This window comes from Pelobates fuscus, chromosome 7 (genome assembly GCF_036172605.1).
Source record: "Pelobates fuscus isolate aPelFus1 chromosome 7, aPelFus1.pri, whole genome shotgun sequence".
Taxonomy (NCBI): Eukaryota; Metazoa; Chordata; class Amphibia; order Anura; family Pelobatidae; genus Pelobates; species Pelobates fuscus.
Window position 1 is genome coordinate 183,547,495 of NC_086323.1, and position 243,793 is coordinate 183,791,287.

A 243,793-nucleotide genomic window follows, 5' to 3' on the forward strand; every position below is an offset into this window, starting at 1 on the left:
AGGTCGATAGTGGTCAGGTAATTTCCCCTGGCTATACGATCGAGTAGCTCGTCTACCCTGGGCATCGGGTACGCGTCCGTCACTGTTTTTTCATTGAGCCTCCGGTAATCTACACAGAACCGGGTCGTCCCATCTTTCTTGGGTACCAGGACAACCGGGGAGGCCCAGGGACTATCGGAGGGCTCAATCACCCCGAGTTGGAGCATCTCATCTATCTCCTGCTTCATTCCTGTTCTAACTGCCTCGGGGATGCGATACGGGGGCTGGCGTAAGGGTGTTTGCCCGGGGGTGTCGACCTGGTGGGTAGTTAGGGTAGTGTACCCTGGCTTCTGGGAGAAGGTGAGGTGTTTGGCCTGGAGGAGTGTATTGAGCTGCTCCCTTTCAGTGGGGTTAAGTCGGTCTCCTATCTGAACCTGGGATACTATCCCTGTGGGGGGACTCTTTTCTAATAGGTCGGGGATGGGTAGACTGTCGGGGTCTTCCTGGGGAGGACAACATACGGCTGTCACGTTCTCGGGTCGCTCCAAGTATTCTTTGAGCATGTTTACATGGAACGTCCTCCTAAGGTTGTTGTCGTGGCAACTGGCTATGACATAAGTTGTATCGCCCCGTTTCTCTACAATCTGGTAGGGGCCCTGCCATGATGCTTGCAATTTGTCTGTCTTTACCGGCTTAAGTACCAACACCTTTTGTCCTATGGTAAAGATTCTCCTTCGGGCCCCCCGATCGTACCATACCTTCTGTCTTCTCTGGGCCGACTGGAGGTTGGCCTGCACGGATCTGGCTAGCTGCTCCATTCGGTCTCTGAGTTCCAGCACGTATGGCACAATGGGGACACCGTCAGTTTCTGTCTCTCCCTCCCAGTGCTCCCGGATCAGGTTTTAGGGGGCCCCGTACCTTTCTTCCGTAGAGCAACTCAAAGGGAGAGAACCCTGTCGTTTCCTGGGGCACCTCCCGATAGGCAAACAGGAGGTGCGGCAGGAAGCGTTCCCAATCTCGGTATTCTTGAGTGAACGTTTTGAGCATTTGTTTGAGGGTTCCGTTGAACCTCTCACAAAGTCCGTTCGTCTGGGGATGGTAGGGGGAGCTCAGAAGGGATTTAATTTTGCAGACCTGCCAGAGTTGTTGGGTCAATTCGGCTGTGAATTGGGTGCCTCGGTCAGACAGGATTTCCTTTGGAAATCCTACCCGGGAGAACACTTGTACCAGTGCATTCGCTACCGTATCCGCTTGGATGTTGGACAGGGCGACAGCCTCGGGGTACCTGGTAGCGTAGTCTACTACGGTAAGGATGTAGCGCTTACCGGAGGGACTAGGGGTGGCCAATGGTCCTACTATGTCAATAGCAACTCTGCTAAAGGGTTCCTCTACGATGGGCATATTGACTAGATGGGCTTTAGGGTGATCGCCTCGCCTTCCTACTCGTTGACACACATCGCAAGTATTGCAATAAGTCCTAACATCAGCGTGTACTCCTGGCCAAAAGAATGTGTGGGTAATGCGGTGTAGCGTACGGGTCACAGCTAGATGACCTGCCAAGGGGATGTCGTGTCCTATCTTGAGGATTTCTCGACGGTATTTGTGGGGCACTACCAGCTGTCGCCTACGTTGCCCCTTTTTCTCCGTCAAGCGGTATAGTTTGCCTTTTTCCCATAGAAAAGTTTCGTTATCTGCCCCGCTCCCCCCGGTCTCTGCTCGTTCCCGGTATTTTTGTAAAGTCGGATCATTCCTAGACTCGGTCTCGAAAGTATCTGGGGTGTCCCAGGGTATGGGACCTAACATGTCAGGAACAGTCGGGGTCGGTCTTACCTGGGTCTCCCGCACTGGTGAGGGTTCTCGGTCCGTCCGGGCTTGTGCTCGGGTAGTCACTGGGTTCGCCTCGTTGTTGTACGCTGGAGCATAGGCAGAAGTCATGGGGCCCAAATCGTTGCCCAGTAGTACTTCCGCAGGTAAATTATCCATTATGCCCACGTTCACAGCCCCCTTTCCCGCTCCCCAATCAAGGTGTACTTTAGCGGTCGGAATTTTGTACACATCCCCCCCCGCCACTCTAACGGCCACGGTCTGCCCTGACCGCTTGTGTTCTGGCACCAAATGACTCTGCACCAGTGTGATGGTAGCCCCTGTGTCCCTTAACCCCTCGGTAGATCGCCCTTCGAGCCATACCTTCTGCCGATGGTGTTGGCGGTTATCTGAAGCAGCATATACAGGGTCTGCCTCGTGAAGCGGCCCCAAATATTCCTCCATCGAGGCCTCTTGGTTAACACAGAGGGCGCGGGCAGAACGGTATGGCCCCGAGGGGTAATTGTAATTCCTGGGTGTCTGGTGCGTGTTAAGAGGGCAGTTAGCCATGAAATGCCCTGGTTGCTTGCACCGGTGGCAAGTTGGTCTGGGACGATCAGAGTTGTTATTGGGTGGCCCTGAGTGTCGGGTGGGCCCTGCGGGTACCGGGGCTCGGAACTCCATACGAGGAGGTGCACGGTAAACCTCTCTGGGCTCAACCCGTGCTGGAGCCCGGTAGCTCGTTGGCTCGTGAAGACGTGAGTCATAATGTTCATCCGCTAATTTGGCTGCTTCTTCTAGGGTGGAAGGTCGCCTGTCTCGCAGCCACTCCTTCCCCTGCTGTTCCATGCCATTATAAAAATGTTCTAAGAGAAACAATTGTAAGATTTCCTCACCAGTCACAGCTTTACTCCCGCTCATCCAGTGATTTGCCGCTCTCCGCATTCGGTGCGCCCATTCCATATGGGTATCGTTAGGCTTCTTTTTCGTGCCTCGAAACTGCCGGCGATACGTGTCTGGAGTTACAGCGTACCGTCTTAGCAGTGTCTCTTTAACTCGCTCATACTGTGTCACTTCCTCAGTACCCAAGGTACGAAAAGCTTCCAGGGCTCGCCCGGATAGTTTCCCAGACAGGATCGTGGGCCACTCTCTGATGGGAATCTGGTGCAGGGCGCATTGCCTTTCGAAGTCCGCCAAGTATTCATCAATTCCCGTCTCGCTCTCTAGGAAGGATCTAAATGCCGCAAAGGGTATCTTGGGCTTCCCAGCGTTTTCGACAGGAACGATTACCTGTGGGGCTTCAGCATTGCGTTGTGCGTTTACTAGGTCAAGTGCGTGGGCTCGGGCCTTTCGTATATCCTCGTCTGCCTCCGCCATCAACTGCTGTACTAGTTCTATAGGTGGGTTTGGCCCGTATAGGGAGAGCCTCTCCCGAACAATCCTTGCCTTTTCATCACCATTCGTGGTTGGTGCTTCCGCCATTGTGAAGCTTTGATCCAGTTCGGTCAGTTCTGCGATCAGTTCTCTCCTTGGCCGGTTGCTGGCGTACCCTCCTCTGCTTTCCAGTAAATCTTTTAGGGTGGTACGCTTCAATTTTGTGTAGGTGCTCTCCATCCGTTCCGTACCTCTCCTAGGAAATCCAGGATAATCCCACCGCTGCCACCAAATGTTACGGTTACCCTTAGGCTTGCTGAGAGCTGGACCGCTTAGTCGTCTGGATTCCTATTTGCTGAAGAGGAGAGAGAGGCTTTCCTTAATATTCCATAAGAGTCCTGTAAGTGTAGAACAATCCCACTAGCTATAGTATAGCTAGGATACCTTTCTGCCCAACAAAACGAGTCGAGGCTGCGATTTGAGGGTCAAGTAAGAACTGAGGACTGGGCTGACCAGCCTGCTTTTTATTGTGGTTACATACAAAAAGGATACTCCCAGGGGGAGGCATAAAATCACCAATCACATATTGGATACCTCCCACACATCTCCTCCCCTCAGATAAACAGTTAATATAATTATGCAGTACATATTTCTAACCAAGTTCTGGATGTACCCCAAAACCAGGGGGTACCCCTTTAAATCCTACACCGCTGTATAGATCTTGTTCAGGGGAGCAACATATCCGAAAACCAACCCGTTCGGATGAAGGGTTCGAGAGTTATGGGTTTTCAAAGTTTTGACCGACCGCACAGACTTCCTGGCCGAAAATGGTTCCACACGTTTAGGCCTTGCGGTCGGTCTCCGTTCGTACGGTGAAACTCCACGAACCCATTGCCATCCATAGGTATCCTGGGGGTCGCTATACTCCCCCTGCGAAGGTTAATCGTCCTACCGAACGGTGGGCTGCTCGGTAGGTCCAGCACGAAGTTATACTATCCTGGAGGTCTCAGCGGTGTTCGCCTGGGTGCGTCTCCGTTTTTAGTTCCAGACGATTGCTGGCAAACACCGCTGGTCGTGCGTAAGATGGCCGCGAACACGTGCAAAGTCCTGAAATGGCGGCCACCTATACGTTTACACAAAGGATTCGTGCTGAACCATACCAACGACTGCAAATAAGTCAGACAAGTGAAACTAACATTTAAAGGCACATAGTTCAATAAGGTTTTTGTAACAGGTGCATATATTACAAATTCTCCATGGGTATGCAAACTTTTGAGCACAGTTGTATTTTGGATTGAGATACCTCTAACTTGAATCTCCCTTCCCATTTTGTACTAAATGGAGATTCCACTACTTCCCACATGTATTTCCCACACAGCACACTTTGCCACACACAACACTCACAGGAGCCCAAATGTATGACTCAAAGTGACTCACCCTACTATGTATCAATACATTGGGGCATAGATTACCAGGAATTTGATTCATTTATCGCAGTTTAATAGGAGTTCTGCAAAAGTCTACCTATTTATGTTACCACCCATATATACAACTTAGTACACTGTACACATTATTATTATTATGATATTTATAGAGCGCCGTCAAACTCCGCAGCGCTTTACAATGGACGAACAGACATGTAGTTGAAACCAGACAAGTTGGACACACAGGGGTTGAGGGCCCTGCTCAATGAGCTTACATGCTAGAGGGAGTGGGGTAAAATGACACAAAAAGGTAAGGATAGTATTAGATAGACTAGTGACAGTTGCAGAAGAGGAATCAGTTTAATTGATACGCTTTTATGAAGAAGTGGGTTTTTAACGATTTTTTGAAGGGTGGAGACTGGGTGAGCATCTAACGGAGGAGGGAAGCGAGTTCCACAGGAACGGTGCAGCCCTTGAGAAATCTTGAAGGCGAGCATCAGAGGTGGGAGTACTGACAGAAGATAGACGTAAGTCTTCAGCAGATCGTAAGGGCCTAGACGGGACATACTTGTGTATAAGGGAGGATAGATAGGTGGGAGCCACATTATGTAGAGATTTGAAAGCAAGAACCAGAATTTTAAATTGAGCTCTATATTTTATAGGAAGCCAATGTAGGGACTGACAGAAGGGTGAGGCATGGGAGGTGCGGGCGGACAGGAAGATGAGCCTCGCCGCCTCATTCATTATGGACTGTAACGGCGCAAGTTGGAAGCACGTAAGACCACTGAGAAGCGGATTACAGTAGCCAAGGCGAGAAAGGACAGTGGAATGGACCAACATCTTAGTCGCATCTGGCATTAAGTAGGGGCGGATGCGCGTAATGTTTTTGAGATGGAAATGACAGGATTTGGCGATAGACTGGCTTGAAGGAGAGCCTTGAAGGAGAGGTCGGAGTCGAAGAGAACACCTAGGCAGCGAGCCTGCGTGGTAGAGCTGATGGTAGCACCGTTGACTTGGAGGGAGACAGACACAGGAGTAACAACACTTGAGGGAGGAAAGACCAGAATTTCAGTTTTGGTCAAGTTTAGTTTAACCCCTTAAGGACACATGACGTGTGTGACACGTCATGATTCCCTTTTATTCCAGAAGTTTGGTCCTTAAGGGGTTAAGGAAGTTGGCAGCCATCCAGTTAGAAACAGCAGAGAGGCAGTCAGAGACACTAGTCAAGAGGGACGGGGAGAGATCAGGAGAGGGCAGGTAGATTTGCGTGTCATCTGCATAGAAATGATATTGGAAGCCAAAGGAGCTAATGAGTTTACCAAGGGAGGCAGTATAGATGGAGAACAGTAGGGGACCAAGGACTGAACCTTGGGGGACAACAACAGAGAGGAGTTGGGGAGAAGAAGCAGAGCCAGAGAAAGAAACACAGAAAGAGCGCTGGGAGAGGTAGGAGGAGCACCAGGAGAGAGCAATATCTTGTAGACCGATATTGCGGAGGATGAGAAGAAGCTATTGATGATCAACAGTGTCAAAAGCCACAGACAGGTCAAGGAGAATTAGGATAGAATAGTGACCACGAGATTTTGCAGCGAGTAGATCATTGGATACTTTGGTCAGTGCCGTTTCCACAGAGTGCTTAGAGCGTAAACCAGACTGAAGCGGGTCTAGCAGAGAGTTGGACTCGAGGAAGTCTGTCAATCTCGCATACACAATTCTTTCAAGGATCTTGGATGCAAAAGACAATAGCGAGATAGGACGATAGTTGGATAGGGAGTTAGGGTCAAGATTGGGCTTCTTTAGAATTGGGGTTACAGTTGTATGTTTGAAGGGCGATGGAAATATACCAGAGGAGAGAGAGAGATTGAGAATTTTAGTGAGAGGTGGAGAAAGAGAAGAAAACAGAGTACGGATGAGATGTGAGGGACTTTGATCTAGGGAGCAGGTGGTGGGGCGGGAGGACTGGAGCAGAGCAGAAACCTCTTCCAATGTAGCGGGTGCGAATGAACATAGAACAGCAGAGGTAGTGAAGTTAGGGGAAGTATTGTAAGGGGAAGAAGAAAGATGAGAGATCTCTTCTCTGATTGTAGAGATCTTGTCAGTGAAGTGAGTTGCAAAGTCTGAGGCAGTCAAGTTAGTAGGTGGAGGAGGAACAGTAGGGCGAAGAAGAGAGTTAAATGTGTGAAATAGTCGTTTGGGTTCGCGGGAGAGTGTGGTTATGAGGGAATTGAAGTAATTAACTTTTGCAGAGGAAAGAGCCAAGCTGTATGAGCTCAGCATAAATTTATAGTGGAGAAAGTCAGATGCACAGTGAGACTTTCTCCAACAGCGTTCAGCCATCTGGAGCATTTTTGGAGGTATCGAGTGAGCTTGGTGTGCCAGGGTTGTTGTTGGGGGGGCCTGCGGCGTTTAAATGTACAAGGTGCCATGATGTCTAGTTGAGAGGAGAGGGTGGAATTGTAGAAGGAGGTTGCAGAACTAGGACAGGTGAGGTTTGATAGGTAAAAGGAGAGTTTGGAGATTAGTGGAGAAATGCTCTAGGTCAAGACATTGGAGGTTTCTGTGAGAGTGATGTTCAGACGGTGGTGTCAATTTGGTCTTAGGTATGCCAATGTCAAAAGTCAGCAGATGGTGGTCAGATAGAGGAAAGGGAAAATTGGAGAGATTAGAGGCAGTACAGAGGTTGGTGAAGGCAAGATCAAGAGTGTTTCCTGCTGTATGGGTTGCTAAATTGGACCATTGCATAAGGCCAAAGGAGGAGGTTACAGAGAGCAGACGAGAGGCATCAGTGCAATTGGGGTTATTGATTGGGATATTGAAATCCCCAAGTATAAGGGAAGGAGTGCTAGATGAGAGGAAGTGGGGAAGCCAGGAAGAAAAGTGCTCTATGAATAGTCTAAGATAACCGGGAGAAATCAGCACTTTTATAAATTAACCAGGGAACTCCCTTCTGGCTGTCAAACAGCCAGGGAGGATTCCTTCCTACTTCCGTTAGCTCCCCTGAGCCAACGGAAGTGGCAGGCACGCTCTACTTGAACAGTGGATGAACAGCTGTGCGTGCATGGTCCGGTATACGTGCACGCAACATTGTGCATGCGTGCACGTGGGGACCAAGTCAGATGCTTCCCCAATAACACTGATTGGTTATTTCCTTGTGAAGAGACTGAAAGTCTCTTCCTGGAAAAAAACGGGGAGGGGCTTACACACGCTGCAGTCATAAGAACTGCAGCTTTTGTAAGCTATTTTAAACTATATTCCAAATGAATACATACATGAAAATATGCATGTATGTATTCATTGGGGGTATATCTACTAAACTGTGGGGTTTTTTTGGTGGGGGATTTGGAAGCGTGGAGTGGTCCTTTAATTACAGGCTCAAGTTCTTGACTTTTTTCTGCCCATGCATTACATTTCTTTTTGTATATTTTATAGAAAAATGTTTTAACATTTTCTCCTGTCAAACATAGACACTGTTACACTTACTGACCCTATTGCTATAAATTGACTTAATTCTTCAAACTCATCTGTAGTACAAAACATTTCTTAAACACCTGGGGCAGTGCTTACTTCCCTCTTGTTAATTTACTTGTCTCTAAAGCCTGCCACAACATGTGTACAGATTCTTTGTCCCCATTCTCTATTATCTCTTTGAGGTGTTTTATAATGTTACACCTGAGGGCCGTGTACCAGGCAGTGTGCTATGTTTTATTTTCTTGAGTACTTAATAAATGGTGGTTTAATGTTCTTTAAAAATAAAATAATAAAAAAGAATGGCATAATTACAGCTTCAGTGAGCAGTATATCAAAGGTTTAATGACTAGGAAGTTAGCAACCCAGGGTAAAAGGAAAAATAGATATCCGTGGTATTATTCTTCAAGGCACATTCTGGCAGATGATGCAAATCATTATAACCTCACAATGGCAGTTTCCTGTCCCTTATATATGATATTGTTTTCCAATAAATGTTCATTTTATTTTGTAAACATACATAACTTACAATTATTGCAGTGACCTTGTCATGTCTCTTCGCCATTAAGAAGTATTTTCAGCCTTCCTAAAATGGGTTAACTACTTACACTGGGGGACACCAGGACACTTCTGGCACCATAAGCAGAAAAGCTGAGTGATTTTCAGTCTACTGATCAAGGATAATGTAAAGTGGCAATGCACAGGTAAATGTGTATATAAATGCGTTAAAAAATTACAGTTGTTTGTTATGTTTTAGTATAACTCCAGATAACATTGTACTATGTTTTTTTTTTTAGTTGCATGAAACAGTAAATATGGCCCTTTGAGCCTCCAGGCATATTAAGATTTTAAATATAACCATGTAAATGTAGGATATACACTGATCAGTGACAATAAAACCACCTGCTTAATATTGTGCAGATCTTCCTTGTGCTACAAGAATAGATCTGATGGGTCAAGGCATGGACTTCACAAGACCTCATGTTGTGTGGTATCTGGCACCGGACTTTAGCAGCAAATCCTTTAAGTACTGCCAGTTGCAAGGTGGGGCCTCCATGGATCAGATTTGTTGTTCCAGTGCATCCTACAGATTCTCAATCTAATTGAGATTTGGGGAATTTGGAGGCAAGGGCAACACCTTGAACTCTTATTTATGTTCCTCAAACCATTACTGAACCATTTGTGCAGTGTGGCAGGGTGCATTGTCCTGCGGAAAGAGGCCACTGCCATCTGGGAACACCATTGCCTTAACCCCTTAAGGACACATGACGTGTGTGACACGTCATGATTCCCTTTTATTCCAGAAGTTTGGTCCTTAAGGGGTTAAAGGGGTTACATGGTCTGCAACAATCTCTAGGTAGGTGGTATCTGTCAATGTAACATCCACATGAATGCCAACACCCAAAGTTTCCCAGCATAACCCTTCCTCCACTGGCCTGTCTTCTTTCCATTGTGCATCTTGCTGCAATCTCTTACCCAGATAAATAATACACACCTGGTCTAAAATAAGCATGATTCATCAGACCAGGTAACCTTCCACTGCTACATGGCCCAGTTCTGATGCTCACATCCCTATTTAAGGTGTTTTTGGAAGTGGGCAGCATTATGCTTTTCAGCAATATGAGCTATAGTAGCTATTCTGTGAGATTGGAGCAGATTTTCTAACCTCCCAACATGCATCAATAAGCCTTGGGCACCCATGACTGATGCCAGTTCACCGACTGTCCTTCCTTGCACTAGTTTTGGTAGGTACTAACCACTGCGTTACGGGAACCCACTTTCCATTTTGGAGATTCTCTGACTGAGTCATCATTATTTGGCCCCATCCCATTTGCCCATATTTTCTGATTCCCACACATGAAAATCAAGAACTGACTGTTCACTTACTGACTAATATATCACACTCCTTGAAAGGTGCCATTGTAATGATATATTCAATGCTATATCACCTGTCAATGGTTTTATTGTTGTGACTGATCAGTGTATTATTCAGGATCTGAAAAGGAAAGTTAGGGGCTGTTATGTCTGGAATGGTTGTAAATTCACATTATGAAAAAACTTTTCCTTGTCGTACATTGACTAACTGACCTATCTTAAAGAGGCACAAAGAGAGAAACGACCTCTACACTGCTCTGTAGTAGTGATGTTTATGTTGGCAGTAGTCTGTGTTTCGTCCTCAGTTCTTTATCATTTAAGACAAGTTTCCAGCCTCCATTGGAAATATGATACAGAAATATATACTAGTAAACTCTAATGAAAACAACTCTATGGGAACTTTGTTCATGAACAAATCCATACAAAAGACAATAGGTCATCCACTGAAACACAATTAAATGAGATTTAGCAACAGAAGAGGGAAAGGTTATTAACAATAAGAACACTAAACATATTTAGTTTTCAACTGTAAAATTCAGCATACAATTTAACAACTTACAAATGCTTTTTTAGGCAAAACCAGGATACCCAGGATAGCTGGCATTATTAACAGCTTGTTGAATGAGACACGTGTCACTCGAGAAGTCTAAAAGTCATTGAGCATGGATTCCCTACCATTTTTGCACAACTAGTTATTTCATCCAGCTACTTTTAATGCTATTTATATAAAAGAATATGATGGATGTGTGAAAGTTAGAAGTTGAAGTTTTTGACAAGCTATTTGCACATTTTTACATTGACCTGTAAGGCAGGCTTCATAGCTCCATAGTTATATTTCTTTACAGTCTAATCTAAACTATTACCCCACTAATTATAAATTATATCCCTGTATGTTATGTTTTTGCAAGTATTTATCCAATTGCAGTTTAAACATCTGTATAGACTCTGACAAAACCACCTCTTCCGGCAATTAATTTCATATCCTTATTGCTCTTACTGTAAAAAAACCTTTTATTTGCCTTAGATTAAATCTCCTTTCTTCCAGCCTAAATGCGTGACCTCGTGTCCTATGTATAGCCCTGTTTATAAATAGATTTCCAGATAAAGGTTTGTACTGGCCCTGAATATATTTGTATAATGTTATCATATCCCCTCTCAGGAACCGTTTTTACAAACTAAACAAATTTATATTTTTTTAACCTTTTTTCATAACTAAAATGCTCCATTCCGTTTATCAATTTTGTAGCTCGTCTCTGCACTATTTCTAGTGCCATGACCAGGGGCGTATTAGCCGCGAGGCAAACAAGGCATTTGCCTTGGGCGGCATTTTCCAGGGGGCGGCAAAAAAAGCCCAAGGCAACAGACATGCCGGCAGGCTGCTGGGCGATCGGGCGGCGCTGCCTGGCGGGCGGGCGGGCGGCCGGCCGGCGAGGGAGCACTTCCCCTGAGCTGTCTGCTCAGCTCCCTCGCCAGCCGCATAGTGAGGCTGGGAGGTGGAGCCGGAATATGACGTCATATTCCGGCTCCCAGCCTCACTCTGAGGCGCGCGAGGGAGCTGAGCAGACAGCTATGGGGAAGTGCTCCCTCGCCGGCCGGCCGCCCGCCAGGCAGGGCCGCCCGATCGCCCAGCAGCCACTGGACCACCAGGGAGGAAGAGACACCCCCCCTCCCCAGCATTCCCAAAGGTAAGGAGGCTGGGTGGGGGGGGGTGTTAAATAATAAAAAAAAATGTGTTAAAAATAAATAAGAAAAAATGTGTTAAAAATAAATAAATAAAAAAATGTCTTAAAAATAAATTTAAAAAAATGTCTTAAAAATAAATTTAAAAAATTGTGTTAATGTGGGTGGGTGAGTGTGTGTCTGTGTCTGTTAGTGTGTGTGTCTGTTAGTGTGTGTGTCTGTTAGTGTGTGTATCTGTTAGTGTGTGTGTCTGTTAGTGTGTGTGTGTCAGTGTCTGTGTCTGTTAGTGTGTGTGTCTGTTAGTGTTTGTGTCTGTTAGTGTTTCTGTCTGTGTCTGTTAGTGTGTGTGTGTGTGTGTGTGTGTGTGTCAGTGTGTGTGTGTCTGTTAGTGTTTCTGTCTGTGTCTGTTAGTGTGTGTGTGTGTGTGTCAGTGCGTGTGTCAGTGTGTGTGTGTCTGTTAGTGTTTCTGTCTGTGTCTGTTAGTGTGTGTGTGTCTGTTAGTGTGTGTGTCTGTGTCTGTTAGTGTGTGTGTCTGTTAGTGTGTGTGTGTGTGTCTGTTAGTGTGTGTGCCTGTTAGTGTGTGTTTGCCTGTGAGTGTGTGTGTATGTTAGTGAGTGTGTGTGTCTGCTAGTTTGTGTCTGCTAGTGAGTGAGTGTGTGTCTCTTAGTGTGTGTCTGCTAGTGAGTGAGTGTGTGTCTGTTAGTGTGTGTCTGTTAGTGAGTGTGTTTGTCTGTTACTGAGTGTGAGTGTGTCTGTTAGTGTGTGTGTGTTTCTGTTAGCGAGTGTGTGTTTCTGTTAGCTAGTGTATGCGTATCTGTCAGCGAATGTGTGTGTGTGTATTTAGAATGCGGGGCGGGGGGAAAGGTTGGGTGGGGGTGGCGTGGGGGGAGGGGGAGCGCCTGAGTTTTGTCCTGCCTAGGGCAGCACAAAACCAGGATACACCACTGGCCATGACATCTTTCTTTAGAACAGGTGCCCAAAATTGCACAGCATATTCAAGGTGTGGTCTTACCAGCGATTTATAAAGAGGCAAAATTATATTTTCATCCCGAGAATTTATGCCCCTATTTATACACGACAAAACCTTACTGGCCTTAGCAACGGCAGATTGACATTGCATATTGCTGTTTAATTTGTTGTCTTTAACAATTCCCAAATCCTTCTCGTGTGTGGTTATCCCTAATTCACTACCATTTAGGGTGTAAATTGCTTGTGCATTCTTAACCCCGAAGTGCATAACTTTGCATTTCTCTACGTTAAATTTAATCTGCCATGTTTGTGCCTTGTCCCCCAATCTATCCAAATTCCTATGCAGCAAAGCAATATCCTGCTCACTTTTTTTTTTACTTTACAAAGTTTTGTGTCATCTGCAAACACTAATACATGGCTTGCAATGCCTATTTCAAGATCATTTATAAATATGGTAAAATAAAAGCGGTCCCAAAACAGAACCCTGAGGGACACCACTTACCACTTTTGTCCAGCCTAAAAATGTTTTACCATTAATGACAACTTGTTGTACTCTATCCTTAAGCCAATGTTCTACCCAAGAACAAGAATATTCATCTAGACCAATTTCTTTTAGTTTGAAGACTAACCTATTGTGAGGAACCGTATCAAATGCCTTGGCAAAATCCAAGTAGATCACATCCACTGCAACACCCTGATCTATACTTCTACTTACTTCTTCGTAGAATGCAATTAGGTTAGTTTGACATGACCTATGTTTCATAAAACCATGCTGATTATTGCTAATACCAAAGTTCTTCCCAATGAATTCCTGAATATTATCCCTTAATAGCCCTTCAAATAATTGCCCAGCTCACAGGTCTATAATTTCCAGGCATGGATTTTGAACCCTTTTTAAATATAGGAACAACATCTGCCTTCCTCCAATCCTCTGGTACAATACCTGAAACAAAATAATCTTGAAAAATTAAATACAGAGGTTCACTTATTTCCCCACTTAGCTCCTTAAGTACTCATGGGTGAATACCATCATGCCCCTGAGCTTTTTTTACATTCATTTTCTTTAATAGCTGTAACACCTTGTCTCGAGGTATCCAATCGCAAGTTATCTGCAAGTTTTTGGCAGCAATCATTTGCATATCTCTTGCCATAGGATCCTCATTAATATATACTGAATAAAAATAGTTATTTAAAATTTCTGCTTTTTCCTGGTCTTCATTAGCTAACAAACCCATCTCTGTTTCCAGTGTACCTACACTTTAATTTTTATTTTTTTACAAGTCCCTCTATCCCAATTTATGTCCGGGTAGTTAAAATCTCCAATAATTGGGGGCGGAGCCAAGCTGCAGAGGAGAGAGGTCGCACGGCACTGTAGCTCCTGCGATCTCAAGCAAAAAAACTGCCTGATTTCAGCGATAAACACGGCCAAACAGCCACAAATCCCGGGCAACAGCAGGGGACTCGATATGGGCCGGAAAAATAAAAAGCCAAAGCCCGACGAGCCCAGACTTGGCCTCGATATCGGAGCCATGTGGCGCCAAGCCCACGGAGCAGCTAGGCCCAAGATGGCCGATTACCCGGAGACTTACTCTGAATTGTCGGATGATCTCTCCCAAGAGGATGACATGTATCCCTCTCCTAACCCTTCGGCATCCAAAGCCACTCCACTGGACCCTGATAATGCACCAGTCACGACTGCGGTGCTCAAGGCATTGCTGGCGGGCCTGCAGACCACGATCCAGGCAGAAATGGCAAGCCTGCGCACGGACCTCCAGGGAATGACCGGGAGACTGAGCACACTGGAGAGCACGACCGCTACTAATACGGCCGACATCACCGCCATGCAACAGGAGATTAAGAGCCTGCGGGCTACAGCAGAGACCTTTGAACGGAGGTTTGCAATGATGGAAGATACACGAAGGGCAAACAATATAAAGGTACGGGGTGTATCGGACGACCTACCGGCAGAAGAACTCCCGCATTTCGCGCGGAGGCTCCTGGCAGCGCTCATGCCCGCGCGGCAGGTCAAGGCAATAAACCTAGATGGGGTTCACAGGGTCCCCAAATCGGCCAAAGCCCCACCAACGGCCTCCAGGGACGTCATACTTCGCTTCCAACGCAAAGCAGACAGGGCCGCAACCATGGCAGCGGTCAAAAACTCCCCCCAATACTCTTTCGAAAACATGTCCCTCTCCTTTTTCACGGACTTGTCCGGCAGCACCTTGGCCTGGAGGCGTTCACTCAAACCCCTTACGACGCTACTCCAGCAAAACAACATACCTTACCGGTGGCGCTTCAATCGCTCGCTGCAAGTGGCACATGGCGGGAACACCCACGAGATACACGACCTGCAGGGGGCACGGGAGTTGCTACCCACACTAGGGTTACCTCCAGATGCCGTACGGCCCGCGACAGCCTCCGAGACCGCCAAACCGCGACACAAGTGGAACCCGGAAAAGGTGAAGAGCTTCATACCGAGAAAACCCACCATGATACACCATCATGGCGCCCATCATGATACCCCTACTTGAAGGACCCACGGACTGTGCACAATGCAACAATATACATGCCGGGACTGTAAGACCTTCTTGCCACGGAACTGGCGCTGCTCATCGTACCTGAGCTACCTTATTTACTTACCTGATGACATAGACTTTACTTTAACTTGTTTTCCTTTGTGTTCCCTATTTTTATCTCACCAGTACTATCACAAGAAAAATACCTCTCAGACACAGGTTTTACTACCCTCCCCCCCCACAAGGCAACACATTACCCCGACCAGTGGACAGGCAGGGATATAACACGACCGAGACCTACATACATACTGAGCTGTGTTAATACCCACAGATGAGAGTGGGGGGTACAACCCCGAACACTACACTGTACTTCCTATCTGTCAGGGTACCTGAGGTCTCTACCTCTGAGAGAGGTAGAGACTTAGAAGTTTATCCGTCCGGACGGCATCTCTCCTCGGCCCCTCGCGGTTCACTCGGTCTTGCTAACGCCGGCCGCGAGGGAGTCACTTCCTTTTATAACAGGAGGACCGGAGGTAGACGTCATGACGCCAACCCGGAACGTCCTGTCACTCAAATCTCGGGAGACGAATCAGGACTCGCCGGAGGCGTGTCTTCTCTCCCTAGCCAGGATACTTAACAGTGGCTCTCTCATTCACTCATTGCCCTGTCGTGGTTCTAGTCCGCCTAGTCACACAGTGCTTTGTTATTCTCTTGTCTTTTGGTTCCTACCCGGCTTTGGTATTTACTCTCCTGTCTTTCTGTTATCCTTGACCCGGCTTGTCTCTCGCTTACCTGTCTTCTCGTTCCCTCGACCTCGGCTTGTCTCTGACCATTCTATCGTAGTTATACGTTAAGTCCGGCCATTCTAAGGACCGGTATACGTATCAGCTACTCTTTGTACTCTGCGTGTTGGATCCCTGACCCGATCCTGACACTATCCCAACACCTCCTGACCGCTCAAGCGAACACAGGTGGATTCTCCTCACAGTATACACGCTGACAGAGCAGCTCACATTATCAAGCCTAATAAACATCATGGGCCCTTAGGCCCTCCACAGCCATTGGCAGGAGCGCATTTTTTAAAACAATAGGTCAAATTACTAATATCATGCTGCCCGGCTATAACATATACACATGTATTAGGGAGATGACTCCACGACGGTTAGCCTATCTTATTTTATAAAAGTTAAATGCGCATCATTTATCTGCTCAACTCCCTCTGGACGCATACAATTTTTCTTCTTATGGCCACACACTAGCTAGCATCACTGATGTAAGTCAGCCAGTATATAAAGTTTTGATATGTTTGCCATGCAAGAATATCTTATACTATATTTTTGCCCCTTAGGAAAAACAGTGCGTGACTTCAGTTATCTTGCAATATACAAAGTTGATGTTTATGTAATATGCAAATCATTGCTTTATCGACGATTATGCTCCAGGAAACCAACGTATTTTCAATTAAACTTAGAACTTAGCTATACATGACGACAATAAAGCCTGACTCCAATAGAGCGCTTGTAACCAATCTATGCCATTACCTGATTAAGTATCACGCATGCAATATACAATTATTATTCCTATACTCATTCAAAAAATGTGATGTCAATTAATGCCATGTTATTGTTATACATTGTGATATATCTGCGGCTTATATCGACCGTCGTGGCGATATGAGCAAGTTTGTTAACCTGAGCACTACAAAAATAAAGAATTTAAAAAAAAAAAATAAAAATCTCCAATAATTAACGTGTTACCCCAATTTGCAGCTTTCCCAATTTGCTCTAACAGCTGTTCTTCCTCATTAATATTTACATTAGTTGGTTTATAACATATCTCAACCAATAATTAATTTCCCTTTGTTTGCCCTAAGCAGATATCTACCCATAAAGCTTCCACATTTTCCTCGTCACACTCCACATGCCTAAGATTTGACTTTAACTCATGGTTGACATACAAACATACCCCACCACCCTTCTTGTTTTTCCTATCCTTCCTGAGTAACGTGTACTCATTTAAGTTAACTGCCCAGTCATGTGTCTCATCCCACCATGTTTCTGTTATGCCTATTATATCATATTGTTTAGTGCATACTATTGCCTCTAGTTCCCCCATTTTTTAATATAGGCTCCTTGCATTAGTTAGCATACATTTAATATTATCATGAGTCATTTGTACTTTTTGGGAATTATCAATATTACATACCTCCTCTGTTCTGAGCTTTCCCCTCCCTCCATCTCCACCCCTTTTGTTCTGAGCTAAAGCCCATCTCTTTCTATCCTATCTCCATTTTCTAGATTGGACCTCCATTATAGTAATATTGAGCAAAAGGTGTTTTTTTGTGTTTTTTTACTATTTGCTAGTGTGAAAATATTCAGATTTATCAAAATTGATTGTGACATTAGAGAATATGCTGTAGCATTTCATTTTCTTGACAAGTGCTCTAAGAGATCTACGGGGGTCCGTAAGTGCAAGAGTAAATCATCCGTGTAAGCTGTAATTTTAAAATAATTTTCTTTTATTTGACAGCCAATGATTTCATGGTTTGCCTTTTCTGTGTTCAATAGCAGTTCCAATGTTAGGGCAAAAAGCAATGGCGACAAGGGACACCCTTTTCGAGTGCCATTAATAATCTGCACTGGTTCTGACAAAAGACAGTTAATCCTAATACATGTAGTCGAGCCCAAGTACAATGCCTTCACCCATCTATCTCCAAAACCCATTTGTTGTAAAACTGCTCCAATATATATCCAGTCCACCCGGTCAAATGCCTTCTCGGCGTCTGTTGATAAAAAGACCACAGATGTCTTTGAGTTTTAGGATCTATGCATCAAGTTTACAACTCTAATTATATTTTCTTTGGCCTCTCTAGCAGGAACGAAGCCCACTTGATCTGGGTGGACTAGTTTAATCATTAAGGAACTTAACCTCTGTGCCATTATTTTTGTAAACAATTTGAGATCATTATTTAGACGCTTCCACAAGACTCTGGGTCTTTCCCTGTTTAGCTATTAAAGAAATATATGCCTCTATAGATCGTTGTGGCATTTCAATACCTTCTGCTATTTTATTAAAAGCAACTAAAAAATGAGATGAAAGTTGTGTTTGAAAATGCTTTAATATCTAGCTGTTAAAACGTTTGGGCCAGGACTCTTATTTAAGGGCATTGCTTTAATAGCTGCCATTAATTCAACTATAGGCCGCTCAAAATCAAGTTTACTCATTCTCCGTTAATGTATGTATCACATTTTTTCCTAGATATTCTGCCAGCATGCCACCAGGGTCAAAAATAGATCTATTATTCAAGGGGAAGAATTATATAGTGTGGTATAAAATGTATGGAATTCCCTTGCTATGTCCTCAAATATTTTCACTGTTTGTCCTGTTGAGGTCTTAGAAATAAAAGTCTGTTGTCAACATTGCTTTAACCCCTTAAGGACCAAACTTCAGGAATAAAAGGGAATCATGACATGTCACACACGTCATGTGTCCTTAAGGGGTTAAAGCTTTTGCTAAATATTTACCACATTTGTTACCATGTCTGTAGAAAGCCTGCTTTGTTACGTAGATAGAATGTTTCACTTGGGATTCTATAAGATTATTAAGTTTTCTTCTAACATCAGTTAGCTCTATCAGCATCTCTGTCTTTAAACAGTTTTTATGCTGTTGTTGAAGTACACTTAATTGGTCACTAAGATAAATTATTTCTGCCTGTTTGTGTTTCTTATACATAGAGCCTAACTTTATAAACTCTACCCTGACCACACATTTGTAAGCGTCCCATACTACTATTTAAAATAATTATTGATGGTATATGTCTGACACTGACATATTAGATAATTAAGATGGACAAATTATAGAAAAAAAAACAAATAAGTAAAGCATTATTGGGAATAAAATACTTAAATACAAATTATTAAAAAACGTGTAAGATAAAAATTTTGAAATAAGAGTCACCAAACTCTATGAACTTACAAGATGTCAATAAGCATTTTTTCATTATGTTTTAACTAGTGATGTCCCGAACAGTTCGCCAGGAACCGTTCGCCGGCGAGCATAGCGATGTTCGGTCCGCCCCCTATTCGTCATGGAGGTGGGAGGGTCTGGGAGGGAGGGTCTGCTGCTGATTGGCTGGAATGTGTCTGCTGACTGTGAGGTACAGGGTCAAAGTTTCCTCAATGATGACAAATAGGGGACCGAACATTGCGCGTGTTCGCGACTGCGAACACGCTATGTTCGCCGGCGAACGGTTCCCGGCGAACTGTACGGGACATTACTAGTTTTATCATATGTAATTTATGTAGTATATGGATTAGATCTGGTTTATATTTTCATCAATCTAGGAAAAGTGTGTCTATGCAAAGATAGGTATTAGGTAACACACTTACAAAACTGTAACCTATTAAAATATCCTGACAAATATTTACAATGTTGCAACCTATTTGTAAGGGAGGTAGATTTACAATTAACATGTCTCATTCTTATATACTTTTTACTCTTTATTAATTTCTATGTTTTCCTGGAATTTAATTTAATGAGCATTCCTACCTTGGTTGTTAGTGATAACTTTTAGTGATAGCTTTTAGATATTATCTATTTAAAATGCATTTTAATTTCAAAGCAATTTAAATATATAATACAACTTAAATGATCTTGACTTTTCCAGTCTCCTGATATTCTTTTTTCAAAGTTATCATTCAATAAATATTAATATTGATCAATAAGATTTAAATACAACTAAACAACAACAACAACAAAAAGTTACCTTCAGACTATTCAAAATCCAAACGTGCATTTAAATCTAAGAAGTTTGTAGTACCAGGAAAATGACCATTAAGGTAGTACCGTGCTGGCGTCCACCCCATATGTGTCCTATTAAACGGCGGTCACCTCACTACAAACTTTCTAATATAGTAGTCCTTTCATCACATTTTGAAAGGAAATTGTTTTTTGTTTTTTTTAATTCTTTATTTTTGCAGTGCGTATATTGGTCACAGGCATACATATGGTACCCCAACGGCATTCCATATGCAGGTTTCAAGACATTAGTTACAGTGGGGGTTAGACAGACAATACACTTTTTTTTTTTTTTTTTCATATCACGTACAGATATCAAGCTAATAGATGTCGCTTTATAACTCAACATGCTAGGTCAGGAGTGAGTGTAATTATAGTATAATAACAGGTTAGACAAGACATAGCAATGACATAGTCGTGTTCCATGCTTAAGGAGACTACTGTTGGGTATCGGTTAACGCTCAGTGTTGCTTATGCTGGCGTGCTGCTGGGTGTCACTGTGTGGCTCTCCTCGCTCGGCAGCCGGTTTGTGAGTGTGAAGCTGGTGCATCCGACGCCTTGGCTCCAGCGGGCCTCCGCTGCTGCTTGCCAGCCTCGTGGCCAGCCACCTACACGGGTAGGAAATTGCTTGGTGAGCTGTGATGAGGTTGAGTATCCAGCTTCTCTGACCCTGTGGGCCCTTATCTACCAGCTTTGCTGGGTGTTCCGAGCTCTGCTATTATGTGCTTCCCTCTGCTGACTCCAGCGCATGTGGCAGCCGCCATCTTAGGTGTCGGAACATGCGGTCGGGCCCTCGGGTGTGGCGGTGGTGCCCCTGCGTTCCGGCTGCCATGCCTCCGGGTGAGGACCGGGATCACCCCCCCGGTCCATGGGGGGGGGACAGGGCCGGGTCCGCACAGGTTCAAGCCCCAGGCTGGGCGCTGTGTGGCAGGATAGTGGTGCGGCGGCCGTCCGCCCCACTCACCACCGGAGAAGGCCCCGGTTGAAACATCAAGGTCCTCTCCTCCAGGGTCCTCTCCTGCAGCGAGGTAAGCCAGCCTCTCCCTGGCACCAGCAAGCCTTCTGCTGTGGGCACTGTTGCTGACGGTCAGCTTTTTAACGAAAGATGTTTTTTTTTTCCCCAGGTTTGGTGGTATACAGCACGAGCTCCTTCTGCTTGCGACCGTCTAGCTCGGCGGTCCGGCCCCGCCCCCAGGAAATAGTTTTTTATTTTAAATGAAGTATATGCAAATTAATGAGGAGACCTCATACCTACTTTTAGTAAAAGGGAGGAGTCTTCAGCCATATATATGCACCTTGGGTCAGACAGTGTTGAAAACTGACATTTAGTCTCCATGATTTTCTATGCTTCACTCCCTGCACATAAGCAGGGAAAGCAGAGAGACTAAATGCCAGTTTTCAAACATAGTGCGGCTCTCGCGAGACTTACACTGTGAGCTGACAGGGGAGCTGACCGGACCGGCGCAGTGGAGAAGGGAGCTGACAGGAGCTGCAGGAGAGGTAAGTGCTCCCTGCCAGCCCCTCTCTTCCCCCCACTGAACTACCAATGCCACTGTACCACCAGGGAGTGAGAGCCCCCCTCCCTGGCCAGCTAGGAAGCAGAGAGGGGGGACGAAAAAAAATAATATATATAAATAATAATAATAATAAAAAAAAATGAATGAAACAAAAAAACAATATTAAAATAATAATTAAAAGGGGGGCGGAGCCTAACTGCCGAAGCGAGCGGATGCACCTAATAGAAGCTCCGAGCACAAAACGGGGAAACTGAACCCAAAATTACCCTCACCGACCCCTGCAGAGCCGTGGGTACTTACCAAGATCCATGGGACGGAAAAATAAAAAAACACCGACTGACAAACCTGCTCCGGGGCTGACAATCGGAGACATGTGGAGGCGGGCATGCAGCACCAGCGGCTCCAATATGGCGGCTCTCCACAGAGGCTGCTCAGACTTCTCGGACGACTGCTCAGGGGAGGACTACCCCACAGCCCCAATCCCGATGCAGAAAGCGAAAATAAATAAAACTGGAGAGGATTCTGACCCGGTCACCACGGGGATTTTAAAAACATTACTTGCTGATCTGCAGAAGAACATTCTGGCAGACGTCACAGCTCTCCGGGGTGAACTGCAAGGCCTGACAGGCCGCATAAACTCCTTAGAAGACTCCACACAAAACCACCTAAGGGACATTTCCTCACTGCAAAAAGCCGTGCAGGACTTGCAACAACAGAACGCATTACACGAACGCCGCTTTGCGGCCCAAGAAGATGCCAGACGAAGAAATAACCTCAAAATTAGAGGGATTCCTGAGGAGGTACCAGAAGCTGAGCTGCCACAGGTACTCCGGCGCATACTAACAACCATACTACCACCCGGACAGGCCAAAGCTATCACCCCCACAGACCTCTTCCGCGTCCCCAACCCCGCCAGAGCCCCAGCTACAGCCACAAGAGATACAATAATCACCTTCCGGACTGGGAAGGACAAAATGGCGGTCCTGTCAGCTCTCCGGGATAAAACCCCCCTCCAGCTGGACAATATGGCACTTACATTTTTCGCCGACATATCCAACGGAACCCTAGCATGGCGCAGGTCACTCCGACCTCTTACGTCCCTCCTCCAACGACAAAAAATAAGCTATAGATGGCGGCCTTCCCGAACACTCCTGGTACAACACGGAGCCAACACACATCGGATACAAGGCACCCAGGACACAGCGGATCTCTTACAGTTGCTAGGCCTACAACAAGATTCCCTCGCCCAAGACGGCACCCACGAGCTCAACTCGCCCACCCATAATTGGGATCCAGCAAGAATCATCCCGTTCCTCCTGCGAGGCTCCACGCCTGACACCTACGCCTCAATCACCACCTAACCAGGAACGATGGGCAGCACCCATTTGCCATAAGAGAACATGAAGAGCATTCCTAGAACTGTTGCGAACCGTTTCTGGGACTCGCTTTATTTAACGTTGGTTTACTTTATTTTCCTTTCTATCTAATGGTTATTTTTTTTTTTTTTTCTTATTATTTCTATTTGCCAGGGAGGTATGAGATAAGGGGGGGAGGGGGGAATATATAATATTGTTACTCTCTGTTAGCTTTCCAACACACTGAAATCCTGGTAGTTGTTACGAGGTATTTCATAGTTCACAGCATCAGGATGACGTTTTATAGTGAACACATTTAGAACGTGTGCAAAGAATAGTAGCCCGGCTTGGAACCCCCTTTACTAGTAAAATTACCCAGCCGTCATTCTCCACGCTATCAAGGTGGGCCACGGAACGGTGTTAACAGACACAGCTTTCAACAATACATTAGCATGTTCTTGGAATAATTTAGAACTAATTTATGTTTGTCAATATGATACTTTTTTCTGTATATATGTGACAATTTTATACACTTCCAAACCGTAACTAAAACCAGGGCATAAACAAAGCCCCTTTAAGCATCCGATAGTTAAAACGACCTGCATACCAGGACTTTGGGTCCTACAGTGGGACTATCGTGGTGAGAGTGGGAGTGGGGTGATCCACTCATACAGGACTCTGAATACAGCAGTAAGCCAGTCCCTTCTCAGTATATACAATTTACCCAGTGTACCATTATTACATCTCTAGCACCAGAGTACACGTGTGTCCCCACAGTCTCATAGAGCCCACATAGTTAAACACATACTCAGTCGTTACAATCAAGTAGATTATGTTCATTGCATGCTAACAAGCCTGTTTTACATTTCACATACCCAGTATACACCAGCTGACTTACTCGTTTTCCTTACCCTTAATGTTACCCACCTCATAAATTGTCTAGCCGGTATTAAAAGTTATGTTTCAGGTTGAACATATTGACTGTAAGCCATCTAAGCGGATTGTATATCCCACCCCATTACAGCTCACACTATTACCTCTAACTTGACCACCAGCGTGTGAGGGGGCTTCCCTGATAATACCAAAACTGTTAACCAAGTTATCCATCCTGCAATTTAGCATGAACTAAACTACTGTACCTTATACATGCATAACCCATAGCACTCGTTGTCTGTTCAAAAGGCATGTCAAGATATATACTACTCCCTACAATAGTGCTATTTACTCTTGTAACCTCAACTATTGCAAAAGAGAAAACAGTGCAGCATATCTTGTCGATTACAATACCTGCTATGTCATTCATCAATGTTGCCTTGAGTTATATACTATACGTTCACTGTACTGTTATCATACTCATTTAAAAATGTATGCATACTTAATCTGCCACAACTGTTATAATATGTAAATGAATAACAAGCCTGCGAATGCCGTTGTGGCGAAATAGGCACTGTTGTACCTACCTGCATACCAAAAATAAAGAATAAAAAAAAAATAATAATAATAATAATTAAAAAATAACCCCCCGCCAAGGCTCTGCATCACACTCTGCATCACACACACACACACACACTGCATTCATACACACACTGCATTCATACACACTGCACTCATACACACACACTGCACTCATACACACACACTGCACTCATACACACACACACTGCACTCATACACACACACACACACACACTGCACTCATACACACACACTGCACTCATACACACTGCACTCATACACACTGCATTCTCATACACACACACTGCATTCTCATACACACACACTGCATTCTCATACACACACACTGCATTCTCATACACACACTGCATTCATTATATACACACACTGTAAATAAATATTCAATAAATATAATTTTTTTTAGGATCGAATTTTATTTAGAAATTTACCAGTAGCTGCTGCATTTCCCACCCTAGTCTTATACTCGAGTCAATAAGTTTTCCCAGTTTTGGGGGGTAAAATTAGGGGCCTCGGCTTATATTCGGGTCGGCTTATACTCGAGTACATACGGTACATATTATATATATATATATATATATATATATATATATATATATGTAACGTCATACAAAGTGTATTTTAATACTAATATTGAATACCTAGTAGGAAAGCACTCACAGGGCTTGATATGGTTCAAAAATAGTGCTTCTTTATTGCAGCAAAAATTTCAAGTAAAAAGTGTCAACGTTTCAGTCCCATCTGGACTTTTATCAAGACAATTAAACAGTGAAAAAATCCGCCTTTAAATATGCAGTGATCAGATGTTCATTGGAAGGTGAAAACAAGGTGGAGTGAGGTCATAATTGACGTGTCTGTTTGCAAATAACGTAATCAGGATAATTGGTATGTTGATAGATAGAAAATAATAAAAAATACAAACAACACATAATATTACATAGAAATTGTTATAGGGATAATACCATGGCACCAGCATGTATGCTAAATTACTCAGGAGTAAAGGGAGTTATATATAAAAATTTTCGCTAGTAATTAATATTAGTATATATATATTAATATTAAAATACACTTAGAATGACGTTACATATATATAATATGTATGTATATTATATATATAATAGATATATACACATATATAGTGATGTCGCGAACATAAATTTTTCCGTTCGCGAACGGTGAGCGCGAACTTCCGCAATTATTCACGAACGGGCGAACCGCCATAGACTTCAATAGGCAGGCAAATTTTAAAACCCACAGGGACTCTTTCTGGCCACAATAGTGATGGAAAAGTTGTTTCAAGGGGACTAACACCTGGACTGTGGCATGCCGGAGGGGATCCATGGCAAAACTCCCATGTAAAATTAGATAGTTGATGCAGAGTCTGGTTTTAATCCATAAAGGGCATAAATCACCTGACATTCCTAAATTGTTTGGAATAACGTGCTTTAAAACATCAGGTATGATGTTGTATCGATCAGGTAGTGTAAGGGTTACGCCCGCTTCACAGTGACAGACCAAACTCCCCGTTTAACGCACCGCAAACAACCGCAAACAGTCCATTTGCACAACCGCAAACTCCCCATTGGCACAAGGTTGGATACCAAGCTAGCCATGTCCCATTCCTTGTCCTCACTGATGTAATTGAAGGTCTCTTCCTCCACCCATCCACATACAACACCAAGGGTCCCCGAAAGGTGACAATAAGCCCACTGTATTTTTTTTTTTTTTTTAAAGTACACTACTGTTACACCAGTGATTGGGCCAATGGGAGCCTGAATCAACTTTTGGCTCCCACTGCCCCTTTAAGAGAGAGCTTGTGACTCGAGCCGTGCTCCTAGTGCCAGGCGGGCCACGTGACCGATCACTGCGGTCAGTGCATGTGGCTAAGTCAGAAGAGGAGATCAAGCCACATGCTGCTCGTGTGGAGGCAGGAATGATCCAGCCACGCGCGGCTCAAGCTTAGGAGCCAGGTCCGTCCCAGGATAAGGTAAATACAGCCACAACCACTTATCCCAATCACACACTTTTCCTAACATCCTATCCCATTAAAAGCATATTACCGCGTATTTAATAAAACAGATAGACCCCCTACTTCATCCAGGTTACCGATCGATGGTTCGATATTCTGAGCCCTCTCTGATTTACTGTACACGACTATTCGATATTCCCGCAAATTTTATATAGCATTTTATGTTTGTTTGAGACCACCTTAAAAATACTGGATATCGCTAAAAATCATGATCACTATATACTTTCTCTACAAACCTCTAAAACAAACCAAACTACTCATCCATCCGCTATACCACTTTATCCCACCTAGAACTAGTGCCCAGTTAAAATACTTGACTCTTACTTACACACACTCAGTCATGCCACACACATTTCACCACTACTCTGACTGAATCCTTCTGACTACGGCTAAATTCATCTTCTACATCAGAACACTACTCCTAAGATTGGGTTGTATCCATGTCTCGGGTCTTTCATTTAGAATAGGGGCAGCTTCGGTCTCCTTCAACACTGACACTTCAGTGCATATTATTAAAAGATTGGGCAGATGGAAATCCTCGGTCTACAACCGATATATTCCTCATCCCGAGAAAGAAATGAGGAAAGCTTTTAAAAGTTTGGCTTTGTAAATTTGATGCAATAAGTATGTTTTTCTTTAATACCTTTTCACCCTCTTTGCATGAACCCGATTTACATATATTACTAATATGTTTCTGAACATATATATTATATTATTCACTCACTCACTCACTCACTCTCTGGGCCGGCCTAAGACATCATGCTGCCTAGGTCCAACGATAAATGACTATGGGGGATAATGGATAATAAACACAGGTTACTGGCTATGGAGGGATAATGTATAATAAACACAGGTTACTGGCTATGGGGGGATACTGTATAATAAACACAGGTTACTGGCTATTTGGAGGATAATGTATAATAAACACAGGTTACTGGCTATGGGGGGATAATGTGTAATAAACACAGGTTACTGGTTGTGGGGGTATAATGTATAATAAACACAGGTTACTGGTTGTGGGGGGATAATGTATAATAAACACAGGTTACTGGCTATGGGGGAGATAATGTATAATAAGCACAGGTTACTGGCTATGGGGGGATAATGTATAATAAACACAGGTTACTTGCTATGGGAGGATAATGTATAATAAACAAAGGTTACTGGCTATGGGGAGGATAATGTATAATAAACACAGGTTACTGGCTATGGGAGGATAATGTATAATACACAGGTTACTGGCTATGGGGAGATAATGTATAATAAACACAGGTTACTGGCTATGGGGGGATAATGTATAATAAACACAGGTTACTGGCTATGGGGGATAATGTATAATAAACACAGGTTACTGGCTCTGGAGGATAATGTATAATAAACACAAACACAAAAAAAAAAGAATGCAGCTTCAGAATTAATCTAAATTGTATGCTGTCTGGGAGGTGGGAGGGTCTGGGAGGGAGGGTCTGCTGCTGATTGGCTGGAATGTGTCTGCTGACTGTGAGGTACAGGGTCAAAGTTTACTCAATGATGACGAATAGGGGGTGGACCGAAAATCGCATATGTTCGCCATCCGTGGCGAACGCAAACAAGCTATGTTCGCCGGGAACTATTAGCCGGCGTACCGTTCGGGACATCACTACACATATATTATATATATATATATATATATATATATATATATATATATATACGTATAATTACAATAATAAATAAATAAAATAATAAAATAAATAAATAATATATTGAAACTAAATTCAATATAAATTATATATTCATATGTAATTTCATTCTAACTGTATTTTGTTATTAATATATATATATATATATATATATATATATATATATATATATATATATATATATTGGTAACAAAATACACTTAGAATGACATTCTATATATATCTATCTATATATAAAATACAAATAACCGCAAATATATATATATATATATATATAGCTAAATACATCTAATTACATAAAAGATTACCGTATATACTCGAGTATAAGCCGACCCGAATATAAGCCGAGGCCCCTAATTTTATCCCAAAAAACTGGGAAAACTTATTGACTCGAGTATAAGACTAGGGTGGGAAATGCAGCAGCTACTGGTAAATTTCTAAATAAAATTAGATCCTAAAAAAAATATATTAATTGAATATTTATTTACAGTGTGTGTATAATGAATGCAGTGTGTGCGTATGTGTGTGTGTATGAGTGCAGCGTGTGTGTATGAGTGCAGCGTGTGTGTATGAGTGCAGTGTGTGTGTGCATGAATGCAGTGTGTGTGTGCATGAATGCAGTGTGTGTGTGCATGAATGCAGTGTGTGAATGCAGTGTGTGCAGGGCCGGTGCAAGGATATTTGCCGCCGTAGGCAAAAAAATTTTTGCCGCCCCCTCCCCCCCCATATGTCCTGACTTCCCCTCCTCCTCCCTCAGTGGTCCTTACCTCCCCACCCCCGTGTTCCTTCACTCCCCCCCCAGTGGTCCTGACTCACCCCTCCCCTAGTGGTCCTTACCCTCCCCTCCCCTAGTGGTCCTTACTTCCCCCTCCCCTCCCATAGTGGTCCTTATCCCACCCCCTCCCTCTCATAGTGGTCCTTATCCCCCTTCTCCCTCCCATAGTGTTCCTTATCCCCCCCATCCCTCCCATAGTGGTCCATATACCCCCCCCTCCCTCCCATAATGGTCCTTATACCCCCCTCCCTCCCATAGTGGTCCTTATCCCACCCCCTCCCATAGTGGTCCTTATACCCCCCCTCCCTCCCATAGTGGTCCTTATACCCCCCCTCCCTCCCATAGTGGTCCTTATACCCCCCTCCCTCCAATAGTGGTCCTTATCCCCCCTCCCTCCCTCCCATAGTGGTCCTTATCCCCCCCTCCCTCCCATAGTGGTCCTTATACCCCCCTCCCTCCCATAGTGGTCCTTATACCCCCCCTCCCTCCCATAGTGGTCCTTATACCCCCCTCCCTCCCATAGTGGTCCTTATACCCCCCTCCCTCCCATAGTGGTCCTTATACCCCCCCTCCCTCCCATAGTGGTCCTTATAAGTCCCCTCTCCCTCCCATAGTGGTCCTTATACCCCCCCTCCCTCCCATAGCGGTCCTTATACCCCCCTCCCTCCCATAGTGGTCCTTAACCCACCCCCTCCCTCCCATAGTGGTCCTTATACCCCCCCCCCTCCCATAGTGGTCCTTATACCCCCCTCCCTCCAATAGTGGTCCTTATCCCCCCTCCCTCCCTCCCATAGTGGTCCTTATCCCCCCCTCCCTCCCATAGTGGTCCTTATCCCCCCTCCCTCCCTCCCATAGTGGTCCTTATCCCCCCCTCCCTCCCATAGTGGTCCTTATACCCCCCTCCCTCCCATAGTGGTCCTTATACCCCCCCTCCCTCCCATAGTGGTCCTTATACCCCCCTCCCTCCCATAGTGGTCCTTATACCCCCCTCCCTCCCATAGTGGTCCTTATACCCCCCCTCCCTCCCATAGTGGTCCTTATCCCCCCCCCCCTCCCTCCCATAGTGGTCCTTATACCCCCCCTCCCTCCCATAGCGGTCCTTATACCCCCCTCCCTCCCATAGTGGTCCTTAACCCACCCCCTCCCTCCCATAGTGGTCCTTATACCCCCCCCCCCTCCCATAGTGGTCCTTATACCCCTTTTTTTATTTTATTATTAATTTTTTTTTATTTTTTTTTTCGTCCCCCCTCCCTGCTTGATATATGGCAGGGAGGGGGGCTCTCCTTCCCTGGTGGTCCAGTGGCAGTTCAGTGGGGGGGAGAGGGGGGCTGGCAGAGCTGTACTTACCTGTCCTGCAGCTCCTGTCAGCTCTCTCCTCCTCTGCGCCGTCCGTTCTGCTCTTCTGTCAGCTCCCAGTGTAAATCTCGCGAGAGCCGCGGCTCTCGCGAGACTTACACTGGGAGCTGACCGAGGTGCTGAACGGACCGGCGGAGGAGGAGAGAGCTGACAGGAGCTGCAGAAAAGGTAAGTACAGCTCTGCCAGCCCCCCTCTCCCCCCAGTCTGTATTATGGCAATGCAAATTGCCATAATACAGACTCTGACTCGAGTATAAGCCGAGTTGGGGTTTTTCAGCCCAAAAAATGGGCTGAAAAACTCGGCTTATACTCGAGTATATACGGTACATTAGTATACACGTAGAATTTAAATACCTATAAATGCATATATATTAAAATTCTACGTGTATATTTAAATAATCTTTTAACATAATTATGTGATTTTATTAATTAAAATTTGATTGACATGCCTGACAACACGGGGAGAAAGTGCAGAGAATTTAATTTGCAAGCACTATATTTGACCCTGTAACTCTCCAAGACACAATAAAACCTGTACATAAGGGGTACTGTTTTACTTGGAAAGACTTCACTGAACTCAAATATTAGTGTTTCAAACTGGTAAATTGTATTACAACGATTATATTTTAAGTAAAACGGAAGTCTTTTGCATTTTTTACAAACGAACGCCACTTTTATGGACTATATTATTGTTGTAATATGTTTCACTGTTTTAAAACACGAATATTTGTGTTTAGTGAAGTCTCCCGGAAATAACAGTACCCCCCATGTACAGGTTTTATGGTGTTTTGGAAAGTTAGAGAGTCATATATAAGGCTTGCATTTCATTTTTTTACATTGAAATTTGCCAGATTGTTTGTGTTGCCTTTGAGAGCGTATGGTAGCCCAGAAACAAGAATTACCCCCATGATGGCATACCATTTGCAAAAGTAAACAAACCAGGGTATTGCAAGTGGGGTATGTCCAGTCTTTCTTAGTAGCCAGTTAGTCACAAACACTGGCCAAATATTAGTTTTTTGCTTTTTTCACACAAAAACAAATATGAACGCTAACTTTGGCCAGTGTTTGCGACTAAGTGGCTACCAAAAAAGACTAAACATACCCCACTTTCAATACTTTGGCTTGTCTACTTTTTCAAATGGTATGCCATTTGGGGGTAATTCTCATTCCTGAGCTACCACACCATCTCAAAGGTAACATTACTAATCTGGCACATTTCAATTTGAAAATGGAACGTTCTATGTTTGACCCTGTAACTTTCCAAAACAACATAAAACCTGTTAATGGGGGGTACTGTTGTACTCGTGATACATCACTGATTACAAATTTTGCTGTAAAACCTAACAGTATTATGACATTCACAGCTAAAATGTGAGGCAGAACTTCACATTTAAAAAAAAAATTCTCACAGTTTTTTTTATTTTATTCATAATAAATTATGTTTCATATATAAATATTTGATAAGAAATTAAAGCCCTGTTTCTCCTGAACAAAATTATATATAATAAGTGTGGGTGCATTTAATATGAAGCCCATGGAGCAGCGCAGCTAAGGGGAATGGGCCTTGACATTGCCAGGAGGCAGGCAGCTAGTTGTCAGTAGTTGGGGGCTGGTCTAAGGACATGGAGTAGGGAGGAGTTATTAGGGGGGTATAAGTAGCGGCCATCTTAGGTCTAACGGCACTTTTAATCCAAAGTTACACTTACCTGTTCGTTGTAGCAGGATTTGTGTGGCTTTGTTTTCTTTTGTCTCCTCTGCAGGTTGTCAGGAAGATGGAAGATTGGCTGGAAGGAGTCAGGGCTGCTGTGCAGGAGAGGGGTCTCGAGTGGCTGAGGGACCGTCTTGGTGATGCTCTGCCGTCCGGATCTGGTAGCTCCCAGGGTCAGAGGCCGGTGAGGAGGACGAGGCCCCCGCAGAGGCTGAGCCCCAGCGTGGTTCCAGCTTCCCGGCGTCCGAGGAGCCCCTCCAGAGGTCGTCGGGGCGGCAGTGAGGCGGTTGGCGGGCAGGCCGCAGGTGGAACCGGCCGCGGGCGTCGCCGCGGTGTGGCCGCACGAAACGGCCGTCAGGCGAGGCCGGAGTCGCAGGCCGCGGGTTCAGGAACCGAGTCGGAAACTGCCGAACGTTCAGGGAGCGAACGTGGAGGCAGGCGGATCGCTGTTCGGACGGAAACTGCCGAACGTTCGGGAGATGAACGTGGAGGTAGGAGATCTGGCGAATGGGCCGAAACTGCCGAACGTTCGGGAGACGAAGGTGGAGGTGCTAATACTGCCGAACATTCGTTTCCCGAACGGGGAGGCAAGACCACTGCCGAACGTTCGGGGGTTGAGCGTGGAGGTAGCTCTACTGCCGGCCGTTCGGCTGCCGAACGTGGAAGCAGCAAAACTGCCGAACGTTCGGTTTTTGTGTCCTCTTTTACAGGAAGGGACGGAGAAGTTTCTGATGTTGCCAGGAGTTCGAGGAAGCGGCCATTGCAGGCGCAGGCCAGCGGACGGAAGAGGAGCGGTACGGCAGGCTTGGCAGCAGGTTCAGGGAGTGCTGGAAGTGCTGCTGGAGGAGCAGGAGCCACGGTTGCAAATCGCCCGGGTGAGTCGCCCTCCAACGCTACTGCCCCCTCAGTTGCTAGCCCACGGGCTACCCCGGGGGTGGGTCTCGGTACTGGCATGGTTGGTGACGGTAGGGTGGCAGGTGGTCGGCAGGGGACTGCTAGGGCTCGGAGGGAACAGGACAGATTCAGCACTGCGAGACGCCATGGGGGGTCCCCAGTCAGAGGGCAGGAGCGCAGCGCTTCGCCAGGGTCTCCCGTGCGACTAGGCCGGGGGCGTAGTCAGGCTGGTCGGGAAGGCGGAGACTTGACGGACGGTAGCGCCAGCGAGGGACAGCGCTGGAGATCGGCGCCCGCTAAAGGGCAGGCCCGCAGGGCCGGAGCGCAAGCAGCTAGGAGACACAGGTCGCGGAGCGACCACCGGAGGGGATCAGAGTCGGACGGCAGGGGCCCCTGCGGGGAGGTCCACACCCGGGGGCGGCATAGGTTGCCCCCCGCCAGGCGTAGGCGACGGACGCTGCGGGACGATAGTTCCAGGAGTGGGAGTTCCTCGGAGGGAGTGCGGACTGCGGCGCAGGCTCTTACCCCTCGAAGGCGGACGAATAGAAGGGAGTTGGGTGACTGGTCCCAGGAGGAGGGGGGCGGGGCAGGGTTCCTACGACCAGCCTACCCAAGATGTCTTCTTCTCCTTGCAGGTCTCGCAGACGGTCACCCGCCAAGGGGGCGCGACCCTACGCAGCGAGGACTTCCAGACGGTCGCCGGCGGGCGAGGCGGACCGGGCAGCAGGACAGGAGTCGTCAAGGTCGCCCGTGGATCGGGTGAGACCCAGCGCCACAGGCCCACGGCCCGGAGCAGCTGAACGCTTGGGGCAGGTCGCACACAGCCGGATGACAACTCCACGGCCTTCGGCGGCAAGGGGTTCGGAAGGTGAGGCACTGTCATTTCAGCAGTCGGGGGAGCTTTTAGCGGGCATTAGACAGTTGATTGATTCCTGGGGTGAGGGGAATAGGAAGGAAGGGGATTGTAGTCAGGTTTGGGCTCCACAAGGGAAGGTCCTCGGGTCTAGTCCAGCGGGGGTTTCCGGGGCCGGGGGCGGTGTAGACGGAGGCGGGGGCGCGACCCCCGCGGCGGAGGTTTCCAGTGTAGGGACCGAGGGTGAGAATTTGCTTGGGGGGGTCCCGGAGGCGGCGAGACAGAATGTCCACGTTTCGTTTGCGGGTCCTTTAGGCTGTCACCTCAAGCCCGAGGTGAAGGAGAGGATCTGGAAAGGTGAATTTGTGGAGCTCTTTTCGCTTCTCCCCCTTGAGGAATACATTGACCTCAAGGAGGAGGATAAAAAAGACGCAAAAAAGGAGGAGGAGGAAAAGAAACGGAGGTACAGGAAGATTCCCAAAACGTTTGGGAACTGGCTCAGAGCTTTTTGCATCTTGGCCAGCGTGATGGGCGAGAAGGCGGCGGAGCGCTGTTCGCAGCTCTTCTGTTACCTGGACGGGGTTTGGGAAGCATATAGGACGTACGGGGGCATAGCATGGTGGCGGTACGACGAGCAATTTCGTCAGCGTCTGGCCGCTAATCCGGGGATGCGGTGGGACCAGATGGACCTACCGCTCTGGATAAAATTGATGATGGCGCAAAAAGCGTCCCCCTTTCAGTCCGGGGCCGGCACGGGCGCTTCTACCGCCGTGTCGGCCAACCAGAAACGGGGCTACTGTTGGTCATTCAACGAGGGGCAGTGCAAGTGGGGGGCCACCTGTCGCTTTAAGCACGAGTGCTCAGGGTGCGGAGGAACTCACGGCCTCCACAGATGCTTTAAGAAGGGGAAGTCCGCTCCCGCTGCGGGCGGAGGTTCGGCCGCGTCCCCTGCCACTGGGAGCAACGCCAGTGAAAGTCGGCGCGATGCTGCCCTGGCTAAAGCAATACGCTAACAGGGCGGATGCTGGGTTGTTGGAAGAGGGGTTTTCCAAGGGGTTTGTAATACCGTTTCGGGACCGGGACGGGGTGCCACGGCTTCGCAATCTGAAGTCGGCCGGGGAATTTCCGGGGGTGGTTAGGGAAAAGTTGCTTAAGGAGGTGCAGTTGGGAAGGGTAGCGGGGCCGTTCAGCGAGCCCCCCTTACCTAATCTGAGGGTTTCACCGTTGGGGGTGGTTCCTAAGAAGGAGCCCGGCAAGTACCGCTTGATACATCACCTGTCCTACCCCAAGGGGTCGTCGGTTAACGACGACATCGACAAGGCCCTCTGTTCGGTTTCGTACGCTTCGTTCGATCAGGCGGTGAGTCTGGTGCAGCGAGCGGGACGGGGGGCGTTGTTGGCTAAGGCGGACATTGAGGCGGCTTTCCGCCTTTTACCAATCCATCCGCAGTGCCATCACCTGCTGGGTTGTCATTTTGAGGGGGCTTACTATGTGGACTTGTGTTTACCCATGGGGTGCTCGATATCGTGCGCATACTTTGAGAAGTTTAGCACGTTCCTGGAATGGGTGGTGAAGTTGGAAGCGGGCACTAGGATGGTGGTCCATTACCTGGACGACTTCCTGTGCGTCGGGCCTCCCGGTTCGGAGGAGTGCAGGAGGGGTTTGAGGACTCTGGAATGGGTGGCACATGTTATTGGAGTTCCCCTGGCGGGTGACAAAACGGTGGGTCCCACGACGTGCTTGAGCTTCTTGGGCTTGGAGATCGACTCGATCAAAGGGGAGTGTAGGCTGCCGCAGGATAAGTTGGTGGCGCTGCGGCAGGCAGTGGCGGAGGTACGAGGAGCAAAGAAGGTCACGCTCCGGGCGCTTCAGTCGCTGCTAGGCCGGCTTAACTTCGCCTGTCGGGTGATCCCAGTCGGCAGGGTATTTAACAGGTTCCTGGCCCGGGCGACAGCGGGGGTGGCGTTCCCGCACCACCTTATCCGGGTCTCGGCGGCCATGAAGGCCGACCTGGAGGTCTGGGGTGAATTCTTGCGGGAGTTTAATGGGAAGGTGTTTTTTCGGGAGCCGGTGGCTTCGTCTCAGGAACTGGAGCTGTTCACGGACGCTTCAGGTAGCGTTGGGTTTGGGGCCTACTTCTCCGGGCAATAGTGCGCGGGGACTTGGCCAATGGAGTGGAGGGTCAGCCCGCTGATCCGCAACTTGGCGTTCCTCAAGTTATTCCCGCTAGTCGTAGCACTGTCACTGTGGGGTCCGCAGTTGAGGGACAAGAAGGTTGTTTTCTTTTCGGACAATATGGCAGTGGTGGACGCAGTGAATGGGCTGTCAGCGTCCTCTATCCCGGTGGTTCGGCTTCTCCGCCGTTTTGTATTGTTGTGTATGCGTTTCAATATTGTTTTTAGGGCCCGGCATGTGCCCGGTCTGTTGAATGTGATTGCCGATGCGTTATCTCGTTCGCAGTGGGAGAGGTTTCGGCAGGCGGCGCCGGGCGCACAGGAGGAGGTGATGTCTTGCCCGGAGGACATCATGCTTGGTGGACTGATACGGGACTCCCTGGCCCCCGCTACATGGACGGCTTACAGTAAGGTGTGGGGGGAATGGGAGGACTTGGTGCAACAGTCGGGGGGCCAGCCCTCGCGGGAGTGGCGGTTGGACACGCTGTTGTGGCTTGTGTGTAGATCGGTTACCAAAGGATCTTCAGCAGCGGTGATAGGGCGAAAGCTGGCGGCGCTAGCTTTCTTGTTTAAATTCAATGGTTGGGAGGACGCCACGAAACACTTTCTGGTGAGGCAGGCGCTGAAAGGGCTAAGGAGGGGGAAAGTGTCGGTGGACTCCAGGAGGCCGGTGTCGTTTGAGCTGCTGCAACGGATTGTGGGGGCCTTGCCCGGTGTGTGTTTTTCGAGTTACGAAGTTCAGTTGTTCTCTGTGGTTTTTAGTTTCGCCTTTTTCGGGGCGTTTCGGATTAGCGAGCTGGTCAGCAGCAACCGCCAAGGGGCGAGGGGGCTTCAGGCAGCGGATGTGGAGGTGTGGAGTGGCAAGGTGGTGATCAATTTGAGGCGGTCCAAAACGGACATGATGGGGAAGGGGACCTTGGTTACGCTGTGGGAGCTCCCAGGTGGGGGCACGTGCCCGGTCAAGTGCGCCACGGCCTTCCACGGAGTCCGGGCGGCGGCCGGAGGTTCATATTTTCGACACGAGGATGGTTCTTCGCTGTCGAAGTTCCAGTTCCTCAAGGTGATGCGGAAGGTTTTGGACAAGTTGGGGGTGGACCCAAGGCAGTTTGGGACCCATTCCTTCAGGATTGGTGCGGCTACGGAAGCGGCGAGGCTGGGGTTGGGTGATGATAGGGTGAAAGGATCGGCAGGTGGGAGTCCCTGCGGTTCAGGTCGTATGTTAGGCCAGACAAGTTGGTGTGAGGCCTATGGGTGGTTCAGAGGGGTTTGTTATGTTAATATTGTGTCACGGTTGGAATTGTGTTTTATGTTTTACAGGTTGGACGGCATGGGTGGTTGGCCACTCATATATTTACTGGGCACATCGGAGAGCTGCAGTTCGACGTCGGGGTCTACAGCTGGGCTTTCCAAGTTCCGTGGTGCAACTCCGGTGGTTTGGATACCGGGGTTGGGGTTGGAATGCTATTTGTGGGGAGGTATTTCGTAAAATTTTGTTGGGCCAGGTCCCGGACATTGTGGTACTGCATGCAGGGGGCAATGATGTGGGGTCATTGCCGCAGAAGGTTTTGATCGACAGTATGAAGAGGGATGTAGACAAGTTGCAGGAGTTAGTGCCAGGGGTTATAGTGGTGTGGTCGGAAATGGTTCCGAGGTTTTATTGGCGGCACGAGCGGAACCCTTCCGCGGTGGCGAAAATCAAGGGTAAGGTCAACAAAATCATGGCGGCATATGTGAGGCGAGTGGGGGGGGGTTGTAATTCGGCACAGAGAGTTGGAGGATATGCTGCCAGGCTATTTCAGGCGGGATGGGGTTCACCTCTCAGACGTGGGCTTAGATTTTCTCCTGTTAGGTTTCCAGGAGGGCCTCCAGCGGGCAATCTTTTCCCTGGGGGGGGGGGGGTGTCGCTCAGGAACTCGAGGAGTCGAGCTCTGAGCTGTGGCGGGGGATGGAGAGTAAAGTTGGGGGGAGAAAAGAGTGAGAGGGGGGACAGTTTGGAGTTCAGGGCTAATAGGTAGGCCTTTGGACTGGTTTGGTAGGTTCGAGCTCGTAGGTAGCTCCGAACCTGGGTGTGTAGGGGTGTCTCGGTATGCCCCTACACTGGTGGTGCCCTTTGGTGGCAATGGATGGTGCCCTTGGTGGCAATGGTTGATGCCCTTCGGTGGCAATGGTCATGTTTCAGATTAAGCTAATGTGTTACAATGTTGGTGTATTATGTTATGATGTTACGTTGGGGTGGGTCATTGTCAAGGGGTTAAATTGTAAATTAATGTGGTAAACTGTGCAGGCCAACGTGGGCCTGTTGTGTGACAATGACCTTTATAATTCTATGTTAATAATAAATAAAAGCTGTGATATACTTTTGCCAAAACCCAGGTGTCAGCGTCATTATTATAATTAAGTATGTGGTGGGGGTTTTGTGCATATGCCGACAAGGACGACTGTGCACATGTCATGAAGCCCATGGAGCAGCGCAGCTAAGGGGAATGGGCCTTGACATTGCCAGGAGGCAGGCAGCTAGTTGTCAGTAGTTGGGGGCTGGTCTAAGGACATGGAGTAGGGAGGAGTTATTAGGGGGGTATAAGTAGCGGCCATCTTAGGTCTAACGGCACTTTTAATCCAAAGTTACACTTACCTGTTCGTTGTCCCACCCACCCTCCCTTTGCTTTCAGGTGTTTCCCGTTTGGTCACGGCGGCGGGGGATGGAGAGTAAAGTTGGGGGGAGAAAAGAGTGAGAGGGGGGACAGTTTGGAGTTCAGGGCTAATAGGTAGGCCTTTGGACTGGTTTGGTAGGTTCGAGCTCGTAGGTAGCTCCGAACCAGGGTGTGTAGGGGTGTCTCGGTATGCCCCTACACTGGTGGTGCCCTTTGGTGGCAATGGATGGTGCCCTTGGTGGCAATGGTTGATGCCCTTCGGTGGCAATGGTCATGTGTCAGATTAAGCTAATGTGTTACAATGTTGGTGTATTATGTTATGATGTTACGTTGGGGTGGGTCATTGTCAAGGGGTTAAATTGTAAATTAATGTGGTAAACTGTGCAGGCCAACGTGGGCCTGTTGTGTGACAATGACCTTTATAATTCTATGTTAATAATAAATAAAAGCTGTGATATACTTTTGCCAAAACCCAGGTGTCATCGTCATTATTATAATTAAGTATGTGGTGGGGGGTTTTGTGCATATGCCGACAAGGACGACTGTGCACATGTCATGAAAGAGGGGAATTACGGTTGAACAGACATATAGCGCAAATTCCAGTTTTTGTTTACGTTTTGTTTTGATCAAAACGTGTACTATTGACTCTGTCCTGAAGGGGTTAACATTGTATTAACTATCCACAGACTTCAGGTGGAAGGGATTTTCAATCACAATTTTTCCCCACCATACCCTATTTGGATTTATATAAATATATATATTTTTTTTTTTCATCTTTCTATCTTCCTGTCAGCCATTTTTATGCATGGCGATTCACAAAAATACAATGCAGAATATACATATTGAGCGAATGCCAACATACTGAAGATATAACATACTAAACAATTTTTATAATTTTTTCATCAAGAGTGGTATCCCGATGAAGGCCAGGATACCACTCAATTAGGCTGCTTATGTTTTAAACTGAAATAATGACAACAGGAGATACAAGGATAAAAGAGGTGGTCAGATAAGTAACTAAAAGGCTTTTTGCATTTAAAACCCATAACCAAGTGTGTATCAGGGGCGGGTGGCAGGTGAGACGATTCACCCAGTAGGGTTATCTAAGCCAGAACACACCATGCATCTCAGATGGTACGATATATAGCTGGTGGGGAGAATTTTGTCTAATAGTAAAAAGATGAAAAGCTAAAGTAAAACTACACATGCAATCAAACGACGCACATTTCAGTAGTATCCCAAAACCTAGTCAAGTGATTGTGTCCCCACACCTTCTCTAATAACAAATTGAACTACATTGCTTGGGTCCCTGATGTGGGTTCCAGGTTGTCTTGCTGATTCTGTAGCAGGTGCTGAGAGTCCCAAAACCCCAAGGAAGGCAAGTGCCTATGTATTTAAAGATTTTTTTTGTAAACAGTCCCATTATGAGTCACCACCAGGGCCCATCCCACTGTATTCCAGTCCAGCAGAATGCAGTTGGTGTGTTACAATGTTGAGAGCCCATTGCTACTGTAGGGTGGACATGGTTAGGTATTGATAAAAAGTGAGGTTGGATTTTTGAAAATAATATGGTGTAATGCTGACGCAATCTCTCTCTTGTCTTGTGAGCTTGAACACTGGATAATAACGTAGTGCACAGCAGAGACAGGTGCCCTGGGTGACTTAGGCAGATGGTATATCCCATTGATAGTCATATTCTTAGCCAATCTTGGAGGAAGGATTGATGCCACACGGCACCTTATTTTATGTGGAAGCTCCTCTACAGTGATGTCTTCTGATTTTTAGATGATTCTGTCTAGATCTGTCAACAGGAGCTGTCATTATTCAGTTTATTCTCAGTCTGGTGCAGTACTTCACAGTGCCACTATCTGTCTGTAGTGTTATTCCAGGCTGCTGCACCCAGACTGATATCTCTTTCCCTATTTTGTTGAGCCTCACCCTTTCTTGTTTGCCAGTTCATTACTGTTCTGTTGTTGGTCTGGTCTTCTTGTCCTGCCTTCTCAGTATCCAGAGGCCTGCCCTGTCTGTTCTGTATCCAGAGGCCAGAGGCGTAACTACAAACTACAGGGCTCCAGCACGAAAATTGTCCTGGGGCCCCCACATAAGTCTACTCCTGCATACGTCTACTTCCCCGCATATGGCTACTTCTCGCCTCCTCCCATGCGTTCACCCACCTTCCCACACACATATGCAGACAAACAGATACATATGCAGACACAGACATACATATATAGAGACACACACACATACATACAGACACACACAGACATACACACACATACACACAGACACAGATGCACACACACACACACACACAGACACATACATACAGACAGCTACACAAACACAGACACACATACAGACACACACATATAGAGACACATACATACAGACACACATACAGAGACATACATACAGACACACACATACAGACACACATACACACACATGCAAAATGTTTTAGTCACCCTCCTGTTTCCTACCTTTAAGATGCAGGAGGGTGACTTTCCCTGGGGTCCAGTGGTGGCTCAGGCTGATGGGAGTCCAAGTTCCCTCTCTGACTCCTTCTCCTTACTCCCACGCGGCTCTCTCTGATAGCTGGGAGGAGTGACTGGGACGGTAACTTCCTCCCAGTGTCTGACATCATCACCGACGTCTGGTCGCGCTGTTAAAGAGCCGCATCGCTAACCGGGATCCCCTGGATATTCATTGCCATCAGGTGGTCCTAACAGCATGGGCCACCCGATGGACCTCTTCAATGCGGCAGCGGCGGTTACACCGCGCGGGCCAGGGTCGCAACACATGGCAGCGGGCACCCGGTTGCAGGCGTCCGCAGGGCGTCCGGGCCCCCTGGAGTGACATGCCCAGTCGCAGCTACGACCCCTGCAGCTGCGGTAGTTCTTTCAGTGACAGAGGCCCTTCTGCTACACACAGTTATCTGTGTTTGTATTTTATTTCACTGCCTTTTTTAACCCCTTAAGGACTGAGCCAAATGTACATGTTGTGAACAGAACAAAACCTAAACAAAACCTGGCATTTGCACCCCCCTTATTATATATCATTTTATTCAGGAGAACAGGGCTTTCATTTAATATCAAATATTTAGCTATGAAACATAATTTAATATGAAAAGAATGGGAGAAAATAAGAAATGTTGTTCTACATGACATTTTAACTGTCAATGTTATAATACTGTTTGCTTTTACTGCAATACAATACACATATTTGTATTTAGCAAAGTCTCACGTGTAAAACAGTACCCCCTATGTACAGGTTTTATGGTGTTTTGGGAAGTTACAGGGTCAAATATAGCACGTTACATTTGAAATTGCATTTGAAATTGAAATTCTCCAGATTGGTTACGTTGCCTTTGAGACTGTATAGTAGCCCAGGAATTAAATTTACACCCATAACGGCATACCATTTGCAATAGTAGACAACCCAAGGTATTGCAAATGGGGTATGCCCAGTCTTTTTTAGTAGCCATTTGGTCACAAACACTGGCCAAAGTTAGCGTTAGTGTTTGTTTGTGTGCAAAAAACGCCAAATTTGGCCAGTGTTTGTGACTAAGTGGCTACTAAAAAAGACTGGACATACCCCATTTGCAATACGTTGGGTTGTCTACTATTGCAAATTGTATGCCATCATAGGGGTAATTTTCATTCTTGGGCTACCATAGGGTCACAAAGGCAACGTAAGCAAGCTGGCAAATTTTAATGTGAAAAAAATGAAACACAAGCCTTATATTTGACGCTGTAACTTTTGAAAACACCATAAAACCTGTACATGAGGGGTACTGTTGTACTTGTGAGACTTCGCTGAACACAAATATTTGTGTTTCAAAACAGTAAAAAGTATCACAGCAATAATATCATCCGTGTAATTGCTGTTTGTGCGTGAAAAATGAAAAAAATTTAACTTTTACTGGTGATATCATCGTTGTAATACATTTTACTGTTTTGAAACACTAATATTTGTGTTCAGCGAAGTCTCCCCAGTAAAACAGTACCCCCATGTACAGGTTTTATGGAAAGTTATAGGGTTAAATATAGTGCTAACAAATTAAATTCCCTATACTTTCGGCATGGGTTGTCAGGCAGGTCCCGCTAATTGTAATTAATTAGGATACCTAATTATGTAAAAATATTACATAAATATATGTGTAGAATTAATATATGTATATATATACGTATGTGTATATATATATGTATATATATATATAATTTGTTTTAAATATTTTTATTTATATATAGGTATATATATAGTAATAAATATAAAAAAAATAAAAAAAAAAAAGCCTTTGGTGTCCTGATGAAAGCTCCGATCGGGAGCTGAAACGTTGACCTGACTATCTTCACCTATTAATAAATTGGATGAAAGAAGCCCATGAGTGCCGGTAATTTTTTGATTTTTTATAAATTTGGGACTTGGCACCTGGCAGTAACACTAGGAAAAGTTGGAGTGCAGGGGTTTTTTCATTTGTTAGTAATAAATATATATATTATTTCGTTCTATGTGTATTTTAATATAAATATATATATATATTAATATCACAATACTGTTAGAACGAAACCACACATCTATACAGTTTTTTAATTATTTATTTTTAATTATTTTTTTTATTTTATTTTTTAACGTATTTACATAATTTTTTTATATTATATATAAATATATATAACAATAATTATATATATATTTAATCAGTATCAATCTACGTGTAATTTGATATTAATATATATATAATTATATATATATATATATATATATTAATAGTAAACTACACCTTGACAGTGTATGTATGTGTGTGTATATGTGTATATATATATACTTAGATCATATACATATATATATATGATCTAAGTATATTATTATTTTTTTTACACTTATTTTAATTATATTTTATTTGAATTCAGCCAGCAGGGGTACTAACTGTCATTACAGTTAGTCCCCCTGCTGGCAATAAGAAACAACAAAGTGGAGACCACATTCAATAAGCATACAATATATATATATATACAACCTGGAAATATAACCAGACTAGAAATATTCTATATAAAAATATGGTAGAATTTAGAAAGATAAAAATATACAAATCATAGCATAACAATGTGATATGATGTGAGTGAAATTGTGATGTTGGTAATAAACTCACAAACAAAGGTGAAAATCAGGCCTCTCACCCCCTTGGGGTATGTGAAGTATAAAACTTGATAGTAGATCCAAATATTATCTGTGGTTAGTTTGTATACTACTCTGTTTCCCCCTGCTGGCAATGCCTGAGCCAGCTAACCCGGCCATGTGATTGTGAGGTCCTCGCAAGGACCTTACTCTCACATGGCCGGGGGGCCCCCAGGAGGGAGGATCTGCCGCGGGGGGCTCCCTGGGAGCCCGGGTAACTAAGAAAAAAACGGAGGGCGTACTATTACGCCCGGCGGCGTTTAGAGCCGCTTAAAATAGGGCGTAATAGTACGCCCTCCGGTCTTAAAGGGTTAAATATCAATATACTTACTTTTTGCCTTGATTTGTGTGTATATTGATTTCTTTGCATTCTGGGTTCCACCCTATAAAGGTTTGGTCAGCATTGGTCAGCTCCCCTTCCTGACCAAACCATGATCAGATTAATTGCATCGATAACATATGGTGGTTAGCCTGAATATTCTGAATAGAGTCCTTCATGGCAGACATACTGAGCTGCAGGTCAATTTTATAGGTGGGCACCCTTTCTGTGAATGCTTGCACATCAGCTTTAATTACTACCATGTCTGCCACCAGCAGCTTCTGTATATCCAGCAAAAAGTTCTAGATGTCTTGTTTAGTGGCTAGGGCTGCTCCAATTGAGGCAACCGAGATAGCTTGCATATTTAATTGAGGTGAGGGCTGTGGGGATTAATAATTTTGTGTGTGGTTCGATAGTGTAATGGATGCTCCAGGGCCTTCTGTAGCAGAGATTATGGGCTGTGCTTGTTGCTGGAGAAGGGCTCCAATGTCTCTTGTATTGGCAGGCGGGCCGGTTGATAGCTGTATAGATTAATGTGGTGTCTGACAATTTGTCAGCTCTGTCTTGATTTCAAGCTCCATCCCAGTCAGCCATTTTTTATGCCTTACTTTATGTCTGTTTTGTTGTCTACATCAGGGGCGTATTAGCCGCGAGGCAAACAAGGCATTTGCCTTGGGCGGCATTTTCCAGGGGGCGGCAAAAAAAGCCGCCCCCCAAATGCCCAGGGCAAATGTCTTGTTAGCCTTGCGGCTAACAGACATGCCGGATGGGCGGCGCTGGCTGGCGGGCGGCCGGCCGGCCGGCCGGCGAGGGAGCACTTCCCCTGAGCTGTCTGCTCAGCTCCCTCGCGCGCCGCAGAGTGAGGCTGGGAGGCGGAGCCGGAATATGACGTCATATTCCGGCTCCCAGCCTCACTCTGAGGCGCGCGAGGGAGCTGAGCAGACAGCTCAGGGGAAGTGCTCCCTCGCCGGCCGGCCGGCCGCCCGCCAGCCAGCGCCGCCCGATCGCCCAGCAGCCACTGGACCCCCACTCCCCAGCATTCCCAAAGGTAAGGGGGGGGGGGGTTAAATTAAAAAAAAAAAAATGTGTTAAAAATAAATTTTAAAAAAATGTGTTTAAAATAATAAAAAAAAAATGTGTTTAAAATAATAAAAAAAAAAATGTGGGTGGGTGAGTGTGTGTCTGTGTCTGTTAGTGTGTGTGTGTCTGTTAGTTAGTGTGTCTGTTAGTTAGTGTGTCTGTTAGTTAGTGTGTCTGTTAGTTAGTGTGTCTGTTAGTTAGTGTGTCTGTTAGTGTGTGTGTGTTAGTGTGTGTCTGTTAGTTAGTGTGTGTCTGTTAGTTAGTGTGTGTCTGTTAGTGTGTGTGTGTTAGTGTGTGTGTGTTAGTGTGTGTGTGTTAGTGTGTGTGTGTTAGTGTGTGTGTGTCTGTTAGTGTGTGTGTGTCTGTTAGTGTGTGTGTGTCTGTTAGTGTGTGTGTGTGTCTGTTAGTGTGTGTTTGCCTGTTAGTGTGTGTGTGTCTGTGAGTGTGTGTTTGCCTGTGAGTGTGTGTGTGTCTGCTAGTGAGTGTGTGTGTGTCTGCTAGTGAGTGTGTGTCTGTTAGTGTGTGTCTGTTAGTGAGTGTGTTTGTTACTGAGTGTGAGTGAGTCTGTTAGTGTGTGTGTGTTTCTGTCAGTGAATGTGTGTGTATTTAGAATGCGGGGCGGGGGGAAAGGTTGAGTGGGGGTGGCGCGGGGGGTGGGGGGGCGCCTGAGTTTTGTCCTGCCTAGGGCAGCACAAAACCAGGATACACCACTGGTCTACATATATACTCCTCTATACTCTTACTATATATGCATTTTGTCTGAGTCTTCAGTTCTGTCTTTCTTTTAGATTCTTTGTTTACTTTCGATTTATACTCTAATTTTTATTCCATTTAAGAGTCTAACCTGCGTTTAAGTGGTGTGACTATTTTTCACAAGTAAAAAAAATAAATAGTAAAAATGAAAAGGGAAAAAGGAGTTAATAAATAATGAAAATACAACAACAAAAAACATGTTATATTACATTAAAATGCAAGGTGAGAGCAATGTTTTATTATCCACATCTTCAATCATTTTTATTGCCTTACTGTATTGTTTCTTGAATGTATGTACTGTATTAATTACAATGATATATTGTTACCATACAAAATTCAAACAGATGAACAACTAAAGGAATGGAACACCATTATATTGGATTGTTCAGCTAGATTGATGACCTTCCTAGTAAAACTTGAGACGACACATATGGAAGAAACTAATTCAAAATTACAAAATGAGATTATACAAATAAAAAAGTTCAAAACGGACAGTCTCTTTTCACCTATGGAAACCAAACTACAGAAAAACATTGAACACTTTAGACAAAACCTAAAAATAAAGAAACATACTAAATTCCAAAGGGATTTTAAAGATTTCAAGGAGGGTGACATCTTTCGTGAAAAACGGAAATTCCGTAGAAACACCAACAACCAAAAAGGTTCCACATCCGCAGACACTGAATGGTCTGATTCAGACACAGGTTCCTCTAAGTCAGGACAAAGACATTACACCAACAGTAATCGCAACAACGAGTCTACTTCCAATTTTTCACCTACTAGAAGCATTCTGAAGAGCACTTATAAATCAGTTTCATTCTTAGACACTCCAATTCCATCGGATATAAACAACTCCACTGCCTCTAAAACTTTTTTAGGACAGGACCCCCCTCGCGAACAGAGGGGGAGACTGAGGGAAAGGGATCGTTGGGCTTACAAAAGACAGGGACGAGTTCAGAAATTTTGACGTTAAACAAAATCATTAATCTCTCTGACTTCCCTCTTCAAGCACACCATATCTCCCTGTTAAATAAGGGCCTTTCATATGTACCAACCCCTGGGCATAATAAATTTAATCGGTCGAAGGACATTAACCTTTTTGGGAGAAAACTAGCCCTAAACCTTATGCGGGAGGGGGTCCCTGAGGGTGGGGGCACCCTCAGGGCACTATAGTGACAGGAAAACAAGTATGTTTTCCTGGCACTATAGTGGTCCTTTAAAATCACGTTTTAAAGCTTTAGGATATCCAAACAAGGTCCTTAAGAGAGCATATCAACGTGCTAGTGAGACAAACAGACTTGAAAGTTTGAGATCTACACGTATCAAATCTAACTCCTTGACTCCTAGATGCATAGCAACCTTTGATAGTGGTTGGAACACAATGACAGAAACTTTTTCCAAACACTGGCCCATACTATTGCATAATCCTATGCTTAAACAAACATTACCAACCTATCCATCAATCACTGCTCGTTGGTCTAAAAATCTAAAAGACCTTCTAGTACATAGTTTTCTGGCTCCTACCCCCCAAAATCCAACTGGCTCACAAACACCAAGGGAACGTACAGATGTGGCCACTCTAAGGCTTGTAATTTTATTACCCCCTTACAGTCCACTACTTCGACACAGTCAAAAATCACCATCAAAACCAATGCACTGGTAAACTGCAACACCACCCGATTAATGTATCTAATCACATGCAACTGTGGTATCCAGTACATTGGGAAAACATTCCAACAATTTCGCCATCGGATTCTCCAACACGTGAACTCAATCAAAAACACTATAACACCAACACCAGTAGCCAGACGCATTGTGAATTTTCACCAGGGCAATGTGGATCATTTGAGGTTTCAAGACATTGAAAAACTGACACCGAATCCCAGAAAACCAACTATTATTGCAAAAAGAATCCCAATGGATTTATTCATTCAGGACTTTAACTCCACAGGGACTTAATGAGGAGTTTAACTATACTCCGTTCATACATTAAATAATGACTTTAGATTTTTTATTTTTTATTTTTTTATTTATTTATTTATTTATTTTTGGCACGCAAAATAAAGTAATATAAAGTAATAATATAATATTAAAAGTATATTGAACACATATATATACATACTTGATATATATACTGATGGATTTTTTATATCTTTCACCACATATATGTCTATTATCATTCTCACTTACTTACATTTTTATTCTTGAGATGACCCATATTAGTGATAGGACAAAGTTTATCACTCTATTAAAACATTTATAGCGCTCCTTCATCCAGTTTTCAGCCTGATATGCTGACTATCATCAATCTTTAAGCTGATTTTAATTTCTTTATTCCATTTAATTATAATTTTTGTAATGTTCCTTTCATTTGAGCTATTGAATATTTGAATTAACAGCAAATGAACATGTAATAGATAGAGTTAAATAATTTTCATATCACCAAATGTGGTATTTGCAAAATCCAATATTAATAATCATTTTCGTTTTAAACATTTATTCAATAGACATTGAAGCTGTGATATTGATTACTTTGTACCTATTACAACATAATCTGGAAATACTGGAAGGCTTTGTGGTCTGTTTTGACCACCATACTGTGTCAGCACTAATTGATGATGTCATCTTTCCTCACCACCAATCAGGACTGAGAGCTCCATATTTAAATTGAAAAGCTGCCTTATCGGCGAAACGTGCGTCAGGGCTTGAGATTGTAACGGACAGTCTCAGCCCCAGTCCTCCGTTCCTCTCTTTGATTAACTTTAGATTTTGGGAATTCGATTCTGCTACACTTTATTTCATTTTAGTGAGGTTTTTTCTGAGGCTGGGGATTTTTTGCCGTTAATACCATTACGGCAGGCGCTAATATAGCGCATATATACTGCAAGTGAATGCAGATATCAGACTCTATTTATATTTCATTTGCCTTGCAGGGGAGTTTGTTCATCTATTAGCTAGTATCAGCTAGTCAGCTTAGCGGTTTATCAAGGAGATAGGTGCCCTTGAAGGCACAGATATATCGACAGGGATTTTTTGTAACATTCTACAATTTCAGTTTCTTTCATATTAGCAGACAGTGTTCCATTTATTTATTTTTTTGGTACCTTCATTCATTATATTTAGATTGTTAACCAATTTCCCCTTCTCTCTTTAATATATCTCCTCTCTGTATTTCACTTTTATATATGTTCATTTTGCAACATCAGCCAGCACTAACAGTTCCTGTCAGTACAACAGCTCGATCTATATGATAGGTGCTCTTGTAGGCATATATATATATCTGCAGAGCGATTAGCTCTGCATTTTCAACCAGCCTATATATTGTATATTTGGCAATATACCAATACCATACATAAGTGACAGAGTAAAGTGGATATCTTTTTTCTTTCTACTTTATTTTGCTAATCAATCCTTGAACGCTAAGTAGCACTAATAGATTATCTAGCTTTTCCTACAGTTCAGGCAAGGTTTGGAGCAAGCAGACAGACTGGACGTAATTTATACATTTTTCTGTCTATCTCTTATCATGACTAGCACTGTATAGTACATGCTATCTCAATCAGTGTTGGAATTGTTACATACAAGTCCTACAGTCATTATATATTGCAACATTTGAACCTTTCTTCCTGCTACATTTTCAAGCACTCTATCCAGCCACATCTAGCAGTAATTAAAGGAACACTATAGTCACTTAAATTACTTTAGCTAAATAAAGCAGTTTTAGTGTATAGATCATTCCCCTGCAATTTCACTGCTCAATTCACTATCATTTAGGAGTTAAATCACTTTGTTTCTGTTTATGCAGCCCTAGCCACACCTCCCCTGGCTATGACTGACAGAGCCTGCATGAAAATAAAAACTGGTTTCACTTTCAAACAGATGTAATTTACCTTAAATAATTGTATCTCAATCTCTAAATTGAACGTTAATCACATACAGGAGGCTCTTGCAGGGTCTAGCAAGCTATTAACATAGCAGGGGATAAGAAAATCTTAATTAAACAGAACCTGCAATAAAGAAAGCCTAAATAGGGCTCTCTTTACAGGAAGTGTTTATGGAAGGCTGTGCAAGTTACATGCAGGGAGGTGTGACTAGGGTTCATAAACAAAGGGATTTAACTCCTAAATGGCAGAGGATTGAGCAGTGAGGCTGCAGGGGCATGTTCTATACACCAAAACTGCTTCATTAACCCCTTAAGGACCAAACTTCTGGAATAAAAGGGAATCATGACATGTCACACATGTCATGTGTCCTTAAGGGGTTAAGCTAAAGTTGTTCGGATGACTATAGTGTCCCTTTAATACTTAGAGCTAGACACTGACTTTTTCTTTCTGCCTGTCTGCAGTGACATTTGTATCAATGTCAACCTATTTAATACTCTTTTAACTCCACATACTATCTCTCTACAATCCCTTTATATATATATATTATTATTATATTATTTTATATATATATATATATATATATATATATATATATATATATATATATATATACAAAAATAATAATTTAGGCACTCACCCCTGATTGGTATGCAGATATATCTTGCCTTCGGTGCCTCCGGCGTCCCATATATATCCAACGATAAAGTGGAGCACTCAGAAGGGCTTAATAATAGTGAGTTTATTGGTAGAAAATAGTTTTACATCAACATGTAAATCCTGTGATTCGACGTTTCGACCCCTCAGGGTCTTTTTCAAGAACCGTTCTTGAAAAAGACCCTGAGGGGTCGAAACGTCGAATCACAGGATTTACATGTTGATGTAAAACTATTTTCTACCAATAAACTCACTATTATTAAGCCCTTCTGAGTGCTCCACTTTATCGTTGGATATATATATATATATATATATATATATATATATATATATATATATATATATATATATATATGGGCTTTCTGAGAGTAAGTTTTTACATTACACACTATTTACTGATTTTTTCTGATTAAAAGTTATGTTTTAACTATCTCCATTCAGGACAGTGTTTTCTACATTCCTAATTAGGGTTAACCCCTTCACTGCCCTATAGATTTTTTCCTATTTTAAGCTTCCATTCTGTTAATTTTCTAGTATTAATTACAATGCTCTATTTATTGTTAAAGGCATTGTTGTACTATATCTTGTCACAATGAATATTTGGCTTAGGAGATGTTATAATTTGTATTTTTTTTTTAAATATTAATCTGTTCTCTCTCCTACTGGTACTCCATATGCTCCCTTGTTTGTGATGCTTTGTAAGCAATTTTGACTCCTAATTAATAATAAAAAAAAACAATTTTTGAAAAAACAGCATCGTTTTGAGGTGATGGTTATCTTTCGAGGGTTAATAAGTGTGTAGGGGTTCATAAGAATGCCCCTGGCCATCTCATTACAGATAGTGGCTTTTAGCTGAAAGCAGCAAGGTAAATTGTTAGCGTAGGACTTGCGGCAAGTAAGCTTTTACTTTAATGGCCCTTTTAGTTGTACTCAAAACCTCTGTTATTTAAAAGTGCATATTTTTGTTATTTAAATGTGTATATCTATTCTGTATATAACATTAATGGCAATTTCTTGCGTGTGTTTTTTTTTTTTAAATTTACATTCAAATATTTTAAATATGGTTTCTGTAAATCTAAATTTTTCACTCAGTTCCCATACATTTTAAGTAATTTACATTTTCGTTGTAATCTAAATCTGTAAAACACATTGTTACCTGATTTAGATTTTTCCAATCTCCTGACATACCTACATAACAATTTATCTAAGGTCATATACATATCTTTTAAGCTATCAGTTCCAATTGTTGTTTGACATACATTGTTATCAAAAATCTGCAAGACAATATTTACATTTTTTAAAAGAGGCACAGTTCCCACAGAGCCAGATATATGTGAACCAGATCAAAACCAGACTTACACATATTCACATATACATTCGGAATAACAAAGACACCAAATAAATGTATTCTCACATATGCTGAAATTTAATACTTATTACAAAAATAATACACGCATTCTCACATATATTAGTATTGCATATTGGTGTTGAAAACGTGGTGGGGCAAATATTGTTATGGTTGATCACATTCCCCCATCATTTGAACTCGATAAATAGGTCTGTTACTCGAGAAACATAATTTGATAAATGTGCTTTGAAAGCACATTTATTGTCCTTTTGTAATAATTTACCCTGTTTCACATTAAAAAAGAAATTAAAGAAAAACATATGTGGATCACTATGCCCCCAATCGTATTACAAGAGAGGTATTAAACCACCCAAGCCACACTCACCATGCTGTGAGTGGGGCATGTTTGCTACACACGGTTGGTGCTTTATTTAAATAGAGCCCCTCTCCCGGGGCACGAGGGGACATAATATCCCCTCCTATTTTACTACTGTCTCCCTAACGAAGGCAGCCATACTTGGTCGTCAAACGCCTGGAACTGATTTCAGCCTCGCATTTCCGCAAAGCAGGACAAAGATGGTACCACTGCCCATTCCCCTTCCCGACCACCTAGATGAACGGCGTTCGGGAGATATAATCTACTGAACAGGGGGAGCATTCGCTCCATAGCAGCCAGGGTGAGCGTTTGTTGGTGTTCGCTCAGGAACAAAACTTTGCTCGACAATAACTTTAGTTCTACCAAACTGATCTGAGTACTTGTTGGATATGTTGTGTACTTAGATCAGGCTATAATTTTCGTGGGGTTCCTGTTTTGTTTTATGTATTTTTTGGATATTGTAAAATATGTATGCAAGTTTCTGTGTTTGAGAGATAATTGTTATCCTAATTTGAGCTCAATTATCTCCCAAACACAAAGAGAGAAACCCCATGCTAGGGGCAATGCATATAAGCCGTGTGTGGCAGGAATAAAATCAGTTTTACTCCCAGAACTGTGTGTCGTCTAGTTGCTGTGGAGGAGGTGGGCTTTTTCCTTGGCAGTTTTCTTGTTCCTGATTTTACTCTTCGTGATCCAGCGGGCTCCACTACATTGACTTCCATAGGTTTCTTTTAATTAGTTGCCCACTGGCTGCTAGTATTGCCTATCTGCAAATAGTTAACAAAAGCATTTTTCAACAGTTTTTTGCTATCAATATTTTCAGAGCCATTTATCAAGGATTATATCCTCGATAACTGGCATTATGTCACCAAATCTGATATTTACAATGCTATGTAAAATATAGGTTTTTAATATTTTTTTTGAACATCAATACTATTCGAAGTGTTGTGGAATCAATAAATAAAATAATTTCAACCCCCTCCAAAAAAATCTTATCAGGAGCCGATAAACTGCTGTCATCAACTTCATTATAATCAAGGCCGAATTGGCATTGAAAAAAGGATGGAGTACAACAGTAATAGGATTATTTAGTAAAGTGAGAATTCAAAGTGAATTTGAAATTTAGGGTCAAAATAGCAGAACTGGAAACATTCTGGAAAAAGTCAGTTATGATTTCAGTTTGGCCGTTTTTGCCTTAAATGTGAAATTCACATTGAATTATCTATTTAGTAAATATCTCTATAAGCATTGCAGTTAGCATGTTTATCTCCCATATTTGGTTGCTAAGCTAGGTGATTTTAAAGGGACAATATAGGCACTTTGACCCAGAACAGCTCATTAAAGTGCTCTGGGTGCAGTGTCACTGTCCCACTTAGTTCTTTAATGAGAAACTGTAATGATTATATTGCAAAATTAAGACTCAATCAGACAGCCACTAGAGGCACTCCCTGTTGGCTAAGCAACCCCTATTGGGTGACATTGGAGAAGGTGGAGCATCGACCCAGCACCTAGGGAGATCATGCTGGAATTGGAAAAGTGTTACAATGATATTTTTAACCATTGCGGGGGGGGGGGGGGGGGGGGGAGAGGAAACTATAGTGTAAGGAATACAACTTAACATTTCTTACACTATAGAATCTCTTTAAAGGGACACTATCGGTACCCAGACCATTTCAGCTCATTTAAGTGGTCTGGGTGCAGTGTTCCACGTCTCTTAACCCTGCAAAGTTAATTATTGCAGTTTTAATAAAGTGCAATAATTATCTTTGAGGGGTAACTACACCTCTAGTGGCTGTCTACCAGAGCCTGAACAAGCACCAACTGACATCGGTACAGGAATCAGTTTTTACCTCTCCTGCACCCCAGCAGGAAAGGGGTGTAGGTGTGACGGAGGGGTGCACTATAGGAAGCTATTGTGCCAGGAATACAATTGTGTTTTCCTTGCACTATAGTTTCCCTTTAAGTTGCATTATAAGGCTTTATACTGTATTTGTGTGTGTGTGTTTGTAGGTGTGTGTGTGTAGGTGTCTGAAATCCATTTAAAATAAACTTCAGGAAATTACATCTATATAGTAAATCTCCTTTCACAATCAATCAAAATAAGTCTGACAACAAATAATTACTTTAAATGCGTGATTTATGTTAAAAATGGAACAAAAACAAGTTGAATCTGGTAATTGCAGAAAAGCAGCATACCATGTGAATTCATTTTTTTAGAATACACATTCCACTTACATAAGGAAAGTAGAGTAGAGGGAGAGAGAGAGTGGGGAATACAAGTAGGGTCTGATAAAAGGAGAGACACAAGTTGACTGATATGGAGAGGAGTGGGGATGGTATTAAGAAAGAGACAAGTGATGGTGACAAAGAGACACAAGTGGAGGTTGATAAAGAGACAGACCTGGCATATACAAATATAAAACATTCAGAAGGACACGAAACGTCATGCTCACATTTATACAGAAAAAATAAAATAAAATACACACCGCTTTCAGTGGGATTGGGGGAAGTTAATCATAGAAAAATATCACAAGTTAAATTGTTTGTTTAAAGAAGTTACCACCGGTACTGAGAGATAATTGACTTTCCTTATCCAATTTTTGCACTCAAGGTATTTATTAGGAGCTAGTCCCTGAGATCTATATAGTAATGTTTCCATATTTAACTGATACAACACCTGTGAGTTAAGATTAGCTAATGTAAAAATATTTACATGGAAACTAGAAACATAGAACCATTCGGCCCATTCGGCAGATAAGAACCATTCGGCCCATCTAGTCTGCCCAGTATTCTAAATACTTTCATTAGTCCCTGGCCTTATCTTATAGTTAGGATAGCCTTATGCCTATCCCACGCGTGCTTAAACTCCTTCACTGTGTTAACCTCTACCACTTCAGCTGGAAGGCTATTCCATGCATCCACTACCCTCTCAGTAAAATAATACTTCCTGATATTATTTTTAAACCTCTGCCCCTCTAATTTTAGACTATGCCCTCTTGTTTTTCTTCTTTTAAATATATACTCATCCTTTACTGTGTTGATTTCCATTATGTATTTAAATGTTTCTATCATATCCCCCTGTCTCGTAATTCCTCCAAGGATGTTAAGTTCCTTTAACCTTTTCTTGTAAGTTTTATCCTGCAATCCATTAACCAGTTTAGTAGTCCTTCTCTGAACTCTCTCTAAAGTATCAATATCCTTCTGGAGATACGGTCTCCAGTACTGCTTACAATACTCCAAGTGAGGTCTCACCAATGTTCTGTACAATGGCATGAGCACTTCCCTCTTTCTACTGCTAATACCTCTCCCTATACAACCAAGCATTCTGCTAGCATTTCCTGCTGCTCTATTATAATGCCTGCCTACCATTAAGTCATCAGAAATAATTACCCCTAAATCCCTTTCCTCAGATGTTGAGGTTAGGACTCTATTAAATATTCTGTACTCTGCCCTTGGGTTTTTACGTCCAAGATGCATTATCTTGCACTTATCCACATTAAATGTCAGTTGCCACAATCTGACCATTTTTCTAGTTTACCTAAATCATTTGCCATTTGGCTTAATCCTCTTGGAACATCAACCCTGTTACATATCTTCGTATCATCAGCAAAAAGAAATACCTTACCATTAAGACCTTCTGCAATATCACTAATACAAATATTAAAGAGAATGGGTCCAAGTACAGATCCCTGAGGTATCCCACTGGTGACAAGCCCATGCTTCGAATATACTCCATTGACTACAACCCTCTGTTGCCTGTCACTCAGCCACTGCCTTACCCATTCAACAATATTGGAATCCAAACTTAAATATTGCAGTTTATTGATAAGCCTTATATGTGCAAAAGTGTCAAAAGCCTTACTGAAGTCTAGGTAAGCAATGTCTACTGCACCACTCTGATCTATTATTTTAGTTACCCAATCAAAAAAATCAATAAGATTAGTTTGGCATGATCTCCCTGAAGTAAACCCATGTTGTCTCTGATCTCAAAGTCCTTGTGAGTTTAGATGTTCAACAATCCTCTTCTTTAACATGGTTTCCATTACTTTCCCAACTACTGAAGTAAGGCTTACTGGCCTATAGTTGCCCGACTCCTCCCTACTACCTTTCTTGTGAATGGGCACAACATTTGCTAACTTCCAATCTTCTGGGACTACTCCTGTTAACAATGATTGGTTAAATAAATCTGTTAATGGTTTATGTAGTACACCACTAAGCTCTTTTAATAATTTTGGGTGTATTCCATCAGTTCCCATTGACTTATTTGTCTTTACTTTTGACAGTTGAAATAGAACCCCTTCCTCTGTAAACCTTGTTGTTTGCCCTAACTGAGGTCCCTTTCTTTCATTTTCATCTGTAAATACTGAACAAAAATATTCATTAAGGCAGTCACACACTTTATCCTCTTCTACATACCTTCCGTCTTGTGTTTTTAATCTAACTAACCCTTGTTTTACTTTCCTTTTCTCATTTATGTATCTAAAAAAATGTTTGTCCCCTTTTTTTTACTGAATGTGCTATTTTTCTTCTGCGTGTGATTTGGAAGCTCTTATAACTTGCTTAGCCTCTTTCTGCCTAATCTTACAGATCTATATATCTTCTTCACTCTAGTTTTCTTTTATAATTACTAAATGCTAACTTTTACTTTTTTACTATTTTGGCCACATCTGCGCAGTACCACAGTGGTTTCTTTAATTTTTTTGCTTTTACTGACATGCCTAAAGCAATTTTATGTTGCCTTCAGCAGTGCAACTTTTAAATAATCCCATTTCTTTTGGACTCCATTTAAATTGCTCCAGTCTGATAATGACTCCTTTACACATATTCTAATTTCAGAAAAGTCTGTTTTTCTAAAGTCTAAAACTTTTGTTTTTGTGTGGTGTGACTCAGTCACTGTTCTTATATTAAACCACACTGAATGATGAACACTGGATCCTAAACTTTCATCTACAGTAATATCTGATACCAAATCTCCATTTGTTAACACTAAATCTAGTATGGCCTTTTTTACAAGTTGGCTCCTCAACGACTTGTTTTAGAGACAATCCCAGTAGGAAGTTTAGAATATGTGTGCTCTGGCACAAGCAGCTATTTGGGTTTTCCAGTTCACATCAGGAATATTAAAGTCACCCATGATGATAACTTCCCCCTTCATTGTCATTTTAGCTATTACCTCAACTAGTAGATTAACCCTTCTATTTGTCCTGGTTGGAATATATATATGGTATATATGAAAATGTTATATTTACGGGAAACTTATTTTCTATTTTACATATTTGTTTAATCATTTTCCACCGATCTAATATTGCATCTAAACATACATTGTTATTTCTGGCAAGAGTTACCCGTGGCTTATTGCTCCCTTGCCATAAAGGAGCTCCCAAGTCTTATATTAAACATGCCTCTCTCTAAGACATACCAACCTAGATCTTTAACAAACTCTTATTGAGTTCTGTAAAGGTGATATAATAGCTTAGCATGGTATGTCCTCTCTGTAATTGGAAACCCTAAACCCACCGCTCTAACTTTCTGCGCTATTATTTTTTAAATTAATTCTTGGTCTTTTCGCTTTTCAAATAAAGTTTGAAAAAGAACTCTTGATCATGTCTAACCATGGTTTAGGTATTTTTAAAGGAAGCATATGAAATAAGTAGGACCAATTAGGCAGAATATATGTGTTAATCAGATTCATTCTCCCCCCTTCAAGTAACTTCAATATGCTTCTAAATTTTTTAAAGATAGATTCATAGCTTTAAGATGTTTTAAAAAATTAATCTGCATTGTATTTGCTAAATCTCGTGTGAGATCTATACCTAAGTACGTGAACGATTCTTTTGCCCATACGAAATAATAATTAATTTTAATATAGTTCTTATTCTTATTACTTACATTAATGTCCGTAAGAATTGACTTATTTACATAAATTCTATAGTTGGAAACAGCGCTATAACTCTCCTTCATAGAGTTTTTCAGGGAATTGACAAGGTCGGTTAGCGTCATCAGCAGGTCATCTGTATACAGATTTAGTTTAAGGTTTTTGTGTTTTATTGCTAGGCCTTTAATGCCCTCATTATGTCTTAAATTGATGGCTAGAATTTCCATTGTAATAATGTATAAGATTGGAGACAGCGGGCAACCCTGTATGGTCCCGTTATGTAAGGTGAACCATTCAGAGCAAATATTTGGTCCAATTGTTCTAGCCTAAGGGCAAGAATAGAGTGACAAGATTTCCAGATGCATCCATTCCTGAATTCCAAACTTTAAAAGCAACCTGTTTAAAAACTCCCAACTGACCCTGTCAAAAGCCTTCTCGGCATCCACTGCCATCAGTACCAAAGGGATTTTTTCCTATTTGCACAATCTAGAATACAGTGAAAAGATAAAAGGTAAAAGCGCACACACACAATACCAGAAGAGTGTTACCTGTAATATATACAATTATGGTAACCAATAGTAGATGTCCCTGGTATATGCTTGGACAGGGCGTATATAATGGTATGTATTACCTATATAAAAATATAATGAAACAGCAAAACATAGTGTAATCTGTATAAAGTATAATAAAGTGAATGTTAAAGAGCTGAAACCACTCACAATTTTTTGAGCCGGTTAGAAGTTGGCTCAGAACTTATACAGCATACATGTCTCATTCATGGACATAGGTGAAATTTTCTTTTGGATGGACTCTCCGGACTTTCAGGAACCAAGGGTTTGGATTAGAAAAAAGATTCTTCACTTGGATAAATTCTCTAATTGTTACAATCTAGAATATCAAAAATTTGGTGTTATCTGTGGAAGTACGGCCTGGCACAAATGCAGTTTGATCTTGGTTGATAATAGTGTTTAGGGTTTTACCTTCAATCTGTTAGCTAAAATCGCTGAAAATATTTTGACATCCCTATTTATCAATGATATTGGTCTATAGCTTTCTACTTTGGTCGGGTCTTTCCTTATTTTTAAAATGGGCAAAATATTCACTCTCAACATTTCCTGAGGGAAGGAGCCTTGTATAACAGTTTGATTAAATGTGTCTGCTAAATAGGGATGTGCATGCACAAAAAAATACGGTTTGGCACTTCCGAAATTCGGGACTTCGGCAAATTCAAGATTTCGGCAATTCAGCACTTCGGTTCGGTTCAGCACTTCCGAAATTCGAGACTTCAGCAATTCGGGACTTCAGCAATTCGCCTCTTTGGTTTAGTTCGGCATTTCCGACATTCGGGATTTAATAGGGTTAGGGGTGGGGTAGGGTTCGGTTAGGGGTAGGGTTATCAGTAGGGTTAGGTGTAAGTTCAGGGGTAGGATTAGGAGTAGGGGTAGGGGTAGGGTTAGGGAGAGAGCTTGAGAGAAAAGCATTGAAAAATTGTCTTGATAATTTTATCTATTATAACCCTGTAAAAGGCACAAATAAAAAATATTTTTCTATCTTCTTTCTCTTCCCCCCCCCCCCCCCCCCCCCCCCCGCTTCTCTTGGTTTCATTCTTCAAAAAGCTACTTTATGTGACTTTTTTAGTAAAAAAATATAAAAAATATCAAGCTATTCGCTAGAATAATAAATATTAATATGGTTATCTGCACACTATGTAATAAAAATTGAGTATTTTATAGCATTGTGTAAAAAAATTATTATTATTATGTTTTTAATTATAATATATATACCGAGTGCGTTCTTCGTGTGTATTCTGAATATGACTTTTGGTCAAAAGTATCTCTTGGTCAAAAGTATCCATCTATTTGCTCAAAAATAAAACATTTGTGTCTTTAGCAACACACTTTGTAATACAATTTCGATTAGTGTCTCATATCATCATGTGAACCAAAAACAAATATGATGAATTTAAACTTTGGAAGAGGATTTAAAAGCATATTCTTTATATCACCCTTCTGAGCACCTTCTTTACCCAACATCAAATAGTGAATGCTTCAAGTTTCGCTAAGTTCAAACATAATGATATTGGGTTATATTAAAAGCCATCTTGACTGCCATTATCAGCACACACACACACACACACACACAAAAAAAAAGAGAATATATATTGTGACAGTCTATGGGAGGGTAATAGAGGGAAGGTATTTAGGACCCAGAATCCTCCATAGCCTGTACTCATTCACCTGCCCAATTAGCAACTGCTGAGGCTTTAATTAGCAGGTCTCAGAGCAGAAAGGAGAGAGATACAATCTGACCTGCAGAGATCAGGTCTGTGCAGAGCAGCACCAGAAAAAAGTGCTAAAGGCTGGTGAAACCAATGTTTATTTTGTGGATTTGTGAGGACTGGATTTGTGAGGACTGTGTTGCTTTGCCCATAAAGGTCACAAGATGGTGGAGAATGCGGGCAAAGCAACACAGGATAAACACCAAGGATACAAAAAAGAGAGAAAATGTAAATTTCTACATTTCTCTCCTCTTCTCCATTTTCCTTTTTATTCTCTTCTAATTGCTTATTTTTTTCTCTCTTTTAAATAGTTTATTGATAAAATTTTGGAAGCTTTTATCCAGAATGCCAACTTTTCCGGTGAATTGAAACTTTCTATTTTGCCGTTCCACATGACTCTAAGCGTTGTGGGGAATAACCATCTATAAACAATATTTTGTTGTCTCAGATTATTTAAGATTGGTTTAAATTGCTTCTCCATTTTCTAGTGTGGTAAGATAAGTCTTGGAATATGCACAGGTTTTTGTATTTATCTTACTGAGGTGGGTTATTTCTTGCTTCAGTCATGATTCTCACTTTTGTATGGTAGTGGTGTAATTTCACTATTACATCTCTGGGAGAGGACCCTGGTACTTTATAAGGCCTGGGTAGTCGATGGAAACATTCCATCAGTCAAGCGCTTCTCCGTCTGGTAATAAAGAGCCAAAATATTCTTGTAAGAAACTACTTAAATTATGGCTAGTGATGGTCTCTGTAATTCCTCGGATTCTAATATTTTCTTCTAAATCGTGCAATTTTGCTTCCAGTATATTGATTTTATTGGTTAATGCCGTGGAAGCTGATTGTATTGTGTTTCTAATTTAAGCATGTTGATTTCCGTTATGGATAATTTGTCATGTATGCCTTTTATTTCATGCCAAAGTACTAACTGCTAGATAATTTCTAATTGTATCTGAGTGCATCGCCAAACAGCTCATCAGTAGTTCTTTAGTTAGGGTCAGTTGGACCAGCACCTCTGTGACATCTGCTGTAGATCTTCTAAATTGTCAGTATTTAATTGAGATATTTGAGTTGGAGAAAAAAAAACAGCCTTTTATCTGGATTTATATCTATTTTCTTTTTCCTTTTCTTTTCATCCTGCTATTTTTTGGTAGCCATGTTGAAATAAAAATATAATTCTCTTTTTTTTTTTTTTTTTTTTTTTAAACAAAGCAATCCAAAACACTCAGTTATTATCAGTTGTTGTAATTTGCTGGTAAGCTTTTACTTCAGGTATTGTATTCAGATTAACCAGGAGGAAGTCCCGCACCCAGGCAGACTATCTTCATTATAGATTCATGTTGCTTTCGTACAGCGCAGCCCTTGCCCTCACCAAACAGTCCTACTTTTCCTCTCTCATTAGTTCATGCTCCCGCAATCCCAGACGTCTCTTTGACACTTTTAATTCCCTTCTCCGCCCTGCTGTGGCCACCCCCCAAACTAACCTTACAGCTGATAGCTTTGCATATTACTTTACTGACAAGATTGAACAGCTAAGGAAACAATTCTCCCCTCCTTGCCGTTCTCTTTCTCAACCACACATAAATCATGCTTTCCCTACCCTTCAGACTTTCTCCCCAGCTACTGAACAAGAGGTGGCTGCACTTCTCCATTCCTCTCGCCCCACCACTTGCCCACTTGATCCTGTCCCATCTCACCTCATCAGATCTCTCTCCCCTTGTCTTGTGCCTATCCTAACACACATCTTTAACTGCTCTCTCTCTTCTGGCACTGTTCCTGCTGACCTTAAACATGCCACTGTAATACCTATCCTGAAAAAACCATCTCTTGACCCGTCCTCCCCCTCGAACTATCGTCCCATATCCCTGCTCCCTTACTCATCAAAGCTTTTGGAAAGACTTGTCTTTACCCGTGTGTCTCACTTCCTTAATTCCAACTCTCTCCTTGACCCTCTTCAGTCTGGCTTCCGCCCTCTCCACTCTACTGAGACCGCTCTTATCAAAGTGACTAATGACCTAATCTCCGCTAAATCCAAAGGTCACTACTCCATATTAATTCTCCTTGACCTCTCTGCTGCCTTTGACACAGTTGATCATTCTCTCCTCCTTCAAACTCTTCAATCACTCGGTCTCTGTGACTCTGTCCTCTCTTGGTTTTCCTCCTATCTCTCCCAACGCTCATTTAGTGTCTCCTTTTCCAAGGATACCTCCTCCCCTCGCCCTGTCTCGGTTGGAGTTCCCCAAGGCTCTGTCCTTGGTCCCCTTCTATTTTCTCTTTATACTGCCTCTCTTGGAAAACTTATTGCCTCTTTTGGATTCAACTACCACCTGTACGCTGATGACACTCAGATATACCTCTCCTCACCGGACCTCTCCCCGGCCGTCCTGCAACGTGTCACTGCTTGCCTCTCTTCCATCTCTGACTGGATGTCGTCACGCTTTCTCAAACTTAACCTCTCTAAAACTGAACTCCTTGTCTTTCCTCCTCCTAATACTGATCCTCCTCTCTCACTCTCCCTTCAAGTCAGTGATATCCACATAAGTCCATCCCTACAAGCGCGCTGTCTTGGCGTCATACTTGACTCTGGTCTCACCTTTGAGTCTCACATCCAGTTTGTTGCCAAGTCCTGTAGGTTCCAACTCAAAAACATAGCCCGCATCTGCCCCTTTCTTACGCAAGATGCTACCAAGGAGCTTGTCCATGCTCTAGTAATTTCCCGCATGGATTACTGTAACCCTCTCCTGATTGGTCTCCCCAAAAGCCGTACTGCCCCGCTACAGTCTGTAATGAATGCTGCAGCTAGACTGATTTTCCTATCCAGTCGGTCCTCTCACACCTCGCCCCTCTGCCAGTCCTTACATTGGCTCCCTGTATCCTATAGGAGTCAATTCAAAGTGCTAACCCATACATTTAAAGCACTGAACAATTCCAGCCCCTCTTATATCTCTTCACTGATCCAGAGGTATGCCCCTCCTCGTACCCTCCGCTCTGCCCGCGACCACCTCCTGACCGCTGCTCGCACCCGTACGGCCAACTCACGCTTGCAGGACTTCTCACGGGCGGCTCCTCTCCTATGGAATAACTTGCCTACTGCCATCAGACTCTCCCCTAGTCTTCAATCATTTAAGAAGGGCCTTAAATCCCATCTCTTCAGGAAAGCGTATGGCCTCCCAGAGTAATCTCTCCCTTACATACCTGTCCCTATGGGATAGTGCTTTGCTCTCTCCTCCAGCTCTGCTTCACTCCTACTTGATATTTCCTATCCTAATGTTTCTAATACCCCACCTCCTATAGACTGTAAGCTCATTTGAGCAGGGTCCTCTTCAACCTATTATTCCTGTAAGTTTTCTTGTAATTGTCTTATTTATTGTTACATCCCCCCCCTCTCAAAATATTGTAAAGCGCTACGGAATCTGTTGGCGCTATATAAATGGCAATAATAATAATAATAATAATAATAACCACGGTATTTTCCACTGATATTTTCAGAAATCATCCCTGTAGCAGCGATTAAGCATACATCTTCTAACCCTTATTTAGTTAATACAAATACAAAAAGAGAGAAGTCCTGCGCTTAAGCAGCAAGGACTACAACACACATCAGCCCCAATATATAGTAAAAACCAAAGAAAAGAAAATGTTACCTGCGCTTTCTCCTTAATCCCTATGTATATTTAGACAAATGGAGGTCATTTAGTTGCTCCAATGGCCATTTGAGGGAATGCCCGCCTGCCAACGTCAAGGCAGACCCCCCTAAGCGGGTCCTAACACTGACCCTTCAGCCTGCTTCCTTGAGCTTCTGGCAAAGATATCTCTAATGAGACAGAAAGGGGTATTTTTTATATACACCCCTATACTTATTAACCCTTAATAGGGAACACATGGGATGGGCGGCAGCATTGTAACCAGGCTGTGTGATACAAAGTAAATACAAATACAAAAAGAGAGAAGTCCTGCGCTTAAGCAGCAAGGACTACAACACACATAAGCCCCAATATATAGTAAAAACCAAAGAAAAGAAAAACGTTACCTGCGCTTTCTCCTTAATCCCTATGTATATTTAGACAAATGGAGGTCATTTAGTTGCTCCAATGGCCATTGGAGGGAATGCCCGCCTGCCAACGTCAAGGCAGACCCCACGTCGCCAAACAGCTCATCAGTAGTTCTTTAGTTAGGGTCAGTTGGACCGGCACCTCTGTGACATCTGCTGTAGATCTTCTAAATTGTCAGTATTTAATTGAGATATTTGAGTTGGAGAAAAAAAAAAACAGCCTTTTATCTGGATTTATATCTATTTTCTCTTTCCTTTTCTTTTCATCCTGCTATTTTTTGGTAGCCATGTTGAAATAAAAATATAATTCTCTCTTTTTTTTTTTTTTTAAACAAAGCAATCCAAAACACTCAGTTATTATCAGTTGTTGTAATTTGCTAGTAAGCTTTTACTTCAGGTATTGTATTCAGATTAACCACGGTATTTTCCACTGATATTTTCAGAAATCGTCCCTGTAGCAGCGATTAAGCATACATCTTCTAACCCTTATTTACTTAAGTTGCGCTTACATAGGGTATTATAATAGCTTAAAAAGTGTCAGTTGTCACATCCTACTCTTCTCTGTCCTCTCCTTTTTTCCCTCGACCTGTCACCTATAGCTCTTCGTATCAGTTATTAGGAAACTGTTTTAAACACTTATCTGAATCTAGTTGCATATCTGCCTCTCCCTCCAGGTTTCTTAGCTGTGATGGCTATGTTGTTTGAGTCTACAGGGCTCTCTCGTTCAATGTCCACCAGTTGCTCCACTCCCCTATATGGACATTAGCAGCTCTCTTTCAGCGTCCACGTGTCTGCTTCCCCCTCCAAATTTCTTAGGTGCGAGTGCTACGGTGTTTAAGTCCACTAGGCTCTCTCACTTAGCATCCAGCAGCTGCTCCACTCCACCATGCGGACACCACTGGCTGCTGCTTCCTCACTCCATGCCATCTGGTTTCAGAATCCAGCGACACATGGAGGTAGGTTCCCTTTTCAAAACTTGCAATAGCTGGGAGAAGGTGTCGGGATTTTACCGCTCCCGACGTCTGTGTCAATTACGTCATATGTCTCCCCGATACCAATGAACTCAAGATAGTACTTTAAATTTCAAGTCCTACATTACAAGCCGAGCTTTAAAAAGTTACACACATCTGCCAGCCTAGAGAGTCTATGGTATACTCACCAGGGGTGAATTTCCACTTGCAGGGACCAAATTTCAACTCACCAAAGACTAGTGGTGAATGGAAATTTTGGGCCCTGTATAAGGAATGAACTTCCTCCCCAGGGGTCTCCTCAATAGGGATTCAGGGTAAGAAAATGTTTCATGCTTTGATTTAATTATATGGTGGTTAATTGAGCTCAGTCTAACATTTATTATGAGAAACAGGTGGGGTTTGATATAGAGACAGACAAGTTGAGGTTGATAAAAAGAAAGAGCAAAAACATTCTCAACCTCATTCCACAACACACTCAGGCACCACACACAACACTCCATCAACACACACTCAGCCTCATTCATGTTCATAACACTTAGCCACTACATATTATCACACTCACACACACACATAATACTCAACCACCTACACACACTCCCATTTAGAGAACAGAGCACAGAGATCTGTGATAGGGCCCCTGCCTGGCACCCTGTCTAGGGCACTGGACTATCTTAATAAAGTTGTGTTAGTTTACACAATAAACACTCACATGCTAATTTATTTTGATAATGAAAAAATCCACCATCATCAATGTTGCGTTCTAATCCTAAGAAGAAGGTTGTGATCCCTAAACCACCATCAGCTGCAGTGCCATGTCCTCTTACAGTCTTACGTACCTCTTCCTCAGCCATGTGGACTGCTGCCATCACCACCACTGCTGCCGCCACCACCACCACCACCACCACCACCACAAGAAGTATCCTCACTATGAGTAGTATTCTAGCAGGAATAACTTCTGCTGCTGCTTCCTCTGGCACAGCTAGTTCATTATACCCTCTGTGTTTTAAGATCAAAGCAAAAGACTGGGGAAACCAATGGACTTGTTGCCATTCTCAATGTTACCCCCTAGTTCCTATAGCCTTTCAAGAAGCAAATAAGGGAGAGCTCATAGGACTATAATAGGGCAGACAGTGTCTTAAACCATTAAGGGATGTGACAGAAAATTTGAGCCACAGTAATGATAGGTTGTTCACCTGCTTCATAAACAAGATGGATGTCTTCCTGGAAAATAAGGAAGCTGTTTCCTGGTGGCATACTCGAGTATGCAGCCAATGTAGCAGCAACGGCCAAGAGGCTGTAAAATGTACTCAAATTTCATGTTCATGATAAATGTAATAATTGCCCTGAACTGATGCTAGTTTCCCTTTGTAATCCTAGGATTAAGAATAGTCTGATCCAACAGTATGACATACTCGAGGGACAAGCTTATTAACAGGCCCTGTCAGATAGGGTCAATGATTTGCAGCGACAGAGAGACATGCTGGTTGAGGAAGATTTGAAGATTGAACCTAACATGTCAGGTTGAACCTCATTTCCTCCTACTGCTGACCCTCTGAACTCCTGGGATGAGAAGAAGTGAGTACGGCATCTTCTTTGTCTGTATGCTCAGCAGCTGTTGTCCTATCTACTGACTACTGTCCAAAGTAAGCAAGTGTTTTATGTTACAAGAGGCATTCTGAAACCACAACACTCACAACTGTCCCTGTAACTGATGGAGTAAATAGCATTCCTCAAGTTCAATACCCCAAAGTTGGGTGTAATTCTTGAGGCATCATCATCTGCAAGCTGAGATCCAGTTTAGCCACTGACCTCTCCCTTCAAAGTTGTTTATTAATTTGTATTCTAAACTCTGGTGGGAAATTAAAATAAATAAATAAGTACAATGAAAAAAATACTCCTGCTCCCCCACTTGATGGACGACTGCATGGTGTGCACAAGATGGCCGCCACGTGGCAATATTCACTGCACCAAGAGCGCTCTGCTAACCAGGCCTGGAGAGAGTGCTTTGACTCGCACTTTGAAATGATCTGCCAGGAGTGCATCTCCAGCAGACAGCACATTATTGCTCCACTTCACAAGCCTGAGACCAGAGCTACCATGTCGGAACTCCGTTCTCTACCTGGACCGTGGCCACCCATGAAGGTAACCCTTATTCATTGCCCGCACTCGAGCCCAAGCCCCTGCTAAGAGGAGGAGGAAGATACCAGGTCTTGTTGGAACAGCTACACATCAGAGCTGGGCTGTGAAGGGTGAAGCCCACAGCCAAATGGGCCACCTAATAGCTTGCAAGCCTGAAACCCAGCTAATTCCAATGTACAGCACAACAGCAAGAGACAGCAGCAACTGCCGGACTGTAACGTGTGGCCTGAACGTGGTGTGGGTTAAATTACCAGGAATAGGGCCCCGGCTTGATCACAGTTACCCCAGTCAGCAAAGCGGGGATTCCTTTGTCTCACTATCAGGAACTGTTTGGTACCAAGTTCCCAGTGGTATTACGATCTACTGGCTAATGCATTATTATGTCTCTCATGTTTTTATTTTTTATTTTAACTTTCTCATTCTTGTTATCTCTCACTCTCACTAATTGCTAGCTAGCCTGGCCAAACATACATGTCACCATTCTGTTTCTTCGCTAGCAGCGGAACTGATGCCCTTAAACCTGTACAGTCACTTAAAATCCATATCCTACTGTAAGCATGTCTCTTTTTTTTTTTTTAAGTCCCGCCAGTCACCAAGCCTCCTGGTGGGCATTCCAACACACGTTAACATATATTCTGTCACTAGACACTAGTTTAGTTTTACATAATCCGTGTGGATACTCGCTTGACACATCTGGATCCCCCATGTTGTTTATATATGAAAAATAGTGCAATTCTTCCTCATGTTGTATGTTATGTCTCTGAGCTTTATACTGCTGTCAATCTTTTATGTTTATGCAAGCATGTATACCTAATCCTGCACTGCAAAAATAAAGAATTATAAAAAAAAATACTCCTGCTGCTGCTCCTCCACCCTTTTTAATAAGCTTTTCAGTGTAGAAGTTTCACCCTACCTGTCTGACTTTTGTGGTGTGACTATGACTGCTACAGAGTTGGTACATCCCATACTGAAGGACAATCACTGATGCTACAGACTGGATATATGGGAAATCTTTTTTCTTCTCTTGGTGGAAAGGATTTTCTGGAAAACCCTCTTATTCAGATTGAAATCCTCAAGGTGATGCTCCCCCTGTCCATTCACATTAATGGAATCTAATTTCACTTGTACTGCATGTACTGCATTAATTTGATAGGGAAATACAGGAAATGCTGATTTTATTAAAGGACACGAGGCTCTTATTAGGCTCTATCTCAGGGCTAGGCAACCTACGGCACTAGTGCCAGGCACGGCACTTGAGGTGTTTTTTCCACGGCACTCAAGGCTGCTAGAGCCAAACAGGATCTGGCCTATAAGGAGTCTCAGTGAAACTTCAGATATCTGCTAATACGAAAAGGTGGTGAAGGAAAATCCTCAATGTATGCATTGCAGAACGTAGAGGAAGTGATCTCAGATCTCTTCCTCCCAGCACTTGTGAATGGGAATACACACTGTAGTCAGTGGTGTATGCTGGTTTTGTGCTGCCCTAGGCAGGACAAAACTCAGGCACTCCCCTCCCCCCCCCCCATCCCCACCCAACCCTTCCACCCTGCGCCGCATTCTAAATACACACACACATTCACTGACAGAAACACATACTCACTAACAGACACTCATTCACTAACAGGCAAACACACTCACACTCACTAACAGACAGGCACACACACTAACAGACAGACGCACTCTAAGAGACAGACACTAACAGACAGACACACACTAAGAGACAGACCCTAAGAGACACACACTAACAGACATACACTAACAGACACACACTAACACTAAGAGACCGACACTAACAGACACACACTAAGAGACAGACACTAAGAGACACACACTAAGAGACAGACACTAAGAGACAGACACTAAGAGACAGACACTAAGAGACAGACACTAAGAGACAGACACTAAGAGACAGACACTAAGAGACAGACAGACACTAAGAGACAGACAGACACTAAGAGACAGACAGACACTAAGAGACAGACAGACACTAAGAGACAGACACACACTAAGAGACAGACACTAGCACTGAGACAGACACTAGCACTGAGACAGACACTAGCACTGAGACAGACACTAGCACTGAGACAGACACTAGCACTGAGACACAGACACTAGCACTGAGAGACAGACACTAGCACTGAGAGACAGACACTAGCACTGAGACAGACACTAGCACTGAGAGACAGACACTAGCACTGAGAGACAGACACTAGCACTGAGAGACAGACACTAGCACTGAGAGACAGACACTAGCACTGAGAGACAGACACTAGCACTGAGAGACAGACACTAGCACTGAGAGACAGACACTAGCACTGAGAGACAGACACTAGCAGACAAACACACTCACATTAACACTCACTTTTTTTCTTTTATTTATTTAACAACCCCCCCAGCCTCCTTACCTTTAGGAATGCTGGGGGGGGAGTTCTCCCTCTTCCTTGGGCTGTCGGTCGGGCTGCTGGGCTGGCTGTTAGGCGCGGGCGGCACTGGCGAGGGAGCACTTTCCCCTCTCTGCTCAGCTCCCTCGCGCGCCGCCCGCAGAGTGAGGCTGGGAGGCGCAGCCAGAATATGTCATATTCCGGCTCCCAGCCTCACTCTACGGGCGGTGCTTGAGGGAGCTGAGCAGAGAGGGGAAAGTGCTCCCTCGCCAGTGCCGCCCGCGCCTTACAGCCAGCCCATTCGGCATGTCAGTTAGCCGCAAGGCTAACAAGACATTTGCCCTGGGCGTTTGGGGGCGGCTTTTTTTGCCGCCCCCTGGAAAATGCCACCCAAGGCAAATGCCTTGTTTGCCTCGCGGCTAATATGTCCCTGACTGTAGTAGAGCAGCCTGCAGCTGCTGTTGCAGCTCCTGTCCTTGACCTGTACCTGGCCAGCCTGGTCTCCACTGGAACACAGGGAAGCCAACCACACTGCTAGTTATACTGCAGAGTAAGCCTCCCCTCATACAAATAATATGAACCGCCCACTCACAAACATACACACAATCCCCACTAACGCAACACCACTAACAATCCACATACATGCACACAATCCCACATGCAGCCTCTCACATGCAATACCCCAAACAGCCCCCACACACTACCAAACACACAATGTGACATATCCATCCACAAACAATTCCACAAGCAGACCTCATACACAGTCCACATTCATATGTATCATACACGATACCATAAACTACTAATGAACATATACAATATAATAGCTCATATACGCACAAATACAACGATACAAAGCAATTACAGTAAAAATAACACAAGCAGAATACGGCAGCATACACACCTAAATTTTAAAAAATAGGATCGGCACGCTACGGGACATCACAATCCTATATCGGCACAGTGATGCTAAAAGGTTGCCTACCCCTGCTCTATCTCTTTCTTTTATTCCTCAGCAGCAAAGAAAGTTAAGGTATCTATGATATAGAAAAAAAAACTGTAGAAATACCCCACAGGGTTAACACATTACATCATCATTATCTCCCAGCCTATGGGAGCAGTCCATCTGTAATATCCTGTCACGTGACCTCTTTCTTTGCTGCTGCCTCAGCTAAGTACCTCATAATTTTTCTGCTCTTAAAAATTGTATTGTTATTTACTGTTTTATTAGTATTATTTTACCCTTAATATTATTTATTGGTTTTCTGTTGCTATTACTACCTTTGGTTAATACTATTATTCTTGCCTAGTACTTTATTTGCCTGTATTATGTATTTGTACTGTGGTGCTTCATAGTTCAGTGCAGGGTCCTTGTCCCTCCCCTGGGGCAAGCCTCCCCCTTGCACTGCCGTTCGGGTTGTTTATAACCCATTTTTTCTTTTTTCCCAACACTTGGGGGATGCCCTCGGGGTCAAGAGGTCCCCCCACCCCCATCTCCCCATCTCAGACCGAGCCCCCAGCCGCCCGCCAAATCGCAGCCATAAAAGCCTTTACAAGGACCACCCGCGCATGCGCCGTTCGCTCCTGCGCATCGCGGCAGCCATCTTGTGGTTGGCAAATTTGCCGCATTTTTCTCCCGACACTCGTGCAGCTCATTCAGAGAGGGGCGCGAGCTAAAGGGCTGGTTGGGGTGTCAGGCAGTCTACCAGTGTTCCCCAAGAGGGAACACTCGGTAAGCTGCCATATTATGTGTGCCTTCTTGCTCTGTGCCTTAGTACCTTGTACCACTCTGATTTAGGCCATGTTAAAGTGTGCCATATTGATATATATACCACATTAACTGGTGCCATTCTGACCTGTGCCATATATTTTGGTGCCATACTGACTTGTGCCAAGTTTCCTTTGTGCCATATTTCATCTGGTATTGTCCATGTATATACACAGTACCAAGTCACTATGCAATCCCTGTCTGACAGACAGGTTACTGCTTCTAACACCTCTACTAAGCCCAGCAGATACTGCACAACTGTTGTGTCCGCAGGCACTACCGCCCCTGGTGGCGTAGAGGAGGCATCCCAGGACCACATGAACTCAGAGGAGTTTCCACTTTCTCCTGGATGCGACCATGAGCAAGTCTGTTACACAGGCCATTTGCAATGCCATGGGAGGGATGTCGGACACCTTGTCCCACTCTATCCCCTCCGCTATCATGGCATCCGGCTGCTATGGCCTGTGATAGCAAGCCAATGGTCCCTAGCGGCCGCAAGGCTACGAGTAAATCGCATCATTTAATAAGTACTGCCTCCAAAACTAGTATGACGGACAGGTTGCGCCCTGTTGAGACTGAGGACGTGGTGCTCCCACGTAAAAGAGAACCCCACCAGGCAAAAGCGGTGCGGACTTGGAAGAGGGCAAAAGCCCTACCTGATTTGTCCGACTCTGATTCGGACTCAGAGGAGGTTTCAGACGGGTCCGATGCCATCGACCCAGTTTATTCGGAGGACTCTTCCCCCGAACGCAGCGAGACTGCACCGCCAGCTGTAGAGGCTGAACAGGAGGCGGACGAATCCGCCATCTTAGACCCCCAAGGGAAACTCCCCTTTTTGACCCTGATGCCCTGCATAACCCTCGCTCGGCTGACTGGTACCCCACGGCCCACGTGGCCATTTATATAGCAACCAGGGTGAGGAAGCCCCTCGATAAGGCCACGAGGAGTAAACTGAGGGCGGAATGCCCACGCCCTACGGTCCCAAGTGGATCCCAAGACCACACAGTTTCTTAGTAAACTGGGATGGAAGGCCAAAAAGGGGCTGGACTATTCTCTAAGACATTGTCAGGACAAGGTCCTGGACATACTCGGGCCTATAGCCAAGATTTTCGACATAGTCGAAACAGCCCTAACTGAGGGGACTCCAGTAGATCTATTGGCCATCAGGGGATGGATCCAGAGAGGCTTTTGCCTGATTGGAAACACCAACACTGCTGTGGCCACTGAACGGCGTAAAGCCATATTGATAAAATAATTGAGCCTAAACTAATAAACCTGGCCATATCTGAGCCTGGCACACAGGCAAAAGGTCTCCTATTCGGAGACGATTTCGTTAAAACTCTGGGCAAATATGTCAACACCTTTACGGCACTAGACAAGGCACAGAATAGTATGAAGTGAGTGTTCTCACAGAAGGTTTCGGTGGGGCCGGCAGACAGCAGGTCAGTCTGTCTCGTCACTCCTCCCGGACTTTGTGCCGGCACAACGAGATTCCACCCTCCAGAACCCAGAGTACCGTCACCATTCTTCCCGACCAGGGGCAGGTCGTGGCAGCCACGCAGAACCAGAGGATCCTCCTAGGGCCATCGGCCTTATGGTGAGTCATTTTCCATTACACACCCTTCCCCTATCATATGTGGGGAGCAGATTGTCCCATTTTCTCGATGCATGGCGCAACCTAACTTCTGATGTCTGGGTCCTAGAGACCGTTCTAGGCTACCACATCGAATTCGTAGAACAACCGATCCAATTCTCATTAGCACATCGGATTGTGTTTTCCTCACGAGACAAAAGTCTCGAAGAGATTTACACATTAAAAGAGATAGGTGCAATATACAAGGTCTCAGCTACCGCCCCGGCTTCCTAAGCAACATTTTCTTGGTACCCAAGAAAGGTGGGGGTATGAGACCAGTAATCAACCTACGACCTCTCAATGCTTGAGTCAACATCTCTCCTGGGCGCTGGTCCTTCTTCAAAACCTGGGCTTCCTAATCAACTGGGATAGGTCAATCTTGCAGCCTTCCCACTCAATAGAGTTTGGGGTTAAATATAGATGCAATTCACGGAACGCTCAGTTTACCTACCACGAAGGTAAATCACATCAAGAAGGAAATCCGGCGGACATTGGCACGACCGGTCTTAACCCTGCGACCACTAGCGAGGATAATTGGCCTTCTCTCTGCCTCCAGACAAGCAATTTCCCAGGACCCCTCCACTACAGAGCTCTGCAACAACTCAAGGCCACAAACCTATGCTTGGGTCAATCTTATTCAGATTATGTACCTCTTGACTGCGCAGCAAAATAGGAACTTGCATGGTGGCTTCAACACATGGAAGCATGGAACGGCAGGGCAATCTTCGGAACCACCCCGGATCTCAGCATAGAATCCGACGCGAGCAGACTCGGATGGGGTGCTCGTTGGGGTCCCCCCTTTACAGGTGGGAAATGGTCCTCACAGGAAAAGGAGCTTGGGTTTGGAACTCCTAGCAGGTTCCTTTGCCCTGAAGAGCCTCCTCGGGGCCGCGACCAACTGCTCGATTGTACTACGCATGGACAATATATCGGCAGTCTGCTACATCAACCACCTCGGTGGCATGAAATCAAGGATCCTGACGGATCTGGCCAAGGAGTTTTGGCAATACTGCCTGGATCGCAATATTTCGGTCCAAGCAGAATACATTCCCGGCCTATCCAATATAGTAGCAGACTGGAACTCCAGACATCTGCGAGACGCCAGCAATTGGAACTGCTCAACCTTGGTTCACATCACTCATGGAGATGTCCATTGATCTTCCAAGATTACTACTCGATGTCTCACACCTTTTACTGGATCCAGAGGGCAATCCACACCCCCTTCTGATTCAGGGGAACCTCAGACTCTTAGCGTGGTTCCTTTCCGGGGACCCTGGGTGATATCAGATGTTCCACAAGACACTCTCAACGTACTGGCAGGAGCATGGGCACCTGGAACAAGACGATACTACCACTATGCCTGGAATGGATGGAGTAGTTGGTGCATGGAACAACAGGTGGATCCTGTATGTACTCCTGTGAGTTACCGGTTATGTTTCCTTACCAATCTATATAACCAAGGGTTGGTTTACCGTACCAATAACGTCTATAGATCGCCGATCTCTGCTGGCCATTGGGGTCTAGATGGCACTCCGGCGGGTCAACAGCTGCTGGTGTGCCGACTCCTACGAGGGATAAAATTTGCTCGACCACCCTAGCCTCGATACACGTCGTTGTGGAATGTAAACTTGGTACTCCGTTTATTGGAATCCTGGCCACGGAACGAGGTACTCACGCTTAAACAGCTATCAGCAAAACTAGCCATGCTTCTCTGCCTGATATCTTGCAAAAGGGTTTCAGATGTTCGGGCATTGAACATAGAGGCACGCTCCTTTACCCCTACGGGAATGTCATTCAACATTTCCAGACGTACGAAATCATTGATTACCTCGGTTTTCCTATCCTGCATTTCCACCTAATTTTAATCTCTGCCCGGTAACTTGTCTACAAGAATACGAAAAATGAACCCTGGGATTCAGGAGTCCGAGACATCAGGAGCTGTTTTTGGCTACCAAAATGCCTCATCACCTGGTATCTACAGTGACGCTAACCCGATGGGTGAAATGGATCATGAGTTTGGCAAAAATAGATACATCTATGTATGGCGCTCACTCTACTAGAGGAGCCATGGCTTCAATGGTTTTCAATTTTAGCTGTAGACTGGAAGACCTTCTTAGAACAGCAAATTGGTCCTGTGAATCTAGGTTTAGAGAACATTATTTCAACCTACAGAACATGTTTCATCTATGGTTATTTCACAGCTTTGAACTAGCCTAATAAGAGCCTCCGTGCCCTTTAATAAAATTACCAGATTTTACTAATTACATGACGTAAAGTCATGATTTTATTAAGGACACGGAGGCGAGTATTAGCCCACCCAGATCGGATACACTCGGAAAATTTGTATCCCAACCCAGGTACGTAATAAATGTGGATATAAGTGTACAAATTAACATCTTTAAGGTTTGGTTTTACGAGCTTAACAGATGTATAGTAATTACTTGCTTAGGTATAAACTGATTATATGCACTGACAATCGTTTAATATTACGGTGATATGAAAATAGTTGACGAGAACATATTTTACCACCTGTTCTCTTTGTCCTTTCTAGCCTGAATACTAAAGACATCTCCCGGCAACACCGACACCTTCCACAGTTTGAAAGGATCAGTTCCCGAGGATCCGTTTGTCTCTCGGAGGGAGTCGTCGTCAATAAGTGGGACTACCAGCATGTTCTGTTGATTAGTTATGTGTTTTGTTCATGGACTGCTCCCATAGGCTGGGAGATAATGATGATGTAATGTGTTAACCCTGTGGGGTATTTCTACAGTTTTTTTTTCTATATCATAGATACCTTAACTTTCTTTGCTGCTGAGTAATAAAAGAAAGAGATAAAGCCTAATACTCGCCTCCGTGTCCTTAATAAAATCATGACTTTACGTCATGTAATTAGTAAAATCTGGTAATTGTCACTAGATGTAAAAGCAAAGTAAAATTAATCATTTAGTTTTAATCATTTACAACCTTCCAAAGAAGTCTTTCAATTTGTATTACAAGTTATTTTCTGCTTGTTGCATTTTACTTGAAAGCGCCCTAAGAATCAAAAGTTTGCATGTTGGAAATGTCCAGAGGTATAGGAGAAGCTATGGTAGAATCTTGAGGTTTGGAGTAAGTAGTAAGAGCCATAACTACATCTTTAATCACAATGGAACTTTGTACATTTTTTTTTTTTTTTTTTTTTGCTAAATGTAATACAGAATGCAGGATCAACATATTTCTCACACCAATTTCCCGGTGTTAATCCCTTTACTAACAATATGTCAAACTAGCAAATAAAAGGCTGACAGATTCTTTACATACATTTCATTTGTGATGTATGATCGGGGCAAACTCTGACAAGGTGAATATGAAAAATGAAGAGAGTGACAATCATTTGTAAACTATTACAGTAGTAGAATAAAATTTTTAAGGAATAATCACTAAGCATGAAATAGCAAGATTAATTTTAGAGAAATGCTTTGTGCTGGAATTGGTCTTATTTTTCTATATATTGCATTAAACATATAAAAAGAAATATGAATAAATAAAACCATAAATAAAGGATACTCCTCTTGCACAGAAAAGCTACATCAGCAGATATCAACCTCCCAGACTAGGAAGAGGATCTAACACATAGCATACTTTAATTCCTGTCTATAGAGTTTGAGACATATTTATAAACCTTCATATCTTTGAAGATGTTATGTTGCCTGGAGTTCTCTGGCACTGTCCCACTGTTTGGCGTTGTGTGATTTACACATAGTGAATGGAGGCTCCAGTCGACCTTTGCTGCACCCCTCTGCTGGAGGGTATAGTTAATGTAGAGCAAGCATGTCAAACTCGTGGCCCACGGGCCACATAGGGCCCACAAGGACCAACTTTGCGGCCCAGCGAGCCGCAAGTACAGTCCTAATGTTCCAAGCAGAGTAGGCACCTGCTTTCCCCACATTCAGGTGCCTACTCTGCTAACACTTACCCTGCCGGGGAGGAGGGGACGGTGGAAGCAGCGAGGGACCTCAGCGTTCCTGCTCCTTACTGCTCCCTCGTGTGCGCCGTCTGTAATGAAGCCGGGCGGACTGATGAGTCATGGGTTACACTGTTACTATATGAAATAATCAGTTGTGATTTTATGTATCATGGCATAAACAAATACACATAGTACATGTTTACCCCACTTGGATATTACATATCCAGTGAAATTTAAAGAGATGGACTTCTCCTAACTGATCTCAATGGTTTACTATCAACATGCCCCCAAAAACAAAAGCGAGAAAAAAAAAATTGTAACTGAATCCTTTAAAATGTCAAAGGAGCACATATACCTTTAAGAGTACATACAATACATGTAGCAAATTTGTTAATATAAACATATAGAATACCTATACATTTTCATAGTTTTACTAAAACATTAAAATATGTGTATATATGTGTCATCTGTAACATATAGTTTTCACTCAGAAGTCCTATCAAGAAGTCCATATGCAGAGCAATTTTTTTTTTCTTTATTTTTGATGTGCACATAATCCAAGTTACAGAGATGCCTGTAATGCTACAACGGTCATTGCAGGCAGATCATTTTGAACATAGGCATATAATTATTTACACATTTTTGTAATAATAAGTATTAAGCTAACTCAAAGTTAAACACAAAGAATAAAATGCTAACACTGCGAATTAGACATGAAGATTGTTTTACCCAGGTAAGCCTCCCCTTAGGGAGTTGAGGAGAGAAAGCTACTTAGCAGGCCTGGACTGGCCATCGGGCAAACCTGGCAAATGCCCGGTGGGTCGCGATGGCCATGGGCCGAGGCCGGCAGGAAAGATCAAGAGATCTCCCCTGCCGGCCCATGCAGATCAGCACTGGCCCCAATATTGAGTTCTGTCCCATCATGGGCCGACGGAGAGATCGGGCAGGGAGCCGGTCACACTCCGTGCATGGCCAGCAGCTTCCTTATTCACTAACACACAACACACTACACACACAGCACCCCCTGTACTAACACACAAACATACTGTTCCCCTGCGCTAACACACAAACATACTGCTCCCCTGCACTAACACCTTAAATGCATTCACACACTAGAGCCACTAGATACACTCACAAATACACAGTACAGCCCTTACATGCACACACTACATCCCCTAGGCCCACACACTCCACAGGCCCTATAGTGCCTGAGAGTAGCCGGGGTCTCACTTTAGATCAGTCTCAAATCAACCTATGCCCTCCAGGGGCCAAGCACAGTCCTGTACCAGGGAGATGTGTGTCCAGCCTCTCAGCCCGGACCTCTGGTGGTTCCTCAGGTATACCAGGGATGGGGTTCTTCACTGCACCTCCGGCTCTGTGTGTGGCCCAGCTGCTGCTTGCTGTAGTACCCACTTCTGCACCACCTTAATTCTAGGCGAACTGTGTAGCCTGTTCCGCCACCAGAGTGGTGTCCGCTTCACAACTAGCTCTGAGGGCTCCTGCCGAGCATCCTTATACCGCTGTCGAGGTGAGCAGGCACCCGGGGGCTGCAGGGCTGGCTGGCACATTCTGCACTCCAGTTTCAGCAAAAAGTCGGCAAAGTGGTTGTCTAGCCTGGTCAAGGTATCGGGTAAGCTGCTGTTGGGAGTGGGGGAACATGCGGACTTTAACATTTCGGAGGTGTCATGGTTGTTTTCAACAGGCTTGATCGCTACACCCCTTTTTCCAGCTATGACGGGGTTGCTCCCCTGAGGTGGACCCGGATCAACCCCATCAGTCCTAGTGGGGGGGAAACAGGGCACTTGGTCAGGATGAGTAGTTTCTGGGCACCTCCGGGCCAGGCAGGGAATCGGCCGCATCCCCCGCCTGGTGCACACTAGGCCTCAAATGTCCCTGTGAAGAAAGGAAGCTCCCGGAGAGTTGCAGACTGCTGCTCAACGTAGCAGGTAGGTCTAGGACATGAATTCCTCAAGGCTAGTCCCAAATCGAGTTTGTTGAGGGTACAAATTGCTTAGTTTGGTAGAATAGTGGAGGAGCTCAGTCTAGATGCATCCTTCCATCATTACTATCAGGCCCCGCCCCCCACAATCATACATTTTCACTCAGAGCAATGACATCTTGCATTAAAAACCATATGCTGAGGTAGTATTTCTGAAAGATCAACTCAAGATTACCTATTTTATTAATCTATTTCTTATTTTTCAATTTTATTTCTCTTTACTTCTCCACCCTTATAGTTACATTGTTACATAGTTACATAGCTGAAAATGGACATGTCCATCAAGTTCAGCCTTTCTTAAATATGTTTTTGCTGTTGATCCAAATGAAGGCAAAAAAAAAACAGTTAAAGCACTTCCAATTTTGCAACAAACTAAGATAAAAATCCTTCTTAACCATAGAATGGTAGTTGGATATCTCCTTAGATCAAGAAGCTAATACCCCGCAAATTAAAAATTATATTATGTTTTTGCAAGTATTTACCCAATAGACTCTGATAAAGCACCTCTTCAAACAGAGAATTCCACATCCTTATCATTCTTAATGTAAAAAATAATTTACTTTGCTTTAGACTAAATCTCTTTTCTTCCAGTCTAAATATGTGACATCATGTCAAATATTTTATCCTGTTTATCAATAAATTTCCAGATATGGATGAATGTATAAATAGGGGCATTCATTCTCTGGATAAAAATATAATTTTGCCTCTTTATAAATCACTGGTAAGTGATTTGAATAAGCTGTGCTATTTTGGGCACCTATTCTAAAGAAGGATACGTCAGTATAAAAAGTGCAGACGCGGGATACAAAATTGATAAAAGGAATGGAGGAATAGTTATGAGGATAGGTTAAAATCTGTTTAGTATGGAAAAATAGCACCTCAAAGTGTCCTCAACTACACAGCATTGTACAAATATATTAGCCATCCTTAACTCAGAAGAAAACTGTTTTTTTTTTTTTTACCTCCAGCAACTGCCAGTTCCGTCTGTTCCCAACTCTCGTCCATCCCTACCTTCTCCTATCCTTTTCTGTCAATCTCCTTTCACAATGTTATTCTCACCTCTGCCCTGGACACTGCAGCCCTACTCCACACATACATCTCAAGAAGGACGCGCCTACAACCTACCTATAGAGATGCCCTTATTCAGGTCAGATTTTCTCCATTACAAATTAATTTGCTCTCGTAAAACACAGCCCTTGCTAAGCAATTATACTTTTACTCTCTCATTAGCACATACTCCCACAATGCTAGGCATCTCTTTGATACTTTCAACTCACTCATTTGCCCTGCCATGGACATCCCCTAACCTAACCTTTCAGCTGATAGCTGTGCATGCTATTTTTTTAATTTTATTTTGTATTTTTGCAGTGTATAGTAAAATTACAACACACTTGAGGTACGCCAACGGCAGTCCTCAGGCATATTATCACGCTTTACATTTAGGGTAATCGATGATATATGCACAATTTTATATTTTACCAAGCTAATGATATGGAACATGCTAGGTACATAGATTGATAAGTCAAGCTAGAGAAACACAGTACTAGTGCTGGCTCATAGAAGGTTTACAGGCTAGAGTTTAGATCTAGGTACTGTTTGCATAAACAGAGTGAGAGTAGGGGCACTATGCCCATTAGTGGTAGTATGTTAATGCTCTCGAGAGATTAAGGAAATAAATAGATAGGAAAAACTATGTCAGGCTTCAGAGAGTGGAGTAAAGCGTACATTACTTATGCCAGACATGTGATAATGATCATGCATGGTGCATAAACGTAAAGTATAGTAAAGAGGAGCTGAGCATAATATACATCAATAAACAAAAAAACAAAATGGCATTTGGGATCCTCTCTTAGAGGTATTTACTGATTGCAGACCTGCTTTCAGTACAGACTAATGGGTCAGTCGACGATCCTTCAGTCAGTCTACAAAGCCGATAGAGTAGCAGTCCACAGGGGGGGTTCTGCAAAGTGGAGTCTGGTCTGGGTACCTCTCCACCTCCGGTGTTGTGCTGAGGTCAGCTTCCCCCCGTTTTGGCTGGTGAGGGCACACACAATGTCCAAAGCTTGAGATTCCGACTCTCTGTGTTTCTCAGCTGGTGTGGCCGATGGGAAGCATGTGGTTGCTGTTTTGGTAGGTGTATTGCATTTCTTTGCTTTTGCAGCAGAAGGAGTGCGGTCTTCCACAGTTTTGAGCATTGGATTGTTCTTCTCTGGTTTCACGGTCAGTGAAGTGCCTTCCCCATTGTTGTGGTATAAGGTCTCCGCTGAGGCTGCCTACACGGTCTGCTCCTCCGTGGCATCCACAGACGCAGCGGGTGATTTGAGATCAAGCCTTGGCTGGAAATCCACTTGGTTGTGCCCACAGGGAGAGGGGCAGGGCTTCTCTATGTGGCAATGGCAAGTTTGGCGCCAACCATTTCTCCAGCTGGGCCCAGAAGTTCTGGAAGATTGCGTCCAACCTCAGCAGGGAGAACCCAGCAGGATCTCTGCATGTTGGTGTCAAGGTTCTGCGCCATTGGAGAAGGCTCCTCCGCCATCTTGTGAGGCTTAGTTGTCAGCAAGTGTGTGGTGGGAGCTTTCCTCTGTTGCTGAAGAGGCAATACAGGACAGTCCAGCAGGTACCAGGATAACCCCCACCAGTCCAAAGGAGGGGGGAAGAGTTGAAGCGACACACACAGCAAACTCGATGATGGGGAAATCTGTAGTCTTTCCACAGCAGAGCAACCGGCAGGCCTCAGCGTGTCTCTGAGGTCTCCCATCGTCAAAGGTACACGTGAAAAGTTTTGGTGTGTTCTCCACAACACTGCCAATTCAGTGATCAGGTGTCTACTTTTGGTTAATCATAGGATCCAGAGATTTCCTCCAAAAATTGGTGAGATTAGCAGGAGTTCGCACAGTACACGTCTAGTCAGCATGAGGTTCAGGCTCCGCCCCATTGCATGCTATTTTAATGACAACATTAATCAACACTAATTAGTTAAGGAAATAATTCTCACCCTTAACTTGTCTTTCTCCCAACCACAGGTTTATCAAGCCTTTCCAACCCTTCAGGACTTCTACCTGGCTGCTGAACAGGACGTGGCTACACTTCTCCAATCCTCTTGCCCCACCACTTGTCCACTTATTCCCATTCCATCTCACTTTATCAGATCTCCCTCGCCTTGTCTTGTGTTGTCTTTGACTGCTTTCTTTCTTCTGGCATTGTCCCATTACTGCTAAGTTGCACTTGCAAGACTTCTCACTGGTTGTTCTTCTCTTTTGAACAACCTACCTACACCACACCAAAAATTCCCCTAGTCTTCAATCACTTAAGAAGTCCCTCAAAACTCATATTTTCACAATAGCCTATGCCTCCCATAGTAACTTGTATTATACAAACCTAACTCCACTATCACCTTTCAATTCTGCTACTTGCCACCCTGTCTCTTGGTTGCTACCCCTCACACAACCCTACCTACCTATTGTGATTTTATACTCCACCTCTTTAAGAATGTATGCTATTTTGAGCAGGGTCCCTATCAATCTATTCTTCCTGTAACATTTTGTACTTGTCTCATCTGTTGTTAAATTTCCCCCTTTTTAATACTGTAAATTGCTACGGAATATGTTGACGCTATATAAATGCTGATAATAATAACAATAATAATCTAATATATGAAGAGAAAGGGAGTCCTTAGAGCAACCATTTTGCAAAGAGCTTTTATATTTATTGTATAACGGTGCCCGAAACTGGACTAAAGACAAGCTTCTAATGCTTAAATATAATAGCAAATGCTATTTCTAATGTTGTTTAACCCCTTAAGGACCAAACTTCTGGAATAAAAGGGAATCATGACATGTCACACATGTCATGTGTCCTTAAGGGGTTAATTAGTTATGGGGGGAAAAAAATTCTGCTAAAAAAAATGGCAGCCAGATTTTTCCTTAGAGCACCCAGCTGTTACCCTATATATTAACTATTATATCTCTGAATAATCAGTTTTTGGGGGTGTTTTCTAAATGAATTCAGACATGTAAAAGAATTACACATCCTTACTGCCCCTACTATAAAGAAGCTTTGTCTCTGCAAAAATTTGGATCTCCTTAGTCTTGTCCTTTATACAACCGTATTAACAGAAAGTTACCAGAGAGGTATTTGACCTGACCCTTTATATATTTGGATAATGTTATCTTATTGTAAAGTAAAGTTAAAATTTTCTATTTTCCTTGTTGGCTTGGAACAAATAGAGCACTGACCTGGTAGGTCCAGAGGTCAGTTAAGCATGTTATAATGCATTTTATAATGCCTCATGCAATGTCAAAAATGGAGCTAAAAGTATCTTAACCTCCCTGGCGGTATGATTATGTCAGGAATTTTGTACCAAAAGCGGTACCATTTTTTTGCATGGAAATTTGGTGTTATGTATTGTAGGCCAGTAATTACTTTCTTAAACCTGACCAAAAGTACTCTCAGATGTGATAAAGTTCGAAACATAAAATCATGAATTATAATCTAATAAATAATATACCGGTTCCCATTTTCTGTTCCTGGAAAACTTGCTATGCAGAGTAGCTGATTGCTGCTCGTTGTAGCGATTTGTCTCCGTGACAATCTTTTCAATGACGTCATCTGTGAGAAATAATTTTAGGTATGCCAAAGGATCATTGTGCTCAACGTCTACCTTCATCCCAGGTGATCCAGTAAACGGAAATCTTGGCGGCGGTACCTCATCCATACCGCAATCAATAAGGCACCAAGTGCGCACATCACTGAGCTCGGGTGCAGAATCGTCGCTGTCGCCACTTCTCTGGTCACTGTCAGAGTCGGATGACGAATCTTGCCACGAATCGCTATCGCAGTCGCTCAATTCTGCGAGGGGCTCTGTGTCGCTGCCGCTGTCACTCATCTGATCCAAACCCGCTTTGGAGATGCTAAAGTGACGCTTTGATGCCATGGTAAAAAATTTATTTTATGGGCAGAAATTACAGCAAAAAGGGCAGGCAGGGCAGTGTAGGATGATCAAATTTCAAATCTGAGGTGATACTTTGTCAAATCTGAGGTGATACAATGTAATCTGACAGGATTTCACTGTATCACCTAACTTTATGTGTGTGTGTCACTTTTATGCTTGAAACATCTGAATTACCCGCCCAGTTCCGCCCCCATGATCCTCTGCGGCTCACAGAGACGGAACCAGGAAGTCAGATGGAGGCATCCGCCGGGGCTCTCACCGGCAATCACAGCGCAGGGACATCGCTGGATCGCAAGGAGAAGGTAAGAAGACTCCGCTGCCAGCTCTGTTATCTACCCCGAGCGTGACTCGGGGTTACCGCTTCTGGCAGCGAAAATTAACCCCGAGTCACGCTCGGGAATACCGCTAGCCTGGTTAAACACAGCTGAGTAATCCCTAAATCCTGGACTGGTAGGAGGTACATGAGGACTGGGTTGGGAACCACTGTTCTAGAGCAGTTGCAACCATCCATTTTCAATGGCAGCCACAGGCTCCTCATCTGAAACCACATAGCACTCTGCAGAAATATACATAGAACCACATATGCAAGACCCGTGCACTCCTTATTTTTGCAAGCATTTTGCAAGCATTCTACATTCTGCCTCTGCTACTTGAATACTATCATCACAAGCAGAGAAAGACAATGCCAGTTTCTCAAAGAAACAGTCAATCACAAAAAGAGTAAATACAGAGAACATCAGAATGCAAACGGATACAGAAAAGGAATGTGAAATATCATGGTAGATTGAATGAGCAACATGTCTACAATAATGGTATTGAGTCATGGCAGGATTATCTGAATAAAATCACTAAAATAAAAACAATGGTTCAATTGTTTACTGACAATTTCACACATGCAAGGCAAACATCCAGCCTCGATATCTACTACTGCAATACCAAATAGTTCACTAGAACCACAGTCCAAAATAACAAGAAGAACTGGAGGTGCAAGAGTTAAAAAGAAAAATATGCCACGTTCCTCTTATCAGTTTATTCAGTATATTATTATTAATACTCAGATTAGGTGTTTGAAACATGTTAAATCTTTAACACTACATTACCTGTTTATATCATCAATGAAGGTTTAATTGAATGGCATTATGATAGTGCACGTTTCTTAAAGTCTGTCTATATATTCTGTAAGCATGACATATTTTATTTTTACTTATAAGAGGTTTTCTTGTTAGGGTGCCATTCTTAGAAATCCTCAGGATAAGGAATGCTACGAGGATACACGATCAGGCTGTTCCAAAAAAGGTCTATGTCTATAGCAGTGTCATGGAAAATACCACACATAATGATAATTCGCCATACTTTATTAATGTGTTATTGTGCTTGTCATGCCAAAGCATGAGTTGGCATTTGATGTGTTATGAGTTGTTTTTGTAAATGTTGGGATAACATTCATTGCTGGCTTTGATCTTAACCAGGCCTATGCCATAACATTTCTATATAACCATCACCAGAGCTGAGCATAGGGCATCGTAAAAGGTATTGGTGCATGTGCTCTGACTTTGAGTTCTTCAAAGGACAAGATAGTTTAAGAAAACATGGAGTGGGCAATAAACTGCCAAGCCAAACCCCTCTGATCCACCTAGGGGTCTGCCCACTTAGAAACATCTAGTTTTGAGTAATGAGGGTGTTGGACGATCCAGGGAGCAGCGGCATACATACCGGGGTCGCAGGGGTCGCAGCTGTGGCCCTGGCCCGGGCGGCAGACCGCCGGGGCCGCATGTTAAGGGGTCCCAGCAGTGATGTCATCACAGGGGGCCCGGTCGCGATGTTAAAGCACCCAGCACTGACCGGGCCCCCTGACAATCCATATCCATCGGGTGGCCCTAACAGCATGGGCCACCTGATGGATATGAATTGTCAGGGGGCCCGGACAGCGCTGGACGCTTTAACAGCGCGACCGTGCCCCCTGTGATGACATCACTTCTGGGAGGAAGTGACTCCCCGGTCACTCCTCCCAGCTATCAGACAGCCCGCGCGGGAGGAAGCAGGAAGGAGGAGGGTGTCAGAGTGGGAACTCTGACTCCCATCAGGCTGAGCCACCACTGGACCCCAGAGAAAGTGACAAAAGGTAGGAAACATTTTGTGTGTGTGTGTGTGTGTGTATGTATGTGTCTCTGTATGTGTGTGTGTATGTTTCTCTGTATGTGTGTGTGTGTGTGTGTCTCTGTATGTGTTTCTGTATGTGTGTATGTATGTGTATGTGTGTATGTATGTATGTGTGTATGTATGTGTATGTGTCTCTCTATGTATGTGTGTGTCTGTGTCTCTGTATGTGTGTGTGTCTCTGTATGTGTGTGTGTCTCTGTATGTGTGTGTGTCTCTGTATGTGTGTCTGTCAGCAAGTATGTGTGTGTCTGTCAGTGTGTCTGTGAGTATGTGTGTGTGTGTATGTATGTATGTATGTGTCTGTCGGGGGGCCCACGGTCAGGGGGGACAGGGTCAGGGTAGAGGGGGGAGAGGTGGGGTCCCACGGATCAGTTTCGCACCGGGGCCCCATGGATTGTGTGTACGCCACTGCCAGGGAGAGTTTTCTTTTTTCAACAACTACTAGGAGACCTGTAACATCTGAATCTCCCACACGAATTATATATAAGGGGTAAATATATGTAAGGAATTTCTTGTGTTTTCTCCTATTTTATTTTCAGTTTTGCAATTTGTTATCTGAGTTTCTGTATGTCATTTATTTCTGTATTTTTGTACACAGCATTTTGAATCCTTTTTGTCAGATTAAAGGCTTACTTAATCAGCTTGGGTCTTTGTTCTCTAGGAGCTCACTCTCCTGAGGAAAGCTCAGGTAAACATGTTACTAAAAGGGTTAATTATATATGTCTGAACAGTTAAAGTAAGGTTATGATCCTATAATTCTACTGTGGGGTAACCTAAGATGCCCGATATAAAGTCTTGTTGGTGGCAGTAAAGTGTGTACTAGGGTGTTAGTGTAGAAGGGATTGCTGGGGTTAATTTAGTGGCTGCTGGGACTAGCAACAGGTAAACAGGGGTATGGTGTCATTAACCCTTTCACTTCCACACTCGCCCCACTGTCTTGGCTGGGCCAATAACCCACTTTCGTGACAGTGCTACTTCCTCAGTATGGACAAGAGATCTAAACCTGTGCTTAGTAAGCAAATGGCTGTTTCATTTACATTTCTGCCTCATAAATGTTAGAGGGAACGGTTACTGCAGTACCTATGATTTAACTGTAAAGAACAAAAAAAGTGAAATTCACTGTGTGCTACATGGACCTTCCACTGTTTAATATTATGTATTGACAAAGGGGGAACCCGAAATGTTTGTATTATTTATTATTTTGGCCTTCAAACACATTCTTGTAGCACTGTGTGTGCACCCTGCTTCTGTTATTGCTGCCCTCATATTTTCTTATTAACTGTGATTACATTTCTGGCCTGAGCCACCCCACCTATCCAATTTAGGTGCTGTTTTGGAGGTGACCACAGGAAAACAAAAATTGAGGTCTCTGGATGCAGTTTAAGCAGTAAGTATTACATTAAGTATTGCAGTTAGCATGTTAATCTCCCATCTTAAATTAGTGTATGAGCCACCGATATTGGGGTACAGTAAAGTAGTGGTGGGCTTAACACAATATGGCCATATGGCGTAACTGAAGGAACACTATAGTCACCTAAATTACTTTTGCTAAATAAAGCAGTTTTAGTGTATAGATCATTCCCCTGCAATTTCACTGCTCAATTCACTGTCATTTAGGAGTTAAATCACTTTGATTCTGTTTATGCAGCCCTAGCCACACCTCCCCTGGCTATGATTGACAGAGCCTGCATGATGTTGCCATTTCTCAAGTGGCATGTCATGCCAGAGATTGTAATACTTGCATACTGGTTTAAATGTCCTGAAATTAATTTCAAATTGTCAAATCTTTTGGGTAATTGGAATGACTAAAGGAAAATAAGGTGAGAGAAGAGGACAGAAAGGTCTGGATTGGCCAAATGGAGTCATAGACCATAGACTGTGTCCATAACCAGCATTACCTGTGGGATAAAAAGTATTATTGCATTCCCTACAGAGTTTTCCATATTTAAAGGACCACTCTAGTGCCAGGAAAACATACTCGTTTTCCTGGCACTAGAGTGCCCTGAGGGTGCCCCCACCCTCAGGGACCCCCTCCCGCCGGGCTCTGGAAAGGGGAAAGTGTTTAAAACGTACCTTTTTCCAGCGGTGGGCGGAGAGCTCTCCTCCTCCGATCCTCATCTTCTCCTCCCCGTCGGCTGAATGCGCACGCGCGGCACGAACTGCGCGCGCATTCAGCCGGTCACATAGGAAAGCATTCATAATGCTTTCCTATGGACGCTTGCGTGCTCTCACTGTGAAAATCACAGTGAGAATCACGCAAGCGCCTCTAGCGGCTGTCAATGAGACAGCCACTAGGGAAATAGGGGAAGGCTTAACCCATTCACAAACATAGCAGTTTCTCTGAAACTGCTATGTTTATGAAAAAATGGGTTAACCCTAGAAGGACCTGGCACCCTGACCACTTCATTAAGCTGAAGTGGTCTGGGTGCCTAGAGTGGTCCTTTAACCAATATTGACAGCCTTTCGCCTGTGCCACTCAAGTTTTGTGCCAGGAATAAGAAAACAAATCTTTATGTGTATGTGTTTCCTGAAGGCATTTTAGACCAAACCCTAGCACACAACCTAGGTAATGGAGAGGATTGTCAAGAAAAGGCCATTCAAATGTGTTGGGGACTTTCACAAGAAGTGGACTGAGGCTGGAGTCAGTGCATCAAGAGCCACCACACACAGACGGATCCTGGACATGGACTTCAGATGTCGTATTCCTCTTGTCAAGCCGCTCCTGAACAACAAACAACATCAGAAGCGTCTTACCTGGGCTTAAGAAAAACAGACCTGGTCTGTTGCTCAGTGGTCCAAAGTCCTCTTTTCTGATGAGAGCAATTTTTGCATCTCATTTGGAAACCAAGGACCCAGAGTCTGGAGGAAGAATGAAGAGGCACACACTGCAAGATGCTTGAAGTCCAGTGTGAAGTTTCCACAGTCTGTATTGATTTGGGGAGCCATGTCATCTGCTGGTGTTGGTCCACTGTGCTTCATTAAGTCCAGGGTCAACGCAGCTATCTACCAGGAGATTTTGGAGCACTTCATGCTTCTTTCCGCAGACGAGCTTTATGGGGATGCTGACTTCATTTTCCAGCAGGACTTGGCACCTGTCCACACTGCCAAAAGCACCAAAACCTGGTTCAATGACCGTGGGATTACTGTGCTTGATTGGCCAGCAAATTCGTCTGACCTGAACCCCATAGAGCAAGCATGTCAAACTCGCGGCCCACGGGACCCATGCGGCCCACAAGGACCATCTTTGCGGCCCAGCGAACCGCGAGTACATGCTCATGTTATAGCAGAGTAGGCACCTGCTTTCCCCATATTGCAGGTGCCTACTCTGCTAACACTTACCCGGCCCGGGAGGAGGGTCAGCGAGGGAGCTCATCCTTCCTGCTCCTCACTGCTCCCACGCGCGCCGTCTGAAGTGAAGGCATGCGCCGGAATATGACATCAAATCCCGGCACCCGGCATCACTAAACCATGCAAGGGAGCAGTGAGGAGCAGGATGAACCCCAGGGAGATGCCCCACATCAGCTCCATAAGGTATGGAGCAATAAAAAAAATATGTGTGTGCAAGAATGTGTTAGTGTGTGTCTGTATGTGTGTGTCTCTCTGTCAGTGAGTATGTGTGTGTGTCTGTGTGTGTGTGTCTGTCAGCAAGTATGTGTGTGTGTGTGTGTGTGTGTGTCTGTCATAAACCTACGTTTCTATGAACATTTACAGTATTTTTTTTTTGCGGCCCACATAAACTTAAACCTCGTTTATGTGGCCCGATCCAGACTTTGAGTTTGACATGCTTGCCATAGAGAATCTATGGGGCATTGCCAAGAGAAAGATAAGAGACATGAGACTGAACAATGCAGAAGAGCTGAAGGCCACTATTGAAGCATCCTGGTCTTCCATAACACCTCAGCAGTGCCACAGGCTGATAGCTTCCATGCCACACCCCACTGAGGCAGTAATTGCTGCAAAAGGGGCCCAAACCAAGTACTGAGTCCATATACATGCTTATACTTTTCAGAGGTCTGATATTGTTCTATGTACACTCCTTGTTTTATTGATTGCATGTAATATTCTAATTTACTGAGATTGTGGATTTGGGGTTTTCATGAGCTGTAAGCCATAATCATCGCACTTATGACAAATCACAGCTTGAACTATCTTGCTTTGCATGTAATGCGTCTCTCATATATTAGTTTCCCCTTTTACGTTGCATTACTGAAATAAATGAACTTTTGCACAATATTCTAATTTTTCAAGTATCACCTGTATAGCCTATAATGAGACATAGTTGATTAGTGCCACCTCTGCAATGTCAGAATTTGTGTGCCCAGTGATGCTGGATTAATGCATAGTATCTTTGCTTAAAAAGTGAGGCAAGTCATGGGGTGCATAAAAGGTGACCAAAGTGGAGTGGTCTACTTCATAAGTGACAGGAAGACACGCTGCATCAATATAAGCCCCAGAGTGATGCAATGCTTCAATGTGGAAGCAAGAGTGACGTGTGGTGTTGCTAACAGTAAGCGGGGCTTAATCATGAGCATTACCGTGAGAAGGATTAAAGTGTCAGCAGTTTTTTTTTTTTATTATTATAATTTATTTGGCATCTTCACAGCAATTCACAAAAATATAAAAGTATAACAGTTGCATTCGAATATTATATTTGATATTTTTATATAACATATGGTCAAATCCTCTGGTTATTTTAACAAAAATATTGGAATTTCAATAAAATGGAACCTGAGATATAAAACAATAGGCACATATATTGTACATTGCACATACCCATAATACAGGTATACAGCCTGGGGGCACTGTATGATGATTTGTATAACAATAATACATGTATATGGCTGGGTGGCCCTGTATACCTGGATGATTGCACTTTATATGTGGCTGCACATTTTGAGGCTTGTGGAGACAGCTGAAGTGAGAAAGACCTCCACAATTACCCACTTTCCAAAAGAAACCTTTGTCACAGCTTGTGACTGGCATGCACCATCTGCACTGACTAGGAGGAGACTGTCAGCGTGGCCTTTCCTCCCTTGACACTAGCGTCACAACGTCTTCGCATGAGAAGTCATGGTCATGCTACAGGCGCAGGGCAGGCAAGGAGCAAGTCCTACACAATGCGGCGATGCTGATCGTTGCATAGTGTAAAAAAAAATAATGCGGACGATGCTTTCAGAGAGAGTTTCTCCTTACCCAGGTGCTCTGTGTGTCTCTTCCCCAGTACCTTTGTGTGTCTTTCTTTTGCCCAAGTCCCTCTGTGTATCTCTTTGTCCCCCCAGCCATTCTGTGCACCTCTTCCCCTCCCTCCCCAGCCATTTGTGTTTCATTAAGCCCAACCAGCCCCTTCATGTGTTTTATTAATTCCTCAGCCCCTCCATGTGTCTCATGAACCCCCATCCCCTCAATAATACCATGTATTTATTTAACCCCCAGCCCCTTCATATGTCTCATGAACCCCCCAGTCTCTCCATGTATCTTCTTGAACCCCAAGCCCCTCCTTAACCCACATGAGTCTCATTAGCCACCCCAGCCCCTCCTTAACCCCTCAATGTGTCTTATTGACCTCCAGCTGATGCATATGTCTCCTTAACCCTCAGCCCCTCCACATGTCTCAGCAACCTCCCAGCCCCTTCTTGTGTCTTCTTAACCCCCCAGTCCAGCCCCTCCATGTGTCTCCTTAGCCCCCAGCTCCTCCATTTGGAGTTAACCCCCTCATCTCCTTCTAAACCCCCCTCCCCCCCCCATGCCTGCTCAGCCTCACCTCCATGTTGTAGCATGGGTGAGCGGGGACCACGGTAGTAAAGCAGCTTGGCGCTCTCTGAACTCTCTTCCTGTCAGACCTGCCAGGGAGAGGGAAACGTAAGCTCCTCTACCATGGTCTCCGCTTTGCCACTCTACATGCAGTGACTGGCAGGAGGGAAGCGCTGTGCTGTGCACTCCCCTCTTGTCGGTCACCTGGGTATTGCGCCTAGTGTCCGCACTAGCCCTGCTTTAAATAACTGTCGCAGTGGATGTGAGCTACTTGGATTTTGAAATATCGATTAGTTTAAATGAAAAAATCTTGTTTTTAGGTTGCACATTGGTTTACATACACAATGTGGATTTAATTCATGACAAGTATTTTTTCCCCTGCCAGCACATCTCTGGACATGCACTGTCTTCACAAAATGCTTTTTACTCATGGGCATAGTTGATAAATCCAGTTAACAAATGAAAAGACTGTCATAACAGAGACAAAGAGAACCCCTCTGCTTTAGGGGAAAAAGATAATTGACACAATGATTAACCTTTTGGAACTCTCCATTCAACTTACTGTCAGACAACCAAAGCGATAAAAAATCACAAAGATGCAGGTAAAGTGCATCCATCAATGAAATTTGTCTTTAATAGACAAGCCCAACATAAGATGAAGAACTTTTAGAGAACAACATGGGATCAAAAGATTGGAGAGGATATAAAACGGTCTGGACAATGGAGAGAACAACATGGGATCAAGAGACCAGAGAGAATATATGTATGGCATGTGTAAGTAGTTAATGAATATAGTTAAGTGGTTGAAACTTTTTCTCTGTAATGGTGTAATCTCATGCAGCCATCAACAATCATAATGAAAATGTATTTTGGATAGTACGGACTTAAACGTGCATCAGGACTTCTGCTAACATGGGCCTCAATATATTTTGTGAATAAGCTTTGATTAAATTAAATTAAGATTTTTTTTTTTATTCTTTATTTTAGTTGTGCATAGGTTAGATTTAGACATACACATTTGCAAAGCCACAACAGCTATTGCAATCTTAATCAAGAGACATTGTATAACAATTGTTTGGCATTTGATGACAATGCACGTTTTTTTTTTTGTTAAAGTATATATATCAAGAAAGTACAGACTTGTCATAAATATCTTGCAATACACATATATATTAAAATTCAACGTAACGTATGGCTAAGCTTAGGAGTCCTGAGAGGCCACATATGTGGTAAATCAAGATTTTTTTGTTTATATATTGATATATTTTATATATTATATATTATATTTTATATATTAAATAATTTCTCATTTTTATATTTTGAAAAAATAATTAGAAAAATGTATCCAAAAATATTAAATCATTTTAAAAGCCAAAGTTAGTGTGAGTCATTTCTCCCTCTGGGAAGAAATCTGAACCTTTGTATAAAAGATTAAATAAAAGGTTCATTGTACGTTTAAGCACACCTGTTTTCCACAAGTGCCACTCCCTACCAGACATACATAGTATTACAAAACAACTGTGTGTGAAAGTGAATGCTCAGTCACATGAAGATATATTTTAGCACAATTAATCAATTAAGATTTTCCAACTTTCTCACACTTGGGTGCTTAAACATTCTTTTGTTGAAAAAAACATTCACTACTCATACTTATTTACATAGTTATTATTGATATTATACCTTTAAAACCAACATAAATATTATACAGAGATATCATTGTGTTATTAGGTCTCTTTTAAGGGACAATGAGTTGTTCCAACATATGGCACAAAAGCATGTTGTTGACACTCTGATGCTCATAAGTTTAATGTTGTGGTCAATTTAACTAACTGTCAAGACGATACTGTGGCCCAACACGAAGAACTAAGTAAAACACAGAAAACAATAAAAAAAAAAGTATTACCGGGTTTTATATAACACAGACAGAAGCAAAGATGAATAGACAAAGTTAAAAGCTCAAAGATACCAGAAATACGGATAGTCAGGAACGAGCCAAGATCAAAAACCAGAAGAGAATTTTAAAGAACGTGCTATCGGATAACCAGCTAGTGGAAACCATGACAGGGCAATTAAAAAGAGTAACAGGGGGTTTAAATAGCCCTAAAAACTTAATTTAATTGGCTAGCATGGGTCATGTGATTCCAAAACAAGCATGCGTGTCGATTACGCGACTATGCACGCACATTTGAGTGTCCTTTACCCTGGCCGTAGGCGGGGTTACTTAACCCTGTGGGAAAACAGTGGCCGGCGTCCATTAGAAAGCTGCACTTGCCGGGGGCTGCAGCACAGGTGGTTCAGGCTGTGATCCGGCACTCCTGAGGTAAATGTCTAGGATTAGTAGCGTGGCCACACCAATCGGGCATGGCCACATGTACTCTCATGCTAGGAGCCGTTACACTAATCAGTTACAACATAATTACATTGTCTTTAATTGCTTAGTAATGAAACACATTTAGTTTGAGCACTGGCAAAATGGCAAAGAAATAAGTAAACAAGCAGTGCCGCTACCCCGAATCTGGAGAACATCAAGCAGATTAAATTAAAAAAGGAAATATCTCACTCAATGTTAATAATGCTGATCTCATTCTGTTTCTATGGTTCCCAAAACAATGAATTGTGACAGTAAATTAATTACAGATCATACTCTTGACTTTTATATCCATTCAGTAGAATTTGGTCTGTACACTTTAGCTACGTCTATACTTTTGCAATCAACCTGTACCAGCAAAAAGTTGTTTCGTAAATATTTTTCCTTGGATATTTTGTGCGGTCTAATTCATCTACTGTCACATTTCGATAAAATGGCAAAGAGATCAAATATAAATATTTGCTAATGACTAAATTGTTGGGCTTTTTCATTCAATACTGTGCACTTACATACTCAGCACATGTAAGAAATAGTGCAGCCTCTAAATATTTCATCCATTGAAACCCAATTTGAACTAAGAAAGGATGATGGTATTTTCATCAATGATTTTTGCCATAAATTAAGCACAATAATACATAGACAAGTACCAATACTTTAGAGGGACAACTAGGGGCAGTATGTAGGATTCATTTCCACTATATGGTTTCCTATTTTCCCTCAATGTTATGTGCTGCTGACAGTGACATGATAGGCCAACCTATCTGAGGGATTTTACCTGGAAAACTAAATTTGGACCGAGAGATACACTCCAAATCGCAAACTTAAGCACACAAGTAGGAACTAGACTACAGCTCCACAAAGTATAGGTGCATCTCTTTCTTGTAATTTCCCTGTGACAGCAAATATAGTACACTATCAGATTTCAGGCTACTGTCAACTCCTTCTTAAGAGGCAAAGCCCGACCTATTACAGGTTGCCCCCAGCCGTTGGTTACAACAGATCGGAAAGCAAAAAATAAGGGACAGGTAAGCATAAGGTCTTAAGTAGGTGGTGTCACAAAAGGCAGTGGAGCACAGAATTTTCTATCCACATAGTAATAATACTAAAAAAAAAAAAAATCAAAATATTAACATTGTAAGTGTCTTAATTATTGTATCTAATTTTTTTATTTTTTTTAAGACAGGACAAAACAAAACACGGTGGCTGAAATTATTTTCCCTATTTTGTACTCCAAAGGGGGGGGGGGGGGGGATCTTGGAGATCCTACAGCACTCTAAGAATATACCTTTCCTTCAAGTAAAAAATGCACTAAAGGGGCAATATATACTACCACTACATGTCTATATTCATCTCTTACACATCCTCTGTTAAGCTTAACCATGAGGACATTATCTCATCTGGAGCCTTGATTTTCCCTCTTTCCATTCTTAATTGATATTTAAGTTGTTCTCTTACCAAGACCCAGATTGGAGTAATATCTAATTTCCAATATCTAGCTATCATAATTTGTGCTGCCAAAAATAAGTGGATAACCAAAGGAGTATGATTCCCAAAGATACATTTGACATTAAAGGAACACTATAGTCACCTAAATTACTTTAGCTAAATAAAGCAGTTTTAGTGTATAGATCATTCCCCTGCAATTTCACTGCTCAATTCACTGTCATTTAGGAGTTAAATCACTTTGTTTCTGTTTATGTAGCCCTAGCCACACCTCCCCTGGCTATGACTGTCAGAGCCTGCATGAAAATAAAAACTGGTTTCACTTTCAAACAGATGTGATTTACCTTAAATAATTGTATCTCAATCTCTAAATTGAACTTAAATCACATACAGGAGGCTCTTGCAGGGTCTAGCAAGTTATTAACATAGCAGGGGATAAGAAAAATCTTAATTAAACAGAACTTGCAATAAAGAAAGCCTAAATAGGGCTCTCTTTACAGGAAGTGTTTATGGAAGGCTGTGCAAGTCACATGCAGGAAGGTGTGACTAGAGTTCAAAAACAAAGGGATTTAACTCCTAAATGGCAGAGGATTGAGCAGAGAGGCTACAGGGGCATGTTATATACACCAAAACTGCTTCATTAAGCTAAAGTTGTTCAGGTGACTATAGTGTCCCTTTAAGCTGCAATAGAAATAGATCAGGAGTCAGGACCAAAAACAAAAGACTTCCCAGTGAGTTTTTGGATTGTTCCAGAACATTTGAATAGGGGGGACAATCCCACCAAACATGTAGAAAATCTCCCCTTTGGTCACCACATATCCAACTTTTATATTCTTGATTTGGAAAGATTTTAGACAATCTATGTGGAACAAAATACCACATATTTAGAAGCTTATAATGGCATTCGAGTAGATTGAGACAATGAATGTTTTTATATACAAGGCTCCAAGAATGTCTCCATTCATCACAGCCAATTTGAGTATTTAAAACCTTATCCCATTTTTTGAGAATGGGCTTCAGAGGTATATCTGGGTCCTTATTAATCCGTTGCAGACAACCTGCGACTATCCCAGTTGGGGTAGCCTTTTCAATAGCCCCTCCAAAAGAATTAACTTGTTTGATGTTTCATCTACCAGGTGTCTACTCAAGAAACCCTTTATTCTTAAGTAGTTGAAAACTTCTTTATTATCTCATTTATTCTCAGCACACAATAGTCAATTTATTCATTAGATTGTTTATTCTCATGAGACCAGATTTGATCCAGTTTTTTTAAATTCAGATCCTCAATATTATGGGATAAATGGGTTAAAGGAAGACAGGTGATTATGTTATTTTGAACTGATAAATCTTTTACATTTCTCCCAATGCTTCATTATGTTATCTAAAATCATGCTTCCAGATTTCACTAAAGGAAGGTTTTTCTGCTTGTTCTTTGTTTGCCAAAATAAAGCCCTCAAGTCCAGGTTATACCGCTCTGTCTGGGTCAGGGACTGTTCAATTTTATACCAAATTTGTTCTTTTGCCTTTTCCCCTTGAGAAATGAAAGCATGTGCTAAATTGCATGCTTTTTGATATTCTCTTAAGAGGGGTACACCTAAACCTCCAGATATGACCTTAAGCGCCAAACGGTTAACATTAATTCTTGGGCGCTTCCCCGCCCAAATACATTTATTTATTTGGGACTGTAAGAGGGTCATCCAACTGTCTGGGCAGGCCAAGGGAACCATGGGAAACAGATCCATTTGGGGAGGAGATAAGAGCTCACTGTATTTATTCTTCCCCACCAATTTTCACCCCTAAACAATTAAAAGATTCCCTAACCCTAAAACCATAGGCCTTCAAGAACTTCCTGAGGCAGATTAACCCCTTAAGTACCAAACTTCTGGAATAAAAGGGAATCATGACATGTCACACATGTCATCTGTCCTTAAGGGGTTAAAAGGCAGTATAACCGATTTGTCAAGATTTAATTTATAACCAGAAAGAGTAGAGAATTCCTCCATCATGGATATCAGTTCCCTCATAGAATTCAACGGATCGTTTAGTGTAAGTACTACGTCGTCTGCATACATAGTCAATTTAACGCATTCATCCATAGCTTGCAGGCCCTTGATTTGATCATTAGCTCTTATTGCTACCGCCAGAGGTTCAATGGCAATTAAATATAAAAGTGGTGAGAGCGGGCATCCCTGTCTGGTCCCATTTCTCAATTGAAACCACCCAGAGGAAAACCCACCACCAACCACCCTTGCTGTTGGAGAAGTAAATAAAGCCATTATAGCTATTTTAATGTCTCCTATTATGCCAAATGCCTCTAGGGCCACGTCCAAAAAGTCCCACCTGAACCTGTCAAAAACCTTCTCGGCATCTAATGACAGGGCCAGGAGTGGCAAGCTCTTTCTATGCGCCAAATCCACAATATCCATTAGTCTCCTGATGTTAAACATTGGAGACCGGCTTGACACGAATCCCGTTTAGTCCTCATGTATGATAATGGGTATAACATCACTCAATCTTGCAGCGATTATTGCTGAGTATATTTTAATATCAGTATTTAATAATGAAATGGGCCTATAATTAGATAAGATTTCTGGGTTCTTATTTTGCTTGGGGATAGGTACTATATGTGCTTTCAGCATTTCATATGGAATAATACCTGTTTGCATAATGTGATTAAACATATCCAGCAGAGCACCAATTATATTCTCCTTCAATAGTCTAAAAAAGCCATTACTAAAGCCGTCCGGTCCTGGTGATTTATTTAGTTTAAGTTTTTTGATGGCGATAATAACCTCCGCTTGGGAGATAGGCTTATTTAATTGATTTAGATGGTCTCTTGATACTTTCGGGACTTTGTCTATATTATGATTCCTATCTGGTAAATTAAATAAATTAGAGTAGAAATCTTGAAATGCCTGACCTATTTCTGTTGGAGCAAGTATAGTTTTATTTCCTTTAATTATTTTAGAGATTATATATTATTGGACTCTTCATTCTTTAATCTACTGCTAAGTAATTTATCTGCCTTGTTACCTTTGTAATACCATGTCCATTTTAAATTCTCTAGGCAGAAGTTAGCTTTTTGGATCAGCCTGTCATTGATTTTTTCTTTAACAATCTTAAGTTTATCAGAAATTTGAGTTGACGGTGTAGCTTTATTAATTTCCTCTAGTTGGTCCAACTCTATGCACAATTCAGCGAAATTCATTGAATTTCTTTTTTTCCCCCTCATTACCTAATTTAATTATGTGTCCTCTGCATTTGTAAACACACCACATAATGGGAGGGGAAATATCTTTACTGGCGTTCTCTTTAAAAAAGAGATCGCTGGCGCCTTTAATCAGACCTAGGTTTGCCGTTTTACATAAGAGTCGTTCATTCAGTCGCCAGTTATAACTATCTTTGGTAAATTCCTCTTTAATTTGCATTACAAGCGCATTATGGTCTGACCATGGGATATTAACTATAAAAATTTTGCTCACTCTTTTTGCAATATCTGTTTCAGATAAAAAATAGTCCAATCTTGAATATACTTGATGGACACTAGAAAAACAGGTATAATCCTTTTCTTGTGGATGCCATATCCGCCAGAGATCATACATACCGCTCCTCCTTAGGATATCGTAAAAGGCCCTAGACAAAGCCCTGGTGTGCTTTTCATTTCCTATGCCTTTCAAACTGATCCTGTCTAATGCCGGATCTAAAATACAATTCAAATCTCCTAAGTAGATAATGCTCCCTTGTCTAATTCTTTCTACCTTAGCAAATATTTGTCTAATAAACCTATTAGGAGAATAATTAGGGGCATAGATATTAGCGATCGTATATATCGGGTTATTAATTTCACATATAAGTATGTGATACCTGCCTTTTTTTTATCTATTTCTTGATGGATCAATTTAAACGCAGTTGTAGCGGAAATTAGAGTAATTACTCCTCTTTTTTTTTATTTGCCATAGAGGAGGCAAAAACATGTGGGAAATCCTTATATTTGAACCATTGTTTATCTCCAGAACACCAATGAGTTTCTTGAACTCCGCATATGTGTATGGATTCCTTTTTCAGAAAGTTTAATAAGATTAAATCATTTAAATCATCAAACTTTATCATCAAATTGAAAGAACTACTCTACTCCATCTCCAACGACTCTTGTAAACCTTCCGTCTTTGCTGGCCATAACATAAAACATTAAGCATCGTAAATCGAACACGCTCACATAAAACATGAAAGAAAAGAAAAAACACAATCCCCAAAATGAGAAAATGTCCCATTTAGGATATGCATCATCCTGTTTTAAAATAACAGATGTTCTCCTAATTGTAATCGCCTCAGCGATTACATCACGATTAAATCGCGATTAAATCGCAAGTCGCAAACAAGAATGGGAGGAGAGGGTTCCTATTGTAACACTATCAAGCGACTAGGCTGCCCAGTTGCTACTTTCTGTTATTATTGATTGCAAAATATAGATGTTTGTGGAATTTTACACTTTTACCAGGCCTGAATTTGGTTAGGATTTCAGCTGAAAACTGCTGGATAGCTGAAATATTGACTGAATTAATTAGTTCCAGGCCTTAGTGCTTTAAATCCGTGCCCATATTGAAAAAAAACATCCTAACTATTTGCCAGCTGGCAGTGCTAGCAGCCATCGAGCGAATTGTTAAAAAACCTTTGTTCGGGCGAGGGTTAATTATGTGGTGGTTGGCAAGCGTTTGCTAGCCTGCTTTAAATAAGTAACATTAAATTAACAATAAAAAAAATAAAAAAAATTATTAAACATATACAAATCATATGGGGGTAAATAGGTCTCCCATGTTACTGAAAAGGAGGTTTTAAACCTCCATGTACCCCTGCCTGCCATGCATCAGGTGGGGACATGTATAGTAAACATTACAGACTAGCGACTGGGCAGTCATTGTTGCCAAGTCACTAGAAAAGTTCCCATCCCAAATAACTTGGCCGTGGGGGCTAATGGACAAAATAATGTGGGATGACATAGTTACATAGTTGTTTAGGTTGCATTGAAATATTCAAATTCCAACACAGTCAATATGAGTATTTAAAAAATATTCTATCTTTATGAAATACTATTTTTTATCAACTGTGGGATAAAAATAATTGTTCACTGCAAAATTATCAGTTTATCTGGTTTTACAATGTATAGGTATGTTTGAGTAAAATTAACTCTTTTGATTTATTCTATAAATTACTGACAAAATACCTTAAAAATTCAAAATATATTTTTTTGTCAATTTTTGCATTTAGAAAATGACAACTGGTCAGACTAACAAAAATATGCGCTGTTTTCAGACCTTAAATTATGCAACTATTTGGGCATGATCAGTAGTTATTTTTGAAAACCAAATAATTTTGAGATACTATTAGCACTGTTGTTGCCATCCAGACAGTTCTATTGCAAGAGCACTGATGTGGTTTTCATACTTGATCTTTTAAAATAAGATTCAATTCAGGTGGACCTTATTAACTACAAGTAAGTGTGTTTCTGTTGGAATTAAATGGCTGGCATAAATGTAGATATGCTGATGTAGGAAAAGAAAATATGGTAACTTCTAAGATTAACAATACCCTTTATTCCCCTTCTTGGAATAATTTATATGTACCAGTGCCACTTCTGCCCAGAGCAGGAATAACCACAATGTGACCCTAGTCAGCCACCTTGGGCTCTGGAACCATTCATTTTCTTTACCCCATTAACCATTCCTAGGTGTGTAATGAAGGGAGGGCCCAGACTGGTAAGCTGCCTGGGCCCCTATGGGATCTTAATCTCTGATTCTGCCTGGCTCTTAGTTTTATCAGCACAATGTTCAGAGGAGTGAAACCCCATAAGGCATTTCACTGCTCTGATACGCTAACTGCAGCAATTAAAACAGAAAGAAAACCAAAGAAGATCCCAATTGCATTATACCATTCACTTTTATTTAGGGTAAAACAAATGAAAAACTTTTACCTGAAAACCTACAGATTCACTACAGAATGCTCAAGACAATGCATTCGTGATTCATTCGATCCACCTTTTCAGATGTGCAGAGTGATGCCTGTCGCCCAGTTATGTGGGCTTCATCCAAAAAATATTTCCTTCATCTATCTCTGGTCTTAAATAGGGCTACAGTCCACGCCTATTAAGGAGGGAGCTTGACCTCACTAAAATTACCACCAATTAAGAATCATTCTTAGGTAATAGAAGATAATTTGAATAAACTTTATTAATGATAAGGAACTACATGACACACACAAAATAAACAAAACATTTGCAAAAAAAAAGTTAGGTGAAAAAACAATAGATTAAAATAATGGGGGGATAATGGTATTCAGAAACAGGAGAATAAATACAGGGTCTTAAATCCTAATCAAATTTTGTAGTAGGCATAAGTCTTGTCTCATTGTCCAATTGAAAAAGCACTTAAAGGGACACTATAGTCACCAGAACAACTATAGCTTATTGAATTTGTTCTGGTGAGTAGAAGCATTACCTTCAGGCTTTTTGCTGTAAACACTGTCTTTTTAGTGAAAATGCAGTGTTTACATTACAGCCTAGTGATAACTTCACTGGCCACTCCTCAGATAGCCATCAGAGATCCTTCCTGGGTCATGGCTGCCTAAAATGCATCCACACATTCAGTATCTCCTCCCTCTGCATACAGACACTGAACTTTCCTCATAGAGATTCATTGATTCAATTCATCTCTATGAGGAGATGCTGATTGGCCAGGGCTGAGTTTAAATCATGCTAGCTCTGCCCCTGATCTGCCTCCTTGTCCGTCTCAGCCAATCCTATGGGGGAGCATTGTGATTGGATCAGGCTACCACTTCTAATGATGTCAGCAAACTGCTTTTTTTTTTTAGGCAAACAGAATGCAGAGTTACAACTTCAGGCTTGAATACAGTAAGATTTTTACTATATTTATGGAGGCATGAGGGGCCCAGGGGTGCTAGATGGTGGTTTTTACACTATAGGGTCAGGAATACATGTTTGTGTTCCTGACCCTATAGTGATCCTTTAATGTTGTGCTGTATCTAGATCCATATATTGCAACAATATAGCAGTAAACTTCGTATCACCATTTAAAAAGAGGTACAAGTAACACATTAATATAGAAAGATTGCATATATTATTAGATGTACAGAGCTTATTTAAAACAACCCTAAAAGTGAGTCGTTTCCAGGTCTTGACATCCATGGTGACCAATTCTTCTCTTGGCCATGTTATTATTCCAGCTAGGTAACTGATGACTGGTAGGGCATACGTGTTGATGGTATGGATCTTGTTCTTGCCGTAGAATTGGGAATTCGGGACCTGTCTGACTCTCTGGACGTACTTGGATGTTGTTATCCTTCTTGCCTCTTCGTCATGGTTGCCATGTGTTTGTGCTACCCTCAGGTACTTGTAGCTGTTCATCTCCTGTTTGGCCTTCTGGTACTTGAACTCCTTCTGTCCTGATCATCTTCCCTCATGCTAATATACCAGCAGACCCACTGAGATATATACACCGGTACTTGATAAATGTTAACTTATTTACCTTTAAACATTTTATTAGGGCAGACCACATCGTTCCCCAGTTTCTAATAAGAAGCCTTTCACATGCATAAATTAAAAATTGTGTAAAGACATTAAGAAAACTTTTGATCTGTCTTTATTTATAATATGTAGTTATTATTCCCCTTACATTCTTCTATTTTTGCCCTTGTCAGCAGCAGATGAAAGTTTTGAAATGGTTGAATGTAATTTCCACCCATGGAATTGGACTCTGCATCTTCTCTCTTGAAGCCCCACCTCCTGATATATTGGGCTCATATAAAATATCTATATAGCTGTGAAAAATAAATAAATAAATCTTTATTGCAACCATTTACATATTATTTACCAGAAAAATAACAGGCATTTTGTAAAAGCACTGAAAAGGTTAAAAGCACACTGCAAATTATATATTCTCACTCAATATGCAGGGTTGTAAACCTATTATATTCCTGCTCAGATATAATTAATTATCTTAAAATATTAAATTATGAAAATTGTGTTTAAAATGACTTGATGACACAGGACAAGACAATAATTATATGAACTGTACTTAGAAACCATGTAGAGTCTGGCAGTATGCTTCAACACACACACACAGCTAGTATTTGGGGATGCATTCAGTGCTGCTCCGCACACACACAGTGCTAGTATTGGATGGGAACCCATGTGGGCAGGTTGTTGTTTTTGGTTTGGCTCACTGTCAAATATGTATTTGTTGCTTTATTATTTCAATGATAATGGTTTGAAACTGAATAGAAGTTGGTGGTATCATTATGCATTATCTAGATGGAATTTACTCAACAAGTTAAGGTTAGTACTATGATCTCTTTTTAAAACCTACTGATGTGAATTCTTTGCTGGATGCCTCCGAAAACCATCTGTTTAACCATTAGAGGGACACTATAGTCACCATCACAACTACAGCTTATTGTATTTGTACTTGTGTGCATAATCATTCCCTTTAGGCTTTCTTTTATACATGTTTGTTTTCCTGACCCTAGAGATTGTAAAAAAAAAAAAAAAAGCTTTCCCCTTGGGTTATATTCTGCATTTGAAAAGAAACTGATTGTCTGAAGTCCTTAACCCCTTAAGGACCAAACTTCTGGAATAAAAGGGAATCATGACATGTCACACATGTCATGTGTCCTTAAGGGGTTAAGATTGTCTCAAGATTTGAAAGATAGGCTTAAAGGGACTATAGTCACCAGAACAACTGCAGCTTATTGTATTTGTTCTGGGGAGTAGAATCAGTCCCTTCAGGCTTTTTGCAGTAGACACTGTTTTTGCAGAGAAAAGGCAGTAATAACATTACAGCCTAGAGATACCTCTACTGGCCACTCCTCACATGGCTACTAGAGGTACTTTCAGGGGCAGTGCAGCACCGACATTCAGTGGCTCCACCCAGTGCATGGAGATACTGAACGTTTCTCATAGAGATACATTGATTCAGTTCATCTCTATGAGGAGATGCTGATTGGCCACGGCTGTGTTTAGCTTGTGCTGGCTCTGCCCCTGATCTGCCTCCTTAACAATCTGAGCCGATCCAATGCTTTCCTATGATGATGTCAAAAAAGCAGGCAGATCAGGAACAGAGCCAGCAGCAGACTGGAATAAAGGTAAGATTTTACCATATTTAGGAGGGCAATGGGGGGTCAGAGGGGTTAGATAGTGATTTTAACACTATGGGGTCAGGAATACATGTTTGTATTCCTGACCCTATAGTGTTCCTTTAAGGAGAGAGGGTACACTGGTGTGTGATTGAAAGATCATTTAGAATTGTGAGTAAAAAACACAGGGATTCGTTGATGTTCCTCTCTGAATAGTTCTAACAAATGTGAATGGACCAAGCTAACTAAGAATAGGTTTCACCTTGACATTAAAAGAGGAGTTAGTCAAAAGGTAATATTTAGTGTACCGTATAGTAGCCAGTGTGCCTATCATTAATGTATATTTCATTATTTTATGTTGAGATGAAAATATGTTTCCTGTAGTGAAAAGAGGAATTGAAATTGTAGTTAGGAAAAGAAAACAAAAGAGTGAATTTTTTAGTTGATAAACCCTTCTGTGCAAAAAGTAACCCCAATAAAATGTAGCTTTTAATATAATTATTTAAAATATTTAGTAAAAATACTTGGTCTCAGGTATAGTAAATCTACTTGATTTCTATAATAGGAAAAGATCCTACAAAAAATAATGATGAAAAAAATATTTAATTTGGTAGATGAGCGATCTAAATAAACATAATTAAACAAAAACATATAATAATAATAATAATCATAAATAATAAGTGGGATAAATGTCCGATATTAGCTTCTCTGAAACTCAGTGATGACTTGATACTTTTGTCATGCATTGCAAAGTGTGAAACAAAATGTTAACTAAAAAGTAAAGTAACTAAAACGATAAAGATTACAATTGTGATATGTAAAATTAGCTAAGTAAGACTACGTAATACTAAGATTACTTAGTATCAGTAATTAAGGGAGATTAAAATATCCCTTCTGACCCTACTCACTTTATAGCAGTATGCCCCCCCTTTTGTTATTTAGGGCTCCCACGCGCCGCTCATGGGTCTTGGCTGGGGGGAACCCTAGGTTCCCTGTTCCATTGAATAGCAGGGGTGGGGGCTGGGGTAGGACACTATATCCTCCCCTGTTAATTATTTTTCTAGATGCCCCACCATGGGGGACCTGTACTAGGTGCTGAGCAGCAATCATGCACACCTGGTAATTGCCTTTAGGGGCAAAGGGAGTGAGAATGGCCCATCGGTGCCCTATACAGACACTTAGCCGTACGGATTGTGTTGCCTTTTGAATGTCCATCACTGGCTGAAGTACCTCCCAACGCCCTCTTGATTTTTCAAATGTGAGTAAATGTCCGCACGCCCTTGGTCCACTTACGATCAAACGAGTTTAGTGTGAGGCTGTTTCACGGATGACTAATTAAGGGAAACATCATTTATTTCACATGATTGGGAGATGCACTCACGTTAGCCTTTGAGGACAACGTGGTTTCACCCCGAAACGCTTGTCGGGTTTTCTTTTTAATCTCTTTTATGGAGCACTTTGGCACTATGCACTAACTGCACTTTGTTTTTTGTTTTCTTTCACATGTAATTTTTTTTATTGAAAATGTTATAGCTTTAATTACATATATACATATATATTGGCTCATATTTAGAGCCAGTCACAAACAATAGTCAATGTAGGATACAAATCATTAATTTACAATGGAGATTTAACAATTTAGCAGTTAACTATTAGAACCTTTATCATAGTTCATTATTACCATAGTAGTCCAAACTAGACTGAGTCTGGCACAAAATGACCAAAAAGTCGTTTTTTTTTCTTTTCAATAAGTAGGATCCGACATTGTCCTATCACTCACTCTTTCATCTTTTACCATACATTTGTACATGATTTGGGTTATCTCAGATATCTCATACAAAAGTAAAAAAAAAAAATAAATTATTTAATCCTTATTTACTGTAGCAATATTAGAATAATAGTGGTTTATACGCTCGTATTAAAGGGACTCTCCAGGGAAGAGATTTTACTTACTTGGTTCCAGCGCCGGGAGCCTCGTGAAGCCGCGCCCCCATTTCGTCAAAATGAGCAGCAATCATGCACACCTGGTAATTGCCTTTAGTGGCAAAGGGAGTGAGACTGGCCCATCGGTGCCCTATACAGACACTTAGCCCTACGGATTGTGTTGCCTTTTGAATGTCCATCACTGGCTGAAGTACCTCCCAACGCCCTCTTGATTTTTCAAATGTGAGTAAATGTCCGCACGCCCTTGGTCCACTTACGATCAAACGAGTTTAGTGTGAGGCTGTTTCACGGATGACTAATTAAGGGAAACATCATTTATTTCACATGATTGGGAGATGCACTCACGTTAGCCTCTGAGGACAACGTGGTTTCACCCCGAAACGCTTGTCGGGTTTTCTTTTTAATCTCTTTTATGGAGCACTTTGGCACTATGCACTAACTGCACTTTGTTTTTTGTTTTCTTTCACATGTAATTTTTTTTTATTGAAAATGTTATAGCTTTAATTACATATATACATATATATTGGCTCATATTTAGAGCCAGTCACAAACAATAGTCAATGTAGGATACAAATCATTAATTTACAATGGAGATTTAACAATTTAGCAGTTAACTATTAGAACCTTTATCATAGTTCATTATTACCATAGTAGTCCAAACTAGACTGAGTCTGGCACAAAATGACCAAAAAGTCGTTTTTTGTTTTTTTCAATAAGTAGGATCCGACATTGTCCTATCACTCACTCTTGCATCTTTTACCATACATTTGTACATGATTTGGGTTATCTCAGATATCTCATACAAAAGTAAAAAAAAAAAAAAAAAAAAATCTTTAATCCTTATTTACTGTAGCAATATTGGAATAATAGTGGTTTATACGCTCGTATTAAAGGGACTCTCCAGGGAAGAGATTTTACTTACCTGGTTCCAGCGCCGGGAGCCTCGTGAAGCCGCGCCCCCATTTCGTCAAAATGACGAAATAGGCGGGCGCGAGCAGGGAGCAATCAGACGCTTCCATTTGGAAGCGTCATTGCTCCCTTTTGCGCATGCGCGGCTTCGCCGCACATGCACACATACTTCAGAGGGCGGCATTCATGCTGCCCTCTGAAGTCCTGAGCGCACTACCGCGCATGCGCGCGGTGTGCGCGGCCGCAAGCTGAGCTGAGTGACAGCTCAGCTCGCGGTCTTTGCCCGCCCCCCTCCTCCGCTGACAGGCTAGAGAGAGAAGGCGCGCACACAGTGCCTTCTCTCTCCTGAACACGTCAGACGTATTTTAATACTTCTGACGTGTACAGGGCCTTTTTAGGGCCCTGCGTGATAGGAAGTCCCTCTAGTGGCCGTCTGAGTGACGGCCACTGGAGGTATTCCTATCAATCAATGTAAACACTGTATTTTCTCTGAAAATACAGTGTTTACATTAGATTGCCTGCAGGGAGATATAGATAATACCTGTAGTTGTTCAGGTGTTAAGCTGTAGTTGTTCAGGTGACTATAGTGTCCCTTTAACTCTCTTCGAGAAGCTTATTTCTTTTTTTTATTATTTTTTTTATTATTTTTTAATTTTTTTTATTTTTAAGCTCGTTTGATATCTGAAATAAGACTCAAATAAAGATCTTTAATTGTGCTTTTAGAGTACAAATTAGATAAGATCCCTCCCATTTCCATCTCTAATTGTATAATTAATTGGGCTTTCAATTGATGCACATTCGGTACAACTGTTTGTTTTCAAGCCTTAGCAATCAGCAATTTGGTTGCCAAAAGGCAATGAATTGTCAAGATCTCTGATTTTTTTTGTCTAATTTCGTTCCACACAGATGTAGTAATGCTATTTCAGGTTTATTTGCCAGGCAGATATCTCCTACCTTACTAATTAGTTTAAATGAGAGATCCCAGAAAGGTCTGATTCAAGGACAGTTACACCAAAGGTGCATCATTGAGCCATCCAGGTGAAAACATCTCCAGCAATTGGGGGGATTACTCTGAGAAATTTTATTGAGTCTACTTGGCACCATGTACCATCTGACTGTAACTTACTTTGATGAAATTTTCTAATATATTTAAACAGTGTATATATTTTTTTACTCTTAAGTAAGCGAGACACCATTGGTTATATTGAATCTCTATGCCTAAATCTCTTTCCCATTTTTTAAAAGCTATAGGAATATCTAATCCATCTATACAATTTAATAATTCCATTGTTGGAGAATATTTATTTTTGGAGGACTCAATAGAAAGAACCTTTTTAATCAGATTAACCGTTTCTCCTTTAGTAATTAGGACATATTTTTTTAAAAAAAAACTTTTAACACGGAAATAATTAAATAATTCTCTCGAAGGCAGGGATAACATCTTAGTTAGATCAGCATAGTCTTTTAAATGATCGTCTACATATAGATCTCTAATTCGAATATTTTAGTTTTTATACCAATTTTTCAAATAATATCTGTCATAGTGAGTTCTAAAGCTTTAAGGGAAAAAGTATCTGGTATTGTATTATTGATCCCTAACTTTCTCTTTAATCTATGCCATTCGGTCAATGTCTGAGAGAGAATCAAGGATCTCGAGTTTATATAGCCTGTCTTATTACCGATGATATTCCATAATAATGCTTCTAAATTATCTGTCCCCGCTCTATATGCTTCAAGCTTATACCACGCCTGGTCATTGATATCCACGATTTGGAGATTAGAAGCATGGGTCGGCATAATTGCTTAGTAAGTTTGGATTATCAAAGGATATCCCATCCCCCCACGGTGGGCTTTTTTCGCTAGCGTAGCGGATTTAATTCTGGGTTTCTTACCTCTCCAGATAAAATTTCTAAAGCTACTTTGTATCATATTCAGCCAATGAACAGATAACGCTTTAATAGTATTGATCCTTTCCCACCATGATATCTCAGTCCTTTAATAGTCTATTTGTGTCTTTCAACTGGTTTAAAAAATTAATTTCCATAATACGGGCCAGATCGGCTGTTAACAAAATACCCAGATACGAGAATTCTTTAATTGACCAGTTGAACGCGTATATCTGTCTTAAATATTGTAACTCACGGTCTTTTATGTTGACTGCCAAGGGCATTGTTTTATTTATATTTAATTTGTAGTTAGAGACCACACTATACTGTTCAAACTCTTGCATTAATATTGGTAGTGATGATTCAGGCTCTATGATAGTTAGTAATATATCGTCTGCATATAAGCAGATTTTTAGTTCATCATTGGGGATAGGTACTCCTCTTATTGATGCGTTTTGTCTTATTTTACAGGCTAGGGGTTCAATAGAGATAACATATAATAGTGGGGAGAGCGGGTAGCCCTGTCGAGTTCCGTTCAGGATGTTAAACCATTCAGAGCGAAGATCTCTTCCCACTATTCTAGCAGATGGATTTGAATAAAGTGCTCCCATTGCTCCCATGAACCAGCCTTCGAAACCAAACTTATAAAAACAAAGTGGTAAACCGCGCCAAAATAGTGTAAAAGATAAATCAGAAGCAATTAAGGTATATACATACATACAGAAAATCCTGTAGTATAGGGATGTATATAACCCTCAAAAGAAAAAATGCAAAACAATAATAGTGCAATACGTCAGTAATATAAGTACAGAAGTAAACTGTTAAAAGACTAACTCACACTTTGCAGAGCTACTAAGAGCTCTGCCGTACAGCGCCTGGACGGTACAATCCCCGTCTCGGGATATAAAGATGATGGTACAGTGCGGTATCCGGTTCTCCACAATCGTGTATATAGAAAAAAATAACAATAAAATCCAATGGTTCAGTATGTACAATAAAAAGATGATATATGAGTAAAAAGAGGTATCCTACTTACAATTTCCAGAGCAATGCCTTGCTCTGGTATAAACAGCGTGTGGTGGTATAATCCCCACCAGAGGATATAGGCAGTAAGCAGGATTCAGGATTCACCAGGAACAATCTTTAATCTATCCGGTAAACCTGATCTGCAGTGTGCTGCTGGCTGGGAGCTTCTGTGCTGAGCTACTCCCCTGCGGATTTAGTTCACTGAATTCACAGGGAAGTAGCTTAGCACAGAAGCTCCCAGCCAGCAGTTCCCGAACGGTTCGCTGGCGAATAGATGTCCCGAACGGTTCGCTGGCGAATAGTTCCTGGCGAACATAGCATTTTCGCGTTCGCCACCGCGGGCGAACACATGCGATGTTCGGTCCGCCCCCTATTCTTTATCATTGAGTAAACTTTGACCCTGTACCTCACAGTCAGCAGACACATTCCAGCCAATCAGCAGCACACCCTCCCTAGCAGACCCTCCCACCTACTGGATAGCATCCATTTTAGATTCATTCGGAAGCTGCAACCATTTTATTTATTTTAAAAAAAAAAAATGTTTCAGTGCATATAAATGTTACAAGCAGATACTCCCCCCAGACACTCTGTATTACTGCAGATACTCCCCCCCAGGCACTCTGTGTTACTGCAGATACTCCCTCCAGACACTCTGTGTGACTGCAGATACTCCCTCCAGACACCCTGTGTTACTGCAGATACTCCCTCCAGACACTCTGTATTAATGCAGATACTCCCTCCAGACACTCTGTATTACTGCAGATACTCCCTCCAGACACTCTGTTACTGCAGATACTCCCTCCAGACACCATGTGTTACTGCAGATACTCCCTCCAGACACTCTGTGTTACTGCAGATACTCCCTCCAGACACCCTGTGTTACTGCAGATACTCCCTCCAGACACGCTGTGTTACTGCAGATACTCCCTCCAGACACCCTGTGTTCCTGCAGATACTCCCTCCAGACACTCTGTATTACTGCAGATACTCCCCCCAGACACTGACAGAGCAGAATAGGGACTGTTCCCCCTACATAGGGTCACTTGGGAGATATGGATTGACACATATCCTAAGGATCCCTGATACACACTGACACAGAGCAGAATAGGGACTGTTCTCCCTACATAGGGTCACATGGCAGATATGGATTGACACCTATTGACGTCATATTCTGGCTGCGCCTCCCAGCCTCAATCTGCGACGCGCGAGGGAGCTGAGCAGACAGCTCAGAGGAAGTGCTCCCTCGCCAGCCGCCCGCCAGCACCGCCCGACCCCCCCAGCAGCCACTGGACCACCAGGGAGAAAGATGACACCCCCCAGCATTCCCAAAGGTAAGGAGGCTGGGGGGGGTTAAAGTAAAAAAGACTTTACCTGTTTGCTGTAAGGCTTTTGTAACAGGGATTTTCAAATCTACAGCCAATTATTATTTTTTTATATATACTAAAGAAAAAACTATATAATTTTCGAATTTCTGCCTTGTCCTCATCCCCCTTGATTTTAACATATCAATTACTTTCACTATTAATCTTATTGGCATTAATATACTTAAAAACCTATTGGGGGTTTTCTTTTTGGCTATGAGCTTTACATTTTCTAGTTTTGCTTTTGTAATTGCCCTTTTGTAAGTCCTGTTGGCATGTATATATTCGTTTCTGCAGTGGCATCCTGCTTCTAAAATAGATTTTTAGGAAGGGCAAAGTGCTGCTGGGCAGAAAAGCCACTGATTGGCCAGAGTGGTCAGCTGATGCTCTAAGCCAATTAGTAGCTGCCCATTCATAGAATAAGGTTTTTGATTAAACTAACTGTACAGTAACAGTTCTGATTTAATGATTGCACTGAAGGGTGTTATGCACCCTCAAACACCTGTACTGCATTCCTGTTCAAGTGTTGAAATATGAGGTTATATCTCGGCCCCTAGTGCATTTTTAATATGCAATATATTGAGGAGGAAAGACTGTGCTACCTCCTACAACACTCTTCTTCTGCCCACCTATAGGGTTAAATGACTGGTGTCCCTCTTCCCAGGGCCGGTGCTAGGATTTTTAGTTACACAGGCGAAGATGCATTTTGGCGCCCCCAACCCTCATTAAAAAAAAAAAAAAAAAAAATGCAGCTTCACCTGTGTGTCTTTCCTCTCAAGCCACAGGAACACAGGCATCATTTCTCAGTCACACAGTCAAAGTCATACAGCTACACTGTCATACAAAGACAGCAATAATCATACAGAGACATACAGACACATACAGTCAGAGACATACAAGCAGAGATTTACATGCATACAGAGACATGCAGGCATATAAAGACATACATGCATACAGAGGCATACCGTCATACAGACACATACATACAGAAACATACATACAAAGACATTCAGGCACATACATACAGACATACAGGCATAAAGAAACATACATACAGAGACATACAGGCATGCAGACACATACATACATACATACATACAGGCATGCAGACACATACATACATACATACATACATACAGGCATACAAAGACATACACACATACAGATACATGCATGCATACAGAGACATAACGTCATACAGACACATACATATAGACAGGCGTACAGACACATACATACATACAGAGGCATACCGTCATACAGACACATACATACATACAGAGGCATACCGTCATACAGACACATACATACATACAGAGGCATACCGTCATACAGACACATACATACATACAGAGGCATACCGTCATACAGACACATACATACATACAAAAACATGCATACAAAGACATACAGGCATACAGAGACACACAGACACACACATACGTACATACAGAGACATAAAGGCATACAGTTGCATACATGCATACAGAGACATATATACAGACATTCAGAGACAAACATACATCCAGTAACACACATGCATACAGAAACATACGTACAAGACATACAGGCATATGGACACATACATACATACAGAGGCATACCGTCATACAGATACATACATACAGACAGGCATACAGAAAAATACATACTCACACACACACACACATACAAACTCACAGACACATACTCGAACACACACACACACTGACAGACACACACACACACACTGACAGACACACACTGACAGACACACACACACTCACTCACACACACACACACACACTGACAGACACACACAAACTCACAGACACACATACACACTGACATACACACTCACACTCACATGCACACACACATACACACACAGTAATTAATAATGTAAATTAAATTTAAATGTCCCACCCAGCCTCCCTACCTGGAGAGCTGGCGTGGGTCTCTCATTGGTGGTCCAGTGGGGCTGCTGGGAGGCGTGCAGATGAACTGAATTAGGAGGCGGCGAGGGAACTCTGATCTCTCTGACCGGCTCCCTCGCAGGCTGTTTTCTGATGCCGCGGGAGCCGGAATATGACGTCATATTCCGGCTCCCGCGGCATCAGCAAAAGGCGCGCGAGGGAGCCGGTCAGAGAGATCAGAGCTCCCTCGCCGCCTCCTAATTCAGTTCAGCCGCGCCGCGCCGGGGATCCAGGAGGTGACCAGGCAGGAGGGAGCACTTCCCTCCTGCCGGTCACTGGAATTTTGCGCCCCCAGAGCCGGTGCGCCCTAAGGCGGCCTCCTGTGCCGCCTTATGGACGCGCCGGCCCTGCCTCTTCCTCTCTACTCACCCCCTGACAAAAGCATACACCAGGAGAGGAGATATTTAGTAATTAATTAAAGAAAGTTTTATGTTCTATGTCTTTGTTTGTATGTGTATCTTTTTATGTATGCATGCAGACTTATGTTTGGATGTGTGTGTATGTGTCTGTAACTGTGTGCATGTGCATCTGTTAGGGGGTGAAACCTATGTTAAACCCTTAAATTTCAAGTGGGGAATTTATTTTCCTTTAGGATGGATTGGTTGAAAGTTAATTCTAGACTATTCTTTGTGCTCCAATTTATATATGAACCTGTTGGCACGGTATATAAACCATCACATTGTTCTTTAAGTCGTGGATATGTGGTGCCATCTCTTTCAGTAAAGAAAGCATTAATTGTTGTAATGTGGATTTTGGAAGACCTTAAGTTAATTGAATCAACTCGATCTGACTGGTATAGTGAAGAAGTAAAGCCAAACTCTGAAGGGAAATTGTATATTTTGAATATTCCCCAAGAAGGAACTGTGTGTGTCAGTTCCAGTAAAAACAAACATTGAAATTCAGTTGAATTACTCCAACTGTACTTCTGCTTGGGTAAAGTGATATGGATTATTAGGTCCGAAAGTAAAAAAAAATCCACAACGATTTTAAAGATTGCAATTGAACAATTACATTTATTGATCCACTCAATTACTGGTATTATTATGGGCACATGCTTTATTAGATTGTCTGTTGGAAGCTGTAATGTACTCCACAGAGCTATATATGTAAAAAAAAATATGTCATATACTGACCCCAATCTTTTCTGTGAAACCCCATTGAATGTGAAACTGTGAAGATTGTTTAATATTGTGCTCTGCACATATTGTGATATATTTCTTGCCCCCAGCTCAGACCCACTATGACATTACCCACAAGTGAGTGCATTCTGAAAAGACCACAATTTTAGTGTTTACAACATGTATTGAATGGAGAAATTAAATAGTTGCTCCCTAAGAGATAATATTTATGGGGCGGAGCCAAGCAACCAAGCAGCCCAGACATGACTAGTATAAGCTCCCACTTCTGGGGACCAAAAATGGGGGACTATACCCGAATTTCAACGCTCACAGACCGCAGACCACGGTACTCGTATCCAGGAGAGGCTGCTGCATGGAACGGTGCCTCTCTTGAGCTCCTGAACAGCCGACCTGCCACAACGAGGCCTGCGGCCTACATGAGATTGAAACAATATCCCCCCCCCCCCCCCCCGGACCGGCGGGGGTTATCCTGGTCCACACACAGCAGCCTTACTCACCCAACTGAGGGCGGGCCACTGAAACCGCTTACGCCTGGGAAGCAACAGAGATGAGATCTTAACCCATTTCTGGCGACGGCTGGAGGAGCGGGCTAAAGCGGTGAATGAAGGAAAGCAGAGCAAGCGGAGGCGCATGGAACCACCGGTTACAACCACCCGCCATGCACCTAAGTTGCACACACGCTGCTCACCTAAGCGGAGTGTCTACAGGGACTTCCACCCACAGCGGCAGAAACGCAGACCCCACAAGAGGCGCTCGACTAACCGGGGCTTCCACCGCCTCCCAGAGGAGTAGAAACTGGACTCGGTCGGCTCCAGTAGATTCCAGGGACTTTACAGTCACAGCTATGCCGAGCCGAGGTATTGGCTGAAGGGGCCCTAAGTTCCAGTGCACAATCCCCACCATGCCGGGCTAAGGACTGGACTGCCTGTACAAGCGCATTAATGGTACAGGGTGGGGGATAGCAGTTCCCGTTCTGCCAGCTGCCATACTGGACAACAGAGCGGGACTAGAGTTCTAACATTATTATTATTGCCTGTCACATACCCAGCGGTACTAATGTTCACTGCTAATTGTCTTACCTGTGGATCAGCCTATTACTGCATAACTAGCTCTATTCCCAAGCTTGGTAGGCCAATCAATTGATATAACATGTTCCCTAATGCTCCCTAACAGCACATAGCAGGCTAAGCAAATCCTAAGCATGTTTAGCAACTTTTTTACTAACCTGCCCAACATATACGAACACTTAATCTGTACTACCTCTCACAGGGCCATCACAAGGTTTGCGAACAGTTTATTAACACTAGAGTTGAGCGGACTGTAAAGTTCAGGTTTGTACCGAACATTAGCTTTTTTGGACCCCGGATCCGAACACGGACATATCATATAATGATGCGTTTTGAAAGGCTGCAGGGCAGCCAATCAACAAGCGTTTGACTTTTGTGCCCTTAGAAGCCATCACAGCCATGCCTACTAATGGCATGACTGTGATTGGCCAGTGCAGCATCATGTGACCCAGCCTCTATATATAAGCTGGAGTCGCGTAGCGCCGCACGCACATGAGGTCTTATTAGTGTAGGGAGAGGATGCTGCCGCTGATAGGGGCAGCTTAGGAAAGATTGGTTTGCTGCTAATCTGCTGCTTACATTGGAGTTTTAAAAAGTAATTTTTTTGGTGCTAAATAGTATATTTGGGGTGTTCACTTCATATCTGAGAGTCAAAGCGAAGCGTCTAATAGTGTGCTTACATCGCAGTTGTAAAAATTCTAATTGTTTTTCTGCTAATCTGCTAAATAGTACATTTGTGGCCCGCGGTGCACTTCATATCTAAGAGTCAAATAGAAGCGTCAAATAGTGCACTTACTAAGCAGTTGTAAACATTCTAATTGTTTTGCTGCTAATCTGCTGCTTACATTGGAGTTTTAAAAAGTCAGTTGTTTTTTTGGTGCTAAATAGAATATTTGGGGTGTTCACTTCATCTCTGAGTCAATTCGAAGCGTCTACAGCGCAGTGGTAAACATTCTAATTTTCTGGGTGCTAATCTGCTAAATAGTACATTTTGGGGGGTGCACTTCATATCTGAGAGTCAAATAGAAGCGTCTAATAGTGGGCTCACAGCGCAGTTGTAAAAATTCTAATTGTTTTGCTGCTAATCTGCTAAATAGTACATTGGCGGCCCGCGGTGCACTTCATATCTGAGAGTCAAATTGAAGCGTCTAATGGTGTACATACAGCGCAGTAGTAAACATTCTAATTTTCTGGGTGCTAATCTGCTAAATAGTACATTTTGGGGCGTGCACTTCATATCTTAGAGTCAAATCGAAGCGTCTAATACTGTGCTTACAGCGCAGTGTAATTCTAATTGCTAATCTGCTAAATAGTACATTTGCGGCCTGCGGTGCACTTCATATCTGAGAGTCAAATCGAAGCGTCTAATACTGTGCTTACAGCGCAGTGGTAAACATTCTTATGTTCTAGGTGTTAATCTGCTAAATAGTACATTTTGTAGCCTGCTCTTCATATCTGAGAGTCAAATGGAAGCGTCTTATAGTGTGCTTACAGCGCAGTGGTAAACATTCTGATTTTCTGGCTGCTAATCTGCTAAATAGTACCATTTGGGACGTGCACTTCATATCTGAGAGTCAAATCGAAGCGTCTAATAGGATGCTTACAGCGCCGTTGTACAAATTCTAATTGTTTTGCTGCTAGTCTGCTGAATAGTACATTTTGGGGCCTGCGGTGCACTTCATATCTGAGAGTCAAATAGAAGCATCAAAGAGTGCGCTTACTGCGCAGTCTTAAACATTCTAATTGTTTTGGTGCTAATCTGATACTTACATTGGAGTTTTCAAAAGTCAATTTTTTTTTTGGTGCTAAATAGAATATTTGGGGTGTTCACTTCATATCCGAGAGTCAAATCGAAGCGTCTAATAGTGTGCTTACAGCGCAGTTGTAAAAATTCAAATTGTTTTGCTGCTAATCCGCTGAATAGTACATTTTGGGGCCTGCGGTGCAGTTCATATCTGAGAGTCAAATAGAAGCGTCAAATAGTGCGCTTACTGAGCAGTTGTAAACATTCTAATTGTTTTGCTGCTAGTCTGCTTACATTGGAGTTTTAAAAAGTAATTTTTTTTTTGGTGCTAAATAGTATATTTGGGGTGTTCACTTCATATCTGAGAGTCAAATCGAAGCATCTAATAGTGTGCTTACAGAGCAGTTGTAAAAATTCTAATTGTTTTGCTGCTAATCTGCTAAATAGCACATTTTGGCGCCGGCTCTTCATATCTGAGAGTCAAATAGAAGCATCTAATAGTGCGCTTACAGCGCAGTGGTAAACATTCTTATTTTTTGGGTGCTAATCTGCTAAATAGTACATTTTGTGGTCTGCTCTTCATATCTGAGAGTCAAATAGAAGCGTCTAATAGTGCGCTTACAGCGCAGTTGTAAACATTCTAATTGTTTTGCTGCTAATTTGCTGCTTACATTGGAGTTTTAAAAAGTCAATTTTTTTTGGGTGCTAAATAGGATATTTGGGGTGTTCACTTCATATCTGAGAGTCAAATCGAAGCGTCTAATAGTGTGCTTACAGCGCAGTTGTAAAAATTCTAATTGTTTTGCTGCTAATCTGCTACTTAAATTTTTTTAAAAGAGTTTTAAAAAGTCAATATTTTTTTTTTTGGTGCTAAATAGTATATTTGGGGTGTTCACTTTATATCTGAGAGTCAAATCGAAGCGTAACTTTGATTCGAATTTACTACATCGGTCACTTGTAATATTGTTTCACACCTACAACACTTGTCACACAGATCTAAGTGATAGAAAACAGATTGATATTTTCTACACTAGAAACTACCAGATAACAAGCTGCTATATTTAAACCAGTTATCAATAGCTAAGAGGTACTTCAACAATATTGTAATTCTGCGGCAATACCCTCATAAGTCAAACTGAGAGGTCAGTTTATAGGGAAAACTGTTGCCTTGATACAATTCTAAAACAATTTCCATATGTCCTTTGCAGACTTTACATGCTGGAAAAACACAGGTGCCAACTGCTGTGGCTTTCTGCAGTGTGCAAACCAGCAAGGAGGGCAGGATTGAGGAGTGGGTGGAAGATGATGTGGAGGATGATGAGGTACTAGACCCCAAATGGAATCAAGGTCATGAGAGTGACGTGTGCAGTTTGGAGGAAGAGGCGCTAGTCGCAAAGAGGCACCAGCACAGCATAAGAGGGAGCAGGGTGCAAAAGCGGAGCTGTCATCCCCTAGCGCTCGTCGGCATGTATTAGCTTGAGAATTACCAGTTATCCAAGTAATACATGTAGCGATCAAAGGATCCATGATAGAGTTGAGCGAACCCGAACTGCAAAGTTCAGGTTCGTACCAGTTATATCGATCCGTTCATAGTTTCACAGTCAGGTGGGCAATCCGGTGCCCAGGACCCAGACACTGTCTATGCGGCGGTCGACGACAGTGACCCAGTATGCCTGATGTTGAAGTTAGGAGTCACAGTGTGGAATGGATTAGCAGGGTCTGGTGCAGGGTAACCGCTCGATCCCTGGAGTTAAGCACCAGCGTTTGTGCGGCCACATACCAGGAACCTGATGCAGCTTCAGTAAAAAGAATACTGGATACCAGAAGCCATCACCAGACTGATCTGCAACTTGGAACAGGATGTGACATTCACTGTAGCGGCTGTGCACGCTTTTGGCGTTGTCACCTTGCTGCTGCTCACCTGTCTGCGCTGCAGCATAACTTCGGCCTTCCCTTTCACCGCCTCATGAGACTGTGCGAGCAGCAGGCGATAGTGGAGTTTCAGCTGCAGCACGCACGGGTCAGTGGCTCTGCACCAGACTTCCCTCCAATTGTTAAAGGATTTTAAGTGGACTCATTACAATTACAGGGCCTCTAAAGAGCCCTGTATTGTTATTTGTCATCACTACCTTCCCGAGTCGTGAGTGGGTCATTTGCGCGCCTGCTGCCTTCCTTGCATGTGGTAGCTGTTTCTCAGGGTCCCTGTACGGAATGGAACCCTGATTCCCCGTTACCCATGGTCACCATTGTAGGCGCAGAAACTGGCTTTGAAAGTAGATATGGATGATATCTGCAACGCATAGTCGCCCCGCCACAGGAATGTGCGATTGGCCCGAGGTTCTCTAGAGTCAATAAAGTGCCTGCGCAACTATAATGTCAACAGCTACTCTGCGGAACAGAGTTTTCTTGTTTTTTATTTGTCCCAATATTTTGGGGGCTACCCCAATTAAAAAATATATATAGATATATAAAAAAAACAGTGTTGGCTACCTCATCCTCCTCCTCCACCGCTGCTTCCACCTACACCGCCACGTTCACCGCCTCCTCAACCTATGGGTCACATAGTATAAACTATGTACACATTAGCAGAGGCTTGTGAAGGCCTTTTCTCCATGCTTCAGGAGTTGAGCATTTTCCCATGCATCAGGACTGCAAGAAATGCACCGCAGGCCGCAAATGTTTCTTTTTTTGTATGTCCCAATATTTTGTGGACTATCAGAATAAAAAAAAATTAAAAAAAAACATAAAAAACAGTGTTGGCTACCTCCTCCTCCACCACCGCGGTCACCGCCTCCTCAACCTATGGGTCACTTAGTATAAAATAGGTACACATTAGCAAAGGCTTGTGAAGGCCTTTTCTCCATGCATCAGGAGTTGAGCATTTCTACATGCATCAGGACTGCAAGAAATGCACCGCAGGCCGCAAATGTTTCTTTTTTTGTATGTCCCAATATTTTGTGGGCTACCACAATAAATTTTTTTTAAAAAAAAAACATAAAAAACAGTGTTGGCTACCTCATCCTCCTCCTCCACCTACACCGCCATGGTCACCGCCTCAACCTATGGGTCACTTAGTATAAATTATGTATACAATTATTATTATGTACACAATAGCAGAGGCTAATTATACAAAATTAAATACAAAATTAGCTGTACCACCACTCACGTTGTATATCGGATCATATGCCCATGTGGCATGACCTACGTGGGGGAAGGCTTGTCTTGAGGATGACAAGAATGGGTCGAAACGTCGATCAGATAACTGTAAACCCTTTGATGGATTACACACTATTGTATTCCTTTAAAAGACCGGAGAGTGCATCTTTATTCTATATATATGTGTGTATGTGTATATATATATATATATATATATATATATATATATATGTGTGTGTGTGTGTGTATATATATATATATATATATATATATATATATATATATATAAAATAAACAATACAATATATAGCACAATACATGGCACAATGAATTGTGGGGCTGGGATAGATTTTTTTTTATTTTTTCCAGGGCTGCTTTGTATCTCCAGTCCGGCCCTGCTTATAAGGTGCAAGCTCCAAAGACAGGGTAGACTCTGTTTGAACAATAATGGAAACTTGACACTGTATAAAATAAACCTGCAGGGGCAGGCGATCTAATCCTATAGACCTCTGCGAGCTTGGCGTGTTCCTTTAATACGAAAAGGACATCCCATTAAAACATGCATTAGCCCCTCCTCTGAGAAGAGGAAACATCCGTCTCTGATAAACAACACTCCGTGTAGTGTCACCCCATCCATTTATTGAAATAAAACATAAAAAAAAAAAAATGGTTCGAAAACTCAAATATCATGAACAGAAGTTACTGAAAAAAGTGGATTTTATCAACTGGGAGGTTGACAACAATATCCATGAAGTCAAAGTACTTCGAAAATACCGCATGGACAAAAGAGAAGATTACACAAAGTAAGTATGTTCTATGTATTTGATATTTTTATTTTATTTCTGACTTAGCTTATTAAAAAGCGTTTCTCTGAAAAGCACCTTTGGACGGTCGTTACGCAGCTTTATATTTCTTTATATTTCTAAATACACAATGCTTTCACGGTGTCACATTTCGCCATTTGTCAAATTTAGTATCGCTCATTACGAGCCCCCGGAAAAAAATATTGCCCCTTTGAACACGTGTGCTCTGGGCGCCGCCATGACACTTTCAACGGAATCCAGTCCGACATCTTCCGGGTGAATGATGCCTGTTTGAAGTTTGTACTGAAATGTCTATAAACTATATCACTGCAAACCATGCCTAGATTTTACTTGTACACTGTATCATTTTACAAGCTGACTTCACCTGAAATAATTATTTCCCTTAATGAATGAATAAATAAATAAGACATGACGTTTAATAGGGTTTATAATTGCTTTAAGTGTACTCTTTTTAAAGATAAAGCTGAAACCTTATAATGGGCAAGAGGGACAATCGCAAGTGAATTGCTAAGAGACCGTCTCGAATGAGTAGTGTTTTTACCATTTATACCATTATTTATTTCTACCAGTTATTTTTATACATTTTCGAATTTGTACATTGCAGCATTTGCTTTACATAACAAACTGAAATTGCTGACCATTTACTAATTCCAATTTGGGTACCATTATTTAGTAGCTGAGCATTGGTATGACTGCTGTGTTTTGTTTTGGTTTTTGGTTGTTTTGTACGGAAGCCGATCCGGTCCCCATTCATTTGTTGATAGCGTCAGCTGACTGCTCTCAGCTAAATAATGGCACACTGTTTGCACAGATGTGACATTAGCCAGCCAGGGATCTCTTGTTTTGGGCTGGCTAATGATGTCTCAATGATGCTGCTGAAGATTGTTACACCTCCAGCAAGAAAAAGTGTTAAACTTTTAATAATGTAAAGCGCTACGGAATATGCTGGTGCTATATAAATACCAATAATAATAACTATGTATGTACAGCATTGTATACTAAATCGCTGCACATACAGACTCCAGGCACCATAACCACTTCAAATATGGTACTTGGAGTAACCGTTTAAAAATAGAAAATCCTTCTTGCATCTTGTAGCAAAAATCAAGAAAGTGATTTTTGTGCAAAATAAGGTTTTTACGTATTTTAGGTAATTTCATGATGTGCTCCCTACTAGTAAAAATTATAACCACAATTTCTTTTGATACCTGGGCGTCCCATCTTTCAGTGCTTGTAAGATAAGCCCAACCCCATAAATAAACCCTAGTTGAGATCATCGCTAGTTTGCTAATCTATGTTCGGGGATTTTTCTCCAAACATAGATTCGCGGGATTCCATGTGCTAGTAAGCTAGTCTATGTTCAGATGAATTCCCCCGAACGTAGATCTTCTTTCTTGTACATGCTTGCTGAAAATTAAGACATGACTTTGAAAATAAGTCCTAGTGCGTTTTTTTTTGTTTTGTTTTTTGAGTAAAAATTAATATAAGCCCCAGTCTTATTTTTGGGTGAAAACGGTATATGTGGTGTATGCTGGCTAGATGTATGTAGTGTGTTGATTTTTGTAATGTGTGAAAACTGCATACCCACAACATAACTTGTTTTAAGGTAAATGACCAAAACACAAAAACAATAGTATGAAAACGGGATAATAAATAACTGCACAGGCTAAAATGTATAAGCTTGCAACCACACACCGTAAATCAAAATAATTTGATACAGTAGAAAATGTCCCAGAATTTTGCAATAGTTTGTTGATCACATTAGATACTAATGTGACAAATGTTAGTCTCACTTGCACATCTAAGTCAAGAAAGCTCACAAGATGAGTTCTTAAAGGGAAACTCTTTCATTCGTGCTCTGCTTGTCAATGCCTACTGACCAATTGGACATTATACTTTAGGTCCCCCATTTCCTAAATTAAAAAATGAGTTTAAAAGTTATTACTCACCTGGTATCTGGCATCATGTTCCAAGGCTCTTTTGTCAGGGTACCTGAAGTCTCTACCTCGGAGGAGGTTAGACTTTCTAACGGCCGTCCTCTCAGGGGGACTGATTCACCCAATCCTCACAGCTCTTATAACCGTTCACACGCCGGCCGCGATAGCCCCGCTTCCTTTTATGACGCGGCGCTCAGGAGCCGACGTCATGACGGCAATCACGTCCCGACCTGTCAATCTAGTTCCGAACAACGAATCAGGGCTCGGCAGGGGCAGAGTCATCAATCAAAGAGCTAGGTATAAAATAGGGATGTGTGTAATGGTTCATTGCCCTGTCGTGGTTCTAGCTTGTCTGGTCACTCAGTGCTCTTATTACTATTGTCTCTTTGGTTCTGACTCGGCTTGTACTTTCGTTCCTGCTTATCTCTCGTGTCCTTTGACCTCGGCTCGTCTCTCGCTTACCTGTTCTCTCGTTCCCTCGACCTCGGCTTGTCTCTGACCATTCTTTGCTTTCTCATTACGTTAGTCCGGCCATTCTAAGGTCCGGTATACGTACCTAGCTCCTGTTTGTATTCTGCGTGTTGGATCCCTGTCCCGATCCTGACATCTTTATGACAAAGCTGGAGCCGTGCCATATCCAATCACTGGCTTCAGCGAGAAGCCCGTCATTGGATCTATTTGCAGGCTCAGAATTTATGCGCACCCTCTGGGTCGGCATGGGAAGGGAGGAGGGAGAAACAAAAAATGACTTCACCAGAGGTAGTGCGCAGTGGGAGGGAAATGCTATCGTCTGCTGAATTTTACGTGTGTTGCGAGCGTGCAGCCTCCAGCACACAATTAAAAATAATTCAGCATGTGCAGTGTTTTTTTTTTTTAAATTTCTTTATTTTTGTTTCAGCATCCGGTACGGCAGAAAAAAGACATTGGATGGCCCACGCAGGGGCCTTTTATAGACATATTATACAGTGCTTTAAACGGAATGTACATAGTGATGTCAAATACAAATTTGAAGTAGTGTGCCGCTCGGCGCTGATTTTCTTTTATCCGGGCGTTGTTAGCCCAAGTAATGAACTGATACATAAACAAAAACATGAATATTGGTAAGGTCGTGGAATTTCAGTACTTAATTTCACAACATATGGACCGGTTAACATTGTGCGGGTCTGAGTTTCAGTCGGTGGGTGAGGAGTCCCTGTGTTTGTTGAGGTGGTTCTTATCACAGTTCTAGTTACTGTTACACAGTGAACTCCCACCGCCTACGTCTTTGCGTCCGTGTCCACCCAGTCGAGGTTGCTTTGCTAGTCTGGTATGTTAACCAAGCTGATGTACTGAGTGATAGGTCTTATAGGAAGTGGGGTTGGGTAGGGAATGGGGTTACGGGTTGAGGGGGGAGGAGGTTATAGAAGGGGGGGGGGTGTATTATGCACGTCGGGGCGCCCGGCGGGCACAAGCACGCCAAGCCGCAGCTCGCGATTGTTAGATTATCTGGAATTATTCATTGGTATAAGTTTCCCATGGTTGCCAGGTTTTTTGGAATGATTTTTCCGTATTTCTTATTTGGGCTGTTAGTTTGTCCATTAAGTATGTGTCTTTAATTTTAACTATCACGTCGTTGTCAGTGGGGACCGTGGGCTTTAGCCACGATTGTGCTAGTGCCCTTCTAGCTACCAGTGTAAGTTTGTTCAGAAGTTGTTGTTCTTTTTTAGAAAGGCAGTCAGATGGCCTGGATAGGAGGATCGCCCAGGGATCTAGGTCTGTGTGTCGTGTTAGGACCTCTTGGAGCAGTGATTGGATTCTCTTCCAGAATTTGGCCACCTCAGGGCATTCCCACCACATGTGGATAAAGGTGCCCTTGCCGCCGCATCCTTTCAAACATGTGTCTGTCGTTGTTTTCCCCATCTTATGGAGCTGAGCAGGTGTGGTGTACCACCTCATGAGCATCTTATAGGCTTGCTCCTGATGTAGCACACATATCGATGTTTTCGCTGTCGCTTCCCATATGTCTACCCAGTCCTCTCCCTCTATTGCTTCCCCTAAGTCTGCCTCCCACTGGTGTATGTAATTTGGGTCTATGGCTCCCTTTTCTGGGGCGCTGAGCTGTGCATAAATCGTCGTGATCATCCCTTTTTGGATTGTTTCGGCGTTGCACAACCGTTCATAGAATGTCATAGGGGTCTGAGCTGCTTTCTTTATGTTCGGGTGTTTGGCATAGTCTCGCAACTGCATGTATCGGAAGACGTCCTTGGTTGTTAGGGGTGCTGTGGTTTTTAGGGTTTCGAAGGTTTTGAAGGAATCCCCGATGTACATGTGCTTGTATCTTTGCATTCCTGTGCTTTCTATCCCCCTGAAGTCTCGTGCGCTCAGCCCGGGCTCAAACGCTTTGTTCCGTAGGTACGGAGTCAGCGGTGAGGGTGTATGTTTCAGGGAATTTGGTGGCTGTCAAGTCCCAGATCCTTATGGAGTTGAGGATCGCTGGGCAAGATGTATGCAAGGATGGTCTGTCTTGTTTAGGCACCCATATCCAAAATTGAGGGAGGTCAGTGTTCATTAGTTTTGTCTCTCGGTCTACCCATCTATGTGTGCCCTCCGGTGTATGCCATGCTATTATCTGGGCCAGTTGGGCTGCCAGGTAATAATGATAATAGGTTCGGGAGTCCCAGTCCACCTCTCGCTTTAGGTCGGTACAAAGTCTGTCGTGCTATCCTATGTCTTTTCTGTGCCCAGATGAAGTTGTCAATGTGTGTCTGTAATGTTTGCAGGTCTTGCTTGGTAACTTTAGTTGGAAGGGCCTGAAACAGGAACAGTATACGTGGGAGCAGAGTCATTTTGACTGCATGCAGTCTACCAATCCACGACATGGGTCTCTCATGCCATTTTTCTAGGTCCCGACAGAGCGCTTGGATGGTGGGCGTGTAATTGGCGCTGTATAGCTTCTCTGGGTCAGCCGTGAGTTTGACCCCAAGGTATTTAATATCTGATCGTGTGAGTTTGAGGGGGGGTAGGTGTTTTTTATGTTGTCTATCCCTTCTCTGTCCATTTCTATTGGCATGGCTACTGTTTTGTCTAAGTTGATTTTGTAGCCTGAGACGCGTCCGTATTCTTCTAGTATGGTCACCAGTCGGGGCAGTGATTGATTTGGGTTGGTTAGTGTGACCAGGACGTCATCCGCATATGCGGAGACTTTGAACTCTTCGCCTCCCGCTTGTATACCTGAGATGTTCTCGTCTTCTCTTATCCTCTGTAGGAGAGGCTCCAACGAGAGGACGAACAGCAGGGGGGAGAGGGGGCAGCCCTGTCTTGTGCCGTTGGTTGGCGTAAACGGGGTCGGGATCGTACCAGGTACATTGGTTTGCGCCCTCGGTTGGGTATATAGGGCCTTGATGCCCCTTATAAAAGCGTCCGGCATCTGCAGTCGTTCAAGTAGTGCGAAGAGGTAGTGCCATTGCACTCTGTCAAACGCCTTCTCTGCGTCCAGGGAAAGGATCAGAGAAGGCGTCCGAGACCTCACCGCCCACCATATGATGTCCGCCCCCCTCCTGGTGTTTTCGTACAGTTGCCTTGTTGGTGCAAAACCGACCTGGTCCGGGTGGACCAGCGTGCCCAGGAGTTGGTTAAGTCTTGTAGCTAATATTTTCGCGAAAATCTTTACGTCAAAGTTAATCAGGGAGATGGGTCTGTAGTTGGCGGCTTCCGTTGGGTCTCTCCCTGGTTTAGGTATAAGTGCTATGTCGGCAGTGAGCATATCTGAATTAGGGTGTCCGCCCTCCATCCATTCTGCGTACATTTTCGTGAGGCTGGGCGTCGGTACGTCCCTAAAAACTTTATAGTAAGAGCCGTCGTAGCCGTCCGGTCCCGGGGCTTTATTGCCCTTAAGGGCTGTGATCGCCTTATTAATTTCCTCTTCACCTATAGGTTTCCCCAAGGTGTGTAGGACTTCCGGGGCTAGTCTTGGCATGTTCGTCTTTGCTACATAGTCTGCTACTTCCTGTGTGTGGTCCCTATTGTCGCTGCTGAGTGTTGGGGAATGGTTGTAAATGTGTGCGAAGAATTCCGTGAAGATCTGATTAATCTCCGTTGGGTGTTGGGTTATTTGGCCCTTTTTATCTTTAATGGCCGAAATAGTATGGTAGTTGGGTTTGGGGTTCAGTGCCCTAGCTAGTAAGGTGTCCATCTTATTGGAGCGTTCGTAGTAGAGGCGTTTTTTACGGATTAAGTCACTCCCCAAATCCTCTACTGCTATAGATCTAATTTTGTGTCGGAGTTCCCGGAGGTCTTGGAGCCCCTGAGTTGTAGGATTGTGTTTGTGTTTGGCTTCTGCCCCCTTCAGCGCCTTTTGGAGCTCGAAGAGGGTTTCGGCTTTCTGCTTCTTGCGTCGGGTAGCGAGTTTAATGAGGGTACCTCTCAGTACCGCCTTATGTGCGGCCCATATCGTGGATTGGGTTAGGTCCGGGTGGTCGTTTTCCTCAAAATATGTCAGGATTTCGTCTCGGAGGAGTGTCTCTGTCTCTGGGTCTTTTATGAGTGTGCTGTTGAGTCGCCATTTCCAAGGTGGTTTAGGTCCTGAGATCCTGAGGGCCAGTTCTATGTCAGCATGGTCCGACCATGTAATAAGGTTAATGCGTGCAGTCTGTACCCATGGGATCCCGGTTTGGTTCACCAGGAACATGTCGATGCGAGAGTATGTGGAGTGTGCAGCCGAGAAGAACGTGTAATCTTTTACACCCGGATTCCGCAACCTCCAGGAGTCAAATAGTTTTGTCTTCTGTATGAATTGGGTCAAGAGTTTGTCCTGTCCTCTCGTGCTCTGCGCCCTTTGTCCGCCGGTTGGGGTGCTACGGTCCACCGTAGGGCAGTGAGTAGCGTTCATGTCGCCCCCCAGAATTATGATACCGTGCGATAGGGTCTGAATGAGTGTGTGTAGGTGCTCCCAGAAGCCTGGGTCTGGTTGGTTAGGTGCGTAGATATTGATGAGGTGGTATGTGGTGGCATATATTGTCCCTGTGACGATGACATATCTTCCTGATGTGTCCGCGCTTGTCGACTGTACTATAAAGGGGCATTTTTTATGTAAGAGGATTTCTACCCCGTTTTTTTTTTACTAGGGCCCTGGAGGAGTAAACCCTGGTGTATATGTGGTACGTTAATTGGATCCGGGCTGAGCGCAGGAGGTGTGTTTCTTGTACGAAAGCTACGGTACCTTGTGTTAGCGCGGAGGGGGCAATCAATCGCCGAGCACCCTGATGTCGGTCCGTGTAGCAAAGTTATTCGTCACCCACGTTGTTGGTCACGTCAGCGTGCGTGAGTCAGGTCGTCCGTGTGTGTCCCGTCACATGCAACATTTATCAACAACATTATGTGCGATAGGAATTGAATCATAAAGTTTAACAAAATCAAGTTAATAGCGAGAGAGAAAAAGAAATACAATATACAAAATAATCACCCCTATTCTTTTCAATTGTGGCTGCCTAATCTAACAGTCCTTGGTTGTCCCCGCTAAGTAGTTTGTTTAGAGGGTTCGGTTTGTGATGCATCCCTGCCGTTGGCTACCTAGCAGACCCCTAGTAGCATGTGCAGTGTTTTAATCAATGCCATCCGTCCGTGATATCTAAAATAAAATAAAATGAGCAAAAACATAATGCTTACTTATATAAAGATTTATTAAGCAAAAATAAAAATACTCTTACAGAATAGAACACATCGGGTCACTTATTTAGGAATAGAATCCCTCATTGTTGCTTTACACTCTCATTCAGTGTTCCTAGTCGTTCCCTGAATGCTGCCAACAGGGGAAGATAGTTCACTGTTGTACTCTGTATTGTAGGGTATTCTGAGCTAGAAGTGTGCTCTCCACTCTCGCACCAATGGGTAATATCAGTGTGCAGACATCATTTTCAGTTTTGACTGCATGCTCAAATGTGTAGACTTCATTCCCAGTCTCAACTCCACAAGCTTGCTGCTGCTTTAGCCTTCCAGAAATTTCCCTGTCGGCCGCGGCACCTGGGGGCTGCATAGCTCTAATTCTTCCCTCCCATAGAGAGGGAGCCCTGCAGCCAGCGTGAGTAACATCGCGGCCACGCGCTGCATGTAGGTGTCGCCAGGTGGTCAGTCCGGTGGCATGCTCCAAGGGGGCCGGCCGCGTTTAATAGTTGCCTTGCGGGCGGCCATGTAGTGCATGGTGGTGCCGGTTGGCCGCCTAGCTGGTCCGGTGGCACACTCCCTAATACTAACCGCCATGCAGCTGTCGGATAGCACTGAGGGACGGGGCAGACCTGACTATCATGCTCCCTCGTGGTTCCCACAATTCCCAGCACAGCCACATCATAGAGTTGTGATTACGCTATGATGTGTCCATGCTGGGAATTGTGGGAACCGCAAAGGAGCATGATGGGGGGAGAGAGACAACAGCACATTTCTGTCCTTGCCGTTCTAGCATAGCTCCAGACCCGATTTCATACAAGGTCCGTCTCAGGGGGTAGTGAAGAGGAGAAATAGTGGGGGGACGGGGAGAATGAGGGGGAAGAGAGACAAAGGGGTAGTGGGCGAGAAAGAGGGGGAAGAGAGACAAAGGGGTAGTGGGCGAGAAAGAGGGGGAAGAGAGACAAAGGGGTAGTGGGCGAGAAAGAGGGGGAAGAGAGACAAAGGGGTAGTGGGCGAGAAAGAGGGGGAAGAGAGACAAAGGGGTAGTGGGCGAGAAAGAGGGGGAAGAGAGACAAAGGGGTAGTGGGCGAGAAAGAGGGGGAAGAGAGACAAAGGGGTAGTGGGCGAGAAAGAGGGGGAAGAGAGACAAAGGGGTAGTGGGCGAGAGAGGGGGAAGAGAGACAAAGGGGTAGTGGGCGAGAAAGAGGGGGAAGAGAGACAAAGTGGTAGTGGGCGAGAAAGAGGGGGAAGAGAGACAAAGGGGTAGTGGGCGAGAAAGAGGGGGAAGAGAGACAAAGGGTTAGTGGGCGAGAAAGAGGGGGAAGAGAGACAGAGGAGTAGTGGGCGAGAAAGAGGGGGCAGATAGGTAGTGGGGGAGAAAGAGGGTGAAGGGAGACAGGAGGAGTACAATATTAAAATATCATAGGATTTGGAACCTGTAGGTTTCATATCCAAGCTTTCTCTTTGTAACTTCTTTACATACTTTGAAAGCTTAAATACTGATTTTTTATTTTTTTTCACCAGTTGTAATGGTTGGGGGAGGGAGTTGTACTTTTTCTAATGACACAGTATTATAATGTGGTTCCTATATTCAATAAGGGTTCAAAATCCTTGCCTGGAAATTATAGACCTGTGAGCTTAACTTCTGTGGCTGGGAAAATATTTGAACGGTTATTAAGGGATAATATTCAAGAATTCCTTGAGAAGAACATGGTTATCAGCAAAAATCAGCACGGTTTTATGAAGCACAGGTCATGTCAAACTAACTTGATTGCATTCTACGAAGAAGTAAGTAGAAGTATAGATCAGGGTGTTGCAGTGGATGTGATCTATTTGGATTTTGCCAAGGCATTTGATACAGTTCCACACAGAAGATTAGTGTTCAAACTCAAGGAAATCGGTCTAGATGAAAATGCTTGTTCTTGGGTAGAACATTGGCTTAAAAACAGAGTACAAAGAGTTGTCATTAATGGTAAATTCTCAAGCTGGGCAGAGGTGGCAAGTGGTGTGCCTCAGGGGTCTGTTCTGGGACCCCTTATATTTAACATGTTTATAAATGATCTTGAAGACCGCATTGAAAGTCATGTTTCAGTATTTGCAGATGACACGAAACTTTGTAAAATAATACAATGTGAGCAAGATATTTCTTTGCTGCAGAGGGATTTACATAGACTGGGGAACTGGGTACTCAAATGGCAGATGAAATTTAATGTTGAAAAATGCAAAGTTATGCACTTTGGCGTAAAGAATGCACAAGCAACGTATACCCTTAATGGAAGCGAATTAGGGATAACAACACACAAAAAGGACTTGGGAATTGTTATAGACAACAAACTATGCAACAATGTGCAATGTCAATCAGCAGTGGCCAAGGCCAGTAAGGTATTGTCATGCATGAAAAAGGGCATTCATTCTCGGGACGAGAATATCATTTTGCCTCTTTATAAATCATTGGTAAGACCACATATTAAATATGCTGTGCAATTTTTGGCACCAGTTCTAAAGAAGGATATTATGGCACTAGAAAAAGTGCAGAGGCAGGCTACAAAATTAATAAAAGGAATGGAACATATCAGCTATGAAGAAAGGTTAACAAATTTAAACCTATTTAGTTTAGAAAAACGTCGCCTGAGAGGGGATATGATATCATTATACAAATATATTCGGGGCCAATACAAACCATTGTGTGGAAATCTATTCACAAACCGGACTTTACATAGGACATGAGGCCATGCGTTTAGACTGGAAGAAAGAAGATTTCGTCTAAGGCAAAGGAAAGGTTTTTTTTTTTACTGTAAGAACAATAAGGATGTGGAATTCTCTGCCTGAAGCTACTAGATGCATACTTGCAAAAACAGAATATTCAAGGATATAATCTTTCAATGTAGGGTAATAACTGCTTGATCCAAGGATAAATCTGACTGCCAGAGAGAGACACGGGATGGAGGGGGAAGAGAGAGAGACACGGGATGGAGGGGGAAGAGAGAGAGACACGGGATGGAGGGGGAAGAGAGAGAGACACGGGATGGAGGGGGAAGAGAGAGAGAGACACGGGATGGAGGGGGAAGAGAGAGAGAGACACGGGATGGAGGGGGAAGAGAGAGAGAGAGACACGGGATGGAGGGGGAAGAGAGAGAGAGAGACACGGGATGGAGGGGGAAGAGAGAGAGAGACACGGGATGGAGGGGGAAGAGAGAGAGAGACACGGGATGGAGGGGGAAGAGAGAGAGAGACACGGGATGGAGGGGGAAGAGAGAGAGAGACACGGGATGGAGGGGGAAGAGAGAGAGAGACACGGGATGGAGGGGGAAGAGAGAGAGAGACACGGGATGGAGGGGGAAGAGAGAGAGAGACACGGGATGGAGGGGGAAGAGCGAGAGAGACACGGGATGGAGGGGGAAGAGCGAGAGAGACACGGGATGGAGGGGGAAGAGCGAGAGAGACACGGGATGGAGGGGGAAGAGCGAGAGAGACACGGGATGGAGGGGGAAGAGAGAGAGACACGGGATGGAGGGGGAAGAGAGAGAGAGACACGGGATGGAGGGGGAAGAGAGAGAGAGACACGGGATGGAGGGGGAAGAGAGAGAGACACTGGATGGAGGGGGAAGAGAGAGACACGGGATGGAGGGGGAAGAGAGAGACACGGGATGGAGGGGGAAGAGAGAGACACGGGATGGAGGGGGGAGAGAGAGAGACACGGGATGGAGGGGGAAGAGAGAGAGAGAGACACGGGATGGAGGGGGAAGAGAGAGAGAGAGACACGGGATGGAGGGGGAAGAGAGAGAGAGAGAGAGAGAGACACGGGATGGAGGGGGAAGAGAGAGAGAGAGACACGGGATGGAGGGGGAAGAGAGAGACACGGGATGGAGGGGGAAGAGAGAGAGACACGGGATGGAGGGGGAAGAGAGAGAGACACGGGATGGAGGGGGAAGAGAGAGAGACACGGGATGGAGGGGGAAGAGAGAGAGACACGGGATGGAGGGGGAAGAGAGAGAGAGACACGGGATGGAGGGGGAAGAGAGAGAGACACGGGATGGAGGGGGAAGAGAGAGAGACACGGGATGGAGGGGAGAGAGAGAGAGACACGGGATGGAGGGGAGAGAGAGAGAGAGAGAGAGAGAGATGGAGGGGGGATAAAGGAGACACGGGATGGAGGGGGAGAGGGAGACACGGGATGGAGGGGGGAGAGGGAGACACGGGATGGAGGGGGGAGAGAGGGAGACACGGGATGGAGGGGGGAGAGAGGGAGACACGGGATGGAGGGGGGAGAGAGGGAGACACGGGATGGAGGGGGGAGAGAGGGAGACACGGGATGGAGGGGGGAGAGAGGGAGACACGGGATGGAGGGGGGAGAGAGGGAGACACGGGATGGAGGGGGGAGAGAGGGAGACACGGGATGGAGGGGGGAGAGAGGGAGACACGGGATGGAGGGGGGAGAGAGGGAGACACGGGATGGAGGGGGAGAGAGGGAGACACGGGATGGAGGGGGGAGAGAGGGAGACACGGGGGGGAGAGAGGGAGACACGGGGGGAGAGAGGGAGACACGGGGGGGAGAGAGGGAGACACGGGGGGGAGGGGGGGGAGGGGGAGAGACGGGGTGGAGGGGGAAGGGGGAAGAGAGGGAGAGACGGGGTGGAGGGGGAAGAGAGGGAGAGACGGGGTGGAGGGGGAAGAGAGGCACACAGAGGGACGGGGGGGGAGACAAAGAAGGTTTGTTGGGAGAGACATAGACACACACAAAAGGGCTGGGGGGGGGGAACATAAAGAGGGCTGGAGAAGAGTAAAAAGACACACAGGGGCTGGGATGAAGTAAAAGATACACAAGGGGAGTTGAAAGCGATACACAAGGGATGTTGTAAGCGACACAAAGGAGCAAAATGTGTTGACAAGATACACTAAATGAGGTAAAAAGAAAAAAATCAAGAGGGTATAAGAAACAAAAAAAAACAGCAAGAGATTCAAAAGGGGCTTGCCTTTTTGCCTGTGCTGGCGCAACGCATTATTGGACTGGTATATATTTTTTTCCAGGGCTGCTTTTAGTTCCCAGTCCGGCCCTGTTGATACCCTTCAGAATGGAAAGTCAGAGGGTCAGAGTGATCTGGCTCTGGAACACAGACTTAACCCCCAATGGTAAGAAAGTGCAAGGGACCTTCTGACACCATAACAACTTAATTTTAATTAAGTTATGGTGTCCAAACTGTTCCTTTAAATGGATATATATCCCATTATACCAATAGCCTACCTAATGGTAGTGGATCAGACTATAGAAAACTGCAGGGTTTGATTTATATTTTTGTGAAAGGATGTCCTTCGATTTTATTTGGTTACTTTGCCATGATTTGAACTTTAGTGAATAGTCCTGTGTTTGTGTGCATGTATGTATGTATTAGTGTGTATGTATTTATATATTATATTTCTTATTTTTGTTTCTATTGGATTAACATGCATATTTAAAATGTTTCTCTACTTTTAGGTATAATAAGCTCAGCAGGAATGTTCGAGAACTTGCACAAAAAATTCGAGACCTAGATGAAAAAGACACTTTTCGAATCCAGAGTACTGCCAAGCTTCTAGAGAAACTGTAAGTATAGAATTTGGGTTCGTGGACTGTCTATTTGTGCTCGTCATTTTACATTTTAGTGGTTTGTTTTAAATACAATTCTGCTCCCATCCTCTTAATATATGTTTTGTAAATATGACTAGCACTTAAGTACACTGTGGTCTTGAATATTCAAGAAAAGGTTTAGTTTTAAGCAGATGTACTCCGCCTTTTGTAAGCATAGTTGTGGATTTATATAGTGCTTAGTTTTCCTTGTGGCAATGTCTTTACAGTTTTCAGATAATGCTACGTTTTACTTTTTTTTTTTTTTTTTTTTTCTAGGATATTTTACTCAACTGGCACTATTTTTCCCTTTTTGTAATTTTTAAACAATTAAGTGGTTATTGTACTGAAGACTTTAATTATGTTTTTCAATCTGTAGTGGTCATTAAGGATGGCTATAATTACGGACTTGATGGAAAGAACACTGCCATCATGGTATTTGCTCATTGTTAAATTAGTTGACAGTAATTTGTTAGTATTTAGCAATATTAGATCTTTCTTCCTCTTTCTGGAACAGATGAGATACACGTTTCAAAGGCATGGCAGGTCTGTTTTGTCATATTCAGCTATTTGCAAACAGATGGTTCTCTGAGCCCAGCAATGCTACCTACTAGATGTAATCATTTCCATATTTATGGCAAACATAACTAAAAGTTACGATCGCCAAATTTATGGCAACTGTAACTCCTATTGCTTGTCTAGATTACTTTTCCAACTTTTTGAGTACGTGGTAATGAAGACCTGTTTATTGCAATCACACCTATGTTTAATTATGGGGAAGTGGGAGATAATTTGGACATGTACAAAAATATAAATGTCATGTGCAGTAATCTATTAACATTGATAAAGTTACATTCTTGAAAAAATATATTGCTCTCCTTTTAGAAATTGGTTAATGATTTGTTTAGTAATTAGTATTCTGTTGTTGGTGCATGTTTTTACTCTTAATGCACATTTTCTTGTTGTTTACCGTTAGGGTCAATAGAAATCCATGGTTTAAAAAATAGAAAATTAGATTTAAAAAAAAAAAAAAAATTATTTATTTAAATTGGATTTATTTTAATACAATGCTTTTGGATGAAAAATCTGTCTCGGATAGCTTTCTATTTAAGATGCATTATAGTACAAGGGTTAATTACATGATTTTTCTATTACATGACGTAAAGTCATGATTTTATTAAAGACACGGAGGCGAGTATTACATATCCCTTTCTTTACTCTCCACCAATAGCAGCAAAGAATACAAAACGGAATGAAAAAATAATGCAAACATGGTAACATAGGCCACTCCCAGCCAAGTCCCAGTATAATAGTAGGCACCACACCCTCAGATCTCCCTCTTTATTGAAAATGCGACACACCACAACAGAAAAGTCTGCAAAACCGGAAACCAGCAGACATAATTATTCAGCAAACGAAACATAGAGGGTCATCATTGAGAACACAGGACCATTTAATCCACAACAGGAAACCAATTCGGAACATCCAAGGAACAGCTCCAGGAAAATAATGCTCCTCCAAGGTAGATGAAAGAGAAACAGGACCGGATCATGCTGTGAAAACATAAAGAACAGGAGCCCAAGGGTTAAATCAGTACCATAGACCAACAACAAGGCCAGAATTATTATTTTTTTTTTAATTCTTTATTTTTGCGTGCGTAAAGGTTACAAGACAGCTTACCTCGCCACAACAGCGTTTGTAAGCCGAAGCATGTCATCGTTACAGTACAGTTATGGCATTTAAACAGTGCACAATTTTTTTTTATGTAAGAAAGCTTACACATATCTAGGGTCAGTATTGGATACTTATAACATCGATATTTACTGGTTTGTTCTGCGCTTTTTGATGAGGGCTATGTCTGTGACTCTAGTTCCATGCTTGTAAGAGAATTATGTGTAAAGTGGCGTGGGGTGGCGTATGTTCGCTGTAATGGGTACCAGGGTACCGTATAGGCTGTTATGGTCTGTGTCGCTGTATTGCAAGGTACTTGCTAGGATGGTAGTACCGCTAAACATAGCGCTATGGAAGTGCTCGGCGCAAGCGTAGGCCGTGCAGGGTGGGTGTTCTAGTGTAGCATGAGACATCATAGAGATATATAAAACATAATACATAAAACAGCTTTGCTATCATTTGCAATTAAAACGAGTGTTGCGCTAACAGTATTAATGATCAAAACTTTAGATATCGCGAAGTCATGCATAGTAAAGGTGTTCTGAACACATCCAGTTAGTTAACAAGTTAACACTGCTATCTATGGTATGAGGTAACAATTAAAAACCACATGCTGGATCGATACTGGCAGAGTTTACTTGAGGTTTGTCTCAGGTCAGTCCGTGTACTAGGCCGCAGGGGAGGCGCCGAGGGAGTCAGAGTTCTTCAGCCAAAACCCCTTACCAGCCATCGCGGACAGTTCATCTCATGGTCGGGTGAGGCCAGTGCCATCGGGTCTGCCGGTGGTGCTGCTGAGTGCTGGTCCCATGCGTCCCAGGGGTGTAGTTTGTGAGGCTGGTCAGTGCCTGGAGGGTTACCTCTGTGCTGAGTTGGTGTTGATTGCTTTGCTGGGTGGGAGGTTGCACGGGTGGGTCGCCGGGTCCTGCTTTGGGGCTTGAGGTCGCGGGCGTTGCTGTGCGTGGACCCCATTTCTGTTTCCCGTCTTGCTGAGCGGTGTTCCTTCCTTCTGGAGGCTGCTTGTGGGTTACAAGGTGGGTTAACCCGCAGATGGCGCCGGGTGGCCGGGCGTATCCACGCCATTACTTCCTTCATCGCTAGTATGTAGCTTTGCCTCCGGGTTTTGAACTTCGCCCGGAGGTAAGTGCTTAGCCGGGTCACAAATTCCATTGCGTGCTTAGGAGGCTGAGTGGGTAATCGCTTAGTAGTAGCTTGCTCTTGTGTTGCCATCTTGGCCAGGTTCGATTTATCTTGTTTTGTCTCTCGCTTAGGACCCTCGCCATGCGGTATCATGAGGGGAGGCAAGTTGCCGGGTCTGGAGCATCCAGAACCCAGGCTTAAGTGGGCAAATGAAGGTCGATGGGGCAGTGTGTGTCATCGTGGTAGGGACCGGGATTACCCCCGCCGGTCCATAGGGGGGGGGGACGGGAACTCATATTCTGCCTTGCCGTGCTTGTGGACGGCGGGAAAGCGGCCGTCTCAAGGCCAGAATTATTATAGGCTTAATCTACATCCCATAACAAACAGCCCATCCCAAAACTCTAAACCGGTATAATCAAAACCAAACATCATAAATTGTCAGGGTACCTGAAGTCTCTACTCCGAGAGAGGCAGAGACTTAGACGTCTATCCCTCCGGACGGGCTGTTTCCTCTGTTCCTCGCGGTCCTCCCGGTCACGTAAACGCCGGCCGCGAGGGAGTCACTTCCTTTTGTAGCAGGACGTCCGGAAACCGACGTCATGACGCCAGCCCGGAACGACCTGTCACTCAATCCTTTAGAGACTAATCAGATCTCGTCGGAGGCGTGTCTCTCTCTCCGAGCCAGGGTATTTAAACTTGCTTCTCCCATTTGCCCCATTTGAGCCTGTCTAGTCACACAATGCTCTGGTATTTTCTGTTATCCCTTTGGTTCCGACCCGGCTTGTTTGACTTACTCTGTTTACCTCTGTTATCCTTGATGACCCGGCTTGTTCCTCGCTTACCTGTCCTCTCGTTCCCTCGGCTTGTCTCTGACCATTCTCTATACTCTCCTTACGTTAGTCCGGCCATTCTAAGGTCCGGTATACGTATCCTGTACCTGTTTGTACTCTGCGTGTTGGATCCCTGTCCCGATCCTGACATAAATACAATGCCCCACTTACCATACCAACTAATCCAATCACCTATAACAAACAATACGGGTGGGAAAGACAGAAAGCAAAACTGAGATATTGCTTCATAATGGGTGGCACAATACTCACCTCCGTGTCTTTAATAAAATCATGACTTTACGTCATGTAATGGGAAAATCATGTAATTTTATTACAAAACATGGAGGTTCATATTGCAAGTTGAAAGCTGCAGAAAACACATGAGTAATAGGCCAAAAATAAAATTCACGAAATGTAGATTCCCGCGACCCATCGGCTATCCTCATAAGGTCCTCCAAACGTGCGCCTGATGCCATAATTGATGAGGCAGAGGCTCCCCTAACAGAATGCGCTCCAAAAACAAATATCGATACCAGCTTGGTTCAGAATCCACTTCAACCATCAGGACAGCGTAGCGCTCGCAACTGGGGCAAAAGGGGGACGAAAAGACAAGAAAAGTTGAGGTGTAGATGCAGAACGATGCAGCCTGGTACGATCTTCATATTCGCATAAACACGCTACCGGGCATAAAGCTGGCGTCGAAGGGAAAGTTGGATACGATACCGACTTAATAGAAGTCTTAGTACGTCTGAAAATACCTCCGGAATGTATGATCTGGCATCAAAATCCAAAGCATGTACATCCTACACCCTTTTGCAAGAAATTAGTCAAAAGAGACAAATCAATTTAGCCAACAACTGGCATAATGAGATCCCGGTTAGAAGACCAGGCAGAGAGAAAAGACAGAACAACCGAGGCATCCCAAGTGGATGAATAACGCGGCCTATGCGGATGGGAAAGACTAGAGCCGCGTAGGAGTCGACATACTAAAGGATACCAGCAAAACCACGGTGGGTCAAAGATATGGCTGACCTGTACAGATTGATCTTCCGTAAGCCCTGCCAGGGTAAAACAGAGAAGTCAGGAATTCCAGAATCGCTGTTACAGAGGCTGAAACGGGACTCACGTCCCCAAGCTCGCCATGCTGACCCATATGATAGTCTAGTTCCGGGAGCCCATGAGTCCCCTGAAATCTGCCATGCCATGAGAAAGAGGGATCCGTCCACCAACAGAGGGTGACAACCACCTCCTGGATCGTGAAGCAGGCCTGGGAAAGACTGTAAAAGCCTGGGACAATCCACCGACATGTACAGAAGTTGAGGGAACCATAACTGCATCCCCCAAAAAGGAGCCACAAGCACCAGTTCGGTTGGTTGGCGTTGAACCTGAAGGAGCATTTGTGGAATAAAGGAGAAGGAGGAAACGCGTACAGGAGAACCCCTTGCCAGTCTTGCAGGAAAGCGTTCACTGCCTCTGTCGCCGGGTCTGGTCTCCAGCTGAAACACCATGGGAACAGAGTATTGAGCTGTAAGGCGAAGAGTTCGATAACAAAATGACCCCAGAGAGACGATACAGTGGAGAACACCTCTGCGTCCAATTTCTAGTCGCTGTTGTCTGAAAGATACCATGAATTCCAATCCGCCTGGACATTGTGTAGGCCTGGTAGATATCCCGATTGGACCACCAAATTCAGAGAGAGACAGAACTCCCAAAATCTCGCCAATCTGGCCAAGACTGCAGACTGGGTGCCACCGATGTGGTTGACATACCTCACCGCCGAAATGTTGTCCATGCAAAACTCCAGAACCCGCCAGAAATTCCAACGTGTTGATGTGGAGCCGGGATTCTGAATCCGACCAACGACCTCCTGTCGACACACCTTTGCAGTGAAGACTCGCGTCAGAGTCTATGGTGAACCAAAAATCGTCCTGCCGTTCCATGCAGCCAGGTTCACGATCCACCACTTCAGTTCGTCCCTCGTTTCTCCATCCAGGCTAACCAAATCTGTGTAAGAAGCGCCCTCTCGCAGATGAGCTATATTCAACCTTTGGAGTCCCCTGTAATGGAAAGGGGCGAGGAACACCGCTTGGATAGACGATGCCAGCAGGCCGATAAGCCGTGCCAAGTGACGCAGTGTGATCCTCAGATGGAGGAGCGCCCTGCGAAGTTCCTTGTGAATTGTCCGAATCTTGGAGAACGGAAGGCTCAACGATTCCCCCCCGAATCCACAAGGAAAACCAGAAATTTCATGCACCTGGATGGGTTCAGGCAGGATTTTTCCCAGTTGATGAACCCAAGATGACTGAGCAGGTTCACAGTCCATTACAGATGGTGTATGAGGACGGATCGCTCCTGAGCTATGATCAGGATATCATCCAGGTAGACTATTAGGCAAACGCCTCTACTGCGGATCCAGGCCATCACCGGGCGCAGCAGCTTCGTGAAGCACCAGTGCGCCGAGGAGAGACCAAAAGGAAGACATGTAAAGCACCAAACTCTGTCCTTCCAATGGAATCAAAGTAGATCTCGAAGTTTCGTTTACCAGCACCGTCAGGTACACATCCTTCAAATCTAGTTTCGCCAGCCAATCTCCATGCAGGAGTAGGTCCCTCAGAAGATTGATGCCCTCCATCTTGAAATGACGATGGCGAACCATAGCATTGAGCGGGCGCAAGATGATGACAGGGGGCATTTGCCAACCTTTCTTTTCCAATAGGAATATATTGCTTAAGACCCCTTGGGGGTCCAGAGGGCCCAGCTCGATTGCCTCCTTGTTGCGGAGAGCAGACTATTCCTCATCGATCAACCTGGGGCCTCTGAGTGAGAAACAGATTGGCCAAGGAGTTGGAATATCGCAAGGCGTACTCTCGAGTTCTATTTGAAAACCTCAAACTTTGTCGAGTACCCATTTGTCTGAGGTAATCGTTGACCAGACTGGGAAAAATTGACCGAGTCTGCCCCCTACACAAACACGAGAAAAAACTTGATGTGTATGTAAACTTACTGTATGGTTGTCTTGAGCCGGTTTGTCCACGGAAACCTCTCGACTGCCATAGTAGCCCCTGGGATGGGAAGAAGGGGGACCGGGTCCTCATCTCCTGGAAATTGGAGCGGTGCTGGAAAGAGCTTCGTCCCGAGCCACGGGACTTGAAATAGTTGCAGCCGGACAGACTGCCCCTGAATCTGATGGCCCTGGTAGAATACCATGAATACCCTGGTAGAATACTTGGAATACCCTTTTCATTAGGCCTTATCCATGGCAGTAAATGCCCCTAAGAAGCGTCCCAGATCTTTAATAAAGGAATCGCTAAATAATAAGCCCTGGGCTTCTCTACCAGCTTTAGTGAGGGTGAAATTGGCCATCTTGGGCTCTATTATAAACAGGATGGCTTTACACCGTTCCATGGGCAGGGAGGCATTGACACTCCTGGCGATGCAAATCGCTCTCTGGACCCAACCACGGAGTTCCTCCGGGTCTACCATCCGGTTTTCATCTCTGGCATCCTCCGCCAAGTCAAACAATTTTTGACCAAACACATCAAGGTGTTTGTCGAGGCACGATCTATGTGCCGAATCCAGTCCTTTGCGTGGGTTCCAACCCAATTTAGCCAGAAACTGGGTCATCCTAGGGTCTACCTCCGAGGTGTCACATACTTTGTTGGGCACTACAGGCCTGGAACACTCTGCCCTAAGTTTGTTGTGGGCCACTTTACTGAGTGGGCGCCATACCCACTTCCCAAGGTATCGGGCCACATGGTCCGCAGGGAGCCACTCAGCTGACCTCTGATGGTGGAGCTCATCAGGATCGAATAAAGGCTCACCCAATGGGTCCGTGAGGGCAGTCCTCGCATCCGCGGAAGAAGCAGCCCCCAGATGGCCTCCGGACATCTTGAGAGGTCAAGGCCCAACTCAGGGTAATCCCTCTGAGTGTCTCTTAGACCCCTCAATTGACCCTGTTTCTGAGTAGGAGCTCTCGCACATTACCATCACCGCGCGCGTTCTGCCTGGCACGGAAAGGCTCTCTTGCGTGGATTGGATAAGCTTTCTGGGGCGACCTAAGGTACGCCAGTCGTTGGGGTTCTGAAGGAGGAGGTATGTTTGGCTTTGCGTAAGGCCTTCCTGGGTGCCACACCTGAAGCATCCACCGCTGGACACGCGTGGTGCGCAGTGGAGCAAGTAAATGGAGTGTCCGCCAGACACGCGAATAGGGCCTGTGATATAGTTTGAGACGGGGCTGATGACATGGACCCCATGGCCACCATAATGGCCTCCGTAACTGAGCGTTGTAGCGCTGAGGTCTGTGCCCCCTTGTTGTGGCCAGACAGGTCCGTAGCGGGGGTCTCCCCACAGGGCTCATGGGGTATCCATCTCCCCAGTGGTAGGTGAACAGGCAGTTACCCTAAGTTTAGGCATGATACAATGACCCACACGAAAGAAATATAAATATATATTAATTGAAACTCCAACAGCTGTAAAGTAATCAGTACAGTAAGGGTTAATCACCCAAACTATGCAAATAAGGGAAAAGGTAAATCGAGATCTCACCAGGGCCCAGGCCAGCAATAAATACACGAGGCAGGGAAGGTAACACGAAGGAGGGGGGGGAGGAGAGACAAAACGGAAGGAAAAACACTCCCCAAAACTGGCGAGACCCGCGGGCGGCTAAAAACTATTACTGAACAGGCGCGATCGGCTCAGGGTTTAACGCATCCAGTAAGTCGAAAACCCGTGAACGGGTAAGAACAGCTGAGCATACGGTTACAAGTCCGCGAACGCGAAATAGCATTCGCGAAGAGAACACTGCTGTGAAACAAGCAGTTCAATCAGGCAAACAGCCAAATGCCAGCCCCACACTGGGCGAACGGGGCCAAAAATGGCGCCGGAACGGGACTCCAGGGAGCCCCAGAGACAGAGGGAAAACACAGGGGCACCAAGAGAAAACAGAGCAGGACAAGACAAAGGCATAAAAAATTCAGACTGCAGGTACCAAAAACAGAAAAACCGCAATGTATAGATAAAAGAAAAATATAAAAGTGAGAAAGGATAGGGGTACAACAAAAGACCCCAAACAGGAAAAAAAAAGAGCGTTCAGCTGGTATGGGATTCCGAATCTACCATAAACATAGCAAATACAAACTGAAATACATGTAATATAACAGCAAATACTAACAAATGGCAAAACAAAACCACAGAGCAGGGTAAATTAGGTACTCCTCTTAATAGGGAGCAGCAAAGAAAGCTGAGGATATGAGGTGCCTACTATTATACTGGGACTTGGCTGGGAGTGGCCTATGTTACTATGTATGCATTATTTTGTTATTCTGTTTTGTATTCTTTGCTGCTATTGGTGGACAGTAAAGAAAGGAATATGCATTATGCGCCTCCGTGTCTTGTAACAAAATCAGCATGAAATAGGGATTAGTTGTGTAGCATGAGGCTGTAAATGTATGCTCAACATTTTTGGTAAATTAAATCCATTAACCAAAGTTAATTGAACTTGTGTTTTCAAACATTCACTTTGTCAAAGCAAAAATGAACAAGTTTTAGAAAAATACCTAAATCGCATTATCTGCAAATCTATGTATACAGAATGAACAGCTTAAAGGACCACTCTAGTGCCAGGAAAACATACTCGTTTTCCTGGCACTAGAGTACCCTGAGGGTGCCCCCACCCTCAGGGACCCCCTCCCGCCGGGCTCTGGAGAGAGGAAGGGGTTAAACTTACCTCTTTTTCCAGCGCCGGGCGGGGAGCTTTCCTCCTCCTCTCCATCTTGATCGCGACGTCATTGGCTGAATGCGCATGCGCGGCAGGAGCCGCGCTCGCATTCAGCCGGTCGCATAGGAAAGCATTTACAATGCTTTCCTATGGACGCTTGCGTGCTCTCACTGTGATTTTCACAGTGAGAATCACGCAAGCGCCTCTAGCGGCTGTCAGTGAGACAGCCACTAGAGGATTTGGAGGCTGGATTAACCCTCATTATAAACATAGCAGTTTCTATGAAACTGCTATGTTTATAAAAAAAAGGGTTAATCCTAGAGGTACCTGGCACCCAGACCACTTCATTAAGCTGAAGTCGTCTGGGTGCCTAGAGTGGTCCTTTAAGGGTTGTTCCAAGAACCATAACCACTGGAACAAGTTCCCGGGTATCTGTCTATTCTATGTACCGTATATACGCGAGTATAAGCCGACCCGAATATAAGCCGAGGCCCCTACTTTTACCCCAAAAAACTGGGAAAACGTATTGACTCGAGTATCAGACTAGGGTGGGAAATGCAGCAGCTACTGGTAAATTTCTAAATAAAATTAGATCCTAAGAAAATTATATTAATTGAATATTTATTTACAGTGTGTGTATATAATGAATGCAGTGTGTGTGTGTGTGTGTGTGTGTGTGTGTGTGTGTGTGTGTATGACCCTCTAGCTTCGCTGAAATTTTTTCAGATTTTTCACACACAAAACTGCACGGCCACTGATGACAAAATTATTATTATACATTTGTGTTCAGCGAAGCTACAGGGTCAATATAGGTATTAACCATTTCATTTAGACAGATTGGTTTGTTGCTTTTAAGACCATAGATAGTATAGCAGCCCAGGAATGAGGATTATCCCCATCGTGGCATACTATTTGCAAAAGTATACAACCCAGTCTAGTTTTAAAAATGGGGAATGTCCAGTATGGGAACAGTGGCCCAAAAATGCATACCATATGCGTACGTGTCTTGTAATGTATATTTTGATTGTTATTGTTGTACATTTTTTCCACCATTTTCTTTCAAAATGTATTATTCACAATATTTATTATTACATTTATTGTTTTTACTTCATTGTACATGCACATTGCATTTTCGCTGTTCATTTTGTAAATCTGATGTGATAAAAATCACTAAATTGCTTATCTGTATCTCCTGTTTACAGAATTATTTAAAGGACCACTCTAGTGCCAGGAAAGCATACTCGTTTTCCTGGCACTAGAGTGCCCTGAGGGTGCCCCCACCCTCAGGGACCCCCTCCCGTCCGGCTCTGGAAAGGGGAAAAGGGTTAAAACTTACCTTTTTCCAGCGCTGGGCGGGGAGCTCTCCTCCTCCTCTCCGCCTCCGTTCCTCCCCGTCGGCTGAATGCGCACGCGCGGCAAGTGCTGCGCGCGCATTCAGCCGGTCGCATAGGAAAGCATTCATAATGCTTTCCTATGGACGCTTGCGTGCTCTCACTGTGATTTTCACAGTGAGAATCACGCAAGCGCCTCTAGCGGCTGTCAGTGAGACAGCCACTAGAGGAAAAAGGGGAAGGCTTAACTAATTGATAAACATAGCAGTTTCTCTGAAACTGCTATGTTTATAAAAAAAATAGTTAACCCTAGCTGGACCTGGCACCCATACCACTTCATTAAGCTGAAGTGGTCTGGGTGCCTAGAGTGGTCCTTTAAGATGGGTGCATGTTGCGTTTTAGCAGCTCTCAAGCTTAAATTTCTCCATAAAACCATACTGTTCGCAAATGTGGATGCTTGGTCTTTTACATGCTATATTACGAGCTTTATTGAGAGGCCTTTTTAACAATTTCATTTCAACGTTTACCCCAACTGTAACCCGAAATATCAAATGTAACCCAAACACTAACAGTAGTGAGCAACCCGAACACTGAACACTAACCTTAACTTAGTGTTAGAGCTTTTCCCTCTGCTGATGTCACTCCTAAAATCTTCAGAGGGATTCCATTACACGTTATCATGATGTGATTTAAAGCCCCTTAACAATGCAATTACACACACTGATCAGCTCTGGGCAGCATGCAGAGCCTGGTGCTCATCACTCTCTGCAGTGGTTAAGAGCATTGCAGGGAACTTGTAGGGAGACACAATCATGGTATTCTCAGAAACCTTGCTTCTTCCTCTCTCTGAAGGAATCCATAATGTCACCAGCCCATGACTGAATATACATGCTCGGCAACGGTCCAGTGTCGTTATTTGTGATTCCCTCTGAGAGACAGAGACTAGATTGAAGTCTAGATCATCAATTTTGACAATCTCAGCCATTCCAATGCTTCGCCATAGGAAAGCACTGGGAGACAATAGCACATGCACAACAAAATGCCACAGCGCCATTTTAACTTATCATAGAGATGCATTGAATCAATGTAATCTATAGGGAACATTAACGTCGGTGCTGCACAGTGTGAAGCCCTGATCCAGGAAGCACCTCTAAAGGCTGTCTGAGTAACTGTTGCTAGAGGTGTCACCAGGCAGCAATGTAACCAGTGCCTTTTGTCAGAAAGGTCAGTGTTTACATTGAAAAGCATTCAGGGACAGGATATAGACTTCAGAACAACTACATTAAGCTGTAGTGGTTCTGGTGACTAGAGTGTCCCTTTAAGGATTTTATATTTGGCGTTCATTTCTCTGGCTCCTAACTTTTCTTGCTTTTCTTATTGTGATATTATTCAGCTCCTCTTTATTTATTTTTTGGGTTGTGCACAGATAACATTGCCCCGAAAGCAGTAGCAAGATCTGCAAAATACACCTAGTATAGATATAATATAATAGATATAACAGTACATTTTTTTGTTGAAATATATAGGTGAGCGGAAACAGTTTGAGATATGTCGGTGTACCTGAATGAATTAACGAGTGAAGGTCTGGTTTCGGTAGCTGACATTAGACGGGAAAATGGTCTGGGGTCGTAGCAATCGGCGCCAGTCCATTGTGTCCCTAGACAGGTTGGGGTAGAAGGTCAGGGAATGGCACTCAAAATGTAGGTTATATCCCTCCCCTTGTCCGGGGTGTGTGTGTTCAGTCTAGAAAGTCTGTATCAGCCGTCCAGCGGCATAGCTTTAGCTTGTTTAGAGGTAAATAGTGTGCCAAATAGTCTGCGGAACAGATGTGGTATTTCAGTAGACTCTATATTTTCAGGCAGTCCGCACACTATAAAATTTTTCTAGTGCCTTTTATCTACCAGGGATGCCATGCTTTTCCGGTTTTCTGTTTGGGCCCTCTTGAGGGTCGTGAGTTTCCTGGTCTCATGCGCAGCAGTGTTGAGCTCTGTATTTTGCAGACGCGACAACACTCTGCTGATTTCTTCCTGGAACAAGCCAATGTCAGCTGCAATATTGCGGCTCATCAAGCATGTCCCTTAGCTTCTCTTCCGACACCGGAGGTTTCTCCACGCGTTTAGAAGGTTAGTGTGCAGGTCGGGATGGGGCCCTTGTGTCGTAGTCGCCTGCGTCTGAGACAGATGCCTCACTAGATGAGCGGTACAACCTTTCCGTCAGCGACGCCATTGCGGTCCTTCTGAGAGTTTGGAATTCCTCCGCAGAAGTTCGCCGATATCGGTGATAATTGAGTGTTGATCCATCTTATATTTTTTGCTGCGGCGCCACTTACCCTCAGGAAGTTAAGCTGCGGAAATTTGCGCTGAAATATTAGTTTTTTCTTTGTTTTTAGTTGATTTTTGCCAAGTTTTGTGTGGCAAACCTAACCACTTCAGACTAATCTTTTATATATCTAAGGGTTGTCCTCGAAAAGCTGGTTAACTTTTGTGATTTTATGTGCTCGCTTATAAATGTGATAGAGGGCATTCGTATGCTAGGGGCGTGAAAGCCGTTAGCATTCATATGCTAGTTTCACGAACAGTAACTTTCAACACTGTTCGTGAAACGAACAAAGTACCGAATGGGAGACCACACACAGGGGGTCGTGTGGCTCCCATTAATAGATCTCAACATTGTCCAGCGTTCCCCAGTTAATTGATTCGCGGGGTGGCCGCCGTTCGGATACCAACCACGCGACGGTGGCCGTCTTGTATTCACTTTTAGCCCAGCGGTGGGAGAAATGTCTTGCATGTTCAGTTCCCCATGTAGTCCCCTACTGTATATCCCCTGTAAAAGGACTAAGGAAACCCCTTGCATGGGGAACCACATAAATACTGGAGCATGTGAAAAAAATAGTCAGTTGACTCCCAGAACTGTGTTTCGTCCGGTTACTGAGGGGATTTGGGAGATTGCCTTAATTTCAGCACTTTTCTTGGATTACTTTATTTTACTAGAGGAGATATTGGGATTTAATACTGCAGCTCCGCTACAATTGGTGGCAAGCGACGGGATCCAACCGTACAGCCGAAAAGCGGTGTTGGGGCAATTGAAACTGCCGAACGGGAAAGTGGCAATTCGTATGCAACAAAGAACCGAACCCAGTGGTGAATGGAGACAGATTATACTGCATTGAAATGGCAGACGTTGAAGGAACTATTAGAAGCCACGGATAAGATGGCCAGTAATAAGTCAAAAGCTGTGCTTATTGCCGAACTGATGTCCACCGGTGTTTGGTCGTCGAGTACCTGGAACTAAAATCGGCTACTCGACGGCACGAACACCGCTATACTTCCAGACCATTCGGGAACACCAGTCTTTCCGTACTTTTCTTCAAAATGTGCATTCGTGTGTTTTTTTGAGAGTTCATGTTAAACTGTATTTTATGTGGCGTTCGGTTGATTGTGCTGGGATCTGAGCGGTAATCTACCGAAGTATGCGCTCAGATCCCAGCTATCTACCTATAGGTAATTCGGTACAATAGCCCGAATAATGGGCCAGTTATGTATTTTTAAGTGAAAAGTCCGGTTCTGCTGTACGGAGGGATAATCCACTTAACAGGATCTTCTCTGGGAGTATCTCTCTTGTACAGCAGTGCATGGTGGGATGAATGTCTTGCATGTTCAGTTCCCCATGTAGTCCCCTACTGTATAATCCCTGTAAAAGGACTAAGGAAACCCCTTGCATGGGGAACCACATAAATACTGGAGCACGTGAATAAAATCGTCCGTTGACTCCCAGAACTGTGTTTCGTCCAGTTACTGGGGGGGATTTGGGAGATTGCCTTCATTTCAGTGCTTTTCTTGGATTACTTTATTTTACCAGCGGAGATATTGGGATTTAATACTGCAGCTCCGCTACATTCTGCTCGGAGCTCCACAGAGATGCGTCCTCTCGATATGGCTGCTAGCTCCGCCCCCCTCAGCTCCTCTTTTTTTATTTTTATATAGCTATATTTTATTTATCATTAAATAGTATTTTTATGCAACCAGTTTGTAGATATCCTATATTCCTCTGAATACTATCATTGCCTGTGAAGTGGGCAACTAAAGGTGCCTAATATGGCCTTGGGCCATGTGAGTTGGCTTGATTCATAATTTTTGTTTCTTACATATTATGTTGGCTTTGTGTAGATACATTCCCCCTCTTTTTTGCCTTCTGTAGATAGATATTAAAGCGGCACTGTCATGCCGAACTTACCTTTCCTCAATCGCTTCCTCTTCTCCCCCTCTCTCAGGATCTGTTCTTATTTTCTTCCTGTCTTCTTTAGTTTTCTTTAAAATCATAAGACAAAGTAGGGACTCTTTGCCTTCTGGAGGTTTCCTCAGCTTGACCAGTGGAGGAGCAAAGTGTGCTTCATTTCCGCTGGTCAGAGCAATTTTCCCACAATCCTTAGCTTTCCTCCCTGTTCCCACAATGCTTCCTGTCAATATTGCCGAACGTCCTGTCACTTAGACAGAACGCCGGCAAAACTGCCGAATTGCATCCTAACAGAATGAGAACAGTTTCTCCATTCGTGTTAGGATGCAATTTGGGACATTCGGGGATGTTCGGATCGCAATTTCATTGGAATGAATAAAACTCCGATCCTATTCGTGCTGTGGCTGCATCTTGCAGCCGCTTAGTAGATAACTCCCTAATTCCCACGGTATTAGGGAGCCATCTACTAAAAGGCTGAAAGACCTAAATTGGTCTTTCAGCCAAATTTACTAATACTAAGTAAAGATTACTTAGTATTGGTAAATTATGCCCCTACTCGCTATACCGCCTGTGGCTACTCACTGTTTAAAAAAACAAAAACAAACGACTAACCGCCCCCCCCCCCCCTGCGCGGGCGGGTGCCCCCTAAATAACAATTGGGGGGGGGACCTATTGTCCTCCCCCCCGGCCCCCACCCCTGAGCGGTGGGTGGGGGCCCTATATAAGAATGGTGGGGGGGGGGACTACTGTCCTTCCTCCCCCCCCCCCAAGCGGTGGGTGGGGGTCCTAAACAACAATACGGGGGGGACCTACTGTCCTCCCCCCGGCCCCCCTGAGCGGTGTGTGGGGCCCCTAAAAAAAAAAAGGGGGGGGGGACCTACTGTCCCCCTGCCCCTGAGCGGCGGGTGGGGGCCCTAAATAAAAATTCACCCCCCCCCCCCAATCAAGGTGACTAGGGGTCCCAAGCCCCTAGTCACCCCCCACCCAAATAAAACTATCCCCTACCTACCCTGCTTAACCCTAAAAATAGTGAGGGGGGAATAAAATAAATAACCTGTAAACAAAAATTAAACTTGCCATGTGACGTCTTTTTTTTTTCTCAAATCTTCATTTTTCAGCCCCAAAAAAGGCCAATTAAAAAGCCATCATACCCGTTGAATTTAAAATAAAATAAAAAAACACGACGCTAAAAAATTTAATCCATCTTCATCAATGGAGGTCTCCGCTCAGACTGAGCTCTGCAGGGCAGGGGAAGGCTTACAAAGCATTGCCCCGCCCTGCAATTAGGCCAAGAACACTCTGATTGGTTGGTTTAAGCCAATCAGAGTGCTCTGTGTCATTTTACACAGCGTGGGAAAGTTCTTTGGAATTTTCCCACGCTGTGTAAAATGACAAAGAGCACTCTGATTGGCTTAAACCAACCAACCAATCAGAGTTTTCTTAGTCTAATTGCAGGGCAGGGCAAGGCTTTATAAGCCTTTCCCCGCCCTGCAGAGCTCAGTCTGCGCGGAGCCCTGCATGGGTGAAGATGGATTCATTTTTTGAGCGTCAGGTTTTTTCTTTTATGTCTGGAATTTTTTTTTTTTTTTGCGCTCGGGTTTTTTCTTTTATTTTTAAGTTCGACGGGTATGATGGCTTTTTATTTGCCCTTTTTGGGGGCTGAAAAATGAAGATTTTAGAAAAAAGACGACGCCAAATGGTAAGTTTAATTTTAGTTTACAGGTTAGTTATTTCCCCCCTCACTATTTTTAGGATGAGGGGGGTAGGTAGGGGATAGTTTTATTTGGGTGGGGGGGTGACTAGGGGCTTGGGACCCCTTGATTGGGGGGGGGATTTTTATTTAGGGCCCCCACCCGTTGCTCAGGGGTGGGGGCGGGGGAGGGGAGGACAGTAGGTCCCCCCCACCATTCTTATATAGGGCCCCCACCCACCGCTCAGGGGTGGGAGCCTGGGGGGAGGACAGTAGGTCCCCTCCCCCTTATTGTTTTTAGGGCCCCCACCCACCGCTCAGGGGTGGGAGCCTGGGGGGAGGACAGTAGGTCCCCTCCCCCTTATTGTTTTTTAGGGCCCCCACCCACCGATCGGGGGGGGAGGACAGTAGTTCTCCCCCCACCCCCACCATTCTTATATAGGGCCCCCACCCACTTTTCAGGGGTGGGGGGCCGGGGGAGGACAGTAGGTCCCCCCTCCTTATTGTTATTTAGTAGGTTATTTTTTAAACAGTGAGCAGCCACAGGTTGCTCACTGTTTAGTGGACATGCCCCTACTCGCGGTATAGTGAGTAGGGGCATTCGGGAGATTTTAATCTCCCTTATGCTATTATGGGGGTCATATTGACCCTCATAGAGTGAGAGGGGGACCTGGGGGGCTTATGAAGTGGCGGGGAGCACTGCCGCTTCTGTCTTTACATATTACAAGGAGGGAGCTGCGAGCCGATAGCTCCCTCCTTGTAATAAACCGAACGAACACTGATACTCAGTGTTAGTTTGTTCATCTGATTTTTCTATTCATTCATTCGTCTGTCTGACGAATGAATGAATAGATTAAATTCCCGTTCGCATGTCCAGGTGTTTCACTGGACATGTGCGGGAATCTGTCTGTCTAGTGTGGGCAGATGACGTGTCCCACAGGGACTTCACCTACCCACACAAAGATGGTGGCACCCTGAATATAGATCGGGGCAGAAAATAAAGATTAAAAAAGAGGTAATATGGGGGCATTAGGGGAATTTGGGGGCAACTAGGGGGCCAGTTAGATGTAGTGGAGGCGGGAGGGGGGTTTAAAAACAAACAAAACAAAAAAAAACGGGATTCAGCCATGACCGTGCCGCTTTAATTGGAAATCTGTGTTAAAATTTTTTATATATATTTATTTATTACCGCGGTGTAACTCTTGCGGGAGGTTGGGGTGTGACAATAAACCTGATTGCAAAAAACCTTAAATAATATAAAATAAAATAAAGACTCAAAAACTGGTGTATGGCCTTTAGTTTTAAAAATCTATTTATTTTCACTTTTATAATGTGGTGACTGACCAGCTTCCATAAAATTTAATTCTGAATAGAAGCCAATTAAACAGAACAAATCTCAGCACCGTTCACAATTGTCTGGGGACAGGCGTGTCTTCCCAAAGCTGCCTGCACCCCCGAAAAACCATGGCTAAGGGATCGGATTCATGAATGAGTTATAAAAGGACTTTGTGCTGCACCAAGCTCATTGGTCAGTCTGGGGACACTAAAAATGGCTGATTAACAGGAGCCCCAGGTATCCATTGATTGGTTAGTGATGTGAGCAGGAAATTAAAGGATCACTATAGGGTCAGGAACACAAACATGTAACAAAAACACACTGTAACATAAACACATTAAAATACATAACTTATGTTTCACAGAACTGAACCCCCACATGTGGCATATCCCCAGATAGCTTGGATCCGAGCGCTCAATATATCCGAACAGCGCTCAGATCCCATGAACCTAGTAAAATTGCGATGGGGTTCAAGTGTCTATGGAGGTCTCTTTTGACCGATCACAGCATGGCTTTCTTGCCCAAAACAGTTTCACAGAATTTGGCTGTGTGGCCGGACTATTTCCCATGTTAAAGTCAGTTCAACTAGACGAACGGCAACCGTTTGTGCAAATGTCAATGTTAAAGTGGCGTTTGAATTGTCGAACGCTGTTCGACTCCCGTCAAAGTTCAGAGAAGGCAAATTTCAACGGTGTCCGTGGCGTTGCGTGTCCGATTTGAGTTCTATGAACTCGACAGCCAAACACCGCTGAACGCGTTCGACTAAACAAGATGGCCGCCGCCACGTGTTCGACTATATGAACGGCGACCACCCAGCCGTTCGTCAATTAGCTGCGGTTAACCGCAGCTCCTGGGAGGTAAATGAGGGACACACTCCACTGTGTGGTCCAGCTGTTCTGTAGACTGAACTGGGGGAAAAAGACAAAGAAAAGCCCTTTCTCCAGTCTGTATCCCAGTCTAATACATGGGCCATAGTCCTGGGGCAAGAGGCTGGCAAGCAGGCCCCTCCAAACACCAGTGACGAAGGTGCTTTCGTCACATCCACCATTTAGGTAGTTTGCCAGATGACAGACTGACCATCAGGATAACTATACACAAAGTATTGCTGTAGCACTTGCAATCTTGTCCTTACACTATAGTTCTCTTTAGTCGTCCTGGCACCGACTAGGTGATCTGTGACTGTAGCAAAACTGGGTGTCACATAATTCATGCATCTATCAAAGAAAGATCACTCCTAGGATTTTCATTGGAAAGTATATAACAAAATCATAGGTGTCTCAACCTATCATGGTCTCTGACAAGATATATATATATAAATATAGTGAAATACTGTATATACTAGAGTATAAGCCGAGTTTTTCAGCACATTTTTTTGTGCTGAAAATCCCCAACTCTGCCTATACTCGAGTCACTGTCTGTATTATGGCAATTTACATTGCCATAATACAGACTGGGGGCTGGCAGCGAGCACTTACCTCTCTTGCAGCTCCTGTCAGCTCCCTTCTCCTCCGCGCCGGTCCGTTCAGCACCTCTGTCAGCTCCCAGTGTAAGTCTCGCGAGAGCCGCGGGGTCATAGTGCGGCTCTCGCGAGACTTAGTGTGAGCTGACAGAGGAGCTGCACGGACCGGCGCGGAGGAGAAGGGAGCTGACAGGAGCTGCAGGAGAGGTAAGTGCTTCCTGCCAGCCCCTCTCTTCCCCCCACTGAACTGCCAATGCCACTGGACCACCAGGGAGTGAGAGCCCCCCTCCCTGCCATGTATCAAGCAGGGAGGGGGGGACAAAAAAAAATAATACAAATATTAATAATAATACAAATAAATAATAATAATTAAAAAAATAAATAATATAACAAAAAAAACTATTAAAATAAAATAATACAAAAATAATAAAAAATGCCCACCCCCACCAAGGCTCTGCATCACACACTCAAACACTGCATTCATACACACTGCATTCATACACACTGCATTCATACACACTGCACTCATACACACTGCACTCATACACACTGCACTCATACACACACACACTGCATTCATACACACACACACTGTAAATAAATATTCAATTAATATATTTTTTTTAGGATCTAATTTTATTTAGAAATTTACCTGTAGCTGCTGCATTTCCCACCCTAGTCTTATACTCAAGTCAATACGTTTTCCCAGTTTTTTGGGGTAAAATTAGGGGCCTCGGCTTATATTCGGGTCGGCTTATACTCGAGTATATACGGTAGATCTTTTGGTTAATAAAAAAAAAAACTAAACGAGCATAATGAAAGTTACAAAAAGAAAAACATATGGCAGAACAATATTTTTTTATATGATTTAAAAGGTGAAATCGATGTGGAGAAGTGAAACAAGATGCGCTGTCCCTCGAACACCTATCTTTTATTTCCATAAAACATTCTGTTACATGATTGATATCATTGTCTGATAAAATAAACTTACCTCTGGCATACCACCCATTTATAGAGATAAAGAAATTGTACTGATTTTTACAAAGGGGGGAGGGGAAATTATTTAGTGTTTAAAAATGAATATGCAAAGTGACATAAACAATTTGGAGTTTTTTACATTACCTTTATTAGTGCAGTGTTCCTGTTTTAAAACTACTTTAATGAGACATCAAAACTTATCACATTTTGCAACTCTGTTATGCGTAGTTTTTATGATTTAAAAAAAATGATTTAAAATTAGCCAATCTATCTTCATTGCCGTACAAAGAAATAATGATTAAAACTATGAGACCAGTTTTTCCTGTTTTTTGCTTGAAACTGTTTTGAGACTAGATACTTTGTACTTCTAGAATTACAGGTTTAGCAGACACAGGAAATGTGGAAAAAAGGTTATGCTGCGTTTTATATATGAAGCATGCTATTCATCTTGTGAGTCATCACTGCTGGTTCTGCTCCAAATCCTAAATCTGCTTTCTACATCTTTTATAAGTGTTCTCACCCCACCCCCACCTCACATTTTATACTACTTTATGCCTTATAGTAAGGCAATATTATTTTGTATGAAAGTTATTGAAAACAAATGTACATCAAGAAATAGTGGGGGTAATTCTCTTGTGTAGTGGATTTGTATTTCACGACTGCCATTGTCCCTTCCCTGGATTTTTAATTATGTCTAATTACCTCGATATTTAAAGGAAACTTCCAAGCAACATAACCATCACCGTACAGTTTTTAGAATAGTTGTACTTCTTACCTGGTGTCTGCTGAGCGCTGCTTCCTATCTTCACTTCTTCCGTCGGAGAGTGATCTAGTCCTAACTCCTGTTTTCTTTCCTTGAAAGTTGAGGAGGGGAGATGTGCCTGGTGGGCCTCATATACTTACAATGATGGGTCTCTTGGGCCCTCCTGGCACCTTAACGAGTGTTGTGATTATCATATGTAAGAGTATTCCTTTAACAAATGTGCATTTGTATAGTGTGGAAATAAAATAAAATGTACACACTGTATGGACACTATAGGATTCGGAATACAGGTTTATATTCCTAGTGCTGTAGTGTTCCTTTAAGAGAAAACAGAGTATCACATGAACCATTGTAGGTGATCTTTAACCCCTTAAGGACCAAACTTCTGGAATAAAAGGGAATCATGACGTGTCACACACGTCATGTGTCCTTAAGGGGTTCTACTTTTTTTTTTTTTTTAAATATTGTCCAATATTCCGAGAAACAAACAACCTATTTAAAACCTCTCTGTCTCATTGATATTCATTGTGATTTCATAAAATTACTATCTTTATGAAGTACTTATAAATACTCAGAATGCTGACAAAAAAAAATCTTTAAGAAATGTGGATGTGCTAGTAAATGCCCCCACACACACTAACATCTCTTGTCCAGTCTCTAAGCTACTTTTTGCAATGGGGATGACAAAAATGTAAAAATGTTAACACCACTGATATTGATGTAGGCCTCATTGCCCTCTCCACACAACCAATAAGTGTGTTGGGGATAGCTGGGTTATGACTCATATTTGTGGTGCTGGAGTGAACTGACTCTAATTGGAATTGTCTGGCACTGTTAAACAGTTATAAAAGTAGCTATTAAAAGGAACACTATAGTCAACGAGATCACCTCATCTTATGGCATGGGCACAGTGTCCCTGTCTTATTAACCTTGCAGTGTAAAATATTGCCATTTTTGAGAAACTGCAATGTTTACATTGCAAGGTTAACCCCTTAAGTCCGGAGGACGTAATATTACGTCCTGCAGGAACCGGCTCTAAACGCCGGCGGGCGTAATATTACGTCCTCGCCATAATGGCCGCCCACGTGGCCGGCGCTAATCGCCCGCTGCAGATCGTGGTCGGGGGGGATGCCTGGCCCCCCAGGCAACCCCGCCTGTGGCCGGTGACCGCGATCTGCAGTCTCTGATCGCAGTGACAGGCTGTCACTGCGACCAGTATTAAGCATGTGTCAGCCGATTTCAAATCGGCTGACACATGCGGCCGGCGGCGTTCCCCTTCTGCAGATCGCGGTCGGGGGACTTACCTGGCCCCCCAGGCAGTCCCCCTGGGGTCAGTGACCGCGATCTGCGAAGTCTGATCGCAGTGACAGGCTGTCACTGCGATCTCAAAGCACTCTGATCGCAGTGACAGCCTGTCACTGCGATCAGTGTTACATGTGTCAGCCTATTGGCTGACACATGTAACTGGCACAGTGATCCCCCTGCAGATTGGAAGGGGGGAGTGCTTGTACCACCCAGGCACTCCCCCCTGTGGTCAATTACCCAATCTGCAGGAGGTGATCACAGTGACAGGCAGTCACTGTGATCACTGATCCTGTGTGTCAGCCAGTGATGTGAAATCACTGGCTGACACTGTCATTGCCCCCCTGTCCTAAAATAAAATAAAATAAAATATTAGTTAAAAAAATTACAGTTACAAATAAGATATACTTAGATCATATATATTATATATATATGATCTAAGTATATATATATATATATATATATATATACACATACACACACACACACACACACACACACACACATTTACACATACACGACGTGTATTTAAATATTAATATATATATAAATATATATATTAATATCAAATTACACGTAGACTGATACTGATCAAATATATATATATAATGTTATATATATATTTATATATAATATAAAAAAAATATGTAAATACGTAAAAAAAATAAAATTAAAAAAATATTTAAAAATAAATAATTAAAAAATATATAGATGTGTTATTTCGTTCTAACTGTATTGTGATATTAATATATATATTTATATCAAAATACACGTAGAACAAAATAATATATATCATAATATATATATATCTATATACATAAATATATACGTATATATCACTATATATATACCTATATATAAATAAAAATATTAAAAAAAATTATATATATATACGTATATATATACACATATGTATATATATACATATATTAATTCTACACATATATTTATGTAATAATTTTACATAATTAGGTATCCTAATTAATTACAATTAGCGGGACCTGCCTGACAACCCATGCCGAAAGTATAGGGAATTTAATTTGCTAGCACTATATTTAACCCTATAACTTTCCAAGACACCATACAACCTGTACATGGGGGGTACTGTTTTACTCGGGAGACTTTGCTGAACACAGATATTAGTGTTTCAAAACAGTAAAATGTATTACAACGATGATATCGCCAGTAAAAGTGACGGTTTCTGCATTTTTCACGCACAAACAGCACTTACACGGACGATATTATTGCTGCAATACTTTTTACTGTTTTTAAATACAAATATTTGTGTTGAGCGAAGTCTCCCGAGTACAACAGTACCCCACATGTACAGGTTTTATGGTGTTTTCAAAAGTTACAGCGTCAAATATAAGGCTTGTGTTTCATTCTTTTCACATTAAAATTCGCCAGATTGCTTACGTTGCCTTTGTGACCCTATGGTAGCCCAAGAATGAAAATTACCCCTATGATGGCATACCATTTGCAATAGTAGACAACCCAAGGTATTGCAAATGGGGTTTGTCCAGACTTTTTTAGTAGCCACTTAGTCACAAACACTGGCCAAAATTGGCGTTTTTTGCATTTTTCACACACAAACAAATACTAACGCTAACTTTGGCCAGTGTTTGTGACCAAATGGCTACTAAAAAAGACTGGACATACCCCATTTGCAATACCTTGGGTTGTCTACTATTGCAAATGGTATGCCATTATGGGTGTAAATTTAATTCCTGGGCTACTATACAGTCTCAAAGGCAACGTAACCAATCTGGCGAATTTCAATTTCAAATGTAACGTGCTATATTTGACCCTGTAACTTCCCAAAACACCATAAAACCTGTACATAGGGGGTACTGTTTTACACGTGAGACATCGCTGAATACAAATATGTGTATTGTATTGCAGTAAAAGCAAACAGTATTTTGACATCCACAGTTAAAATGTCACATAGAACAAAAAAAAATTAAAAAATTCTTTTTTTCTCCCATTTTTTTATAATTTTTTTATATGAAATTATGTTCAATACCTAAATATTTGATGTTAAATGAAAGCCCTGTTTCCCCTGAATAAAATGATATATAATAAGGGGGGGTGCATTTAATATGAAAGAGGTGAATTACGGTTGGACAGACATATAGCGTAAATGCCAGGTTTTGTTTACGTTTTGTTCTGTTCACAACTTGTACATTTGGCTGCGGTGTTAAGGGGTTAAGTCCGCTGTTAGTATGACAGCCACCATATAATCTTCCTCTGCAATGACAGAGTAAAACTCAAGTGAAACAGAAGCCCCATAGGAAAGCATTATTTTGGTGCTTCCCTAAGGGGAAGTTGGAATGAAATGCTCATGCACATTTAGGTCCCCAATGCTTCACTATAAGGAGCATTGGATTGGACATTAGCGGTGGATGCCATGCTTCCTCCATGACATTGCGGGAGGCAGAGAGTTAAGCAACACAGAGGGAGCCTCAGCCCTGTAAAGGTAAAGTAAAGTAAAACATTGTTTTTGTTTTATTGCACTGGAGAAAGGACCTGAAAAAAAAAAAGTAGGGATATTATAGCATTAGAAATAGAGACATGCATTCTTAATGCTGTACTGTTCATTTAAGCTAGTGTTTGGCTGTCACATTCTTTAAACTTTAATTGGGAGTATTTCACTTACAGGACCTAGAAACACATTTAGATATTATGATCTTATGTCGAGTTTTGGAAATACTTGGGAAATTAAAAACACCTGGAGAATATCTTGTGGCTTTCATAGATTTTTCCATGTAGTTAGATCCAAGTTCAAGGAAATCTTGTGTTGAATTTGGCTTTCTAATGCAATTTAAAGATATTGCATCTTTAATACTGGTTATACAATGGAAGCATTGAAAGTTCTGTGATCTGCATGTTGAGTAATGTTATAATAAAAATTGTTTATTTGGCCTATGACTCAACACATTGATACAACAGTGTATAAAGAACTGTTTTTATTAGGCATACCCCTTAAAGGACCAGACCACTTCCTCTCAATGCTGTGCTGTGCCCCTTTTAGTTTTACCTTGCAGTCTTCATTAAAACATTGCCATTGACTGTCTTCCTGACAGCTACTAAAATAACCATGTCAGACTCTGTTATTCTATCAGTGAAGCATTTCATTGATGCTGCGTGGCGATTTGCTACACTGTGCACTAGCCTCCCAATGCTTTCCTATGGGGAAGCATTGGGTTGGCTAAGGTGATCAATCTGGGCAGCTGTGGCGAGACCAGCACAGCGAGGAAGTAAAGGTAAGTAAAAGCTGCCTTTTTAAATCTTGATTTGTGACGGTAAGACAACTAAATATGTTGAGTAACACTGTTTGTTCCATTAAAGGAGCAGTTCAACCAAAATATAAATAGGACACAAAATGCATGCTGTCTGTGAAATACATCCAGGTTTTGTGGATGATTTGAAATTTAAAAAGGAAAAATAATCTACATTTTCTGTTATTCTTTTGCATTAATAACTGGATCTGTTCCTTAATTTTAAAGCAAAATCATGTGTAAAGTAAGAATGGAAAACTGCTTATCTATATGTTTCACTTTATTTACATTTCCAACTCCTATGTCCTATTAAATCTAGCAGTAAAAATATATGAATATTATGTAAAAAAAATATAAAGGTACATGTTTGCCACCAATTATGCATTGTAGAAGACTAAGAGAAGTGTGCATGGTAGGAAATCTTTCACCATAAGTTGTATTGTTTTATGATTTCTGAAAGTGGTACTGATTAAAAGTCTGCAAATCTGCTCTCTAAGTATCAAGATATCTGTCTTTATAAATCAAATAAGAGGAAGGTGACTTTTGTAAATAATGTAGACTGTAGCACAAGTGTATTCAAAATATTTATGAGGATGTAAAAGTAACATACAGCATCTAAGTATATATCGCCTGCATTGCATCCCCAAGCCACCGCACACCAAGCAGCAAAGACACAATGGAAGGTGACCGTGATGCTATAAAAAAATGTTTCAAAAGACCATGCAAGGATTGGGGCGGAGTTACAGCACATGGGCTCCTGCTGTACTAGCCAAATAAACATAAAAAATAGCCGTTTGCCACCTCCAAACCGGCAACCTTTTTGGCTCAAGAGAGTGCCAGACAATTCGCCATCAAGATGGGGCGCAAAACGAAGAAGCCCAGACCGGATAAACCGAGACAGGGCTCCAACATTGCGGAACTCTTGCGGCAAACGCAGGGGGCGCCTGGGCCCAAAATGGCCGCTTACCCCGAAACCTTCTCCGAACTCTCGGATGATTTCTCCTCTGGGGAGGAAACACCAGACCTACCCCAGATGGCAGCGCCTAAGCCGAATGTCCGGGTAGCAGACACCTCACCGGTAACAACGGCGGTCCTCAAGTCTCTATTGGCCGACCTCCAACGGACTCTCCAAACGGACGTGGCATCCCTCCGGGCCGACATCCAAGGCCTAACGGGAAGAATCGGAACCCTGGAGGCATCTACTTCTACCCACACATCACAGATAGCTGCACTACAGCGAGAGGTACATGGCCTCAAAAGCCAGAACGAAAGGCATGAGAGCCAGTACGCAGCCATAGAGGACGCAAGGGGGGCCAAAAACTTGAAAATCAGAGGCATCCCGGAAGATATTCAGGCCGCGGAGCTCCCACATATGCTAAGGCGGCTATTAACGGCACTGTTACCGCCACGACAAGCCAAAGCAGCGCAGCTGGACGGCTTCTTTCGAGCCCCGAAACCGGCAAAAGCACCTACCACGGCACCCCGAGACCTCATCATACGCTTCCAGCACCACAAGGGACAAGATGGCGGTCGTCGCAGCAACCAGGGAATGCTCCCCTTACATGTTTGAGTCGATGTCTCTTTCGTTCTACGCTGATTTAACCGCAGTACACTCGCATGGCGCCGGTCATTCAAGCCATTTACCAAGCTGCTGCAACAGCAAGAAATGCCATACAGATGGCTGAAAACACGTGCCATATGGCTCCAGAAGGGTGAGACCAACTACACTATAGGCTCCCTTGAAGAGGCGACAGCTTTACTACACACCCTGGGCCTGCCTAAAAGAGGCGACAGCTTTACTACACACCCTGGGCCTGCCTAAAGACTCTCTTCAACCTACGGCGAACCAAACAGGGCCTACTCCGACTCACCAGTGGAATCCTGACCGGGTACAACCCTTTGTTCCACGCAGAGCGGAACGGAACCGAGTTGAGGCTACAGCAACATGAAGCAACCAAGTCCCGATAAGGACTCTTTGTTAACCCATTGTTCTCTCTTTATTTCGTTATGCATTATTATGGTTTTTTTATTTTATCGTTAGCTACTCCATGTAATGTTACCAACTGGACGAGCCACTACACCTCTACCTCCACCGACTGACAGGCATTTCAGCCATGTTCCACCCTCCCCCCCCCCCCCCCTCCCCCCGCCTGACAGGAGAACGGCATAGAACAAGCGACAACACCTGACAAAGCCAGGCGTAACACACACAGCGGGACAGAACAGGACAGGACCCCACTGTGTAGGAAACCTACCCCCTGAACACCACTCACAATAAGGTACGGCCCGCATAGATCCACACACATACTCTGAACCGATCAGGGACCCACCGCCACGACTGACCTCAGACTAAATACAGGCTTTACCTGGCCAAGGAACCCAAACGAGACGATGAGTCCCCATCACAGTACCGGGCACATACCCCTAGCCATGAGATACCACATACTAGGACGCGACAAAAACATAAAAAGTGCGTGAATTAACAGGCCACACAAATGTCAATGAATATTGTTGTATTACTCTCTGGCACAAGCTGTTGTGGCTGTGCAATACTGTATGTTTCTCTATGCACGGTCAAAATAAAGAATTTTAAAAAAATTAAAAAAGACCATGCAAGAAAGGGAAACTTTTGATATGGGCTGTTGGAATATTCAGAGGCATGACGTATGTGGTGCGACGGGGGCAAAAACCTAGCGCCATGCGTCCAAGGATACTGCTGCGTGCTTTCATAAGCGGGAAGCCCTCACCATCCTTATTCAGCCTTATGTTGCAGGTGGAGGGAGAACGAACACTCTTGCGCCTCCTTTTGTAAGCTCCAGCCGTTCAGAGCTGGTTACCATGGCAACACCGATTCTCAGAGTCCTGGAGCTCTCGAGAGGACTTCTAGCAGTCTATACAGTGCTGTATTTAGAGCGAGGCTGTCAAGGCATTTGCCTTGGCCGGCACTTTCAGGGGGTCGGCAAAAAAAGCTGTCCCAATTGTCCTGGCAAATACCTTGGCAGCCTCTTGTTCCGGGGGTGCAGGAGTTGGCCGGCTGGTCACCTTAGGGCCCCCCTGAGGCTGGCATGCTCGTGTAGGAGGCGAGGGGCGAGGGAGCACTCTCTAATACCCGTAGAAAAAAAAATGATTATACTTGCCATCAGAGGTTTTTTTGTTTTTTTTTGGTCAGACCTATAAAAGGCCAAAATAAAATCCATAACTCCAAGTCATACCTTCCTTATAGCAATATTGCCCCCCCCCCTCCATAATCTCCTTAATAACTCTTATAGTTTTGATGAGAGATTTCCATTAATTTTATCAACCGTGATGAGCACTATTTAACTATTTGCAGTAACAGTGGGCTGTAAAGAATAAAGGAACACTATAGTGTTAGGGATATAAACCTGTGTTCCTAATGCTATAGTTTACTTGTCATTTTTCACATGAGAAATAATAATTTTGTGATAAATCTTTTGTTATAGTGATAAGATGTCATGTAATATGTGTATACAGTATATTCATTCTGCATAGCTGCAATAAGTAAATATATGAGCACCTTATTAATTTAATTTTTATTTTAACATTTTTAGCTATGCCATGGGTTTGATACCGACCAAACAGAGTCTTCAGCTGTGTGAAATGGTTTCCGCCTCTTCTTTTTGCAGGTATGATATCAAGCAAAATATATTGCAGTACTGTAACTTGTAATTCATCTGTGGATTGTGTTTATCAACATTTGGTATATGAAGACATTAATACACACAGCTTGGATCTATGTGTTTAAGAAAAAGAAACTGACTTGAGGAGCCAATTTAAAGGGACATGCATCACTTTGAGACAATTGGCTCATACAAAAGCTTTCAATGAGATGGTTACTTCACTCTGGGGATGAGTGCTAGCAAGATTGCAAGATTACAAGTTTTAGTGTGCATCGTGCTGCATGTATGCATGCCTGGATAAATCTGTCCAGGATCCATACCTCTGTGGTGGGTGTGAGCATGTGGCTTTTCTTGAAGCTCAGATTGGAGATCTGGAGAGGCAAATTGCAACACTGAGGGAGATTGACAATCTTGAGAGGAGCCTGCTTAGTGGGAGCAGGTAGTGGAGTGGGAGGAGTTGAGACAGTTGGAGAACAGGCACATAGCTGGGTAACAGTGGGGCGAGGTAGCAGAGTGGGAGGGAAGAGGAAAGGTTAACCTAGTCCTGATCTAGTGCAGCCTAACAGATTTTCCCGTTTGAGTGAAGATGTTGGGAGCATCAGCTCAGGAGTAGCTGTACTGCAGGAAGCTGTTCTAACAGCCGTGGGAACAGCCCCTCTAGTACGGGTGAGGTTGAGAGGATAAGGAAGTCTAGACAGGTTGTGGTGGTAGGGGACTCTATTATTTAGAGAGTAGATAGGGTAATCTGCCACTCTGATCGACTCAACCGGACAGTTTGCTGTCTCCCGGGTGCTCGGGTCCGGCATGTTGCTGACAGAGTGGAGGGATTATTGGGAGGGGCTGGGGATGACCCAGCTGTCATGGTCCATATTAGTACCAATGACAGTCAGAGGAAAATGGAAGGTCCTTAAGAATGAGTTCAGGGAACTAGGAAGTAAGCTAAAGAAAAGGACTTCCAAGGTAATATTTTCAGAAATATTACCTGTGCCGCGCGCTACAGCAGAAAGGCAGCGGGAGATTAGAGAGGTCAATGCGTGGCAAAAGTCTTGGTGCAGGAAAGAGGGTTTCGGGTTTTTAGAGCACTGGGCCAATTTTGCGCTTTAGTACAATCTGTATAGTCGTGATGGATTGCATCTAAACGGAAAGGGGTCTGCTGTGCTGGGGGATAGGATGGCTAGAAGGTTGGAGGAGATTTTAAACTAGTAGTAGGGGGGAGGGTCAAAGCAATCTAGAAAATGGAGATAGGATAGAAATGAGATGGACTTTAGCGCAGAACAAAGGGGGTGGAGATGGGGGAGGGGAAAGCTCAGAACAGAGGAGGTATGTAATATTGATAATTCACAAAAAGTACAAATGGCTCATAATATAAATGTATGCTTACTAATGCAAGGAGCCTATATTAAAAAATGGGGGAACTAGAGGCAATAGCATAAACTAAACAATATGATATAATAGGCATAACAGAAACATGGTGGGATGAGACACCTGACTGGGCAGTTAATTTAAATGGGTACACGTTACTCAGGAAGGATAAGAAAAACAAGAAGGGTGGTGGGGTATGTTTGTATGTCAACCATGAGTTAAAGTCAAATCTTAGGCATGTGGAGTGTGACGAGGAAAATGTGGAAGCTTTATGGGTAGATATCTGCTTAGGGCAAACAAAGGGAAATGAATTATTGGTTGAGATATGTTATAAACCACCTAATGTAAATATTAATGAGGAAGAACAGCTGTTGGGAAAGCAAATTGGGAAAGCTGCAAATCGGGGTAACACGTTAATTATTGGAGATTGGGATAGAGGGACTAGTACTTCAGCAAGGGGAATCAGGTTTTTAAATGTGTTAAATGACACCTTTATGTCACAACTGGTACAAGCACCAACTAGAAAGGATGCTTGTCTGGATCTTGTTATAACAAACAATATTGAACTTTTAACCAACATTCAAGTGGGGGAGCATTTGGGAAAAAGTGATCACAATATGGTAATATTTTATATAAACTCAAAAAAGCAAAAGCACGTGGGGTATACTAAAACGTATAATTTAAAAAAAGCCAGTTTCAATAAAATTAGGGCAGCTCTACAACATATCGACTGGCATAAACTCCTTAGTGATAAAAACACTGAGGATAAATGGAAACTATTCAAACCAATATTAGAAAGGTACATTTCTCAGTATGTACCATTGGGTAATAAATATAAAAGAAACAAATTAAAACCAATGTGGCTTAGTAGAGAAGTAAAACAAGAGATTAAAAATAAGAAAAGGGCATTTAAAGCATTTAAATCCAACAAATCAGAGGCATCCTATATAAGATATAAGGAAGACAATGATGAGACAGGCCAGTACAGCAGGAGACGTGAAGGAGGTCGTAGGAGGGCAACAACCCAGCAGCAGGACCGCTATGTCCGCCTTTGTGCAAGGAGTAGCACTGCCAGAGCCGTGCAAAAATGACCTCCAGCAGGCCACAAATGTGCATGTGTCTGCTCAAACGGTCAGAAACAGACTCTATGAGGGCCCGACGTCCACAGGTGGGGATTTTGCTTACAGCCCAACACCGTGCAGAACGTTTGGCATTTGCCAGAGAACCAAGGTTGTCAAATTCGCCACTGGCGCCCTGTCACAGATGAAAGCAGGTTCACACTGAGCACATGTGACAGACTTGAGAGAGTCTGGAGATGCCGTGGAGAACATTCTGCTGCCTGCAACATCCTCCAGCATGACCGGTTTGGCAGTGGGTCAGTAATGGTGTGGGGTGGCATTTCTTGGGGGGGGGGGGGGGGGCATTTCTTTGTGCTCACCAGAGGTAGCCTGACTGCCATTAGTACCGAGATGAGATCCTCAGACCCCTTGTGAGGCCATATGCTGGTGCGGTTGGCCCTGGGTTCCTCCTAATGCAAGACAATGCTAGACCTCGTGTGGCTGGAGTATGTCAGCAGTTCCTGCAAGACAAAGGCATTGATGCTATGGACTGGCCCACCTATTTCCCAGACCTGAATCCAATTGAGCACATCTGGGACATCATGTCTCGCTCCATCCACCAACGTCACGTTGCACCACAGACTGTCCAGGAGTTGGCAGATGCTTTAGTTCAGGTCTGGGAGGAGATCCCTCAGGAGACCATCCGCCACATCATCAGGAGCATGCACAAGCGTTGTAGGGAGGTCCTACAGGCACGTGGAGGCCACACACACTACTGAGCCTCATTTTGACTTGTTTTAAGGACATTACATCAAAGTTGGATCAGCCTGTAGTGTGTGTTTCCACTTTAATTTTGAGTGTGACTCCAAATCCAGATCTCCACGGGTTGAAAAATTTGATTTCCATTTTTTTATTTTTGTGTGATTTTGTTGTCAGCACATTCAACTATGTAAAGAACAAAGTATTTCAGAAGAATATTTAATTAATTCAGATCTAGGATGTGTTATTATTGTGTTCCCTTTATTTTTTTTGAGCAGTGTATTAATGAATGTATTAATTTTCTTTACTTAAGTTCAAAGTGAACAAGTGAAGTTACTTGGTTAGAAGTATAAATATTCAATATATAATATATCACTCTTTATAATTGAGGTTTAGATTGTTTTTGCGGCAGATTTAAGTTAAAATCTGCTGTGATTTAAAATACTTCCACTTTTGTTGTGTTTAATACACACCATGGGAAATACCTATACCTAACAAATGTATTTTTATTCTTACAGGAGACGTCTCCCCACCATTGTAGTCAGGCTAAGAATGGCACAAAACCTAAAAACTGCTGTCACATTTATTGAACAAGGACGTATCCTTTTTATTTTTTGTCTTCCAACGTGCTATTCAAAAGTTATTGCTGAACAATGTTTCTCTATAGTTCCCCTGCTTTGGTATAGTTATTACAGTTTAGTTGTAATTGTGGTTCTGATATAGGCAAAGTACACACCCCGGTAGTGAATTAGGGATAACAAATGATTTGGGCATTATTAAAGACCAACCATGTCAAACTCAAAGGCTAACACGGTCCAGATAAACAAGGTTAAAGTTTATGCGGGCTGTAAAAAAACAAAAAAAGGAAATTTTCATTAAACAGCCGCCTCTGGGCTGGGACGCAAAAACATTCATTGTGGGCCGCAAGTTTGACATGCTTGTTATAGACTGTTGCTAAGGTCCGTAAGGTTATTGTTGTGCATAAAAAGGGTCATTAATTATTGGGATAAAAATGTAATGTTGCCTCTTTATAAATCAATGGTTAGACCACACCCTGAATATGTGGTGCTATTTTTGGCACCTTATTTTAGAAGGGTATTGTGGCAGTAGAAAAAGTGGGCATAACAAAAATTGTAGTAATGGGGGGGGGGGGGGGGGAAATCATTGTTAACTTTATACAATCTGCATATATATAATATTTTTGGAGCCAATACAAACCATTTTCTGGAAGTTTATTCATAAACAGGACTATACATAAGACACAAGGTCACTCATTTAGAAAGGAGATGTAGTCCAAAGCAAATAGACTAAAGGACTTCTGGTCCGCTTATGGAAGCTGGACGTACTCATGCTCTGCATGATGACATCCAGCGTTTGCTATTTCCCCATTGGAAAGCATTGATTCAGTGCTTTCATATAGGGAGGCCTAATGCGTGTGCGCGCACACACTGCATTTTCCGGGCATGCGCATTAGCGCCAGCTTGTAGCGGGATGTCGAAGGAGGCAGAGTGGCGACCCAGTACTGAGGGTCATCAGCGCAGGGGTAAGGTAAGTAAAGTGTTTTTAACCCCTTGTTCACGTTATAGGAGGGAGCGAGGGGTGGGTGGGGGGAGGCAGAGGGAGCTATAGTGCCAGGAATACAGCTTTGTATTCCCGGTACTTCTAGTATCCCTATAACCTGTCCTTTGATTGACTCACAGCCATGTCCTTATGTGCCAACAGTAATCAAGTCCAGGAGAAATTTACTCGCAGTATAATCGGGAGACTGGCCCAGTGGGCTTGAACCTACTGTGACCGGTGCCCTTGCTGTACAATGGACATTTTATATTTACTCTGCTGTATCCCAGCTGGGGAAATATGTTTTACCCTGACCAATCAAAGAGTGAAAGTCACAAGTACTCTGCACCTCCATGGGCCCTCATTATTACCATAAGTGCAGCACTTATTAAATAAACCGTAGTATAGGCTAAGTTTTAATATCATATGCTACCCAGCACTTAGAATTAGGTACACCTTTCCTGTTAAAACCTCAAATACGTTTGTTCTCATTCCAGATGACTGCTGGAAAAATAGGAGGAAAAAAACATGGAGTCAAAATATTAGAGATGAAATATTAATCTATATGAAAGTTCCAGAAAATTGTGCCAATGTTATTACTACTTCTCGTTAAGTTTCTTGGTTACCTTTTATTATCTTGAAATGTAATTTAAATAGTGAGGAAAGCAACCTTCATGCATAACTGATATTTGATGAAAGAAGAAATCTGAACCTAGATTAGACCATGCCATTGCTGTGATGAATGAATCCTTTCAGTGCCAATCTGTTATTTCACAGTAAGCTATTATGAAAGGCTAACATTTTCTTTTTATAATAACTTTAACTCTCTTTTACCAAAAACAAAAAAAAATATTTCTGTGGTATTTAGTTTGTGAACAAAAAGAGAAAAATCTCCCTCAACCACTTCAGGAGCAAGGCCTAATTTAAAACCGGTTGCCCAATATACTCTTATACATTGGGTGGTAAAGGACTCTTTCACAAATAGCCTTCTCACCTAGACCTCAGTATCCTCCTGCAAATCCTGCTCCCTACCTTCAGTAAAGTATATTCCACATTCCTCATATAAAATTCTCCATTTTCCTATAGTCATCCTTAATTACAGTCAAGCCTTCGAACTCCTCAAAGTGGTACTGTCTAGGTACTACAACTGCGTCATCACATTTAAGTGGTTACAGTGTGTGGAGTCTGCTGGTGATGTCCTTCTGTTCAGTGTTAAACCATTTTTAATGGTTTTATTCTAAACGAGAGTATAAGACTAAACCCACTGTGCTGCTTGGGGAAGCATTAGCAGTGGTGATTGGTTGAGTGTCAGCTGACTGTTGGGCCTAACACAGCTGGTTTTGAATTGGCATGACTAAGGAAGCATGTTTTCTATGTCTTAAGCCTACCTTTATTGGGAACAAGGTTGTGGGTAACAAGGGGAACCCATATTTAGTTAAACAGCTCAAAAATAGTTTATTACTGAATGGAGGGACTGCACCAGTGGACTCTAGGCAGCATAACCAATTTAATGATATGAATTGGTTATAGTGCCTATGGTATCCTTTTCATAAACTGTAACCCTGAGGTTCTCTACCACTTTTGTCCAATTTTCTATCCTATACAAGAATTATATTTTCATCTAAACCAACTGCTTTCAGTCTGCTAATGCAATATTGTGATTTATGTTTCAACTAAATTCTTTATAGAAAGCTGCGCCAATCAGCATCTCCTCATAGAGGTGCATTGAATCAGTGCATCTCAGTGGGGACTGTTCATCATCTCCATGCAGAGCGTCGGGAGACACTAAACATCAGTGCTGCACACTGTGCAGCACTAACACAGGAAGCAATTCTAGTGGCTGAGTTCTCTGGCAGTGTTTACATTGACGCCTGCATGATGTAGACACCAGAACAACTTCATTAAGCTGGTGACTATAGTGTCCCTTTAAAAAAAAGGTTCCAAATCTTAAACTTTAAAGACAGGTGCCACAACTGCTTGATTACTGAGAGATTAAAACCTGTGGTTTGGATATTTCTACTCTTAGCTCCCTAAGTTCTCATGGGAATACCATCTTGCTTACAAGCTTTGCTTACATTAACAAGACCCTATAGTCGCCATAACAACTTTAGCTTAATGAGGCATTTTCTGTGTATAGATCATGCCCCTGAAGTCTCACTGCTCAATTCTCTGCCATTTAAGAGTTAAATTACTTATGTTTCTGTGTATGCAGCCCTAGCCATATCTCACATAGCCTGTATTAAAAAAAAAAAAAAAAAATGTTTTTTTGATATTCAATTACTTTAGGTTTTTTTTCTCCTGCTCTGTAAATTGAACTTTAATCACACACATGAGGATCCTGCAAGGTCTAGCAAGCCATTAACCGTGCACAAGATAAGAAATTCTAAATAAAACTGAATTTGCAATATTGGAAGAGTAAATATTAGATCTCCATTTACAGGAAGTGTTTAGGAAGGCTGTGCAAGTCATATATAAAAAATTACTGGGGAGTGTGGACTCCCAAGTGTATTTGTAAACTGCTCAAACTAGCGATTTGGGGATTTTTTTGAGAGTGATTTATCTCTATTATTTAGAGTATAACTAGAGTAAGATGTGTGAGGGTTATACAATGTTGCTTCCTTATAAGATAGTATCCTTGACTCTCTATTAAATATGTAACCAATAGCAAGTTGGAAGAAAAGTGCAAACGTTATATATATATATATATATATATATATATATATATATATATATTGCTGCAAAAAACTGCCGCTCACCGGACTTGTAAAAATCCAAATTTTATTGAAAAAAGAGTTAAAAAAGAGACCAACGTTTCAGTCCCCGCTCGGGACTTTCCTCAGGGTAACAGAACAATAAATACAATGACAACATACCAACAATATATAGGTAAATCTGATTGGTAAAACTCACCCAGGTGCATTGAAAACGTGTGGACCGTGTACTATAGCCCTTCCGGGTATGCGCGCGCACACCCGCTGAGGCTCCTCCCACTATACGTGCACGTGATGCGTGCTATGACGTGCCATTTGTCTATAGTTGCTAAGCAACATATTGTGTCCACAGTCTGCAGGCTGGGCAAAGAAATGGTGAAAGGTCTTAGTCAGTGTGCTATCATACAAAGATACACCTTCTTGACACCAATGTGCCCAAAATCTATAACCTAAATAACACATAATGTATAATCTTAAACATGTGTTGGAAAGATATATTTACAGAATCCAAGAAACGGTGTATGTTCCGCAATACTACAGAACTTAATAGTGAATGTGATGAATGGCCATAAATATTTAGTGGTATATATGACCCACGTGCAGTGTCAAAAATATGTGTACCGCTGTGACACAGTTCACAATCATGAACAAAATCAATGAGCTCGCAGTTATAAATATGCCCCTATATAAATATCACCAGTGTGAATAACATACTGTACAACGTGGGATATACTACCACTATATATAATACTAGTGTACATACTAAATATCGAAAAATAGATATCGAAATAGATATCGAAACAATCTATACCGGGTGAATATAATAAATGAAAAAATATTAATACCTCATGGTACGTATCGCTCTATATAATGAGAGCCATTACCCGAAAGGGTTGAATGAAAATATCCCATATTATGCATTTATTTAACTCCTATAGCTTGTATCATTTTTACAGTGTATTATTTTAAAGTTATGTATTGTGATGTATAGTGTACTCGGGTAATGGCTCTCATTATATAGAGCGATACGTACCATGAGGTATTAATATTTTTTCATTTATTATATTCACCCGGTATAGATTGTTTCGATATCTATTTCGATATCTATTTTTCGATATTTAGTATGTACACTAGTATTATATATAGTGGTAGTATATCCCACGTTGTACAGTATGTTATTCACACTGGTGATATTTATATAGGGGCATATTTATAACTGCGAGCTCATTGATTTTGTTCATGATTGTGAACTGTGTCACAGCGGTACACATATTTTTGACACTGCACGTGGGTCATATATACCACTAAATATTTATGGCCATTCATCACATTCACTATTAAGTTCTGTAGTATTGCGGAACATACACCGTTTCTTGGATTCTGTAAATATATCTTTCCAACACATGTTTAAGATTATACATTATGTGTTATTTAGGTTATAGATTTTGGGCACATTGGTGTCAAGAAGGTGTATCTTTGTATGATAGCACACTGTCTAAGACCTTTCACCATTTCTTTGCCCAGCCTGCAGACTGTGGACACAATATGTTGCTTAGCAACTATAGACAAATGGCACGTCATAGCACGCATCACGTGCACGTATAGTGGGAGGAGCCTCAGCGGGTGTGCGCGCGCATACCCGGAAGGGCTATAGTACACGGTCCACACGTTTTCAATGCACCTGGGTGAGTTTTACCAATCAGATTTACCTATATATTGTTGGTATGTTGTCATTGTATTTATTGTTCTGTTACCCTGAGGAAAGTCCCGAGCGGGGACTGAAACGTTGGTCTCTTTTTTAACTCTTTTTTCAATAAAATTTGGATTTTTACAAGTCCGGTGAGCGGCAGTTTTTTGCAGCAATATTTCCATTGGAGTTCATGCCTGGCACCCGGCACAGTGGATACATAATTAAGCGTGAGTGCGGGGGATTATCAAATGTTTTGTATGGAATAGAGGGAATGTACTCTACCTCTTACCCCCTTTGCACCAGCAGTTAGTGAAAATTTATTGTTACGATTTATTTTCACGTTTTTTTGTATGGGTTTTGTTTCAAGTGTATACTGATCATATTCAGTTTATCTGATTGGTATCTATTTTTCGGGTATTTTGTTTTTAAACATGGATGACTTTCTGGTACAAGCAGGAGCTTACAGTGAACACGCTGAAACCCTCCAATTTTCATCAGAGGAGGCAGCGGATATACTATGGGATGAAACCAGCCAGGGTTTACCCAGTAATGTTACCCCTAAAGATGTATATTTCAAGCTACTCCGGCTACACAAAAAAAGCACAGATTTAGACCTACATGGCATTTTTCTGTCTGATTACTACAAGGCTAAGATGATCCCTCGAGGATTCAGACTGCTTAATATACCCACCATAGGGAGGCTTAAGGCCACTGTATGTAGAGACTGGACTCATGTACTCAATAGGGCCTCACTGGATCTTATGCTTATAGCCATCAAAGACGTTAAATCTGATCTGGTAGATGTTAAGCGTAATATAGTGGTGTTGGAAATAGAACACTCAGTATTACTAGCCTCCAGTGAGGGCGCCAAGATACAGCAGCAGCTTAAGACAGAAGTACTCAAATATAAAACAGAGTTGGTGAAATTTAAAAAACAGAAGTTTGAAAGAGTACAGCAAGATTATCACGATCATCGAGTATACCGATGGCTTGCAGGTGACCGTCCTCCTAGACCCAGAAGGTTTAGGAAGAGAATTGTGCGCCCCAATATCCCTACGGTGGATATTACATCAGGGGAGTCAGCATCTGAGAGTGACGTACAATCAGAACCCAGTCCTTTTTTAGGGAAGGTGGGCACAGGGACTATGACCAGAAGCAGAAACCGAGGAGACGAAGACATAGGATCAGGAGAGGCCGTAAGAACAAACCCGGCGCCAAAGGGGAAACCGCCGCTCAGGAGGTAAATCCCATTTTCAACCTCTCCCGAAGACCCCTCAGCTCTATTGAAATAAGCATTTTAAGCAAGGGGCTGTCGTTTATACCTACATGTGGCCCTAACACATTCAAATGGAGCACTGAATTATTTCGATTTGGGAGACAAATGAGACTTAAGGAGTTTTTTCAACACACTCCAATACAGCAGTCATCCATGTCTGAGAAGGGAACCGGCAGATTCAAGATCAGGTCTACATTTGATCCGCATAGTACCAAACATACTATTAAAACTTTTTTATCGTCTACTGCTAAGATGTCCCAGGATATTCTGTCTCGCAGATTTAAACCACAGCATAACATAACCAAACAAGAGCGATCTTTACTTAAGGAACTGTCTAATGATTCCACCATAGTTATCCGCCCAGCGGATAAGGGAGGCGGTATCGTCCTTATGGACTATGGACATTATTCTGATGACTTGAAAAGACAGCTGATGGACAGTGACACGTATTTCCAACTAAAGGGAGATCCCACGGCAGAAATACAGAAGAAACTGGTAGACATATTGGACATGTCTTTAAGAGCCGGATATATAGATACAGAATTATATCAGTTCTTGAACAAAACCCATCCCCGCACTCCGGTAATATACAGTATTCCTAAAATACACAAAAATGCTCAGAGACCACCTGGGAGACCCATCGTCTCAGCCATTGACGGCATACTTGAACCTATTGCACAGTGGCTTGATTTTCTTTTTAAGAATCCAGTTGAAGCCTTGTATACTTGTGTCAAAGACACACAGTCTCTATTAATACACCTTAAAGCCTTGACGTTTGAGGATACAACACCGATTTTCATCACTATGGATGTATCCAATTTATACACAGTCATCCCCCATACAGAAGGGGTAGAGGCGATGCGGCAAGTGTTATGTAACACATCATTATACCAAGGCCCCCCGATAGAAGCGGCACTTGAGCTATTATTGTTTATTTTGAGCAATAACTACTTCAGGTTTGAAGAAAATTGGTACCTACAAACAGCGGGAACCTCTATGGGATCGGCAGTAGCACCAAGATATGCGAATGCATACATGTATATGTATGAAATACAACATATACTAACCCCATATGCAAGATCAATAATGGGGTACTACCGCTACATTGATGATCTGCTTATAATTTGGAACGGCACGACAGAACAAGCCCAGAATATGGTGGATACACTGAATCAGCTGCCTACACCGATTAGGTTCACCTCTAATATCAGTGAACATGCAGTCCAATATTTGGATTTGGAACTGTCTTATGGAACTAAAGGAATTGAGTACACCTTGTTTTCAAAACCAACTGACAGAAACACCCTACTGCACGCTCAGAGTGCACACCCATGGGCTTTGAAAAAATCCATACCCAAGGCGCAATATCAGAGGGTTATACGGAACAACTCAAATACTGAGACAGCAGAGATACAATTGAAAGCAATGACCCAGAAGTTTGTGAATAGAGGCTATGCAGATAGGGTGCTACAAGAAGCACTCATCCAAGCCAGAAGAGCCCCGAGTAAGGATAAGGCTCACTCTTCACAGCGTATGGTGTTTCCATTGACCTTCCACAACTCTGCAGATAAGGTCACGGCACTAATTAAGGACAACTGGAAGATGGTATCCACGGATGACTCTCTGCCAAAGATCTTCAAGGAACAGCCAATGATCTGCTACAGAAGAAACCAAAATCTACGTGACATGTTGGTACACACGGATCCAGTGCATAGTTACACGAAGGCATTGAAGTCCAATATACGTGGTTGTGTACGTTGCCTGGGGTGTGTTACTTGTGGACACATGATCCCTTCTAAGAAGTTTTGTCATCCTCACACCAACAAGACGTATGACATCAGGCACACCATTACCTGCAAGACACCCTATGTCATCTATAAGCTCATGTGCCCATGTGGTCTTTATTATGTGGGTAAGACGGAGACCCCTATATGTGAACGCATACGTGGCCACCGGTCAAGTATCAGGCTGGCCTATCGAGATGGCCAGTCTGACAAACCGGTGGCCAAACATTTCTTGGAGAAAGCACACCCATTATCCTCACTCAAATTTGTGAGTATAGACCATGTACCTTGCCCTAAAAGGGGTGGTAACAGGGGTCGGATGCTGCTCCAAAAAGAAGCGTTTTGGATTTATCAGTTGGGAACCATGGCTCCGAAAGGGTTGAATGAAAATATCCCATATTATGCATTTATTTAACTCCTATAGCTTGTATCATTTTTACAGTGTATTATTTTAAAGTTATGTATTGTGATGTATAGTGTACTCGGGTAATGGCTCTCATTATATAGAGCGATACGTACCATGAGGTATTAATATTTTTTCATTTATTATATTCACCCGGTATAGATTGTTTCGATATCTATTTCGATATCTATTTTTCGATATTTAGTATGTACACTAGTATTATATATAGTGGTAGTATATCCCACGTTGTACAGTATGTTATTCACACTGGTGATATTTATATAGGGGCATATTTATAACTGCGAGCTCATTGATTTTGTTCATGATTGTGAACTGTGTCACAGCGGTACACATATTTTTGACACTGCACGTGGGTCATATATACCACTAAATATTTATGGCCATTCATCACATTCACTATTAAGTTCTGTAGTATTGCGGAACATACACCGTTTCTTGGATTCTGTAAATATATCTTTCCAACACATGTTTAAGATTATACATTATGTGTTATTTAGGTTATAGATTTTGGGCACATTGGTGTCAAGAAGGTGTATCTTTGTATGATAGCACACTGTCTAAGACCTTTCACCATTTCTTTGCCCAGCCTGCAGACTGTGGACACAATATGTTGCTTAGCAACTATAGACAAATGGCACGTCATAGCACGCATCACGTGCACGTATAGTGGGAGGAGCCTCAGCGGGTGTGCGCGCGCATACCCGGAAGGGCTATAGTACACGGTCCACACGTTTTCAATGCACCTGGGTGAGTTTTACCAATCAGATTTACCTATATATTGTTGGTATGTTGTCATTGTATTTATTGTTCTGTTACCCTGAGGAAAGTCCCGAGCGGGGACTGAAACGTTGGTCTCTTTTTTAACTCTTTTTTCAATAAAATTTGGATTTTTACAAGTCCGGTGAGCGGCAGTTTTTTGCAGCAATATTTCCATTGGAGTTCATGCCTGGCACCCGGCGCAGTGGATACATAATTAAGCGTGAGTGCGGGGGATTATCAAATGTTTTATATATATATATATATATATATATAAAAAATAGAAAAAATCCCATGCACTCACGCTTTAATGTTCCTTATGTGCCGGGTGCCAAAGCCTGGACTCCAAAGATACATAGAACGCCAAATAATAGCTGCTCACCGGTCTTGTTAAAATCCAAAAGTTTTATTCAATCATATTTAAAATCTGTGACCAATGTTTCAGTCCCCGCTCGGGACTTTCCTCAGGGTCAGACAATAAATGATAGGACAACGATCCTATCATTTATTGTCTGACCCTGAGGAAAGTACCGAGCAGGGACTGAAACGTTGGTCACAGATTTTAAATATGATTGAATAAAACTTTTGGATTTTAACAAGACCGGTGAGCAGCTATTATTTGGTGTTATATATATATATATATATATATATATATATATATATATATATATATATATATATATATATATATATATAGTTCTTACACATAAATTTGAAAAAAAATAACACATTTATTGGTCTTATCACAAAATGTCTACACAAATTAGAGGGTAATTGATAAAACATATATATTTTTTATAATTCGTATTTTATTGAAAGTTTTATGAGTAGGGAAGGGATACAGAAGACAAAAAAGGGTGGGGAGGGAGTTTCACATTAATTTGCAGTGTATTACATAATGTTTCACATAGTAACAACAACAGCTCACTTATACAGGTTGTCTTACATGTAGTCGACTCATTGACCTATATAGCTCTCAAGATACATATGTGTGATGAGCTGTGGAATTGGCCTGCAGAACCACAACTTGGTCTAAACTTAACTTGGAGGGACTGCAATCCTAACTATAAATCCTAATGGCCAATAACCATAGGTCTCCCATCGTATGCGTCATCCGCCTCTATCTCGTGAATGCCTGTGAACTCTTATTACATTGGAGAGGTTTGTTACAATTGTTAAAGTTGGGTGTTAACGGTGTGATGTGCTGTGTGTCACATTCAACCAACCAATTGGACAAACTATGGTTTTGAAGTGGTCCACCTGTGCCAATTGTGATGTGCAGTTGCTAATTGTTTTTGTGTAGAGGCCGCTAGTATTTCATATTTAAGATATTGTTTAATCTTTCCTTCCAGCAATGTGGAAGAGGGGCAGATAGTTTGCTTCCAGTGTGAAGCTATAAGATTGCGTGTCGCTAATATCGTTATAATTACCATATGTTTATCTAGGTGGGATATGGGGGTGGGGAGCAAGAGCATGAGGCCCAATCGGGGCGTTGGTGCCAGGTTTGTTATACCCATACAGAACCATAACTTATAAGTTTCTTTCCATAGTGGCGTTATGAGGTGGCACTCCCACCATATGTGGGTCATTGTTCCTTCACTCATTCCACACCTCCAGCATTTGCCTGACGTGAGAGGGAATATCCTGTGTAGTTTATCAGGTGTGTAGTACCATCGGTATACCAGCTTTTTGTGGGCCTCTGTGTGTGAGTAGCAAGTGGTCACCCCTTTCAGAGCTGTCAATGATTCAAGCCACTGTCCGTCTGAAAGTGCTAACTGGCATTCCCTCTCCCATTGTGCCTTATAAGAAAATTTGTGTGAGGAGGTTCCGGTCCCCAACACCGCATAACACAAGGACAAGGTTTTGTGTTTAGTCGGTGCGGAATGGCATCTATCAAACAACGTATACCTTTCGGTATCAATGTTATGCAAAGCGGTTATGGGTTGTGCTACCCTGTCTTTAATGATGCTTTTTAGTTGGAGGTATGGAAATATATATGAGGAGGGTAACTTGAATGATCTTTGTAATTCCGGGAAGGGTATGATCTTCCCTTGGTGACATATGTCCCTAATGCGTTTAGCACCCCTCTCTTCCCATCCGCTTAGGGATAACCATGGAGAAATCGACTGTAGAGAGGTTATAGGTGCCCATTGAGAGAACGGTTTGTCGGTCTGTTGTGAGTGGTGGAGGGCGTCCCACATTTGTATAGCATAGCGAGTTAAGGGTAGGAGTGTGTGATGTTTACCTCTCAGATGTTTCGGGGTCCAAATGAAATCCACCACAGATCCCTTAGGGCCGTGTTGATTCTCAATGTCCACCCATTGTAACGTCCCTGGTGGGGCGTGTAGTTTAACTACATTCTCTAGGACTGCTGCCTTGTGGTACAGTAGGACGTTGGGGAATCCCATACCCCCTTTTTTGGTTGGGGAATGCAATAATGCTAAAGGAAGTCTCGGTTTCTTTGCGTCCCATATAAAGGATGCTAGCAATTTTTGTATCTGTTTGCATAAGGTGGGTGAGAAAGGTAGGGGTAACATACGGAAAACATACAGAAGCTTCGGGAGTACCATCATCTTGACAGTGTTGATCTTGCCCAGCCATGACAGCATAACGTCTTTCCATTTATGTAGGATTTGTTTACATATTTGTGGTAGGGGGGTAATATTGAGTGTGGTGATGTCTGTGTGTGGCCGCTATCTTTACGCCTAAATAGGTGAGGTGTGATTGTCTCCAGTCAAAGGAGAATACGGTTTTCAATCTAGATACTGTGGAAGAGGGAAGACGTATCGGCAGGGCTTGCGTTTTTGACTGATTTAACTTGTAATAAGACACTTTGCTATACTCTCCCAGCACTTCGACGAGAGCAGGAAGGGACCGTTCAGGTTGGGACATGGTGACCACGACATCATCTGCAAACATTGATAGTGTGCATTCGGAGGATTTGATCTTAATTCCTGTTATGTTCGGGAGATGCCTAATCATATATGCTAGGGGTTCGAGAGAGAGAACGTAAAGTAGGGGTGAGAGTGGGCAACCTTGGCGCGTACCATTTGTGATAGGGAAAGGGCTAGATACAAACCCCGCATTTGTGACTTTGGCAGTGGGTTTTGTGTATAGGGCCATAATGCCAGTAATGTACGGAGTTGGAAATCCAAACTTGGTGAGTACCTGTTCCATGTATCCCCAGTGTAGTCTATCAAAGGCTTTCTCTGCGTCTAGTGCCAGGAGAAGGCCCGCCGTGTTTTGTGTTTCCATGTGTGTTAAGATGTTCAATAATTTTCTTGTGTTGTCCGATCCCTGCCTTTTTGTGACAAAGCCTGACTGGTCATTGTGAACTATCCGGGCGATGATGTTTTTAAGCCTGTCCGCTAGGATCTTGGCATACAGTTTAGTGTCACAGTTCAGAAGGGAAATCGGACGAAAGTTCTGACATTGTGTGGGTAGCTTACCAGGTTTAGGTAAGGTGGAGATGTGGGCTTGCAACATGTCTGTCGGCATCGTGCCTTTGGAGAATCATTGGTTGAGTAGAGTTGTTAGGTGGGGGGTCAATACGTCAGAGAACATCTGGCCCCGGGGATTTGTGTTTGGGCAATTTGGTTATCGTACGTGTCACTTCCTCTACCGTGAAGGGTTGTGTTATTGTATCTATTTATTCCTGTGTTAGGGTGGGCAAATTCACCCTATCTAAGAATTGAGTGATATGTTCCTTAGATGGCGTGTGTGTTGAAGGGTCGTTTTTGAGATTGTATAGTGAGCTATAATATTTCGCAAACTCCTCCACTATGTCTTGAGGGTGCATTAGTTTGTTTTTGTCGGAGGAGAAAATATATGCCACCCGTGAGTTGGCCATACGGGCTTTTAGTTTGGAAGCCAAGAGGGATCCCGCTTTGTTCCCGTGGGCGAAGAATTTATAGTTGTAGTTGTGCAGTAGATGGTTTGTTTTGTCTAATTCCATCTCACGTAGTTGTGCCTGTACTTTGGACAATTGTGTATAGCTATGTGCCGTTGGGTGAAGTTTGTTAGCATGGGTAAGTGTGATTATTTGTTGGATTAGGTTGTTGTAAGTGTGAAGCCTCGTCTTCTTCGCGAAGCTGGCTTGTTTAATGAATATTCCCCTTATTACTGCTTTATGGGCCTGCCATATCATGTCCGCGGAAGAGTGTTCCACAGTGTTCCTTTGAAAATAATCTGCAAGTTCTGTCTTAACCTGCATGGTGAAGGTAGGGTCACGTAATAAAGATTCATTTAATCTCCACGAACCCGTACCTTTGGTAGGGTATTGCGTCGCTAGTGTTAGAGAAATAGGGGCATGATCAGACCATGTTATTAGTCCTATTTTGGCGGTTTGGACTTTGGGTACCATAGATGAGTGTATCAGGAATCTATCTATACGAGAGTAGGAATTGTGGGCTTGAGAGTGGAAAGTGAAATCTTTCTCAGTGGGATGTAATATCCTCCAAGCATCTAAAAAACTAGTGTTGTGGAGGCATTGCTGGATAGCTTTTGTTGTGGTTGAACGGTACTTGGCCGTAGCCTGTGATATCCGTGAGGAGGAGGATGTGTCTAGGTGGTCATCTCAGATAAAATTGGTGTCTTCCCCTATCACTACGTTGCCAAGGGTATGTAACTTGGCCAAGCTTAGGATTTTGTCTAGATATACTGCCCTGTTCTCGTGTGGTCCGTACACATTAATAAGGGTGTATGGTTCATTGTTGAGTAGGCATTGTACCAGGAGGAAACGTCCCTCTCTATCACTGATTTTTTTTCTGCAGTGAGAAGGGCACATCCTTATTGATCAGTATAGAAACACCTCTTTTCTTCTTACAGTACCCAGAGTGGTAACCTATAGGGAATTGCTTGGATGTGAATTTGGGCAGCTTGGATTTTAAGAAGTGGGTTTCCTGAAAGAAGGCCACTGTAGCCTTCATTTTTTGGCTTCGCCAAGGGCAAGCCTTCGTTTATGCGGGGAATTCAATCCTTTCGCATTAAGCGAAATAATAGTCAAGGCCATGGTGTTGTATTGAATGTGTCTGCGTTTTTATGTTGCCTTTCGTCCATGTGATGTAGAGGTTCATAGCGATGGAAATGGGAATCATCCCCTATGTGTGGCCAACCATCTATATGGAGCACGTTAAGAGGTTTTGTTTTGTGAAGCAGAAGGGTTTGGAGGCAGAATAATGGGAGAGTAACCAGGGAAGAACTATATACAAGGTGTTGGTCAGATAACGAGTATCCGACAATAACCAGATTTGTAGTGGCTACGTGAAGCCAAAACATGGGGAGGGTAATTGAGACGGTAGACACTAGCCTACCCGCTTCTGGTCAATAAAAAAAAGAAAAAGTGAAGGGAAAAGCCGTTTGGAGGCACTCGTAAATTGGGGCCTCATGATAACAGTTATCCCCGAGGGGAGATCACCTTACTGGTGGGGAGCAATTTATAGGGTATCAACCTAGCCCTGTAATGCAAACAACATAAAATTCATACCATATATATAATAATTGAACCATCTCACATTTCTCGTAGACGAAACAATACAAGATGATCAAAGAGTCTCTAGGTAGGCTGGAGTTTGTCTTCAATTCTTGCCTTTCGATGCAGTGACCCAGTCCTTTATGAGCTTTTAAGGCGACTTCGCGGAGTCTCTCGGTCCCTCCGCCGTGTGCTGCTGGTGAACTTGTATGGGTACATGAGCTACTAGGGAGCACCTCCCTTTGTCTGTACGTCACCGTGATCGGGCAGCTAGAGCAAATCCGGTGGTTTTCTGGATATCCCTATTTTGGTATGTAGTTCGGTATTCATTAAAATCCTACGCGTTTCGTAAGTCTGCGCTACTTCCTCAGGGAATATTGATGAATACCGAGTAGTGAGAAGGGTTTCTTATATATGTCTCCGGTCTTGATTTTCATTTGTTGCATCTGTGGAGGTGAACTGGATTCAAAGTATACAGCAATCATATTGTGTACTACAAAAAGTATCACTAACTTTGTGTATAACCATTTTTTGATACAGTAAGACCAATAAATGTGTTATTTTTTTAAAAATGTATGTGTAAGGACTTTAAGTATATCTATATATAATATGTTTGTGCTTTCCTTCCAACTTGCTATTGTGCAAGTCATATGCAAGAAGTTGCAGCTAGATTTGTATAAACAAAGTGATTTAACTCCTAAATGGCAGAGCTTAAAGCTTAAAGCTTAAAGGGACCACTCTAGGCACCCAGACCACTTCAGCTTAATGAAGTGGTCTGGGTGCCAGGTCCAGCTAGGGTTAACCCATTTTTTTTTATAAACATAGCAGTTTCAGAGAAACTGCTATGTTTATTAATGGGTTAAGCCTTCCCCCTAATCCTCTAGTGGCTATCTCATTGACAGCCGCTAGAGGCGCTTGCGTGATTCTCAATGTGAAAATCACAGTGAGAGCACGCAAGCGTCCATAGGAAAGCATTGTAAATGCTTTCCTATGCGACCGGCTGAATGTGCGCGCAGCTCTTGCCGCGCGTGCGCATTCAGCCGACTGGACTGGACGGGAAGGGACGGGGCGGAGAGGAGGAGGAGAGCTCCCCGCCCAGCGCTGGAAAAAGGTACGTTTTACCCCTTTTTCCCTTTCCAGAGCCGGGCGGGAGGGGGACCCTGAGGGTGGGGGCACCCTCAGGGCACTCTAGTGCCAGGAAAACGAGTATGTTTTCCTGGCACTAGAGTGGTCATTTAACCCCTTAAGGACCAAACTTCTGGAATAAAAGGGAATCATGACATATCACACATATCACACATGTCATGTGTCCTTAAGGGGTTAAGCTAGTTTGGCCTATTTTTATTTTTTTTATTTTTTTACAATTACAAAGTCAAATCACAAGTATTCACAATTCAGTGGAAAAACCCTTATAGCCATTCACAAATTACAGTCATACTTTTTAAACATTACATGCAGGTGCTAAGATAGAACTGCTACTATGCCACCTATTAATAACTCCAGGGCCTCTAACCTTCCTGTGTACCTCCGTGACACTGCAAAACAAGTGACAAAGACTCCCCCAGGTGACATGTCCTCATGCATCTTTTCACTTAAAAGAAGAGTAAAAAAGGGAGATCCACATTTCTTCCTTTTTTTTTTTTTTTTTTTTTGCTTATGGGCTTGTTATTTAGCTCCTGGTAGATGTATTCTTGCATATAAGCAATAATACGAAACACAACATATAGGTTTTCATAAAAAAAAAAAAAATAATAATAATGGAGGCACTGCCCCTTCAGTATTGGGGAGGCAAAGGCGTGAATTTTTTATTTTTAATACACATTCCAACCCTACATGGAATGTGGCTATTAAGACTGATGGATAGTAACGCCTTCATGACTAGACTTCATGACTAGTACACTGCACGTTTGGGGTTAAAGGTGAGACATAGCAGAAAGATCTCTCTGGAGATGCCCTCAAGCATTTTTGCTGGCAGTCAAACTGTTGGGTTTTCAATTTAAGAAATTGTGACATGTACTGTTTCTGGAAGTCTTAGTACTTAGGCTGTCAAGTAAAAGTTAAAGTTTTCACAGTTAACCTATGCCAGTAGCGATCACAGCGTTCTATGTCATGATTGAAGGCTTGGGCTTTAGCTGTGCATCCCTGGGTCAGTTGTCAATGGACTGTCAGCTAAAGCTATTTTATGACTGGTAAATGTGTAAATATGGTTTAAAATAAAATACAACTAAACAAATGTATCCAATAAAACACTAATAACGTATACTATATATGAAAATACACAAACTAAACCCACCAGTCAAAGCAAGTGTGTATATAATGCAATGAACGTTGATACCAGGAGAACAAATGTGCCTGCAATAACACGGTGAAATCTCTGAACTAAATTCCAAATTGTGTAAATGTCAGATACGTTTAGTAATATTTTTCAGTTAAAGTCCTTTAAACACAAACTTTTCCTTCAGGTTCTCCTTGCTATCCTCCTTCAAAATGTAGCAAAAAGCATTTGAACATTTCACACACAATAGATACAATTATAAACGCACGTTTTACACTTTGCTTCACCGGAATCTCAGGGAGTTGTTCTCAGACAGCTAGTGATATTCTGCTGTGCCAATGAAATTACCCATCCATTTAGGCTTTTAGGCAGTCATGAAGAAACTGTACCAATAAAGCTTAACACGTTTTTTTTTTTTTTGCCATTTCTATAAAAAAATAAAATAGTACGCAATGAAAAAACATAAAGTAGGGAATATGCTTCTTGATATTTTAGAATGGCTTTTATGATTTATGAGCCTATTAGATAATGTTTTTTTTTCCTCGTAGTACATCTTGAAAATCCAGCATATATAGACATTTTCCAGTTGTATAAAATCTTTATTTCTTTCTCTTGGTGACATATGTTCTTCAACCCTTTCTTTACAGATGGTTACTTTTTGTTATCTGCATTGTGGAGAACAACAGTCATACACCTAATTTACTTTTCTGTAAAGCATTACAAGGAAGGATCAGATTATAGCGCTACGGAATTTGTTGGCGCAATATAAATAATATAATATAATAATAATAGCATTTGATGTCACACGCAGTGAGGAAGTTTGCCGAGAGGCACTGGCACTAATTCATTGTTAGATGCAAACATGTCTTCGCGTAATTTGTGAGGGTAACTTGCTGAAAAATACATTGATATGCAATTGGTACAAAAGCATATGAAACAACCTAGTACCTAAGCAATTCATATCGTTTCTATTGGTTACCTTAACTTCTCTTACCAGATATTCGTGTAGGCCCAGAAGTAATAACAGATCCAGCATTCCTGGTGACAAGGTAAGGGTAATTTTTGTGCATGTATAAATAATTCACTGTCTAATGAATTAATCGAATACCAGTACAAAAAGAAAAGTGTGTGTGTGTGTTTTGTTATACATTATCTATCTATCTCATTAGATGTCTTCTTCAAACATCTTTTTGTACTAGATTAGTTGTCACCCCCTCACTATTATCATTAGGAAGCAGGGCTGACCAGAGACTTGAGGACACCTAGCCTCCTGTGGGGAAGTGGGCATACTATTTTGGGGAGGTGGATAGTGGCATGTAAATGGCTCTGTCACATCACTTACCCTCTATTGTTTCATTTTGTCTTTCTCTTTCAGAATCTTTTTTCTTCATTTGTGATCTAATTCTCTTTAAAAGCTAAGACAAAATAAGGACTACTTGTCGTATGCATTTTTTCTACACTTGATCATCTTCACATAGGGTGGAGCTTAACCCTTTAAGGACCGCTGACGGTTCAGGACCGTCAGCGGTAAAACGTGCGTTTGGACCGCTGACGGTCCTGAACCGTCATAACGGTTTTGGGCAACTTACCTGATCGCCGTCGGTCCCACGGCGGCGATCAGCTCTCCTCCCGGTCCAGGGGGACTGCCTGTCTGCCCGGGCAGTCCCCCCTCGGCAGATCAGGACCCCACGGCCATGTGATCACTCGATCACATGACCGCAATAGGTGTCTGTGTATCTGCCTGCAGGGGGACTGTCTGTGCTGACAGGCAGTCTCCCTGCAAGTGTAAAATCATAAAATAAAGTTAAAAAAAAAACAATCAGTGTAAAAAAAAATATGTGTATATATATATATATATATATATATATATGATATATATACATGTATTATATCTATATATACCTATATATAATATATGTATATATATCATATATATAATGTCATACTAAGTGTATTTTTATATTTATATATACGTATATTAATATAAAAATACACTTATATTTAAATTACACACGAATATATACAAAATATATAATAACTATATATATGGTATATATATATTATTATAAAATACAAATAATATGTTAATAAAAATAAATAACAAAAAATAAAAATAATTTTTAATAATTAAAAAAAAATTATATATGCAATTTTATTCTAACAGTATTTTGATATTGATATATATATATTTATATCAAAATACACTTAGAATGTAATGATATATATATCTATGTATAAATAAATAAATAAAAATAATACGAAATATACATATGTCCACATACATAATTACATAAATAATTTCATAAATATACACGTAGACGTCAAATATATAAATATGTATATATATTAAAATTATACGTGCATATTTATGTAATATTTTTACCTAATTAAGTAATTTTAATGATTGCAATTCGAGGGACCTGCCTGCCAACCCAGGCCGAAAGTCCAGATAATTTAATTTGCTAGCACTGTGTTTAACCCTGTAACTTTCTATGACACCCTAAATCCTGTACATGGGGGTACAGTTTTACTCGGGAGACTTCGCTGAACACAAATATTAGTGTTTCAAAACAGTAAAACATATCACAGCGATGATATTGTCAGTGAAAGTGAAGTTTTTTGCATTTTTCACACACAAACAGCTCTTTCACTGAGGATATTATTGCTGTGATATATTTTACTGTTCTGATACACTCATATTTGTGTTCAGCGAAGTCTCCTGAGTATAACAGTACCCCACATGTAGATGTTTTATAGTGTTTGTGAAAGTTACAGGGTCAAATATAAGGCTTGATTTTACTTTTTTTTTTTTTATTGAAATTTGTCAGATTGGTTAGGTTGCCTTTGAGAGCGTATGGTAGCCAAGGAATGAGAATTAGCCCTATGATGGCATACCATTTGCAAAAGAAGACAACCCAAGGTATTGCAAATGGGGTATGTTCAGCCTTTTTTAGTAGCCACCTAGTCACAAACACTGGCCAAAGTTAGCGTTTTTTGCATTTTTAACACACAAGCAAATATAAATGCTAACTTTGGCCAGTGTTTGTGACTAGGTGGCTACTAAAAAAGACTGGACATACCCCATTTTGAATACCCTGGGTTGTCTACTTTAAAAAAATATGTACATGTTAGGTGTGTTTCGGGCATTTATGACAGATAACGGTGTTACAATGTCACTATTGATACATTTAAAATATATATATATTGAAACAGCAATTTCCTACTTGTATTTATAGGCCTATAACTTGCAAAAAAAGCAATAAAGCATGTAAACACTGGGTGTTTTTAAACTCGGGACAAAATTTTGAATCAATTTAGCAGTTTTTTTCATTAGCTTTTGTAGATAAGTAAAAGATTTTTCAAGTAAAAGTCCAAAAACATGTTTTTTTTTTTAATTTTTCACCATATTTTTTTTTTTTTTTTAATACAATATATGACATAATACAAATAATGGTATGTAAAGAAAGCCCTTCTCGTCGTGAAAAAAACAATATATAACTTGTATGGGAACCGTAAATGAGAGAGCGGAAAATTACAGCTAAACACAAACACCACAAAAGTGTTAAAACTGCTCTGGTCCTTAACGTACAAACATCGCAAAAACAGGCCGGTCCTTAAGGGGTTAAGGGAAGTTCCAAACCGCTGGTCAATATTTGTCTGTAGTAGGAAAAATTCATACGACAAAGTAGTCCTTACTCTGTGTTCTATTTTAAAGAGAAACAGATGAGAAATGTATGCTTTGCTCTGGCCTTCTTTTCCATCAGCCCTGCAATCTTCTGATACAGAGAGGCAGCGCATGGGAGGTGAGGCTGCAGGATGTCTCACAACTTTGAGAGGGTAGAGCCAGAAGCCACCATGTAGAAAGGGAGGTAGTTACTAAATGTGTGTGTTTACATACCCACTCTCTATGCATATATTTAGAAAGAAACAACCATACACACCACGCACATTTACATATGACTTGGCACAAACAAAGACATAAAATAAAAAAAGGCTGCTCTCCTCTCCTCTCACCCCACACAACACTCAACCCCTTTCTTAACCCACAACTCTCACACACATACACAATGCATCCCTTACACACATATCCACTATATACACACACTTCCACTATAAACCTATACACACACTTTTCATACATCCCTTATACACAGGGCCAGACTGGGAACTAAAAGCAGCCCTGGAAAAAAAATTATTTACTAGCCCAATAATGCATCACGTCAGCATAGTGTGCTGATACAGAGTTAGAAAAGATAACTTAAAATTAAAAAATTATTACTCCAATGTGGAAAAAAAAGCACTCATGGGCTTCAAAATAAACAAAAGTGCAGATTTATTTTAAGCAGACGTGCCTTTGCATGTAATCAATGTTTCAGTCCAACTACCTTGACATATTAAGGAAAGTTTGGTAATGGGACTAAAATGGTGAATGTATGTAGTGCACAACTGTAAAAAAATGACATTATCTTGTTTATTTGTTCTGTGGGTGCGCTCTTTACTTTAAATATGTTATTGTGCTGGAGTATGCACCTAGCAACAAGACTGGGCCAATATCTGCTCATTACACATGTTGCATATTAATGACATTACTCATTACTGTGTATTATGCAATATATAAATAATAAATAAATGTGTAAATATACGCATAATTATATATATATATATATATATATATATATCCCATATGTGTGTCTCCTTCTTCCCCCAAGCCCCTCTGTGTGCCTCTTTGTCTCCCCCCAGCCCCTCTGTGTGTTTCTTTTTCCCCCCTCACTGCTCCTCTGTGTCCATGTCTCTCCTCTCCTTCCCAGTCTCTCTCTTCCCCCTCTCTTTTTCCCTTCCCCCCCTGTTTATTTCTCCCCCCTCCCCTGTGTCTTTTTCCCCCTCTGCCTCTCTCCTGTCTTCCCTTCCCATGTGTGTCTCTTTCCCTCTGTCTTTCTCCCTCCTTTCCCTGTGTCTCTCTTCCCCTCCGACTTCCTTCTCCCACCACCATTTCTCTATTCCACCTATTTCTCCCCCTGTGTCTCACTCTTCCCCCTCTGTCTCTTTCTCACTCCTTTCCTTGTCACCCTCTCTCCCCCTTCTGTCTCTTTACTTCCTCTCTGTCTTCTCTCTATTCTCCCACTGTCTTTCTTCCCCCTTCCCCTGTGTGTCTCTATTCCCCCTCTCTGTCTTTCTCCCCCTTCCCTTGTGTCTTTCTATTGCCTTTCTGTCTTTCTTCCCCCTCCCATTTACCAAAAGCGTTCCACGCTGGTGCGGTCCGGCGGCACACTAATGCTGACAACAGTGAGCTGTCCGCATAGGAGGACTGAAGGAGGGAGCATGTCTTTCTATCATGCTCAATCGCAGTTCCCACAACTCCCAGCACAGTATGACGTTGTTGTGCTGCGAATTGTGGGAACCGCGAGGCAGGGGCAGATCCAGAGCCAGATCTCAGGAGGGGCACTTGTATATTATTTAAAGACATAATCCAGGCACAATAACCACTATAGCTCAGCTGCAGGCTGAGCTCCCAGGTACTCTCTCCCTCCCCTGCCGGCTACCAGCAACAAAAAAGAACAAGGCTAAGATTTTATTGTTCTTTCTACGTTGGCTGCATTGTAAAAAATTAACAGAAAAACATGTAGCAGATGCAACTGTGTAGCTCCCACATAGTGCATATCAACTTTAACTTTAAAAAAATTTGAAGAAGAGTTGCTAAAATTATAGATCTGCATATGGGAGTTCAGAGTTTGTGTATGTATGTATAAATATTAGGCTGACCGAGGAGGCAACTTTGAAACAAGGTAGCCTTCATACCTGCTAGCTTTAAGGGGTTATGTAAGCAAAATGGAAAAACATTTTTGAAAACATTTTAACACCAGTGACTTCACCAGCAATGCTCATAATGGGGTTCTACCCGGAAAAGGGTATCCACTGAAGGTGCATGACAACTTGTGTGGCTGGCCCCTTATCAAATGGACCATGCAAAGTGCTGATGAAACAAACTCTGCATGTTCCTGGCACACTTCACAACGCGTCTAATGATGCACTCATACTGTGCTGCCCAAGGACAATATCCAGTTGGAAATCTGGAAATCTGGAAAATCTGGACTGTTGGATGGCATGAAGTGCCATTTTGTTGTGATAAGTGGTTAGGAAGAACATAAAGAAATAAAATATTAAAGCAAGGTTAGTTTATGGCTATATTATTTTATATATTTTTATATTTACAAACTTTCGTTCTATTCTCCTTTTTTTATTTTAATCACTCGCTTGTTATTGAGGTGATGTATGTATATCACTTGTTAGGGTTAAGGGTTTTGAATTTTTTTATTTTTTTTTTTATTCTTTATTTTGGTTGTGCAGGTGATCACAAGATATGAACAGACGCCACAACAGCGTGTTACAAGAGTTTCAGATATTAGTCAGTGGCATAGAAATTTGCAAATTTTTTGTTTTTAAACATAGATAACTTGCGTAATTAAACATTTGAGTTGTGAGTAGATGCATTACGTTCAGCACGTTAGTTAAAGAAGACACTTCACACATAGCTAGTGAGACGCTTAAAATTGCTTAGAATATTCTTAGAAGACGCTTAAAATACGCTTACAGTAACCACCCCCATGTTAACCCAGTGACAGTCCGGTACGAGTGTATGTCAGCATTCAGAATGGCCCTTAGTGTGCAGTGCAGTATGTTGCAGTGTGGCAAAATGCTTAATGGCTGCCTCTGTGCTTATAGTCCCATTGGGTGACCTGAAAGGGAGGTTGCAGTTCCGTTCCTGGGCCACTGGTAGTCCAGCTGAGCACCAGTCTTGGGCCTGTGGTGAGTCCCGGGTGTAGTGGCTGTGGGTGGGTCAATCCTCTGTTTCAAGCTCCCCACGGGGAACTGGGCTGTGTGCCAGGTTGGTCCGAGGCCTTGTGTTGTGTTCCTCCTGCGAGTTCAAAGTTGCGCTGGTGTGTTAAGCCGCCACGCTGCTCCTCCTCAGCTTGTGCGAGGTAAGTTTCTTTCGTCGGTGCCCTTGTTGGTGTGGTCGTTGTTCCGCCTGTGTGAGAGCAGGAGAGGAGGGTACGTCTGGCGGCCCTCACTTCGGGGGTGTGCATGGTCTCCGCCATTTTGGGAGCGGACTCTCGCTGGTGTTGCGGCACTTGTCTGGGTCACAGGGTGGGGACCGGGATCACCCCCGCCGGTCCATAGGGGGGGGGGGGACAGGGCCAGACCCGCCTAGCCTTGCGTTTCAGCTATACCGCTGGTGGGCAGGATAGCTGGGCGGCGGCCGTCCACCCCACTCACCGCCCGGGCGGTCTCCATCACGGTCGGCTGGGATCGCCCCACCGAGGGACTAGAACCGTGTGGCAAGCCTCACCTCGGGACCAGGGTTGCCTCACGAACTGGGGTACAAGTTCCTGGCTGGTAATAAGCGTTTTGCCGCTCAATAGGGCCATAAATTCAAGCTTTTTTCAGGAGCTCTGTCTCCATGCTTCCACTCAGCATGGCGGTCCGGCCCCGCCCCCAAGGGTTTTGAATTTTTAACCAATTTAATAAAAGTAAAACTTTAACTTGGAGACATTGCTATATCCCCCAAACAAACCCCAATATCATACTCCAATTTTTATTTTTGTGTTCGTTTATGGCAAAGTTCGGGTTCGTACCGAACATTGTTTTTTGGCCCCCGGACCCTACTAATGGCATGGCTGTGATTGGCCAGTGCAGCATGTGACCCAGGCTCTATATATAAGCTGGAGTCGTGTAGTGCCGCACGCACATGAGCTCTTATTAGTGTAGGGAGAGGATGCTGCAGCTGTGAGGGACAGATTAGGAAAGAATTCTGCAAACTAGTACATTAGTGGGGTCCACTTCATATCTGAGAGTCAAATATAAGCGTCAAATACTGCGATTACAGCGCAGTTGTAAACATTCTAATTGTTTTAGTGCTAATCTGCTAAATAGTAAATTTGGGGTGTGCTCTTCATATCTGAGAGTCAAATAGAACCGTCAAATAGTGCTGTGACATAGCATTTTTAAACATTCAAATTTTTTGGCTGGTAAATAGTACATTTGTGGCCTGCGGTGCACTTCATATCTGAGAGTCAAATAGAACCGTCAAATATTGTGCTTACACAAAAAATTCTAATTCTTTAGGTGCTAAAAAGTCAATTTGATGCCTGCACTTCATATCTTACAGTCAAATAGAACCGTCAAATACCAATATAACAATATTGTAATTCGGGGGCAATACCCTCACAAGTCAAACTGAGAGGTAATTTTATAGGGAAACCTGTTGCCTGTATACAATTCTAAAACTATTTCCATATGTCCTTTGCAGACTTTACATGCTGGAAAAACACAGGTGCCAACTGCTGTGGCTTTCTGCACTGTGCAGACCGGCAAGCAGGGCAGGGTTGAGGAGTGGGTGGAAGATGATGTGGAGGATGATAAGGTCCTAGACCCCACATGGCATCAAGGTCATGCAAGTGACGTGTGCAGTTTGGAGGAAGAGGCACGAGCACAGCATAAGAGGGAGCAGGGTGCAAAAGCGGAGCGGCCGTCCCCTAGCGCTCGTCGGCATGTATATCTTTAGCATTCCCACAGTTATCCAAGTAACAGATGGAGCGATAAAAGGAACCATAACAGATTTAACGAGCCTTTCACAGTCCAGTAACCGGGATTCAGACACTGTCTGGGCGGTGGTCGGACGACCGGGACCCAGTATGCCTGATGTTGAAGTTAGGGGTCACAGTGTGGAATGGATTAGCAGGGATCCACGTCTTGGAGTAGGCACTGGTGCTCAAAGTCTTTGAAGGCATTGTGTGGTAGCTTGTGGGCCAGGGTGGTTGTGCTTCCCGGCGCCCTCTGCTCTCTTCTTCCTTCATCTGGGTTCATGGAGGTCGCCCTCTGTCTATTGGCAAGGACATAGGCTTGCACCTCCAAAAAGGTCCTGCTGACAATCTCCTCTAAGGGTGGCTCTCAGTAATATGCCAGGTGCCGTTACACCTCCTTGCGCACTTCCTCCTCATCTCCGACCCATGGCTGGGGTTCGTTGCCTCACTGCATGCCTGGTCGCCCTCCATGAGCGCAGCAGTCTTTCGGCCTTGTTACACCCACCAGGCGTTATTCCTCTGGCTCCACACAAGTCCTGCAGTGTAGGTCGCTTTAGAGCACTGTAGCCCATGGGTCCCCGATGGTTATCCCCTTTGATTAGAATAGGTCAGACCCATTTACCCAGTAACCGGATGGGACACAGTTCCAGGATACGTTTGACAATCTTTATTTGGGTACACAGCTTTGCCTCCTGTTGCCTCCTCCTCCTACTCAGCTTCTTCTTCCTCCTCCTCCTCTACCACCTCCTCATCCAGTCAGCGTAACACCTTCACCACCAACTTCAGCACAGCCAAGGGGCAACGACAGCAGGCTGTATTAAAACTCATATGTTTGGGGGGAAAACCCCACACCGCGCAGGAGCTGTGGACGGGCATGGAACAACAGACCAATGAGTGGTTGTTGCCACTGAGCCTCAAACCCGGCCTGGTAGTGTGCGATAATTGGTGAAATCTCGTAGCAGCTCTCTGCCTAGCCGGTTTGCCGCACATCCCTTGCCTGGCACGTGTGCTGAATTTGGTGGTGCAGAAATTCCTGAAAAACTACCCATATATATGAGAGCTGCTGCAGAAAGTGCGGGCCGTCTGTGCGCACTTTTGGCGTTCTCACTCTGATGCTCGTCTGTCTGCGCTGCAGCGCCTCATGAGACTGTGCGAGCAGCAGCAGGCGATAGTGGAGTTTCAGCTGCAGCACGCACGGGTCAGTCACTCTGCGGAACTGAGTTTTATTTTAGCAGTGCATTTAGAATAACAGACTCGCATGGGGTACCCCAAAGGCAGTCCTCATGCTTTTCAAACATTCAGTACAGTGGAGTATATAGTGGAACTTGCACAATTTTTGATAATTAATGAAATTGCGTTGTACAAAGTTGCATGTCAGATGTTTAGGTAAGTGGTAAGCTAGCCGTCTTGTTCATTGCATGCTAAATAGTTATGTAGCTCTGCGTTACTGGTATACAGCATTGTTGAAGACAAGAGTGTGGAGTACATTAAGAGTTGTAGCGCACCATTATTAGTAAATAGGTATAGTCAAGCTGTGTAACACGTCGAATTATGAATAGTAACTGTAGCTTGCTATGCATGTCTGGTGATGCTGCGTTTTCTGCATGGTTAACAACTTAGTGGTGCTAGCTAGCATTGCAGCCGGTTTTAGTGCTATAAAGCTGGCAGACTGCACGTGTGCTCTAGACTTTACCTTAGTGACTCTATGCTTGGTGAAACATGAACTAAATACTCATCTTAAACAGGTAAGAGATTTGTGTTTCTCTATTCAATAATTGTCATACGAGATAAGAGGAGAGGAAGGAGTGAGAACAAGAGATAATAGGAAAATATGCAAAATAATATTTCAGGGCACAACAGACTGGCATATCTTAAGCTTGGGTTGGTCAGGTGCAGTGTCCATAAGTTTGGGAGACCCGGTCAGCCTATGCCGGTTGCCCTCATAGCTGCGGCTCGCCTTAGGAGGTATAGTGGCAGGCCTTTAGATTCAACAGTGTTCGCATAGCGTGAGGGGGTTTCCCCTGGTGTCCCCAGCACTTTGAGAGCTCTTTCCGCTAACCTCCCTGTCCCCTTTGTGTGCTTTGGCCCTTGCCGGTGGAGGAAGCCGCTTACGGGACGGGCAGCTCGTCTATGGCATCTGGGCCTAGCCGCTTCCCTCTTCAACCGTGGGCTGGCTTGTACAGGTGGGGGAGGCTGCCCTCTCCTCCGCTTGTTTCCTGCTCTCACCTCTTTCGTTGCCGCAGGTCTCTGCTGGGTGCGTGGAGGTGATCGCTGAGGCGGGTGAACTATTGTTTCTTGCCTGGTAGTTTGTCGTTGTTCTATTTTGTTCCAAAAGGCGGCGAATATGCTGTCTATTCAGGTCGCGAGATCAGGTCTCTCCCCGCAGCTGCTTGAGGAGCACGTGGCATCCGCCATGTTGTGTGTCCCCGTGTTCGCCGTCTGCTCACTCAGCACCATCCCATGTGCCTGTTTCTGTTTAGTTCCGGGCCGGGGGGGGGTAGGAGATCAGTGGGTCCGCTCCGCCGATGCAGAGAGGGGGAGAGCGGCTGCCTCTCCCCTGCTCCGGCACCTGCCGGCCGCAGTCAACCACCTCGGGCTCCCGGTATCGGTAGTACCCGGAAAAGGTGTCTCAATACTTGCCAGGGTCTCCATGATGTGGGTAGCTCTGCTTGGCGTAGTTTCAACCTTTAGATGAGGGGTTAGTTGCAAGGAAACTATTATTTTCCGGGAGCCTCTCTGATGTGCGTCCATCCAGCTAGCAAGTCAGGCTCCGCCCCCCAGAGTTTTCTTTTTTTATATGTCCCAATATTTTGGGGGCTACCCCAATTAAAAAAACAAAACAAGGGGGCGTGGCCTGGAAGCCGAGGAAGATGGCGGCGTGAACCCGGAGCTCCCCGCAAGGCTCATAGCAAATCCTCGCCAGTAGCACCCAATTGCCCCGAAAATGGGCAAATCACAGAAGGCAACGCAAGCCTCGAAGCCCGCAGACACCCCGAGGGGAACATCGAACCCCTCCATGCGGCGATTCCTGACAAATCAAGCCGACGGAGAAACACAGGCCTCCACTGACTCGTTAGCCACGGGAGAGGCCCTCCCGACACCGATATGGAGTGGGGATGACACACAAGTAGAGAAACCACTGCCTTGCCCTTCAGAGCCGAACCCGGAATGGCTCTCCATCCTCCGCAATTTACCTACCAAGGCAGACCTGACGGAAGCAAACAATAGCCTCCGGGCGTCCATCACTGCGGAACTACAGGCCATGCGGGAGGAGTTTTGCGGCCTAAGTCAAAGAGTCTCCCAGATTGAAGCGGACTGCGACCATATGCAGGCGGCGCAGTCTGCCAACACGGACGCCATACAACTCTCCACCCAGCGACTCCAGCAGATGGCACATCATTTGGAGGACCTCGACAACCGAGGTAGAAGACAGAATATTAGAGTCAGGGGGATCCCTGAAGATGCTGATGAAGCTGCTCCAATACAGGCAACCCTCATGGGTCTCTTTAACAATATACTGGGCCGCGCCCAGCAGGAACCTATCCACATGGTGAGAGCACATCGGGCACTGAGACCTAAAGGCCCTCCCGGGAGCCTGCCAAGAGATGCCATATGCTGCCTCACAGACTATCACTTAAAAGAGGAAATTTTGCGCAAAGCCAGGGAGTCCAACAGAATACTATTGGGCAACACAGAGGTCCAACTATACCCGGATCTCTCTCCTACCACCCTTGCCTATCGTAGAGCTTTACGTCCATTTACTAGACAACTACAGGCCAATAGGATCAAGTACCGCTGGTGCTTCCCGACCGGATTACAGGTTCACACGCATAGAGGCCCATACATGATAAAGGACTATGCCGATATAGAGGAACTGGGGAGAGAACTCCAGATCACACCAGCCCCTCTACAATGGCCAGATCCCTTAGTCCTCTATACACCCGCCCAGGGCCCGAAACCACGAACGGCAAGTAGCCAACCCCCAAGGATCACTCGACAACAAGCGACCGGCCCACGTGGCCTCTGAAAGGGGGTAAAGCCAGCCATTATCAGGACTTAAATCGACTCGACCCCCCCTACTGGGAACACACTCCACCTTGCTGAACTCCATCCCTCCCCGCCACCGGACTCCCACAGACCGAGAAGAACCTCAGCGTGACCTACACAAACTGGGGGTAACCCGTCGCACGGGAGTGCATCTTTTACATGCAGACAAGTGGCCTACACTCGCAAGTTACAGACCCAAGGACTATCACGCAAGGACATTTTGCAATGAGCACCATGACTCACACCTCCAATCGCAAGTATCACACTTTACTGGCCGACAGGCCTGAGAGACTTTTAATGCTCATGTGTAACCCTGCTTACAAACTGCTAACTACCCTATGAGTGCCACAACGTGGGGGCAAGGGGAGGAGGGTGGGAGGGACAGATAACAAGGGATCGAAGATACTCAGGGGCCAGCTCTAGGGGAGGCGAGAAGGGAGGGAGGACCGGGACGGGCAACCATCCCCCCCCACGAAGGCCTTGTGATGACCTGGACAGGAGCAGGCTGGAGGGGCGGGGGCCCGCCTCGCTCAGACCCCTGGCACATGCACACAGATAGAATTGGGCTCCAAGCAGGGTACGATCTCTAAATAGGATACGAGTCGAGGGGCTGCTTCATTGTGGTGGGAGGGGGGGGGGGTGAGAGGGAAATAGCCACCCAAGGGCTCAAATATAAGACGACTACACAGGAGCCGGGAGGTACTTTTATATGACTGAATCTCAACAGATAGAATGGGGAGCCGATGGGTAGGGATGGGAGGGAATTGGGAATCCCAGTGGGTGGGGGACGGGTCGACAAGCAACACATAGATGCCTCCATAGGTGAACGGAGGAATTAGAATACAGATGACAACCTAAGAGGGCATAAGGCTAATAATTGACAATGCATGCTGTTATTTTCACTGTTACTGTTTTCCTTTATGTTAATTATCGTGTTACATGGTATACGTTGCTAATGTCACACTTGTACACTGGCGAGGACACGAGAAGAATACACGATCGTACAGAGCCACAAAGGGGACACCTAGGGACTAGGTGAGAGACACTAGGTCACACCAGAGGGAGACTCGCGGAGCGAGCAACCAGGACACTTCCATACACACGTTGAGGCCTAGGCCTTCCAGCCACACCCACGAGGGACAGGCGTCACTCACAAGGGGTCGAAGCTTAACACCCAGGGGCGGCCAAGAGCCCCCACGACCACCGAGACGCTAATACCCTAACGCCGAACAGACGGCGGATACCCCACACTGTACACTCACAAACACCTCAAACACTACACACACTCAATTTAACTTTCGGCCTGGGACTGCCGGGTCCGAGGACCGGATAGATATAGCGCAAAATGTCGTTGACCCCGGCTAACCTCACACTTATAACCGTAAATGCAAGAGGACTGAACAAACCTGAAAAGAGGTCAACAGCCCTGAAAGATTTTTACGCCGCTAGGGCGTCCATAGTATTTATCCAAGAGACGCACTTCAAAGAGGGTGCGAGACCGAAGCTACATAATCACCATTATCCCACAGGCTACTATAGCGACTATCACGGGGGGAAGGCCAGGGGAACAGCAATTTTGATACACAGAGGAATCCCGTTTCAGGAACGGGGCCTACAGACGGACAGGGAGGGGAGATATGTTCTCCTCAAGGGAACGATAGCGGGTCAGACATATACCTTCGCCAACATATATGCCCCCAACCAGAGACATCACAAATTCCTGGCAGGAATACTCCGCAAGATACAGGGGTTTACGGAGGGTACACTGATCGTAGGAGGGGACTTCAACATTGCCCTAGACCCTAAATGGGACACGTCCACAGGCACATCCCACATACCCATACAACACCTGAACACGCTCAAACGCCTCATATCCAAATACACCCTAGTAGACAGTTGGAGAGCCCACCACCCAGACGAGAGGGAGTATACGTTCTACTCCCACCCACACAATTCCTATACCAGAATAGATTATTTTTTTATGACCCAATACCATCTCCCACTCGCCCTACGAGTAGAACACGGTACGGCCACCTGGTCAGATCATGCCCCCGTGACACTCACGATAAAATCCCCACTCTACAGACCCAAAGTCTCTAAGTGGCGACTCAACGAACACTTACTCTCCGTACCGGAGGTAAAAGCGGAAATCGACACGGCTCTCCATGAATATTTTGCCACAAACACCCCATCCCAAACATCCCCGACGATCATGTGGGAAGCACACAAGAGTGTGATTCGGGGCCACTTTATTCAAAAAAGCGCTAAACTAAAGAGACAAAGGGAGGCAGCCATGGCAGACACTCTGACAAAAATTAGGGAGATCGATAACCTGAACAGTCAACCAGACGCCCGAATCGCAAAGTCGACTACTCACACTACGCAGGGACCTGACCAAGATGCTCCAGACAAAATATCACAGAGACGCGCTGCGACATACCGCCTTTTTCGCACTACATGGCAACAAAAGTGGTAGGCTACTGGCACGGATGTTAGCCAAACGCAGACAACAGACGTACATTGACCGCATACGAGATGATAAGAACACATTACACAGACTGCCTTGCAAGATACAGGAAACAATCAGGGCATACTACGCTAATCTATACGCACTACACGGGCCACACACACACCAGGCAGACACGAGACTGACGAACTCCATCGATGCATACCTGACGCTCAACTCGACACCTAAGATAGACAGGGACACGGCTGACCTACTAGACAGGGAGATAACACTAGATGAACTGACCACAGCAGTGAAACAGACGAAAACGGGCAAAAGCCCGGGCCCAGATGGCTTACCACTATGCTATTATAAGGCGCACGCAGACATACTATATGCCCCACTCATATTGACGTTTAACGCCATAAAAGAGGATCACCCACTCCCCAAGCAATCCCTGGCAGCGCACATCACTATTATCCCAAAGGAAGGAAAGGATAGGGAACACTGCGGAAGCTACCGCCCTATTTCCCTAATAAACAGCGACCTCAAACTCTTGACTAAAATACTAGCGAATAGACTACAATCATATATACCCACTCTGATACACCCGGACCAGGTGGGGTTTGTACACGGGAGGGAGGCGCGAGAAAACACCATGCGCACCCTTACATTGATGCATAGAGGCGCGCGCACTGCCGGTGGCCTTCTCCTGCTATCCACGGACGCGGAGAAGGCCTTCGACAGAGTGGGTTGTAAATACTTATTCCGGACCCTCGCCCACATAGGCCTAGGCCCGGGCATCAGGGGCTGGATAGAAGCTCTGTATGCGCAACCATCCGCGCAGGTGATTGTAAATGGAGCCCCTTCGGAACCATTCGATATACTAAACGGTACGCGCCAGGGATGCCCCCTGTCACCGATCCTCTTCGTCCTAGCCCTGGAGCCACTACTGGTGGCCATTAGAAACAATCCGGACATAACGGGGATGAGGACGGGACCGATCCACCACAAGGTAGCGGCATATGCCGACGACCTACTATTCTACGTGACTAATCCCGAAATTTCACTCCCAAACATACTTAAAACATTGCAGGAATACGGGCGACTTTCTAATCTAAAGATCAATCTGAACAAATCATTCATACTAAACGTAAGCATCCCTGAACGACGGGCGGAAGCCCTGCGCCAACACCACTCGATCCAATGGGCGACTCAGAAGCTAAAATACTTAGGAGTCTGGTTGACAAGGAAGGCAGGGGACCTATTTAAAGTAAACTTTACTGACTTACTAACGAAAATGAGCACAGAGATGCAGGAATGGGCACACCCCCATATATCATGGTTAGGCCGCATTCAGGTGGTAAAGATGAACTTCCTACCGCGCCTGCTCTACCTGTTTCAAGCAATCCCAATACAGATCCCACGCACATATTTCGCCACGCTACGCACAGCCATAATTCAATATGTGTGGAATGGGAAAAAACCCAGAGTCAACCATGCCCTCCTAACGCAGCCGAAGGACAGAGGTGGGCTGGCACTGCCGGACTTCACTCTGTACTACAGGGCATGCCACTTTCTACGGATAGTGGAATGGACCAAAACAGGCACACAAAAACTATGGAAACAGGTGGAGGAACATGAGGTGGGAATCCCGGTCGCAGTGCTGCCGTGGCTGCCACCTGACGTATCGACAGGGCACGCAACACACTCCCCATACACAAAAGCGACTCTATGGGAATGGAACCATGCCAAAGGGAAGCACGGTCTCACCACCTATCCCACCCCCCTACTACCTCTCACTTATAACCCCGACTTCCCCCCCGGAACAGACCCGAGAGCATTCAAGGACCTAATCCAAGATCCTCTACCCAGACTCACACATGTACTCACACCTAGAGGCCCCAAGACCATAGACGACTTACGGGGACAATCGGAACACACCTTCTTAACACACCTCAAATACAGGCAAATAAGGAGCTACATAACCTCCCTCCCTCAGGGTCCCATACTTACAAGGGCAACCACCACTTTCGAGAATCTCTGCATGGACCCCCACCCACTGACACATGGAATATCCGTCCTATACACCCTACTACTAACACTAACGCCAGTTGAACAACCATGATTTATGGGGAAATGGGAGGCAACACTAGGCCACACAATAGATAAAGATGAATGGGAAAAAATTTGCTACCTCACACACCACTGTTCAAGCTTTAGTAAAACACAGGAAACGGCATACAAGCTATTGACCCACTGGTACTACACTCCCGCAACACTACACACACGAATCCCGACACATTCCCCACTATGTTGGAGATGCGAAAAGGAACAGGGCACTCTCCTACATATATGGTGGGAATGCAACAAGATTACCTCATACTGGAAAACCATACACCAAATCATTTGCCAATACACAGACGACCCGCCACCTTTCACCCCGGCAGCAATGCTGCTACATCACACTCAGACCACTAAGAACGCATACAAAAGATCGCTCACTATCCGCATCCTAAACGTAGCCAAGGCACTGATACCCCAATTCTGGAAGCAACCAGTCACTCCTCCCCTCAAGATATGGTTCACACGAATGGAGGAACTCAGATCCCTTGAGGAACTCCATAACACAGCAAACGACACCTTCCAAAAATACCTCAATACATGGACACACTGGATACTAAATTCTACCACATCAGGTTTCCAAGAGATGATTATATCTCTACCAGACTCTTAATATGCAACGGCCTTACGAACACTGACCGCGGGAGGGAAAGAATCCCCAACACAGGGATACCCCACCACTACTCCAAAATGCTGAGACCGGGACCCCGACCCCCACCTAGATAGAAGGGTGAGAATCCACGCACATACTGACCCCACACATACTACCAAAGACAGGGTTAAATCCGGGACGTCCTCAAGACAGATGGGACACACAACCCCGGACAGACAAGGTAGGGAGGGGATAGGACACACATCTAACAGGTAACTCAGACCTCTGCCATAGCAGAGAACAGGAGACACATAACTCAAACCTAGGAAGAGAAACGAAACACGTAAGAAACGAACACCAAAAGACAGGGCCTCGGAACGGAGGAAGCTCGGACACCGGCAGTCTCAGGACCCGCCACACGCTACATTTAAGATGAGGGCCAAACAACACAGACACACACACACACAGACACACACAGACATAATACATAGGACATGAGATACATCTCCTAATGAGGGTAAATGCGTTAAACGATTTAAGAAACTGGGACAAAACAGGGTTGAGAATTCAGAGCCTACACATTCTAAAGTTCTAAAGTGAACCAAATGTTATAAAAATCAAAAGGCGACAGTTTATATGTACTTCACAAGGGTCCTGCGAGTCCCTACTACACAAAGACGCATGTGCCCTTGAAATACTGTGAATGCATGCAACCGATGATACTACCTATTGAAAGTTTTAATGGAGACCTGCGAGTCTCGACATGTAACTTACCATATGTTGAAAAAATTCTTTGAAAATAATAAAAATCATATTTACAAAAAAAAAAAAAAAAAAAAAAAAAAAAAATAAAAAAACAGTGTTGGCTACCTCCTCCTCCTCCACTGCCGCTTCCACCTACACCACCACGGTCACCGCCTCTTCCACCTACACCGCCACGGTCACCGCCTCCTCAACCTATGGGTCACTTAGTATAAACTATGTACACAATAGCAGAGGCTTATGAAGGCCTTTTCTCCATGCATCAGGAGTTGAGCTTAGTTTGAACAATGAAAGAGAATACCCTGCACCTCAACCCTCTCTCAAATGGATAATTCTGGTGATCCTCCTGACAGCCATGCTTTAGGTTTTGATTTATGTTCTTCCAAAGCTAAAATCAAAGATTCCATCTAGTGCTATTTTATGGCTCAGCTGTATTTTTAATTTTTATGTTATTTTAAGTGATTTCCCTACCCCCATTTTACTCACTTTTGCAGCTCTCTAGCCCTTTCCTGGAGTTTTTTAGAGGCATTTTTGTGCCCAAAAGTTCGGGTCCCCATTGACTTCAATGGGGTTCTGGTTCAGGGTCAGGTTCGATCCCGAACCTGGACTTTTTTTCAAAGTTCAGGCTAACCCGCCGGACCCGAACATCCAGGTGTCCACTCAACTCTACTTATGGCTAATGTCCGTACAAATCTTGTTTTATTGTACCTTTTTTAAGAAATTTAAACATCTACAATAACCTAGCAGTAAAGATGGTAAATACGTACGCAGTGTAAAATTAAAAAAAAATGTCACAATGTTCTTCTAAGCAGGAAACATATTCAACTTAAAAACTTGTGATTGATTGATTGACTCGGCAGACATGATTGCTCAGTTTATTTACAACTGGTGTTAACATGTTTTCACAGGTGTTGTATAGCAAATATTTCTAATGAGGAGTGTATATTCTCGCTTTGAGTGTAATGTTTTTAGAATGTTGTCATACAAGTTTTTAAAATGTTTTATAAGATATTGCTCCATTTTTCAACTGCTTGGGAACACATTTCCAAAAGCGGTTTGGCTACACTTCCTATAATTCTCTGCAGAGCTGTAGCTGGCTCATTTTGCACTACAGGCAAGAACAGAAAGTTGTGCCTCTCCCCCCTAACTTTAAGAGGTTATTTCTATAATTATATATTTTGATCCAGGCACAGGCGTTGTACAGTATAACTCTTATCTAATATTGATTGATCTAGACACTGAGGGTGTAGTATTTCTCTTATTATACATTGATCCAGAAACTGAATGGGAGAATATTCTAACTCGACTACTTTGGCTTTCAGTTTGAAATTATCATCTCAATTCCCTCTTTGAGCAGACCTTCTTATTCATGGGTCGTAAATAGATTCCAGGTGTGCGGTAGTGGGTTCTACGGCACAAGCAGAATCCTCCCTCTCGCGCACAAGTTTAAAACACGGGTCGAGGAAGGGGAGGAGTTGGAGAAGAGGGATACACGATAGCATGTAAATATTTTAAAATAGGAGGAGAAGAGTACTTGTAGAATAGGATAAAAGATGGAAAATAAAACAAATGGGGGAATTGAGGAGGGAAGCTGATGCACGGATGAGAAATCCTATTATGAACAAACAGAGAAACCGTCTGAATATCACCGAAAGAGGAAACCTTAATTTGTTCCTCCCGAAAATCGAACCAGATGTCAAATATTTAGTCTCGCAGCAACCGCCTACAGGATCTCAATCACTAGTAGAAGGTAATTTCAATTTACTTTATTGTTTTCTCATTAAACTTTAAAAAGGTAACAACATAAACATGCATAAAGTAGAAATACAAAGATAAACTTAAGTAAATTTTTTCTTCATTTTTTAACACCCTCCTTTAAAAAAAAAATATTCTGCACTTGCACAAAAAAAAATAGAAAACTGGTGAGCGGTAAGGACGTTTTGCCATCAAGAAAGACGCTTTACTGGGCGGTAGGTAGAAAAAGCTTGACTACCCCTGTTCTAATTACTAAATTTGCAGAATATCCCACAGCCTGCTGGAGCAACATCCCAGGAGATTCTCAGGACATGTCCTGGGTCATGCTAGATGATCCTTGTCCAAATCAAAAAGATTCCCTCTTCTGACAACATCCATTCTCTTCAGATGTTAAAAAAATATCACTAATTATTTACAGTCCTCAGCCCCCCTCCTCACGAACCATTGCATCACAGACTTAATATATCTATATCTATGAATATAAAATATTTTCCTTTTTTCAGTTTGCTGTATATGTACAGTGATGCATGACCCCCTATGCACAGTACATACCTTATACATCTTTTACATTAAAGCGGCACTGTCATGGCCAAATCCCGTTTTTTTTTGTTGTTGTTTTTTTTAAACCCCCCTCCCGACTCCACTACATCTAACGACCCCTTAGTCACCCACTAAGCCTCCCAGATTACCTATTTTTTATTCTTTATTTTCTGCCCTGATCTATATTCAGGGCGCCGCCATATTTGTGTGGGTAGAGGAAGTCCCTGTGGGACACGTCATCTGCCCACACTAGACAGACTGTGAGGTCCCAGTGAAACACTTGGACATGCGAACGTGAATTTCATACATTCATTCATTCGTCAGAAAGATTAATAAATCAATAGAAATGTTAGATGAACAAACAAACACCGAATATCAGTGTTTGTTCATTGCAAGGGAAAAATGCCTAAAAGAAAAAATCATTCTTATTTATTTGCTTGATGAGACTTGGAGTTGCTGCAAAAGTAAAATAAAATATGCAACTTACCGTATATACTCGAGTATAAGACGAGTTTTTCAGCACATTTTTTGTGCTGAAAAACACTCACTCGTCTTATACTCGAGTCAGTTGTCTGTATTATGGCAATTTTCATTGCCATAATACAGACAAGGACCGGGGGCTGTCAGGAAGCTGTAACTTACCTTCACCGCAGCTCCTGTCGGCTCCCTTCTCTCTCCTCCGTCCGTGCAGCTCCCAGGTCAGCTTCCTCTGCAACTCTCGCGAGAGCCGCGGGGTCAGAGCGTTGCCACGGGTTACCGTGGCAACGCTCCGCGCGGCCGCGAGAGTTGCAGAGGGAGCTGACCTGGGAGCTGCACGGACGGAGGAGAGAGAAGGGAGCTGACAGGAGCTGCGGTGAAGGTAAGTTACAGCTTCCTGACAGCCCCCCTCCTACAGCCCATCCACTGGACCACCAGGGAGTGAGAGCCCCCCTCCCTGGCCAGCTAACAAGCAGGGAGGGGGGACGAAAAAAAAAATAAAAAAAATAATAATAAAATAAAAAATAAAAAATAAAAAAATAAAAAATAATAACATAAAAATATATATATATTACAATAATAATTAAATAATAATAATAATTAATAAAATGCCCACCCCCACCAATGCTCTGCACTCACACACTGCACTCACACACACACACACACACACACACTGCACTCACACACACTGCATTCATACACACACTGCACTGCATTCATTATATACACACACTGCACTCATACATACACACTGCACTCATATACACACACTACACTGCATTCATTATATACACACTGCACTCATACACACACTGCACTCATACACACACTGCACTCATATACACACACTGCACTCATATACACACACTGCACTCCATTCATTATATACACACACTGCATTCATACACACACTGCATTCATACACACACTGCACTGCATTCATTATATACACACTGCACTCATACACACACTGCACTCATATGCACACACTGCACTCCATTCATTATATACACACTGCATTCATACACACACTGCATACACACACAGCATTCATATACACACTGCATTCATACACACACACACACACACACACACAAACACACTGCATTCATTTTATACACACACACTGTAAATAAATATTCAGTTAATATAACTTTTTTAGGATCTAATTTTATTTAGAAATTTACCAGTAGCTGCTGCATTTTCCACCCTAGTCTTATACTCGAGTCAATAAGTTTTCCCAGTTTTTTGGGGTAAAATTAGGGGCCTCGGCTTATATTCGGGTCGGCTTATACTCGAGTATATACGGTACATATATCTCCTGATTGTTTACTTCTGAAGGGAATTTAAGTGACCTTTTTTATAAACCTGGTAAGCTGTGTATAAAGCCTGTCTGATTTTCTTGGAGTACTATGCAGCATTTTCTTTTCTCCTCAGCAGGAAAAGTGTATATCGCATTAATATTTCACTTTTAGTGCCATGCTCTTCATCATTCTGATTGTATCCTCTATAAAACTACATCCTGTGATGTTAACAGCTGCTTTTCAAGTGCTGCAGAATGCTTTCTACTGTAATGGGAAATCAAGTAGCGAGGAGTGGTTTATAAAGATCACATTCTATTTTGAGAGGTTTTTTTTTTTCTCCTGGTTTTTCCAGATATTTTCAAACATTTGAAATATTTTAAGTGAAAAGCTTTTTTGTTTTTGCGTCTTTCGAGAATATCTTTGAAACTTACAGAGTGCAAATTGCTGTCTTTTTCAGTTTAACCCCTTAAGGACACATGACATGTGTGACATGTCATGATTCCCTTTTATTCCAGAAGTTTGGTCCTTAAGGGGTTAAAGGGACACTATAGTCACCAAAACAACTTTAGCTTAATGAAGCAGTTTTGGTGTATAGATCATGACCCTGCAGTCTCTGCTCAATTCTCTGCAATTTAGGCATTAAATCACTTTGTTTATGCAGCTCTAGTCACACCTCCCTGCATGTGACTTACACAGCCTTCCTAAACACTTCCTGTAAAGAGTCTTCTAAAGTTTATCATTTCTTTATTGCAAGTTCTGTCTAATTTAGATTTTGTTATCCCCTTCTATGTTAATAACTTGCTAGACCCTGCTGTATGTGATTAAAGTTCAATTTACAGCGCAAGAGAACATTTTTAAGGTAAATCATATCTGATTGAAAGTGAAACCATTTTTTTGTTTTCTTGCAGGCTCTGTCAATCAGAGTCAGGGGAGGTGTGTCAAAGGCTGCATACACAGAAACAAAGTGATTTAACTCCTAAAAGGCAGTGAATTGAGAAGTGATGCCTGAGAAGCATGGTCTATCTATACACTAAAACTGCTTCATTAAGCTAAAGTTATTTAGGTGACTATAGTGTCCCTTTAATCACTTTCTCCAGGTATCTGACACAAAGCTTGAAAGGCTTCTTTAGTCCTCTCTTTGCTACTCTATAACAGAAAGTGTAATTTTACCAAGAGCTTTAATATGGCCTACTTAACAGAGTTATAATGGCCCAATTATAAAATCATTGTGTGTACACTTTATGCAGATCTAAAGCTCACTACTGCCATCTGGAGTGCTAGGTTTGTGAAATAGCACAGATGTGTAAGCATTATTGAATTGGAATAGTGAGATTCCAGCAAATGTAATGTACTTTTTTTATATATATATATGCCATTTCGTCGTTTTGGTTTTATATTCATATTTTCTTTTTATTACAAATTCTAAAAGTTGTGGTGAGATCAAAAAGTAATACAATCTTCCCACAGAACTGTAAATAAAAATAAATAAAAAAAAGTGTACATTTAAACGCACAAATCTTGCAATTTTCCTCAATGTCGATGGCTCTTATAGGAAGGGGCCCTGCATTTGACAAGATGCATTTTGTTATGGGGTCCACGGGTCGGTCTTATGTGCTTACTGTTGCATGTTATAATTGCTAAGTTTATTGTGTAAACATTTATCTTCAACATGCTAAAATTAAGGGTTGTCATACATAATGTAAATGAGGCTTTGTTCATCTGTGTACACATTATTTTACAATGCATTACCTGTGGCGTGCTACTCTATTGTACACATGCTCTCCTCATTAAAAAAAAAAAAGCTTAAATAAAAATAACACAATTTAGAATCACAACCGTTGTCTCCTGTAAAGTGTTGTTTAGAGATGCAATAAATCACCAGTGACAAGTCCTACATTCAGGTCTTTAATTTTGTACTCCATCACAATGATTAAAATCATCTTTTTTTTTTTATAAATGAAATTGTATTTGAACATAATGTGCAGGAGACACAAAGGGAAGATGCTAATGCATTTTGTACCATGCAAGGCACACAGTTACAGATTAAACACATACACCGGCATAATGAAAACCACCCCTATAAATCGAAGCATCCAGTTAGGGTGTAGAATCAATTAAAAACTGGGACATCCACAAATAAATTGTCGGCAAAATTGAGACTCACGAAGGAGTGAAAACAAATACTAAATGTACTTTATCAAAAATATACTGATAGAACCACTGCATGCACACAGTGTTTTGTAATTTAAACCAGACATTGTAACAATGTAAATGGTCATTTGAAAAGCTGTTAAACCACATTGTTGAAATGGAAGGTCTTGTTCTGTACGCCCTTTCAACATGGCAGTCATGTCCTGCCTTCTACTCCTGGGGTTTTGACAACTTTGGAGAAGCATGAAAGTTAATTTTGTATCACTAGCTTCTTTTTGTGCCCAGATAGATGAGAAAAATATTTTTTCAGTACAAGTATTCGGCATCCCTGGGAAGAAATTTATGTGCTTTAGGATTAAGTGGTGGAATTTGACTAACATAATGATTTCTTTTCATTTACACAGGATAAATCCTCACTTCATTACTCTAGGTTCATGCCTGCCTGCGCACAGTCATTCTGCATTAATGCTTCTTTACCTCAACGTTGCTTTAACCACTTTGATGCTGTCAAATCTTTATAGCTAGACTTTGGCAACATCTTTGTGTCTTTTTAGAGGCGTATCTGATAATGTGCTCATTTTGCTGAATATTTTGAACTGCTGTTTTGCCGTATTCGAAGATCAGCAGAAGAAATTTGTAATGACAAGAACTTAACTTCCCGTAGAGGTTATGGCACAAATGTCATCAAAAATAATTTTATAAATTTGTGTATTAAGAAAAAATTCAATTTTTTATTTAAACCTGGAAGTAAGTGTGTGTGTGTGTGTGTGTGTTCCACTGAACTTACTCATATATATATATATCCCCTACTGTTCTCCATCTATACTGCCTCCCTTGGTAAACTCATTAGCTGCTTTGGCTTCCAATATCATTTCTATGCGGATGACACAAATCTACCTGTCCTCTCCTGATCTCTCCCCGTCCCTCTTGACTAGTGTCTCTGACTGCCTCTCTGCTGTTTCTAACTGGATGGCTGCCCACTTCCTTAAACTAAACTTGACCAAAACTGAAATTCTGGTCTTTCCTCCCTCAAGTGTTGTTACTCCTGTGTCTGTCTGTCTCCAAGTCAACTGTGCTACCGTCAGCTCCACCACGCAGGCTCGCTGCCTAGGTGTTCTCTTTGACTCCGACCTCTCCTTCAAGCCTCATGTTCAATCTATCGCCAAATCCTGTCATTTCCATCTCAAAAACATTGCGCGCATCCGCCCCTACTTAACGCCAGATGCGACTAAGTTGTTGGTCCATTCCACTGTCCGTTCTCGCCTTGACTACTGTAATCCGCTTCTCAGTGGTCTTACGTGCTCCCAACTTGCGCCGTTACAGTCCATAATGAATGCGGCAGCGAGGCTCATCTTCCTGTCCGCCCGCACCTCCCATGCCTCACCCTTCTGTCAGTACCTACATTGGCTTCCTATAAAATAGAGAGCTCAATTTTAAATTCTGGTTCTTGCTTTCAAATTGCTACATAATGCTGCTCCCACCTATCTATCCTCCCTTATACACAAGTATGTCCTGTCTAGGCCCTTACGATCTGCTGAAGACTTACGTCTATCTTCGGTCCGTACTCCCACCTCTGATGCTCGCCTTCAAGACTTCTCGAGGGCTGCACCGTTCCTGTGGAACTCTCTTCCCTCCTCCGTTAGATGCTCACCCAGTCTCCACTCCTTCAAAAAATCATAAAAAAAACACTTCTTCATAAAAGCGTATCAATTAAACTGTTAATAGCTCCAAACTGGTTCCTCTTCTGCAAGTGTCACTAGTCTAATACTGTCCTTACCTTTTTGTGTCATTTTACCCCACTCCCTCTAGCATGTAAGCTCATTGAGCAGGGCCCTCAACACCTCTGTTCCTTTGTGTCCAACTTGTCTGGTTACACCTACATGTCTGTTCGTCCACCCATTGTAAAGCGCTGTGGAATTTGATGGCGCTATATAAATAACATAATAATAATAATAATTAATAAAATATATATATATAATTTTCAAAAGTTCCTTGCACACAGACTTAAAACAAAAAGCTGCCATGTGCTTCAAACCAAGGGTTAGTTATGTAGAAAGATATGCAGAAAGGTGAGCACTCATGGTCTTCAGAAGAACGTTCTTGATCTTAAAGAAAGTCCAGTACATGGGCTGAAACGTTGATTAATGAATCTTCAATAAACCTATCATTTTTAATCCTTCTGAAGCCTGTGAGTGCTCACCTTGCTGCATCTCATTGAGCAGGGCCCTCAACCCCCTCTGTTCCTGTACGTCCAGTGGTCTGATCTCAATTATGTGTCTGTTAGTCCACCCATTGTACAGCGCTACGGAATTTGTTGGCGCTATATAAATAATATAATAATAATAATATATACAACTATTTTTTTTAGGACAGATGGATATCTTCATACAGATGTCTTCTGATACCCTATATCCCTATATGGTAACCGTCGGCATGCAAGATGGTGTGGACTACAAATCTACTAATGCTTTAATAGCCTTATGGCTGTAAGAGCATTATGGGAGATGTTGTCAACACAGGGTCAGATATACAGGTCAGGTGTCTGTAGGCACAATGTTCTAAAGACAATTTCTACTGGAGGACCCGATTAGTTTTTGAGTGTCATAGCAAGAGAATCTAATGATTTTTTATTTTAATGATTGTTACTGTTAAGCAATCGTGCCTGAACTGTCAAGGATTCAATAGAAAATTCCCTGGGTCGAAGAAAAACCTTTAAACGGATTTTGTTTTACTTTCAAATGGATATTTATCTGGTAATTCAGAGTAGGCATGTCAATAGGTACTCGTTTAATATTCGTTGGGTGGTCTTATGCGTTGGATACATTTTTAGAATATTTTGTATGGGGTAAGTAGGCATGAAAGGTCTCTTATTAGGGAATGAAGTTAATAAGTGGTGTTGTATACCAGCCATGTATAGTTTAATTGTGGTGTGCTTCCTTTAAATTAAGGGGACCAGAGGCATATAGTCACACACAGAGCTCAAACCATGAGACTTATGGGAGGGAAAGTGTTTTGTTGTTAATGCAACTTATTAGCAAGCCAGAAGCCAACCTCTATAGTTGCATTAACAATAAAACAGCTGTCCATGGGTGGTTATCTGTCTTTGCACCTCTTCTTGAGTGGTTTTGAATCTGTTGTATACAGTAGACACAAACTCAATAAAATCCATGTATAGAGTATGAGGCAAAAATGTGATTCTTTGTTAAACTCATTTGCATATGCCCACCCAGAATCCCTTGCAGTAGTAACAGCACTGCAAATGTGGGAAATGAAAGTCTTCTGGCTTGACTGGTGTGCAGATCTGTGTTTAACAATGTATTGACTGACTACATCTATTTATATGTTATATATATTTAGTGTGTGTTTGTATTTGAGTATAGTCTTTGTATGCAGCTGTGAAATTCAGGGTTAAAATGTTAGAAGTGTGTATGGTAATGCGATGCTTAAGATTTGAGAGGGATTACGGTCCGAGTTAGATTGCATAGGGTGTTTATTTTTAAAACGATTAAAAGCTTGAGAGGAGTCATAGTTTTAGTATTATTTAACTACCGTATTTATCGGCGTATAACACGCACTTTTTTCCCCTGAAAATAGGGGAAAAATCGTGGGTGCGTGTTATACGCCGATATCCCATAATTACTTACCTGTCCTGAAGCGTGGGCCGGCTTCACAGCGCGCACCGCGGTACAGGAACTTTAATTTCATGTTCCGGTTTCCGGCGGGACTGAAAGGAAGTGTGCACAATAGTGTGCACACTTCCTTTCAGTCCCGCCGGAAACCGGAACATGAAATTAAAGTTCCCGTACCGCGGTGCGCGCTGTGAAGCCGGCCCACGCTTCAGGACAGGTAAGTAATTATGGGAGGGGAAGTACACTATGGGAGGGGAGGGGAGGGGAGGGGAGTACACTATGGGAGGGGAGGGGAGTACACTATGGGAGGGGAGGGGAGTACACTATGGGAGGGGAGGGGAGTACACTATGGGAGGGGAGGGGAGGGGGGGGGAAGTACACTATGGGAGGGGAGGGGAGGGGGGGGGAAGTACACTATGGGAGGGGAGGGGGGGAGAATACTATGGGAGGGGAGGGGGGGAGAATACTATGGGAGGGGAGGGGGGGAGAATACTATGGGAGGGGAGGGGGGAGAATACTATGGGAGGGGAGGGGGGGAGAATACTATGGGAGGGGAGGGGGGGAGAATACTATGGGAGGGGAGGGGGGGAGAATACTATGGGAGGGGAGGGGGGGAGAATACTATGGGAGGGGAGGGGGGGAGAATACTATGGGAGGGGAGGGGGGGAGAATACTATGGGAGGGAGGGGGGGAGAATACTATGGGAGGGGAGGGGGGGAGAATACTATGGGAGGGGAGGGGGGGAGAATACTATGGGAGGGGAGGGGGGGAGAATACTATGGGAGGGGAGGGGGGGAGAATACTATGGGAGGGGAGGGGGGGAGAATACTATGGGAGGGGAGGGGGGGAGAATACTATGGGAGGGAGGGGGGGAGAATACTATGGGAGGGAGGGGGGGAGAATACTATGGGAGGGAGGGGGGAGAATACTATGGGAGGGAGGGGGGGAGAAGGGGAGGGGGAGAATACTATGGGAGAGGAGGGGGGGAGAATACTATGGGAGGGGAGGGGGGGAGAATACTATGGGAGAGGAGGGGGGAGAATACTATGGGAGAGGAGGGGGGGAGAATACTATGGGAGAGGAGGGGGGGAGAATACTATGGGAGGGGAGGGGGGGAGAATACTATGGGAGGGGAGGGGGGGAGAATACTATGGGAGGGGAGGGGGGGAGAATACTATGGGAGGGGAGGGGGGAGAATACTATGGGAGGGGAGGGGGGAGAATACTATGGGAGGGGAGGTGGAGAGTACTATGGGAGGGGAGGGGGAGAATACTATGGGAGGGGAGGGGGAGAATACTATGGGAGAGGAGGGGGGAGAATACTATGGGAAGGGAGGGGAGGGGGAGAATACTATGGGAGGGGGGGAGAATACTATGGAAAGGGGGGGACACTATGGGATGAGGGGGAACACTATGGGATGAGGGGGGGGAATACTATGGGATGGGGGGGGGGAATACTATGGGAGGGGGGGAAATTTCCTGGAATTTCTTTCTAAAAATGAGGTGCGTGTTATACGCCGGTGCGTGTTATACGCCGATAAATACGGTAATTATCCAACCTTTCATATGATCTCAAATGCGACATAGGCCCAGAAATATAACATTGTCAAATTTTCAAGTTTGAAATGGGTATCTAATGTAATTTGTTCTTTGACTTACCCCAAATAACTGGAAAACCAGTACATGGGGCCACTGTTATATTTACAAGACAATGTTAATTAAAAATATTGAGTCATTATTGCACCAATATGCCAGGATTAAGAAATGTAATGTAAAACTGGAATTTGTGTGTTAAAAAATTCAAATAAAAGTATAACCACTAAACGTGATCTGCATTTTGATAAAGAGGCTAGACCAGGGGTAGGCAACCTACGGCACTAGTGCCGTGCACGGCACTCGAGGTGTCTTTCCACGGCACTCAAGGCTGCTAGAGCCAAACAGGCTCTGGCCTATCAGGCGTCTCAGTGATACTTCAGATATCTGCTAATCCGAAAAGGTGGTGAAGGAAAATCCTCAATGTATGCATTGCAGAACGTAGAGGAAGTGACCTCAGATCAGTTCCTCCCAGCACTTGTGAATGGGAATCCACATTGTAGTAGAGCAGCATGCAGCTGCTGTTGCAGCTCCTGTCCTTGACCTGTACCTGGCCAACCTGGTCTCCACTGGAACCCAACTGGAAGCCACTCACACTGCTAGATATACACAGACCTGCAGAATAAGCCTCCCCTCATACAAATACAAAAAGCCCACACACAAACATACACACAATCCCCACTAACGCAACACCACTAACAATCCACATACATGCACACAATCCCACATGCAGCCTCTCACATGCGATACCCCAAACAGCCCCCACACACTACCAAAAACACAATGTGACATATCCATCCACACACAATTCCACAAGCAGCCCTCATACACAGCCCACATTCATATGTATCATACACGATACCATAAACTACTAATGCACATACAGGGCTGCCATCAGAAATTTTGGGGCCCCTGACAAAGCACAAGGTCTGCCCCCCCCCCCCTCCCGGGCCCGCTCACGCCCTGCCTTGTCCGCTGACAATGATGCAGGACTGAATGTGGTGTGTATAGTGGAAGTGAATTAGAATGTGTGTAATGGATGTAGTGTTTGTGTTTGTGCAGTGAATGCAGAGTGTGTGTTTGTGTAGCGGATGCAGTGTGTATAGTGAATGCAGAGTGTGTTTGAGTAGTGGATGTAGTGTGTGTACTAGATGAAATGTGTTTAGTGGATGCAGTGTCTGTAGTGGATGTAGTGTGTGTATTAGAGGCAGTGTATGTGTATAGTGAATGCAGAGTGTTTCAATTTGTGGTGGATGTAGTGTGTGTACTGTGAATACAGGATGTTTGTGTAGTGGATGCTGTGTGTACAGTTAATGCAGAGTGTGTGTCAGTATAGTGAATCCAGAGTGTGTGCATAGTTTAGTGAATGCAGAGTGTGTGTCAGTATAGTGAATCCAGAGTGTGTGCATAGTTTAGTGAATGCAGAGTGTGTTAGTGTGTAGTGAATGCAGAGTGTGTCAGTGTAATGAATGTAGTGTGTGTGTGTAAGTGCAGTGAATGCAGAGTGTGTGTAAATGTGTAGTGAATGCAGAGTGTGTGTAATTGTGTAGTGAATGCAGAGTGTGTGTGTTAGTGTAGTGAATGCAGAGGGTGTGTTAGTGTGTAGCGGATGCAGAGGGTGTGTTAGTGTGTAGCGGATGCAGAGTGTGTGTTAGTGTGTAGCGGATGCAGAGTGTGTGTTAGTGTAGCGGATGCAGAGTGTTAATGTGTAGTGAATGCAGAGAATGTTTGAGTAGTGGATGCAGTGTGTATAGTGAATGCAGAGTGTGTTTGAGTAGTGGATGTAGTGTGTGTACAGTGATGTGTGTGTTTGTGTAGTGGATGTAGTGTTTGTATGTACTAGATGAAATGTGTTTAGTGGATGCAGTGTCTGTAGTGGATGTAGTGTGTGTATTAGACGCAGTGTCTGTGTATAGTGAATGCAGAGTGTTTCAATGTGTGGTGGATGTAGTGTGTGTGTACTGTGAATACAGGATGTTTGTGTAGTGGATGCTGTGTGTACAGTTAATGCAGAGTGTGTGTCAGTATAGTGAATGCAGAGTGTGTGTCAGTATAGTGAATGCAGAGTGTGTGTCAGTATAGTGAATCCAGTGTGTGTCAGTATAGTGAATCCAGAGTGTGTGTCAGTATAGTGAATCCAGAGTGTGTGTCAGTATAGTGAATCCAGAGTGTGTGTCAGTATAGTGAATCCAGAGTGTGTGTCAGTATAGTGAATCCAGAGTGTGTGTCAGTATAGTGAATCCAGAGTGTGTGTCAGTATAGTGAATCCAGAGTGTGTGTCAGTGTAGTGAATCCAGAGTGTGTGTCAGTATAATGTATGTAGTGTGTGTGTGTTGTCAGTGTATGTAGTGTGAGTGTGTTGTGTTAGTGTATGTAGTGTGTGTGTGTTGTGTCAGTGTATGTGTGTGTTGTGTCAGTGTATGTAGTGTGTGTGTGTGTGTAAATGTGCAATCTGGTGGGGAGGGGGAGGAAGGGGCATTTTCACATAATTTTTAAAAAAATGTTTTTAAATTTAATTAAATGTTTCTCCCCCCTCCCTGCTTACCTGGGTCCAGGGCAGGGGGAGATTCCATCCCTGGTGGTCCGGTGGGGGGGCCCCGTCTCCCTGTTACCGCAGAGGGGGCCCAGGCAGCACACAGCTTCTTCTCTTCTCTCCTCTCTTCCAATAACTCTCGCGAGACCCGCGGAGCGTTGCCCTGGCAACCGGGTCTCACGAGAGTTATTAGAAGAGAAGAGGCTGTGTGCTGCCTGGGCCCCCTCTGCGGTAACAGGGAGCCGGGGGCCCGCGGCTGCACACATAGATAGCGATATTCGCTATCTATGTGTGCAGAGAAAGAAAGTGGGGCCCAGGACTGCCAGAGCAGTCCGGGCCCCCCAGGGCCGCCGGGCCCGTGACAACCATCATGGTTGTCACCCCCTGATGGCGGCCCTGTGCACATATACAATATAATAACAACTCATAATAGCTCATATACGCACAAATACAACGATACAAAGCAATTACAGTAAAAATAACACAAGCAGAATACAGCAGCATACACACCTCAATTTAAAAAAATAGGATCGGCACTCTACGGGAGATCACAATCCTATATCGGCACATTGCTGCTAAAAGGTTGCCTACCCCTGGGCTAGACCAAACAACACATTTGGAATACTCTGGGATGTCTACTTTTGAAAATGATATGCCATAATAGTGGAAATGTTAATTTCCAGGTTGCAATACTGTCTCAAATGCAACATAGGCCCAAAAAAATAATTTCATCAAACTTCCAGGAAGGAAGACTAAAATGTTTTTTATTATGTCCCATCTTCTGCCCTGTAGCTTATCAAAACCCCCATAAAATGTGTACATGGCAGATACTTTTATACTTGTGAGACATACCTGAACACAAATGAGTGTTTTACAACAGTAAGCCATATAAGGATGATATTATCATTGGTGAAAGTGCAATTTTGTGTGAAAAATGCAAAAAATAAATAAATATGAAAGTGTTCATATTTGTGGTTTTTTTTGTTTTTTGCATTTTTCACACAAAATGGTCAGGGTTTGTGACTAAGTGGCTGTTTAAAAAAAAAAAAAAAATGACCTGAAAATAGCTAATTTTGAATACCCCTGGGTTTGTCTGCTTTTGCAAATGGTATGTCATGGTGTAAATTTTCCTTCTTGGGCTGCCATACAGTCTCAAAGGCAACATAGGCCCATAAAATAATGTTATTCAGATTTCTATGAATGAAGGCTGCTGATCTTATTTGGCCCTTTAACTTCCAAAAACCTTAGCATGCCAGTACATATGTCAGCATCCTTGTACTTGTGGGACATGTGTTTTTATTGCAGTAAAACAGCATTATGACAGTCACAGTTAAAATGACATACATAACTTGGAAAATAACATTATTTCTTCATTTCTCTCACTTATTTAGATTTTTTTATATTAAATAAAATTTCACATAAAAAATATTTGATGTGAAATGAAATCCCTATTTGTCCTCAGCATGATATATAATAACAGTGGGTGCACTAAATGTGAAAGAGGTAAATTGTGGTTGAACTAACCTATAGCTCAAATTCTAGGTTTTGCTTTGGTTATGAACTTTTGCCAACATCTTAAAGGGGTTAAAAAGATAAGGTTTCAATGGGGAAAAAAAATACTTAAATGAACGTGGGTAGCATAGCAACCTAAAATGGTCTTACGGACTGGTTGTAGGTCACGGTAGCTGAACCAGTAACAGATTCTTTGTTGATAATGGTTGATAACACTTAACAGATAAGTGGTTTATCCAACCAAAGCGCTCTAAAGATGACCACCCCCACCAAACAATGCTATTCCAATAGATACACTAAAGGGTTATTAGTCTTTATTCATTAGAAAGTAACGCATCGAAAGGCTTTAACACTATCTTATTTTCAATAATAACATTTTCAGATTTCATTAAAATTATGTATTTTCTTTAGTTTAGTCTGTGTTTAAAGTTGTCCAATATTTGGATGCTTGAGAATGTTGCAGCAGCTATTATACAATACCACAGGCTATAATGACGTTTTGTAACAGATGAGCAAAATGTACAATTTAGCACAGCAATAGTCCAGGTGAGTGCTAGCCTGGACAGCTTTGAAAATCTGTGGCTCTAAGGAGTAATTTGGCCTGATTAGATTTGTGCTTCAACATATCTGCCATTTACTGTTATAGTTTAATCCAGAATATGCACACAGAATTTGTGCTACACTGTGGCAGTTATTTATTTGACCGTTTGACATTCTACAGGGAAAATATAGTGAAGTATGTTGCTGAACAATTTTTCTTTTTGTCACATTAGGAACATGGAAGATTTTGTGACATGGGTGGACTCCTCAAAGATTAAAAAGCATGTTATGGAATATAATGAAGAGGTAAGTGTAAAAAAAAATACAAAATAAAAAAATCTGCAAATGCAACCTAAAAATAAATAATAATTATCCTGTGTTGGTCCATGGAGTCTTAAGGGACCACTAAACTAAAAGGCCACTCCACACACAATGAGTTAATTTAATTTTATAATAGTTCAGATTTCTCTTTGAAGTTGGCACATTTATAAATAATTGCAGAAAAGCCTGGGAGGTTATCCTCTCAATTCTGTTAGCTGCTCAGAGCCAAAGTTGTAGTTCCTCCAGCCTACAGGGCTTATTTTACCTGTGCGTCTCTGAGTGGTCCCTCTAAGCAGCTCAAAATCTGTGTCTTCTGATTCTGATCAGAGGCCTGTTGTAGGTAATTTCCTTAGTACATACTGAAAGTCTTTGTCAATGAAAAAAGGGAGACAAAAGATCTGAACCTTTTCCAAGCTGTTTTTACATATACCCCCAATGAAAAACTTCTTACTAGCAATTTCCCCTTCATTGTCTCCTTACCTCAGAGGTCAATACCTCCATCAATATATTACAAGAGCAGCTCCCACATTAGAGCAGTTGTCTACCATAATTTTTTTTATGGAATTCATTTTAGTTCATCTTAAACGTAACAGAATTATTTTCTGCTGGTCATTGATGTCATTTCATATGCTAAAAGAACTAAACTGGTTGTCACTGGAATCCAGACGCACCCCTCATCTTTCCAGCCTTGTGTTTAAGTACTGTTCTGGGAAGCTCCCACCCTACCTGAGCAGAATGCTCTACCCGGCTGTTCTCACCTCCTATAATTTCCAATAGAGTACCAGCACTTTCTTTAGTCTACCTCAATACAAAAAGAAAGAAGCCCGATCCTCCTTTTCCTAGAGAGCACCGCAATTATGGAACAACCTCCCACACACTTTGAAATCTTCCCCAAGCTTAAAGTCCTTTAAGAGATCCCTCTCGACATACCTCAAAACAGAATGCATGTGTCATGGTAGATTATAGATTTCCTACTTGTTCTATGTTAAATTTTGTATATATTGTGTATTAATATTGTTTTTGTATTTTATTGTACCCTATTGTATCAATGCAATGTTTTGTGGACCCAGGACAGACTTGAAAACAAGAGAAATCTCATTGTATCTTTCCTGGTAAAATATTTAATAAATTATAAATATATATTCTAAGCCAACAAGTCATATTCTCAGTTAGAGGCTGAGAAGAGTCTCTCCTTCCATTTCTGTCCTCCTGAATTTAGACATGTATTTATTACTGGCTTTTATAAACCGCCAACATTCCGCAGTGATGTAGGGAAGAACGTACAATATACAGGTCCCTTCCTGTGAGCTGGGATGTAGCCATTACACTTTTTTATACAGAGTGCTTAGTTAGATAACATTGAGCTTACAACCTAAAGGAAATAATGGGGACGAGGTAGTGGGGGGAGCTGGGGTGGGCTGGGACAGGGGGCATTTTAGGCCTCCCTTAATTCTTTTGAAAATGTCCGCAGACTGCTCTCTAAGTGGTTTAGGCGGCTGCCTAAGGCCTCGCGGCCGCCTAAACCACCTTAAGGCAGACTGTGTCGGGTCCTCTGTCAGTGACCAAGGACCCGACACCAGAAGGGGGCCCGGAGGCTTGTTCAGTATGCCGACTGTGGCCGCTGGTCTGCAGCTCCGCAGTGTGCAGAGCTGCAGACCATGTGTCTCGCGAGATCTGCCCAATCAGAGCATTGCTGCGGGTTACCACAGCAACGCTCTGACCGCGTCACGTGAGACATATGGTCTGCAGCTCTGCCCACTGTGAAGCTGCAGACCGGATATCACCACCGGACCACCAGGGAGCCCACACTGGACCACCAGGGAATGAGAGAAGGAATGTAGTCCCCCTCCCTCTCGCCATCACCCCCCCTCCCTCTCGCCATCACCCCCCCTCCCTCTCGCCATCACCCCCCCTCCCTCTCGCCATCACCCCCCTCCCTCTCGCCATAATATAGTAACAAATAATAATATGGTAACTAAGTTACCATATTAATAATTGAGATGGAGTAGCTTCCAAGCTGTAGGGAGATGAAAAATTGAGAGATTCAGTATTGTTTGTATGTTGGTGTATGAAGTGAGGCCTAAGTACTTTAACCAATCACTAACTGGTCTCGCTCTCAAGATACATTATTATTATTATTATTTTATTATTTATATAGCGCCAACAAATTCCGTAGCGCTGTACAATGGGTGGACTAACAGACACATAATCAGACCACTGGACGTACAGGAACAGAGGGGGTTGAGGGCCCTGCTCAATGAGCTTACATGCTAGAGGAAGTGGGGTATAGTGACACAAACGGGTTAAAGTAGGGGAATTAAATAGTTTGTTAGAGAAGGGTTTATTGAGTGCTTGGTAGGTCATTTTTGACAGTTGCAGGAAAGGAGTCATGGGGTGGGGGATGAGAAGCCTGCTGACAGTTTAATTGATACGCTTTAACGAAGAAGTGAGTTTTCAAAGATTTTTTGAAGGAGTGGAGGCTGGGTGAAAGTCTGATTGAGGAGGGAAGGGAGTTCCACAGAATAGGTGCAGCCCTAGAGAAGTCTTGAAGGCGAGCGTCAGAGGTGGGGATCCGGGCAGAGGATAGGCGTAGGTCTTGGGATGAGCGCAGGGGTCTTGACGGGACATACTTGTGTATGAGGGAGGATAGGTATGTTGGAGCAGCATTATGTAGGGATTTGTAAGCAAGCGCCAGAATTTTGAATTGGGCCCTATATCTAACTGGAAGCCAATGCAGGGACTGACAGAGCGTGGAGGCGTGGGAGGTGCGACCGGACAGGAAAATAAGCCTCGCAGCCGCATTCATTACAGATTGCAGCGGTGCAAGCTGGGAACATGTAAGACCGGTCAGAAGGGGATTGCAGTAGTCGAGGCGAGAGAGAACAACAGCATGAACCAATATCTTAGCCGCGTCTGGCGTTAGATATGGGCGGATGCGCGCTATGTTCTTGAGTTGGAAGCGATACATGCCTGTTAGCCCTAAAATTGAACCACATGTTTAGGTGATAAAAATTCTAAAGTCATAAAAGGCCTTAATTCTTAATCCATGTAATGAAGAATATATGTTGCATTTGCGTTTCCTTCTGAGAGAATGTTTATGGACCTTGCTAAGCAACAAGAAGTACCCTCTAAGGTTGTTGATAAAGAGTTCTATTGAAAGGGCTCTTTATTTACCTGTGGCATGTATAAAATAATAAAGGGAATCACTTGGTGTAGTGGTTCTTTTCCAGATGCTTTGAAATGGTGCTTTGCAGTGGTTTCATGCCCTCATCACATATATCTAATCATTGCGGTCCAGGTTGGGCTTATGAGTGCGTCCAGGTAGGAGAGTGGTCTCCAGAATAAACTCTGGTAGTATGAAGTATTCTTGTTGCAAAAAGTGTCTGCTCTGGTCACTTTAAATTTAGTATAGATATTGACTGTGGATTGTTAGAAAATAGATAACTGAACATGTGTAGATATTATTTAAATTGCGTCCTTTTTTTTTTCTTCCCCAGAGAGATGATTTTGACCTTGGCTTGTAGAAGTGAAGAGATTTTGATCTTCCGTCAGACTCACCAGTATTCTTTTTCGAAGGCCAGTTGTGACCCATTGCATCAATAATTAAAACATTCAAGTATAAGTTTCTGCAGCCTTTTCTTTTGTATTGACACAATAAATACCAAACTGAAATAAATCTGAAAAATATTAAATATTGTATTTTGAATATCAAAATCAATTTTTAAATAGTTACACCAGCCAAAAAATAGTGTTTTCATAAAACACTGTTTTTGGTTATAGCAACTACTTCTGTGGCTGTCCCCAGCTCCACCCTCCTCAACCTCCCCAAACAAATCTATACATTTTTACCAACTCCAAGTCCAGTTTTTCCCAAATCCTGATCTTCTTCCAGCTGATAGGAGGACATTGGCAGTACGGAGGGGATGTGCCATTCGGCAGCTGAGGGGGTTAATCTAAGTATGCACAGCATTTTAAAACCCAACGCTGCACATACAGACATAAGGCACCATGACCACTTCAAATAAATGAAGTGGTCATGGTGCTTGGAGTAAATCTTTAATTGTAGGGTGAGGTTTTTTTTTTTGAGATCTTAAACCGAAAACTTTCTCCAAAATGTCGGCACAATATTTGTATCTTTAAAATATTTAAAAATCTGTGAAATATTCAAATATTGGACATAAACAGTCCTCCTTTCATAAACTGTAACTTGTTAAATTGTCTTTTGTAGGAAAATAATGGGACATTTAACTAAACACGTTGCCCCCTTTTAACACTTCTCTTGTTTATATAAAAACAATAAAAATACTTTTTTGAAATACAGGCTGTGTTTTCTCTGTTTTAGATGTTGTCTGGTCCTATTATTTCCTATTTTACAATAACCAAAATGAACTGATGGAATGCCTAACTGACAATTTGTTCAGCATTGTAAGCAGTTAAAGAGAAACGGAATCCTCCCATACATTTTTAATATTAGGTTTACTTTTTCATATATTTCACAAATATATATTTGTATGAAAAAAAATTAAACTAGAGTATAGAAATCCACACCTCTTTATTCACTGGGCAACTTCATGGTGCTGATATCTATAAATTTTGGACCAAGATATAATTTTGCCTCTTTATAAATTGCTGGTAAGACCACACCTTGAATATTCTGTGCAATTTTGGGCACCTGTTCTAAAGAAGTACCGTATTTTTCGCTCCATAAGACGCACTTTTTTTCCCCTCAAAAGTGAGGGGAAATGTCTGTGCGTCTTATGGAGCGAATATGAAGCTTTACTTACCTGTCTTGTAGCGTTGGCCGGCAGCACAGGGCGCACCGCGGTAGTGGAACTTGAATTTCATGTTCCGGCTTCCTGGCGGGACTGAAAGGAAGTGTGCACAAGCTGAGTGCGCACTTCCTTTCAGTCCCGCCGGAAACCGGAACATGAAATTCAAGTTCCACTACCGCGGTGCGCCCTGTGCTGCCGGCCAACGCTACAAGACAGGTAAGTAATTATGGGACAAGGGGAGGGGGACAGTATGGGAGAGAAGAATATGGGGAGGGGGATGAAGTCTATGGGGGGGTTGAAGTCTATGGGGGGGGATGAAGTCTATGGGGGGGGATGAAGTCTATGATGGGGGGATGAAGTCTATGATGGGGGGATGAAGTCTATGATGGGGGGATGAAGTCTATGATGGGGGGATGAAGTCTATGGGGTGGGGATGAAGTCTAGGGGGGAGATGAAGTCTATGGGGGGGGGGAGATGAAGTCTATGGGGGAGATGAAGTCTATGGGGGGGGGGAGATGAAGTCTATGGGGGGGGAGATGAAGTCTATGGGGGGGAGATGAAGTCTATGGGGGGGGAGATGAAGTCTATGGGGGGGGAGATGAAGTCTATGGGGGGGGAGATGAAGTCTATGGGGGGGAGATGAAGTCTATGGGGGGGGAGATGAAGTCTATGGGGGGGGAGATGAAGTCTATGGGGGGGGAGATGAAGTCTATGGGGGGGGAGATGAAGTCTATGGGGGGGAGATGAAGTCTATGGGGGGGAGATGAAGTCTATGGGGGGGGAGAGATGAAGTCTATGGGGGGGGGAGATGAAGTCTATGGGGGGGGGGAGATGAAGTCTATGGGGGGGGAGATGAAGTCTATGGGGGGGGGAGATGAAGTCTATGGGGGGGGAGATGAAGTCTATGGGGGGGGAGATGAAGTCTATTGGGGGGGGAGATGAAGTCTATTGGGGGGGAGATGAAGTCTATTGGGGGGGAGATGAAGTCTATTGGGGGGGGAGATGAAGTCTATTGGGGGGGGAGATGAAGTCTATTGGGGGGGGAGATGAAGTCTATTGGGGGGGAGATGAAGTCTATGGGGGGGAGATGAAGTCTATGGGGGGGGGTGGGTGAAGACTATGGGAGAGGGGGACACTATGGGACAGGGGAGAAAAAAAATATTCTGTACAAACTGTCCCATAGTAAGAAACACTGTGGGACAGTTTGTTCAGAATATTTTTTTTCTGGGTTTCTTCCTCTAAAAACTAGGTGCGTCTTATGGAGCGAAAAATACGGTATATCATGGCACTAGAAAAAGTGCAGAGACAAGCTACAAAATTGATAAAAGTAATGGGGAGCATTTTAGTTGCGAAGAAAGGTCAAAAAATTTAAATCTCTTTAGTTTGGAAAAACAGCGCCTGAGAGGGGATATGATAACATTATACAAATATATTTGGGGACAGTACAAACCATTACGAGGTCACATATTTAGGCTGGAAGAAAGGACATTTCATCTTACAAAGAAAATGTTTTTTTTACAGTAAGATCAATAAGGATATGGAATTCTCTGCCTGAAGAGGTGGTTTTTGTCAAAGTCCATGCAGATGTTTAAACTGCAATTGGATAAATACTTAAATACTTGCAAAATAATAACATACAGGGATATAATTTCTAATCAGGGGGGTAATAGCTGCTTTTTTTTTTTTGCAGTGCATAGTCATATAACAATTGCATGTGAGGTACCCTAACGGCAATCCTCCAACGCATTATAGTCATTTGTAACATTGAGGTACATGATAAAGCTTGCACAATTTTTTGTTTAAAAGGAGTTTTAACAAAATCATCTCAAGACCTGCTTGGTAACAGTGAGTTATAACATAGCTATTTTTGATTTGGAAGATCAAGGATATAGTGATAACGGTAAGCTTAGTACTGCAGTGTGTAGGCGAACTATAACATACGGCATGAGGCATGTCTAAGTCTGCGGTTGACAGTGTGATGCTCAGGGCAGTGTTGTGTGGAATAATCATATAAATATAGCATGTGTGTCAAAGGGTACTGTGCAGATTGTTGAGCGTTCTAGTAGAGCATTTGCAACGGTTTGTAATGTACACGCATTAAGAATATTCCTAACGATTGGATAGTTAGAAGACAGGCTAGATACTATTTTAAAATGTAAACAGTCTGCTCTACCACCAGGCTTTGCTACCAATTAGATTATGGTTGTGAGTACACATGCTTTCGCTAGCTGACTGACAACTATAGACACAGGCTGATTTAGAAAAAAATTAAAAATAAATAGCATTAAAAAAATGTCCACTGGAATGCCTGTCATGACATGAGTGTCCACTTATTATATTGGTACCGTAAGCCTTGCGTGTGTATCGTGGGTGTTTCTGCGGGCAGCTTAGCCGATGCCGAGAGGTGGGAGGCTGCAAATGCATAATAGCCAGAGTCCCTTTAGCCTTGTATGGGGACCCCGCCAATCTTCCTGGTGGTCCTGGTGCGCTCCTGTATTTTTCTGCCCGGGCTCCTGAGCGGACCATCACCCTTCTCAGCATGAATCCTCCGACGGCGTGACAAGATTGCGTAGATGCGGCTCTGACCAGAGTGCTGTGCTCTGAAGCTGTCGTGGAGTGGCATGTTGGGCTGTCGGGTTGTAAGCCCAGAATGCTTCTTTTTGTCTTTGCTTCTAGTGGGTCTTGGGGGTCGGTTCTGTGCCTCTTCCCTGACTTTGGGCGAGTCCGGTAGTGCCGTCTCTGTTGCAGGTGAGTGTTTGGCAGTTTGTATTGCCTCAGTTTCCTGTATCCCCTGCTCTGGGCTGTGTTGGGAGCCAGTGCACCCGGTCCGCGGATCCTGGTGCTCTGGGCCGCAGGATCGCAGGCCCCAGGGTCTGCCAGTCTGCACCCTGTCGGTAGTTGGAGTGTGCTGTGGAGGAATCTCTGTTGGGCTCCCGGCCCAGAAGGGGGGCAGGTAACAGACACTGCTTCGCCTGTCTTCCGAGACCCAGGAGGGGTAGATGGCTTTCGTCGCTCGGCAAGGCGTCCCCAGAAGGCCTGGCAGATTGCCTCAAATCAAGTTTCGAAGGCTTCTCTCCAGGTCTGGCCTGTCTGGCTCAAGCAGGTTATTGCGCAGTTCCATCTTGAACAGGCTGCGCGAGTCGCCGGATTCTCTGTTCCCTCCTGAACTCACCACCACTTCGCACCCAGATAGTGCCGGGATATCCCTCACCGGCAGGGGGGGGAGAGAGCGAGGGCAAGACTTCAGACTTCGTGCTCTGCTGCGGGTTGAGGGGTCGGCTGCGTCCCCCACCCGTGCTCTGAGTGGGTCTAGGCCGCAAGTCTGCCCCAGCTGTAGCCACCGATCTCGGTCCGGTGCTTCAGTTAATCTGATGCTATAGGGTTCTGTCGCATTCAGGATGCTTCAGCTGTATGATTTCTGCATACATTTCTTGTTTGTTTAATTCGATTTGTAGCCCTTTTGCACTAAACTCTCAGGATGTGCGACCAATCAGGTTAATCTCCGCCCCCGGTAATAGCTGCTTGATCCAAGGAGACATCTGACTGCTATTTTGGGGTCAAAAAGGAATTTTTTTCCTAGTTTGTTGCAAAATTGTAAGCGCTTTAGACTAGGTTTTTTGCTTTCTTTTGGATCAACAGCAAAAACATATGTGAGGAAGGCTGAACTTGATGGACGCAAGTCTCTCTTCAGCTATGTAACTGTAACTATGAAGTGGAACACACTCAAATTTGTTACAAAAAGGTGTGGTTGTATTGATGAATGCTGCAGTGCTTTGTATCGCCTGTTGGCAGGATGTCCTTAATGCTTTCCTCGCAGAATACTGACTAAAGAATTATGGGTTAGGTAATCCGTTGTGGTTTCATAGCAGAAGTAGAAGAGCAAGTTCAAAGCAGGGAAATGGTAACTTTCAACAACATGATCTATGTGATGGTGAAGAAACCTGAGAACTGGGTGTGAATATGTTAAAAGTTTGGCAAGAGGAGGATGTCTTAGGTAATTGAATAAACTAACTACATTTTATTTCCAGTGTTTTGGAACTTCATTGATCATATTTTGGATGGACTGCAGGAGTTAAGCTGCACCTACTTGGATCATACAATTATCTTTAGTCATACTAAGACTTGCCACTTTGAAGAGGTGCTAAAAATCAACAGCTGGAATTCCTATCTGACCCAACTATCCGCATTCTAGTAAATAGGCAAATGGTTTGAGGTTGACCTGAAAAAGACCAAAAAAAACATCAAGACAGACTTGTTCTGTTAGTTTTCAGGATAATCCTAACTTTCAGAAAATAGGCCAGAAAAATATATTGAGAGAGTATAGATTATAGCAAAACCGACTCTAGAGAGTCTAAATACAGCCAAGAAAATATATGTAGCCACGCCAAAGTCAAGGAGTTTCAAAATAATGGCAAAACAAGCTTAGTGTCACAACAATTTAAGATTCTCCGCAAGATACAAGGCAGCAACCTACCAAAGGCAAACCAAAAAGAAAATAGACAAGTGTGTTACTTGACATTAGAGTGGCTGTATTTAATGCTTAGGAAAGAAATAGTAGGTATCAGAAAAATGTTCCAAATTATTATGCATATTCTATTTAAGTGTCACAAAGATTAAATATATATTTTTCAGTTTAACTCATGGATGGCATTGTGTCTCAGGGCTCTTTTGATCACTGAAAACAATCTCGGACACCTGTGATAAATTGGGCTCACCTGGCAATCTAATTAAGGGAAAACTACTAAAGGAGGGTGTTCCACATTATTAAGCAGAGCACCATTTTCATGCAATATGGGGGAAAAAAGGCTCTCTCTGCTGCCAAAAAGAGGGAAATAGTTCAATGCCTTGGACGAGGTATGAAAACATTAGACATTTCACGAAAACGTAAGCGTGATCATCGCACTATTAAGATTTGTGGCTGATTCAGAGCACAGACGGGTTCGTGCAGATAAAGGCACATTAAGGAAGATTTTAGCCAGATCCATGCATCAGATCAAGAGAACAGCTGCTAAAATACCATTACATAGCAGCAAACAGATATTTGAAGCTGCTGGTGCCTCTGGAGTCCCACGGACATCAAGGTGTAGAGTCCTCCAGAGTCTTGCAACTGTGCATAAACCTTCTATTCGGTCACCACTAACCAATGCTCACAAGCAAAAACGGCTGCATTGGGCAGAAAAAGACATGTAGAGTAACTTTCAAACAGTCCTGTTCACTGATGAGTGCCGTGCAACCCTTGATGGTCCAGATGGATGGAGTAGTGGATGGTTGGTGGGCGGCCACCCTGTTCCAACAAGGCTGCGATGTCAGCAAGGTGGTGGTAGAGTCATGTTTTAGGCCGGAATCATGGGAATAAAGCTGGGGTCCCCAAAGGTGTAACGATGACCTCTGCAAAGTATGTGGAGTTTCTGACTGACCACTTGCTTCCCTGGTACAGAAGGAAGAACTAATTATGATGAAAAAGAGAGAAATACTGCCAAGAGAAATGATAATGGTAGAAAAATTTTAAAACATAACTTTTAATAGTGAAGCGAAACAAGTGATTAGATATATAAAAGCAGATCTAATTACTCTCAATAGACCTCAATATACAAATAGGGAATATATAGAGAGATAAAACTAGAGAGATAGGGGCGGAGCCTAGCATCCAGGCTGAGTGGTCGTGCTGAACCTCAGCTCCCGCTTACACATACACATTTCGGGGATAACCCCCCAAAAGAACTGCGCACCTACTCCCTGGAGTGGAGCTATGATGACAGGGACACCGGGGGGGAATACTTAGATACCCAAAACGAGCATGTAACCCCCGGGGAACCCCACATCTCATCCTGAGGCCTAACGGGAGTCGAGTGATAGGGAGACGGCCACTCCCCACGCTAACGGTCCTGAACATGGATCCTTCGGGGCTCTCATCTCCTAGCCCCCCCCCCCCTCTCCCCCTCTCCGGACTGATGGGGGTCATCTCTGTCTAAAACAAGCATCTTGAGTAACGGATACGAGCGGAACTTACAGCCTGATGACTGGCAACACCGAGGCAGCAAGGGACATGGAGCGTCTAAAATGGCGGCAATAGAGGCAACAAGCGACTTAAGACTCCTACCTGACCTGGAGGGTTCCTGCAACATCCAGCAACGTCTGGACGCCACCTTTGCCCGATTCTGGCGCGAATTATGGAGAAGGTTGCGGGCACCTAAAGCAAACCTGCAGACCCAGCCATATCAAGCCGACCGGAGAACAAAGAAAGCAAAGTGGGACTCCACCGCTAGCACACAAATCTGGGTCTGTGGTCGGGGGGAAGAGGCACCCTACTCCGGGCAATACAACATACCCCAAGCTAACCGCACACACATGTGGCCCACTCAGGCTGAGGGCCATACGGAGAGAGCCTCCGCAGCATCAGCCACCTTGCAGGAAGACTGCCCGCCGCTGGCGGCGACGGAACACCGGCAGCATCCGCTACACCCACAAAGGGTCTGCCTCGAACTCACCAAGCTCTCGAGCCAGTGGTAAGAAGATGCCACCCTCTACACAGGCCTGGGGCTGGAGGGGATCCTCACCCCAAGATTGCCGCTCCGACATAACCACCCACCCACGATCGGGTAAGCGCTTCCCCGAAGTCGCCAGACAAAGACCTCACAGGCACCAGCGGCAGAAACTCCACTCATGCGGCGACCCATACACCGCACACCCCACAAGCTCAAGACCGTGCAGAAACACACACTCACGGTGAAGACCTTACCAGAGAAGACGCAGAAGCAATCAACGACATTACCAGCAGCACGGTGCAAACTCAAGCCTGACAAGCTAGGAAAGGATTTAACCCTGATTGCAGAAAACATACTGCCTCTCTTCTGAACCTCAAAGCTTGACACAGAGACTTACTTGGCAGGAAAATGGGGCACCTCAGAGAGGCATTGGCTAACCTCAGCACTGAGCATAAGAACTGAGTACCAACTGTTTAATTTTACTTTACTAGCATGTTTCCTTTATTTTGTTCTCATAGAGAGATTTTCGCCTGGTTTACCTGGGGAGCCTCCCTCGGGGAATTTTTATCTGATACAGTGCCTAAACTAATCAATAGTCTAAGCCTAACTAGATCCACCGTGTTTCTCCAAAAATAAGACCGGGTCTTATATTAATTTTAGTCACAAAAAACACACTAGGGCTTATTTTCAGGGTAGGGCTTATTTATTTATGGTATCGGTATGTACATTGAACCCCCCCTCTAATTAATCCACCCCTCCTTTAATAAATCCACCCCCTCTAATTAATCCACCCCCCTTTAATAAATCCACCCCCTCTAATTAATCCACCCTTCCTTTAATAAATCCACCCCCCTTTAATAAATCCACCCCCTCTAATTAATCCACCCTTCCTTTAATAAATCCACCCCCTCTAATTAATCCACCCCCTTTAATAAATCCACCCCCTCTAATTAATCCACCCCCTCTTTAATTAATCCACCCCCTCTAATTAATCCACCCCCTCTAATTAATCCACCCCCTCTAATTAATCAACCACCCCTTTAATTAATCCACCCCCCTTTAATTAATCCACCCCCTCTAATTAATCCACCACCCGTTTAATTATTCCACCCCCTCTTTAATTAATCCACCCCCTCTAATTAATGCACCCCCCTCTAATTAATCCACCCTCCCTTTAATTAATCCACCCCCCTTTAATTAATCCAACCCCCCTCTAATTAATCCACCACTCCTTTAATTAATCCACACCCTCTTTAATTAATCCACCCCCTCTAATTAATCCACCCCCACTAATTAATCCACCCCCCTCTAGTTAATCCACCCCCCTTTAATTAATCCACCACCCCTTTAATTAATCCACCCCCCTTTAATTAATCCACCCCCCTTTAATTAATTCACCCCCCCTTTAATTAATTCACCCCCCCCCTTTAATTAATTAAGTCCCAGACACAAAATACCGGTATCTACTCACAGTTCAAAGAGTCCGACCACTGGGTGCCTCACCGCCCGGAATGGATCCTTCCGCTGAAGATCCGTGAAGGCAGACTGATGGCGCTGCGCACGTCTTCATCACGCTGCGCGAAGCCGCAGCCCGCAACGCTCCTCCCCCTCCTCCTCATAGAAGAAGGAAGTTCCGCCGGGCCGCAAAGGTAAAATGCCTAGGTCTTATTTTTTACCAAAGATACATAAAAATATTAATAACCCCCCTGGCAGACCCATCGTGTCAAGGATAAATTCCCTACTCTGCAATCTGTCAGAATACATTGACATCCTCCTCCAACCATCTGTTAAATTAATGCGCTCTTACCTAAAAGACTCTATGTCACTACTAAGTTTTTTAGACAAATTCAAATGGCAAACTAATTACATTTTAGCTACTTGTGATGTCCAATCCCTATACACGATTATACCCCACCATATAGGATGCCAGGCAATCAGAGACATTTTAACTAAAGAAAATAGAATCCCCCCAGCCCAAATAGATTTTATTTTAGAAGGCATTAATATAATTTTAACCAACAACTATTTTTGGTTTTTTGACTCCTTTTACCTACAAAAACAAGGCACTGCGATGGGTACAAGGTTCGCGCCAAGCTACGCCAACCTCTTTATGGCCGACTGGGAATCCACGGCCATATGGGGAAGGCACGCTTGGTGTACGTACCTTGTAACATATTTTGGATATATAGACGATTTGTTTTTTATCTGGGATGGCACAGAAGCTCTTTTATCCACCACCTCAACATCAACAATAGAGGCATCACCCTAACCCACGAAACAAGTAAGGAATCTATTAATTTTTTAGACCTCAACATCTTCATTACAGACAACACCATCCACACCAAAACATTTTTTTAAAAAGTCTGCGTTAACACAGCTATCGAAAGATCTAGCTGCCATTACAAACCTTGGTTGGAAAGTGCCCCTCAAAGCCAATTCCTTCGTCTCAGAAGGAATTGCTCCCAAATAGAAGATTTTAATAAACAATCAAATTATCTAAAAGAAAAATTTATTGAGAAAAATTACTCACCAACCCGCCTCAACACCACTATAAATACCATCACCAAAAAAGATAGAGCAGACCTCCTAACTTACAATACCCAACCCACCACCAACCCCATGCCCCTTCCTGTTATTTTCAATTTTAATAACAAAAGTGGCCATGTCAAAAAAATTATCAAAAAACATTGGCACCTCTTAAAAGAAGACGAAATACTTAAAAATATTATACCTGACAAACCTAATGTTGTCTTTAGAGGTGCCCCAAACTTCAAATCCATTTTAACCACCAATTTTACAAAAGAAACCAAACCTACTTTTAATTTTTTTATGCCCAATGCCAGTGGCTTTTATAAATGTAAAAGATGCATTGTATGTAAAAACACAGACCCCTCCGTCCCTTCCAAAACCACCAGTTTTAAATCAAATATCACTAACAAAACCTATAAAATTAAAGATTTTATCAGTTGCGATACCAAAAATTTAATCTACTTGCTGGAGTGCCCTTATGGTCTCCAGTATGTAGGCATGACCACAAGAAGTCTTAAAGTGAGACTGAGTGAACACTGTAGAAATATCAAAAAAGGCTACCTGAATAACTCAGTCTCCAAACACTTTTGTACACATAATAACGACATAAGACACCTAAAATGCATCGGCATAAAAAAATGTATAATACCATGGAGAGGTGGTAACATTACTTTTGAATCCTAGTTTTTAAAAATTGTCTCTGATTGGCCAATTACACTTTTGGCGCAATTTTCAAATTAACATAGCCCTATTTAAACAACCCCTGCCAGGTTACTACTTTTATCCCATTCTGAAGAAGCCACTTATGGTGAAGCGCGTTTATGGTTATTAATTCTGTATTTTATTGTGTATTTTAGATCAATAAAAGTTTTTTGGCTACTTTATTGTACCAATCCTCTTTTTATTGCACTCTCTATGCACTTTAAACTTTTTTTTTACCTATTCCTGGCATTTTAACCTTTCCTGGTTACTTTTACTTCCACTGGCAATTTTAAAGTTCCAGTACTCCAAGAAATCCTAGGTGGGGATCATACCACCAGCGCCTATCCATAGAGCAGTACCTCTGCTCTATCTTTGTGAGTATTATTTTATTTCCTCTACTACTCTCTTAATCTATCACAATTGAGAGCACTATTGCTGCTTTTTATTTTTCTATATTGGAGCCTTGGATCACCAGACGGTGCTGACGGACATATCGCCGCTACAAATCCTATAAGCGGGGATTATACCGCTGTACGCTATCCACACCAGAGCTGGCCATAGCTCCCTCAAATGTGAGTTTTTTACCTCTTCTTATCTGCACACTGAACCACATCAAAATTGAGAGCACTATTGTCGCTTTCTGTCTTTCTTTTCCGAGCTCTGGACTACCAGACGGTGTTGACGGAGACCCCCTCCCGACATATCCCATAAGCGGGGATTATACCGCTGTACGCAATCCACACCAGAGCTGGCCATAGCTCTCTTGAATGTGAGTTCTCTACATTTTGTTACCTATCACACCCTGAACTTTCATACTATACCATTAGTCGCCTCTACCTCTCTTGTATTTACATATACGGAACGGTCTACACTAGACGCATCCACAGAGGAACTCTATCAAGTATCCTAGACCATCTATTGGCACCCTAGCAATACTTTACTGGACTATCTACCCTTATTTGGCGCAGCCCTTCCATATCTTTTTGTATCTATCCACCGAAGGATCCGAGGGGTTTTCCTTCATTTGGGTTGCTGCCTACCTTGACTAATTTTGTGATATTGTTTTCTGTTTTCTGTAAAAGATTAAACTGTACTGGAAAACTCAGACTTATGCACTATCACACTGTTATACCTGATGTATAGTGATGTCGCGAACACAAAATTTTCGGTTCGCGAACGGCATACGGGAACTTCCGCAAACGTTCGCGAACCGGTGAACCGGGCGAACCGCCATTGACTTCAATGAGCAGGCGAATTTTAAAACCCACAGGGACTATTTCTGGCCACAAAAGTGATGGAAAAGTTGTTTCAAGGGGACTAACACCTTGACTGTGGCATGCTGGAGGGGGATCCATGGCAAAGCTCCCATGGAAAATTACACAGTTGATGCAGAGTCTGGTTTTAATCCATAAAGGGTATAAATCACCTAACATTCCTAAATCACAATGGATATGGATTGACACCTGACATATGACATATTGACACCTTGACATATGGATTGACACCTTGACATATGGATTGACATCTGTCCTCAGATACCCTGATACACACTGACACAGAGCAGAATAGGGACTGTTCCCCTTACATAGGGTCACTTGGCAGGTATGGATTGACACCTGTCCTCAAAGCCCCTGATACACACTGACACAAAGCAGAATAGAGACTGTTCCCCGTCCTCAGAGACCATGATACACACTGACAAAGAGCAGAATAGAGACTGTTCCCCGTCCTCAGAGACCATGATACACATTGACAAAGAGCAGAATAGAGACTGTTCCCCGTCCTCAAAGCCCCTGATACACACTGACAAAGAGCAGAATAGAGACTGTTCCCCCTACATAGGGTCACTTGGCAGATATGGATTCACACCTGTCCTCAGAGACCATGATACACACTGACAAAGAGCAGAATAGAGACTGTTCCCCGTCCTCAGAGACCATGATACACATTGACAAAGAGCAGAATAGAGACTGTTCCCCGTCCTCAAAGCCCCTGATACACACTGACAAAGAGCAGAATAGAGACTGTTCCCCCTACATAGGGTCACTTGGCAGATATGGATTCACACCTGTCCTCAGAGATCATGATACACACTGACACACAGCAGAATAGGGATGTGGAATAGCACCTGGGGAGCTGGGGGAGTGCCGTTGATGTGGAGCAAGACGCAGCAGTAGAAGAGGACTCAGCCGAGGAGGTTATGGAAGAGCATGGAGTAGGAGGAGTAGAGGAGGTGGCAGCAGGCCTGCCTGCAAGTCGTGGCGGTGTCACCAACTCCTCTGCAGAGCCACGCATTCCATGCTTGGCAGCCGTCAGCAGGTTTACCCAATGTGCAGTGTAGGTGATATACCTGCCCTGACCATGCTTTGCAGACCAGGTATCAGTGGTCAGATGGACCCTTGCCCCAACACTGTGTGCCAGACATGCCATTACTTCCTTTTGCACAATCGAGTACAGGTTGGGGATTGCCTTTTTTGAAAAGAAATTTCGGCCGGGTACCTTCCACTGCGGTGTCCCAATAGCTACAAATTTTTTGAACGCCTCAGACTCCACCAGCTTGTATGGTAAAAGCTGGCGGGCCAGGGGGGCGTGTCCTAACTACTGAAGCGAGAAGTCGTCATGCGTACGGTATGCCTGGCGTACGCATGACGACTTCTCGCTTCAGTAGTTAGGAGGGGGCAGGGGGCAGGGGGCAGGAGGCAGGGGGAATCCTGGGGCAACTGGGTCTCCCCCCGGACTCGCTACTCACATCGAAGCCTCCAACAAACTCCAAGCTCCCTCCATATTGGGGCAACGCCGAGGCTCCAACATTTGTCCCTGGAAACCTAGCCGGGACATCATGCACAACTTGAATGGAAAACAGGACTAACAGGTCAACCCTGCTTACGGACACTCTCAGGTCATTGATCGTGTCAAGAGGAGGGGAACAACTTCAAAAATAGATTCCTGGCAAATTCTTAAAAAAAACGTGCAAACATGAATCCGGAAAGTACAGAAAGTACAGTGCTTAATCGTATTGGTGTACTAATTTCCAGTATATCTAAAAATGTTTTACATATTTTCTGATTTTAATTGCCATGTGTACCTTTCGTATGCCCATGTGAAACGTTTTACCATTTAGGGCCCGAGTGGGGTCATTTAAACAGATCATACCTCGAGTGCAGAGTGCGTTTAATCCGTCTCGTTAATGTTAGTCATTCACTAAGCTTAGTGAAAACATAGTTGGCTTAAAGATGTTTTCGATTCAAGTTCTTGTGCCCCACAGTTCAAATTAACATTCAAATGACAATTCATGACAGATCACACAAGTGAATAGCCCTGCCAACGTCATCTCAGAATTTTTTTGTTATCTAAGAAGAAATAGAAATGCATATCAACGAAAAATGCTGGCGGGCTAATAGTTCGGACAAGCCAACTGTCAGACGCTGGGCAAGGGGGTGACTTTGTGACATTGGCTTCTTACGCTCAAACATGTCCTTGACAGACACCTGACTGTGGGCAGATGAGCGGGAACTGCTCAAGGCGAGAGACGGAGTGGCGGATGGTTGAGAGGGGGCAAGGAGGACAGCAGTGGTTGACAGGGCCGGTGCAAGGATTTTTGCCGCCCTAGGCAAAAGTAAAGTTTGCCGCCCCCCCCCCCATATGACATCACAATGCCCCATGTTAACTAACGCAAGTGCTGCAGTGCCGCCGTGTTTACATTAAAAGGCCTGCAGGGACAGGCTATAGACACCAGAACCACTACATTAAGCTGCAGTGGTTCTGGGGACTAAAGTGTCCCTTTAATGTGAGGTAAATTAGAGATTAGTGCCACGAATAATATACTAGATTGCCTACTTACAATCAGATGAGGATGGTGATGGGCTCTAGCTGCAGTCTGGCTCCACTCGTCTGGTGTAGAACAGGCTCTCTGGAGGCTGTTTGTGTTCTGGGAGAACGGAAAGCAGCTCCATTTTTTTAAAGGCCCTTTACACAGCTCATGGTCTGGGCCCCAGGGTCCACCTTCATGTTCCACCAAATAGTTTGTTCACAGGAGTAGGGGATGTCCTGATATGTGTGTAAGGAATGCATTGTGTGAATCTGTGTTTGTATGTGTAAGGGCTGCAATGTGTGTTTCTGTGTATGTACGGGATGCAGTGTGTGCGTCTGTAAGGGGTGCATTGAGTGTGTGTAAGGAATGCATTGTATGTAAGGGTTGAATTGCTTGTGTGTGTGTGTCTGTGTGTGTAATGCATTGTGTGTTTTTCTGTGTGCAAGGGGTGCATTGTGTGTGTGATGGATGTCAATCTCTCCCTCCTCCCTTGTCACTCTCTTCTCTCCCCCCTCCTCACTCTCTTCTCTCCCCCCTCCTCACTCTCTTCTCTCCCCCCCCCTCGTCACTCTCTTCTCTCCTCCTTGTCCCTCTCTTCTCACCCCTCTTGTCCCTCTCTTCTCCCCCCTCCCTTGTCACTCTCTTCTCCCCCCTCCCTTGTCACTCTCTTCTCCCCCTCCCTTGTCACTCTCTTCTCCCCTCCCCACTCTCATTCCCCCTCCTAACCCCGTCAATTCCACTCCCTATCAATTACTTCCCCCCCACCTTGTCAATTTATTCCCCCACCCTGCCTGTCCATTTATTCCCCCACCCTCCCTGTCCATTTATCCCCCCCCTCCCTGTCCATTTATCCCCCCCTCCCTGTCCACTTATTCCCCCCCTTCCCTGTCCATTTATCCCCCCCTTCCCTGTCCATTTATTCTCCCCCCTCCCTGTCCATTTATTCCCCCCCGTCTATTTATTCTCCCTGTCCATTTATTACCCCCCTCCCTGTCCATTTAGTTCTCCCCCCCTCCCTGTCCATTTAGTTCTCCCCCTCTCCATTTAGTTCTCCCCCCCTCTCCATTTATTTCTCCTCCCCCCCTCTCCATTTATTTCTCCTCCCCCCTCTCTCTCCATTTATTTCTCCCCCCCTCCCTCTCCATTTATTTCTCCCCCCCTCCCTCTCCATTTATTTCTCCCCCCCTCCCTCTCCATTTATTTCTCCCCCCCTCCCTCTCCATTTATTTCTCCTGCCCTCCCCTCCCTCCCTCTCCATTTATTTCTCCCCCCCTGTCCCTCCCTCTCCATTTATTTCTCCCCCCCTCCCCCTCCCTCTCCATTTATTTCTCCCCCCCCTCCCCCTCCATTTCCCCCCCCTCCCTCCCTCTCCATTTATTTCTCCCCCCCTCCCTCCCTCTCCATTTATTTCTCCCCCCCTCCCTCCCTCCCTCTCCATTTATTTCTCCCCCCCTCCCTCCCTCTCCATTTATTTCTCCCCCCTCCCTCCCTCCCTCTCCATTTATTTCTCCCCCCCCCTACCTATGTTGTAGCGTGGCCGAGCTCTGTACTGTCCGCGGGTACAGGGAGCTTTTGTTTCCTGTACCCGGCCGGACTAAAAGGAAGTGAACACTCAGTGTTCACTTCCTGTTAGTCCGTCCGGGTACAGGAGACAAATGCTCCCTGTACCGGCGGATCATACAGGGCTCGGCCACGCTACATTGAGGGAGTGACAGGAGGGAGCGCTGAGCGCTTCCCTCCTGTCAGCTCCTCTCTTCATGCTGCGCCCGGGCAGTGCACCCTCATGGACGCACCAGCCCGGGTGAAACTGCAGCCGCCTGAGGCGCTCTACAGAGCGCTCGGGTGGCTGCAGCATTAGGGGGGCCGGCGCTCCTGGCGGCGCTCCTGGCGGCGCCCCTTCCCAAGGGGCGCCCTAGGCGGCTGCCTAGTCCGCCTTAATGGTAGCGCCGGCCCTGGTGGTTGACATGGCTGAAGATGCTGGACCATGAGGAGGATGGCGGCTTTGAGTTTGTGTGCTGCTTGTACTCATGTGTTGATCCCATAGGCGTTTGTGATGTGCGATCATGTGCCTACGCAAAGCAGTTGTACCTAGGTGGGTGTTGGACTTCCCACGACTCAGTTTCTTTTGGCACAGGTTGCAAATGGCGTCACTGTTGTCAGAGGCAGACACACAAAAAAATGCCACACTGCTGAGCTCTGCAATGACGGCATTCTGGTGGTGGACACAGCATGCGTTGATTGGCGTGCTGTCGGGCTGACCCCAGGTGCCAATGCATGCTGACTATGCCACTAGCTCCTTGCGACGACCTCCCCCTGCTTCCAACTCGTCTCCTCCTCCTCTCTGTCTCCCCATCTGAACTTTCCCCCTGTTCTTCTTCTCTTCTAGCGGGTACCCACGTGACATCCATGGACACATCGTCATCATCAACCGCTTCACTTGTATCTGACAACTCAGCAAAGGAAGCAGCAGCGGGTACAACATCATCATCATCACACCGTACGTCCATGTGTGTAATGCTGTCTGCCTGAGACATAGACCAGATATGAGTGGCAGTGTGCAGTGGCAGAGGTTGGCAGAGTACACGCTGTAGGCCTGACACACCCGCTTGAAGACAACTAACTGCTATTCAATCTATAACAGTGAAAAAAGTTTTTTGGTTTTAAATGCACGCTATTGTGACACCAGATATGAGTGGCAAATTACACTTGCTCAGGTTGGCAGAGCACACGCTGAAGGAAGGCCTGACACACCCGCTTTAAGGACACTGACTGCTATTAGCTTAAACTGGAAACCTTTTTTGCATTGTAAAAGCACGCTACAGAGACACCAGATATGAGTGGCAACTGTCAAAGTACACTGGCAGGGGTCTGCAGGGCACACGCTGAAGGAAGGCCTGACACACCCGCTTTAAGGACACTGACTGCTATTAGCTTACACTGGAAAACTTTTTTGCTTTGTAAAAGCACGCTATAGAGACACCAGATATGAGTGGCAACTGTCAAAGTACACTGGCAGGGGTCTGCAGGGCACACGCTGAAGGCCTGAAACACCCGCTTTAAGGACACTGACTGCTATTAGCTTACACTGGAAAACTTTTTTACTTTGTAAAAGCACGCTACAGAGACACCAGATATGAGTGGCAACTGTCAAAGTACACTGGCAGGGGTCTGCAGGGCACACGCTGAAGGAAGTCCTGCCACACCCGCTTTAAGGACACTGACTGCTATTAGCTTACACTGGAAAACTTTTTTACTTTGTAAAAGCACGCTACAGAGACACCAGATATGAGTGGCAACTGTCAAAGTACACTGGCAGGGGTCTGCAGGGCACACGCTGAAGGAAGGCCTGAAACACCCGCTTTAAAGGGACACTCCAGGCACCCAGACCACTTCTGCTCATTGGAGTGGTCTGGGTGCCAACTCCCACTACCCTTAACCCTGCATATGTAATTATTGCAGTTGTTTTTTTTAAACTGCAATAATTACCTTGCAGGGTTAAGTCCTCCCCTAGTGGCTGTCTATTAGACAGCCACTAGAGGGAACTTCCTGGTCCCTAGCACAGGTTTTCTGTGCTAGAGCGTCGCTGGACGTCCTCACGCTGTGTGAGGACCTCCAGCGTCGCTCTATTCCCCATAGGGAAGCATTGAAATTCATTTTCAATGCTTTCCTATGGGGTGCGCTAATGCGCATGCGCGGCATTGCCGCGCATGCGCATTAGGTCTCCTCGGCTGGCGGGCGAGATCAGTCTCGCCAACCGGCCGACGTAAGCAGAAGGAGAAGCGGCGGGGGAGGAGGAAGCAGCGACGTGGGACATGTCGCTGCCTCTTGTAAGTCACTGAAGGGGTTTTCACCCCTTCAGCAACTGGGGATTGGGGGGTGGGAGGGAGAGGGACCCTCCAGTGCCAGGAAAACGGATTGTTTTCCTGGCACTGGAGTTTCCCTTTAAGGACACTGACTGCTATTAGCTTACACTGTAAAACTTTTTTTGCTTTGTAAAAGCACGCTATAGTGACACCAGATATGAGTCGCAACTGTCAAAGTACACTGGCAGGGGTCTGCAGGGCACACGCTGAAGGCCTGAAACACCCGCTTTAAGGACACTGACTGCTATTAGCTTACACTGGAAAACTTTTTTACTTTGTAAAAGCACGCTACAGAGACACCAGATATGAGTGGCAACTGTCAAAGTACACTGGCAGGGGTCTGCAGGGCACACGCTGAAGGAAGTCCTGCCACACCCGCTTTAAGGACACTGACTGCTATTAGCTTACACTGGAAAACTTTTTTTCTTTGTAAAAGCACGCTATAGAGACACCAGATATGAGTGGTGGAACTGACTGGGCAAATGGGCACAGTATCCACTGTGAGCCTGACACAGAAGCTGGCAGGCAACTAACTGCTATTCAATCTATTACAGTGAAAAAAATAAATATTTTTAAATGTCAAGCATAAGCTATTGTGAAAACAGATATGAGTGGTGGCACTGGGCAAATGGGCACAGTATCCACTGAGCCTTACACAGAAGCTGGCAGACAACTAACTGCTCTTCTTCAATCTATTACAGTGAAAAACTTTTTTTGGTTTTAAATGCAAGCTTAAGCTATTGTGACACCAGCAGTGAGTGAGTGGTGGCACTGGGCAAATGGGCACAGTATGCACTGTGAGCCTGACACAGAAGCTGGCAGGCAGGCAACTGCAATTACATTACACAACAACAACAAAAAAAAGCTGATGTTCTAGCCCTAAAAAGGGCTTTTTGGGGTGCTGTTCTTACAGCAAAGATCAGATGAGTCCTTCAGGATTGTAGTGGACACTGAATACCTTAGCCTAGCTATCAATTTCCCTATCTAATCAGCAGCAGCTACACTTTCCCTCCTCTCACTAAGCATGCAGCTTCAGAATGAATCTAAAATGGATGCTGGGAGGGAGGTGGGAGGGTGTGGAAGGGAGGGTCTGCTGCTGATTTGCTCGAATGTGTCTGCTGACCGTGAGGCACAGGGTCAAAGTTTGCTCAATGATGACGAATAGGGGGCGGATCGAACCGCCCATGTGTTCGCCCGCGGCGGCGAACTCGAACACGCTATGTTCGCCAGGAACTATTCGACGGCGAACAGTTCGGT

General features: G+C 43.4%; 1 protein-coding gene across 1 annotated transcript; it reads left to right on the forward strand.

The window, feature by feature from the left end:
- The first annotated feature begins 121,542 nt into the window (after positions 1-121,542).
- IMP3 (IMP U3 small nucleolar ribonucleoprotein 3) lies at positions 121,543-224,686 on the forward strand. The gene is made up of 7 exons (XM_063426955.1): positions 121,543-121,789; positions 134,858-134,965; positions 164,280-164,354; positions 168,046-168,125; positions 186,468-186,519; positions 220,287-220,359; positions 223,872-224,686. The coding sequence occupies exons 1-7, from the start codon at positions 121,653-121,655 to the stop codon at positions 223,896-223,898; spliced, it is 552 nt and encodes a 183-aa protein (XP_063283025.1). The 5' UTR covers positions 121,543-121,652; the 3' UTR covers positions 223,899-224,686.
- Positions 224,687-243,793: the final 19,107 nt, after the last annotated feature.

What these genes read in the sequence shown, in the direction of transcription:
- IMP3 (XM_063426955.1), top strand. Translation starts at nt 121,653, where the DNA reads ATGGTTCGAAAACTCAAATATCATGAACAGAAGTTACTGAAAAAAGTG. An exon ending in GCCAAGCTTCTAGAGAAACT is followed by an intron (nt 134,966 to 164,279) that starts GTAAGTATAGAA and finishes TAACATTTTTAG; the next exon opens with CTATGCCATGGGTTTGATAC. An exon ending in CCAGCATTCCTGGTGACAAG is followed by an intron (nt 186,520 to 220,286) that starts GTAAGGGTAATT and finishes TTGTCACATTAG; the next exon opens with GAACATGGAAGATTTTGTGA.